Source organism: Prionailurus viverrinus, chromosome B4 (genome assembly GCF_022837055.1).
Source record: "Prionailurus viverrinus isolate Anna chromosome B4, UM_Priviv_1.0, whole genome shotgun sequence".
Lineage (NCBI taxonomy): Eukaryota > Metazoa > Chordata > Mammalia > Carnivora > Felidae > Prionailurus > Prionailurus viverrinus.
This window is the reverse complement of record NC_062567.1, coordinates 135,931,275-136,209,497: the sequence shown is the minus strand read 5'-3', so window position 1 is coordinate 136,209,497 and position 278,223 is coordinate 135,931,275. Positions and strand designations below refer to the sequence as shown.

At 58.3% G+C, this 278,223-nt stretch overlaps 6 protein-coding genes across 14 annotated transcripts in view; 2 read left to right on the top strand and 4 right to left on the bottom strand.

The window, feature by feature from the left end:
* Nucleotides 1–5,003, bottom strand: part of GRAMD4 (GRAM domain containing 4) — a 59,312-nt gene extending 54,309 nt beyond the window's left edge. Inside the window, 1 exon segment of the mRNA XM_047867173.1 lies at nucleotides 4,929–5,003. Coding sequence (XP_047723129.1) covers nucleotides 4,929–4,933 — 5 coding nt within the window. The 5' untranslated portion in view covers nucleotides 4,934–5,003.
* Nucleotides 5,004–54,369: 49,366 nt separating this feature from the next.
* CELSR1 (cadherin EGF LAG seven-pass G-type receptor 1) lies at nucleotides 54,370–192,897 on the top strand. Of its 2 annotated transcripts, none has more exons than XM_047865869.1 (35): nucleotides 54,370–57,988; nucleotides 107,464–108,102; nucleotides 126,599–126,821; nucleotides 131,193–131,308; nucleotides 131,691–131,779; nucleotides 149,646–149,803; nucleotides 150,843–151,006; nucleotides 151,453–151,578; nucleotides 153,048–153,214; nucleotides 158,529–158,714; nucleotides 159,748–159,861; nucleotides 160,741–160,915; nucleotides 161,957–162,098; nucleotides 163,731–163,851; nucleotides 165,755–165,938; nucleotides 166,276–166,377; nucleotides 166,998–167,092; nucleotides 167,584–167,793; nucleotides 169,010–169,193; nucleotides 170,737–170,880; nucleotides 175,048–175,252; nucleotides 176,256–176,423; nucleotides 178,053–178,179; nucleotides 180,449–180,649; nucleotides 184,739–184,913; nucleotides 185,413–185,525; nucleotides 185,850–185,929; nucleotides 186,547–186,673; nucleotides 187,292–187,417; nucleotides 187,845–187,939; nucleotides 188,222–188,325; nucleotides 188,584–188,733; nucleotides 189,205–189,438; nucleotides 189,963–190,224; nucleotides 192,326–192,897. In XM_047865869.1, the coding sequence occupies exons 1-35, from the start codon at nucleotides 54,370–54,372 to the stop codon at nucleotides 192,384–192,386; spliced, it is 9,186 nt and encodes a 3,061-aa protein (XP_047721825.1). In that variant the 3' UTR covers nucleotides 192,387–192,897. The 2 variants fall into 2 exon arrangements, with proteins under 2 accessions (XP_047721825.1, XP_047721826.1); XM_047865870.1 differs by having other exon boundaries at nucleotides 190,982–192,897.
* On the bottom strand, nucleotides 192,874–213,373 carry TRMU (tRNA mitochondrial 2-thiouridylase). Of its 4 annotated transcripts, none has more exons than XM_047865872.1 (11): nucleotides 213,252–213,373; nucleotides 210,182–210,347; nucleotides 207,955–208,061; nucleotides 206,035–206,157; nucleotides 202,118–202,290; nucleotides 200,540–200,593; nucleotides 200,389–200,455; nucleotides 198,999–199,099; nucleotides 197,623–197,767; nucleotides 197,187–197,269; nucleotides 192,874–196,675 (listed from the first exon to the last, which is right to left on the bottom strand). In XM_047865872.1, the coding sequence occupies exons 1-11, from the start codon at nucleotides 213,331–213,333 to the stop codon at nucleotides 196,511–196,513; spliced, it is 1,266 nt and encodes a 421-aa protein (XP_047721828.1). In that variant the 5' UTR covers nucleotides 213,334–213,373; the 3' UTR covers nucleotides 192,874–196,510. The 4 variants fall into 4 exon arrangements, with proteins under 4 accessions (XP_047721828.1, XP_047721831.1, XP_047721830.1 ...); XM_047865875.1 differs by lacking the exon at nucleotides 213,252–213,373 and adding an exon at nucleotides 208,165–208,285 and having other exon boundaries at nucleotides 202,118–202,231; nucleotides 210,182–210,271; XM_047865874.1 differs by lacking the exon at nucleotides 213,252–213,373 and having other exon boundaries at nucleotides 202,118–202,231; nucleotides 210,182–210,317.
* A 3,558-nt stretch (nucleotides 213,374–216,931) lies between these two features.
* Nucleotides 216,932–236,612, bottom strand: GTSE1 (G2 and S-phase expressed 1). 4 transcript variants are annotated; one of them, XM_047865250.1, is made up of 12 exons: nucleotides 235,939–236,612; nucleotides 235,593–235,698; nucleotides 229,476–229,533; nucleotides 228,769–229,372; nucleotides 226,639–226,809; nucleotides 225,729–225,855; nucleotides 223,535–223,915; nucleotides 220,564–220,636; nucleotides 219,548–219,787; nucleotides 218,431–218,635; nucleotides 217,791–218,003; nucleotides 216,932–217,346 (listed from the first exon to the last, which is right to left on the bottom strand). In XM_047865250.1, the coding sequence occupies exons 2-12, from the start codon at nucleotides 235,612–235,614 to the stop codon at nucleotides 217,263–217,265; spliced, it is 2,178 nt and encodes a 725-aa protein (XP_047721206.1). In that variant the 5' UTR covers nucleotides 235,615–235,698; nucleotides 235,939–236,612; the 3' UTR covers nucleotides 216,932–217,262. The 4 variants fall into 4 exon arrangements, with proteins under 4 accessions (XP_047721206.1, XP_047721207.1, XP_047721209.1 ...); XM_047865251.1 differs by having other exon boundaries at nucleotides 235,969–236,612; XM_047865253.1 differs by lacking the exon at nucleotides 223,535–223,915.
* Nucleotides 236,613–238,641: 2,029 nt separating this feature from the next.
* TTC38 (tetratricopeptide repeat domain 38) lies at nucleotides 238,642–262,489 on the bottom strand. 2 transcript variants are annotated; one of them, XM_047865255.1, is made up of 14 exons: nucleotides 261,982–262,489; nucleotides 260,879–260,956; nucleotides 258,924–259,005; nucleotides 257,042–257,213; nucleotides 255,786–255,959; nucleotides 253,078–253,153; nucleotides 250,201–250,320; nucleotides 248,314–248,373; nucleotides 246,915–246,953; nucleotides 245,799–245,880; nucleotides 243,840–244,005; nucleotides 242,196–242,355; nucleotides 241,928–242,001; nucleotides 238,642–239,844 (listed from the first exon to the last, which is right to left on the bottom strand). In XM_047865255.1, the coding sequence occupies exons 1-14, from the start codon at nucleotides 262,012–262,014 to the stop codon at nucleotides 239,751–239,753; spliced, it is 1,410 nt and encodes a 469-aa protein (XP_047721211.1). In that variant the 5' UTR covers nucleotides 262,015–262,489; the 3' UTR covers nucleotides 238,642–239,750. The 2 variants fall into 2 exon arrangements, with proteins under 2 accessions (XP_047721211.1, XP_047721212.1); XM_047865256.1 differs by lacking the exon at nucleotides 261,982–262,489 and adding an exon at nucleotides 258,185–258,323 and having other exon boundaries at nucleotides 260,879–260,908.
* A 2,037-nt stretch (nucleotides 262,490–264,526) lies between these two features.
* PKDREJ (polycystin family receptor for egg jelly) lies at nucleotides 264,527–271,434 on the top strand. The gene has a single exon (XM_047868109.1). It carries the CDS (start codon nucleotides 264,610–264,612, stop codon nucleotides 271,432–271,434), a length of 6,825 nt encoding a protein of 2,274 aa, XP_047724065.1. The 5' UTR covers nucleotides 264,527–264,609.
* The last annotated feature ends 6,789 nt before the right edge of the window (nucleotides 271,435–278,223 follow it).

Below are 278,223 nucleotides of genomic sequence, written 5' to 3'. Positions count from 1 at the left end.
CTTCATCGTGGTTATACATAAATACACAAGGAGAGACAGCATGAGCAAAGCTCTCCAAAATAACCTATAAATCTAACGTGATTCCCCCCAAAATATTACAAAAAGACTTCAGAGGAAGCAAAATGAGCTAAGGCCAAGGTTCATGAGGAAAAACAGACAAACCCAGAATAACCCAGAAAATTCTGGAAAGCAGGAGTAATGAGGGTGACCAGCTCCACCACATGATGGAACATGCTAGAGCTACAGCCGTTCTACAATGTCCCAGCCTCCAGTGGGATCCAAGTGGCATCTGACATCAGGGGGAAGGGACGCGCTACCCAACAAAGGACCCACGCGGGGACATCCGGGCGGCTGTGTGGAAGGAGATAATGTTGAAGCCGCACCTCATCCCTTCCCCAAATACACTCAAACGGACCAAAGATGTGCACGGAAAACAAGGGCGGCATCCGTGTAGAGGCGGGGGGTGGGCGAGGGTCGGGGGGCAGGAGGGTCCAGGACCTCAGGACTGGACGGGGCCTTTCCAAGCAAGACGTGAAGGACCGGAAGAACACAGATTATGTCGAAAAACAACCTTCAAGGCAAAAACCGAAGTAGTCAAACAAATGATACTCTAGGAGAAAATATTTGCAACACATACTACAGAGGATTAATTTGTCTAAGACTGATAAACAGCCCAGCAGAAAAATGGGCCAAAGACGCAGAGAGCTCACGGAAAAGGCAAACAGTCCTCTGACCTATGGGAAGATGATTAATCTCCACTTATAAAGAGAGAAACACAAGTTAAAGTTCCATGAGCAACCCTGAGAAACCCTTTTCCCTGACAGACCAGCAAACATGCGGCGGGTGGGCGTGGGAACAAGGAAGCAGGGGCCCCTACTCAGTGGGGGGCGCCCAGGGCAATTTTGCAACATCCACTATCCTTACGGGAAAGTCTCCTACTCTACTTGCAAAATGATGTAGAGGCAAGGTCATTTCGTTGCCACACCGTTTTTGTGAGAGTGAAACGAGGCTGGATGCACCCTCAGGTCCACCCACGGGGGACAGCCACACAAGGGAGCCCCCACGGCCTGAGCAAGGAGGAGGACCCTTCAAATCCTGCGGGAGACCTCCCAGCCTGGGCTGACTGCTATCAGCCCAGTGCGTGCAAGCCATCCGCCATCCAGCACTGGAGTAAAGGGGGGAGGGGGGAAGGGAGAAGGGGGAAGGGGGAGGGGTGGAGAGGGTGGGGATGGTAGGAGGGAGGAGGGGAAAAAGGGACAGGGAAGAAGGGGAAAGGGGATAAGGAGGAGGGAAAAGGAGGAAGGGGGAAGGGGGAGGGGGGAGGGGAGGAGGGGAAAGGAAGCGGAAGGGAGGGGGGAGTGGGGGGAGGGGAGGAGGCACGAGGCACTGGAGACTCATCCTCAGCTTCAACCCCTTTTGGATCCGGAAGGTGTTGGCTATTCCACAGCAAAGGACATTTTAAAATTGTTTTAAATAAAGGAAGGACTTTAAATAAAACAGAAAAAAACGGGAACAAGAACCTTCATTCACCACTTCAGGGAAATCGCTCCCAAAGCCAAACAAGCAGTTCTCGGAACACGGCTCAGGAACCTCTTTTGGGGGGACCCGTGAGGTCAAAAGTAAGGCCACACTTGCTTTTCCACACTCGCCCTCAGGCGGCCCACGGAGAGACAACATGGCAAAAGGGACACGTGACACGTAACTTAAGCTGCCAGTGCCCCCACAGCTTTCCTTTTTGTGGAGTGGGGGGAGGGGGGGGAACACGGTGATTTTTTTTTTAATAAGAATAAGCTAGTTACGTAAACACGGAATGGGTTTATGGTTGGCAGTTCCTGATAAATTAATACCTTTAGATTTCTTAGTTTTACTTTTTTTTTTCTTTTGAGAGAGACAGAAGGCGTAGAGGCCGAGGGGAGAGAGAATCCCAAGCAGGCTCCACACTCAGCACAGAGCCTGACTTGCGGCTCGATCCCACGACCCTGGGATCATGACCTGAACCGAAATCAAGAGTCGGACGCCCAGCTGACTGAGCCCCCCCGGCGCCCCACTCGTATTTTCTCAGAAAGTCAAGAGCAACAGAGACAACCCATGTATATCGGGGCCTTCTGGCGACCTCGTAACCGAAGACTACAAAGGGTTCGGAGACCAGGGTCTGAGAGCCACCAGCCTACCCAGTGACCCTGGAGAAGGGGCGCAGGGGCGGGCTGGTCGGTCCACGGCTCCCCCTGACCCCAGTCCAGGCCTCGAGGGGTGGCAGCCGGGTCCCAGTAGGGAGCTGTGTCCGCAGGCACGACCAGAGTGGGCCCCAGGCGTGCAGCAGGCTGGACCGCAGGCCTGGCGGCGGGGAGCAGGCCTGGCGGCAGGGAAGCGGCAGGCTCTGTGGCTGAAGGGCGTGTGACAGACGGGGGGCGGGGGAGGGGGGACGGGGCCTGAGCGCCGGCTGCTCTGTGTCACGGCGCGTGCAAGAGTGGCACCCTCACCCTACAGGGAAGACTTGGCCCAGAGCCATACGGCAAGGGAGGGGCAGCGCCCCCGTTCCCGGCCGGGCCAGCAGCTACACCTCGCCCCTTCTCTCCACCTCTGGCCTCCCCCTTGGGGTTCAGGCCAGAGGAGCCCCCACGCACACATCCTCTTACCCACCCCATCTGCTCACCAACACCCTCCCTGCCTCTGGGTGCTGTGCGACTTTCAGGGGCCCACAGACGCCTCCTGCTCCAGGAAGCCCTCCCCGAAGTCCTCATCCACAGGTGTCTCTCGGTCCGGGCACACGGGCCCTGGGACACCTGGGCTCACACACCCGAGCGAACGTGCACACGTACACCGCCTTGCACCCCTGCCTTGTGCACACCCACTCTGCCTCTGAAGCCCAGCACGCACGGCCTCTGTGGTTCTCGGCGCCCAGCAGCCCGTCTCCCGACCCCCCGCCACCCACAGACTGCAACTCAGCAGGCAAATCAGAGCCTTTTTGGTCCCAGGAGCACACAGGTGCTGCCTTCCTGGGGGAAGGAATCGAACGCAGGGAAAGCAGAAGGGACGGGTGGCCGGGAGGGAAACGAACAGAAGGGGAACCAGACATACCGGCCTGAGCGCACCAGGCCACCAGCTCCACGCTCCACACCCGAGGACCCGAGTGGCAAAGGTGCCCCCGTGCAGAAACGAGGCTGCGGCGGACCCCGCCCTGCTGGGCGGACAAGGCAAGCCTGGGATGCTGCACGTGGGGGACACCTTCTGTCCGCCTTGACGGTGACCTGAGGTCCCGCCACTGAGAGACCAGGAGGAGGTGGCAGCATCTGGGGGACACCTGCGGGCACCGTTCACAAGCTGGCGGGCGCTCTCCAGAGACCGCGGCATCACCCACCCTGAGAAACCAGACGTGGAACAGTCCATTTCAGGGCCACTCGAGAAGAAATGATGCCAGCACCGCAGGGCCCGCCCGTCCGCAGGGCCCTTGCACAAACTGCTTCTGCAAACAGCGAACGTTCCCCGGTGCCTTTCAGGTTAAGATGGGCTTTGCGCTCGATCTACAGGGAGAAGGCAGCAGTGGGAGCAAGAGGGGCCCGGGGTCCTCCTGCATCGCTCCCGAAGGGGGGCCCCTCCTGGGAAAAGCCTTCCAAGGTCACTTTTCTGCAAAGGGCATTAAAACCTCAACCGTTCATTCGCTTCAGCTCCAACAAACGGGACAGGACCCGTCGGGCGCGTGGCCGTGACACCAGATGGAGCTGATCTGAGGCAATACTCTCGTCTCCTTCCACAGAGAACAGGGGAGGTGGCGGGAGGGGGGGGGGGGGGGATCAATATCCGAAAGCACAATGATGAGGAAAACGGCTCAAGTCTGAAAAGCCATCGCACCCCCAGGCTCCAGAATCAGTAACGCGACCACTAACACCCAGGCCCGGCCACTGGGCCCAGGGCGCTCCCGAGCACGAATGTCCAGCCCCCATCTGTGGACACGGCTTCCAAACGCCTACATGTCCTGTGCGGGGGCTTCTCCCCAAATCTCGTGCCGTCCCAACCCCGGACCCCACAGCTCAGTCGGCTCTGTCCCCACACTCCCTCTGTGACAGCCCCCTCCCGGAGACCCCCCTCCTGCCTGATGGCCCTGCCTCCTCGGGGCTCTGGGGGCAGCATAGCAGGTGCCGGAACCCTGGCCCACCCACCAGGCCCACCCTGTGGCGCTCACCTTCCCCCACTCACCCCTGTGCCCCCTCCCCCCCCACCCTGCTTCTCTTCAGTTCCGGCACAGCTGATAAGGGCCTGTGCCCTGCAGCTCCTCTGTCCCACATCAGCTTCACCTGCCCTCAGAGGAAGTCACAGATGCACCACTCCCTCACGTCCCCATCGGACCACAGGGGCTCCTACCCCAGGGGGGCCCCACCGCTCGGCCGACCAGACCCCAGCGACCCGGGCCTCCTCGGGCAGCCAGAATCCAGCACCTGCAAATCAGACCAGTAACCAGCATTTCATTTCTTGAGGTCGGGGGGGGAGCCACTTAAAGGGTCCCGTCAGGATGCGGGCCAGAGGATGTCCGGCACCTTCCATGACTGGAATCCCCGGGCAGCAACAGCTGAGGAGCGAGAGGACCCCTCCGGCCCCTCCATGGCCACAGCCCTGGCCTCGGCTTACTGGAGCAGAAGACACCCCAACTTCTGGCTAGAATTCTCGCCGAAGTTCGACCCAGAAAAAGGGTCTACTGCCAAACCCTGAACCAAAAAAACGCAGCTGATCGGAACAGGCCGCCTTCGCACCTGAGAGGCAGCCCGTGCGAGCAGAGAACAGGCAGAAACCCACATTCCACGCGAACTTGCCCTCAAACAGGAACCCGCACCGCACTGGTTTCCGTCCTCGTTACGACGCTGCGGGCAGGTCGCAGCAAACGCGAGAGACGCCACTCAGCAGAGCCCCTCAGGTCCAGGGGAGGCCCCGCTCACCGCATCACCTCGTCCCCACCCGCCGTGGGGCTCCCGCCACAGCCTGGCTCCGCGAAGGCCCTTCCGCCAGGACCCGCGCCGCCCGTGCCCACGTGGCACAGCCACAGGGCCGCCCCGGTCCAGCTTCCGGCACTCTCTCCCGACAGAGAGCCCCCGTCCCGACCAGGGTCCAAAGGTCTGGCGGTGGATTCCCAGGGGAGGGCAGGCCTCACCGAGAGCGAGAGCGGCAGGCTCCTCGGAGACCTGGCCGATCCGGACTGACGGGTTGGCACAGCCCAGGAGGGTGGTTTCCCATCCTGCCCGGGGACAGCAGCTGACACGATCCCGCAGCCTCGAGACCTCGGGGACAGTGGGAAAGGCTCAAGGGAGCCACGGAAGGCCAGGCCGCCTGCTCGGGCCTGACCCCCAGGTCGCAAAAGGAAACAAGATCCGGTCAACTGGTTCACCGGGAAGAGAAGGGCCGTCGGCAGCCCCCACCTCACTCACCGCTCAGCCCGGCTCCACCCACACAGAAGGCGGTCAGAGTCCCTCTGCTGTGACACAGCTGACCCTGCCAGAAAGGCTGGCCAGGGTCACTCATCCCCAGCACACTCACACCGACAGAAACTGAGAGCCCCGGGCTCGACCAGGCCATTTAACCGGTCAGACTCCCAGCCTGGGTCCCCGCTCCACGTCCCCCCAGATGGTTCAGGAAGAAGCAGCGGGGGGGGGGTGGGGGGGGGTAACCTGCAGGTACGTGACCCCTGACCTCCCCCCCAGAGGGCTGCACCTGCACACAAGCATTCCACAGCCTCCACCAACTGCCTTTGGATAAAGTCCATCCACCTGCTGCACTGGGTCCGCATTCCAAGCAAGGAGAACACGGGGGTGGCCGGGCCCTCTCTCTGCAGGACCGCAGGCTCATGCCGACCCACTGCGAGGCCCGGACCAGGCTCGGTCCTTTCCAACTCCTTGGGAGAGCCCACCATGGGGACAGAGGGAGAAGGAGCACCAGATGTAAGGGCAGGAGAGCTGGAGGGGCCGGCTCGCCCGCTGACTGTGGACACTAGCCAGTCCCCACCTCCGTGCGGCTCGAGGGTTCTCCATGCTCTCCAATCTCAGCCCCTCGAAAGGTGCAGGGGACCCTCGATGATTCCTGATGGCTTGAGGGGGGCAGCCGCCGGGGTGGTCTGGGCAGGGGTGTGGGTACGGGGGAGGTGGGGGTCAACGCAGGACAGGGCGGCCAACCCTGGCCAGGGGCTGAGTTGCCTGACGGGAGCCTGTTTTCCTCTCCAGGTCCTCCACACGGGGACCCCACCACCTTCACGACCCTGGTGTCAGGGGCACAGCCAGCACCTACCCCGGGGCTATAAGACAAGGGTCCCAAGGGTAGGGAAACCCCTTGATAAAGGCAGGTTCACAGCCCAGGACACCGAGCTCGGAAGAGGCACCACTCTCCAAGGCAACCACGAGAAAACCCTGTCCTGAAGGCCAGTTCCCCCCACGTCACCTCCAGGGTTGTTTTGGAAACCCGAGGCATTGAGCCCAAAGGCAGGGTCTCCCCACTTGGTGCCCCTCTGCCCCCTCACTTCCCAGGAGCCTGCCAACAGCTTGGTCACGCCTCTCGGCTGCAGGGCAGGTTCTTCTGGGCCTGGTCTGCCGGCCACACGCAGGGAGGGGCTCACAACCCCCATCCCTCAATGCTTCGCCTCATCGGGGCCCCTTCCCGGCCCCAGGACACCCCCAGGGTCGCTGGAGGTCCGATCTTCCCCTTCACCGCAGGGTGGCCCCAGCCTCAGGGGCCCCCCTCCCATCCCAGGCCGTTCCCACACCTGAAACTTCTGGAAACACCTGCCGTCAGCGGGGCTCACCCCACCACCACCAGAGGCTCCTCACTCCCCCACCTCCCTCACCCCAGCTCTCCTCTGGCCACCTCTGGCCTCTCCCCTGTGCCCCACCCGTCCTGAGCATACCCTGTCCCTCACACCTGTGTGCTTTCATACCTGCCCTGGCCTCGAATGCTCCTCAGGCGTCGCCTCCCCAGCCCCCGCTCCGCCCAGACCACCTCTACCTTCAAGGTTCAGCCACAAGAAGAGGGTCAGGGAGGAGGGACGCTCCCAGGCAGATGTCCGGCCCTACCGACACAAGACAGTGTGGTGCGGCCCAAGAAAGGCCTCCCCCAGGAAACGGGCAACCCGGGAGCTGATCTCCCGCTGGGAGAACCTTGTTACTCGGGGGTTATCATCAAGGTCCGTCCCCGCTCCTGCTTTGCTGGCGAGCTCGAGGGCACCTCTCACGTTGGAAATGACTGAGTGAACAGACAAGAGGGTCCTGCGTGACTGCTGCGGGCGGCTCCAAGGGCCAGGATTCCTCCAGGTCTGTGAGCCTGGGGCCCCGAAAAGAGAAAAAGATCCGGCCTACAAGTCTCCCTTCCTAAAGGTCTCCCCCAGCCCCATACACGCTACCCCAGAAACTCGGCCCCACACCTGCCTCCCCAGCAAAGGGTGCTCCACGCGGCCCCCAAGCTGCCTTCTGCAAGCGGCAGGGGAGCCCCCCACGAGAGGCGCTCAAGGAACATTCCCTAAATGGACAAGAGCGGCAAATTCCCCTCCACATCCAACCTCACCCACCCAGCACCTCACAGCCAGAAGGGCCTGTTCAGCTTCTGGCTTCAGCTGAGGTTTGAGGGGGGTGGGGGGGAAGCCGGGCAGGAGGGAAGCCGGCCATGGCTCACCAGCCAGGATTCACGAGGATTCTGTAAACACTTCCGGAAGGTTACCTTTCGCTGTTGGCAAGTGAAAGGCTCTGCAAACCACATAACCGTCAGCAAGGCTTGCAGGTTCCTTAAGGAGACACGCTATTTCCAAGCCTTTGAGACAACAGTGTAGATAAAATCAACTCCTATTATGTTTCTTGTTAAAATGGCTTCTTTTGAGAAAACCTACATGGAGAGATTTCTCATCTAGGTTATTCTGGTGCTCGAAAATAATCACGGAGTAGGGTTTCTCTCTCCTAATTACACAGAATTTAGGACAAAATATTCATGTAGGTGATTCTGAAATACTTTATAAATGGGTCATAACAGGCTCTTTTTATCCCCAGCATGTTTGGGACGCAGCAGGGCCAGCCTCTACGCGCAGGGGAACGGGCCACAGGCTGGTCCCCACAGACGGAAGGCACACGAGTCAGTGACGCTCAAGATGGAAATCCCGCTCCGAATTCGGGGCTCCTGCAGGTGTAACCGACGTGGTTCCCAATCGGAATGGTAAAAAGATCCCGGAGAGAACGTGAACCCGGTTGTGAATGAACGTGTTCGCTCTAAGCGAGGCCACGGCTGACCTTTCTTGCTACGACTCAGGGCCGGCAACTCACCCAGCAATCACACAATTAGGCAGCCAACTATTAAGAAAATACACTCTTGCCTAACTTAAAAGGAAGCTCATCTGTCAATTAAGTCTGCTGGCAGGAGGACGGGGAGGTGGCCTCACACCCCAGGTCAAGGGTCTGGTGGGGGGGGGGGACTCAGGTGGGCAGGCATCACCTCCTCAAGCACGCCGAAATGCCCTCAGCCAAGTGGTGGGGACTCTTGGATGAGGGATATGGTCCCTGCCCCCCGGTGGGGCCCGCACTTATGGGCAAGGTCCCAATGTGCCAATGACACCTGACAGTTCCTGTCCCTCAGTGGCCACGGCTAAATGTAGAGTGCCGGGGGTGGGGGGGCGGGGAGTAGGGACAGGACACAGACCTTTCTGGGGTGTGTAAGCTGGGACACCAGCAACAACTCTGGCAGCATAGGCCGCACTCAGATTTGGTGAGAGTTGGTAAACTCACAGTCCACTTTCTGGCACAGCAGTAAGGTTAACGTGTTTTAGGTCTGGGATCAGAGCACGTAGGACAAAGAGGGATTCCACAGTCACACGCTGGGAAGAGGACACAGTGACCTGCCTCGGGGCCTGTCCGTTCTGGGGCCCCTGCCTTCTCCAGCTGCTTCTCTAAACGAGACCCCGGATCCTCGGCTGTGCTGGGACAGACACCGTGGGCTCTCCCTGCCAACCTCTCAGGCCCATCCCTGCCCGGCCACGGCCTCTCTCCTGTGCGCCTGGCCCGCACTTGGTTCTAAGCCCTGGGTTTCTTCCCTCCTCTCCCCCTGCCAAGCCGCACCCCACCCCCACCCCAGGCCCCTCAGGAGGAGCAGCCCGCAGACACCCACCGACCAGGCATACGGGCGGCAACCCCCCGCCTAGGCCACACAACACACAGAACTACGGCGCCCCGGCCCCAGGAGCGCCACCTTCTCGGACGGGGGCCCCCACACACCTCCAGCACCTCCTCGGCTCTCTGCCAGAAGGCAAGGGGTCCTGCAGCTCCAGGGGGACGCAGAGCAGACACAAAGGGCTGGACCCGGGGCTGCATGGGTCACGCTCCAGACTCTGCCCTTCCTGCCTCTGGGAGGAACCCAGAGGCCTGTTCAGGCCACCAAGGCTGAGGCAGACGTGCCAAGGCCCTGGGTGACAGTGGCCTCTGTAATCACCCAGCCTCGCATCTCTCTGGCTGTGTGATCTTTCCTGAGCCACCTCACCTCTCTGTGCCGGCCCCTCCAGCTCTCAAATGGGGCCATTAGCGAAGGAGACCACGGGTGTGAGACCTGGGCCCCCGCGGCAAGCTCCAGAGTCCCCGTTACCACCATCGGGCGGCATTTCTGTGCGAGCCTTCCTGCTCCAAGTGCCCGTCCTCCCGTTCTTTAGGGTTCCTGCCCCACCCCCAGCAAAGCTCCCGCCCCTCTCAGAAGCGGTGACACAGGCTCCAGGGGCAGGGACGGCCCAGATTAGCGAGGCCTCCCTGGCCCCTCCCCGCTCCGCCCCCCAGGCCTCCGCTCCAGGCACCGCCCCCTGGGCTGGCTCAGCCTCCAGAGGGCAGAGCGAGACCGAGCCAGACCCCAGACAGCACCCTCCAGCAGATCCCGCCCCGCTGGCTCCGAGTGAGACAGCAAGGGCAGGGCAGGGAACATCATGGTCGGCCCCTGGCCTCCCAGCGCTCGCTGGCCAGGTGCGGCAGGCACCTGCAAAGATGGCCCGAGCCCGAGCCCCCCCTCAAGGAGCTCACGGTCCAGTGGGGGAGACCCACGTCCTCTGATGGAGGGTCAGGTGACAGGGAAGAATCTGACACCCCGGCTTTCCCGACAGGGTTGGGGAGGTCCGTGCAGAGCCGGGGGGCCCTCGGCGCACACACACATGAAGAGGGCAGGTCACCCCGAAAGCAGAGTTTAGGGTCCCCCTGAGGCCCGCAGTGGGTAACAAATAGGACAACTTCAACCCTGTAAAACACCTAAATGGGCCCAAAAGGTGTGGCAGTTGGGACACAGCCAAGGGCACGGGTCCTGGGGGCAGCCACTTACCACGACCTTTCCAACCCCACTTACTCATCTGCAGAGTGGGGACCACGAGGCCACAGCCAGGTTTGTTGTGGGGGGTGTCACCCACCCACTCACCCTCTCCTGGGGTGCCCTGCCCCCCCACCAGACCAGCAGGACAGCATGCTGTCCACGCATGGGCCACGTGAGGTGGGGATCCCGGCATCCAAGACTCCCTCCCCCAGGAGGCTCCGGGGCCTCCCCAAAGATGGCAGCAACTCTGCCAGAGGGTCAAGGACCCCGGGACCAGGGCTGCAGCTCCGGAAGGATTCCTCTGGAGCACCAGCGAGGCTGGAAAAACCTCCCCACTCATGGAGCACCTGCTGTGTGCCCAGCCCCGGCCCAGCATGTGGCCCACCTGCGGTCCCTGCCCTGGGTCAGCAGGAGCTCTGCTCTGGAGGAGAGGCTCAGTCACCAGCCCCACGCCTCCTAGCGAAGCCGTGACCCGGGCAGAGGAAAGGCTTTAGCACCAGCCGGGCCTGGGCCACAGCTAGGCTCTGCCCAGTCTGTCCCCTCCTCTCAGGACGAGCAAAGCCCAGCCTGTGTGACAGTGGTGTGGGGCTCGGGAGCCTGACGAAGGACCCTGGGGAGAGGAAGGGGCCGTTTCAAGAACTGCAGCCACCCACCTCCCCGCCACGGGAGCATCTGAAGAGTGCCCACTCCCGGAACACGGCAGGTGGCCACGAGCTGTGGAAGATCAGGCGTGGGGCTTTTCAAAGCAGAGAGACTGGCTGGCGAGAGGCCACGTCTCCCCTTTTCTGGCCCAGCCCGCAGACAGAAGCATGAATCCCCCGCTTCCCAAGAACCAGGCGGGCCCGCCTCTCAAACGCTAGCCGACCTCCACATCCAGGAGCCCCACCACGTCCCTTCTCGACACTGTGCCTTCCCAGCACCACCGGGGAGATGCCCTGCGGCACCTCGTGCTCCCCCCGCCATCAGACTCCCCCGCCATCATGCCAGGCAGTCATGAGGCTTCCTGGGCCTCCCTCCCGGTCTGGCAGCGGCCGGGGGTTGCTGGGGCTGATCTCCCCGGGCACACCCCTGCGGTGGTGCCCATCTGCCGCCGACACCTGCCGGGCCCCTCCTGACCACCACGGACCCCTTGCCTCTAGGCTCCCCCAGCAGGGACACGGACGGCCCCTCCTGCCTTGCCTTCCACTCTAGTCCTCACTACAATCCCGCCTGCGGCCAGCAGCTCCACCCAGCCTGGATGCCCAGGGCTTTCTGCTGGTTGAGTCACATCTCACTTCCTCTCCACCCAGCTCAGCAGCAGCGAAGTCACGTTATCCACAGCCTCCAGTGTTTGGCGGGCCGGGCCCTGCTCTAAGGACCAGGAAATCTCTCTCCTTCGCTTCTGCCTTCCGGTCCAGCACCTCTGGGTCCTTACCGCTACCCTCCTCCTCCACACCAGCTCGCACACCACCTCCGTCTCGCACGCGCCTGCACGCACACACTCAGATGCTTACGCTCGCTTAAACTTCCTCGTGGAATGCTGGCGACATGATTCACACTCCTCCCTGCATTCTCAAGCATGGGCTGTTGAACAGAGGCTCTCTCTTTGTTCTGACCCAGGATGCGCCCAGCGTGCCTGCTCTATGCTCCGCCAATATGACACCCTGGTCGCCCATCGGGCACACCGCCGGGGAAAGACACGCGTTGCCCTCCTGTCCAGCAGGGACTCCGACCTTCCTCTCTGGATGGAACGAGAAAGGGGCCGCAGCTCCTGGACACCCGACCTGGGTGCTGACGCCAGCAGAGGGCCCCCACGACACGCCCACAGGGGCCTGGAAGGGGCGCACGGCTCAGCCTCAACCCGCCGGCACCAGGCGGCGATGCCCCTCGGGACAGCGGGGCACCCCTCCACCCCGCCCCCACATGTGACCCCCCACACTTCTGCTTCCTGGACGCAGGGTTTGTGGGATCATCCACGCACCTCGCTGCCACAGGGCACCCCCGTCGGGGTGTGGGTTTTGTGGGAACCCTGCAGGTGGCTGGTGAGCCTGGTGCTTCTAAGAGTGAGGCTCTGAGTCTTGTGATAATAAAGGTTTGGACCAGAGGCCGGGTCGGCATCACCCCCAGAGCAGAGCTGACTGTGCCTGTCACACGGGACCCAGCAGACCCACAAACGTCGACCCAGAAAGAAGCAGGGATGCAGGTGTGGCACAGCAAGGATCTGGGAGGGGGACCCCAGCGGGGGAGCCAGGCCAGCAGGAAGACACAGGCAGCGGGACCACGGCACGCCGGCCCCACATCAGGCTCCAGGAGCCTCACTCCCAGGAAGAGCCGCTCGGGCATTAGAGCACCCCCCCCCCCCAGCCCCACAGAGCCCCCACTCAGTGAGCCCCTGGCCAGTTCCACCAGCCTCCTTAGATGCCCCCCAGGGGACCAGGGGAGACTGGAGCCCCCACACCACAGCAGGGAGACAGGAGCTTTGAGAAGGCCCAGATGGGAGGCCCAGGCAGCTGGCCACACATCCCACAGCACCCCCGACATGGCCCGGCCCCAGCAGATGGGGGCACGTGCCGGCTGGATCTCCAGGAGCCTTGCACGGAGCTGACCTTTGGTAAGCTGCCCCCACAGGCCCCCACCAGAGCGGGCCCAGGGGAGGGCAGAATGCTGGCTGGAGGCCTAGCCCGGCCTACAGCCCCTCCTCACTCCTCCTCGGCCTAAATCCCCTGTGTCCCTCCAAATGGGCTCCCGTGGCCCCTTCTCACCCCGCCAGGGGTCCTCCTGACCCCCAGGCGGGGTGGGCTGCTGTCCCGTGGCCCCCACCTCGCTCGTCCCTCCTGCCACGTGCTCCTGGAGGCAGCGGCCTCGCTCCCTGGCACAGAGCAGGTCCTTCTCAGGCAGGTGAGAAGGCACGGACGGGGCACGCAGCACAGGCACCACGCTGTGGGCTGGGCAGGTGGCCGGAGCCCCCCCAGGTCCCCGGCGGGAGTTCTCCCGAGAGCGAGAAAACAAGACTGGCTCCTCTGAGGCCCCCAACAGCCTGCGTGGGAAAGGGCACAGGGACGCTGCAGATGGTGTGGGGGCACGGCGCTCCCGCCCACCTGTGCGCCGCCCCAAGCGACAGTCACCCTCGCTGCCCTACTCACCGTGTCCTTCCCGCTGTCCTGCCCCGTTTTCTCTTGAGGACAGCCACCGTGCCAGCCTTCGTCCGAGCCTGCCCCCCCCGGCCGCTGCCCTCTTCAGAAACTCCCCCACCCGGGGCCGCGCTCGGGCCCACTGAGCGCTGGGAGCCGGGCGCCCGGCCCCACTGAGGGCGTGCATGCACCCCGCTCCAGGGCACCACCCCCTGCCCAGCCCTCCTCCTCCTCCTCCCGGGAGCCTTCCTCCCCGCCAAAGAGACCCGCACGCACGTGTGCAGACAGACCCTCCGTGGAAACGGAAGCCAACGCGGAGCCTCACGTCTCTCGTTTCCAGAAAGGAAACTGCCCTCGGGGCCCTGCTGCTCAGGGGTGCTCTTGCGAGGGCCGCCCCTGCTCAGGTGTGAGTTCAGACGCGGGGAAGAGCCAGGCCCCCCCGGGATCTCAGCCCAAGAGCTGCACGGGGTCCCCCGCAGCCTTCCTCCTCATGCTGCTGGAGCCAGACCTCTGGGCCGTGTGCACTGAGTCCCGCTTCCAGATTGCAAAGGGATGCCGAGTCTGTGTGCCCTGCACCCGCGGGGCGGGCTGACCAGGCGCAGCCGGAGGCCCCAGCTCCCCTCTCCCCACCTCCCTGCAGGCCACGGGCCTTCTTAGAGATGCGCCGCGCCGTGAGCCCCCTGCAGCCTGAGTTCTGACGGCACGCCAGCGGCCCCGCGGAGAAGCAGCCGGACGCGCAGGCCGCATCCAGGCCCACAGAGCTGCCTCCCACGGCCCGGGATAGCCATCCTGGTCCCGCTCTGCACGCCGACTGGAATGGGCCAATTAAGGAAATGGATGGCAAAATGGGGGAGCCCGGTTCCCACCGCGGGATGGAAACGTCTTGATCAGCGAGGGGAGGAGGCCAGAAGGGCCCACGTGGTTACGAGGGGACTGTATCAGCAGGAGGAGCTCACGTTTCACTTAACAGGGACACAGATGGTTACTCGCCGAAGTTGTTGGAGTCGTGGGCACATCCAGAGTTAGAGGACCTGAGTCTCCTGCTCTGTCATCTCCAGCGTGCGGACCAACGAATCCCACGGCAACAAGTGCACCAGCACCCGCCCCCGCGCCCTACCCCCCTCTCCTGTGCATGGAACCCCGCTCCTTGGAGAACCCGCGGACCGCAGGGCTGGGGCGGGGCGGGTGTGCCCGAGAGGGAGGACGAGCTCGCACCCCACCGGGTGGGGCCGAAGCTGGAGCAGGCTCCCCAACAGAGTATGAAACCCGAAACCTAAAATCAGGTCTGAGTCCCTGATGAACGAGGGACACCTGGGGGGGCTCCGTCGGAGGCGCATCCGACTCTTGATTTCAGCTCAGGTCATCATAATGATCTCACAGTTCGTGAGTTCGAGCCCCGCATGGGGCAACAGTCTGGAGCCTGCTTGGGATTCTGTCTCTCCTCTGTCTCTCTCTCTCTCTCCAAATAAATAAAATTTTTTAAAAATGTTTTTTAATTAAAAAAAAAAAAAGACCGAATAAATTAGTGAATGGGGTTTGGAGACAAGTCTCCCCCAGCAGAGGATTCCAAACACGGTACGCAGATACCGGGAGCAGCTGGGGCTGAACCCCTCCCTCCAAGAGGGCCACACACACAGGCTCCCCCCAGAGGGCAGCGTGGACAGGGGTGGGGGTGGGGGAGCCTCAGCCAGGTGACCGAGGCGGACACCTCGGGGATCAGTCAGGCCGACGGCAGGCGCCCTGATGGGGCGGGACGAGGAGAGCCCTTCACCTGGGGGCTTCCTCCCAAACTGGGACCCCAGTCCCAAACACCCAAATTCCAACTGTCTAAACACATTCCAATGTAGAGAGATCCTAATACTTCTCAAGGCTTCAGGATCATCAAAAACAAGGAAAATTGAGAAACCTTCCCAGCCGGGACGAGCCTCAAGAGACAGGAAAACGAATTTACACAATATCCTGGATGGGATCCTGGGACAGAAAAAAGATTTGGGGTGAAAACTAAGGCTGAGTAAACTGCGGACTTTAGTTAATAATGTGTCAACATTGGTTCATCAATTCGAACAACGTTTTCACACCAACTAATATTAACAACAAGAGAAACCGTAGACAGGACTATGTGGAAATCTCTGCGTTTTCTCCGCAATTCTTCTGTGTACCTGAAACTACCTTTCAAAACACAGTCCATTAAAACCACCACCACCAACATGCCGCCCAGGGCGGGATGGGTCACTCGGTGTCACTCGGCAGGGCACCCCGACACCCGCAGCCAGACCGGGCCCTGCCCTTGAGACGCTCCAGAGGACACGAGCAGTGAAGTTTCAAAGCCAAGTGACCCTACCATAATCATCAAGGAGCAGAAACGGTGGGGATGTCAGGGAGAGAGCCTCATGGACCCACGGCCACACAACCCCCCACCTGTAAGCATTCACTCCCAGACGCCGTCCCCAGAGAATGATGGAAGGCAGGGCCCCTGTCCTCCCGGCAGCTCAGGAGGCAGGTGGGTAAACAGGCAAGCACACGCAGGGTGACTAGCACGGGGGCCCATGAGGTCCTAACCCCGCGGGAAGGGGAAAGCCAGGAAGGCTTCCTGGAGAAGGCAGGGATGCTACTGGCTCAAGGTCCCGGTGCACAGTGGGTAAGCTCGAAGCGTTCTCAGACAGCCATAGCAACCAGGGGGGGCGGCTGCGAGCTCAGACCCCTGGTGCCTGGTGAGGCGAGCTGAGCCCCCTGAGGTTCTGAGAAGGGGGGTCGGGGGCCACTCGGGGCCACGCTTCAGAAGAGTGATCCACGGCAGACGGAAGCGCAGCGTACTAAGACGAGCAGACCCCCGGTGGGGGCCGGGGGTGAGCAGTGACTAGCTGCTATGGGACCCGGGAGGATCCCCAGGTGACAGAAACGCTCGGAAATTTGACTTGTGGTGGTGGTCATGCAACGTTGTGAACATGCAAAACCTCGGTGAATCGCGCACCTGTAAGATATGCAACTTGCACCTCAGTAAAGACATTTCAAAAACAGACGCCTCTCTGCCTGCCCAGCCCCGCCTCCCCCCAGCCAGGCTCCCAGGACTGAAGCTCCTTGTGCGTGGAGTCCCCTCAGCCCCCCAGGGCCGAGCGAGGCGCCCAAGCCCGGGGCTCACCGTGGGGAGCGTATCCATCCACCCACTCGTTTCTCCAAGCTCACAGACCCAACAGGAGGAGGGAAGAACAGAGTCGGGAGGGATGCAGTGAGGCCTGCTAAGTGATCAGAGACCTCTCTGGCCAGGGGAAGGGAGCAGGGATGTGTCAGACGCAGGGCTCAGCCACCCTGGAGCAGCCCTGCAGGCAGCATGGGCAGAAGGGGGCCGAGAGGGCGGGTGGGTCAGAATGGGGGCTGCATGCCTCTCGGTCCCAGGGCGGGCGCAGAAGCGCCCCCCACCTGCACGCCATACTGGCAGGACCAGGGAGGGACTCCTGCCTCCTCAAGCCACGTGCTCACCCCAGACAGCCCCAAGCCCCTGCCCACAGGGGGACGGGCTAGAAGCAGGGCCCCTTCCACGGATCAGGGGGAACCCGACCCCGAGAGAGGGTGAGCTGTTCCCCCCACAACCGCCGGGACCCTGGACGGTGCCCAACACATCTGGTTTCTCTCACCCACAGCTCAACCGGGGTTTGGGGGCATACAGGAGTTCTGGGTACGCCTGCCCTTCCCTGCCCCTCATCCCGAAGGAGCAGGAACCGAGCACAGTGCTTTACAGTTTCTGAGCACGCCCCACTTGAGAGAGAGGCGATATGGCTCCCATCCCGTGTCACGTACCTTTCCCCCCAGATCCGGTCTGAGTGCCGCACAACACGGCCACTCAACACCAGCCAGTGCCAGAGATGGGGAGCACCTGCCCACCCCCACCGCTCCCCCCTCCTCCGTGGAGAAGCTGGCCGGGACTTCCTGTGTGCTCTCAAACCCCCCACCCCCGGCTTCTATATTCTACACCAACACCCTCGTTTACAGGTGACCTAGCTGAGGCCCAGGGAGGTTAGGCACCTTGCTCGAGAACACACAACGGCAGGATCACAACTTTTCTCCACCGAACCCCCCTGCTGTAGGTTAGGAACAGAGACCACCGGTTCAAACGTGGCTCTGCCACTCACCAGCCCGTGGCCTGCACCTCAGAGAGGCTGTGACAAAGGGCAATCATATAAAGCGCCCAGAAGGCTGTCAGGCCTGGGGTTGGGGACGCTCTTGCTGTTGGCACGTGTCTGAGAGCAGGGATTTCCTACCCTGATCCTAAACGTGCCGCTCACATGTCTCTCACGAACCCCCAAAAGAGCACGGCCTTAGGGGCCAAACAACTCAACCTCCCATCCGCCCTCCGCTACCTAGCTAAATGGGGTCTCAGGCCAGCCCCACCGCCTCTCCGTGCCTTAGTCTCCCTCAAGGCACAACGTGGCGAGAACACCTGGGCCAACGTCTGGCACAACGGAGTGATTTCTAGGACTGTTACTAATGGTTTTTGGTTTTTGTTTTTTTCATAGGCCAGTGCCTCCTGTCTTCTGGCTTTACCACAGGGGACTTTGATCACAGGGCTTAAACATAATCACAACCCAGTTACAACTCAAACGCCCAGCAATCTCAACAATAGCCCTCAGATGGCGACTGTCATTAGAGGAGAATTACGGGCCCCAAGTCTCCACCCACCCCTCCCCGCAGGCCACACGCAGACACTAAAGGCCAAAAGAACATGGTTTTCTCTAATTAGGGAAACGCTCATTTTCTTCCCCCACCTCTGTTTGTAACAGAAGTCAGAGCAACCTGCCTTTGAGTTCTCAAGTTAACCGATTACATTTCTTCCTCGGCAGCCGGCTCCGAACCCGGGGCTGGGCTAGGCTGGGCCTTAAACAAACCAGCCACTAAACGACCACCACCTGGGGCGCCTGGGTGGCTCAGTCGGTTAATCGTCCACTTTGGCTCAGGTCATGATCTTGGGCTTTGTGAGTTCGAGCTCCGCGCCGGTCTCCGTGCTGACAGCTCGGAGCCTGGAGCTGCTTCGGATTCCGTGTCTCCCTCTCTCTGCCCACCCCCCTCAAAAAATAAATAAACAGTAAGGAAAAAAAAACTAAACGACCATCACCTTCAGGGACCCAGGCCTCCTCCCACGTCCACCAGCCACACCTAACTGTTGAGGACTTGGACTCTTACCCTCTCTACGTGGGGTATCTGCTGGATTCTGCCCCGGATGGAGACCCAGTGAGAGTCCCCACTGCTATGCCACCGAAAAGCCAAGGAGAAAAGATCTGAACCCGCTGCAGTCCCAAAGACCCTGCAAACAGGCTTTCAGCTCCCCACCCCAAAGGCCTTCCCCCAAGCGCCATGTGAGTGGACAAATCCTCATCGAGCGGCTTCCCACCGACACCCCTGTCTGTGCTGAGCAAACAGAAGCTGCTTCCCCAGCAAGTACATCTGCATTCCTCCCACTACTCACTTCCACGGCCCACGTCTCATCTCCCCCGATTCATTTTCAAATTCTTCAGGCACGGGGACGCTCCACCACATCCCCCGATGCCGTCAGAGCTCCCCCAGGGCAGCAAGCGCACACAAAAATGGTCTCCTGTCCTCCTGACAACATGTAGCAGCCGCCCGCAAGGGGAGGAGGCAGAAACTCAGAGAAGGAGTAACCGGGCCACTCTGCCCTAACAGGTGCTCCCGGAACACTCAGGTCCCCAGCACGGCCACTAGGCAGGAGCCCCCGCCTCCTGACGCGAAGAGGGCCAAATACCAGAGGTGAGGGGCCAGGCGCCCACGTGAGGGGAAGCCTACCAGCACCCCAGAAAGGAGCAGCTGGCTGGAGGCATACGGCTCCAGGATGGAAACCCCATGCCCGCACACAGCTGGTGCAGCTCGAGCTTCCAGAGGGAAACACCCAGACCAGAATCTGTAGAGAGCTGGAAGAGGTCCACCGGGGCCCACGAGGTGACGGGGTCCCCGTGGCACAACACTCACAGGGGTCACACCGTGGACACATCAAGGGAGCCCTCTGTTCTCCGATTACACGGAGCCCGTCAAGACCGGCCTGGGTTTGGTGCTGGCGTCTGTCACATCTGTAACGTCGCCGTTACCGAGAAGATGGGCTGCAGGCTCGAGCCTCCCCTGGCAACGGGGCTCGCTGGGATCTGATAGCACTTTGTCTCATTGTGCCTGAGCTAGTATTCTATTCTGTTCTGTTGGACAGCAAAAATGGTGATTCAGGAAAAACGGGCCTGATTCTCTTCCTCGGTTCTAGTTGGTGAAGGTGAGGCCTAGGGAGGGCAGGGAAAGCAGAGGTCACACGGAGCTGGCAACCGCCGGTCTCCTGACACCCACTCCTGGCTGGACTTGACCGATAAGAGGCGGGCGAGGAGGGGGGCCTTGCAGCCCGCCAGTCTCGAGAGAGACCACCTGGTTCTTCCTCCCTGAGGGGTTCCCCGCCCGCCTCTGTAGAAGACACAGAGCAACTGGGCTGCCCAGGGCCACAGCAAACTGACCACGACTTTGAAACTTTCCCCAATCAGTTTCCGGGAAATGCCTTTCCCGAGTGCAAGCAGACAGACGTTCCCAAGGACAGACCCTGCTCGTCCCCAGGCCGCACCACTGGGACAGCCACACCCTACCAGCCAGGGCAGCTGAGAGGGAAGAAGGGCCGAGGAGGTGGGGGCCCCCATCCTAAGGCCCTGAAGACCCCTACCTCTCCCATCCCTGGGAACAGGCTGGCATCCCCTGCCCCCGCCAGGAGTCCAGCACCGTCCAGGCTGTGGAGGTTCAAGGCCCCTGCCCAATGGCCACAAAGTACACAGAAGGATCAACACCACGGCCACGGCAGGGAGAAGGCCAGCCAGGCCAGGCCCCCTCCCTAGACCTGGCAGGTGGCTTTCCAGGTGTGCAGCAGGAAGGAGGACCAGGTTTACCTAGCTCCCGGATCTGAGGTGTCCCAGGTGACAGCCGTGGGATGTGCTTCCACCCAGCACGAGGCAGGGCCAACAGCTCGAACACACTCACCCAGCCGGACAGTGCGTCCTCGAACGGGTCCGGGAGACAAGCGGGACAGTCAGAGAAGCTGTGGCTGCTTGGGGGCAGAGGGCACTGCCAGCCTCACCCGGGTGTCCTGATCTCTGCCCTGGGTGTGCCTGGCCAGGGAGAGGCCTGCATCACCTCATCTAATCCTCTTACCAGCCCCCCTCTCCCTTTACCGGGGGGGGGGGGGGGGGGGAACTGAGGCACAGGGAGGCTCAAAGCCTTCTTGCCCAAGGTCATGGAGCAGGTGCACCATGGAAAGACTCCCAAGTCCTCTGTTAACTACCATGTAGCCCTGTCCCTTTCCATCCCGCCAGGCCCAGACTTAAAACAACCTCCAGAGCTGGGCCACTATGGGGGATGAGACTCAGCAAGCCTCAAATTTTGCGAGTGGCAGAGGCTCAGAACTCTGTATTTCCTCCCCAACCTGCACAAGGAAGGCAAGAAGAGAACCCCATCCCGCAAAAGGTCTCCCCAGAGCTGAATTTTCCCTGCCTCTGGAAATTGGGGGCTGGCAGCAGGCCCGAGATGAACATGGCTTGGAGGGGGGGGGGGGGTTCCCCTGAGGTCTCCAAGCCTGTGGGGCCTGCTGCTCCTCCCACCACAGATCCACTGTCAGGGGCAGGTGCGCCGGCCTGCCCGTCTCTGGCTCTCCTTCCTCCCCAGTTGTAGGCCTGGACAGGGGTGCTGGCCCAGTTCTGAGCGGTGGGGACCCCAGGCTGGGGGCCGCCACACTACACTCCACCTCCTGGCCTGCAGGCGGCCCTGGGTCCCAGCAGAGCCCCACTAGCTAGAAGTCACAAACAAAGGGAGAGTAAACAGGGCAGAAAGAGGGGCGTAGGGAGGGGGCGAGTGGCCACAACTTTTTGGTGGGGTCGTTTCTGGGGTCGCACGGACCGCCGGGGTCGAGGGCTCCCACCTCCTCCCCTGTGCGCCCAGGGAGTGGGTCGGAGGACGACCTCCCTGTCCCCACTTGGCCTCAGCGACCCCCGACCCGGCGACCAGCAGCACCCCAGCCCGGGCCCCGCGCCCCCTAGACGTCCTCCTCTCCCAGGCAGGCCGGGAGCCGCGGGGCGCGCGCAGGGGGCGGGGGGGGGGGGTGGCCGTGACGCGCGCTCCGGAGCCGCGCGGGACCTGGGGGCGTGTGTGCGGGGCGCGCCCGCGCTGGGCCCTTCCCGCAGGGGCGCTGGCCCCGGGCGCGGGGATGAGCGTGGCCGAGCGGGCCGGGTCGTGTCTCGGCCGGCCCGTGCCCGGAGCGTGTCTGTGTGTCCGCGAGGTCCGTGTGGGCGTCCGCGCGCGCGCCGCTTACCCTGCGCGGAGATCGGGGCCAACTCTCATTCACCCGCTGCGCGGCGCCCCCCTCGCCAGCCGCCCGGCCGCGCTGCACCTGCCGCCCGCCCGGGAGCCCAGCGGCGCCGGGGAGCCCGGAGGAGGCGGCCCCGCGGGTCCCGGCCACGAGCGCGGAGGCGGCGGCGGCGGCAGCGGCGGCGGCGGCGGCGGCGTCGGCGGCGGCGCCAGGTCGCGCGCTCGCGTCCCGCTGCGCGGAGTCTGCGCGCCCCCGGCCTGGCCTGCGCAGCCGCCGCCCCGCCCCGCGCCCCGCCCCGTACGCCGCCCCGCCCCGCGCCCGGCCCCGCCCAGCGCGCTTCCCCGCCCCACCCGGCGCGGCCCGCTCGGGGGCCCACGGGGATGCGCCTGTCCCGGGGGGTCCGCGCGCGCGCGCGCGCGAGCTCGAACACGCGGCGCCACCTTTGTTTGGGTGGCCCACGTGCGCGCCCGCCACCTGCGCCCGCGCGCACGCGCAGCGGCTCTTCCGTACCGAGGCCCGCCAATCTCGGCCGCGGCCACGCGCTCCCGCGCTTCCGTCACGGCGGAAGCCTCGGGTACAGCCACGCACGGGCACGCACGCTGCTGTCACCTGCCCGAGGCCCGCGCGCGGGACAACCAGGGGACTCGCGGGGCCCGCCGGTGGTTCTGAGATGGTGACTGCTGCCAGTCGCGACCCGCCTCCCATCGGGAAACCCCACAGTGTGGGGGTGCACACGCACTCCCTCTAGACTGCCAACACCTCGCAGGGGCTCCCCCTATGCCCAGGGGTGCTATCCAGCCTCAGAATCTGGGCCTCTGGGCTGGCCCCCAGCTTCTCCGAATCTCGGCTTTGTCATTGAAGGGAGCCCCGCCGCCACCTGCACTCTCACACCACACAACGGGGCAGGGCAGCAGAAGAGGGGTCCCACTCAAAGCGCTCCTGCCCCTGGGTCTGGGACACGCCCCTCCCCCGGGAGAAACCTGCCCCGACCTGCGCCCCAGGACCCAAAGCTGTCAAGCTCACAGTACAGTGCTCCATGGACAGGTAGAGAATAACCCTCAGAACCCCAAGCCCTTACTCCAGGTTGGGGGTACCCCTATCAGCTCCCCACCCGGGTCTGACCAGGACATGGCTATAGGAGATTGGGCTGGGAGCCTCCCCTCTGTCTGGGAAACTCCTATCCATTCCTCCAGGGACCCTGGGTCCCTGGAGCACTCCCTGGGACAAGATTCAGGGTCCCTCTTTCGTCCACCCCAGCATTCTCGGCCTGCGGAGGCAGCCCCTGTGGGCCAGGGTCAGAGGCAAGCGTTCAGGTGAGCTCCTAGCAGGAGCCTGTCCCTCTCTGTGACTCAGTTTCCTACCTGCAGAACAGGAAACGACATGACTCCGGAGTAAGGGAGCTAACAACATAACCTTCCTTCCTCCCACTCCACCAGGCCTGCACGGCCCAGCTCCAAAGCCCCCAGCTCCACGAAGCACCCCTTGACCAGCCTGGCCAGAAACAACCCCCGCCTCCCACCTGCCGGAGGGCCCAGCAGTCCCCTATCCGGTACCTACCACCTCCTGCCTCCATCACTGTGACTGACTGTTTGCATTGTTGTTGGTTATGTTCTTGTCTCCCCCCTCCCCCGCCCACTCTCCCCACAGCCCACCTGGGGAAGGACCCACACTGTGAGTCCCTCCTCCCACCCCCACCTCAGGCCCTTGGTCAGGCTGTGTGTAGTTGCCAGGGCCTTATTGTTCACAGATGACAGAAAGGCACTTCAAAGTAGCCCGAAAGGCATCTATTTGCTCATGAAATGGTGGAGCTGGTGGTGACAGCTCTCCCCCCGCCCCCCAGCACGGCACAGAGCAGGTGCCCAAGGAACGTGTTTGAATGAACGGCCAGGATTAGGGGGAGCAGGCAGGAGCTGGGGGGGGGGGACCTGGGGAAGAAGGGAAGGGGTCGGAGCAGACAGCTGGGGCCGCCCCAGGATCCCTCACTTCAGCCTACCCGACAGCCATCTGCTGGGTGCCCGCTCTGTGTGATGCTGCTGGCAGGGAAGTCACAACGCGTGGTCCCCGCCTGGGGGACGCGCACCGACCGGATCCCCCTCAGAGTGGTGCTGGGTGTTACGGGGGGACTTCTACACTGCCCTGCCCGCTGGCTCCTCGAGATGTCCTATCACCTCATCTACAATCAGGACCGTCACAGGCTGACCTGTGTCCCCCAAGTTAATAGGCTGAAAGCCCTAACCGCCCCCCTCCCCAGTATCTCAGAATATGACGGTGTTTGGAGATAATTAAGATAAAACGAGGTCCTCAGGGTGGGCCCTCACCTAGTCTGGCTGGGGTCCTCACAAGAAGAGGAGATCAGGACACAGACACGCTCAGAGCAGCCACCGGGCCCTCGGGGCCACACCGCAGGTCGTCGGCCAGGCCGCCGGTAGCTTCCCAGCCCTCTGCTCACAACTGCACCAGGTGAGCATTGCCAAATCCTGGGCTGGGTTGGCCGCTCTTCTCGGAGGAGGAGGCCCGGGGGTTCCTCTCAACGCTGGGGCCACCTGGGCCCAAGGAATCAGTGTCCTGGCCTCAGAGCCCCCACGAGCATCCAGGGGGCAAGATGACCGGGCTCAGGTGAAACCCTGCGTGACAAGCAAAGGCAGGGGACGTTGGTGGCCAAACGAGGGCCAGAAAGAAGTGAGGGGGAGTCCTGGGCAACTTGCCTCAGACCCCGCTGTGCCCGTCCCCACCCTTCTGCTTCCCGCCCGTTGCACTGGGCCTGCAGGTGGGGCAGGTGGGATCAGTACAGTCCCCACCGCACCCACCTGCCCCGTGGCCACCCCGGCTTCTCCTTCTCTGACCGAAAGTCCTACAGCCCACCTCCTTGCGTGGGCTGTGGTCTCTGCCCAGAGTGCCCTCCCTTCCCCTCACTGGCCCCAGGCACCTTCTTCTGATCGGCCAGCCAGGCACCTCACCTCCCTCCAGCCCAGCACCAGGACCAATGTGTGGCCTTTGCCTCTAAGACTGTCTCTCTTGTCAGCCTGTGCTCTGCCTGAGGACAGGGACCACAGCTGACCCCCTCCAGCCTCCCAGCCTCGGGCCTGGCCCACGGCAGGGCTGGGGTACTGTCCCAGCCTGGAATTTTCTCTGGCCATCTTAACTCTCATGCTCCCATAGAGGTGGTGTTCTCAAAGTGCCTTCTCTTTTAGGAAGACTTTCTCCGACTGTTCCTCTTCTTGAAGCTCCTATAGGGCCCCTCTGTCCATCCTGGACTCTTCTAGAAGAGCCCACTGCCAGGCGGGGGGGACCTTCCTCGGTTACCCTGGCCCTGGCAAGAGCCTCTCTTTGTGCCCTTTCCTCCTGGCACCCTCCTCCCAGGCACCCTACCCTCTGTACCTGGACACCAGCGTCCGAGCTGATGCCCCATCTTGGACTCTCAGCTCTGGCTCCGGCCCTCAAACATCTCTTTTGGGGACCCGCTGCCTCCCTGCCAGCTCCCGGTTCTGACCTGTGGCCCCAGCCCCGTTAAAACCTTAAGGCCCTGCCCAGCGTAGGTTGGGATCACCCAACCTCCTCCAGAGGCCAAGAGCAAGACTGGGCCAGCTCTTGGTGACTCTGCGTCCTCGGACACACCACCTAACCCTCTGAGCCTCAGTTTCCTCATCTGTAAAGTGAAGAAGATGCCCACCGTCAGGCTCTGGTGGTTAGCACTGAAGAGGCGAGAGGCAGCCTCCAGGGTAGGCCAAGGGTGGGCAAGGCCTCGAGGAAGGGTCTGGAACCAGGGTATACGGGGCCTGCCTGCCGGCCCAGGGGGCTGAAGGTCTGATGCTTCTGTGTATCCTGTGAACGCGGACACACGTTTATACCTCAGCACGTCCCAGCGCCTTGCACGTAAGGCACTCAGCACAGGTGGTCAAATGACACATGTATTTCCATCACGTTAAAGTGCGGTTGGGTAAGAGGCACCTTCAACTGAATAACAGCTCTTCGGGAAGAAATGGGCCACCCGCCGCTGTACCAGACACACTGCCCTGTTACAAGCTGTGTGGGCATCTCGGAAAGGTGACCTTGGAACAAAGGAGTGTCTCTGAGCGCAATTTGAGAAGAGAGATCATCAAGGGCTTTTCTGGCTTGTGGCGCTGGGGAGATTGCGGGGGCCCTGATGGAATTCGTGGCTCCTTAGCCGGGCTTAGCCGGAGGGGGGGGGGGTGGGGGTGGGGTGGCCGGCAGCCCCAGCCCGCGCGGCCCGGGATGGGTGCTTGTCACCGAAACTTAGGGTTCTGCCTTCTGAGACTAACGGAGCGTGCCACCTCGTGGCCGCGGGCGGCAGTGCAGGGGCCGGGCGCCACGCCCCCTTGGGTGGGTCCTGGAGGGTCGCCCAGCCCCCCGCCCTGCCCAATCCCCGCCCAAAGTCTGTGGGGGGGGGGGCGCGTGGGCAGGTCTTCCTCCTTAGCAACCCCACCTTCTGCCCTTCATCGGGGAGGAGGCTGAGTCGGCTAACCCGGGTCTAGACTCTGTCTTACCTGTCGTGTGACCCTGGAAAGGCCCTTCCCTCTGCGTGCCTCAGTTTCCCTACGTTGCAGGATGGTGGTCGGGCCTCCTTTCTTCTCACCCCTCACCGCCTCCGCAGCCAGGCAGGGGCGGGCATTTGGCGCACCTGGCCCTGGTGGACCTGTATCTGATGCCAGACCACTTGGTCAGTGGGGCTGGGAGACCAGAGGGAGGACTTGCCACAGCCTGGGGGCTGGGGGCTTCTCGGAGGAGGTGTTTCCAAACCAAGGAAAACACCTGAGGAAGGGCAGGCCTGGCAGAGGCCAGAGGGAGGAGGTTGTAGAGGGGTGACAGCCTTCTCTGTCCTTGGGCCCATGGGCTGAACAAGCATGGTAGGTGAGTGGGAGCTGGGGGCTTGTGAGCAGGGGTGACCTGTGCAGGGGGGAGCCCCGAGGGTTTGTAACAGCAGCAGCATAGGCTGGACCTTTCCCAAGGTGATTGTAAGAACAAGAGAGTAAGGTGGAGAGTTGGGATCCCATGGACCAGCTCTGTCCGGTAGAACTTTCTAGAATGATGGGAATACCCTATATCAGCACAGTGCGGTGGAGTAGCCACGTACGGTTATGGAACACTTGAAATGTAGTTGGTGGCCCGGGGACAGCAGTGCCCGGACTATGAAAGTGCATCGGAAAGATATGCTCGCAAAGCCGATGAAAACGTGAGCCTCGTGCTTCCCACCGAGGCCAGGCAATTAGGAAAATGATAAGACCACGGAAGAACGATGTCATTCAGAATTAGGAGACTCAGAAAATGGACGATGAGAGGAAAGGAACAGTTGAGCGTTGAAGAGGCTGGAGAACGATGAGAAACACAAGAGAGAGCGATTCTGGAAATGAAGACAAAACGGGAAGCGACCCCCAAAGGGAAAATCACAACCAGCAGCGGCTTGAGGTAGCCGGGGGGTAGAAAGTAGGAAACTTTTTAAATCACAGAGAAATGAGACAGAGAGATAAGGGATTAGTGGAGAGAGAGCCACGGAAGGCAGGCCAGAAAGATCCCGCGCAAGACTGGTGGCTGCGTTCCCTGGCCAGAACGCCGGATCAGTGGACCAGAGCGAATACCGACACTGTAATTCAGGAAGACAGTCCTGAAATTTAAAGCAAGCAAACAGGGCCGCCTGGGTGGCTCAGTTGGTTAAGCGTCCGCCTTTGGCTCAGGTCTGTGAGTCCGAGCCCCATGTCGGGCTCTGTGCTGACAGCTGGGAGCCTGGACCTGCTTCCGATTCTGTGTCTGCCCCTCTCCTGTCCATGCTCTGTCTCTCTCAAAGATAAATAAACATTAAAAAAAAATGTAAACAACCATGAAATTACATATGGGAAGAGCATACTGCCCGCTAGGAAAATGGGCCCCGAATGACAAACGCTGAGCAGGTGAGCAAAGCCACTGAATGTTATTTATTTATGTATTTTAAAAAGTTTCTTTAATTTGAGAGAGACCGCAAGAGCAAGCAGGGGAGGGGGAGAGGGAGAAAGAGATCATCTCCAGCAGGTTCCACACCCAGCTCGGACCCTGATGCGGGGCTCATTACCATGAACCATGAGATCATGATCTGAGCTGAAATCAAGAGTTGGATGCTCAACCAACTGAGCCACCCAGGCGCCCCAGCCACTGAATTTTATTTATTTTTTATTAGAAAAATATTTTATTGTTTATTTATTTTTGAGAGACAGAGAGAGAGAGAGAGAGAAAGAGAGAGAGCACGAGCGGGAATGGGGCAGAGAGAGAGGGAGACACAGAATCCGAAGCAGGCTCCAGGCTCCGAGCTGTCAGCACAGAGCCCGACGCGGGGCTCGAACCCAGGAACAGTGAGATCATGACCTGAGCCGAAGTCGGACGCTTAACTGACTGAGCCACCCACGCGCCCCCCAGCCACTGAATCTTAAAGGAAAAGAAAACAAAACCCTCTGGACACCCAGGTAAAAAAACGTTTGTGTCACTTGCGGGGAAAAAATAGCAGATTGCCATGGAGTGTTGACAGCCGTGCTTTAGGCCAGACGTATTTTGCACGTCCGAGGAAAGAAAACGTGAGCCCAGAATATTACGTCCTGTCCAAAGGGCCTTTGGTGTGAAGGTTGCAGGGAGACTGCTCGTGTTGAGGATTATTGCTTTCACGAGCCTTGACTGAAGTAATCTACTGAGAACAGGCTTCCGAAAATGGACACGAATGCAGAGACAGCCAGCTAAGCGTTGATGATGAGCACTAAGTACGTTTTATCTTCGGCATTAAACATAAGTGAGACGGTGTGGGAACCCTGTGGGGGACGAGGGAGAGGGTACAGAAAGTCGGATCAGCTGGCCGCTTACCTTACGGGGGTGAACTGGACATAGAAATATGGTTTTAAATCAGATTATAGGGAAGAGGAAGAAAAGAGAAGGAATCAAAGGCCATCAGCTAATTTCATTATTGCTCCTGCTTGGGGACCAACAGACAATTGAAGAAGAAGGAAGAGAGGGAGGGAGAGAAGGAAGGGGGGAGGGAAAAAGAAAAGAAGGAAGCAAGGTAGGCAGACAGCGAACCAAGGATATCACATAAAGGTATTGACATAAAGTAATCGTTACACCATATGTAAGGTATAATAAAAAGAGAGGGGAAGACAATCATTTATCTAAAACCGAGAGTGGTATAAATATTTTTCATATTCTTTTTTTTTTTAATGTTTATTTATTTTCGAGAGACAGAGAGGGAGAGCGGGGCAGGGGCAGAGAGAGAGGGAGAGAGAAAATCCCAGGCAAGCTCCCAGCTGTCAGCACAGAGCCCGACGCGGGGCTTGAACTCATGAACTGTGAGATCATGATCTGAGCCAAAGTCAGAGGCTCAACCAACTGAGCCACCCAGGTGTCCCTATTTTTCATATTCTTAAAAAATTAAAAGATAGTTCAAATTTTTTTTAAATTTTTATTTAGGGGGCTCCTGGATGGCTCAGTTGCTTGAGCATCCAACTCTTGATTTAGGCTCAGGTCATGATCTCACGGTTCGTGAGTTCGAGGCCCGAATCGGGCTCTGCACTGACCACTCGGAGCCTGGAGCCTGCTTCAGATTCTGTGTCTCCCTCTGTCTCTGCCCTCCCCTGCTCAAACTCCTCTCTCTCTCTCTCTCTCTTTCTCAAAGATAATAAACATAAAAAATTTCTTCTTAAAATAAACTTAAAAATTGTTTAATGTTTATTTATATTTCTTAGTATCTCTACACCCAGTGTGGGGCTTGAACTCATGACCCAGAGATCAAGAGTCACGGGCTCCTTAGATTGAGCCAGCCAGGCACCCCCCACTCAAATTTTTAAACAGTTACCTCAAAGAAGAGAGAAATAATAGGGTTCTTCTTCGAAAATACTTTGGTAGGGGCGCCTGGGTGGCTCAGTCGGTTGAGCGTCCGACTCTTGATTTCGTTAGGCTCAGGTCACGATCCTGGGGTCGTGGGATCGAGCTCCTCATGGGGCTCCGTGCTGACAGTGCAGCCTGGTTGGGATTCTCTCTCTCCTTTTGCCTCTCCCCCACTTGTGCTTACACACACACACTCTCTGTCTCTAAAATAAAAAAAAAAATTAAAAAAAAAATAGATTGGTGAAACACTGTTACATTTTAAAAAATCCTAAAAAATAAAAAATGAAATAAATGCACCTAAATAACATATTGGATGGCCACACCCGGGAAATTTGTTTCCAAGGGACCTTAAAATACACAAATTTGTCTACACACCTCTGGTGGTACATAGCTTCAGGACAAAAAGAAGTACAAATATTTAATTCCTTTCAGGGATCATGTCGGTGCTCTTGTGGGCATTGGGTATTGTTTTTCTGAGATTGTTGGGTATGCAGGGTGGAGAAAAGCACCCAATTTTCTCAATGTGCCATTTTTAGCTCAGGTGAGAGGAGACAGAGGTCAACGGGTTTAAGTAAAAAGGCTGGAGTTCCGGATCTGAGTACAAAGTCAGTGTAGACTTAGTGTGTATTTCTTTAGAACCAAATGTTTGCCTGCTCTGTCCAGTGAAAATGCCTTAGAAACAAGGAACAAGCCGGAGACAGTGAGCACCCTCTGGAGGAGATTGTGATCTCTAATTCCCCCTAAAAGGAACCAGCTTCTTGGAAGCAGGCTGATTCAGGGTCAGGGAATGTACAGGATGAGCCTGGAACATCTTATCACACCGAAAAAGCAAGAAGCTATCCAAGACCACTGGGGTCACATCAGAATGACCCAGATGGCACGGAACAGTCTCCCACTGACCAGGGATAGGACAGTTAGCTCACCAATAAGGATTGGAACTGCAGTGGATTGAAGCACATTATACATGCTTAAATCCATCCATTCATAATGACGCCAAAAAGACGTTCACATTTCCAGGACACTAGGGAATCGACCCGTTATTTTGAAACTTATAAATACATCAGCCATGTATCCTACTTTTCCTATGTGATCTGTAACTAAGGTGACCACAGAGTTGCTAGGGGGAGGTTTCTCTTTACAGAATTTCAACCAGTGAACGAAGCAGCAGTGGTAGAATTTGACCATCGCCATTTCGCACCTCTTCGGGGATTAAGAGGTCCAGGGCGATGACAGGAAGCGACCATCGGTGGATCCTAAACCACAAAAAGAGAGAAATCTGACATTATGGCAACTCCTAACACGAAACTCACCACCACCCCCGCCCCACCCAATGAAGTCATCTTGCCAAAAAATACTGAAGCTGAATCTGATTAAGCTTCTAAATCTGCCCCGCACGGTGGCCACTACCCCCTCACAGAGCTATTTACATTGAAATTAAAATTAACTAAAATGAAAAGAAGTGAAGAGTCCAGTTCTGCAGTTAAACTAGCCACACCCCAAAGGTGGTGGGATGTAGGGGGTCAGGTCGGTGCACCCTCAAAGTGCCCCCGGCTCCTCCCAGGGGTGGCTGACCCCATCCTGCTCACCCACGTTCTCGCACAGGACGAGGACCAGCATCCTGACTCCTCCCGCTTCCTGGCACTGGGCCGGGCTGTCCTGGAGCGGGGCTTTCGGGGTGCGGGAAATGCTGGCTGCTGGGGACCCACACAGGGCCAGCCCCACTCAGGTGGGGCAGCCCCCGATTTCTGTGAATCTGGCAAGGAATGAGCCAGTGCTGAGGCCCACAGTGAAGACATGACCTGCTCCTGGTGCACAGGAAGGTCTGTCATTTCGTAGATGTCCCTTGACTGGGATTTGTCTGATGTTTTTCGAGGGTTTAGACTGGAGTCACGGGTTTGGGGGAGAGGGACCACAGGGGTGAAGTGTCCTTCTCATCCCACCTGTTCAGGGCATCCGTGGTCAACCTGACTGAGCCCCCTGACCTTGACCTTGATCACCTGTGAGTGTGTTTCTCAAGCTTCTCCACTGTAATTTTCCTTTGGGAGGACATTGGGACAGGAACGTTTGTCTATCCAAATTTACCTTTATATAAATTTTAAAATTTATATAAATTCTTTATAGAAATTAAAAAAAAATTTTTTTTAATGTTTCTTTTCGAGAGAGAGAGAGAGAGCGTGAGCGGGAGAGGGGCAGAGAGAGGGGGAGACACAGAATCTGAAGCAGGCTCCAGGCTCCAAGCTGTCAGCAGAGAGCCCGACGCGGGGCTCGAACTCACGAACCGTAAGATCGTGACCTGAGCCGAAGTCGGACGCTCAACCGACTGAGCCACCCAGGTGCCCCAGAACACCATTTTAATTGTATTGCTTTGTGGAGCTAATATTTGTTTAGACCTACCCACCAATTTTCATCATCTTTATTGTGATGATATACGCATGACAAAATTTACCACCTTAGCCAATGTTTAGGTGTATGATTCAACAATACCCAGTGCATTCACACTCGTGTGCGACCGTCACACCGTCCATCTCCAGAATTCTTTTCATCTTGCAGAACTGAAACGCTGTCCCCATTGGACACTCACTCCCATTCCCCTCCCCAAGCCTCTAATGACTACCGTCCGCTTTCTATCTTTGTGGTTTAGACAACTCTAAGTAGCTCACGTAAGTGGAATCCCACAGCATCTGTCCTTTTACGTCTGGCTTGTTTCATTGAGCATGATGTCCTCAGGATTCATCCATGCTGTCGCAGGTGTCACAATTTCCTTCCTTTTTAAGGCTGAATCCACGTCATGGTACGGATGGACCACATTTCGCTCAGCCGTTGATGGACACTTGGATCGTTTCCACCTTTCAGCTATGGCGAATAATGCTGCTGTCAATATGGTGCACAAATCTCTTCGAGTCCCTGCTTTCATTTCTTTTGGGCGGGTACCTAGACGTGGGTTTGCTGGGTCAGGTGGGGATTCTATATTTAACCCTTGGAGGAACGGCCAGACTGGTTTCCACAGCAGGGGCGCCATTTTATGTTCCCACCATCAACACACGGGGTTCCTGTGAAAATCCTGTGAAAAATCTGTTGTTTAGGCCCCCGCCCTCCCCACCCCCCACCTCAGCCTGTGGTATTTCTTATGGCGGCCAAGCTGACTGAGACACTAGGTAATGTAGTCACATGGTTCAACATTCAAAAGGCACAAAAGGCATCCAGGAAGCCACCTCACTCCCGTCCCCAGCAAGTCACACCCCTGCCGGGGAGGGAACATTCGCGCCAAGACCCCATAGTGAGACAGGTGGTGAGAAAAGTGCTCTAGGGAGAAGGGAGAGCCGGGCAAAGGCCCTGAGGTGGAAAAGACATTGAAGATGCTGAAAGGCGGCCCAGAGGCTGAAGAGGGGTAGCCAAGGTGAGCCCAAACAGCTTGATGGGCACCGGGCCCTGCAGGGGCTTTGGAGGCAGACTGGGGTCTGATTCCTGCTCCGTCAGCTCCCGGGGCACAATACCCTTCTCTCTCTCTCTGCCTCAGTTTCCTTGTCTGTAAAGTAAGTATTGCGCCTACCTCACAGGGTAGTGAGTGCGTTGGCTTCTGTAAAGCCCTTATGCCTGGATGCAGGGGCAACGAGAGGCCTGTCTCGCCGTCTCCCTTGCCTGCTGAGGAAACCTTCTCTAGCAGCCCCCAGGGGACCTCCCCCGCTGGCCAGAGCCGCATCGCACACCCGCCTGGACCAGTCACCCCCCAGAGGATGCGTGAGGCAGGCGAGCGGCCTGGCGGCCAGTGTGGGCGGCTCTGACCCGCCCCAGGATGATGCCGAGCGCCCAGCCCCAACCCCGCTGCCTGGCTCAGCTGACGCATTTTCCAGCAGACTTTCCCGACGCAGGAAGCAGGGGGTCGTCTACACGTACTCGGGCACGGGCTCCCGCGGACCCTGTGGCCAGGGGCTCCGGGCAGCTCTAGGTGTGGAGGCTGAAGTACCCCCACCAGGACAGGAAGGAGGAGGGCGGGTGGCTGTGCGCAGGCAGCCGAGATATCCCTAAAGATGCCGCAAGTCGGGGGCAGGTTGAGAGGGCAGGATCGCCTTTGAAGGAGATGACTCCGGCTGCCGGTGAGGAACGGATTGGAGGGGCCAGGGCGGGAGACAGGGGACCTGCGGGAAAGCTCTGGCATTGTCCGAGGGGGAGGTGGTGTGGCCTGGCCTCAGGGGGTCCAGACGTAACGGCAGAGGCAAGGGCGCGGAAAGGAACAGGTGTCGCCTTTGTTCATTTCCACCTCCGGGGACTCTGCGGGCCTGTGATCTTCCCATCACACGCGGGAGCCAGGGCTCCCAGAAGTGAAGCCACGTGCCCGGGCCACAGCCGCCAGTATGACTTGGACTCTGGAGGGTCTGTTCCATTCCCCAAGGGCTACCGAAAGCCCCCGGGCCCCTCCAGGCCCCCTAAAACCCCTACATCCCCCTAAATTCACTGAGACTTCCTGATGTCCCAGAAGTCCCAAGACTCTTAAGGTCTCCCAAGGCCCCCAAAGACCCTCAAGTACCCCCATGATGCCCCAAGACCCCAAAGGCCCTAAAGATCCATCAAGGCCCTCCGTGGACTCTCGATGCCCCAGGCCATTCAGACTCCCCAATCCCTTTCCCAACCCGAGGACCCAAAGTCTTCTCAAGCTCTTCCAGGCCCCCCAGACCCCCCCAAATCCCCCAGTCCCCAGAACGGCCCCAGGATCCCCGAGGCCTCCCCAGGTCCCCTAGACCCTCCCAGGTCCCCCAAGACCTGCAGGTTCTCCATGACCCCCCGTCTCCCCAGGCCTCGGGCCTCCCTTGCATTGCCTTCTTTCCTGCGAGGTCCAGCGGGGTTCCCCAGGGGGGGAATCCAACTGGTCAGCTGCTCACTCCACTGTCAGCGGTTGGTCTTGGGCTGACCTACGCGGGGGGAGGGTGCCCCCTCAGGGTCATGTGACCGGGCAGGCACAGCCTTGTGGCGTCAGACATGGCCGCCTATGGCTCTGCTGTCTGCGAGGCTGGGAGGTCTCCCACGGGAGCTTGAGGGCGCCAGGGGCCTCCCCCAGGGAGGGAAACGCGCTGAGTGCCGTGCAGAGGGCTGAGGGCAGGGTCTGAATCCCTGGGCGGGACCCTAGGCCCCCCTGGAGCCCCGCCCCACAGCCTGCCCTGCCCATCAGTGGGGGAGCCACACACCCCTCCTCAGGTCGGCCGGGGTCTCTCTCAGGTCTAGCACTGCCAGGGCCACACCCCTGTGTCCTCGCCACCCCTCCCTGGTCCTGGGGTCTCTCTCAGGTCTAGCACTGCCAGGGCCACACCCCTGTGTCCTCGCCACCCCTCCCTGGTCCTCGTCCCCCTCCCTGGAGGCCCAGGGCCCTGCCCAGCCAGCCTCTCTCCAGCTCCTGTCCCTGCACGGGCTGAACCCATCCACCAGCTCTCACCGAAACACTCCCACAAGCTGCAAACTCAGTCCCTACCTCCTTGCCCACAGGATTCCCCCTGGGGCAAAACGGTCACCACGAGAAGGGAGGAGGGGCCCAGACAGGCTCTGCCTCTGGGGGGAAAGCGCTGGCCCGCAGCCTCCAAAGCCGTGACCAGATGAGTGACCTTTGAGATCCGAGCTCCGGGGCTCCTGTTTTATGGGGGGAAGAACCCGATAAGGAGGCAGGAGGGTCTGGCCACTGGCTACAATGCCTCCACTGGCTACAATGTCTCTTTCTTGGTCCTCAGTGGCCTCACTGCACCCCTGGGACGTGAGGACTTGTCGTGGCCGCGGGCTAAGAGCACAGACTCAGAGACGGGCCACCTGGGCTTGAGTCCTGGCTCTGTGGCATACAAGCTGTGTGATCCTGGGCAGGCTGCTAGCCTGCTCGTGCCGGAGTTTCCCGGCCTGTTAAGCAGGGATCCACCGTGGCAAACACTCACTAAGCATCGTTACCAGGAGTCAGTGAGTTAGTATTTCTAAGGATTTAAAACAGTGCCTGGCACATGGTAAGTGCACTGGGAATGGAAACTGGAGATTTCGTCCAACTGTTCATTGTTCATTTAGCAAATATTTCCCCAGCAGGTAGGTGTTCGTACTAGGTCCTGGCTGGGCCCTGGGTTGGCAGAGATGAACCAAAGGAAAATACGACGAAGTTATAAATAACCACATCCCGCAATAGCCTGGAACTGGCAATCTGCGACGGGTCCCGGGTTCAGAGGGACATGAGAGTCAAGATGGGGCACTTCTGGGGGTGATCAGGGAGGGCTTCTTGGAAGAGGGGGCATTCAGGTGGATATGGTGGCCTGGGCTGGCAGGGACAGACACAGTGCGGCCATTGATTGCTGACCGATCTGCAGGAGTCTGTGCTGGGCTGGCTGCTGAGTCGGCTGGGACCAAGGACCTGAAATGATTGCACAGCCGAGTGCCTCCTTAAACCCACTTGGTCGGGTGACCTGTACATCATGCCTGCCTGGCACTTCCCCCAGGGGGCACCCATGCCACTGGCCAGCGGTCTGGGGAGGGACAGGTGTGGGCTAACATCTTCCCCACTCTGCTCCTCTCACAGATCTCAGCTGAATCCCGAGGCTGGGTTCTGCACACCGCCACGACCCACGAGGCAAGACCCCTGGGAGCTGGCCTGCCCCCCCCCCCTTTCCCCCATGCAAAGCTTCTGAGCCTTCTTCGTCCCGATAGGCTTCCAGCGCTTACCAAGGCCCAAGGCCATCATAAGGCACTGCTGGGAGCCAACCTGGGAGCCCGGGGCCTGCCTGGGCAGACATTTGGCCCAGGAGCCAGTGAGCTGCCCTGACTCCCGGGAAGACAGCCAACGCCCACGCCAGCCTGCCTGGGCATACCCCTCACCTCCCGGCTAACTATGACGCAGCCACCAAGGCCTGACCCAGCCATCACCTGCTCTGGGCTGGGCTGGGGTCTCCATGGGGTCTCCAGCCTTGGGGCTTCCCGATGAAACAAGGAGTCGCACGTGACAGAAAAACTGACTCCCACCAGCTTAAGCAGAAAAGGAAATGTACTGGGGCGCCTCGGTGGCTCAGTCGGTTAAGCGGCCGACTTCAGCTCAGGTCATGATCTCACAGTTTGTGAGTTCGAGCCCCGCATCGGGCTCTGTGCTGCCAGCTCGGAGCCGGGAGCCTGCTTTGGATCCTGTGGCTCCCCCTCTCTCTGCCCCTCCCCTGCTCATGCTCTGTCTCTCTCTGTCTCAAAAATAAATAAAAAAACATTTAAAAAAAACTTTAAAAAAATAAAAAAAGAAACGGAAAGGTATTAATGCATGTAACCGCATGTCCTTTAGGCACGGCTGGATCCAGGGCTCAAAGAGCTTCTTTTTGTGTTATCTCTATCTCATGGCTGTCCTGGGCCAACATTCTCCCCTGACAGCAGCCTGAGGTTCCCTCTGCCCAACTGTTCTGACAAAAGTTTTAGAACTGGGCCTCACTGGCCATGGGTGACCTGGCTGGGGTCATAGGTATGCCCCCCGAGCACGAAGGACTGGGTTAGGGCTACCCGGACCGTGTGGCCTGAGGGTGGGGGAGGAGACGGGGTGCAGTTAGCAGTCAAAGGGGAGGTGGAACTGCCCAGGTGTCAACACAGCTGTCCACGTCGCTGCAGCTGGCCTCCCACCAGGCCGCCTGCTGCTTGGGCAGGAAGAGCGTCAGAGGCCTGCGCCCCAGCATTGCCCTGCACAAGGCCAGCAACAGAGCAAGGGCTGTAGCACACTGGCTTGGGGTGAGGCTCTCAGTGCCTCGGCACATGCTGTTCCCTCTGCCTGGAACAGCCCGCTACCCCTCTCCCTCCTCCAGCGAGTTCCTCCGCATCCCGGAGGTCTGGAATTCTGACCGAACACGTGTTAGACTCTCGAGCTCTCTTCCTGGCCTCCTGACCTGACCTCTCTTCCATAGTTTCTGTCTCCTTATCTCCCTGTGCCGCCTCCTGGGAGATTTCTTCAGACCCGTGCTCTGATGAGCTGATTCTCTCTTCAGCTATTTATCGCATGGGGTTTAAAGTTGCAACGTTTAGGGGCGTCTGGGTGGCTCCGTCCTTGGTTAAGCGTCTGACTCTTGGTTTCAGCTCAGGTCATGATCTCACAGTTTGTGAGTTCAAGCCCCACGTCTGTGCTGTCAGCTCAGAGCCCTGCTTGGGATTCCCTCTCCCTGCCCCTTCCCTGCTCACTCTCTATCTCTCTCAAAAAAATAAATAAACTTTAGAAAAAGTCTCAAAGTTTATATTTTCTTTTTTTTTCAATTTTTTAAACATTTATTTATTTTTGAGAGACAGAGACAGAGCATGAGCAGGGGAGGCGCAGAGAGAAAGGGAGACACAGAATCTGAAGCAGGCTCAGGCTCTGAGCCATCAGCACAGAGCCCGACGCGGGGCTCGAACCCACAAAACATGAGATCATGACCTGAGCCGAAGCCAAACGCTTAACAGACTGAGCCATCTAGGCGCCCCTGTTTTGTCATCTTTTTATTGCGAATTTATACTTGATGGTGCTTCATTTGAAGGAATCCTGAAGGCCTATTGGGATGCCTCCCTCCAGAAAACTTTTGTTTGTCTGTTTGCTTCTGTCCATCACAAGGGGGGTACTCCTAATCGGGACAGTTCTAATTTAATTTCTTACTTGGGATTTCCTTGTCCGTGACATAGACTAAACGTCACCCCAGCAACTCCATGAGAACACACCTGTGGTTGCAAATGCTTTTTTTATTTGTATTTTTTTTAACTGAAATTCAAGTATAGTTGACACATGATGTGATATTAATTCCAGGGGTGCAACATAGGGATTCGACAATTCTATACGTTAAGCTATACTCTCGACCGTAAGAGTGGTCACCACCTGTCACCATAAAACCTTATTACAATAGTACCGACTGTATTCCCCGGGCTGTGCTTCTCACCCCCGTGACCTGCTTATTTTATAGCTGGAAGTTTGTATCTCTTCATCCCCTTCCCCTATTTCCCCATCCTTCCAACCCCCTCCCCTCTGGCAGCCACCAGTTTGTTCTCTGTATTTATGATTGTTTCTGCTTTTTTATTATTTTATTTTATTTTTTTACAATTTATTTATTTAAAGCACAATCAGGGAAAGTGGGGGTGGGGGGAGAGAGAGAGAGAGAGAGAGAGAGAGAGAGAGAGAGAATCCCAAGCAGTCTCCACACTGTCAGCGTGGAGCCTGCCTCGGGGCTCACTCCCACAAACTGTGAGATCATGACCTGAGCCGAAATCCAGAATCAGATGTTTGGGGCACCTGGGTGGCTCAGTCGGTTAAATGGCTGTCTCTGGATTTCGGCTCAGGTCATGATCTCACAGTTTGTGGGAGTGAGCCCCGAGGCAGGCTCCACGCTGACAGTGTGGAGACTGCTTGGGATTCTCTCTCTCTCTCTCTCTCTCTCTCTCTCTCTCTCTCCATGCCCCTCCCCTGCTTGCACTCTCTCTCTCTCTCTGTCTCTCAAAATAAATAAATAAACTTAAAAAAAAGAGTCAGACGTTCAACGTCCTGAGCCACCCGGGCGCCCCCGTTTCTGCTTTTTAAAATGTGTTTGCTCCTTTGCTTTTAAGACTCCACATCAAGGTCGAATCGTATGGTGTTCGTCTTTCTCTGTCTGACTTCACTCACTTACCATAAAATACTCGACGTCCGTCCAAGTTGCTGCAAAGGCGGGATCTCATGGTTTTTACGGCTGAGGACTATCCCACTGCACATACACACGTCTCGTTTGTCTGTCCTTCATGTGTTGATGCACATCTGGGCTGCTCGCATATCTTGGCCATTGTCAATCATGCTGCAATAAACATAGGGGTGCAGATATCTTTCTGGATAAATGTTTCCGTTTTCTTTGGGCAAATATCCAGTAGTGGCATTGTTGGATCTTTTGATATCTCTTTTCTTTTCTTTTTTTTTAGGACCCTCCACCCTGTTCTCCACAGGGGCTGCACCCGTTTGCATTCCCACCGACGGTGCCCAACTGATGCCCTCTTCCCACATCTTCGCCAACACCTGTTACTGCTCGCTTTTTTGGCGGGAGCCACCCTGACTGGGGTGAGGCGCTGTCTCCTTGCGGTCTGATGTACATTCCCCCGATGACGAGTGATGTTGAGCATCTGTCTGTGTGTCCGTTGGCCATCTGGGTGTCTTCTTTAAATATTTACTCAGGGCCTCTGCTACGGTTGCAAACTCTCAAGGGAGATTATTATCATCGTTAAATATCTCCTATCTGGAGCCCTGAAGCAGACACCCAGATTTCCCAGCAGGGTCCCTCTGCGGGCGGGCAGATTCCGTTGGCACTCTCTCCTGGAGAAGGTCGCCTTCTTTGAGGATTGCAGCTTGATGGGCGGAGCCTTGGGGTCACCTCCCGACCGCCCACCACTTGGCAACAGCTCAGTCTCCATCTCTTATGAGCACCCGGGGAAAGTGATCATTGCTCATCTATCTAGTTCCAGCTCTTTCTCCTCCTCCTCCTCCTCCTCTTTTTTTTTTTTTTGGAAGGTGGGGCTTTCTTACAAGCTCAGCGAGGCAATCAAGTTACGTCTGTAGACATTTATCCAGAATCTGGCAACAGCCTGGCATCTAGGGCGTCTGATCACTAGGCTGCCAAGAAGGCAGGTCAACTCACCACTCATCCTGGGTGTCGTACCCTTGGCCGCTCGTGTGAGTCTCAGCTTACTTCCCAGTGGGTTATGTTGGACCAACCCATGGAATGGGGCCTGGCTTACGCCTGCTTCCTCTCGTGCTGCGGAAAGCCTGTTCGCGGACATCGGAGGCTGGCGATGGCACTGCCTTCCTGGTGACGGCCCGCAGGGGTGGGCTGGGGGCCAGAGGGGTGTGCCCGGGGGCACGTGCTGAAGGAGTCCTGAGGAGACGCTGGGATGCTGCTGGTGAGGCTCCCAGAGTAGGTCCAGCTGGCCATGTTGATTGGACACCATCTAGAAAACTACCGGATTTCCCCCCTGTTTCAGGCAGCGTGGATACAGCCCGGCCGAGCTCCTTTGAAGATGGCCATAATGAAAGAGCCTTTACGACAGTGACAGGGTGCCCGTCCCTCCCATCCCCGAGGACAGGCCTGGGCTCCGTCGTCCCAAGGGCTTTCCGGCCCCACTCACGCCCACCTCCTCTCATCCAGGCGTGCCTCGTCCCACACTGTCCACGTCCACTTGTCTCCAGCCCAGCCCTGCTTGGACCCATGTCCCCGGGGCTCTGTCCCTGGAGATAGGCCTGGCTTCATGCATCCCATGGGGATTGATTGATCCTCTCCCCTGTCCCGAGCCCCCCCCCCCCCCCCCGCTCGGTGCCACCTGATGGGAAGAGCTGGCCTTGGCCTTCAGAGGTCACCTTTGGGGCAGACGGCAACACGGGGCGCTGACGGCCGTAATGGACAGATGCAGGGGGCAGCAGAACACAGGAGAAGGAGCACCCTGGCCGCCTCAGAGGCTGGGGAAGGTGTTGGAGGACCCCCAGGGGAGGCAGCACTCAAAGTGTAACTAGAACATGAGCCATCCCTTCCCAGAGGCACAGACGGGAGGGGACGGCGGGGGCCCTCGAACGGGGGAAGTGGCCTCAGAGTGCATTCTGGGAAGACGTGTTACAGGGCTAAGACTAGACCCATGTTTCTGGAACCCCGATGGCTGGAGCGGGGACAGAAGCGTCCTTCTGAAGCCGCTCTTCCTGGGTGCTCGGGGGAAGGAGGCCGCCCTCGTGGGCTGAGGGCCACGGTTTGTGAAGGGCGGTAGAGTTCAGGCAAAACAGCACTTTGTTACTACTTCTCGTGGCTCCGTGGGTTGGCTGGGCTCAGCTGGGCGGTCAGTTCTGCTCGTGGGTCTGTCACGCAAGTGCAGCCACATGGTGGCCGGAGTGGATTGTCCAAACAGCTCTTCTCTCCCTTAGCTGGAGCCTGGCGGCCTCTGGGTGGCCTCTCTCTCCACAGTGCCTCAGCCACGACGGCCTCCCCACGTGGCCTCTCTTCACGGGGATGGTCAGCGGCCTTCCCACAATGGAAGGTCCCAAGCTGCCTCATCTTCCGAAGGCTTAGGTCTGGCCCTGGCCCAGCGCCACTTTGGCTGCGAGATCGGTGGCCGGTCCGGATCTGGCGTGGGAGGGGACCGAACGAGGGTGGGGGCACCAGGAGATGTGGCTCATTGGGGGCCATCTTTGGAGCCCGGCCACGGCGTCGTAGATCTTGTGTTCAGGCTCAGGTCTATGTATGGGACACCCCAGCCATGTTCTTGACCACGAGGACGCTTCTCTTGAGGGGCCACGGCCACATTTGGGGGCCCTGCTGGAGTCACAGTGAGGCCCCACACCTCTGAGAGCTGCTCCCGCAGCCGTAGATCTACGTGACTCACAGGCGTGCGTACGGTGCCCGTATCAGCTATCCATTGCTGCGTAACAACCCCCCCCCCCCCCCCCCCAGAACTTAGGAGGGAGTCTGCAGGCTGGTTGGGCAGTTTTGCTGGCCTGGGCTGGCTGGTGCACCTGCAGTCACTGCGGGTCAGTCCGAGGCTTTGCTCTCGTGGCCGGGCTCCCAGGCTCCAGCTGGGCCAGCTTCTCCCTGCTCCCTATGCTCTGTCATCCGCCGGCAGGACGGTCGGGCTTGTACCCAAGGTGCGCAGGGCTCAGCAGGAGAGCAGAGGGGCCCGGGGCACTTAGGGGCCAGGCTCGGACGGGCACAGCAGCACTTCCACTGGATTCTACGGGCCAAAACTAGTCACAAGGTCATCCGCCAGATTCACCGCGGGGAGACAGCTTCCCCCTTCCAACGAGCTGAGAAGTCACATCTCAGAATGCACGATGCCCGATGTGACGAGGGGCCGAGAGGATGAATGAACCTCCAGTGATCCGTCTGCCACTGCCCCTGTGTGACGGCCCCTTCCCGGTGCCAGCAGGCCCGCGGGGGATCCCCCTTCGGCCGGACACCTCTGTGCAAACCCTCGCCACTCCACCTCACCCTGATGACAGGACCACGCGGGATGCCCCGCCCGAACGGGGCCAGCTCAGGAGCCGGGGCTGATCGCAGCACGCGGGGAAGCAGAGAAAACAGGCCAGAGAGACATCGTGAAGACAGGGGCACAGAGAGGCTGAGCGGCAGGAGAGAGCGACGGAAGGAGGCTCGCACGACACGTATTTGTGTTTTTTCTTTGTGCGTATATTCGTGTGTGTTTGCGCACAGGTGCTTAAGATGGGAAGGCTCAGGTGACCCCCACGCCTCCCTGTGTGCACGCCCCAGCCCTTTGGGTGCCCCGCCATAGAGCGGGTTCCTCCTGCTGCGGCTCTGCACCCCCTTCTCCCTGGCAGTAGGCTGCGGGCGGCTCATGAGAGCCCCTGGTCGCCAGGGAGGTGCAGGTGGGGGGACGGAAGGCAGCCTGAGGGACCTGGGTGTGCACCTCGGCCCCTCCGGTCACTGCCGCTGATCCTCTGCGGTGCCGACCAGACAAGGACAGGCCGTCTCACCCTCACCGGGTTGGGGGGGAAGCGGGGGCTCCCAGCTGCTGCGTCTGCCATACGGCAGCCTCCCCACCTTCCCGGTGGGAAACCAGAGCTGAAACCGACCAGAGACACGAGAGCCTGGTTCACGCAGGACCTGCAGCAGGTGAGCAGCGGGTGACAGTCTCGCCATGCTGGCCATCTGCAAAGGGGCCATCTCCGAGGGGTCCTGGGCTCGCAGTGGTCCGAGGTGGCCGGGAGCGAGGGCCTTTGGGCCGGTTCCTACCACGTGTCCCTGGGCAGGCTGCCCGGCCCCTGTGAGGCCCTTTGCACGTGGGTGATGCTCCCACGGGGGAGATCAGGCAGTATCGTTACGACGGTGGAGCTGGAGAATCGTGAGTCCTCCGCGGGAGTTGGTAAAAGCCAAACCAGGCACTCTTACAGCGGAAGAAACAGAGATGGAATCCCTCCCTGGGCGCGCAGCCGGAGAGCAGCGGAACTGGAACCCAGACCCAGGCTGCCTCTGCCAGGCCCACTTCCCCACCTGTCACCGCCGAGCCGGCCTCCCGGAGGAGCTATGCTGCACAGTGGGCTCATGAGCAGGACGCTGGTCAAAGGAGTGACTTTCAAATGCCATAATTTCTGTCTATAAGAAAGACAGGAGAGGAGAACTCTTGTGGGACTGGATGCCTGGCGCAGGTCACCTGCTCCCTGCTCCTAGGAAACTCCTGGCCGGGGCTTCGGGGTGACCCGCCTCTCACCTGTCCCAGCCTGGGGCCTCCTGTGTCAGAGGGAGCAGAAATCCTATCTGTACCCGTGCTCTCTGGGCACCACCTCACCATGGTGGGGACTGACTAGTTTTGTAAGTCGATCTCCTCCCCACCCTCACTGCTCTCCCAACGATCCTTGACCACGTCCCTCTCCAGCTAAAAACCCCCATCGCCTATAGCGTAAAGGCTAGACATCTTAACCCAGCCCCTGCCTACCTCTGACCTCACCCCAACCCCTGCCCCCTACATCTCACCCTCAGTGATACCAAACTGCTTATGCTCTCCCCCCATCCCGACACACAGACACACACACACACACACACACACACACACACACACACACGAGTATTCTGTTCTTTTATGCTTTGGCACAAATTTTTGCCTCCAGCTAGAATTCCATATTCCCATCTACCTGGCGAACTCCTACTCACACGTCAAAACCCAGCTACCCTGGAAAGCTTTCTCAGACACCTTTCCCCCTCACTTTCTCTTTGGAGTGACCCTGTCCCCTGGTTTTATCCCACAGTATTCTGACCAGGATGTGTTCAGTAGACTGAACTCTGCGAGGGCAGGCCAGCACATCAGATTCCATGGGCCCCACATCCAGTACAGAGCTGGGCACAGGGAGGTCCTCCGCAGTGGTGTGTGGCCCGGATGAAATCCAGCGCCCTCACCCCGCACCCCTGCCCCCAGTCTTGGCCCTAGGAAACATTTCGGTGTGAGGTTTAGGGGTCACGGTGGAACCCCTCAGAGGGCCAGCCTCGGGAATGCTCCTGGCCTCCGCTCTGGGACAAAGGCCTCCTTTTCTTCCCAGAAACACCGTGGTCAGGAGTGACTGCTGACGAATGGATACTTCAGGCTTCTGTGGACAGCACTGCCCGGTCCTTTGTCGTTGGCAGGCCGGGGGCGGGGCTTCCCCGCGGAAGCCCCGAGCTTAACCCCCACGTGGCAGCCAAAAAGAGTGCCCCCGTTCTGGATGCCCACGTGCTAACCTCCCAAACCTGCGAATATGTTGTTGGCGGCAAAGGAGTTAAGGCTGCAGGTGGAGTTCGGGCTGCTGGTCAGCAGTTCCCTCCAGAAGGAGAGCCTCCTTGAGATGCGGCGACTGCCCTCCGTCGTCTGGGGGGGTCCAATGTAATCAGATCCTTGACCGTGGAAGGGCGGAGGCCAGAGAGCCGGTTTCAGAGCCCAGGAACCTAGGAGAGGCTGTGGCAACTGGCCGCCGCTGGCTCTGAACTTGGAGGGGCCGCGAGCCACGCGAGGTGGGCGGTCTCAAGAAGCTGGGAAAGGCAAGAAAATGGGTTCTCCCCGGGCCCCCCAGGAAGGCTGCAGAGCTGCTGACATTTCCACTTAACCCGCAGGAGACTACACGCGTGGCTTAAGCCGCGGAGTTTGTGGGATGCTGTTACGCCAGCCACGGGAAATGGATACAGCCCATTTCACAGAGGAGGGGACTGAGGCCCAGAGAAGAGAAGGGCCTTGCCCGAGCCCACAGCCGGCGACACTGCCAGGCCTCTGACTCCCTCCCTGCCCGGGGCTCCTGTCCCTGCCCAGCGTCTCCCCCCCACCCCCCCGACAGGGACAGAGCCCCCAGCAAACACTCGCTGTGGATTCTGCACAGGGGTGAGGTCGGAAGAGGCGGCCACACCCACTTCCCGGGGCGAGCGGGCAAGTGAGCGGATTTGGTGGACAGACAGGCACATGTGCCTCAAATCCTGCAAAGCAACCAATTAACCAACGTTGACAGAAGTTGGAACCTGCAGGAAACGAGGCCTGGGGCAACAGCCCCTCCTTGTCCTCGGGTCCCCCCCAAGCAGGCGGCGGCCAGTCGCGGACGTCACCTGGATCTGCCGTCCTTAGCTCCGTGGGCGCCCGGGGCCCACACTTGCCGAGCACGCCTCCTGCGTCCGGACCCAAGCCCGGTGGCTCTGGCCTGTTAATGGTGTCCTCCCCACCTTTTTTCCCTTTTGATCAGGGCAGGGTCTGCTCTCCTCCAAGAGCTGCAGGACTCAGCACGCGCACCAAGTCCCAGCAGGGTGTGACTCATCACGCCTGCCCCTGGGAGGGCCCTCCCCTGCCGGCACAGCTGGTGGGGCCCCGGGGCTCCCCTGCTGCCTGGGGGGGACCCAGGGCCCGGTCCCCCCCGCCCCCGCCCCTCCACGACTCCAAGAGCCTCCAGGACCTCAGCTGGCTTTTTCCCTGGAGGTCTCGGCTAACCCCTCCCTTGGCGTGGAAGGATGAGGGGATGCCTTTTCTCCCTGGCAGGTCTGGGGACCGGGAGCCCAGTGGTGTTGGTGGCTCCTCAGGGCTGCTACGTCTCACCTGGAAGCCACATGGGTCTTAGGCTTGTCCCCCGCACCCCCAGTTGCCAGATGGCCAGAGTTCCCACGCTTCCTGGAATTTGGGATTCCCGTGGAGGCCAGGTGGCACCGTCCCCAGGCCCTGGGGGAAGCCCAGAGGTGGCCAGGTTCCTTCAGACTCCGGGCCAGGCTTCTCTGCCCCCTGTCCTGCCCCAGCATCCCAGCATGGCCCCCTCCCCTGTCCTCTGAGCGGCTGCTCTTCCCTGGTTCTCTGGGTGACCACAGTCGGGAGGCCTGCGCTGTGTTTCCAACACATCCACACAGCAGGCAGCTGGCCTCTGGTGTTGAGTGTTGGGGGGCTGGGGGGAGGGGAGGAGCGGACATTCCATCATGACAATGGCAAAAATAGCGCCCATCTTTCAGCCACTGCTCCCGGGGGCTGGTCCTTCTCGGCTGCCATGTCCCTCCCCGCAGCATGCTTTTGTCCTTCAGATAAGGACACCGGCGTCCCTCCTGGGAAGGGGACTCATGCAGAGGAGGCAGACGGACAGGATTGGCTCCCAAGCTTTGCGACCCTGGTGCAGAGAGCTTCCTCCCCCCCGCCCCCCGTTTTTTGTTGTTGTTTTTAAGAAGATGTAATTAGGATTTGGGAACTTTCTTTATTTGTCCGGGTCTCCCTCGGAATCACTAATGGAATCATTCTTGCCCAAGGCTATCTTCCCTGCACCCCAAAAATACTTTCCAAACGGAGTGAGAGAAACAAACAAGGAGGGAGGCCTCCCAGGTCACCCTCTTCCTTCCAGGAGGGACGTGCGGAGGTGGAGGCTTCCTGAGGGAGACCCGGGGGACTTTTCCATTCCGCCTCCCCACAGCCCAGGGTTCTCAGGACAAGTCTGACCCGCCGACGGGGGCCCTTCTTTTTTTTCTTTTTTTTTTGACGGGCCCTTCTGTAGACAAAGAGGCTTCAAGGAGGAGGACCCCGGTGAGTGCTCCCCAGACTGAGTCAGAGGGAGACTGTGTGCAGTGGGGAGGACAGGGAGGGGCTCCCATGCCGGGCCCAGCTGCTGGGGGGGACCCTGATGACTCCTAATTCCCCCATCCCCCCCACCTTCACTCCAGGGGCAAGTCCTACGGACTCCCCTCTGCACCCCAGCCCTCCCACCTCCACGGCCCAGTGGTCCCCTCAGGAAGCCCAGACCGTGGCCTTCCAAATCTGCCTCCCATCGGCCAGAGTGACGATTTGAAAGCACAGACCCTTCTCTCCTGCACTCCACTGCCTGAGGTCTTTCTGTCAGACTCACGAGAAAAACCAAAGTCCTGGCTGTGGTCCACGTGACCCCCTGCCACTCCCTGTCCTCTACCCACAGTGGCCTCAGACACCCCCAGCGCACACACTCCTGCCCCAGGCCCTTTGCACTGGCCGATCTTCCCTGCCCTGAGTGTGCCTCTCCCAGATGTCTTGCAGGCTCCTTTGTCACCTGGCTGAAAGGCCTTTCCAGATCCCTTCCCCCCCCAATAGCCCACCTGCCTGCCCCTCCCCCCTGCCACTCTGTCGCCATTGTTCTATTTTCTCCCCCCCCCCCCCCCCCCGAAGTGGAATATTTCCTTATGTTAATTGTCTGTATTCTCCCACAGGCTGACCTCTCCAGGTGAGGGCAGGGTGCTGCCTGTTTTGTTAGCCATGGCATTGAATGGACATAGAAGGAATAAATGTGTGCATGCACGCAAGAGGGAAGGAGGCTACCGGGGGCAGTGAACGGAGAGCTGGCGTATCCCCGGCCTCGCGGCTGCCAGGGTGGGAGGCCCTCCTCCACAGGCCCCGGGTGCTGGGACGGGGGGCAGAAAACCAGAGGCCACTGGCTTCCCACCTCACTCTGCCCCCCTCCTGCCTGGGGCATTATTAGCGCCCCTCCCTGGACCTAGAAGGGACCGAGGAAAGTCCCCCAGGAAAGTCCCCTGAGAGCCATTGACGACGGTGTGGCTGTGGTCACAATGTCAAAATATACAAACAAAAAATAATTTCAAAAAAGACTGCGTGCGATTTTTTAGGGAGAAAGGTCTTGCCTTCTCCCCCCTCCATTTAAAAGGAAGGGAGGTTATGGGGTGCCTGGGTGGCTCAGTCGGTTAAGTGTACGATTCTTTTTTTTTTTTAATGTTTAATGTTTTAATGTTTATTTATTTTGGGGGGGGGGAGGAAAGAGAGGGAGACACAGAATCCGAAGCAGGATCCAGGGTCCGAGCTGTCAGCGCAGAGCTTGACTCAGGGCTTGAACCCATGAATCATGAGATCATGACCTGAGCTGAAGTCAGATGCTTAACCAACTGAGCCACCCAGGCACCCCGAGTGTCGACTCTTGACTTCGGCTAAGGTCATGATGTCATGGTTTGTGAGACTGAGCCCCGTGTTGGGCTTTGCACTGAGGGTGGAACTTTAAAAAAAAAAAGGAAGAGAGGTTGTTCATAGTCAAGAAGTGGAAACAACCCGAATACCCATCAGGCGATGAACAGGTGACGCATGTGGTCTATCCATACAATGGAATATTACGCAGCTCTAAAAAGGACCGAAGCCCTGATTCGTGGTACAACATGGATGATCCTTGAAAGCATGATGCTCAGGGCAAGGAGCCAGCCATGGAAGGCTGCACATCGTAGGGTCCCATTTATAGGAAGTGCCACAGAGGCAGACAGCAGAGGAGGGAGCTACAGGGGTGGGGTGGGGGGGTGGAGGTGACTGCTAATGGCACCAGCTTCTTTTCAGGGTGATGGGAACGTTCTGGAATCCCACGGCGTGATGGTTACACAGCTTTGCGAAGGCACTCAACTCCACCGAGTCATACACCTTTAAAAGGGTGAATTTTACGGTGTGTGAAATAGATCTTTTGAAAAAGAAGGGAGATATGTGGGGGGGCGGGGGGAGGTGGTGGTGGAAATAATCAAGTTAAGACGACGGGCTTCCCCCCACTGGCTTTGTGATGCTGGGAACAACAGTGACAGATACAAGTACGTCTGCCACCGTGGACGTCAGCCAAGTGCCCAGTCTTCAGGGCATCCGCCTCCCCCACTCCCACCACGGACGGGGTCTCCGCTCGGCTCTGGTCCTCCCTTTTGTGGCCTTTCTGGGTCCCCGGGAGCCCCTCCACCTGCTCCCTTCCCCTGCAGGGGCTCGGATACTGGATCTGACCCTTCCTGGTCGGCCAGCCTCGGGTCATTCCCTGTGGGTTGGGGACCTAAGGTGTTTGAGTGCCAGCTCCGCCCCCTGCCATGTGCTGTGAGCCTCGGTTTAAGAAGCATCCAGCAGAGGGGGAGGGGCCCCCTTACCTTAACCTGCTGAGTCCCAGGAGCCCTGGCGCGGCGGTGTAGTCGGGAGGCCGCGTGGCCCAGCCGGCTCGGGGCCAGCAGGGGTGGCGGTCTCTCAGGGCTCCACTGCCTACGTTATGTGTGCACAGGTGCCCACGAGGGCCTGTTGCCGGCTGGCGCTCTGCTCCCCGAGGGCACCTGGGGGGCCCTTGTGCAGGGAGGGAGGCGGGCACCTCCAAGACGCTGGTGGGGCAGTGACTGTGCTCGGCCACTAGAGGCCAGTGCAGCCTGAGGGGGCCCAGGTGGGGCTGCCCAGGACCCGCTCCGTGGGCTTGAGGACCAGGGCGGGACAGGGGCCCCTTGCTGCCTTCAACCCTGGGACCCCCAGAGATGCCGTGGTAGCTCAGGACACGAGACCTGTGGCCACAAGCCCCAGTCCAAGGGCCTGGGGGCCTGAGAGAAACCACAGCATTTCTATTTAGAAGATTCTGGTAACTTCCAACCAGGAAAACAATTTTATCTTTTGTCACGAACGATACGGGGTCATTCAGGAAAGCCCTAGTACATGAAACATTCTAGACTAGGTTCTAAACTCCTTTTGCCCCCTCACTTCTATTAACCTTCTAATTCAGTTGAGGTCCCGTCTTTGTTCCGAGTTTGGACTTTCTCGGGATTTCCCACCAGTCAAACCCCACCCAAGGCGAGGGGCCCCGGGGAGCGAAGAGGGGCTTGATGAACTCTGTTTGCAAGAGCTTGTTCCCTCTGAACTCCCCGCACCCCAAATAACAAGCCCCAGCCCAGACTTGCTTTCTGGCTTTCACCACTGGGGTGTTTCTTTTTGCCTCCTCCCCATTTAAAGCTCGGCTCAGGGATTTACTGTGTGAGGAACAGAGTCCAGAATTCATGTGGGTTCTGATTCGAGCCCTCAGCAAAAAATGTTTTAAGATGCTTTCCAGAACATGTACAATGCTAGGGATCCACAGCTCTGCCTTAAAATTTTTTTTTCTTTTTTTATTAAAAAAAAATTTTTTTTAATGTTTTATTTACTTTTGAGACAGGGAGAGACAGAGCATGAACAGGGGAGGGTCAGAGAGAGGGAGACAGAATCTGAAACAGGTTCCAGGCTCTGAGCCGTCAGCACAGACAGAGCCCGACGCGGGGCTCAAACTCACGGACCGCGAGATCATGACCTGAGCGATGTCGGACACTTAACCGACTGAGCCACCCAGGCGCCCCTGTTTTTCTTTTTAAAGCACTCGCTTCACGTGAAACACGTCAGGGGCGTGTGCAAAATATAAACATCAATTAGGAGTCACTGAGCCCCTGACCCCAGGAGTGGCAGCCGCTCCAGGCACATAAACCAATAGACAAGTGGCCTCTCCAGCCCGGGCACCACTGCTAACCTCCAAGCTCCTCCCACTCTGATGTGACCCCACCCCCAGGAGGGGCCTCAGAGTCAGTGAGTGGATGCTCATCCTCAGACACGGTGGGGACCCGCGGGGAGGGACTCCCGCTTGGAGCCACCCCCAGGGGGAAGGGCAGGTGGGCGGGGCTCAGCCCCTCAGGTACAGCCACCAGAGGACAGGCCAGCCCCCAGGCATATGCCTTTGCCCCCTGACCTCAGTTCCCTTTCGGTGAACACACTGAGAGTGGACTGGATCAGGGGCGAGCACAGACCCCCTGGGAAATTGCATGAAAGTTACAGCCCCTGCCTCTGCATGAGCACGGGCATGGGCATGCGCCCCTTAGTGCACAATTTCAGCCAGGACCACTGAGGAAGTGATAAAACAACCATGGCCTGGTGCTCAGTGCCGATGACAGGGTAGCAGGAAAAGTTAGCCCTAGTAGACCTGCCCCAGAGCCAGGCCTGTGCCAGCCTCTTTATGCAGTCTTTTTTTTAAAGTTTATGTATTTTTGAGAAAGAGAGAGAGAGACAGAGTGCAAGCGGGGAGGGCCAGAGAGGGAGACACAGAACTTGTGAAGCAGGCTCCAGGCTCTGAGCTGTCAGCACAGAGCCCGACGCGGGGCTCGAACTCACGGACCGCGAGATCATGACCCGAACCGAAGTCCCATGCTCCACTGACTGAGCCAGCCAGGTGCCCCTACCAGGTCTTAATAATCCTCTAATGAGGCGAGGAGTCCAGACTACTCTTATTTCCAGTCTCTCCTCCAGAGTTAGGCCCTGGCGAAGGTCACACAACCGCTTAGAGTCAGAACTGGACTGCGACCCCTCTGAGGCGCCAGCCCTTTCGGATTTGTGTTGTTCTGCTGACGCACCTAGAACCCCTGAGGTCACTTCGCGAGCTGCAGCCTGCTTTCCCGCAACCCCCCACCCCAGCTGCAGCCTGTTCCCCCCACCCCCCACCCCAGCTGCAGCCTGTTTCCCGCAGCCCCCCACCCCCATTCGTTAACACTGCAGACACAGTGCCTGTGCGTACAGAAAGGTGCATAAAGCCTGAGCGCAGAGTTCGATGTAGGATCATAAAGCCACTAGCCCTGTCCAGAACTGGACGTCCCCCGCTGCCCAGCCCTCCTCCTGACCACACTCACATCACCTACTTGCAGTTTCTGAATCTTTCCTCTGTGCGCATTCCTAAACACGCAGTCTGGGCCTGCTTGGGAACCCGCACGTGAACGGAACATTGGGGTCTCTCTCTCTCTCTCTCTCACTCACTCTCTCGGGACATCATGTTAGCCAGGTCTGTCCATGCGTTCCTTCCTCCCCCCACCCTGGGACCAGGAAGTGGCTCAGAGTGGCCCTGGCGGTTACCTCACAGCCTGCAGGTGTCTTGTTCAGGGAAAGCATGCCCACACCCAAACTCATTCACTGCATTTGAATTTTCAAAAACCGGCAGGCACAGTGCAGCAGAGCCCTTTGTTTATATAAACCCCAACCCAACCTATTTAAAGTTCCTTTTGAGAAATACTCCCGGGTTCTCTCCGGCCAGTCTCTCTGCCTTCCCCTCACCCTGGCCTGGAGCTTTCCACTGCAAAGCTCTGGGCTCGGGATCTTCCTTGTCCTCCCCACTGGAAAACTCCTGCCAGCTGATCCTCCCCAACCAAGAGGAAGGAGGTCCTGGACGGTCACACTTGAGAGATGATGGACTGTTCTCTTTCCTTCCCCTCCCTCCATGCACACATTTCCCGAAAGGGCTTGCCAGTGGAAACTCCCAGATTAAAAGATTCTAAAGCAAATCTACATTTAAGGCTAATAACAACCTCTTTAAGTCGTTGCTAATGGGAAGAAAATGCTCATTTTTGGCTTCAGCCTAAAGATATTGTATCCAGTAGCTTTGAGGGCTATTGGTTGAGTTGGTCATTTTCTGCTGACGCCTACCCCACCTGCGCTCAGTCTGGAAATGTGGGGGCCAGCACCTCTCTTGTCAAAAGTACCTGCTCGCAACACCCCTCACCCAGATCTTTCTACCCGACCGACCCAGGGAGACTTTCTGGGAAGGAGAGACGCCACTGACAGGCCTAGGAGCTGGACTGGGGTTCTGGCACCCAGAGTTCTCCGGAGGGCGAGTGCGTGCCAGCCAGGGGTGGCACAATACTAAAGCCTTGCCGCAGGTGGGGGTGTGGTAGAGTCCTAACCCCCGCCCCACAAGCTGTGCTCCGCAGGAGGCGGCGGGGGTTGGGGGGAAATGTCCACCCGTTTCCCGCACAAGGCGGCGGTGCGTTGGTCAGGTCTAAAGTTCTCTTGTGTCGTCTTTTCCCCGCAGGAGGCCCCGGGCGTGGAGGCGGTGAAAGGGCTGCTGTCACACTTACAAAGCGCCCGCAGGTGTCTCCCCGATCCCCGGCCGCCGCGCTGCGGGAGGAGCCAGAAGGCCCCCCCGACCGGACCGCGCGACGGCGAACGCTCGGACCGGGCGCCTCCGCCGTCCCCACGCCAAATCCCAAATGTCAACCCGGGTCATTTTCCTTTTCGTTTAAAAGTTGCGCTTTAAACCCAGTGGGACCCGAATTCGCTTAGTTGCCTATCGCGTTTCCAAGCCCAGGGAAGTTCTGTGGCAGTAAAAGCACCTTAGCCTCCGGCATGTTGCTCTAAACGTGTAACCGCACTCCAGCGCTACCCGCGGTCCGCAACCCGGGGCGGGCAATCCGGCCCCCTCCCGGGCACCTCCGCACCCCTCTGTCCCCTCCCGGGTCCCACCTGCGCGGCGGAATCCGCCGACCAATTCTGCCGGCGTAGGCTGGGGGGGGGGGGTGGGGGGTGGGGGGTGGGGTGGGGGGGAGGCTCCGGGCCGCGCCCAGCCAGGGACCAGCAGAGCCACCGCCCCACTGGTAGCGGCCGCCCGGGGGCCCCCTGCCCCGCCTTTCCCGGCCGGGCTCCCTCGGCCCCGCCCCCCCCACCCCTCCCGGGGAGGCCGGGTGGGAGGCCGCAGGGGGAGTGGGCCCTTCCTCCAGCCCCCGCCCCGGCTGCGCCCCCGCGTCTCCATAGCGATCCTCCCGGCGCGCACCTCCGGGCCGGCTCCCCCCCGGGGCCGAACAATACGCGGCGGGGCCGGGGGCGGGGCCCGGCGGGGCCGGGGGCGGGGAGAGCGCGGGCAGAGGGGGCGCGGGCCGAGCGCACCGCCCAGGCAGCAGCCGGCCGCCGGGGTCTGAGCGGCGCGGAGCGGCCTAGCCCGCTCCCGGAGCGCTGCCCCCGCCCCGCCCGGGCCCGCCCCGCTTCCCACGCCGCCCGGCGGAGCCCGCGCGGGAGCCACCTGGAGCCGCCCGGAGCCGCCGCCACCGCAGGTTGATGCGCGGCGCCCTCCCGGGACGCGCAGAGGAGCCATCTTGAAACCAACTTCGCAAACTTTCGCAAAGTGCTCTGGAGGTGGAAGCTGCGGGGGAGACCGGGAGCGCGGCCCCCGGTGTCCCCGCCGGGGCCCCCGGGGAGGCAGGGCGCGGGCCGCCCCGAGGGCCCGGCGCCGGGCGCGCAGGAGCCCTCCCCCGGCCGCGCCGGGTGCATGCGGAGCCGCGCCGGGTGCATGGATTGTGCTCGGGCGCCCGGCTCGGGCTCGGGCTCCGGGCCATGGCGCCGCCGCCGCAGCCGGCCGTGCTGCCCGCGCTGCTGCTCCTGGCTGCGGCCGCCGCCCTGCCCGCGCTGGGGCTGCGAGCTGCCGCCTGGGAGCTGCGCGTGCCCGGCGGCGCCCGCGCCTTCGCCCTCGGGCCCGGCTGGACCTACGCGCTGGACGCTGCGCGCACGCCCCGGGCGCTGCGGGAGCTGCTGGACGTGAGCCGAGACGGGCGACTGGCGGGGAGGCGGCGTGGGCCGGGCGCGGGGCCCCGGGGCTGCGTGCGCCTGGGGGGGCGCCCGCTGCCGCTGCTCGTCCGCCTGACCGCCCGCGGCGCCCCGACGGCACTGAGCCTCCGCCTGAGGGTGCGCGCGCACGGCCCGGGTTGCGCCGCCCGGCCCCGCAGCCGACGGGCCCCCAGCGCTGAGCTGCGGGCGCGGGCTGTGCTCACCGTGCCGGGGCCCGGCGCGGCGCTCTGCTTCCCGGCCTCGGGCGGCGGCGGCGGCGGTGGCGGGGCCACGCTGCACTCGGCACTCGCGGCCCTGACCACGTTCCCCGCCTGCAGCTGCCCGCCGCGCCCCGGCCCCCGCTGCCCACGCCACCCCGTCTGCCTGCCGCCCGGGGGCTCGGCCCGCCTGCGCCTGCTGTGCGCCCTGCGGCGCGCGGCCGGCGCCATCCAGGTGGAGCTGGCGCTGGAGGCGGCCGCGGGGACGCCCTCCCCGTCGCTGTCGCCGTCGCCGTCGCCGCCGGGCCGGCCCCAGGCTGGGGCCGGGGGGCCGCGGCGGGCTCGGCGGGGCGCTGGCGGCAGCACGACCCCGCAGTTCCCGCTGCCTAGCTACCAGGTATCGGTGCCCGAGAACGAGCCAGCGGGCACCGGGGTCATCGAGCTGCGCGCGCACGACCCGGACGAGGGCGAGGCGGGGCGCCTGAGCTACCAGATGGAGGCGCTGTTCGATGAGCGCTCCAACGGCTACTTTCTCATCGACCCCGCCACGGGCGCGGTGAGCACGGCCCGCGCACTGGACCGCGAGACCAAGGACACGCACGTGCTCAAGGTGAGCGCGGTGGACCACGGCTCACCGCGGCGCTCGGCCGCCACCTATCTCACCGTCACGGTCAGCGACACCAACGACCACAGCCCCGTCTTCGAGCAGTCCGAGTACCGTGAGCGCGTGCGTGAGAATCTGGAGGTGGGCTACGAGGTGCTGACCATCCGCGCCACCGACGGCGACGCGCCCTCCAACGCCAACATGCGCTACCGCCTGCTGGAGGGTGCGGGAGGCGTGTTTGAGATCGACCCGCGCTCGGGCGTGGTGCGCACACGCGCGGCGGTGGACCGGGAGGAGGCGGCCGCCTACCAGCTGCTGGTGGAGGCCAACGACCAGGGCCGCAACCCGGGCCCGCTCAGCGCCACAGCCACCGTGCACATCGTGGTGGAGGATGAGAATGACAACTACCCCCAGTTCAGCGAGAAGCGCTACGTGGTCCAAGTGCCCGAGGACGTGGCCGTCAACACGCCCGTGCTGCGCGTGCAGGCCAGCGATCGGGACCAGGGGCAGAACGCGGCCATCCACTACAGCATCGTCAGCGGCAACCTGAAGGGGCAGTTCTACCTGCATTCGCTGAGCGGCAGCCTGGATGTGATCAACCCACTGGACTTTGAGGCCATCAGGGAGTACACGCTTCGCATCAAGGCCCAGGATGGGGGCCGGCCTCCGCTCATCAACTCCTCGGGGCTGGTCTTGGTGCAGGTGCTGGACGTGAACGACAACGCCCCCATCTTTGTGAGCAGCCCCTTCCAGGCAGCCGTGCTGGAGAACGTGCCTCTGGGCCACTCGGTGCTGCACATCCAGGCCGTGGACGCGGACGCGGGGGAGAACGCGCGTCTGCGCTACCGCCTGGTGGACACGGCTTCGGCCTCCGCGGGCGGCGGTGCTGGGCCCGGGCCCCAAGACCCCGCGGCGCCCACGGACTTCCCTTTCCAGATCCACAACAGCTCTGGCTGGATCACGGTGTGCGCGGAGCTGGACCGCGAGGAGGTGGAACACTACCGCTTCGGGGTGGAGGCGGTGGACCACGGCTCCCCGCCCATGAGCTCCTCCGCCAGCGTGTCCATCACGGTGCTAGACGTCAACGACAACGACCCGATGTTCACGCAGCCGGTGTACGAGCTGCGTCTGAACGAGGACGCGGCCGTGGGGAGCAGCGTGCTGACCCTGCGGGCCCGCGACCGGGACGCCAACAGCGTGATCACCTACCAGCTCACGGGCGGCAACACCCGGAACCGCTTCGCGCTCAGCAGCCAGAGCGGCGGCGGCCTCATCACCCTGGCGCTGCCGCTGGACTACAAACAGGAGCGGCAGTACGTGCTGGCGGTGGCCGCGTCCGACGGCACGCGCTCGCACACCGCGCAGGTCTTCATCAACGTCACCGACGCCAACACCCACCGGCCGGTCTTCCAGAGCTCACACTACACGGTGAGCGTCAGCGAGGACCGGCCGGTGGGCACCTCTGTTGCCGTCATCGGTGCCACCGATGAGGACACGGGCGAGAATGCGCGCATCACCTATGTGCTGGAGGACCCGGTTCCGCAGTTCCGCATCGACCCGGACACGGGCACCGTCTACACCATGACCGAGCTGGACTACGAGGACCAGGCCGCCTACACGCTGGCCATCACCGCTCGGGACAACGGCATCCCCCAAAAGTCCGACACCACCTCCCTGGAGATCCTCATCCTCGATGCCAACGACAACGCACCCCGCTTCCTGCGGGATTTCTACCAGGGTTCCGTCTTTGAGGACGTGCCGCCGTCCACCAGCGTCCTCCAGGTGTCTGCCACGGATCGGGACTCGGGCCCCAACGGCCGCCTGCTGTACACCTTCCAGGGTGGGGACGATGGTGACGGCGACTTCTACATCGAGCCCACGTCCGGCGTGATCCGAACCCAGCGCCGGCTGGACCGGGAGAACGTGGCCGTGTACAACCTTCGGGCCCTGGCCGTGGACCGGGGGAGCCCAGCCCCGCTTAGCGCCTCGGTGGAAGTCCAGGTGAGCGTCTTGGACATTAACGACAACCCCCCGGTGTTCGAGAGGGACGAGCTGGAGCTGTTCGTGGAGGAGAACAGCCCGGTGGGCTCTGTGGTGGCAAGGATCCGTGCCAACGACCCCGACGAAGGCCCCAACGCCCAGATCATGTATCAGATCGTGGAGGGCAACGTGCCCGAGGTCTTCCAGCTGGACCTGCTGAGCGGGGACCTGCGTGCTCTGGTCGAGCTGGACTTCGAGGTCCGGCGGGAGTACGTGCTGGTGGTGCAGGCCACGTCCGCCCCGCTCGTGAGCCGGGCCACCGTGCACATCCGCCTCCTGGACCAGAACGACAACCCGCCGGTGCTGCCCGACTTCCACATCCTCTTCAACAACTACGTCACCAATAAGTCCAACAGCTTCCCCACCGGCGTGATCGGCCGCATCCCGGCCCACGACCCCGACCTCTCCGACAGCCTCAACTACACCTTCCTGCAGGGCAATGAGCTTCGGCTGCTGCTGTTGGACCCTGCCACCGGCGAGTTGCAGCTGAGCCGGGACCTGGACAACAACCGGCCGCTGGAGGCGCTCATGGAGGTGTCTGTTTCTGGTGAGTGGCCGGCAGGGCTCCCGCCAGGCCGCCGGGAGGGCCACGAGCCGCGGGGACCTGCCAGGGGCCTGCCGCCCGGCATGCCGGGGCGCATTTGGGCAGGGCCCGGGCAGCTCTCTGGGGATTTGTGGCCTCCGGTTGGAAGGTTGGTGCCTCGGGCTGGGGGCGTGCTCCCCACTTAGGCCAAGGGAGTGGGAGGGGTACCCACGCCGCTTCCCACAGCATTTTTGCTGGGAGCAGGCCTGGGCTTCTTCAAGTTCAAGACCAGGGCTTTTTGGCTCTTTGCTCAGTGGGCTGTGGCTCCTGATTGTGCTATTAAAACCTGGTCTCCAGGGTTAACTGAGTGGTTGTCTGGTGTGCTTGGAGATGCTCGGCAGTCAGCCATCCCTCCCCCTGTCTGGGAAGATCAAAGGTCACTGCCCGCCCCGTGCGCTGGATGGAAATTGCTGGATGGTTCCCTGAGTCACCCTGTAATATGGCTGGAGTTCGCTCCCTTGGTGTCTCTTTTCTGTCTCCTCCAGATAATAACAATCCGGCTCATGTGTGCTTGTCTGTCTGGGAGCTCTTTGAAAAGCGTAGCCTCGTTTGATCTTGGCTTCTGCTCCTGGACGCGGACTTGTAATTTGGGTGTTACTTAGAGGCCTGCCCGCTTCGGCGGCGGAGCCGGTGTGGGAACCCAGCTGGCCCTTTCTGGGGCTGGAGGCGCACCGAAGACTTAGACGGTCTCGGCTCAGCCGGGCACGTGCTTGGTTGGCGGCAGAGATGTAGTCCTCTGTGCTGCTGACCCCCGTGCGCCAGGCAGGACCTGCAGGGCCAGGGAGAGGGGGACAGATAGAGGGTGTGGGAACCGGGGGACACGGCGGCTTCTCAAAGGGACCTACGCCTAGAGACGTGGTCGGCTGGCGCGGCCAGGTGACCTTAAGGATGAGACCAAACTGTCACCAGGAAAGGCTTGGATCCGTGGGTCGTTTGAAGTCAACGTTTCGGTTGACTTATTTCAACAATAAATCATTACGATCCAGGATCACTGTGGGAGCCCTGCCAGCATTAAAAAGTTAGTTTTCCGATTTGTTTTGTCTTCACAGTTGGCCATCGGGGTTGGGTGGCAAACGGTTGTTTCCAGTTTCTGTGGTTTGCTTATAAGGTCTGGAGCCTACAGATCCAGTTGGGAAAGGCGGTGCAGCCCATCAACATGAATTTTGGCCGTATAGCCCATCCGCAAGTGGCTATTTCACGTTCTGTGAAGTTGTGAATTACAGGCAGAGAATACGAATCTGGGCAGAGAGCGAGGAATAAATAGGCCCTCGGGGAAAACTGTTAACCAGGGTGATGGATATTCCAAGTAATGGCCAATTAAAAAAAAAAAGGGCTCTTTTCCTGAATGCCCCTTCGCTCGGTTTTGTTTTTTCTTATACAACTTTACCTGCGGGATGAAGCAGAGCCTGTATGAAAGCGAGTTGGCAACATCCTAGGGTTTCGATTTCACAGGGGACACACGGGGCTTTGGTGGGAGCGGTGTGTGTGGAAGGGTGGATGTTTTGTGTGTCTGAAGCATCAGGAATGTGCCCCCTCCCCCCCAGCGCGTCAGCCGGATAACAGGGCTTGGGATGGATTTCATTCACAAGAGGGTAGTTACTGAGCGCTGGCTTGCCCGCCTGGAGGGCCTGTAGTGGGGACCACAGTCGAAGGTGGGTTGGGGATCTGTGCTCCGCAATGACCGTCTCAGGGACCCAGTGCTGGGCTCTGATCCTGTGGCGACATAACGCTGTGCCACTCGGGCCCTGGGCCTCAAGTCTTGATTCCCCCTCCTGGAAACCAGTGTTTACCTTTAACTGGGTTCTGATCGGACATTGAACAGTTTTATGAACTCTCGCACTTAGACTGACACTCCTCTGGTGTCTGGGAGGTGAGCCGTGTTCTGCCTCTTGCCTCAGAGGAAATTCTCGAAGAATTATTTGCGAAACCGAATTTTCCCGCGCCTGATCCCCGGCTCCGGTTCGGGATGGTTTCAGTATAGATCACCTCGGGATGATCTACCACCTCAGGCCGTTTGACGGCTCTTTTAAAGCTCCCCGGGGAAGCCAATGACTGGAAACTGGAAAATCTGTAATTCCAAAACAGCACAGCTTTGTGTAGAAACAGCACGGCACCGAAAGATCAGTCCTTCCGACTGAGCCACGGTGGATTCTTAGGTTTTGTGAAGGAACAATGGGGAAAGCTGTTGTTTCGGACTGACGCGCCGTTTTCACTGAAGTGTTACTGGCTTTCCTGGATTTACAGCCATGCCCTAAAGCCTCTGATGCATTATGACTGCCCTGGAGGGGCTGGACGGAACAGGCAGGCAGTAGGGTTTTGTGGGAGCCAGGCCAGGAAGGGCTGGGGGCCTCCAGCAGAGGGGCCTGCCGGGGAAGGTGCACCTGGGGGCGGTGCCCGAGCTGGGCGAGACAGAGAGAGACAGAGCATGAACAGGGGAGGGTCAGAGAGAGAGGGAGACACAGAATCCGAAGCAGGCTCCAGGCTCCGAGCTGTCAGCACAGAGCCCGACGCAGGGCTCGAACTCACGGACCGCAAGATCGTGACCTGAGCCGAAGTCAGCCGCTCAACCGACTGAGCCGCCCAGGCGCCCCCGGAAAATGTTTTTGACTTCTGAAACGGTCACGTACAAGTACCTGCCGTTCTTGGATGATATCCAGCGGTACAAAATGTTCGTTGTCTATGCGACGGTTTTTGAACGAGGTTTAAAATTCTGTGATTGGGACCTTACTCTGGACGTTTTAGAAAGGTGGCGTTTGCATTGTTTGAAGCTTTATGACTGATAACCCGATGGGATCCTTCAAGCAGAAAATGCTTGCTTCCCCCCCCCCCCCATGTTTGTTTATTTTTGATGGGGGGGGGCAGGGTCAGAGAGAGAGGGGGACAGAGGATCCAAAGCGGGGTTTGTGCTGACAGCAGGGAGCCCAACGCGGGGCTCAAACTCACAAACCGTGAGATTGTGACCCGAGCCGAAGTCAGGCGCTTAACCGGCTGAGCCCCCCGGGGGGCTACCAAATACTTTTCTTTAATCGTTCCAGATGTCCGTCTCGGAGGAACGTGCACATTTTTAATCCGCCTTGGACACGCGTGTGCCTGCGGGGTTAGGGCCTTAAGCCGTGCCTTATGGAACACGGCACTTGGTGGGAAGTGACCCTGCATTTGTGGGCATTGCGGACCTGTGGGTGTGGGAATGACTGGTGGACAGATCACTCAGGGGTGCCAGAAAAGAGTGAAACTCGGTGAAATGAGATTGAGCAACCTTTCTGTTGTTTACCTTGGTGGGGAGTATATGGCATGAAGTCGTCTAGGCCTGATAAAGTTTTAAAAGGTATTTTGCCTAGTTAAATACAGGATATCGCAGGGACTTTTAAACAGGCGATTGCAAACAAGGAAATAGCGAGATGGCCCCGTACCAGGCAGCGTCTGGGTGTTTGGTCTTCTGTTTTTCTCCCAGACTTCACAGTGAGGAAAGGATGGGCCAGCCCAAGCCGTTTGAGCTGTTGCACTGGATTCTCCAGTGACAGAGACTGTTCCAGAAAAGTTAGGTGCTGCTCAAAGCTGGTTAGTATCCAAGGGCTTCGGTAACTCTGGGGATAGTCACTTGCTAACATGCTTTTAGAAACACTGGCTCACCGGGGTGCCTGGGTGGCTCAGCCGGTTAGGCAAACCGACTGAGGCTCAGGTCGTGATCTCACGGTTCGTGGGTTCGAGCCCCCGCGTCGGGCTCTGTGCTGACGGCTCGGAGCCTGGAGCCTGCTGCGGATTCTGTGTCTCCCCCTCTCTGCCCCTCCCCTGCTCACGCTCTGTCTCTCTGTCTCTCAATAATAAATAAACATTAAAAAAAAAAAAAAAGAAAAAGAAACACTGGCTCAGAAACAAAGGAGTGTTTATTCTTTTCTTTTTTTTTAGGTTTATTTATTTTGAGACGGAGACCTAGTGGGGGAGGGGCAGAGGAGAGGTAGAATCCCAAGCAGGCTTACCCACTGTCAGCGCACAGCCGGACACAGGGCTCGATCTCACCAACTGTGAGATCATGACCTGAGCCGAAATCCAGGGACACTTAACCAACTGAGCCACCCAGGCGGCCCTGGGAGAGTTGTTTCTTTTATCGAGGACTTAATGTGTGCCAGGCCCTGGAGAGCCAGTGTGGCTCCTGTGGTCTAGGGATGATCAGATTAACACAGACAAACACGGAACAGAGTTCAAGAGGAGGGAGGTGCAGGAGAGGGTGGGTGTGGGGACTCCCGCTCCCATCATGAGCTGAAGGCGCCTTCCTGGCAGGGGAGTGGGTGTGGCAGAGCCCCTGACCTGTGGGGGGTTTTGGTGGCTGTTAGGGGAGATTTGGGAGAGAGCCGGCTGGGGGCCGAGGGACGGCGAGACTCCGAGAGTGGGTCACCCGTGGTTGTTGGGGAGTCTGAGGGCAGAGTGCGCGTGAGCGGGGGAGGGAGGGGGTGTGCAGAGGGAGAGGGAGACAGAGGATCCCAAGCAGATTGCACTGCCAGCTGCGGAGCCTGATGCTGGGCTCGAGCCCATGAACCATGAGATCGTGACCTGAGCCGAAATCAAGAGCTGGGCGATTAACAGACTGAGCCACCCAGGAGCCCGAGGGAAACTATTTTTTTTTAACGTGGGAAAGATCACAGGCAGGTGAGCCCTTTGGAAGTGGCGGGGGGTGGGGGGGGGGGTGGCACAGAGATCACGTGTGGACATAGACCGGCTCTGGTGGTTTGTTGGTGACGCCCGAGCTCCATCCAGGACGTGGTACCCGTCGGAAAGTCCACTTGGGGCCCGGCTGACGCGCCCGTTGTGACACCCGAGAGCAGAAACCTGTTAAGGAGGCGGGTAGTGGGCGCTGGGTGCCTGGGCCGAGCGGCAGGTCGCACCTGGGCTGTGTCGTGTGGCTCAGGGCCACGGGCCTCCACCCTGCCGGCACTCGGATGCCAACACCAGTAGATTTTATCGTGTGGGGCAGAGCGTGTGGAAAATATTCCTGAGTTGGGCATGGTTCTCCTCAGCTCACCGCCTCGGGGGCACTCGTTTTCTGGTGTTTTCAGGTCCTGTGACCTGAACACGTAGGGTCACACGAAAGCCGTGGGATTAGATCCCTGGCTGCTGAAGGGGTAAGGGACCACCTGCCTTCTGGATGTTTGCTTCGGGAGGGTGACTGGGGTGGCCTGGGGAAGCGTGGAAGGGTTGGGGGTCCCGGGTTGGAACGGTCAGAGTCTGAGGGGGATGACGGGGACCCCCTCTGCTTTCCCCCCCGTGAGCCTGGGGCCCCGTACACAGCAGGTGCTCTGCAGTATCCGTGGGTCATTCGTGGAACGACCCAGAGGGGCGTGGGGGGAGGGTCTGCCTGCAGAGACCGCACAGCGGCTCCTCTGCCCTCCCGTGGGGGATGGGGGAGGGGGGCTGGCGCAGAGGCAGGATGTCCCCCACCCCCCACTTTGGGTCCCTCCCGTGCCTTGCTGGGGGCTTGGCCCGAGGTGGAGGGTGTACTCCAGAGCCGCATTCTCACGCTTTTGCTTCAGGTAAGAACTTGTGGATACCTGGTAATCGGTTCCCCTTTTTGGGTGTGAACATTCCAAAGCTGGGAAAAGCCTATCACCAGCCCTTTATTGTTTTGTCACTCCCGTGAACGTCTCCTGACGTCCTGGAGAGGGGCCATGATTCTTTCGTAAACACACACGCAGGCACGTACACATATACACACTGTGCGCACACACAGACATACATAAATGCACATGTGTGTGCACGTGCATATATGAATGCATGTGTACATATATGTGAATGCGCAGACGCCCGTGCAAACCCGTACACACAATGTATGTATACGTACGTGTACATGCACGCACGTGTGAACACTGACACCCATGCACACATGCATGCACACACAGACGCACACACATGCAATGTACATATACACGCACGTGTACATGCACGTGGACACAGACACCCATGCACACGTGCATGCATACAGACGCACATACATGCAGTGTATGTATACATGTACATGCATGTGGACACAGACACCCATGCACACATACACGCACATGTACACATGTACACACATACACAGAAACACACACATGCACACATATGCATGCATGCACATGCACGCACATGTGGACACTGACACCCACGCACACATGCATGCACACAGACGCACATACACACAGTGTGCGTATACACGCACGTGTACATGCATGTGGACACAGACACCCATGCACACATACACACGCACATGTACACATGTGCACACATACACAGAAACATATACATGCACACATATGCACGCATGCACATGCACACACGTGTGGACACACGCCCATGCACACAGACATATACACGCAACGTGTGCGTTTATGTGTGTGTACATGCACGTGGACACAGACACCCATGCACACCCATGCATATGCAGACGCATCCTTGCACACACTCATGCACGTACACGGACACACATGTGGACACGCAGACATCCGTGCATACATTCATGCACATGCAAACACACGGACGCACATACAGACATGTGCACACACGCATAGACACAGGTGCTCACAGACACATATGTGTGCAGATACACAAATACACTCATAGAGACACACACACAACTTAACCAACTACTCTGAAGGCAGATGGTGAAGCATAAGCTTTCCTTGCGGCCACCCCGACCCACCATTTCAACCTCTGCAGGGGCGGTAGGGTCACGTTGGCTGGCTTGGCCGTCCCTCAGGGCCGGGGACCCTGCCGGCTTGAGAGTGTGCCACGGACCACGGACCTCCCGTGAAAGGGGCCACGCTGGCCTTGGGCTCAGAGGGGCAGCCACCAGACGCGAAGCTGTCCAGTGTGCAGACAGCGGCTGTGGGGGTGGACCCCGGGGCTACTTCTGCACGAGCCTTTCGGCCGTGTGCCGTCTGAGCCCGAGTGCTTTCTCCGTTCATCTCATGGGGTGGGCTTCAGGCCGGAAATGGGTCAGCGGGGACGCACCACCCGCTTCGTCATCGTGTGCGAGTGTTAGCGAGGAGACCAGCTGCATCTTCCAGGCTGAGCCCCTGCCCCCCCCACCACCCGCGTCAGATCTTCAGGCCTGGTTCATAGCAGCCGTGGAGGTGACAGGGCCGGTTTGCTCTCTTGGGGTGTTTGGAGTGGTCCCGGCCCCCCAAGGTGGCCCCGGGGAGAGGGGCCTCCTGGCCTTGAGGGGCCCCGTGGCTTTCCCAGATCCCACCCACCCTTCCCCCTCCCCCGTAGACACTCCCAGCCTGAACGTGGAGCCCGTGGTGACTGGCTCCGTGTCTCAGTCCCCCCCCTCCCCCCCCCCCCCCCGGCACAGGCCAGCAGACAGCACCTGCAGGGTGTGGGGAGGGCGCACTGGGGATGCCTGTGCTATCCGGACGTGGCAGGAGCGGCTGGCCTTCTCCGCCCGTTCCCTTTCCGTGGTCAAGCAGCTGCGAGGGCCGCCTTCTGCGCTGGCTGGTGGATCGTGTCTGGTTCCATGGGAGCAGTCTGGGGGGGATGGGGCCACACTGCAGGATGAGGAAGAAGGGGTCCTTGGAGCTGTCCCTGCAGAGCCGTGTCATTGGAACTGGAGTGCAGGACCGATGTGTATCGGGCGGGGGGGGGGGGGGGGGGGGGCGGGGACCCGAACCAGTGCAGGGGTCAGAGTCAGAGGCAGTGTGCAGGGGAGCACCAGCGGGAGCTCGCCCCAAACTGGCTGACATGCCCTTGGGGGCTTTTTAGCTTCGAGAGCTCAGATCCTGCTGGCCAGGGGCTGGCCTGCCTTCCTCCTTTCCCTTCCCTCCCTCCCTCCCTCTATCCAGCAATCAAGATTTTTCCTTCTTTTTCAATATCTTTTTTTTAAGTTTTTTTTTTTTTAATTTTTTTTTTCCAACGTTTATTTATTTTTGGGACAGAGAGAGACAGAGCATGAACGGGGGAGGGGCAGAGAGAGAGGGAGACACAGAATCGGAAACAGGCTCCAGGCTCCGAGCCATCAGCCCAGAGCCCGACGCGGGGCTCGAACTCCCGGACCGCGAGATCATGACCTGGCTGAAGTCAGACACTCAACCGACTGCGCCACCCAGGCGCCCCTTAAGTTTGTTTTTGAGACAATGAGAGCAAGCGGGGGGGGGGGGGGGCAGAGAGAAAGAGAGAGAGAAAAATCCACACTGTCAGCAATGGAGCCTGATGCGGGGCTCGAACCCATGAACGGTGAGATCATGAGCGGAGTCGAAATCAAGAGTTGGACGCCCAACCAACTTCTTTCAATATTTTGTGTTTAATTCCACCTCTGTATTTTTTTTTCAGGATTTAAGAAAGATGTAATCTAAATGATAGTTGGGTAAGGTAAACTTACAGCAGCTAGTTCAAACAAAGTCATATGCTGTGTTAGCATTCGGAGATAAGAACCCTCTCGCAAGGCAATAAAGTTTTATCAGCGAGCTGAGCGGTGAAAGACCGTTTTCGTAGAGGGAAGGCGTGTTCAGCAGCCCCGCTTTGGAGACTGCCGCACACGGCCGTGGTGTGGCCACAGCTGTCCTTTGCTGCGATGGGACGCGTCTCTGGCGTTGGAAAGAGCGTGAGGTTTCCCCGGCGGTGCAGCCGGGTGGTACCTGAAGTGCTAATTGCTGATGCCGGTCGAGTCAGCGCCCCCCTGGGCCTCAGTGTCCCCACTGAAATAAGGAGGTGGGATGGTCACCCCCAGACCCCCCGTCCTGACTCCAGCCTTGTATCATTCTGTAAGTGAATGGTCAGAAAAACAGAAACGCAGCCTAGAGATCTGGCTCTGTCCTGGGAAACCTTTTTCTTGCCAGGAACGCTGTAGGTGCTGAGGAACTATTTAAATTTCTCATTTAAAATAGCTCATTTAAAAGCCATTATGAAATACTCACAAATCACCTACCTGGTAAGGGATTACTGTCTAGAATATATAAAGAGCTTCCACAACTCAACAACAGAGAAACAACCTGAGGAAAAAACGGACAGGGGACTTGAGTAGACATCTTGCCAGAGAAGATGTACGAAGGGCCAACAAGCACATGAAAAGATGCTCCACGCCTCTCGTCATCAGGGAAGTGCCGGTCAGAGCCACGATGAGATACCGCCTCACCTTTAGGATGGCTGTTACAGAAACAAAACAGGGCAGAAAATACGGGATGGCTACGATGTGGAGAATCTGGAACCCTCGTTCGCTGCTGGAATGGAAAATGGTGCAGCTACCGTGGAAACAGTTACGGCGGTTCCTCGAAAAGGAGAATTTTGCCATAGGATCCAGGAACCCGCTTTGGGGTATGAAGTAAAAGCAGGGCCTTGAACAGAACTTGAACCCCCACACTCATAGCGGCCAGTTCACGATACTCGAAAGATGGAGGTCCCGAGTGTCCACCGGCAGGTGATGAGCAAAAGTGGCATATCCATACATTAGGAGTAAAAAAACTTTTTTTAATGTTTATTCGTTCTAGAGAGAGAGAGACAAAGTGTGAGCGGGGGAGGGTCAGAGAGAGAGGGAGACACAGAATCCAAAGCAGGCTCCAGGCTCTGAGCCATCAGCACAGAGCCCGATGCAGGGCTTGAACCCACGAGCTGCGAGATCATGACCTGAGCCGAAGTCAGACGCTCAACTGACTGAGCTGCCCAGGCGCCCCTGGGATTTTTATTTTAAGTTTGTTTATTTATTTTGAGAGCGGCAGAGTGAGAGTGGGGAAGGGAGAGAGAGAGAGGGAGACACAGAATCCAAAGCAGGCTATTCACTCACGGTCAGTGTTGTGGAGCCCGATGCAGGGCCTGAACAGTGAGCTCATGACCTGAGCCGAAATCAAGAGCCAGACGTTCAAGCGACTGAACCTCCCAGGTGCCCCCTATTTATGTCGGCGCCTTTCGAGCTAGCGGCCTGGGACACCCCACCAGAGCCCCCAAGGCCACCAGATTGTCAGAGGACAAGTGACCTCTGTCTAGGAGCTTTCAGCAGAAGTACTGAGCCACCTCAGAAAACCAGAATATTCCATGGGCAAGGTTGTGGGGGGCAGTGGTTTGGGAACACCGGACGCAGTTCTAGCTCAGAGGATGACGCCCCAAGAGGTGAGGAGGGACACTTATAAGGGTCACAAGTGCACACTCTCTCTGTCTTTATAGCTCTTGGGAGAGGAGGTGGCCCGAGTGAGTAAGAAGTTCTGGGGTCTTCTGTGACCCTGCCCTGTTTTTTTTTTTTTTTTTTTTTCAACGTTTATTTATTTTTGGGACAGAGAGAGACAGAGCATGAACGGGGCAGGGGCAGAGAGAGAGGGAGACACAGAATCGGAAACAGGCTCCAGGCTCTGAGCCATCAGCCCAGAGCCTGACGCGGGGCTCGAACTCACGAACCGCGAGATCGTGACCTGGCTGAAGTCGGACGCTTAACCGACTGCGCCACCCAGGCGCCCCATACCCTGCCCTGTTTTTAAGAGTCCCCAGTGCCACCTCCCGGAGAAAGGGCTCGGGGCGTGGGGTCACGAGGAGAGGCACCTGGCTCGGGACAGGTGGTAGCCATAGTCCCTAGGCCCAGGTCTTACCGGATACGGTGCAACAGTGAAGGTTGCAGGTGGGGTGGACCCCGCAGAGAGCCTTCTCAGGGAGGTCGGGAGCCAGCAGGGTCTTGAGTGGGTCAAAGTGAAGGGTGGGGGCCAGGGTCTGAGTGTTGGTGAGTGGCCCCATTTGGGAGCTTGGAAACTGCAGCTTCTGGGGGACGGGGTGGGGCCTTCTTAGGAACCAAGTGAGCTCGTGGGAGCTGAGCAGGATTCTCCCCGGGCCTCAGGCGCCAGGGTCGGCAAGGCGGTCCGGTCAGGGGCCAGCGAGGTCTGGGGCAGGGATTAGGGCAGCATCCTGGGATTGCTCTTGGCCGCGCTGTGTGAGGTCCTGCTGGGCCCATCCCCTGCCTCCTGGTTCCCGCCGCAGCGTGTGCACAGAGAGGATTTGAGTTCCGCGTTTGTCGTCAGAGTGCGTAACACCAGCTCCCTCTCTGTGCTCCTCCTGGAAGGTTCTGCTTCACCTACAGATCTTTTTGTAGGCTGCCTCCTGGACTTAATGCGGGCTTCCTAGGTTCAGGGAGGGACCACGGCCGAGTCAGTTTGCTCCCGTTCCCCAAGGTGATGGGCTGTGTGTCACCTGTAACACAAGACCTCAAACCGGTAGCTGAAAACAACAGAAATATATTCTCCGCTGTTCTGGAGGCCAGAAACCTGAAATCAAGGTGTTGGCAGGGACACTGCGTTCCCTCGGAAGGCTCCTTGCTGCCTCTTCCGGTTCTGGTGGCCCCAGGACCTTGGCTTGCACCGGATCACCCCAGCTGTGCTGCTGTTGTCATGTGGGCTTCTCCTATGTGTGGCCGGTGTGGCTTCTCTCTCGAAAGGGCACCAGTCATACTGAACCATGGGCCCACCCTTCTCCTCTCGACCCCATCTTAATTTACATCTTCACTACATCTGCAAAGATTCTATTTCCACATCGGCTCATGTTCACAGGTACAGGGGTGGGGAGGTTAGGACTTCAGTGTGTGCTTTTGGGGGACACAGTTCCACCCACTACAGCACGGTGCCCTGAGTTCATTGTGTTCAGTCAGATGGCGGAGGTCTGCTTTGGCCGCTTGGGCACCTGGGCACAGCGTCCGTCTCCCTCACTGTGATGCCACGTGGCCCATCGGGATCCTGCCCTGTTGTCCTCTTTTCCCCTGGGGGCTCCCCCTGCAGGGCTGAGTACTGCACAGGAGAAGGCTCCCAACTCCCCACACCCCTCCGGGGATGACAGTGGCCCTGGGCCCAGCTTAGGAGGGAGGGGGCGTGGGGGGCAGGTGGGCGTGGTTGGAGTCGACGGCACACCTTTGCCTTTTGTGCCTCAACGCCAGTGACACAGCTGAGGGAGGCACCTTTTCGGTCCAGCTCTGTCTCCCAAGCATGGAAAATTCTCTCACGTGTAAGTGAAAGCGCCCCAAATCTTCAAAGAGAGGATGGAAAATATGAAAGTTTATTGTTCTGAGCGATTTCCTGTGCATCTGGCACGTGGCTGCCGGAGGTCAGGGGCGTGTGTGTGTGTGTGTGTGTGTGTGTGTGTACGCGTGCGCACAGGACAGGAAGTCCAGCCGTGAATTACAGCGTGTGTGCGAGGGCCCCGCACGGTCTGGCAGATACGCCCGAGAAAGCAGGCGGCGGGCGGGGCGGGGCACGTCGGTGACTGGGTTCTGTGCCCGGACAGCGTCGCTCACGGCCCGCTAGATGAGTGTGTTTGTGGGGAAACCAGGCGGGGGTGACCCCGGAGGCAGGAAGCTGAGGGCTTCAGGGTTGGGACAGCTGTCCGAGTCCCCGGTTGGCCTGGGAAATCCATTGTGTGTGGGGCGGGGATTCTGTTCTCCCTCCTCACGTTTGTGCTACCCACCGGCCTGGAGACTTTTTAAGTTTACTTATTTATTTTGAGAGACAGAGAGCGAGCAAGGGACGGGCAGAGAGAAGGAGAGAGAGAATCCCAAGCAGGCTCTGCACTGTCGGCATGGAGTCCAGTGTGGGGCTTGAACCCACGGACAGTGAGATCGTGACCTGAGCTGAAATCAAGAGTCGGACGCTTAACCCACTGGGCCATCCAGGCGCCCCCTGGCCTGGTGTTTTTTTCTGAACCCAAAGTGAATTTGGAGCCGTGTGAAAACGGACCCCCTTCCTTTCCCTGCAGCCAGGGGAACTGAGGCAGGGGAGCCCGAGGAGGGGTTTTCCACCCTCTCTGCAATGACCCATCAGGCGACGGCTGCCTTCGGCCGGGACACCCCGGATTCTCCTCCCACAGAAACAGCGTCTCTGCATCTGAGCTCTTGGAAGCTGACAACCCCAGCCTCCGAGTCTTTCTCTAATAACCCCTGCTGAGAAAACCCAGAAAGAAAAAGAAAAAAAGAGAAAAAAGGGGCGCCTGGGTGGCTCGGTCGGTTAAGCGTCCAACTTCGGCTCAGGGCGTGATCTCACGGTTCGTGGGTTCGAGCCCCGTGTCGGGCTCTGTGCCGACAGCTCAGAGCCTGGAGCCTCCTTCCGATTCTGTGTCTCCCTCTCTCCCTCTCTGCCCCTCCCCCGCTCACACACTGTCTCTTCTCTGTCTCGAAAATAAATAAAAATGTTAAAAAAATTAAAAAAAGAAGAAAAAGAGAAAGAAAACCCAGAAAGAGCGTCTTGTGGCATGCCCAGCCACGACGCGGGCTCAGGTGGGATCCCGTGGGTCGGCCACAGGTGGATCTGGGAAGCAGGGAGGGATGTGAGGTGGTGAGCGCCTCAGCTCCCTGTTCCAGCCCTCCGGGCGCTGCCTGGGTTCCGAGAGAGTTGTTTTTACACGCCGTGCAAACCGGTGAGAGCCCGAGAGAACGCACTCTGCGACCCTGAAGGGGCACAGGGGAGTGAGGTGACTCGGACATGACCCCAAGGGGGTGTCAGAGTGGCGAGAAGGGGCTTTGGAAGTGTGCCCTTCTCGGTTTCGTTTGACCAGATCCCCTCGTGTTGAGGCCTCACCCTGCCCCAGCAGCCTGGTCTAAGCCAGGTGTCCTTCCCATGCACTTCTGGCACCCATCAGCACCCTAGAGCTTGGCATCCATGCCCGCTGGCCTGCCCGCTAACCCCTGTGCTCTCAGCACCGGCCGGGGAGGCCAGTCGGGGCGAGCGTGTGTGCGGGGTGGGGGTGGGGGCGTTTAGTACTTAGGCAAACCCGACTCTCCAAGGCATTTTGTATACTCCCCTGCTTTTCAGAAACTGGCTTTTGTGGGGCGCCTGGGTGGCTCAGTCAGTTAGGCGTCTGACTGCTACTTTCAGCTCCGGTCATGACCTCACAGTTGGTGAGTTCGAGCCCTGAGTTGGGCTCTTTGCTGGCGGTGCAGAGCCTGCTTGGGATTCTCTCCCTCTCTGCCCCTCGGCTGCACTCGCTTTTTCTCTCTCTGAAACTAAACAAGTTTTTTAAAACATTAAAAAAAATAAAAGAACCTGGTTTATTAACCAGGTGAACCAGGCAGGAAACAGCCACTGTCGGGATCTCAAGCAGAGAGGAATCTGAGGGCAAAGGAATCAGAAGGGATTCGGGGCTGAAGGAGGAAAAAGGGGTGCCTGCCGCCCCCTCTGTGGCCTCCGTCTCGGCCTCTGTGCCCCGGGCACAGGTGCTGTCACCCCCTCCGGGCTGTCCGTGCCACCCCGGGGTTGGACGAGGTCAGCAGAACTTTCTTGATGGGAAATCAGACTTCGAAACGAATCCTCTCCAACGCGGTGCCCTGGGGGTGGCAGGGGAAGGGGGTCCTGTGGGGCCTCACGGGAGACGCAGAGCCGAGACCTGAGCTTGGAGGGGCCCGCGTGGGTCCCCCTGCCTCGTGGGGTTGGGCAGGTGACAGCGACCCTGAGTTCTGAAGGTGACGCGGGCTCCGGGTGTGGGCTTTGGAGTGGGTGCCAGGAGGCCAGCGTGGACTGGGGTGCTCACCTGCCAGGCTCGGGGCTGGAGGGCTACGGGCGCGCGCGGGCGTCCCGGGGGGGCGGGGTCTCCGGGCTTTTCCTGCCGACACTTGCACTTGTGGAGCCTCGGGATGACTCAGACGGGCGGGGCCGGGCCGGCTTCCTGGCTGCAGCTCTGAGCCCCACGGCAGAGGGGCTTCTAACACCGGGAGGGGGGCCAGAGAGCCGGCCCCCATCTGGGGACGTGAGAGGGAGCGGCAGGGTGGGTGACGACAGATGGCCTTGTGGTGTCCTCGCGCCGTGTCTCCCCCCCGCCCGGGACTGGTTCCGACCTACTGGCCTCCGGGATCAGGACGTGAGATGGGCCTCAGCTTTTGGGCCTCACAGATGGGCCTCCGGGGGCCTGTTTCGGCGTGGGGGCCTCTGTGTCACGGAGGTTAGCGGCTCACGTGTGGCTTCAGTAGTACAGGTTAGGAGCCGTGATGGCATTATCCGCAGCCTCGCCGGCTGGCCCTCAGCGCTGTCATCTTGTGGTCTCGGCAGGTCCCTCCCTGCTCGTGCCCCCCCCTCCCCGCCCCGGGTGGGGTGTCCAGCGGGGTGGGGGCAGATGTGCGGTCAAGGCTAGAGGCAGGTGCATTCTGGAGAGCCTGTTCTGGCCAGCGAGGCCGGGAGGTGGGAGAGAGGTGGATATACCACGGCTCCAGGCCGTGGCCGCCCCTCGCGGGTGCAGGGACTGAGGGTGAATCACAGCAGCCCACAGGCGGTGTCTCATCACGGTGGATCTGAAGCGCCCCCACCCCCCACGTTGATCTTTGCTCCTGACGTCTTATGGTAGAGGAACTGCAGGGCGTGGGTGTAGACGTAACTGCTTCAGACTTGCCGGTGTGGACAAGGATGCGGGCTGGCCCAGGCTTCCCGAGAAACCTTCCCCGGGGAATGTTCTCGAACGTGCGTTTTATCTCCTCGCGGATTTGCAGACTGACTGCATTGCCTTCGGTGATCACGGACGTGTTGCCTGTTTTTGTCTGATTTACAGAGGATTAAAATGAGCAGTTGGGCGCCGCCGTTCCCTGGTGCCTCCCTCCCGGACGCACGGGGCCTCGGGCTCGGGGCTCGGAGCTCGGATGTGCAGCTCAGGGACCTCAGGACGGAAGTGACTTGTATTTCCCTGCAGGCAACAGCGTGCCGAGCGTGTTGTGGCAGAATTGGAATAGTTGACGTCGGGAGGAAAATGAGAGGGATCCGTCACCCCACAGTTATGTGGCCCGGGCAAGGGACACGTTCGTTCAGTGCCTGGGCCGAGTTTCGAGAAGGGAGGTGGGCGATTGTGTCTAATTCCCCGGAGACGCTCACAGAGCTGGCAGCGACCAAACACGGAGGGTGCCCTGGCCGCCTGACCCTCCGTCTGCCCGCCCCCCGCCTTCCTGCTCTGTCTGCCGTCAGTTCTCAGTGTCACCCCGGGCTGCCCCATTACGGTCCCTGCAGACTGTCAGTCCCACTGCCCCGAGCGTCCCGGGTCCTGGGTCACGGCTGTCCGTGCTGGGGATGCCCAGCCCAAGCCCGAGGTGAAGACGTGGTCCGTGTTTGTTGAGTGAATGAAGGAAAGCAAGCCAGAGAGACAGCACAGTTAATATTGTGTCATAAAATAGAACCAAAGGAAAGGTTTACTCTGTGTCCTGTTTGTTTCAGGGAACTGACACTGAGACAAACGGTGTCCCAGTTGGGATTCAAGAGTGGGGTGTGTGTGTGTGTGGCCTCGCAGAGCTGAGGAGGGCCTGGAGGAGGCCCCTTGGCCGCGTGTCTTCAGGGAGCTCCCCTTTGTGCTAGTTCCCATGTTTTTCTCTGTATCTGTCGCAATTCTGTCCCATCCACGGTGTCCCAGTAAACGTGGAACCAGAAAACCTGCTGAGCAGACATGCCATGAAGAAGGCCAACACTGTACATTTTTGATTTCTTAAGGCTTTATTCTGGGGTGTTAATAGAAGTTGCTTTCCAGAATCCTAAACATTTTTTAGTTTGTTCACAACAATAAGCTGGAAAAATCTGGCGACACAGGAAAGCATGAAGGAGAAAGCAGGACATCGCCCCAAACCCCAAGCCCGGAGCAACTCCTCGTTGGCCTTCTGGTCTAGGTCACAGTTTCTCCTCTGCTCTTCCGGGCTTTCCACGTGGCCGTGTGCCTGCCGAGGGGAAGGTGGCTTTTCCAGACGGTCACATGCCTTCCCCTCCGGGGCTGGCGGGCAGGGTTGTTGTGGTGACGGCCCTCCTTTCACAGAAGGACTGTCCCTTCGTCCCGGGACAGTGGGGCTTTGGAGGTCCCGGTGCGTGTCTGGCTCACTGTAATTACCTTGGAGGGGACGCCCCAGGCGGAGGAGGTGACAGTCCCCTCAGGATGGCCCAGCAGCCGAGGGGTTCACTTCTTCAAATGCTGAGCTTGGAGTTCTCGCTTTGAGACAGTTACTTGTTTCACACCAAAGACCTTAGCTTTTTGACTTCACCTTAATGGGCCAGAGACGGGCTCTGAGGACGGCCGCTGAGACACCCGTCCCTCTATACTGGGCGCAGAGGGTCCCGAGCCAGCCCGGCTCACTGGTCCCACGGCCAGTTCCTGCATATCTCTGTGTCCTGTCACCAGTTGCCCTGGAAAGAACACGTCCCTCTCCCCCTGCAGCCCCACGGCCAGGGGCTCCCTCTCCTCCCTGGCCCGGTGCTGTACATGAAGGGTGGCCTTCCTGGAGGAGGCATGAAGCTCCAGCTCGTGCCCCCTGAGAGGGACATTGGGGCTGAATGGAGGCGGGGAGGGCAGCGGGGTCCTTCACGCCTCATTGGATGGGCCACATACTCAACAAACAGCGTGCTGTGTGTGCGGGTCACAGGGCAAGCCCTTGTCTGGGGCTGCCTCTGGGCCTTCCCCTTGTCCGCCCCCCGAGGTCCCTCCGTCAGAGGGATTTCCCTGGCCCGGCTCCCTGAGGCCAGCCCCTCCCCGGGAGCCACGGAGACCCCCCTCCTTTGTCTCCCTGGCACACCCACCTCTGTCCGCCCCCAGAGCAGGCCTTCCCTTCTGTGCACTGTTGACATTTGAGGCTGGGGTGACCTCTGCTGCAGGCCCGTCCTGAGCGTGGTAGGATGTGGGGACAGCATCCCTGGCCTCCACCCACCGTGTGCCAGTGACACCAGAGTCGTGACAGCCAGAGTTGTCTCCAGACACGGCCACATGTCCCCTGCCCAATCCCCCCCCTCCCCCACATCGAGAGGACTGCCCTGGAGCCGGGCGGCCACTCCAGAGGGCCAGCTCCACGGCTGTCGGCTTGACCTGTGTCTCCTCTGTGCCTGGCATAGCCTCGGCACTGGGGGCCCCCAGGGAACCTTTGGGGCTCACGGTATGTGTGGTCTGGGGGGTTTGGCCTGGGACCGGTTGCATTAACACAGCACAGAGTGGTAAAGGTGACCGGAGAGCGGTGCGGCCCCGGGTCCCGGGTGGGACGTGGGCTCAGCCCAGCCCTGCCTGGCTGGTTGCTTTGGGGTGCCCATCACCCTCTCTGAGCCCCGGTCTCCTCATCGGTAAAGGGGTGTGACAAGTGCCATCGTGCAGCTGTCGTGGGGATGTGGGAACTGCGGGACTGCTCCTCCCGTGCCCCTGATTCATCCCCGCACTCAGCCTGGTGGTGCTCGGGCTCCCGGGACCCGGCCAGAAGGCTACGCTGCCCATCGGGGCGTCCACATCCTCCTGGCCCCCAGCCCCTCCTCACCCACCGCTGGCCCTGGGGACCCTGCCGACTGACCAGGGTTGGAGGGGGGTGCCCGCCTGGGAGCCGTTTCCCATTGGGGCGCCACCTTTAGAACGGAGCAGAGGGGACGGCTGGGTGCTGTCCTGCCTGGACACAGGCTGCGGTGGCAGGAGCAACAGAAAGGGAAACCAAGGGGCACCTGGGTGGCTCGGTCGGTTAAGCGTCTGACTTCAGCCAGGTCACGATCTCGCGGTCCGTGAGTTCGAGCCCCACATCGGACTCTGTGCTGATAGCTCAGAGCCTGGAGCCTGTTTCAGATTCTGTGTCTCCCTCTCTCTCTGCCCCTCCTCTGTTCATTCTCTGTCTCTCTCTGTCTCAAAAATAAATAAACGTTAAAAATAAAAAATTAAAAAAAAAAAAAAAAAAGAAAGGGAAACCAAGAAAGGCCCCCGCGTCCCGGACCCTTCCCAGGACACGCGCTCTCCGTGGCCCTTGCGGTCGGGGGAGGCAGCGGGAGCCGCACAGATGGCTGGCGCCCAGCAGGCCTGCCCTGCGGTCCCCTCCGCGTCCCAGGTGCCCAGACTCACACCCTGCAGCGTCTGCTCGGCATTACCCTTGGATACTTGGTCCTGGAATCTGACTTTTCTGGGGGAAACCGAGGCTCACGGAGCTAGGGCCAGGGGGTGAGACCGAAGCGGGCGGCCGCGGTGAGGAAGGGGGTCGTGGCGAGGGGTGTCGGGGACACTCGGAATTTGGCAAGTAAGCGACATCCTTTGGGGATGAGAGGGGCCCGTGCATGTGAGAAATGTCACACGTGGAAGGCTCTTCCAGAAGGGCCGCGGGGCCAGCAGGTGCCAGGCTGATGGACAAAGAGCTCCACTGTGACCGGTGCCCTGCCGCCCCGCTCCCCATGCACAGGTACGCACCTGGCCTTCCTGCCAGAAGCTTCCATCCAGGAGGCCAGTCAGCTCCCAAGGTCAGCTCGTGCTGTGGCCAGAGCCGTGGAGGTGACATTGGGGCGAGAGCAGGGCGGAAGGGGCTCTGGTCGGGGGCCGAGAAGGCTTCCCGTGTTGGGGCTTTTAGCGCTGCAAATGCCTACGGAGCGCTGTGGGTTCTGGCCCTGCCCCCGAGCTTCCGTTCCCTTCCTGGGGGTCATGAGGGTAGGCCACATGCAACAGGGACTCCTGTCCAAGGAAACGGCCGTGCAGCGAGTGGACCAGGCGGGCAGGACCTCGGGCCCCGGGAATTGGGAGGTGCTGCTCTCCGGACGACGCTCCCCAGGCAGCCTGCATCCTGATGCTGGGACACCGTCACCTGCCTACCTGCCTGGGCATACATGCCACTGTGTCCCCAGCACCTCAACGTGCCTTGCAGGGTCCGTCGTGGTGGCCAAGGAGGGCTGCCGGCCGTCGGGGGCACTGGCCGTGGGCAGGCAGAACGGGACGCAACGTAAGTGAGGTGCAGAGGGCCCTGGGGCGCCCGGCCTTGAGGTGCTGAGTGTCAGAGGGGCCCGGGCTGGCGGGCGGTCGTGGAGGGCTAGGGGCCAGCGCTCTGTCTGGGCACTCGCTGTGCCTGAGCGCCACGGGGGTCGAGCCTCCCCTAGCACGGTCGTTCCGAGGAGCTCACAGCCAGGGGAGGGGTAGACAGATGACCGTGGCTCAGGACGCTGTGTTGAGGGGGCGGGGGCGACTGGGAGGGGGAGGTGTTTGTTTCTCCGCTGGGTCGGCCAGCACGCCTTCGTGGAGCACCTACCGTGTGTCCGGCTGTGTTCCCTTCTGGGGACTTGGCGGGGAGCGACGCGGGTAGCATTTACCCTCTAGTGCAGACCCCGCCCCACGGAGCAGGGGCTCCTGGCGCCTCAGAGTGGGTGGGCGCCAGGCGGTACAACCGGCCTGTTGCGGGCAGTGAAGGCCCGGAATGCAGCCTCTGAGGCCGGGGCGGTGGGCGAGGACTGGGGACACGGGTCGGGGGTAGGTCGGTTGGACCGAGGGGCAGTGAGTGGCCTGGTGAGGGGGGTGTGGGGAGGGTCGACTGCTGGGGTCTTTACTCCCACTGCGGGCTGTGTGGGGGGCCTCAGGGGTGCAGCCTGTGGGTGTGAGGGCCCCGCTGGAGGCTGGTGGCAGCCAAGCCAGCCCTGCACTCAGCGTCGGGGGGGCTGTCGGCCCGGCCCCCCCCCCACTATCTCAGGGTGCAAATTTGCCCCCTTGAGGGGAGCCGGGCGGCTCCTGGTCTCTCCTCAAACTGTTGCAGGCACTGGGGAGCTGGAGGGAGGGCCCCCCAACCGTGAGGCGTTTCCGGGGCCCCCCGGCTGCTGCCCTGAGGGTCTCCGCTGACGTCGGACCATGTGGGTGCACCCTGTGTGCGCCCGGTGCGTCCCGGTGTCACGACAGAGAGCGGGAAAGGCCCCCCTCCAGCCTCTGTTCCCTGCTGCTGGTCACCTTGCAGACACATCTCGGCACCTGTCCGCATGTGGATGGTGGCGCAGGGATCTGGGAGTCAGAACACAGCTCCTGATCTTGGCCGCTCTGTGCATCAGCTTGTCTCGGCTGCCGCGCTCCACCGGGAGCCGTGCGCCTCAAAGGCTGTTCCAGAACTTAAAATTCGGATGTTCTAGAAACTTCTTCTCCCCCCGCCCCCAAGGAGTGGTCTTTGGAGACGGTGAGAGTTCCAGGAGGTAGGACTCGTCTCTGGACTTGTTGGGACTTGGGTGGGGCCGGGGGACAGAAGGGCTTAGCTGGCCCCTGCTTAGCTGGACCCTTAGTGGTCTCAGGCCTCTGAAGGGCAGAGTAGGGCTGGGGTCTGCCAAACTGAGAGGAGCAGAGACGTTCTGAGGAAGAAGGAGGGGCTTCCTTCTTGGAGCTGCTGCTTTTCCAGGTACCAGGTGGGCAGGGCATGATCAGAGTGCTGTGGTCAGAGGCACTGCCCTGGCAGAAGCTTTACTGGTCCTTCCAGAACCAGCAGTCAGCGACGTCTTTTGGTGGGGAGGGGAAGGATGGGTGAAAGAGATTTATTTTAGCTTTAAAAAATTCTTTGTTTTTAAATTTGTTTTAAACATTTTTTTTTTGTTTTTACGTTTATTTTTGAGAGACAGAGGGAGACAGAGCCGAGCAGGGGAGGGGCAGAGAGAGAGAGGGAGACAGAGAATCCGCAGCAGGTTCCAGGCTCCGAGCCGTCGGCAAAGAGCCCGACACGGGGCTCAAACCCACGAACCGTGAGATCATGACCTGAGCCGAAGTCGGACGCTTAACCGACTGAACCACCCACCAGATGCCCCTAGTTTTAAAAAATTCTTAAGAAGCTTACTAACCATGGGGCGTCTGGGTGGCTCAGTCGGTTGAGCGTCCGACTTTGGCTCAGGTCGTGATCGCGCGGTCTGTGAGTTCGAGCCCTGCGTCCGGCTCTGTGCTGACGGGTCAGAGCCTGGAACCTGCTTCGGATTCTGTCTCCCTCTCTCTCTGCCCCTCCCCCGCTCGTGCTCTGTCTCTCTCTCTCTCTCTCTCTCTGTCCAAAATAAATGAACATTAAAAAAAAATTTATAAAGAAGCCTACTGATCAAAAAGGGAAGATAACCTTGTAAAAAAAAATTCAGGCGGTCAGAAGCGCAGGCTAGAAAACAAGCACTCTGTACATCTCTGTGTGTTGTTCTTTTCCGTGGGTATAAGCGTGTCGTATTCCTGCGTTTCCCCATGCTCCCCCAAGTGCAGCCTGCTTTGTGAGTGGGTCACGGGGATTTGCCATCCCCTGCCCGTTTTAATCCTCGGGGAGTCTGCCATTGTGCCAGGAGAATGTGATGTATTCAGCCAATTCCCTCTTATTGTGTGTTTGTTTCCAGAGTCCCTTTTTCTCTGAGAGCATCAACGTTAGTGGGGTCTGTGTGTTATTTGAGGTTATTCTGAATAATGAATTTCTAGAGATGGAATCCTTGGTGCCACAGTTTTGCCCACTTTGTTCTGATCACCTTGGTCAAATTGCCTTTGGAAAGTTTGTACTGATCTGTACTGGAACGAACTGTGGTTGAAAACCCTCTGTATTTGTATCATCGTCGGAAAGATAAGTCTTTTTCATCTTTTCTAATCCAACAGGTAAAAAATAAATAAAATGTTTGAGGGGCGCTGGGTGGCTCAGTCGGTTGAGCATCCAACTTCAGCTCAGGTCATGATCTCATAGTTCATGCGTTCAAGCCCCGTGTCGGGCTCTGTGCTGACAGCTCAGAGCCTGGAGCCTGCTTCGGATTCTGTGTCTCCTTCTCTCTCTGCCCCTCCCACGCTCATGCTCCGTTTCCCTATTTTTCAAAAACAAACATAAAAAATTTTTTTAAAAATGTTTTGTATTCTTGATTTGTACCCTTCTTTAGGGAAAGGGAACAGTATTTCATGTTTGTCCATCATGCCTAATTGTTCTGAAAATTGCCAGTTTGCTTTTGCAGTTAGATTGCTTATCCTTTATGTATTTAATTAATTAATTTTATTTGTATTTAAAATTTTTTTTTAACATTTATTTATTCTTGAGAGAGAAAGAGACAGAGCATGAGCAGGGGTAGGGACAGAGAGAGAGAGGGAGACACAGAATCCGAAGCAGGCTCCAGGCTCTGAGCGGTCAGCACAGAGCCCCAGTGAGAGGCTCAAACCCACAAACCGTGAGATCATGACCTGAGCCGAAGTTGGACGCTTAACCCACTGAGCCACCCAGGCGCCCCTTAATTTATTTTTTTAATGTTTATTTATTTTTGAGAGAGAAACAACGTGTGAGCAGGGGAGGGGCAGAGAGAGACACACACACAGAATCCGAAGCAGGCTCCAGGCTCCGAGCTGTCAGCACAGAGCCCGATGCGGGGCTCGAACTCACGAACCGTGAGATCATGACCTGAGCCCCCCAGGCACCCCATCCACGGGAGGTGTTTTAAAGTCTCTTCTTCCTGTTCCACCTTCCTGACTTGGCCCAGGCTGTTCAGTATTTAAGGTTAAGGGAGCAAACGTCAGAGAGAAGCAGGAGAATGTGGGGAGCGATCGTGGGGTTCAGATGTCACTCACCTGGTGACCTCGGGTCTGTCACTTAATCTCTCAGAACCTCTATTTCCTTGTGTGACAAATGGGGACCGTGGTTCTTATTTCACAGGTGTTTGCAAAGCACCTGGCAGAGTATTGGCCCTGCCATCAGGGCTCCGGGAGAGGGGCCTTTGTCGCTAGTGATTTCGATAGCTTATTGTCCAGTAAAATCTCCTCTCTTCTTGTGGACCGCTTTTCTGCGTAGTTGATCGAAAACGGAACGATCTTGCCCTGCTCCTTCGGAGGAGACTTCCCTGGTACGTCCCTGAATGATGACGATCGTGCGATTCGTCTTTATTTCCAGTTCAGGTCGAGGAAGCTTGCGATTACGCCAGAGCGAGCGTAAGAAATATTCAGTAATTCTTTCCGGGGAGTTCGTGGAAAGACGCGTTCGAGTTCTTTCCCGCTGGAGCCGTTCAGATACCGAAGGGTGATGTTGGTTTTAAAATAACCCTGCAAAGCTCTGCCTTCGTGGAGAGTCTTCAGCTGTGGCCTGAGGTGTGTGGCCGGTAACGCCTGGTGACAAGTAGCCAGTGATGGTTACTGGCGCTCCGGGCACCCCCCCACCCCACCCCGCTTCCAGGCCGCTTTCCAGTCTCCAGTCTCCAGGCGAGGGGCGTGTTGGGGCGTTTCGTTGTGCATTTGAATGCCTTCAGGTCCCTGGAAGGTAGACCAGAGGATGTTTCTAAAGGACACTTCCGGCCAAGTGCCCTGTGGCCGCGCGCCCGCAGAGTCATTGTTGTAAATTCCCCCAAAGATCAACAAGCGTTGGTGTGACAGGTGTGGGCCGCGAGGGCCTCTGTTCTTTTGTGACAAGTTATGGCGTCATTTACGCCCCTTTGGAAGCGGGAGCCCGCGTCACTTTGCCAGTGGCCTTTGTGCAGGGCTCCCATTCAGCCCGCCCAGTCATCTGAATAGGCCCCAGCCGCCGCTGTCATTGTCCCCGGGGTTACTCATCAACCGGGGGCTGCCCGTTTCCGTGGTTACCGCGGGGCTGTGAATGTGACCCCAGCCTTGGGGGAGGGGCTGCGGCAGCTCCGTATAAAAGGAGTTGAAACCCTGCACCGGGGTTTGCTGCCATGATCCGAGAACTTTCCTTGTGTCCCCTGCGTCCCTGGGGGCTGTGAGTCCCGGATTTCCTATTAGAGCATTCCTATGAGAGCAGCGCTGCGGGCCTGGGGCTAGGGCTCCCGTGGGGGACAGGGGCCCACGGGGCCTGGGGTGCTCCCGGGGAGAGGGGGCAGGGCTTTGCTTTAGGAGGGGCTGGACATCTGGTGGCCTGGGGGTCTGAGAAGAGGTGGCTGGGCCATGGGCCTGGGGCAAGGGGGGTGCTGACCCCCCCCCCCCAGTTTAAGAGTCCCAGTGGAGGGATACCCTGTGCTTGTGCTGGGGGTGGGGGGGGGGTCAGGGGCAGCCCGGGCTGTGTCCCTGTTCCTTTTTCTTTTTTTTAATTTATTTGAGAGAGAGAGAGAGCTAGCACGAGCGAGTGCAAGTGGGGGAGAAGAGGGAGGGGCAGAACGGAGCCCAGGCAGGCTTGGCACCCTCAGCCCCGAGCCCGTAGCGGGGCTTGAACCCACCAACTGAGAGACCGCGATTCCAGGCAAGACCCAGGCACTCAACCGACGGCCCCCAAAGCAAAAGCAGCTTTTTAAATGTTTGTTTACTTATTTTTGAGGGGAGGGAAGGGCAGAGAGAGGGAGAGAGAATCCCAGGCAGGCGCTGCACTGACTGGGGACTCGATCTCAGGAACCATGAGGTCATGACCCGAGCCCACATCAAGAGTTGGGCGCTTAACCCACCGAGCCACACAGGTGCCCCCGTGTCCCCGTTCTTGCTGCTGTAACAAAGTCGTGACTATCCTTGGGACGGCAGTCTTTGTGTCTACGCCAGTCTACACCACGGCTCCCTGAATAAATAGACACGTAACAAGTGAATTTGCAGCATCAGAGCATATACGGGAGTGTTTACGTTTCGATCAGATCACCAAATTGTCTTCCAAAAATACATCACTGGTGGGACGCCTGGGTGGCTCAGTCGGTTGAGCGTCCGACTTCGGCTCAGGTCATGATCTCACGGTTCGTGGGTTCGAGCCCCGCGTCGGGCTCTGTACGGACAGCTCGGAGCCTGGAGCCTGCTTCAGATTCTGTGCCTCCCTCTCTCTCTGCCCTTCCCCCGCATGTGCTCTGTCTCCCTCTCTCTCTCTCCGTCAAAAATGAATAAACGTTAAAAAATTTAAAAAAATAGCCCATCATTCAGTCTTTACCTGTCTCTGATTCCTTTGAGGGGGAGCTTCTTTTCAAACAGTGTCTTGACCATTAGCATTTCTTCCGTGGCCAGTTCCTGCTCTTTCTCTAGGTGGTTTCTGGTTGGGGTTGAGCATCCCAGCCCAGGGTCATCAAAGTGCCCCAGGTTTTATTTCCATGTTTTCCAGTCTTATCTCCCCGCCATGCCTGGCTCTGTTTTGGGCGATGGTGGGAGGCAAAGGCTGGTTTCCCCAGCTGTATCAACACCTTTATTTGCGGACTTCACGCCCCTCCCCTTTATCTGGAAAGGCGCTCCCATGGCAGTTTCCATGTGGCCCTTCCTACCCGACACCATCATGCTGTTTTAATGACAAGTACGTTATAGCATGTTCCGAAAGCCAGCTGGTTTTTTTCCATTTATTGGGAAAAAAATTGGCCATTTTCTTGGCCATTCTTAGGGATTTTCTCTTCTATGCAACCTTAATGCTCACCTTGTAAAAAGGGCTGTTGAATTAAACACAAATCTCCTGGGGGCAGTTCAGTCCAGACTCTTGATTTTGGCTCAGGTCGTGATCTCGTGGTTGGTGAGTTCGAGCCCCGTGTTGGGCTCTGTGCCGACAATGTGGAGCCTGCTTGGGATTCTCTCTCATTTATCTCTCTGCCCTCCCTCCCTCTCTCTGTCTCTCTTTCTCTCTCTCTCTCAAAAATAACTAAATAAACATATCTATATATTTAAATTCCACTGGGAACTTTGGTGAGAATTACATTGTGTTTATGGGTTACTTCGTGCAGTGGGTTGAATAGTGGCTCTCCAAAAAGGGACAGGTACCCGAAACCTGTGGATGTGACCTTACTTGAAAAAGGGCCTCTGCAGGTGTAGTGACGCTACGGATTTCAAGGTGAGATTTTCTTGACTTAGGGTGGACGCCCTAAATCCAATGACAAGTCCCGAGAAGAGGAGGAGAGGGGGTGTGGAGAGAAGAAGGGTCCGTGAGGGCAGGGGCAGAGATTGGGTGGTGGGTGGTGTAGGACCAAGCCAAGAGCTCAAGGATTGCTGGTCACCGCCAGAGCTGGAAGAGGCAGGGAACAGGTTCTCCGTGGGAGCCTCCAGAAGGAGCCAGTCCTGCCCAGCTCGCCCCTGGATTTCAGACCTAGGCCCCCCCAGCTGCGAAAGGATATTGGGTTATGCCACCCACTTTGTGGTACTTTGTTACGGCGGCTCCAGGAAACGAATACACTTTGGAACAAAGTGGTTTCTCTACAGTGTTTTTGTTTTGTTAATTTTTTTTAATGTTTATTTTTGAGAGAGGGAGAGACTCACAGAGTACAAGCAGGGGAGGGGCAGAGACACACACACACACACACACACACACACACACACACACACACAGAATCCGAAGCAGGCTCCAGGCTCTAAGCCGTCAGCATGGAGCCCGACACGGGGCTCGAACTCACGAACTGTGAGAGCATGGCCTGAGCTGAAGTCAGACGCTCAACCGACGGAGCCACCCAGGCGTCCCTACAGTGTTTTCCTATTTAGAAACATGGAACGTTTCTTCATTCCTTAATGTCACCTCTGCGTGTTGTAGTAAAACCAACCTTGTTTTCCACATACGTGTTTCATTTTAGGCTCATCTCTAGGGATTTTGTGGGGTTTGGTGTTCTTGTGATAAGGTCTGTGTGTTTTCCGTTGCATTTTCTGACTGGCTGTTGCTGGGTGTTAAAAAGTAATGAATTTTTGTCTTGTGGTTTTGCACCCGACCATTTTATCAAGCGGCCTTATTAATTAAAATAATTTCTCGGGGCGCCTAGGGTGGCTCAGTTGGTTAAGTGCCCAACTCTTGGTTTCGGCTCAGGTCACGATCTCACAGTTTGTGATAATCGAGCTCCGAGTCCGGTTCTGCGCTGACAGTGCGGAGCCTGCTTGGGAGTCTCTCTCTCCCTCTCTTCTGCCCTTCCCCTGCTCATGCACACTCGTGTGTGTGCGCACACTTTCTCTCTCCACAATAAATAAAAAATAATAATTTCTCAGTCCATTTCTCTAGGAGAGGTGTTGTATTGACTCCAAACAACGTAGGTCGTGTTTCTTTCTTTGAGCAATTTTCTCTCTCCCCCCTTTTTTTTCTGTCTTTATTTCACGGTCAGGTGGTCTTTACCATCTCAGACCCTGCGCAGACCCGTGTGTTTGTTCAGAAGCAGGATTAGGACCTCCTGGCATGAAGTCCAGTAGTGAACTCTTGAGCAGAGATGTGTGCTGATGCTGGTTGTTGGTGATCTGTTAGCTCAGTTTCGGCGGCTTGTGAAAATACAAGTTATCCATTTTCTCAATCAGTATTCATTTGGTTTCTACTGTTGGCCAAACTTTGTTTTAGATGCCAGGCATGCTACGTCGTAGTAGAAGTCTTAGCCAAGGCAATAAGACAAGAAAAAAAAAAAAAACCACCTACATGTAAACATAACACTCTATTACGGATGATAACACTGCTATTATTCACAGATGATATCGTTACCTACAAAGAAAACCCAAGAGAATATGCAAATAAATGATTTAAATAACGAGTTCAGCAGGATTGCTGCTACTTGGATAATACGCAAAATTACGTGTGTTTCTGTGTACCAACAATAAATGGAAAATGAAGTGACATTTATTTGTTTTTGAGAGCAGAAAAGATCAAATAACCAAAAATAAATCTAATAAAAGTAAAATGTTGTGAGAAATTTAGGAAGACTTAAGCACATGGGTGGGGGTGGGGGAGTGGCTAACCATGTTCATGGAGTAGAAGTCTTAGTATTGTAAAGATGTCATTTCTCCCCAGACTGTTGTACTGATTTAGTGCAGTAGTAACCAAAACCCATATAAATTTTATATGTAAGTAAAATTGTATGTAAATATACATGTAAATAAGATGGGCTGAGAAGAACCAAAGCAGACCTGGTCTGCTGGATGCCAAGGCTTATTAGAAAGTCATTGTAATTAAGAGGGTCTTCCAGGGGCCAAGGATAGCCAGATAAGCCAGCAGAATTGACTAGAGAGCCCAGAAAACAGACTCCATATGTCTAAAAGCACAGCCAATTGGGATGCCTGGTGGGCTCAGGCAGGAGAGGATGTGACTCTTGATCTCAGGGTCCTGAATTCAAGCCCCATGGTGGGCATGGAGCCTACAAAAAAAAAAAATGTACAGCCAATCAAGTAACAAGGAATAAATGAAGAAATCAGAGCTGAATTACCCTCCATGAGGATAGTCTGCCTGCCTTTTTCTTTCTGAATTTGCTTCATTCTGAATATTCTCTTTTGACCTTTCCTCCAGTTCACTGACTTTCTCAACAACAGGGTGTAATCTTTTCTTTTCTTTTTTTTTTAAAGATTTTATTTAAAAAAATATTTTTTTTTACATTTATTTATTTTTGAGAGACAGAGAGAGACAGAGCACAAGTAGGGGAGGGGCAGAGAGAGAAGGAGACACAGAATCCCAAGCAGGCTCCAAGCTCTGAGCTGTCAGCACAGAGCCCAATGCGGGGCTCAAACTCATGAACTTTGAGATCATGACCTGAGCCGAAGTAGGACACTTAACTGACTGAGCTACACAGGAGTCCCTAATATTTTATTTTTTAAGTCATCTCTACACCCAACATGGGGCTCAAGCCTACAATCCTGAGATCAAGAGTCACACGTTTTACCAACAGAGCCAGCCAGGTGCCCCATAGTGTGATCTATTCTTTTTTTCTTTTAAATGTTTATTTATCTTGAGAGAGAGAGAGAGAGAGAGAGAGAGAGCATACACACGAGTGCACCTGTGAGCAGGGGAGGGGCAGAGAGAGGGAGAGAGAATCCCAAGTTGACTCTGTGCTTTCAGCACAGAGCCCGACGCAGGGCTCGAACTCACAAGCCGTGAGATCATGACCTGAGCCGAAGATGGACACTCAACCGCCCGAGCCACCCAGGTGCCACCCGTGTGTGATCTATTCTTTTTTTTTTTTTTTTTTTTTTAATTTTTTTTTCAACGTTTATTTATTTTTGGGACAGAGAGAGACAGAGCATGAACGGGGGAGGGGCAGAGAGAGAGGGAGACACAGAATCGGAAACAGGCTCCAGGCTCCGAGCCATCAGCCCAGAGCCCGACGCGGGGCTCGAACTCACGGACCGCAAGATCATGACCTGGCTGAAGTCGGATGCTTAACCGACTGTGCCACCCAGGCGCCCCATGTGTGTGATCTATTCTTAAACCCATTTGCTGCATCCCTAATTTTGGTTATTGTATTATTGAGTTCTAGAACTTTTTTTGGTTATTTTTTTCTGCCATGGACTTTTTCTACAGTCAGCGTGTTCCTGATGAAACTTTGTCTTGTCTTGTGTAACGTGGGGAGCACAGAATTCTAAAGTCTGCATTTTACAACTCTTATGGGGCTGTTTCTCATTGTCTCCGTGGCTGTTGATTTTCATTCAGCTTGTTTTGTCTCCTTGTATGCCTGGTTATTTTTATGTGCTGGACGTTGTGTTTTCATAATCCTTCATAGAAATCATATGAAGTTTAGGATGCTATTGTCTTCATCTAGAGAGATTTACTTTGGGTTTGGGCAGGTGCCAAGTGCACTAATGACCTGGGGCCACCATCTCATCATTTAGTAGGGATCGGCTGCTGTTACCAGTTGTAGTTAACAGTCTCCAGATCCAGCATAGGGGTTGGTCAGGGACGCTCCTCAGTGCCTCACCCTTGACATGTGCCTCTTCCGCGGGTGAGCCGGGGACACTTAGGTTCTCTGCACACTGTGGCCCCTCACCCCTTCTTTCAAAACGTGCTGTAGCTTAGCTGGTAAATGTAGTCATCCGTGATTATGCTGTTTCCATGGGAGATGTGTTCCGGGTTGCAGGATGTTACAACCCGCTAGCGAATGGGGGCTTCCTGCGGTAAATACTGTTCCTGAGAAGCAAATGGCGGTCCACATCCTATGCTGCGAATGTGGATAGCCTGTTAAGCCAGTGAAGTTAGTAGTGGGGCCTGCATACTTTTTCTAGCGAGTAAGGTCTTCTCCTGATAGAGTTAAAAAGAGATGTGCTAACCAGTGTTGGAGCCCCTGCAGTTGTGTAGATCCAGAAAACACAGACAGAGTCACCAAGAAGTGACCTGTGATGTCTTGTTTGTAACAGCCAAGGATCAAGGGTGTCGAGAGATCTAGGATCAAAAAGTCACGGCAGTTGTCCTCTGGTGTCTCAGAGAGACCCGTCATGGCCCACAGAAGCCGGACACTTCTCTTCCGTTGACCGTTGCCTTCGGCACATCACGGGATGCTGGAAGTTTTCTCTGCCATTGGGGTTACCATGGCAACAAGCACCTCGCATCACCTGTGGCCTCTGTGTGTGTGATCTTCCTGACTTGGCTGCTGGTCTGCAACACCTTCCTGCCCCCGTCACGTGTCACTAATCACCTCATTCGCCCCGCCAGGAGACGAAGCCGTGTGTCCCTGTGGAAGTAGATCCTGTCTTTGGTGGCAGAGTTCCCGGGGCACCTCCTTGTGGGATTATAAAACCCATGTCCTCCGGCGTGGAGCATCTTAGGAGGGGTCTTGGTTCTCGGCACCCCCCTCACTCCCATCCCGCACGCGTGCTGTCCTGCAAAGGCAGCACTCGAAGTGGGCGCTCTCCTGCACCCGCGTCCTCTATCTCGTAACCAGGTCCGCTCAGAACCTCGCCCCGAGGAAGGCTGGGAGGTATGGGTGTCCACATGCAGGCGTTGGCTTAGTGCAGCTCTGCTAGAGGACCCCCAGCGTGGGAGACAAGGCGCACGGCCCTGCCCTGGGCTGGCCTGGGTGGAGCCGCACAGACCCGCAGGGCCGGTCCGCGCTCGGACCCGCAGGTCCCACGGCCACAGACCAGAGGCCCACGTGGTGGTCACATGAAGTTCTCCCAGGCGCCTGGGCACCTGCGTGTCAGGAGAGCCCCCCCCCCCCCCGCCCCCGCGTAGTTTACCCCTCTGTCCCTCAGCAGGCGCTGGGACCTAACGAACTTTCTAGAGGAGCCACTCCCTTGTGGTCCCCGCGGGCCCAAGAGACACACAGACAGAGGGGAGGGCTTCCTGGTGACAGTGGTGCCCAGGAGGCCTGACTGGCTGGACAGAAGGATTGGTTCAGTCTGGTTCCTTATATACCTACCTTTCTGTCCCCAGAGAAAGTTTAAATACTTTCCATGTTCGTTTTGTCTACCTTCCAATCCTTCCTCCTGTTACCAAGAGCGTATTTCTGGCGCACAGGAAAACGCATCCACGTAAGAGCAACCCAAGTACTGGGGTCACTTGAATGGAAAAGAGAATTAAAGGGGTGATTTTCGTCCGTGGTTGGAGTTCGGTTGGGAAGGACTTCAGGGCAGTGAGACGGGACTGTGTTTTTGAGCGAAAATTGCAAAAGCTCTCTGTCGCTCGTTTATATAAATGGCACACAGACACATTCGCTAAGACCACGCGGCCGACGACACGTTTGAATTTTGTAACGGGAAGTGGGGATTTGGGATGAGCCTGGCCTGTGAGCATGGAGGTCGCCGGCAGCACCAGGCATGAGGGTCAGCCTCGTTTCTGGAACGAACAGGGGTGCCCGCACCCCAGGATCCGCCCGGAGCCAGGGAGGCGTCCTGGAGTGGACATCCAGCTTTGGCCGTCACGGGTTACAGCGGCTCTCCGTCCCCTTCTCTTCCCTTCTCCCTCCCAGGTTGTCCAGTATACAGGGGGCAGAGAGAGAGGGAGACACAGAATCCCAAGCAGGTTCCAGGCTCCGAGCCGTCAGCACAGGGCCTGACGCGGGGCTCGAACCCATGAACCGTGAGATCATGACCTGAGCCGAAGTCGGAGCTTAACCAGCTGAGCCACCCAGGCGCCCCCTTCTGTCGCTTAAAAGGGAATCCCAGCCCCCCACATCTGCAGGCTGCCGCTGGTGCTACATGAAGTGGCTCTTTCACTTCCAGGTCACGTCTCCAAGGTGTTGACATGATCGTGACCTGAGAGTGCCCAGGCGAGTGTTCTTGCTCCATCTCTCAACGTGACTCAAACCTTTAGACCGAGAACAAGAGCGTGTGGACGTTGGCTACGGGTGGGGGGTTTCTGGAGCCCAGCTTGGCTCGGCGCTCCTGGGGACCCTGGAGACTCTGTTCTCAGGTCTTGTCTCATCAGATGTGAATTCGTGTGCGGACCCCGTGAGTCTGAGGGGCACGTGGGAGCCCAGCGGTTCTGGAGAGCCTCCCTTGTGGCCAGCTCAGCCCTGCAGGATGTGAGGCCGAGCCGTGAGGGGAAGGAAGGGCCTGCTCTCACGCTGACCAGGCCGGGCCAGAGACCTTGCTGTCCTTGGAACCTGGAGGCCACGGAGGGTAGGAAACTCGAGCATTTTCCTGGACGGACCGAAAGCTGTTCTGAGGGCTTAAGAGAGAAACCCAGGCCTGCTCCGAGCGCTGGCCTCTGTTGGCCTGCAGAGGACTGGGCTGGCGATCATCTCTGAGTTTTGGGGAGGCTGGGGCAGCAGAGGTCCCTCAGAAGCCGAGCGGTGGCTGCCCCCTGGGTTAGAAAGGGTGCGACGGCCACCCTGCACCTGCAAAGGCAGGGGGGCCCGGAGCTCAGGCCCCTGTCCTCCCGCCGTCCGCACACCCTTCACAGCGGTGGCGATAGATGGCGTTTTGCTCTGTCCCCAGAGCAGAAGCAGTGGGAAAGCCGGGCCTCGGGTTAATCGTTAAAGGACCACGTCAGAATGCACGCCACCCACACCCAGAAGTAACCCCGAGACAGTTACCGGCTGGCACTTTTGGCGTGGCAGCCTGAGGAACTGGGAACAACAGCCACTTGCTGGTGAGAAATTCCGAGCAAAGAGAACACAATTAGGCCTTCCCTGAGACTGGTTACAATTATTTGCTTCGGAAGAGCTCGGTTCCTGGCCGTTCCTCCAGGACCGTGTACGACCCCCAGGAAAGTGGCCTGGCCCTGGCTGCGTGGGGTGTGGCCCCTTCTGGGGGCCTGAGCCGATTTATCCCTTCCTGCCACGGTGACCCCAGATGTCACATGCTGAAAAGTGCCACCGCAGGGCGAAGGAGCGGTCTCCTCTCTTCAGCGGCAAACGCTGTTTCTGGAAAGTTCCTGCTGCGGCGGGACTGGGGAGGCGTGTGGGCGGTGCAGGAGACCCACCTCCCTGTGCCCACTCGCCCGTCGGAGTTGGGGACTCTGGCAAGTAAAGCCACGTCTCCCTAACAGTCCCACTGGGTCCACACGCATGTACATGTGCACACGCTCAGGCAGGTGCACGTGCACGCACACGTGAGCACATGTGGTTCACTGGTGCCCCTGTGGATGCTGCACACGTGTCCTCCTGGCTGCACGTGGGTCCTTGTAGGCGACCGTCACGGGCCGAGGCTCTGGAACAGGGAAGGCTGGCTCCTTCATAGGACACGGCGGCCACGTCCCCCAGGCCCACCTGCTGCTTCGGCCTCCCAGGCCATCCCTGTGTCCCCACCGGCCACGTGCCCCTCGAGGCCCAGCGGGGAGGGTGCGGGCCTGCGGCGTAGCTCTCCTGTGAGTGCCTCTGGGAGAGAGGGCACGCCGGGCTCCCTTTGTCACCAGGGGCGTGACATTACAGGGACAGATACCAGCTCTGAGCGAGCTGACCACCAGCCTTCATTGCTGAGGCTCACGGTGGCTCCTGCCCCTCCAGCCACCAGCTCTGACGCCCTCCCCCGAGCACCCCCAGCTCTCCGGCACCCCTCTCCCCAGCCCCCCCCAGCACCCCACACCCCTCTTCCTCCCACCCGCACTAGCACCCTGGCACCCCTCTTCCATCCCTCCACCCCACCAGCACCCTGGCATCCCTTTCCCTCCCCCACCAGGGCCCTGGCACCCCTCCCCCCACCAGCACCCTGAAATCTCTCCCCCCACCCCCACCCCCACCCCCACCAGTACCCTGGCACCCTTCTTCCTCCCACACCTTCATTCTTTTCTTTTTTTTTTTTTTAATGTTTATTTTTGAGAGAGAGGGACAGAGCATGAGCAGGGGAGGGACAGAGAGAGAGCTGGAGACAGAATCCGAAGCAGGCTCCAGGCTCCGAGCCGTCAGCACAGAGCCCGACGCGGAGCTCGAACCCACGAACTTTGAGATCATGACCTGAGCCGAAGTCGGACGCCTAACTGACTGAGCCACCCAGGCGCCCCCCACCCCCCACACCTTCATTCTTACCCTGGACGCCCCCCCCATGGCACTTCCCATCCGAATTGTCTGTGGCCCCGGCTGTCACCTCCTTCCCTGAGGCTGAGGAGGGCAAGACTGCCTCGAGGGCAAGACTCGGTCTTTCCCCTTGGCGCCCCTGGATCGGGGCCTGGCTCACAGAAGGCCGCAATGTTTGTTGAATTAATGAGTGGCAACAGTTTTAATTAGTTCATTTGAGTTTGGGTTGCAGATTAGGATCGTTAAAAAGATTTATCATGCCCAATAATTTTTCATCGTAAACAAGTTTGTAAGCGTCGTCGGCTGCGGTGACCCCTGCGCGAACTTCTGCATCGGGACCTTGGGGCGCCGCACGAGGGAAGTCCAATTTGTTACTTGTAAGTCGTCTCTTAATCGCTTAATAATAGGATATCTGCTATTAGCCTGATCTCTGCATCCGTTCAGACCCACGCGGAAGGCGCCAGAGCCGACTTGGAGCTGGCGTTCTGCAACAGTGTGAGTGCGCCTGTGAGCGTGCAGCGTGCATGTGTGCCCGTGAGTGTGTTAGCGTGTGTGCGTGTGAGAGTGAGGGAGGCATCGTGCGGAGGAGGGCGGGGGCCGGAGGCGGGAGCGCGCACACGGCAGGTGCTTGGTGGACAGCCAGGAGGCCCACAGGTGGGGAGCAGAGGTGAGACCCTACGACGTTTAGGGAACAGGGCCGGCAGGTGGGCGTGGGGGAAAACTCCGCCCAGGATGCATCTCGGGACATTCCTACCGGACCGTGTCCTGACACGTGGCCGTGTGAGATCGTGTTGAGAGCAGAGAAGGCCATCGTTGTCATAAAGGCCGACTGTGGTTCGCAGAGGCAGAATACGGTTCCGTTTTCTCCCTCTGCCCGAGGGCGGCCGCTGGTCGCTCCGGCTCCAGCCCGTTCCCTGGACTGTGGGGCCCGGCGTTCCCCGGGGGGACTGCACGGGGCCCTGGCGAGCACAGACGGTGTGGTCGTGGATGGAAGTGGACGACGAGCCGGGTCAGCCGCCCGTCTCGGAGATGCGCTGCTCTCCGATTTGGAGACGCTCCGACCCGGGGCGGGTTACAGGGGACGGGGTGTCAGCCGGCCACACGTTATTTTGAGCTTCACTTGAGATGTTCCCTCCCCTCGAGCCTCCCCGATAACGAGCCAGACGGAAGCTGCTTAACGCGCTTTGAGTCTTTCTTGAATGCGCTCGCTCGCCGACTCCAGAATAGGCCCGCAGCTCATTAATTTCAGGGGATGGGAGTGGGGGGGGCTGCTAACAAAGGCCACAGAGGGGGGCCACCGAGCAAATATGAGGAAGGAGGCTTGTCTCCCGCCAGGAGCAAATGCGAGGTGGAAAGTATCTTTGTCCTGCTCTGTGAATACTGGAGGCTCATTTCACCATCTGGATGGAGGCGAAGGAAGCCCAAGAAAAGTAATTAAAAGACCGCTGAAGAAGCACACGTAGGACGGAGGGGAGACGGGAGGGAAAGGGTGCTTAAGATGCTCGGCTTTCTTGATTTGCTGCAAGATTTATGTTCCCCTCGAGGGTGCTGTGACTTCTCTCCTGCTTCCTCCACAAGGCTTCCTGGTTAATGATCGAAACCACAGCGTGCTACCTTGCTAATGTGATGCGAAAGCAGACTCTTGAAATTTAGGATCAGAATTTTCTTAGCAAATATTTAACCAGGAAAAAAAAAATCCTTGCTTTTCTGTTCTCGGCAGTTGTGAGTTGCAAATTAATAGACGTCTGGGCCAATATTTGATCTTTTCTCCAAAAGAAAATGATTTGTCAGCTCTTCACTCAGCTGGAGGGTGTGGGGGGGTCCCTGGAAATGATCTGTTGATGGTGGTGGGTGATTGGGCTCTTCGGTCCCCTGGGCAGCATGTGGGTGAGCTCACGGTGCTCCCGCCAGCATCTCCCACGGGCCTGGGGACGCCGTGAGCAGAACCCCCGTGCCTGGCCAGAGCAGGTGGAGCAGGGAGTGACCGATGGGATTCTTGGTGTGTGAGCAAAGCTGCCCTTTGTCCCGTGGGGAGTCCTGGGCTGCCCCCGGCCCTTTGACTTGAGGAGCCAACCCATCAAGGGGTCAGGGGTTTATTATAGCCTCTCAGTGCTATTTGCATTTCAAAAGAGGTCTCTGTAAAATTATTCTGGAAGGGACTTCAGGGCCCCTGAGTGGGGAGACATTTAGGGGCCAAGAGGGTGGCCCTGTGGTCTGGATGCTCTGTGTCTCTTGAGCAAGGCTAAGCCCATGGCAGGCAGCTGCTACCAGGGGCGGGGTAGGGGGAAGGTCTTGGGCCCAGCAGGGGACTGAGCAGCCAGGGTGGGAGGGCCGTGTGCACGCCGGTCCCCTGACCAGCTCCCCACCACCTCAGCTGGGTCGCCCGCACCTCCCTTTCTCTCCGCCCACACCCCTGGGTTTCTGGACTGAAGGCTCTCGGTGGTTTTCCCCACAGGTGCGCCCCAGCTGGGCCAGGGTCTGGGAGCCCTGAGGACATTTTGATTTCTGTCTTGCCTCCAGCGCCCTGGGCTGAGTTGTGCTTCCCCAGAAGCAAAGGAAGCATATGTGATGCTGTGGGTCCCAGTTGCCTATGTTGTTGCACATTTGCTCTTAAATAGGTACGAATTATTGGTATTAGACATCCTTACAGCTCCCTCTCCTCATTAAGCCTCTACAGTTAATAATTATTTTCTCTCTGTAAAGCGTTCGGGAGACTAGACACGTGCGGGCTGCCAGGGCTCCTCCCTGTGCCGTAGCGGGAAGGTTGCAGCCTGTATCCCCATCTTCCGCAGGCTGTGTGCCCTGGGCACAGCCCCTGAGCCTCTCTGGGCCCCACGTTCCTTGCCACCGGGCAGTGGAATCTCGCAGTGTGGCTCTTGAAGTCGTCACACATCTCTGGGGGTGCAGGAGATCCCATCACCCTGCTTTTACTGATGAGGACACCGAGGCACAGGAGGTTCAGGAACTTGCCCAAGGTCACAAAGGTGAGCGGCAGGGCAGGACCGTCTCACAGCGCGTGTCTGCGAGAGCCAGGCAGAAGCGTAGGGCCTTTAATGACCAACTGTTTGTGGCCCAGGTGTCACGGGGCAGCGCTCTGCCCTCCTCTGTTGGTCAAAGCTGTCTTAAGCCCACCTGCATTCAACAGGAAAGGGACACAGGCGTCGCCTCTTGGTGGGGGGTTGTCAAAGTATCCATGGCCGTTTTTTTGGGCCACCACGTTCTTCAAGCCCCCGAGTCCCAGACAGAGGGAAAACCTCAAGTCCCTTCTGAGCATCCTATCTCTGGGAACAGTGTCCCCCCGCACCCCCCCACCCCGTCATTCAAGCCAGAAACCCCTCTGACTCTTTCCTTTGGTTAATAGTCCCCCGTTCCACTCCTAAAGAATTTCTATTGTTTTGGAAGAGTTCAAATATACCAAATACGGTCAAACCACATGCGCGTGTGATATAAAAACACGTATTTTGGATTTGATCGTCGGTCGGCTCTGCGGTTATGTAAGTCGGGATACGACCTCGTCACAGATTCAAAATTCCAGAACTGTCTTATCTCAGGGTTTCAGAAAATAAAGGACCCTGGACCTGTCTCGTTGCGCTGTGGCTGTTTCTGGCATTTGTATAAAGGGGCCGTCCTGAATGTCATCTACAGCCCTACCTTTTCCCTTAGCGCCATGTTGGTGTTCCCAGTTATGGTCGAGTCATTGTCACCATTGCACGGTCTTCCGTTCTGTGAACCTGCCCTCCTCAGTCGGTCTCTTCTGCTGCTCGGGCATTCTTGTGGACGTCTCCTGGCCTGTGAGGGCGCGGCCTCCCCTGCAGTGTGTTCCCTGCGTGGAATCGCGGGCCGTGGGGCAAGGGAATGTTGCTCACTCTTAGGTAGCAACAGGTGTTTTGCAGGGCAACTGGACCAGTTCACCTTCCCACCGGCAATGAACCAGCCTTCCTCTCCTTGCTTGTCCTCTCTGCCACCTGTTAGGGCCTGGTTTCTTAATTTTTGCCAAATCGCATCTCGCTGTGGTTTCCATGTGCATTTTTCAGATTACTAATGACGTTGGCCCATCTTTTTATTTGTTTGAGGCTCAAAGACGTTTCGGTTTGTGGCTTGTCTCGTCATTGATTTTTATTTTTATTTAAAAAAATTTTTTTTTTAACGTTTATTTATTTTTGAGACAGAGAGAGACAGAGCATGAACAGGGGAGGGGCAGAGAGAGAGGGAGACACAGAATCTGAAACAGGCTTCAGGCTCTGAGCTGTCAGCACAGAGCCCGACGCGGGGTTCGAACTCACGGACCGTGAGATCATGACCTGAGCCGAAGTCGGACGCTTAACCGACCGAGCCACCCAGGCGCCCCTCGTCATTGATTTTTAAAATGAGGTTTTTTTGGGGGACATCTGAGTGGCTCAGTCGGTTAACTGTCAACTTCAGCCCAGGTCATGATCTCACTGTTGGTGAGTTTGAGCCCCCTGTTGGGCTCTGTGCTGACAGTTCAGAGCCTGGAGCCTGCTTCGGATTCTGTGTCTCCCTCCCTCTCTCTCTCCGACCCTCCCATGCTCACACTCTGTCTCTCTTTCTCTCTCTCAAAAATAAATAAACATAAAAAAATAAAATAAAAAAAAAGAGTTGGGTGCTCAACTGACTGAGCCACCCAGGAGCCCCTATTAGGTTTATTATTTTTTTTAATAAATTTTTAAAGATGTTTTTCATTTTTGAGAGGCAAAGGGAGACAGAATGCGAGTTGGGGTGGGAGCAGAGAGAGAGAGGGAGACACAGAATCCGAAGCAGGCTCCAGGCTCTGAGCTGTCAGCACAGAGCCCGACGCGGGGCTTGAACCCACGAACCGCGAGATCATGACCTGGGCCGAAGTTGGACGTTCAACCGACTGAGCCACGCAGGCGCCCCTATTAGGTTTATGCTTAAGCGCAATGTAGCTTTGCTGCTGTTATACAAGATTCGTTAACAATTACATTTTACGAGACTGGCCTGAGGACACGCCATGCCCTTCTCTCTTGCCGCCTTGCTCAGTGCTCGTGTGCATTCTCACAGGTTGTCTGTGGAGCCTTTGGTGTTGTCTGTGCTGGGACTCATACCTGTGATGAGTTCATCTTCCTTTCCATTCATTCATTCGGCGTATCGGTCATTCATTCATTCTCTTGCACCGACCTTGGCCTCCGACACAGTATGGAGGGAAATGGTGGCGGTGGGGACCGCTGGTGAGTACTGTGTTTGCTGTTGGGGCTTTATAGACGCCCCTCAGTGGTTTAAAGGAAGCACCAGTCTCTTCTGTGTTTGTCAAGAGTCTCTAAAGTTTGTTTTTTTCTGAGAGAGAGAAGGACAGAGAGAGGGAGAGAGAATCGCCAGCAGGCTCCATGCTGACAGCAGTGAGCCTGACGACTCAGGGCTTAAACTCACAAACCGTGAGATCACGGCCTGAGCCAAAATCTAGGGTCGGTCGCTTAACCGACTGAGCCCCCAGGCACCCCAAAAGTCTTTATTATGAAGGATTACAGAATCTTATTGAATCTTTTTCTCTATTGAGATGCACATATGCTTTCTAAACAACACGTGGTGGCCTTCCTGTTCCACAGGGACTGGAGGGACTGAAGGACTTGGGGCTTGGGGCGGCCCTAACCTTCATCACCAGTGCTTCCTGGGGACAGTCAGAATTTCAGAGGCCCTGCTGGTGAGCGTGGGGATCGAGGGCCAAATGCGAGTGCAGCCCAATGTTGGTTGGGGAAATAGAAGCCTCCAGTGTTACGTGAAGCTGTGGGAGCAGGTGTGTGTGCACAGAAGTCCAGCTCAGAAGAGGAGCCAGGGAGGGAGGGGGATGCGTGTGCATTCACACACACGTTACCCACCGGCAGGGAGGCCGAGGGTCGCCGGCCACTGTGACCATCCCGTGGCTGGAGCAGGAGTGTGAGGAGGCGTCTGCCCGGCGGGGCCGTGGATGGCCCAGAGCCTGGAATGTTCCAGGCTGGCTCCTGTCCCTCCCCAGTCTGTGGGCTAGGGGTGGACCGCTTGCAGGCGGCCGGGTAGGTGCTCAGGCCCCTGGGCGCCATGGCCAGCGGGTGGGCCGGGTTGGGCTGGTGTCCTTACTGTGTCCAGGGCTGGAGATTGTGGCGGTGTCACTGGGCGGGGGTCAGGGGCCACATGGTCTTGTTGGAGGGTGTCGTTTGAGAACAAGACAAGGCACTCCAGCTCTCTCAGACACAGTTGGTGTTTAATCTTTGCCTCAGGGAACTCTTTGCCGGTTTTCCTAGGATTTCCTTGGAAGGGGGCAGAAGGGTGGCCTTTCGGGCTCCAGCGGGGAAGGAGGGCGGGTCTGGGCAGGCTTTCCGCTGGCCCCGCTGGCCCCGCTGGCCGAGGGGAGCCCTGGATGGATGCCTGTTGGCATGGGGGCCTCGGGCCGGCCCGGCAGCCACAGGGCACTGAGCCCCGAGCCCAGACGCTGCCGGGCTCCTAGTTCATCGCTGGAAGAAGAGTCCGGAAACATTGGCGTGGCTTCCTTGAGCGGGCTTGTTGACCACGTGTGAGCTGTCCCCAGCGGCCGTCCACAGTGTCCCGGGCACTTTTGGTTGGGACAGCCGTGAAGCCTGCCTGGGAGCTGGCGCCCCTGCCCCGCTGCTTCCCTCCTGGCCCCAAAACAGCCTGTTTCGGGACCGGGTCACCAGCGTGCGTCTCCGTGCGGTCAGACTTCTGGACTCCTGTCCCCGCATTGTGCAGTCGGTCCTTGGAACAAACGAAAAGCAGGGCGACAAATGTTCCCGGGAGAAATTCTGGGCGATCCCGGAGAAGCCGGAGGCGCCCGTGTTTTCCCTGCGGCTCTGCACCCCCTTGGGTGAGGCCCCACCCCGGCAGTTACAAGGCGTCTCCACGGGAGACGGCTCCTTCCGGCCTGCAGGCCACGGCGGCTTCCGGGCGCCCTCCACTCCTCTCCCCTGACTTGGTTCATGGCTCGGCTTTAAGGAAATCGTTCTTGAAGTGCCTTTTAAAATATGCCACCCCCCAACCCCCTTTGGCATTAACCTCACTTAGCCAGAGCAAATATCTTCCTTGGTATTTTCCCCGCCTTTGGATAGCATCGTGCAAAATAAAGCAGATTTTTATTGCGTCCTTCACTCTCGTTTTTACTTTTGTTTTTAACCGAGGTGAAATTCAGAGCACATGAAAGTGTCCAGGAGGCGCCTGGGGGGCTCAGTCGGTTGAGCGTCCGACTTCGGCTCGGGTCACGATCTCGAGGTTCGTGAGTTCGAGCCCCGCGTCGGGCTCTGTGCCGACAGCTCCGAGCCTGGAGCCTGCTTTGGATCCTGTGTCTCCCTCTCTCTCTGCCCCTCCCTGGCTAGCTCTGTCTCTCTCTGGCTCAAAAAGAAATAAACATTTAAAAAATGATAAAAAGAAAGAAAGAAAAGAAAGAAAGTGTCCGTGTCAGGGTGGACAGCTCAGTGGGGCTCAGTACGTTCTCAGTGTCATGCGTCCACCCCGCCTCCCAGCTCCGCACACGTCTGTCCCCCCACAGAAGGCCTGTGCCCATCCGGCACTCACTGCCCGTTGCCTCGGCACCCCCCAGTTCGGTTTCTGTCTCTATGGTTCCACCTGATCCAGACATTTCCTAGAAATAAAATCATACAATATGTGGCCCTTTCCTTCTGACTTTTTTTTTTTTTTTTATTGTTATTTATTTTGAGAAGAGAGAGAGAAGAAAGGGGAGAGAATCTTAGGCAGGCTCTGCTCTGTCAGCACAGAGCCTGATGCGGGGCTCGAACTCACAAACTGCAAGATCATGACCTGAGCAGAAATCAAGAGTCGGCCACTTAACCAACTGAGCCATCCAGGCGCCCCCCCGCCCTCCACCCGACTTCTTCGCTGAGCACAGTGTTTGAGAGTTACCCGTGTTGTGGCATGAATTCCTTTTTAGGGCCGAACAATACCGCATGCGTTGTGGGCGTACGCATTGTGTCTATCTGCTCGTCTGTTGCTGGACACTCGGGTTTCCCCCTTTGTGGCCATTGTGACTGATGTTGTTATTCGTGCGCAAGTTTTGGTGTAGATACACATTTTCAAGTCTTTCGAATTCCGCCAGCGAGTGGGACCCTGGGTCATCTGTTAATTCTCTGGTTAACTGTTCGAGGAACCAACTCTCAGCTCTTAGCTGGAGGCTCCTTATCTTGACCAGAGCGCCCTTTCGCCACGTCTCAGGCCACGGCTTCTGGAGCCACTCGGAGCCGAACAAAAACCTTCCCCTTTGGGCTGTGGGGCCCGTTGACGATTTCACCTTCAAGAGGGTTCCCGCAGCTTGGACGTGGTGAGCGAGGTCAGGGTCGGGGAGGGGTTGTGAGCTGCAGAGCCCGGCTGCCCCCTCTGAGCGGGTGGGCTCGGCCCAAGTGGGGGACCAAGGGAAGGGGTGAGGGTGGGGGGGCTTGAAGGGAGAGAGGGCCGAGCACCTGCCAAGGTTAACGGGGAGGGTGCCTGCCGTGACCGGGGGCTGGGGGCTCTGTGGGGGTGTGACCGTTCCCCAGGTAGGTGTCAGGATGTGGGGAGGGTGTGGGGCCTACAGGGCAGGGGCAGAGGGAAGGCAACAGAGGTGGAAGTTCTAGGGGCGAGGAGGACTCAGTTTCCAGAGGAGGAGACACCCGGAGTGTGGGCTGCCTTAGGGGGTTGTAGGACCCTCCCTCTCGGTTGTCAGACGGAGGTCACATGGCACGTGGGGAGGAGGGGGGGCTGCTGGCTCCGCTCTCTTTACCCCCCACCCCCTGACGCCAGGCCCAGCAGCATCGGCTGCCTTCAAGTTCACTGCCAGATGACCCCCTGGGCATGTTGAGAGCACGTGTGAGGGGCGTCTGATGTTGGTAAGACACCTGAGGGCCCCTCCTCTGTGGACGGGGCGGGGGAACAGCCTCTTGGTGGCCGGTGTGCACGCCGGGTCTGACGCTGGCCTTTGCCCCGCTGTCCCCCACACACGTGTCACCCTGTTCTCGTGAGGAGAGCCCGCATCCCGAGACGAAGGTTCTAGGTGTGGCTCTTGCCGCCCAGAGAGGAGAAGCCGGACACCCTCCGGGTAGCACCCCTCTTGTCTGCCCTCAGTCTGGCCTCAGAGACACGGCCAACGCCGCTAGGGAGGCTCCTGAAAACCACTTCAAAGTCCCCCCGCTTCGGGTGGGAACCCCGAGCAGCCCTACCTGTTGTGAGGCCTCAGGAGAAGGGGGGCAGGATGAGGGACAGCACACAGCCTTTGTCTCAAACCTGCTGGACTGGCAACCAGGGCCCTGGGGCTCCGGCTGTACCCTTCAGGCCTGGCAGGGCGTTGCCATGGGAACCGGGGGTGTCTCCCTGAGCCCGAGGCGTGCATTGGGGTGGGGTGGCCTCGACCCCTCTTGGCACCGGCTTTGTCTTCAGCTGCCTGTCCCCAAGGCCCCGTGTGTTCAGAAAGTGCCTTCTCCTCCTCTGTGTGCTTGGGAGGTCCTCCCAGGCCAGGTGAACAGTCCTCCGGGCCCCCATCCACCATCGGGAGGGGTTGAGTCCAGTCAATCTCGGCCCCCCCGTCCGCCATCCGTAGGGGTTAAGTACAGTCAATTTCAGCCCCCCCGTCCGCCATCGGTAGGGGTTGAGGCCAGTCAGTCCGGGCCTGCCACTTGCTGCCCAGGGGACCTCGGCTGGGCTTGCTGGTCAGCCTCTTTGCTCCTCCGTGTCCTCATCTGTGGAGGGCCAGCAGGGGTGTCCCTTGCAGGCTGTGACAAAGACTGAAGGGGTAGTACTGGGCAAGACGTTAGAAGGCATCGGTGGGGCCCCACGTGTGCACGGACCACTCACTCCGTGAGGGTGTTTCTCCTGCGTCCACCCCAGAGGCCAGCGGCACTGAGGACCTCCATCCGCCTCTGGAGCCCTGTCTCCCCCCCACCCTACGTGTCCGTCTGTCCCGGGCGGACCAGCGTGCCCTCAAGGTCAAGCTCACCGGGAACCTCCGGATGCGGTGTTTTTTGGAGACAGGGTCTGTGCAGATGTGATCAGGTAAGCTTTGAGAGGAGGTCACCCACCGTGGCTCAGAGTGGGCCCTCGCCCAACGACCGGCGAGGGGACTCTGGACACAGACCCACATGGGGAGGAGGCCCCAGGCCGACCAGGCAGAGATCGGTGAGGTGCACCTGCCGGCCAAGGAGTGGCTCGGCCCCCCGGCCTCTGGGAGAGACTCTCCCGCAGAGCCTCCCTGTGCAACCAGCCCGTGACACCTCGACCTCAGACTTCTGGCCTCCAGACCGAGGATAAGTGCGGTGTAAGCCGCGTAGCCTGCGGCACCCAGGACACTGACGCACCCTTCTGCCAATGACATGCCAGGCCTTGCCTCTTGTTCGCTTCGTGTGCCAAGAAGTTGTTTCGTCTCCAACTGTGCGACGACTGCCATCCCTCCGTGGACACCCACCTCCCCGCCGCCTCCCGGGGGCACCCTGGCACCAAGTCTCGCAAACGCGGCTCCGTCCCGTGCCCCTGGCAGGCCCCCGGCTCCTTGAAGGCCGCGGCGTGACCTCTCCCCGCAGCGTCTGGGCCCGCCACAAGGGACGTGATCGTAGAGGACGGTGAACCTCTCCAGCAAAGCCAGAGGGGTGGACAGGCCCGGACCCCCGTGGAGACCCGTGAGGCTCTCGCCTTGCCGATGGCTTTGCGGGAAACACGGCCGGTGAGCGTCCCGCAGCCGTGGCACGTTCTGGCCATCTGTTCTGTCTCTCTCCTGCTGTGTCTCGGGGACAGCGAGGCGACTCGCATTTGCCAAGGAAAGCAGCGGAAATGGCACTGGCCGGATCTGGGGGCGCCGCGACCCTGGCTTGAAGCTGTCGTTCACAGCTGCGGAAGAAATGCCTGCGGCACAGGCTGGGGAGAGCCCCCGGCAAGCTCCGTGCCTCCCGGAATAAAAAGGGGCTTTTGAACGATAAACCCGATGGATGTGCGTGCAGGGAAATAAAAAGATACAGGGAAGTATAGAGAGGAAAGTAAAAGTCACCAGTTCTCAGCAACCTGACATTCCTAGGACCTCTCAGCCCTGAAAAGGGTCAGGGTCGTTGGGGCGCCTGGGGGGCTCAGTCGGCTGAGTGTCCAACTTGGGCTCAGGTCATGATCTCGCGGTTCATGGGTTCAAGCCCTGCGTCGGGCTCTGTGCTGACAGCTCGGAGCCTGGAGCCTGCTTCGGATTCTGTGTCTCCCCCTCTCTCTGTCCCTCCCCTGTTCACGCTCTCTCTCTCAATAATAAATAAACTTTAAAAAAAATTAAAAAAAAAAAAGTGTCAGGGTCGTCCAAAGCAAGGGGAGTCAGAGAAGCTGTCCCAGCCCAGAGGCGCTAAGGAGACGTGACAGCTAACTGTCGTGTGGGGTCCTGGACGGGGGCCTGGACAGGGTCCTAGACCAGGAAAAGGGCAGGAGGTGAAACTAAGGAACTCATGTAATAGAGTCAGTAATAGGGGAAACCGAGTGCCGAGTGTACGGGAACTCTGTACTGTCTTCTCAGTTTTGCTGTAAATCTAAAACCGTTTTAAAATAAAAATCCAGGGGTGCCCGGGAGCGTCTGCCTCGATTTCAGCTCAGGTCATGATCTCGCGGTTTGTGGGTTCAAGCCCCACGTCGGGCTCTGTGCTGACAGCTCAGAGCCTGGTACCTGCTTCTGATTCCGTGTCTCCCTCTCTCTCTGTCCCTCCCCCCGCTCATGCTCTGTCTCTCTCAAAAATAAACATCGAAAAAAAATTAAAAATACAACAAAATAAAAATTGGTTTAAAACAAATTCAGCGGCTCAGGCAGAACCACTGTCAACATCACAGATACTTTGCTCTCCTTCCCGATAGATCTCTGGGCTCATGTACAATAGCTTCTTTTGGTCTGTGTGAGAAAGTAACTAATTTTTCCCCCAGCATCCTGCTGTCAGATCTGCCCCGCTGTCACCGCTGTGGTTTAGCAGGCAGCGCCCTGTGGTTGGGACAGCCCATTTGGTCTCCACGGGCCCCATGTACGGGCAGTCAGGTGCCTGTGGCGGCCTAGGAATCCAGCCCAGACGACATAAGTTCAAGGCAAGGCCGTTGTCTCCCAGAACCTGGGGTGTCCAGGAGGATCCCTGGTCTGAAGGAAGCTGACTGTGAGATCCACATAAGGCGCACGTCTTGTTTACCAGCACATGCGACGTTAGTTAATAGTTAATGCTATTTTCTGGCCGCGTTCCCACTCTGTCCCTGAGTGGAGGTGTCTGTTCTTGGAACGTGGCTCCCTGTTCGTGGGCATTCCTCAGTGCGGTGCCCTCCTGGCTGCCCGCGGGTGGGTGGTTTAAGATGAAAAGGATGTTTTCGTAACACGTGCCACCAGAAAGTAAGCAAACGATACTCAGTATCTTGTATTATTATTGTGGGCATATGGAAAGGGAGGGAAGGAAGGAAGGAAGGGAAGAGGAGGGAGGGAGGGAGGAAAGAAAGAAGGAGAGAGGAAAGCTAGAAAGGGAAACAGAAGAAGACCTCACCAAAAAAATAGCTTCGATGGGAGAATGGAGTTTCGGATGCTGTTTGTGCACATGTGTCTTGGGGTTGAGAGGTGAGACTGGAAATCATCCTTCTTCCCTGCCCCTCCTTCCCTGTGTTCCCCGCCCCCCCCCCACGAATGTTTATCTGGCAGCTTCTGAGTGCCAGCAGCTGGTGCAGCAGGGTCAAGACCTGCAGGTTCTCAGTCCTCAGGGGCTCACGGAGGGAGAGATGTAAACCACAAAAAATCAGGTTATGCCACTTCTGGGTGGGGAAAGTAAGGCGGTGGCAGAGCATACATGGGGGACTTGGAGGTCCCCTGTGATGAGAGACATTCAGCTGAGGCCTGGGTGGCCGAGGAAGCACCCCCGCCCCCAGCCAACAAGGAGGGCGGTGCTCTAGGCAGAAGACAAGGTGTGCAAAGGCCCTGGGGCAGGAAGAGGGAGCGGGGTGGCAGGTGGAGGGTGATGGGGACACGGAGGACCACCAGATGGGTAAGAGGTGTGTGTTTTATTCTGGAAGCCCCTGGGGGCCCTGAGGGAGTGGCATGATGAGGGGGGCATTGTAGTGGGAGGGGGACCCCAGACTGCTACAGATCCAGTCCACATTCCAGGGAGGGGAATAGATGCTCCTCTTGGCGGGGACCGACCTGCATGTGGGGTTGGGAGGAAAGGACAGCGCGCTGCCCACAACGTGCTTTGCCACTTTCTTTTGCCTTACTTTACTCCTCCTGACTGTTCTGGCCCCCGGCCCTTTGCACGGGAGCGGCGGGCATGTCTGGCCACTGACTCCGGTCCATTTGTGCTCCGTTGAAGCTGTAGCCAGAATGAGCCCCCGCCTCGTGGGCTCCCCACCCCGAGGTGATGCCAGTATCATTTCCACTGTCGACTTCGGCCCTGCTGGGTTTTCACGGGGACTGGACGGAGCAGTGACAGCACTCCGTGCCCAACTTGCTGAGCAGCGGTGCCTTCGCTGGGGTGAACTGGGCTCCCCTCCAGGGGCGATGCCCATTTTCTCAGGATCTCAGGTTTGCTGTGGTCGTCAGAGGGAGCACCCGGGAGCACTGTGACCTCGGGAGCAGTTACGTTTTCTTGTGTGGACAGGTTTTGTGACTCGGGGTCCCTCCCAGAGTGGCTTGTGGCTCCCAAGGGCCCGAGGAAAACAGGCCCAGTGTGCAGAAGCCTCGATGCCTCTGTCCCCCGTGGTTTTAGGCTTTGTGCCTCCGTGGGGACTGTGCTGGGGCCACGGCGACAAGGTGGCCTCCAGATTGTGTCATTTGACCTGCCCTCTCAGTGGTCCTGGCTTCCTGGAAACAAGCGGGGCAGGGCTCCCCGCCATGGCTCCTGCCCCTTGGTGGGGGAGGCCCGTCAGGCGTGGGCTGCGAGAGGGTGGGAGAGGGTCCTTGCCTGGCAGGGGCTCACTGGCCTGCACAGATGGCCCTGTGCCCCATGGGGGTGTGCTCATTGGGGGCACAGGTACAGGGACCCAGAATCTGAGCTGAGCCAGAGGGATATGAACTTTGCTGGGTTTTTCTCAGGGTCCCATAGCACATTTGAGGCAGGGCCTGGGAGGCAGGTGAAAACCCCCTGGGTGGGGGTGCTTGCACCTGTCAGGGTGCCGGGAAGGCCGATGGTCCCACCCCACAACCACCCTGGGGAGAGCCCCTGGGGCCAGCCCTTGGGTGACTCCCCTGATCCTGGGCTTAGAACGTCCTAACCAAAACATCCCATTCCCTTTCCCGTCTCGCAAAATCCTAAGTAGCTGGTTTCATGGTTGGCTGACCCTTGTCGGGTGAGGTGCAGCCCCGTCTTGTACGTGTCTTTGTAAAGCAGCATCTGCCGAGCGTCCGCCGTGTGCTGGGCACGTAGGGATGAATAGGGTGCAGCTCAGCACAGAAAACCCTTCAACGTGGCGTGGACCAAGGCCGTACCTGGACGGCAGCATCCTGGACGCCGTGGGGTCTGGGCTGGGCTGCGGGCGGGTGGGATCGGAGTGGGGGCCCCCGGGGTCTGAGACGGGTACAGAGGTGGTAGAAGGGGGCTCAGTGGCCCCACGTGTCTGGGGCAGAGCGTGCGAGGCGGGGGACCCAGGTGGCGGTGGCCCTGGGATGTCCTGCTGAGTGGTTGGGGGTCCGCGGGGTTCTTTCGAGCAAGACAGACTCAACAGGAGCTGTGCTTTGGGAAGCCGGGTGTGGAGGGAGAGGAATGGGGGGCCCGGAAGGCAGGGGTCAAGGCGGCGGTCGCGGTGGGGGCGGGGCGGGGGGCTGGCTTCGGCCGGCCGTGCCCGGGTGGGGCTGGCGGGGACCCGGACCCCGAGTGACCCCGACCCTCCTTGTGTCCACAGATGGCATCCACAGTGTCGTCGCGCTCTGCACCCTGCGGGTCACCATCATCACGGACGACATGCTGACCAACAGCATCACCGTCCGCCTGGAGAACATGTCGCAGGAGAAGTTCCTCTCCCCGCTGCTGTCCCTCTTCGTGGAGGGCGTGGCCACGGTGCTGTCTACCACCAAGGACGACGTCTTCGTCTTCAACATCCAGAACGACACGGACGTCAGCTCCAACATCCTGAACGTGACCTTCTCGGCCTTGCTCCCCGGCGGCGTCCGGGACAAGTTCTTCCCGTCGGAGGACCTGCAGGAGCAGATCTACCTGAACCGCACGCTGCTGACGGCCGTGTCCGCCCAGCGCGTGCTGCCCTTCGATGACAACATCTGCCTGCGGGAGCCCTGCGAGAACTACATGAAATGCGTGTCCGTGCTCAAGTTCGACAGCTCGGCGCCCTTCATCAGCTCCACCACCGTGCTCTTCCGGCCCATCCACCCCATCAACGGGCTGCGCTGCCGCTGCCCGCCCGGCTTCACGGGCGACTCCTGCGAGACGGAGATCGACCTGTGCTACTCCAGCCCCTGCGGCACCCACGGCCGCTGTCGCAGCCGTGAGGGTGGTTACACCTGCGAGTGTCTGCAGGATTTCACGGGTACGTGTCGCTCCCCGGGCCCCGGGCGGGGTCGCACGCGGGGGGGGGCCCTCGCCGGCTCCCTCGGTCCACTCCCCTGCCCGGCGCCAGTCCGTGGCCTTGGCGGTGACGCCGGGAGCCGCACGTCCTTAGCCGGCGGGCGGGCGGGAGGCAGGCTTCCTGACGAGCCCTCCCAGGTCCCTGTTGACCGCGTGTGACTAGAGTCGCCCTCTTTCCGAGAGCGATTACGGCGTGAGGGCCACCTGAAAACCCACGTGCGTGAGATGACACGCGCTTCCTTAGGCGGCTTCAGGTCGGAGGCACTTCATTCCGGGCTTCGGGTTTAACTGGCTACTGTAAACAGTGTGACTGGGATGGAGATCATGAGCCGCTGATCACGTGGGTCTGGAGAGCCGGTGTTGGTGTTTCACGCCCGGTGGTCCGCTGTAGAGGTTACGTCTCCTCCGCCTTGCACGTACACTTGCCCTGAGACGTCCTGACTCGTCGCGAAGACGAATGGCTCCCCAGGCGGCCGGTGGTGGGTGTTTAGAAATAGGTAGTCAGAGCAGCACGGATGCGCACGTCCTGGCCTTGGCCTTCGGTCGCGTGTTGCCTAAGATCATGGCCCATTTGAAAAGCAAGTTTCCGGTGGCCTGAGAGCGGTCTGGCATTTTGGGGAAGCCGTCGAGGATTAGGTGGGACCTCATTCATACCGGACGTAGCTTCGCGATTCCAGTATGGACTTTGGCCCCGGTTATCCTGTTTAGTATAAACAGCTGAAAAATCATTATCTGCTTGTGTGGGATGTGGCACAGTTTATGGAGCTTAGCACAGGGGTTTACGGCATTAGCCGGTGTGTGTTAAGTGGGAAGAGTAAACCCAGGGTGGGGGGCACAGTGGGAGGAAGACGGCCGTGCCTGGCGCTCTGAGAAGAGGAGGAAAGGCGCCAGAGAGAGGCCATTTGGCAGCCTGAGGAGGTGGGGGTTTACCGTGTCTGAGCCCCAGCCTGGTTATGATCCGGAGTACGGCGTGGCAAGAAAGGCACCTGACCGCCTGCCCTGTGTCCTCCCTCCTCCCCGTGCCTCTTTGTGGCTGGCTGGCTGTCCGTCTGTTTTGTGGGGCTCCAGAAGGGTCTGCCCCGCTGGCTCGGAGTGTTAACCCTGGATTCCTGGCTACACTGGGGCATGGTGGTGGGCCCGGACGGGAGGCTCAGGAGACCCCTGCCCCCGCAGTTCCTGCCTACGTTGTCGGGGCTCTGGCTGTGCCCACAGGCCTGGACCAGGCTCCTCTCTCCCCCACTCCTCCCTGCCCTGGGTTGTAGTGGGCGCTCACCACACGGTCCCGGCGTGCCCCGACCTCCCCTTCCCTGATCACCGTGACGAGCTGGGCTCTCGGCTTCTCCTGAAGCGGCTGACCAGGTGTGCCAGCGCTGGTGACGGGGAGGCCTCCCCTGTGAGCTGCTGTCCCCTCCCCCCTCCCTTGCCTGTGGCCTAGACGGGGAGTGCTTCCTCCCATGACTTCAAGTGGTGATGCTGTGGCTCTTGACCCTGGGAAAGGGCTGGTGTGCTCTAGGGACTCAGCTGGCGTTCAATTACTCCCTTGCCCCCCGAGTATTAATGGAGTGCCTACTGTATGCCTGGCCACTGCACACATCAGACCTCCCCAGTCGGGTGGGGCACCTTTGGTTGTCTGCGTGACTGGCCCTTTCACTGATCAAGATACGTGGCAGTGGGGACCTGGCAGGGGACAGTCCCTCAGGCACCCTCTGCGCTCTGATGGAGGCCTAGGATGGGGTCTAAGGTGAGCGGGGAGACCAGCTTCTCCTCGGGGGCCACAGCAGCAGGCCTGGGTTCCAGAAGTCCCGGACGTAAGCCCAGGGCCATGTCTGGGCTGGGTAAACCGTGGCTGCTAGGGACCCGTGGATTCTCTCCGAAGAGGGATCGACCTGCTGCATGGAAGGGACTTCCAAAGTTCTTAGATTTCGTTTTCATCACGGGAGTCATTGCTAGAGAAATAATGACCGGAAACGGCCCCGCATGTCGGAAGATCCGCTGAGAGGCCGTGATTGGCGTGGGACTCATCTGAGTGTCTCTGGCCCTGAAGTCATCATCTGTGTTTCCCTCGGAGATAAGACAGGCCCAGACTGATTGTTTGGACTCAGTCCCCCTTCCTCCGTCTCTCCCTTTCTCCCTTTGAAGCCCCCCTCCTCTTGCGGGAGGTAATTGCGTTCATTTGCTGGTGCTGAAGGCTGCCTTGTCGTCGAGGGGGTTTTGTTACTTGCTCCTGGGTAAGCCGAGCCCAGGCCTCCGTGGGGAAGTTGGAAGCGGCCCAAGGCCCCCGGAGGACCCCGGCTTCCTGTGCTGCCGATGGACAGGAGACGGGCTGGGTGAAGGAAGGTGTCAGTTAATCTGAGGCGAAGCTCCCTGAATTTGGTGCTGGAGGAAACACCCCCAGCAGCAATCCTGCGTTTTCTTAAATCCATGCTGGCCTGAGAGAAAGGACCGAGGCCCCAGCGATGGAGGGCTGTGCCCTGGGGCGGTAGTCGGGGTCCGCAAGTGACCCCACTCTGAGAGCAGCAGGACATTATGGCTGAAGGCGTCATGGTCGCCGTCCTGATTTCCTCTAGAATTCGGCAGACGTCTGTTCTCGGCCCCTCGGTGTCTTGGGTCGTAAACAGCGGCGTTTGGTTTTGGCTAAACCCCCCAAAGGTCGCCGCCCCCTTCTTCCAAATCCTCGCTTCTACACCTGTTGCCTGCTGCCATCACCTCCCTCAGAATCCGCCTCAGCGCCGTCCCCTGCTCTGGAAGGTTCTGGAAGGTTTCCCGACTTCCTCGGTGCTGTGTTTATGTGTTGGTTGCTCTGCTCTCACCTTGGGTGTGATCCCCCATTTCCCTGCCTCTCAGGACAACGGTAACTTAGGGCTAATATTCACTAGCCTTCGGTGCGCTGTGCTGTTCTAGATGATTCCACATGTGTTACCCCAGTCCCCACATCAGCAACATGGCCCCGTCTGTAAGCGGAGAGACGAGGTGCAGAGCAGCACAGTATCTGGCCCGGCCGTTCCAACCGGGGTGATTCTGCCCCCGGGGACAACAGGGGGTGGGATGGGGGGGTGGAGGCCACACGTGCTGCCCGCATGCGCCGAGGACGGCCCCACACAGACAGCGGTCCCGCCAGCGTGTCTGCGGGAGCGCAGAGCCACCGACTGCGTGATGAGTGCAGGTTCCCCCAGGTCTTCCTGGATGTCACCTCCCTGCCTCCACACGTGTCCCCTCCTCTCGTCCCCATTCCCTGCGTCCGCCCCCTGCTCGGCACTGGATGGCCACAGCACCAGGCACACAGAAGGTGCTCAGTAAGTGCTCATGCACCCACGATGGGGTCAGGGGTTCACTAGCCTGGCCTGTTCCTCCCTGTAGCCAGAGGAGGCGTCCTGGAGGCTCCTTCTGTACGGTGCTCGGTGCTCAAAGCAGTGCCTTTGCTGCTATTGTCACTGCGCTGGAGGGGACTCGGGGGGACGGGGTGGCGCTAAGGTATTTATGACTCTGTCCCGCTGGTGTGAGAGCTGGCCCAGCTCCAGTTCTCACAGCGCAGCTATGTGCTAACGCGGGCTGGCAGGCCTCCCCCTCCTCCCATACGTGCATCTTCTCGTCACGGAGAACAAGGTGATTTATCATCACAGATGAACGTCTGCCCACGGGGTGCATTCCTGAGAAGGCAGCGACTTTGATAGCCCGGGGGGCAGGGGGAGGCTTTCCTCCGCACTCTGCCTGTCAGAGGGGAGGCCTGACTGTGGCCCGGGACCTAGACCATCAGGGTGCGCCCCCACCTTGGCCGCCCTGGCTGTCTTCTCTGTAGGTCCTGTTTGTTCTTGAGCGTACGATTTGTTTTAAGTGTATTTATTTCGAGAGGCAGAGAGAGCGTGAGTGGGGAAGGGGCAGAGACAGAGAACCCCAAGCAGGCTCCATGCTGTCAGCGCAGAGCCCGACGTGGGGCTCGAACTCACGAAACTGTGAGACCACGACCTGAGCCGAAATCAAGAGTCAGATGCTTAAACCTACTGAGCCGCCCAGGCGCCCCTCTGGGCCTATGATTTTAGGTCCCTGGGCCGCTTGGCTGGATTCAGAGGGTGTTTCAGCGAATACTGGAGAACAGCCCTGTCTCTGAGCGTGAAGCACCTGGTCGTCCCTGGGTCTTGGGGCCCCTGCTGCTGGACACTGCATCGGAGTGGTTCTCCTCAGCATCGAAATAGGTGCTCCATAGCAGACATGTAGTCTGGGAACCACTGGGTCAGTAGCCACTTAGGAGTCTCGGTGATGCTGGGTTTAAGCTTTGTGCTAACTACCCCTGGGTGGAATGTCCCGTTTGTGCTGTGTGAGAGCCTTCCAGGGAACCTGACTGCCCCCCGTGGTGGCCTCCCTTGGACTGGGGGCCCTGACTGTCCCCCAAGGTAGTCTCCCCTGGGCTGGGGTCCTGACTGCCCCCCATGGTGGCCTCCTCAGGGATGGGGCCCCTGACTGTCCCCCGTGGTGGCCTTCCCTGTGCCCCCCCTGCTGGGGGTCCCGACTGTCTCCCGTGGTAGCCTCCCCTGGACTGGGGACCCTGCCCCCTATGGGGAACTCTCCAGGATGAGGACATCTGCCTAAGCTCAAGGCCAGAGAAACTTCTGGTATACAAACCGAATCATCTTTTCTGTTCATGGAAAATATTTAAAATCACTTCTGGCACTTCTTGGAATCTGTTAAAAAAATGCACATTACCCCCAACTGCACGTTTTATCTTGAATTCTCCTGTCAGAGTCATGGTATTTCCGTCCTCACGGGATGCACGAACGTGCTGCACGGTCCCAAGCAGAAACCCCGCGCCTCCGCGTGAAACTCTGTGTTCTCAGCTCCACGGCCATATGTGAGGGGAGGGGTGTCCACACCGTGCGGGAGAGGAGGTTCACCAGCTCCTGCCGCGGTTCACGGGATTGGAGGTCCCCTTGGAAGAATCGTCAGCAAGGCGAGTTTCGTCCTTAAACCAGGAAGTTCATCATCATCATTCAAAGTGAAAGTCATTGGGGTGCCTGGGTGGCTCAGTCTGTTAGGCAACGGGCTTCGGCTCAGGTCACGATCTCCTGGTCAGTGAGTTCGAGCCCCGCGTCGGGCTCTGAGCTGACGGCTCGGAGCCTGGAGCCTGCGTCGGATTCTGTGTCTCCCTCTGTCTCTGCCCCTCCCCACTCACGTTCTGTCTCTGTCTCTCTCAAAAAGAAATACACATTGAGAAAAAAAAGAATACATGTTCTTTGTGGACATTGACGGGTCCCAAGGAACTGGCCCAAGTCTCCAGCGCCACGCAGGAAGTGGAATTTGAACCATCTGGGGGCCAAGCTGCTATTTGTATGGACGACAGAGGTTTCTGTTAGCATTCTGGCTGAGTTTGGACACGCTGCTGTTTGAGAACTGGCTCGGTTTTCCTCTGAGCTGATTCGGTGGTGAGGACACCGCTTCCCAGCCTCGGGGTATGCAGCTGCCGGGTTCACCTTCCGCCAGCAGGTTCTTCCCCAAGGTCACAGGACTGTGCCCAGACCCTCAGCCCTCCCCCCTCCTTCCCTCCCTCCCTCCCTCTGTGGTGGCACGGCCAGCCCACTCACCACTCTGCCTGGGCCGGGGGGCCCTATGCCTCTGTCTCCAAGGGGTACAGGGCCCCCACCTGTCCCCACCTGCACGTCTTCTCTCTAGGAGACCTCCCCACACCCACCCTCACCCCTACCCTCAGATATCCTGGGTCATTAGAACCAGATCCTAGTCCTGTGTCTGAGACATCATCTTGGGACTCATTCTTGAGACATTGTAGACAGAGGCAGCTGCAGGCCCAGAAGGGCACACGGGGGGGCCCTGGATGGCCCCACCGTGGGGACTGTGACTTCTCAGCGTGTGCTCAGGCACCAGGGCAGTGTGAAGTCTGTGTCCCATCAGGACTGGCTGGGGGCCGGACTGTGCGGGTCAGGACCCTCTGCCAGGCTCTGCCTCATTCTGGAGCCTGGACACCTCCTGAGCCGCCACCGGTGTTCTAAGCCCACATCCCTGGCCTGTCCCCTGGCTCGGAGGGACCGTGACTTTGCTCCAGGGGGTTGGAAGTGCCCTGTTGAAGGGGCCAAGGTGGTGTCCCGGGCACTCAGGCCCCGGTGGTCGGCTCAGCTGACCCTGCCTGGTCACCACGTGTGGGCAGTGTCCGGGGCCCCCTGGTTGGCCTCCCACCAGCTCTGGCAGCCGAGACCTGTGATGTTTACTCGCGCTGTGTTCATTTAGTGCCTGCTGGGTCCTCAGCCGCTGGCAGCCAGGGGCACCACAGCGGGCTCGTGCTGGGGGGCGCAGCTCCTGGGCCACTGAGGCTCAGGGAGATGCGGAAAGATTTAAGGGCTGCGGCTTTCTGTGGGCGACTGTCCCCAGGAAGAGATGGCTCTCCGGAATCTGGCCGGTCTCCTTTGGCGTGATGAGGGTTGGGTCAGTGTCCTGGGGCTTACCCGGGGGTCTAAAATAACCCTGGCAAGGCCCTTCCGTGTCTCCTGCAGCTCCTGGTGGCCTCAGGTGGCCCTGGGCTTGTGGCCACACCGCTCCCATCTCTGCTTCCGTCCTCGCACAGCCGGCCCCTGTCGCGTGAGGACAGATGTGATGGCAGGGGGCTCACCCGGGTGATACGGGTCGGGTCTCACATCCCAGGACCCTTAATTCCATGGCATCGTTGCCCTATGAACCGATGCCCACAGCTTCTGGAAGTCGGAACCTGCACGTGTCTTTTCGGGGCCACCGGTTAGCTGACTTGGGGGTTGGTTATTTTCTGTGCCCTTCACCCTCTGATGGGCGTGAGGAGTGGGGAGGTGGGGAGAGCACCCCTTTCCTAAAAGGAGGGGTCCTCGGGTGTGGCTCGGGGCTGGCACTGGCTGGGCCGCCTTTCCATCCCGGGGAGTTTAGAATGCACACTGATTATTCCGGTTAGCCGGGTTTCAACCCTCAAACATGTCGGTGACTCCGGTAAGAAGAACCAAAGAGGTGGGTAAGCCAGAATCGTTTTCCTTTCCTGCTGGAATGCGTTTTTTATTTATATTCAAAAAAAAAAAAAGAATGGGTGTGTCTGGAGTTCTGGGAAATTGCTTCAAAGACAATAATGAAGTCATTCGAGAAGGCTCAGAGAAGGCCCAACCTGGACAAGGTCTGGGCTTCCGGCTTCCCCTCCCTCCAGGCAGGGGGGGTCAGAGAGGGTGGGCGGCAGGTGTCTGGGCTCTCAGCAGAGGCCTTTCCTGGCAGCCTTGCCCCATGGAGGGGGAGGCTCCAGGGCAGAGCCAGTCACGGGGAGGTGAGAAAGTCAAACAAGGAGTGTGGGGGAGGGGGGGCTCCTAGTCCCAAGAAGCGAGTTAATAACCGGGAAATCACAGTACCAGCCTGCCAGGTGCTCAGCTCAGAGCTTTGCAGAATTAGCACATTTCACCTTGATGCTAGCCTCCTGGGTGCTAGGGGTTGCTCCAGGGCAAGACACAGAAATCCTGCCTTCAGAGAGGGATTTGCAGCGGGGGAAACTGAGGCACCAGCGGGGGGCTTGCTCAGGAAGCCTCTGTCCCGGGGCAGCGGTGTTGCTCCTGAGGGGGGCGGTGTTTGGTAGAAGGGGCCGCCGAGGCCCTGGGTGGGTGGAAGGATGAATGGGCATGTTTTCCCAGTGCTTAACCATTTCTGATGGAGACCCTCAAGTGTCCCCTGTCCCTTGTCTCTGTGCTTCCCCCGAGGAACCACGCTGCTGGATCGCATCTTGTTTGTTAAGATTTGCCTTTGCAAAGTAACCTGACACCCACGGTGGGGACTGAGGTTCGGTGTCCTTGTGTCTGAGGACCTGACTCTGAAGCCGTCCCGTGTTGGTGACTGTGGGGCCTACACTCTCTCCGGACGCTCTGTCCTCCGTGCGCCTTATCGATCTTTAATTCTGCCTAAACTTCAAGTTCCAAAGTGTCTTTTGTGCTTCAGACCCAACTTCTTCCCTCGCTGACTTTGAAAATACTGGTTTTTCTAGTTCAAAGCCCTTGACTGTTTCTGAGGACGAGGAGGGAGCGAACTGTCCCTTTATTTACTGAGCAGCTTAAGTCATCAAATTTGTACGTGCCCTTCCCCTCCTGTCCAGGAGGGTCTAAGGGTCTCTGTCTGGCCGTGCCCCCCTCTCCCGGCTGGCTGGGGCTCCGTCACCTCTCTGGTCTCCACCCGGAGCAGCCACGGGGCAAGTTCTGAAGCTTGGTCTTGGAGGTGCCGATTCCCATCAGCCTCGCCCTGGTTCCAGCCCCGAACCTCCTCGCCCCTCCTGCCACGACCGTCACACAGCCTCCACCCCCCCACACACACCAGACACACATCACACCCCAGAGACACACCTACACAACACACACATCTCACACATGCGCACACACACCCCACCTCGACGCCACCTGCTTGCCTGCCTGCTCTCTGTGCAGTGACACCGAGGTGCCCGGCTACCCCTTCCTCTTGCACAGACATCCTGCCCGACCGTGACGTCCCGGTGGCCAGGACCAGGGCTCTCCCGTCCCTCTGCTTGGGCCCCTTCTGGAGCCTAGTGGTCGCACTGCCCCTCTGGCCACGATCCCCAGTCTTTCCGGCAAAGCCCAGTTCACAGGCTCCCGGACCCAGGCGTCCTCTCTTTCCTCCATTCTCCTTATCTTTAAGGAACTTGCTTGTTACATACAAAAAATGATATGTTTTATACACGGTGCTGGGCCTCCGTTTCTTCATCTGCAAGATGGTGACTAGAACGGTCCCCATGTGGGATGCCTGGGTGGCTCAGTCGGTTGAGAGTCTGACTTTCGGCTCGGGTCACGATCTCAAAGTTCGTGGGTTCGAGCCCCGTGTCGGGCTCTGTGCTGACAGCTCAGCCTGGAGCCTGCTTCCGATTCTGTGTCTCCCTCCCTCTCTGTCTGCCTCTCCCTGCTTGTGCTCTGTCTCTCTCTCTCTCTTAAAAATAAACCTTAAAAAAATGAAGGAAAAAAAAAGCAGAGTCCCCATGTCTGGGGATTAGAGTAGCAGCGATGGCCGGGCCTCACTGCCCTCCATAACCCCATGTTCCCCGCAGTCACCTTGCAGGTGAGCCCTTGCAGGTGAGGGGGCTGGAGGGGCCTCGCCTCCGGGGAGCTTCTGTTTCGTTGTTAAGGGGAGTCCTTCCCCAAATTTCTGCTTGGGGTTCTGCACCGGGGCCAAGACCAGGAGGCCGAGCCCTGTGTTCCTCACCTGCGGGGGGCTTGTGGTTCACTGCATGCATTATTGAGTGCGGCTATCGGTTTGCCCAGGTGAACCCGATCCTTGGCGTGGGGGTGGGGCTGGCACTCGTCACAGTGGCGGGGGGTGGTGGGGGTGCATGGCTGGAGGAGGGGAGATTCTCCTCAGGGTCGGAATGACCCAGAGCGGGCATCTGACCCTGAGCAGGATGTCAGGATGTGAGAAGCCCGAACTTGACTTGAATGAGGACTCCTAGGAAAGGAACGATAAAGTTAATTCTGGACAGGAAGTGTGTCTGAGAACATGCGGGTTTCATTTTAATAGTGTTTCTAATGAGAACTGTATCAGATGGTAAAGATATGGGGCTCACTAAGGCTGATCCGAGTTAGTTACCTAAAGTAAGATGATTTTTATTTATCATTTCATTTCATTTCATTTCATCTTAGAGCATGCAGGTGGAGGAGAGGGACAGAGGGGGAGAGGGTTAGAGAGAGAGAGAGAGAGAGAGAGAGAGAAAGAGAGAGAATCCTAAGCAGGCTCCAACCTCAGTGCAGAGCTCATGACCCTTGAACTCGTGACCCTGCGATCATGACCGCAGCCAAAATTAGGAATCAGAGGCTCAGGCGCCTGGTGGCTCAGTTGGCTGAACGTCCAACTCTTGATTTCAGCTCGGAAAATGATTGCACAGTTCGCGAGCTGGAGCCCCACGTCAGGCTCTCGCTGACAGCGCAGAGCCTGCTTGGGATTCTCTCTCCCTCTCTCTCTGCCCCTCCCCTGCTCATGCTCGCTCTCTCTCCCTCTCTCTCTCTCTCTCAAAATAAGTAAATAAAACTCAGAAAATAGATTCAAACAAACAAAACTTATCACGTCTCTTCCAAGTTCGTGCTCAGTGATGTCAAGGTGGTAGCTTGAAATTGACCCAGGGGGTGTGCACACCGTGGAAATGGGAAATGGGCAGGTCGGGGCTCCCCTCACCCGGGCCGGCTCTCAGGATTCGCCAGCACCCCACTGCATAGGACCTACATTTAAGAGAAAGTGTTGGTGGATTCTTACAGTGTAGACAGATGAGCTGCGGTGGCCGCTGTGGGAAGTGCCCTTAGGAGACCCGGGCTCGGCCTGAATGAAGGTGCCAGAACCCAGACAGAAGGAGCTTCCCAGGCTCACCTCGCCCGTCTGAACACCCAACACTCCCGAGTCCTCACTGGCCTCTTCTCCAAAACGCGTGTTTAACTATAAAAGTAATTCTTCGTTCATTACATCAGCGTTTTCCCAACACCGTTTGAATCGAATACACGAATTAGCAGCTTTTATAATTCCGTGCAGGCGTTAATCATTGGCTTGGACCCGGGAAATCCTGGCATTTTACGATTTCATTTTCCGAGCATTTGTCTCATCCCTGCCGCGCGCTGGGCGTGCATCGGGCGCCCCCTCTGCGCCTGGCACCCTCTGCGTGCCGGACGTGCTCAGACTTGGTTGGCTCCAGAGACCCTGTCCCGCCCTGGAGCCTGGGGACACAGATGCTAACGAGCAGCCCCACGGCCGCCCCCAGCCTGGAGCCAGAAGCTTCTGGGCCTTTTAGCGTCTGTCATGGGTGCCCTGGACCTGGTCAGGCAAATGGGTGCAGCTTGCTGGGACAGGACTGCAACCGGGTGCAGGGAAGCCGCCCCCGGAGGCCAGGCCCCCAGGAAGGGGGCCACCGCTGGGTTATCATTGGTGACCACCTGCATCACCCGTCGTGTCCCCGACAGCCCTGGGAGGAGGGGGCCCACGTGGCCGGAGTGTGGGGCGTGCCGCGGGCGAGCGGGGCGTTCGTGGGGGCAGAGGTGTGGCTGAGGGCCGGGCCTCGGGGCAGAGTGGCGTCTTTGTGGAGCCGTGCGTTGCCGCTAAGCCAGCGCCTGGCAAGGGGAGCGTTCTGAAAAGCTCTCTCTGGAGTTACGGGGAGCACAGGCGGGTTCGCAAGTCAGTGGGCGGCTGGCCTGGCTTCAGGGCGTCTGCGGCGAGGTGGCTGTGGTTGTGTGGATGGAGGCTGCACCGCTGGGGTGCAGGTGGCATTGGAGGTGAGGGATGGGACTCCCTGAAGTGACGGGGGTGGGGGAGGGCGGGGGCGGGCACTGATGGAGATGAGGGGGAGGGACACTGATGGAGATGAGGGGGAGGGGCACTGATGGAGATGAGGGGGAGGGGCACTGATGGAGGTGAGGGGGGGCACTGATGGAGGTGAGGGGGGCACTGATGGAGGTGAGGGGGGAACTGATGGAGATGAGGGGGAGGGGCACTGATGGAGATGAGGGGGAGGGGCACTGATGGAGGTGAGGGGGAGGGACACTGATGGAGGTGAGGGGGAGGGACACTGATGGAGATGAGGGGGAGGGGCACTGATGGGGGCACTGATGGAAGTGAGGGGGAGGGGCACTGATGGAGGTGAGGGGGAGGGACACTGATGGAGATGAGGGGGAGGGGCACTGATGGAGATGAGGGGGAGGGACACTGATGGAGATGAGGGGAAGGGGCACTGATGGAGATGAGGGGGAGGGGCACTGATGGAGATGAGGGGGAGGGACACTGATGGAGATGAGGGGGAGGGGCACTGATGGAGGTGAGGGGGAGGGACACTGATGGAGATGAGGGGGAGGGGCACTGATGGAGATGAGGGGGAGGGGCACTGATGGAGATGAGGGGGAGGGGCACTGATGGAGATGAGGGGGAGGGGCACTGATGGAGGTGAGGGGGAGGGACACTGATGGAGATGAGGGGGAGGGGCACTGATGGGGGCACTGATGGAAGTGAGGGGGAGGGGCACTGATGGAGATGAGGGGGAGGGACACTGATAGAGGTGAGGGGGAGGGGCACTGATGGAGGTGAGGGGGAGGGGCACTGATGGAGGTGAGGAGGAGGGGCACTGATGGAGGTGAGGGGGGCACTGATGGAGATGAGGGGGGCACTGATGGAGGTGAGGGGGAGGGGCACTGATGGATATGAGGGGGGCACTGATGGAGGTGAAGGGGAGGGGCACTGATGGAGGTGAGGGGGGGCACTGATGGAGATGGGGGGGCAGGCACTGATGGAGGTGAGGGGGAGGGGCACTGATGGAGATGAGGGGGGGCACTGATGGAGGTGAGGTGGAGGGGCACTGATGGAGATGAGGGGGAGGGGCACTGATGGAGATGAGGGGGAGGGGCACTGATGGAGGTGAGGGGGAGGGACACTGATGGAGATGAGGGGGAGGGGCACTGATGGGGGCACTGATGGAGGTGAGGGGGAGGGGCACTGATGGAGATGAGGGGGAGGGGCACTGATGGAGGTGAGGGGGGGCACTGATGGAGGTGAGGGGAGGGGCACTGATGGAGTGAGGGGGGCACTGATGGAGATAAGGGGGAGGGGCACTGATGGAGATGAGTGGGCGGGCACTGATGGAGGTGAGGGGGAGGGGCACTGATGGAGATGAGGGGGAGGAGCACTGATGGAGGTGAGGGGGGGCACTGATGGAGGTGAGGGGGAGGGGCACTGATGGAGGTGAGGGGGAGGGGCACTGATGGAGGTGAGGGGGAGGGGCACTGATGGAGATGAGGGGGAGGGGCACTGATGGAGGTGAGGGGGAGGGGCACTGATAGAGGTGAGGGGGAGGGGCACTGATGGAGGTGAGGGGGAGGGGCACTGATGGAAGTGATGGCACTGATGGAGATGAGGGGGAGGGGCACTGATGGAGGTGAGGGGGAGGGGCACTGATGGAGGGGTGGGGGAGGGGCACTGATGGAGGTGAGGGGGAGGGGCACTGATGGAGGTGACGGGGGGGGGGGGGGGGGGCCCACTGATGGAGGTGAGGGGGAGGGGCGGGGTGTCTCTGGGCCCTGGGCTTGCCTCCCGTTCAGATGGTGGGGGCCCCTCCACCAGGGAAGAGGAAGACGGGGCTTGAGGTGTGGGCTCTGTGGGGCGGTGGTTGGGTTGGTTGGTGGGGCCCAGAGGAGCGGCCGAGGCAGGCTGTGGAGGTGGGGAGCCCCCCCCCTTCACTGGCCTTCGGACGAGGCTGGGAGGCTGGGGAGACCTCAGGGGAGCGCAGAGGAACCAGAGCCGAATGTCACTCAGAAGCCGGCGAGGCGGCCTCATAGGTCAGATGCTGCGTCACCTCCGGGCGCTGGTTGCCGAGGCCAAAATTGACCACGACCCTAATTTTAGGACAAACGCAGAAGGCTGCTGTGGTGGGTTAAGTAGTCCCCCCAAATTCATGTCCAGAGCCTCAGAAACGCATCCTCATTTCAAAATCGGGTCTTTCCGGATGTATTAGTTAAGGCTCTCAGGATGAAACCATCCCAGATTTGGGGCCCCCTGACATCCGGTGACTGGTGTCCTTGTAAGAGAAAGGAGGGCATTTGGGACACGGGACACATGTGCATGTGAAGGCAGAGACTGGAGGGGACGTGGCCACAAGCCCGGGAGTGCCGGAGTGGGGAAGGCAGAAAGCCCTGGAAGGATTGGGACCCTCCGAGGAAACCCCTCCTGCCCACACCTCAGTTCTGGCTTCCAGAACGACGGGAGAATAAGTGTCTGTTGTTTTAAGCCACGCAATTTGTTGTCATTTCTTCTACCAGCCTTAAGAAACCAGTATTTATTGGAAATGAAAAAAAAACTTTACGTTTAAATCAAAACAAACAGCTCCATGGAAACAGCTTCATTTGCAACTTATATTAAAAAAAAAAATAGCACGATCTTGAAGAAAAACAGGGATGACCCCCCATGGGACCACCAGGTGGTCTGAGCGCTCAAGTCCCCGCGTGGCCGTGGGCGGAACAGGCCCCCTCACGCCAGCCGTCCTTCTGTTCCTCCTGGGGAAGGAAGTTTCCCTGCAGCCCCGGAAAACTGGTCTGTAAGCAGGAAAACCAGGAGCCAGAGTCAAAGTCACATCTTCGGGGACCGCAGAGCTCTCGGGCTGGGCGCGTGGCCTCCTGTCTCTGGGCCGCGGAGGCAGGCCCGGGGAGGACGTCTGCAGGCCGGCGTGCAGGCAAGGGCTGGGCTGGGGGCCTCGGAAGGCTGGCGGGGGCGGGGGGGTGCAGGAACACCTGGACCCGAGCCCGGGACGCTGGTTCTGGAACGCCTTGGGGCGGAGCGCTGTGGGAAGGGCCTAGCGGGGCCTCCCTTTGTTTGCTGTCACGGTTTGGGGAGCACTCCCCGCCCTGTCCCCTCGTTGTGGCTCCGTTCCAGAATACTCTGTACTTGGCCACCGACATGCCAAGCTGGAACTCGGGGAGCAAACACTCCCACATGTCATCCACGTTTTTCAAGCAGAGATTAGAGAGTTTGAAGTGTGCGGAGGACAAACACACGTTAAGCTAAGCATTGAAAAGGAAGGCAGGGAATTTAAGAAGCCCGCGGGCTGTTCACCTGGAGGAGGCCAGGAGCACTGGGTCGCGAGTGTGAGGGGGTGAGTGTGGGTGGGGGAGGGTGTGAGTGCACAGGCGTATGTGTGAGGGCACGTGTGTGCACAGCTGTATAAATCAGCACACCTGTGAGTGTGTGTGTATGTGTGTGTGCGCGCGCACGCTAGCATAAGCCGCACGGTGGCCGAGCCCAGCGCTGTGGCGGGCGGGGCACCCTGGGAGCCCCCCAGCCAGCTGGGGCCAGCAGTTTCCATGGAGGGTGGAGCTCGAGGGGGTCCAGGCGGGTCCGTGGGCTCCTGTCTTCTTCCTTTTACTTCTGAGCGGGTGCGAACCAAGCCTCTCTGCCAACGCGACCCTGGGGTCAGCCCCTGCCCGGGAGAACAGGTGGGTGGGCTGGCCGGGGCTTCTGGCCTGGCCCTGGGGGTCACTGGCCTGCTGGCCCCTTCACGGTCCTGGACTTTAGTTAGGAAGTCTGCGATTTCAAGCCGCCCCGCCCCCCCCCCCTCCCCGTTTTCGACGGGGCTCAGCCTGGAGCAAATCGTACTTTGTAGGCGTTGCCACTGAGGCTACGTGGGGGAGGGGGAGGGAAAGCCCAGAGTGTTTGGGAGCACCACTGGTTTGCGATGCTGACCGCAGGTCAGTTTGGCCTGTGCCTCAAAAGTGAGCTTCTTGGAAGCACCCCCTTGGGTGGCTGAAAGGGTTTTCTTACGCTGGTCAGCGATCGCACTCTAGAATCCTCACTGTCAGAGCTCGGCCTCCAGGAACACTCTGAGTCCCCACGATCTGCGTTCTCAGGAGCTGCGCCTGGGGGTCGGGGGCGCAGGACGGGCCGGAGAGGAGCAACAGAGTCCTCTGCTGACCGTGTCCCCACCTCCGGAGACGGCCAGCTCTGGGCCAGGGCGCCAGACCCTCCAGCTACTCACTGACCAGCCACGGGGTGTGGGCTGCCCCAGCAAGGGCGGCTTCCTGGCTTGGGGGGGGGTCCGGGTGCAGAGTCTGGTGTGAGCCATTAACACCCACTCTCAACAGCACCTCATTTTCCTTGTTCAAGATTGATGAGACCCTAACATCACCCTGCAGTCCGTCCACATTCTCAGCGATCTCGCACGTGCCTGCTGTGGGCTGACTCGTGTCCCCCCCCCCCCCCCCCCAGACTCGCGGGTGGAAGCCCTGACCCCCAGCCACACGGGATTAGCGTCCTCGCGAGAAGAGACACCAGAGAGCTTGCTCTGCACGCACGTGAGCACAGTGGGCTCCCGGGGACGGGCTCTCACCAGGCACTGGGGTGGCCGGCACCTTGACCGTGGACTTACAGCCTCTAGAACCCTGAGCAATGAATGTCTGTTGTTTGAAGCCACACGGTCTGCAGGTATTTTGTCAGTCAGCCTGGTTGGCTAAGGCGACGCCTGGGGATCCCAGTGACTCCTGGGCTCCAGGAAGCTGCTGTCGCTTGAAAGCCACTGTCCCCGCACCACGGCCCCTCCTATTAGACGTCTCTGGAGTTGTGTGATTCACATCCCTTCGTACTGGTCTTGTACTAATCTAAGAGCACGGGCATCGCTAAGGGAAAATGGATGGATATGACTGTTTGCAAATACGACATCTCTGTGTGGCTGCAAGTATGTAAACCTCAAGCCAGGAGGGAGCGGCCGTAGAAATAAAAGAGGAGAGTTGATTTCCTTCGTTTGTGAGGAGCTGATAGGAAAACATGCACAGGAATTACCGGGTGGCTCCAGGGACAGCAAATGCACATTGTCAATAAAATGCACAGAGATCCTGGGGGCGCCTGGGTGGCTCAGTCGGTTGAGCATCCGACTTTGGCTCAGGTCACCATCTCGCGATCTGTGGGTTCGAGTCCCGCGTCGGGCTCTGTGCGAACAGCTCGGAGCCTGGAGCCTGTTTCGGATTCTGTGTCTCCCTCTCTCTCTCTGTCCCTCCCCTACTCTCACTCTGTCTCTCAAAAATAAATAAACATTACAAAACCCCAGCACAGATGTATATTGAAAGTGATTTGCAATAGAAGAAGCTATAAGCTACATACACGCCATCAATAATAGAGTAAGGAACGTTAGTGACTGAAGCTTTGATGGGTCCTCTAGTGGAATTCTGTGCAGCCAGTAACGAGGGGCGGAAGCAGGTACACTGACAGGAAAGGACTCCAAAGAAAGTGATTCGTTCCTGAGGACGTGCAGGAGACCACTGAGGGCTTTTACTGCTCTGACGTGTTTTTCTACAGTGATATGGGGGAGGGGGGCAGGGGTGCAGATGTGAACGTCATACGTTCGTTTTGAAAGGTGTTCATTTAGCGGTGTGCGGGTAACTCAGTCAGTTAAACATCTGACTCTCGATACTGGTCCAGGTCATGAGCCGAGGTCTGTGAGATCGATCCCCGCATCAGGCTCTGCGCTCACAGCACAGAGCCTGCTTGGGTTCTCTCGCCCCTTCTCTGTCTCTGCCTCTCCCCTGCTTGCACGCACGTGCTCTCTTTGAAAAATAAAGAAATAAACATTTCTTTGAAAAGGCATTCATTTATTTATTTATTTATTTATTTTTAAATTTTTTTTTTTTTTCAACGTTTATTTATTTTTGGGACAGAGAGAGACAGAGCATGAACGGGGGAGGAGCAGAGAGAGGGAGACACAGAATCTGAAACAGGCTCCAGGCTCTGAGCCATCAGCCCAGAGCCTGACGCGGGGCTCGAACTCCCGGACCGCGAGATCGTGACCTGGCTGAAGTCGGACGCTTAACCGACTGCGCCACCCAGGCGCCCTGAAAAGGCATTCATTTAAAGTCAGTAACTGGTGGGGGCGTCTGGGTGGCTCAGTCGGTTACGCGTCCCACTCTTGATCTCAGCTCAGGTCTTGATCTCAGGGTTGTGAGCTCAAGCCCTGTGGTGGGCTCCGTGGTGGGCATGGGGCCTACTTAAAAAATAAATGAAATGAAATGAAAATCAGTAACTGGCCAAGAACGTTGGCGGGAGCTGGGGAGTGAGTGTCTGCTCTTTAGAAGCTCCTGTCCGTCCACAGGTCTTGGCGGGGTGCTGGCGGCTCCCCTGTGTGTGGCAGAGGCAGGCTGGGCCATGGGGTTGAGCTGCCCTCCCCGTCCCTGGAGCAAGCATCAATCGTCCCGGCAGACCGCTGCCGGCTGCCAGCTCGGGGTCCACCCCAGCCTCCCAGAGCGTGTCCCCCCTGTTGGCGAGCGCGGGGACCCTCCCCGCCGGCGGGGTCTGACAGACCTCTGGAGCAGAGGCAGTCTCTCTGGGGAAGCCTCCGGGACCCTGCTGTCACCACGGCGGGGTGTGGGGACACAGTGGCGCCTGCCCTTGGCGAGCTCCAGGCTGGCGAGGGGGCCAGGCGGGATTACAGACACACCGGGGGTCCGGCGTCGGCCACGCTCTCGGGGCAGTGCGAGGGGGCGCGTGGGGCGGGAGGCCTCCCGAGGTGGTGGCCCTGGGCCCAGCGTGCTCCCTGCGTGCAGCCCGGTCGCCCCCTCTGTTCTGACTGTGCAGCCGTTGCAACGGGCACAGTTGTGGGAGGGGGCCTGGCCCCCCCCCCTTATTCTCATCATGTCTGGATGATTCTCGCAGAAGGGAAGGCCCTGCTGGGCTAGCGGGGTGTAGCGTTCACCCCTGCACGTTCCTCTGTCCCCCGAGCGCGGGGACCCCGGCAGGGCTGGGGCAGGGATGGGACCTCTGTGGAGGAGCCCCCTGGGGTGTTTCCGGGGAACTGTCCCGGGATCGCCCCCCCGGGAGCGGGGTGCCACCACGCGGGACGACTGCGACGCGGTCCTCGGAAGGCCCCGGGCCCTGCGGTGTCTGCACGCTGCACGGAGACGGCCGCCCGCGGGTCGGGTTCCGGGGCCGCAGGGTGACCTCTCCCCGCCCGTCTCGTCCCGCAGGAGAGCACTGCGAGGTGAACTCGCGCTCCGGCCGCTGCGCCAACGGCGTGTGCAAGAACGGGGGCACGTGCGTGAACCTGCTCATCGGCGGCTTCCACTGCGTGTGCCCCCCCGGCGAGTTCGAGCGGCCCTACTGCGAGGTGACCACCAGGAGCTTCCCGCCCCAGTCCTTCGTCACCTTCCGAGGCCTGAGACAGCGTTTCCACTTCACCGTCTCCCTCGCGTGAGTGCGTCCCGTGTGCCCCGCGGGAGAGCGCCTGGTGCCGCAGCAGCCGTCTCCAGGGGACGGCGGGGCAGCGTCCGGGGGCCTTTTGGTCACAAGGGCAGAATTGGGGGCCCTTAGGGTGGCCTCCTGGTGGGGACGTGGCACCTGTGCCCTTGGAGCAGACATCTGCTTCCTGCCGGCTGCCCTTTGAAGATGGGCTCCTCTCTGGGGGTCCTGCCCCCCGCCCACCACCAGGCGAGGGGTGCAGTGCGGCCGACAGGCCCTGGGGGGCGCTGGTGGGAGCTGCAGCCCAGAAGAGTCGGCTGTGAGGCCTGGTCTTTGTGGTGAGTGGCCAGGCATGTGCCACCGTGGCTCCAGCCCCGTGGAGCCCGGCGCAGCCGGGAGTGTGGGCTGGCTGCTTCGGGGGAAAGACCGTGAGCACAGTGGGCACAGGGCAGGCCAGGCCTGTGGGCAGGAGCTGGGAGCCGGCCTGTGCCGTCTCGAGGGCCGCACGGTGCGTTTCCAGCGGTGAGCGTGGTTGGGGCCGGTGCCCTCAGTTTGCTTCAGCTCATGCTTGTTGATGCTCTGGGTAACGGGTGAATCAGAAAGACTTTAGACACATCCTTAGGGATCTTCAAGTCCAGTGGGAGGGACTCTAGAAATGCATGCTGGGAAAGGCTCCCCGATCATGTGGAGATCCTGGGCAAAGCCAGCTCTGGAGGGCTGGGACGCCGGACATGTGGTTCAGGCTCCCCGACCTCTCCCCCGGGAGCCCCTCTCTTCGGAGCTGCCTTCGGCTCAGGGCCCACCTTGGCCTCTGCCCCCGCCTCTCACCCTGTCGCATCCTACGAGCCCCTTGAGCCCTCGTCCTCCTGTCCCCTGTTTGGCCACTTCGCTTCTCCCTTCCCCGGCCCCAGTGCCTTGGCCTCATCCTCTCTCCCTGGTGAGCTGGTGTGACGGCACTGGACTCGTCAGCTTGGCCGGAGTCAGCCTGAGTCCCGTTGGGCCTGCCCCCTGTCACACGGGGCTTGAGTTATCAGTGGGTTTTCTGCACTGTGGCTGGGACCTTCTCCCCCTAAACTGGTTCTCCACCCAAGCTCATTGGTCGGGGGTGGGAACTCAGGCCCGACTTCCTGATCCTGATTTTTGTCCTGATTTCAGCTTGTTTATCATGCTGAAGTCTCCAGGGTGGGTACCCTCCCTCTTTGAAACCTTTAAATCACTGGGCAGGGTCCCTGGCTGCCACTCCCTGCTCTCAAGCTCCCGGAGAGCCACGCCTGTCACCACCATGCTCTGGGGAGGCAGGACATGGGGCTCCGCTTGGCCCTCCAGGCCTGGATGGCTGTTTTCCTTTGACTGTAAAGGCCGTTTCGAGGCTTGGGTCACTTGGAGTCCCATAGTTCTGAGGCTGTTGCCTGTTTTATTTGGGCCATGGTTCCACCACATTCTGTAGAAAGGCCGATGAGGGTCCCTCCCTGGGGCGTGGCCTGAGGGCTTGGGGGCGCAGAGGAAGTGTCTGGGGCAGCTGGCCCTCAATGCCGACTGCCGAGCTGGGCCCTGGATGCCGGGCCCTGGATCCTGGCTCTGTGCCCGCTCGGGATGCCGGGTCTCTGTCCTCAGCCCGTAAGACCTGCACCCAGAAGGCCTACCATGGGGGCACAGCCTTCCAAACTGGGGCTCTGCCGTGGGGTCCCCAGCCACTCTGTGCCCCGTGTGGCTTGATGTTTAAAACATCACATCCTGTGGGCGTCCGCCCTCCCGATCAAAGGCATTTTGAGTCACCTAGCACGTGTTATCCCTGGCCTGTGACGCGCGGTGGTTGGGGGCTTGTGACTTTGACGTCCGCACAGCCATGGCCCTCAGTCACGTGCTGTGCCGCGACCACCGGCAGCGAGTGAGCTGCGGGGAGAGGGTCCCTGTCGGAGGCTGAGCTGAAAGGGGACCAGAAATGCCGGTGCCGGAGGCGGGCAGGCCCGGAAACCGACAGAGGAAGTCTGTTGGCTCCAGACTCAGGGAGAATCTGAGAAATGAAGCATTTGATCAATGTCCGGGTAACGTAATGTGATTGATGTCCTCTTGCTTGTCAGATTTGGTGTCTTTAGCTGATTCCGTTTGCCAGCAACTTATGGGCAGTTTGCCGTACGCGTGGCCACGGCCAGGGCGTCAGGGCGCCGCTGAATCAGTGAGGAGTTTTTTAGGGAATGGCTTCGGAAGCAAAAATCCCGAGAAGTCCTCCCAGAACTTGAGCAGAAAAGCAGCTACGCTCTGGGGGCCGTGCTTCGGGGTGGACACCCCGTGGGAAAGGTGGAGTGGGGCGTCTTCCTCCTCGTCCTCCACCCCCTGCCCCCATCCTGTGTTCTTGGCCTCTTCCCCGGCCCCTCGCCGCGTCTCCGTCTCTGTTTCTGGTCTTTCCTCCTTGTCTTGCCGTGTCCAGACCTTCCCCTTGGCCCTGGGTCTCTTGTTAGGGCTCTGTGTCCAGCGGGAGACCTCTGGGTGCCAGCTCGGAGCGGCGGGGGGCATGCAGGGCCGTTGGACACGAACACCTCGTACCGACGCCCACCTTGGTCCAAGGAGAAACCCACGGCAGAGCCGCCTGCCCGGCAAGGATCAGGCGTGACCCAGGGGTCTGTCTCCGTCTTGTCCGTAATCCGTGCCCTTCTTCTGTCTGTTTCCCCCCAGACCCAAAGCATCCCCTTCGCTGTGCGGGGGTTTTCTCTACCGTGTCATTGGATCTTGCTGATGTTGTAAACAGAGGGGGAGGTCAAGATGTGGACGGGACCTGATCGTTTTAAGGAGCTCAAAGGAAAGGCTGAGGTCAGATGCCCGAGGCAGGGTCCCACACTCTTGCTGCTTGAAAACAGATAATCCAACCTTGGATCAAAGGAAATAATTTCCCCCACTTAATCTCCGGTGAGACAGACATGGAGCTCGCTCAGGAAACAGTTCCCAGGTTCCTATAGGAGACGTTCTAGGTTCTCTGTAACCAGGGTGTTGGGAGGTGCCCCAGGTCTGGTCGAGCTGGCCTTCTTGGGACCCCGGGGTTGGCTGAAAGATCTCTGAGAATGTTTACATCTTGTTGACATGTGGGTTTTTTTTTAATGTTTATTTATTTTGAGAGACAGAGACAGTGCAAGTGGGGGAGGGGCAGGGAGAGAGGGAGAGAATCCCAAGCGGGGCTCGAACCCACGAAGCCATGAGATCATGACCTGAGCCGAAACCAACGGTTGGATGCCTAGCCAACTGAGCCACCCAGGTGGCCCCAAATAAGTGGTTTCTAACTCTTCAGATGCCTGAAGTCGGGCAGGTCTGTTCAGTTTCACCCCTCTGGTTTCCAATCATGCTTTCATCCGTTCGTTTGTTTATTAGCACGTCGTTATTAAGCACTTATATGGACCAGACCCTGTTTGGGGCTCCAGGATGCAGTAGTGAGTGAGAGTCAGTTCCTTCCCTTAAAGATCATAGCTCTTACACACAAATAAATAAACAGCATAACTTCAGAAATAGACTAAGTGATGTGATAGATTTGAGCGGGTCGGGGCACCATGTAGATGGAATGAAGTTTACAGAAAGTGCAGTCAGTGTCTCCTGAGAGATCTGCGGAGCCAGGGAAGGTTGTTGGGGGGCGGACAGCAGGTGCAAAGGCCCTGGGGCAGGGAGGGGGTAGTGTTTGGGAGTGCAGGGAAATGGCGGTGGAGACTAGGGACAAAGGCCCTGAGGCAGTCATCACCACCAGCCTCCCTGCTGGGTGGTATTGCCTTGAGGAACGTGCACAGGGACGTTTCCAGTAACAGAACATGCACCACACGTGTTTCTTTTTTTTTTCTTCTTCTTTTTTTAAAGTTTATTTATTTTTGAGAGAGAGAGAGAATGGAAGCAGGGGAGGTGCAGAGAGAGAGGGAGGCACAGAATCAGAAGCAGGCTCCAGGCTCCGAGCTGTCAGCACAGAGCCCGACGCGGGGCTCGAACTCACCACCCGTGAGATCATGACCTGAGCCAAAGTCGGACGCCCACCCGACTGAGCCCCCAGGCGCCCCTGCACCACACGTGTTTCTGTTCACACGCCTCTAACTGGTGCAGTGGCTGCGTCGTCCTCCTAGGACACGGTTCAGATGTCCTCTTTTCCTGTTCTCCCGGCCGTGGAAACCAGATTCCTCTGTGGTATCTGCTTTGCTATTCCCGGAAAAGAACATCGCCAAGCAGGTTTTATGGGTCGCCGACTCCTGATGAGAAAAATGAGTTTCCCGGGGACGAGAGTCTTTCCTGAGTTGGTCCCCACGCTCTCGCCCTCTGCCGGCTGGGCGTGCCGCGTCGTTCCCCTGCCCCAGGCCGTCTGCGGCCCCTCGGTGCGGGGCCATTCGTCCTGTGACGTGCTTCTGCTTGGCCCCACAGGTTTGCCACCCAAGAGAGGAACGCCCTGCTGCTCTATAATGGCCGCTTCAACGAGAAGCATGACTTCATCGCCCTGGAGATTGTGGGCGAACAGGTGCAGCTCACCTTCTCAGCAGGTGGGGCCTCCTCCCCAGGAAGGAGCCGCTCTCTGAGCCCTTCACGGGCACTCTGTCGCTTGAAACTACCCTTGTCCTTTGCAGCACCTTTAAGTGTGCTCCCTGCCCATGCCCTGGTCCTGTTGGGGATCTGTCCTGTGGGGGGAAATGTGGAACGCACGAAGGTGTTCATGGCGGTGTTATTTATGATGCTGAAAAGACGGAAGGCCCGGCTCGGGGTTCCAGACATTGGGGAACCGCTGGGCATCTGATCTGTAGATTGGAACTATTTAAAGAGCCGTGAAGCACGTCGTCACCCACGTTGTTGGCAGAGAACGTCGATCCAGGCTGTCTCGTCTGTGGCCCGCTAACCTGTGCTCTCTCTGGACTCCCCCACCCGCAGGTGAGGCTACCACAACGGTGACCCCGCAGGTCCCGGGGGGCGTGAGTGACGGGCGCTGGCACTCGGTGCAGGTGCAATATTACAACAAGGTAGGACGGGGTGCCCCCCCTCCCCCCCACACACATCGCTTCCCACCAGCCTGGGCGACCAGTGGCTGGGCCCCAGCAGCTCTTCTGTCTGAAGTCATTCATTCATTCATTCATTCATTCATTTATTGTTTAATTTTTTTTTTAACGTTTATTTATTTTTTTGGGACAGAGAGAAACAGAGCATGAACGGGGGAGGGTCAGAGAGAGAGGGAGACACAGAATCAGAAGCAGGCTCCAGGCTCTGAGCGGTCAGCACAGAGCCCGATGCGGGGCTCGAACTCACGGACTGCGAGATCGTGACCTGAGCTGAAGTCGGACGCTTAACCGACTGAGCCACCCAGGCGCCCCTGTCTGAAGTCATTTATACTCCGAAATTTAAAAAGTATATACTGGCTGAAAAAGTTCTTTAGGAGGTGTTTGTTGAGGGTCTGTGTAAGTGTCCCCAAGCCCTGTGCTGGGGTCGGGGAGACTCGGGGACCCCCAGAGGTCCCCCTGCAGTGGAGGGAGGCGTGGAAAGAGTTTCTTCGTTGCTGCTGCTTTGGCTCGGGTCATTGCCGGTGGCTCCGGTGGCCTAAATTGCAGGCCATTCAAACACGGCTCCAAAGCCAAGATTGTCCGTTCGTACCCGGATGTAACCCGAGAGTCAGGAAGGTGGAGGAGATGCTGTGGGGGTGTGGGCAGTTTGGTTTCGTTTTGTTTTGCCGTTTCCTGGCTTGTAAGGAAAGAGGGTGTTGAGCGCTTTCATCAGAACTACCCCACTTTCCATGGCTGTAGCGTTTGCAAGCCGCTTTTCTCTTTCCTGGGAAACTCCAGGGCGCCTCCCACCGAGGGTGGGCGAGAGACAGCAGCCTTCTCTTGGGCACAGATAATGAGACTTGTGCCCCTGTGTCCCGGGGGGTCAGGAGCCCCCGAGGACGGGGCTGTGCCCCGTGGGGCACGACCCCTCCGAGCCCAGGGACCCTTCTGCCTGCTTGAATCTGCTCCAGCCAGCAGGACAGACAGGTGGACAGAGACACGCCCCCTGGCTTCTCCATTCATGTACTCTGGCTAGCTTTCCTGCGTCCAACAGCGATCATGGGGGCTGAGCGCCAGCTAAGGGTGCAAGCCGGTCAGAGTGGGCCGAGGGGACCCCCCCCCCCAGAGCCCGTGCTTCTGTCAGGGGAGCAAAGACCACGTACCTGGTGCATTTTCTTTCCTGCCTGTGTGGGAACACACCTCCCCCACCAGACCCGGCTGAAGGCTTTTGGCTGCGGGGCTTTGCCGGGCATGGCATCCCCATCAGAGTGCCTGCACTTAGCGAGTTCTGGACTCTGCCGATGGCCCAAACAACAGTGTGTCACAGTTGGGCGGGGTCGGGACCGCTGACTTGGCTGCCCCTGCCCGTGCCCTACTGCACCATCCCTGGCCGCCACCCGCACATAGGGAGCACCCACCGGGGGCCTGCCTGCCGGCAGCCAGCTGGTAAACACCACAGCCAGGCAGCCCCCGGCACGTCCCGGAGGAAGGAGCCTCCCTCCAGGAGGCACGCAGAGGTGGGTCCCCGGCAACCCGCCCCTTCCGTTCCCAAGGCCGGCCTTTCAGCAGCAATGTGCCGCTGAGCCAGACCCTCAGCGCCAGGATTAGGCCTTTCCTTTCCTGGAGCTCAGCTGTTTCCTCTCCTGCCCGAGGTTATTCGATGGAGGGAACCCAGCAGTTTTCACTTCTATCTTAAGGCCTCCTTTGTGGGGTTTGCGGGCCACACAGTCGGGGAAGTGTTCACAGAGATGATGCACCTCTGTCTAGTGTGGGGGGGGGGCGGGTATTTTTTGTCTCGCTGCCCGAGGCTCTTCTCCAGATGCAGCAACGATCTGAGTGGCCCACGGCCAGGGGTAGACACATTTGTTTGCAGGGGCGAGAGGGCTGGACGCCCCCGGGGATAAGGGGTGAAGGCAACCCAGAAAATGGACCCTAGGGGCTGGTTGTTCTGCCCTCTGGCCCCTTGTTTTGTGGTCCTTGCCGACTGTGGTCCTCGGTGAGGCCTCACCTGCAGGCCACAGGTCTCCCGAGAGAGCGGCTCAGCCACGGGCCCCTCACCCGCACCCCATTTACAAGACAATGTATCTGAATAATTCAGGGCAGTCAGGGAGGGTAGGATGGCGGAGAGTCCCGCCCCTCGCTCTGGTTCACACGCCCTCCCTCCTGTTTCTCCCAGGCGGGTCTGCTCTGCGTTGCCTGCGTGGGAACCCCCTGGCCCCCACGGACCCTCCGCAAGTCTGCAGGGGGCGTGGGGGCCTGGGAATCCGCCTGGGCCTTTTTATCAGGCAGGAAGCAGGGAACCCTCAAACAGGATGGTCCCAGCAGGGCTAGTGTGGGACCCTGGACTGGTGGCCGCAGCGGGGCTGTGGCCGTGGCTCCCCTCAGGCCTGGAGGAACAAGGGGACGGCAGAGCCCAGAAGGACAAGAGTCCTGGAGAGAAGCCGCTTACATGGAGCAGTGACCTTCCGCAGAGGCTCTCCTGACAGCTCGCCCTGCCCTCCCCCTGATCTGTTGGGCTCCCATTGGCCAAAGCCAGCCAGAAGCCGGACACAGCAGGCCCTTGATAAGGTCGTAGGGTCGGCCTCCCATGCAGAGAGCAGGCAGTCAGTTTACTTTTTCTCCGCTTGATGACGTTGTAGACGAGAAGGTCTGCAATTCACCTTCCGTGAAAGGAAGGTACACTGGACTCTTTTCTGGAAAGGTGTTTCCAAAGCAGCCTCTTTGCACAGGCATGTTGAACTTTGTCAAGCTCGGCGGAGCCCCTCCCGCACCCCCCCCTGCGGAGGTTCAGGGCTGGTCTGGACTATTTGTGATCCTCACTCCTGACTCTGTCGCGGACGTGCATTGTTTCCGAGGCCCTCTTGGAGGATAAACGTTTGCACCGCCAACTCGCAGAAGAACAAACGCACCTGATGGGAGAGGTTTGCAGAGTATTTGGAAATGACGCCTTGTTCCAAACTCGGGTTTGGCCGCGGGGTGGCCGCGGGGTGGGGAGACTCAGGCTCCCTGTGGACACGGCTCTCACGTGGGCGTCTCATCTCTTTGCTGTTCCTGCGGAGGATTCTGTGCAAGGGGGCACTGGATCCCTGAGCACGGGCCTGCTGTCGTGCTGGGTGTCTGCAGGGGTCACATCGAGGCCCCTCGCCGTGCCCCAGGATCCCTCCGCCGGGGCTGCGGGCATAGACCCTTGTTAATGAGAGGTTTAGGATGGTCCTGGGGAAACCAGGATGGCTCATGTCCGCCTTGACGGTGGCATCAGGGGGTGTCCGCCCAAGCCAGCTGTGCGCCCCGGGAGTCTGCACAGACGTGTAGACTGGGCAGACACGGACGTGCCAGGGAGGCGCGCTCCTGGGACACATCAGGCAGGGTGGCCTGTTTGGGGCATGGGGCTCGAGGAGAGAGTGGGTGGTGAGTGGTGGTCAGACAGGGCCAGATCCGCTGGGGGCTTTGATGTAGGATAAAGAAGGGGTTGAGGAGGACGTGAGGCATGTTACGTAGGTGTCCGCACCTCGGGACTATTGACGCCTGTCATTAGCGCCTCATTCTTTGTTTCCGAAGGGTGTTGAGCAGTGCCCCTGACTTCTATCCCTTAGGTGCCAGCAGCACCCCCTCGTTGTGACAACCAGAATTGTTTCCGTCTATTGTCAGGTGTCCCCACAGGTGCCTCAGCAGGGGAACTGATGCGTTGGCCGGCCGTACCCACCTGGATGGGACGGTGGAGTCCCTTGAGGCTGGGCTGGCCACACGGTCCTGGGTAGGCTTGGCCCGTGCTGGCTCGGGGCCATTCTGAGATGACGTGGGCTGCCTTTAGTAAGCCCGGAAAGTATTTTCATCAAGAAAGGAGGGCTCGAGTTAAATGGAAACCCCCTCCAGCATCAGTATTCTCTCCTTCTGATTGGGCAGAGCATCCAAGTGCTTGAGATTTCCATGACCTTGGGGAAAGGGGCTGCTGGGTGTCGTCAGGACCCTGCCCTGTGTTTCTGGAAGTCACTCATAAGCTCTTGGGCCTGAGCCGCACATTAACCTCCAGGAATCTCGAAGGGAGTGGGTGATGTGCGGGGCAGTGCAGAGGAGTGACCCCACATGCTGCTCCCTGGGCTCGGGGTGGGGGTCTCCCTCTGCTTCACGGAGTGCTCCAGAAAACCCAAGGGTTTCTGCCCAGAGCCTTGTGTCAGGCTGGTTTTGATGGGAGCCCTCCTGGGGGTCATTCCTACAGACCCCCTGTGGTTCACCTGTGTGGCCTTGGGGTTGTGGCTGCCTGGTCTCCCTGATGTACAGAGCACAGAAGGGGTAAAGCCATCACCTGGGAGCTCCTGTTCCAGAGACCGGGGAGGGAGAGGGAAGAGGGAGGAGGAGGGAGGGGAGGAGAGGGAAGAGGAGGAGGGACAGAGAAGGAGCAGTGAGCACCTTCCTTGAGCTGACAAGTAGGCCTCCATGACCTCGCCCCTCCCCACCCCTCCAGCAAGCACTGGGCCAGGCAGGGGAGGTGTGGGGCTTGTGTTGTTTGGGCTAGAGCCCCCCAAGAGCCTGTCCTTGGGAGAGGTGTCCAGAAGGGTGGAAAGCGGCTGTTAATAGAGAGTGATCGGCATGTGCTGCTTTCTGAAACGGTGCAGATGTCAGCAGCTGGTAACTGTTGTTTTTTATGAGAAGGGACACGTAGTTCTGTTGCCGAGTCCGACTTAGGGAAGCGGAGAAGTTATTTGGCAGAATAGAGGGTGGTGCAGCCGTGAGGAGGAACGAAGTCGATTTCTGCGTGCTGACGTGGAAACGATCTCTAAGAATGTTGTTCATGGGTTTAGCAACCACACTGAAGGCCGGGTTGTAGACCGCACACTTTTTAATCTCAAATTGGGAACTTTCGGGAGAATCGCAAAGTTAAAGTTAGAACTCATATTCCCTTTGACCAGATTCCCCAGTTGTTGACATTGTTCCACGTTTGCTTTATTATTTTCTACCCCCGCACACATAGCCTCATATTTCACCTGCTGGTCTGAGCACCCTCGATGCTCACACCTGTGTCAGGTGTCACTGTGCTGAATGTCGGCTGTGTTCTAATTCCGTCAAGCTCTCCAAATGTATACGTTTTCTTTTTGCTAGAACAAGGAATTCTCTCTTCTTTCTATTCATTTATATTTGGTATGGTTTCACAAATTCCTGTCTTACTCAATGGACCATAATCTATCCTTTTCATTAATTCGATGTTCAGATTAGTTCTTGTTTGGCCCGTGCCTCAGATTTGGCCAAAGGGACACAGGTGTAAGGGCCAGCTGTATCTAGCTCCGGCCTTTTGACTCCCCTCGCCATTTTTATTAGTGCGCCTTTGCTGGTTGGCACAAAAGGACATTCCAGGCTTATCTGGTCCTCAACCCCAGCCCTGGAATCAGCCATTTATCCATAGAACTCTGGATTCTTTTTGCGACAAACGGCATTTAGAAACCAAGATTCGGGTGCCAGCTGTGCTTGGTGCTGCCGGGGTGTCGTCTCACTCTCTATTTCTTTCACAGGCAGAGCTGGGACATGTGTCAGTGTGTAGTTGTGTGTGCACAGACTTGTATGCACACACGGAAGTTCACGTTTGTTTCATCTCTACTTGCTGAAACCCTCAAATTCCATCCAACGTAGGCTCATTCTAGTGTTTTCCTCTTTCATGTTTGTAACCCTCTTCTCTCAGTGAGAAACCTGTTCCCATTAGCCTCAATCTTGCCATTTATTTTCTCACTCCACCATTATTTAAACAATGTGCTGGCCCACTAGGCCACCACCTTGCAAGCCGCTCCCTCCCTGGGCCTGACTGTACCACTGACTCCAACAGGTGCCAGGAACAAGGGGCCTTGATGGAGATTTGGCTAATGTATCAAATTATTCAGAAAGTAGAGGAAGGAAAGAAGGAAGGAAGTTTGTTATAAAACTTGTTGTGAATTTGTAGGCAATGAAAATACAAAATGCCAAAATATGCGGGATGCAGCTAAAGCAGTACCATGAGGAAAATTCATAGCACTGAAAAAAATACTATCAGAAAGAAAGTCTCAAATCAATAATCTAAGCTTCCACCTCAAGAATCTCCAGTAACAAACACACTGAAGACCTGGTTGTAGACCGCACACTTTTTAATCTCAAATTGCAAACTTTTGGAAGAATCGCAAAGTTTAAATAAGAACTCATTCCCTTTGACCAGATTCCCCAGTTATTGACATTTTTCCATGTTTGCTTTATTATTTTCTACCCCACCCCCCATATATCCTCATATTTCACCTGCTGGTCTGAGCACCCTTCATGCTCACACCTGTGTCAGGTGTCACTGTGCTGAATGTCGGCTGTGTCCTAATTCCGTCAAGCTCTCCACACGTGTGAGTTGGCAAAAGAAACTCAAAGCAGGCAAGCAGATGGAAGCAAATAATAAAGAGCAGAAATCAGAGGAGTTGAAAATAAAAAAACACAGAAAATCGATGAAACAAAGAGCTTTGGAAACATCAATAACACTGATCACCTTCTAGCCAGATCGACGAGAGAAGAGAGACAACACAGTTCCCAGTGTGAGGAATAAAACAGGATATCAGCACAGACCCTGCAGACACTGGTGGTTAGTGGAAGAATTCCACACGCAATCCTCTGTATGTGCATTTAGGACCCAGACAAAAGGGTCCAATTTCTCAAAAACGCAAGCCACCACAACCCACCCGGTATGAAATAAAGAATTGGACCACCTTGCTGTTCAAGAAATGGAATTTGTCATTTATTAAAGGAAATTTTTTTGACGTTTTATTCATTTTTGAGAGAGAGAGAGAGCGAGAGAGCGCGAGAGCAAGAGTGGGGGAAGGGCACAGAGAGAAAGGGAGACACAGGATCTGAAGCAGGTTCCAGGCTCTGAGCTGTCAGCACAGAGCCCGACGCGGGGCTTGAACTCATGAACCGCGAGATCATGACCTGAGCCGAAGTCAGATGCTCAACTGACAAAGCCACCCAGGCGCCCTTGGAATTTGTCATTTAAACACTCCCCAAAATGAACCCTCCAGGCCCAGATGGTTTCACTGGTTAGTTCTACCAAATGTTTAAAGAATGACACCAATTCTATACATCCCTTCCAGAAAAATAGAAGAGGAGGGGACGCTTCCCAGGTCACTGGGGCATTAGTAGTACCCTGATATGAAAACCAGATGAAGACAGCACAGGGCACCAGAGGCTGGTGTATCTCATGACCCCGTGCAGCTCATGTCCCCACGGAAGCCTGTACATGACGTGTTCACAGCAGTCCCGGACTGGACTCCGTGGGTGAACGGTTAAACGGACTGTGGTGCGTCCCTTGCGTGGAACGTGGGCTGTGACTCACGGTTCTTGCAGCAAAGACACATGCTGAGTGACAAAAGCCAGCCTCACAAGCTTAGGTACTGCATGATCCCATTTACAGAATGTTCTGGAAAGAACGAAAAGGACTGAATTGGAGAAGAGAGTAGTAGTTTTCCGGGGCCGAGGTGGGGGCAGGAGGGACGCAGGTGTGTCTGTGGAAGGACCACAGGTGGGGTCCTAGTGGTGATGGGACATTCTCCATCCTTCTGTGATAGTCTTCTACTGTTTTGCAAGATGTTTGCCGTTGGTGGAAACCGGGTAAAGGGCACATCAGATCTCTCTCATTATTTTTCTCAGTTATGTGCATGTCTATGACTATCTCAAAAGGCTCGACTAAAAGAACCTTGAAAGACATGGGGCACCTGGCTGGCCCAGTTGGTGGAGCCTGCGTCTCTTAATCTTGGGGTTGTGAGTTCAAGTCCCACGTCGGGTATAGAGATTACTTTTAAAAACCTTTAGGGGCACCTGAGTGGCTCAGTCAGTTAAGCGTCCAACTTTGGCTCCGGGCAGGATCTCACGGTTCATGGGTTCAAGCCCCGTGTTGGGCTCAGTGCTGACAGCTCGGAGCCTGGAGCCTGCTTCGGATTCTGTGTCTCCCTCTCTTTCTGCCCCTCCCCAGCTCGCACTCTGTCTCTGTCTCTGTCTCTCTCAAAAATGAATAAGCATTTAAACACATTTTTAAAAAATAGTAAACTTTAAAAGTACTTTGAAAAAAATATGTGCTGGCATATGCATATTTTTTTTCTGAAGGGTATCCCCCTAAAAAAAACACACAAAAAAACCCAAACCCATCAACAGCATGTATCAGAAAACTTCTGCTAGGTCACAAATCATCGTAAAGCATGGTGTCTTAAAACATCAGATGTTTATTATTCCTTGTGATTCTGTGACAGACGCATTGGCTGTGGCTCTTTTGTAAACAGCCTACCACATGCTGGACAACTTTGGGGAGAAACATGATAAAAACGGTATGTTTCGTGTTCATTTTGTACCTTTCTGTGGTTTTTTTTGTGTGTTTTACACGTTCTAAATTTTTTTTTACGTTTATTTATTGTTGAGAGACAGAGACAGAGCAGAAGCAGGGGAGGGGCAGAGAGAGAGGGAGATACAGAATCCGAAGCAGCTCCAGGCTCCAAGCCGTCAGCGCAGAGCCCGACGTGGGGCTCGAACCCACAAACCATGAAATCACGCCCTGAGCCGAAGTCCGACGCTTAACTGAGCCACCCAGGCGCCCCCGTGTTTTACGTGTTCTTAAGAGTATAGCAGGAATGATGGGTGATGGGACTACGAACCAATTTTGTTTTCTTCCTTTTAACTTTCTGTTTAAAAAAATCGTTTGATTTAGAGAATGTACGAGACAAAGAAGCCAAAGTTTTACAAGTTTAGGAAAACTGTTGCCGAGGACATCAAGGTGGGAGACGAGAGAGGCCAGGTGGGGGTCTGTCGTCGCCGACCCCGCACGGGGGGGTGGGGTGGGGGTGGCATCACACTGGCTTTGCTTCTCCCACGGACAGAGCTGCACAGTGACGTGTGGTTAAGGTTTACTCTGGGCAGGGTCACCCCGTTCATCCCGAGCCTCCAGTCCGGAGTTTGACTGCTTTTGTTTCCTCTCCGGCTGCGTTTCCACGGATACAGCCAGTTTCTCGGGGACCGGAATGGCCTCCGCTGTGTCGGCCCCTGTGGGTAGTCGATAAATCTCGAACAGCCATGCTCGCATAACAGGTGCATTCCATTTGCCCATCAAATCGGAGGGCAGTGTCTGTAACCACGTTGTCCTTCATCTGGGCCTGGAGGGGTCGTGCCTCCCAGGGACGCCAGCGGGCGGAGAGAACAGTGCCCTGAGTGGCCTCTGGGAGGGTCCGGGTGGGGTGAGGGGCCCCGCCTGCGGGCGGCCCAGCGGCTGGAAGTCGCCTGCTTCTTCTCCAAAACACGGCCTTGGCAGATGGTAGGCAGCCACCTGCTGTGGAAACATACCGATTCCCCGGGACACGCACAGTCCCACCCTGGGGCTTTTGTGTCCACGGGCTGTGTGGAGAGCCCGCCTCTGCCCAGGTTGCTGGTCGCGTGGCGGTCACTGTCCTGCACCTGCTGCCTGCCTCAGCCCTCCATCCGTCCCAGCTTTCCCGGGCGCCCCTCCCCCTCCCAGGCTTCCTCCCTTTTTTTTACCTCTGCCCCCACCCCCCGGATGAGGACATTTACCAACTGGGGTCCACACGTCCACCCATGAAGGAGGAGGAAACTGAGGCTCAGAGTGCGGCCAGGAGGGTCAGGGCTGGGGTCCAGGGGCTCTCACCCACTCGTGGGCTCTGCCTTCTGCAATTTGGATCCAAGGGCTAGCACAGATTCCCTGACCCTGGGGGCCTTGGGAGAAGCCAGGGGCCTGTGGGGTCTCTGTGCTGCTGTCTGGACTCTGGGAACTGAGAGGGGCCTGTCAGGGTCCCAGCAGGAGCAGACAGGGCTTTGCAGGTGTGTGTGTGTGTGTGTGTGTGTGCATGCACACGCGTGTTAGTGAATGTGAGTGCGTGCGAGTGTGCACGTTTCCCATAAGCCCTTCTTCTCTCTTTGTCTGAGGTGGCTTTTTGGAAAGGTGACCTGTGGCCTGTAAATCCGTGCATTCTAAGTGACCTGGTCATTGCCAAGAGCTGTCGTCCTTTCTCTCCTGGGAGGAGTGGGTTGAGCGCAGAGCCTGCGCATGGGCCCGGGTCCCCTTCTGCGTGTGCCCCAGCAGGCCCGGGTGTGTGGATCCCACATGCGGAGTGACGTGAGCTTCTTATCTAGTGCCTGAAGGTTCCCCCCAGTTCGTGTCGAGCAAAGCCCCCAAGAGAAGGAACGTTACCGCAGCTTTTTAAGAAAGTGCTGTTTAAACTCCGGGGACCCCAATTTTAAGCCCTCTTATTTGTCATCGGAGAAAAGACCAGCCTCCGAGCAGATCTGCACAAACTCCCTGGCTCCCAGAAAACCTGGGGGGCCTGCTGGCCGAGCAGCGGGGGGACCTGCCCCCTGCCGGCAGGGACTGCAGCAGAGGCTCCCGGCCCCCTCACGGACCCCAAGAGCTTTTGTCCGGTGAAGGGTCGGGCTGGTGAGCGGCTGGCACCGTGCCCCGTGGATCTTTTCCAGAACAAAAGTCATCCCCACGGAGATCAGGGGCCCTCAGGAGATGGCGATTTGTATAGAGTGCCGAGCACGCAGGCCGCCTTCCAGCCCTCGGCTCCCACGTTCCCCCGAGTGTTGTGCGTCCGTCAGAAACGCACAGGGTTCCTCTTCTACCTGTGACCACAATCGTGCGTCGACTGGAGTTAACCACCTGCCCGAGAAACAGAAGACGCTGGTGTGATGTTTTTTTTTAATGAAACTCCAGAGCGAGCAGCGGATTCTGACGTTTGTTGGAAATCTTTTCTTCTTAACGCTCCCCAAACAAGAGGAATCTGCTGGCCCAGTCCAGCACGTTCTCGGAGAGCGAACAAAGGAAGAACCCCGGAGCTCTGGCCGCTCCGCGTTCAAGCCCTGGAGAAGAATCCGAGGCTTTCCCTGGAGATGCGTTCACGTGCAAGCTGTTGACCGCTCCTTTCTTCTTCAAAGGCGTGAAAAGAAGTTTGTGGGTTTTTTAAAACCACCGGAAAACCTACAGAAGCAAAAATACAGGGAGAACGGCCCTTTGCGCGGTTTTCTGGCTCTTCTTCCCATCCTCGCCCAGCAGCGCGGCAGCCGCGAACTCTGCGGAGCGCCCCCTTTGCGCCCGGGGTGGTGCCACGGCCTTCGCGTTCATCGTGCGTTTCGTCCCACGAGGGAGGCGCTGTTTTCACCCCTGCTTCACAGAGGGGCCTGGTGGGCAAGGCAGCCAGGGGACTTTCCCCAGTGGGGTCAGGATGCGAACTCGTCGGGAGCTGCGGACGCTGCTGTCCCGTGTCCTCCCGCCGGCCTCAGGCCCTCCCAGCTGGGCCTCACGTTGGGGCAGCCAGGCCAGCCCCAGATACATGCTGCAGAGGGGTTCGGATCCACTTCTCCGTTTTGCTCCCCGGTGACCCTAGAGCGGGTAGCTGAGAACTTGGCGGCTCTCCGGGAGGAGCTGCCCGGCTGGGACTGGTACGTAATCCACACCAGGTCACTAGCAGGTGAGGGAGTCAGGAGCGCCTGCCCCCTCCTCAGCCTCACTGTGGGCAGGAACTTGGCGGCCAGGAAGTGACCTGCCTGATGTCCCATCAGGCGTGCAGGCAGCCATTTGCTGCCCGTACCCTGGGCGGGGGATGCTGTGTCCCCAGGAATAGGTTTCCGGCATCTTTACGGAAAAAAAAAGCCCAAAATGTCTGGGCTTTTTTGGTCCTTAATATATAGATATATATATTTTTTTAATTTTTTAATGTTTATGTTTGAGAGAGAGCATGAGTGGGGGAGGGGCAGAGAGAGGGAGACACAGAATCGGAAGCAGGCTTCAGGCTCCGAGATGTCAGCACAGAGCCCGACGCGGGGCTCGAACCCACAAACCGTGAGATCGTGACCTGAGCCAAAGTCGGATGCTCAACCGACTGAGCCACCCAGGCCCCCCTGTCTTTTTGTCCTTAATATTCAACTCAAGAAGTATACATTTTGCAACTTAATTTTGGGAGAACTCGGAGTTTCGGCTGGCAATTTAGTCGACTTCTTAAAGCTGCTGAACAGGCCCCAGCCCCCCACCCCAATTGCCAGGGCAGATGAGGTAGAACAGGGGAGTGAGCCATGGCTTCGGGGCCGCCTCCAGGCCCTGGGCCGCTCACACCGGCCCCACGAGGGGAGGCAGCCCGGTTCTCGGCAAACAAGCCATTTTGTCCTCATGGAGACGCCGAAACGTGTGCTGAGGTCCGAAGACGCCTGGCCAGTTCTGTCACCTTGGGGAAGCTGGTCTAGTCAGTGTCGCTCTTGGGTTCCTCGCACATTTCCGTGGCAGATCCGGGGCGCAGGTGAGTCCGCTCACTGTGCCTGACGTGGCCGCGCCCTGTCGTGGGATTCAGTACGACTGGGCACGCGAGGCGACCGCAAGCGGTGGGAACGTCGGGGTGAAGCCGCCGGGTCCCTTAGCCTGTCCTTCCCATGTTCCCCCACTGCCCCTTTCCTGTGCACCGTTGCACGTGGATCCCTGTAGGCTGGCCAGCAGCACTGCCCTGGGGTCCACAGCTCCCGTGTGCAGGCCTGACCAGAGAGCAGGTGTCCCGGGAGGCGGTCCCGGCCCGCCCGGGGGGCAAGACCCAGTTCACACCCGCGTGTTACCGGCGAAGCTGAGGCTCGCGGTCTGGTGGTTGAGCGGAGTTCACGCAAAGCCCCGCGGGGAGGCTCCTGAGGAATTTGGCGTGGATCCTGGAAGCCTGGGTCGGTGGGGCTGTGTTCGGCAAGCCCTCCCGTCCGGTCTGAACCTCGCCGTGTTTGAGAAGCGACGGCGGGGTACGCGTCCGAGGCTGCGTTTTGACTTCTCGCGACGTTCCCGCAGCCCAGCTGCATGTGAATTCTCTGGTGCAAACTTCGGTTGGTCGTTCCTGACACAGAGCGGGAATCCACTCCGTTCCCAAGCCTGGCCGCTCCAGGTATCTGGTTTCGAGGAGCCCCCGCGCCGCCTTCCCCTGCAGCCCACATTTGAAACTGAACCCCACTCGCCTCCCCGATGAGGAATTGTTTGCAGCGGGTTAAAAGGCTGTAGAAACGTGAGCGCTTTGTAAGGACCAGACGCTTTTGTACACGCAGGCAAATCTCCACCGGCTGCTCTAGAGCATCTGGAAGGAAGCGTGGGGGAGGGTCTGCACCCAGCGCAGAAAATAAATTGAAGGGAAAGGAAGAGGGACAGGACCTTAAGTGGTGACTTCGGTTTGGGGGACGCCAGCCTTCGCCCAGCCTGTGTCCAGCCCCTTTGGTTGTGAGAATCATTGCCACGAGGCGTCTCTATCTCCCGGGTGTTTTTCTTCTGTGCAAACGGGTGGCACACTTTTAACAATTCTTAGGAGCATCCGGGCTGTTCGTTTTGTCTTCTCTCGGCCCTGTGCTCCCTTCCGTGCGCACAGAGTCTCAGCGCGCTCTCCTCTGCCTGTGCCCGATCCCCGCGTCAGCGCCCCGAACGAGCGGCTCAGACTGCTTTGTCTTTTTCAAACGCGACGGGTGGACGCACAGAAGTAAGCCTGGTGCTTCCACGGCCCTCCGATTTCCTTCCCGCTGGGGATTCCGCCGACGTGCCGGCCGCGCGGGAGGGGACGCGCGTTGTCTTCCCCGGGCGAGAACAGATGACCTGAGCCCAGATCAGATGCACCTGCTGCTGTCTTTGTTCCGCTTCTCCGTCCTGCCCCGTCACGGCTGCCTGTGCGGTGACGTGCGCGCGGCCCACCCCGACCGAGCACCTTCCCTCTGTCACGCGTTTCCCTGCCGGTGACCGTCTCCGCAGGAAGGCCACGCACTGTCATCCCCGCTTTAGAGACAGAAATGGGGATGGCGCTTCCCAGAGGTGGCCACAGGGGTCGAGGAGGGTGGAGGCCCGTCCAGAAAACTGGCTTTTTTTCTTGTTGAGATGAAACTCACATCACATGAAATGAACCGTTTTATTTTTTTGAAGTTTATTTTTGAGAGAGAGAGAGGGAGGCACAGCATCCGAAGCGGGCTCCAGGCTCCGAGCTGTCAGCACAGAGCCCGACGCGGGGCTCGAACTCACGAACCGTGAGATCGTGACCTGAGCCGAAGCCCGACGCTCAACCGAATGGGCCACCCAGGCGCCCCCCAAAATGAACCGTTTTAAAGTGAACAACTCGGGGGGCGCCTGGGTGACTCAGTCGGTTGAGCGTCCGACTTCGGCTCCGGTCACCATCTCACGGCTTGTGGGTTCGAGCCCCACGTTGGGCTCTCTGCTCTCAGCACGGAGCCTGCTTCAGACCCTCTGTCCCCGTCTCTCTCTGCCCCTCTCCCCACTCATTTTCTGTCTCTCTCTCTCTCTCTCTCTCTCTCTCTCTCTCTCAAAATGAAATACACTTTAAAAAGTAAAATAAAGAAAAGTAATAATAAAGTGAACAACTCTGTGGCACTTGGTGCATTTGCAACGTCGTGCAGCCCGCTGTCTCCGTCAAGATGGGAAGTATCTTTGGCCCCCTGAAAGGAAACTCTGTACCCACCAGCGGTCTCTCCCACTTCCCCCCAGCCCCCGACCCCCCATGCCTGCTTCCTGTCTATGGACTTGCCCCTTCTGGGCATCTCTTGGAAATGGAATCCTACAAGAGGGGGCTTTGGTGGCTGCTTTCCCTCGGCATCATGTCCTGGAGGTTCATCCGGTCGGTGGCTGGTGTCAATTCTTTGTTCGTTTAAGGCTGAATCGAACTTCGGTGGAATGGAGAGGCCACGTTGTGATTATCCGTTCTTCTGTTGCCGGACGTTTGGGTTGTTTGTGCCTTTGTGCTCTCGTGAGCAGCACTACCGTGAACACCAGTGAGCGGGTTTTTGTGGGGGTCTCTGTTGTAAGTGTCTCGGGTCTGTCCCCAGCAGCGGGCGTTGCCAGGTCCTTTAACCTCTGTGTGTAAGTCGTGCGTCTCAAGTCCCCTGCCGTACGGATTTCCTGTACGATGGCCGCCCCCCATGCTCTCTTGGTGTTCTCCCGCCGGGGCTGACCGTGCGGTGGCTGTCATCACGTGCGTTAAGCAGGCTGGTGGGCGTGTTAGGTCGCTGTCCCTCGTGCTGCGTGTTCTGGGGCAGCCTCGGGAGGGGCGGGATGGTGGGGTTCTCCCAGGCACTTCACTGTGTCTCCCCTGCTGGCCCTTTCAGTTCTTAATCTGAGAATGTGTGGTTCTGTGGCCGAAAGGGCCTTCGCTTCCGACCTGACGGCCCCTGGTCCGGGAGCAGGAATCGAGAAGCAGGTGTTGGACGATGTTTATCGGAAACTGTCTGTTCTCCTAAAAGTCGCACTTGCTGCTTTGATGAAGTAACACCAGGTTTTGAAATCTCTCTTTGTTTTTAAGTTGATTTATTTTGAGAGAGAGAGAGAGAGAACAAGAAGGGAGGGGCAGAGAGAGAGGGAGACACACGATCCCAAGCAGACTCCACGCTCAGCACAGACCCCAACGTGGGGCTTGATCCCATAAACCGTGAGATCATGATCCCAGCTGAGGTCACGAGTCGGACGCTCAACCGCCTGAGCCCCCCCAGGCGCCCCTGAAGCCCGTCGTAAGGGTGGGCTGCTCTAAATACCAAGGTTGATTTTTGCAGGAGGTGGAGGGGGGAGTCTTTGCCTCGTTTTCCCCCCCATCCCGCGTGGATCCTGAAGCTCTGAGCCGGTTTGCGGTTTTGCAAACAGGAGCTCTGCCTCATTAGAGCTTTGCAAGTGTAAATGCCATTTTCGTCTCCAGAGACGTCTCCCGCCCATCCCCCCAAAATGCAGATTATACGTTAAAGATAACTCAGGGCCACACAGCCTGGGGACGGTTCTTCCCCAGGGATGGCAGCTAACACTTAAGCGTCCTATAATAGGCACTTGTGCCTGTTTTCCAAAGCGGGCTGCTGTAACAGCGCGAGCAAGCCGATTATTTTTTATACTCATCTGACTTGAATAACCAAAAGCGAAATCTTTAAGGATGGAGCTTATCAGGTCTCATGATCATCAACTGGTGTAAAAGAAACTGAAGAAGCTTATCCAGGAACCAGGATACCGGGTGGCATTAGATTTACCGAAGAAGGCTTTCCAGGAGACTCGTGTATCTCATTTAATGTCATTCTTGACGTCGCTGTAACATAGTGAGGACAGGTATTCTAATATTTGTATTTCTTAAAGACAGGGAAACTGAGGTTCAGTGACAGGCCTTGTGCAGTCAGATGGTTGGCCAAGAGGGAGTGGTAGGCTTCCCCGGCATCACCATGTACAGTGGTGCAGGCTGTGCACTGCCCAACTTGGGACAGGGTTGGGGGGGGCACCACCAGGGTGAACAGGGCACCCCCTGGCATCACACGGTGTGGCCACCTGGCTGAGCTCCTGTTACCAGCAGCTTCTTTGTCCTGCCTTCTGGTCCAGTGTGCCCCATCGAATGGATGCTTCTTTATTCCTCTGAAAACCTGAAGATTTCTTTTGGCATCCACTGTGTCGTTGTTATTTTCCTATTAAGAGGTACGGAGGTGATTTAGTTAATCCTCTATTATGTTTACAGCTCCTCGTTTCCAATACTGTTGTAAAGAAATACAAGTTTGTATCGTCTTATAAACACAAGCGGATCCCAGAACTCTCAAGTGGGGACACTGGGCCTGTTGGTTTTGGGGGTGATGGGAAGGATTGCTGAGGGCTGGAGAAGGCGTGTGTCTGTGGGGAGGAGGGAGCCGTGTGCCGACTGGGAGGCCTGGTGGCACTACGCGGACCACCAGCCACCCATCTGTCTGAGGGTTGGACAGACGGGGAAGGTTGCCTGGCCCAGCCCGTACCAGCCCTCTGGCCACCTGCTATATTTCTGGAACTTTGAGACCCGCACACTCACGTTGTCAGGCTCCCGGCCTCGCGCTGGAAGGATGTCCGAGGGCTGTCTGGGTGGACGTGCTCAGTGTCCTTGAGGGACAGTCCAGGAGACCGGTGGGGGACGCCCGGGGACAGGGGCGGGGCCGGCTGGGTGTTACTGTCATTGGACACTAACCACAGCTTCCTTGAGAAGGGAACCTGCTTCTTCCAGAAGTGAGCCGGTTACCCCCCAAGTCACCGATTCCAGAGGAATTCTTGTAACCAGCCCTAGGTGGGGAGACTGTGTGTGAGGCCCGCAGGGACGGCCGAGGGGGGAGGCTTAGGAGGCAAGTGGGGCTTGGCCTTGGGGCATGAAGGGTGGTTGACTTTGGGGCCAGTAAAGGGCATGGGAGGGTCACTCCGGGACGAGGAGTGGCCCCTGGGCCCAGGAGTGACCGGGAGCACCTGGGGGTCCACGCTCCAGGAACATGGAGGGGTGAGCAGGAGCCCGCTCGGGAGGCGTGTGTCCGAGGCGTCCCAGGGCTTTGGCGTTGGCTCCTGTAGCAAAATACCACAAACTAGGTGGCTTAGGACAACACGGTAATGGAGGCCAGAAGGCCGCGGTCACCGTGTCCGCAGGGCCCAGCTCTGTCAGCGGGTACCAGGGGACGGTCCCAGATCCCGGTGGTGCCGGGGAGCCCCTGTGCTCCTTGGCCTGCCGACGCAGCACTCTGTCTCTGCCTCCGTTGCCACGTGGCGTCTCCCCGTGTGTCTGTCTCTGGGCCTGCCTTGCAAGGTCACCGGTCACATCGGATCAGGGTCCCCCCCCTGCTGTGGTGTGACCCTGCTTAGCTAATTACACCTGCAGACCGTTCATTTCCAAATAAGGGCACATTCGGAAGCTCTGGGAAGGATGTGAATTTCAGGGCTCCCCAGTACAGCCGCTTTGGGGGAACTAATTTAAAACAAGGCCGTCCACACGTGGCCTGGCCACGTCCTCATCCCCTGCGGACGGGAGGCATGTGCTGGCGCTGGTGAGCCCACCGCGGGCGCTCGAAGGGGACGCACTCATGCCTTCTGTGCTTTCTGTTCTCACAGCCCAACATCGGCCGCCTGGGCCTGCCCCACGGGCCATCTGGAGAGAAGGTGGCCGTGGTGACCGTGGACGACTGTGACACGGCCGTGGCTGTGCGCTTTGGCGGCCTCGTCGGGAACTACAGCTGCGCTGCCCAGGGCACACAGAGCGGCTCCAAGAAGTGAGCATCCCCGGGGCTTGGCGGGGGAGGCCCAGGCAGTCACCCCCTGTGACGGCTGCTCCCAGCAGGGTCGTCCAGGGCGGGACCCTGAGGCAGGGCACCTGGGGCCCCACGGCCTGGCAGGCCCCGTCCAGGCTGGAGTCAGATTCCCTCCCCTTGTTTGGGGCACCTTCCCTCTGACACGTTAGAACCTTCTAGAATAAGTCCTCTCATCAGTTCTGCCGAAAGTAATGGCCAGACCAACCCCGAACGGCCTGGCTTGTGACGGCTGGCTTGATGACCCCAGAGACCGTGGGATCGCTGGCCTCAATCCACCAGGCACGGGTCCCTGCGGTCCGGTGTTGGGTCAGTAAACCTCCCTCTGGTACGTCCCGGAGGTTTTCTGTGGATCATCCTAACTCGGAAGCCCAGACAGCCCTAAGGCCAGTTTTGTGATGCCGGCCCCACCAGCCAGAGCTTTGCTCCTTCCTGATTGCGTCGTGCTGGAGTATTCAAGAAGCTTTCGACATCCACAGTTGGGAGGACCCGATCCCATGCCGGGCATGGGAATGAAATATGCCTGCTTCCCCCCACCCCACCCAGCTGTGCCCATTGTACCGAGAAGAAAGCTGTCGCCTGGAGACATTAGACCCCTTGCCCAAGGCCACCCCGCTGCTCGCGTGGAACCAGGGCTCTCGTGTGCTGTGACCTCTTTAAGGTCATCAGAGCCTGGGTGGGGGGGAGGGGTAGTGCCAAGATTTGGCATTGACTCGTGCCTGCTGGGCTGCGTGTTTGGCTTCGACTGGCCCAGGCAGTGGGTGGGACTCCCGTTTGCCCGGCTCTGATGCAGGTTTGAGGAGTCTGAGGCACAGAGAGACATGAAGCCCGTGGTGGCCCCAGAACCGGGACCTGCCGTGTGTGGTCTGACCTGTGGGCTGCCCGCCTCCCCTCCTCCCCGTTCAGTTACGGACGTTCAAGTGGATGGGTGTGCCTGGCGGCCACCGGGACGTTACGGCAGCTTCAGGGCCCCCGACGCTGTCTCTCACCTTTGCCCCCGCAGGTCCCTGGATCTGACCGGCCCTCTGCTCCTGGGAGGCGTCCCCAACCTGCCCGAAGACTTCCCCGTGCACAACCGGCAGTTTGTGGGCTGCATGCGGAACCTGTCTGTGGACGGGAAGAACGTGGACATGGCCAGCTTCATTGCCAACAACGGCACCAGGGCAGGTGCGAACGACCGGCCGGGGCGTTGGTGGCCTCTTCCACGTCCTGGGCAGTGACTTCTTCCTAGAGCTGACCACACCTGTGTGCAGCTAGCGGTGGGCTGTTAGGAGGGGGGCCCGGGCTCACGGATGTGCTGCTCTTGGGGCCTGGGCGTTTGGGGTGCCTGTGACACCGCCGGGCTGGGCAGGGCACTCGGTCCCCCGGTCTTGAGCATGTCACCAGGTGACCCGACGTCCCTGGACACGGGCAGGGCTTCCTGTACCATTCCGGGTCTGACCATCGGACTGCCACCAGAGGGTCCCGGCCTGTCCGCCTCCCCTCGGGGCTGCTGCTCACCGGGCTGCTTTCGCACCGCGGGGTTGGCGTCGGGGGCAGTGACCGGTCCCCCCGAGGCACGATCCCTTCATGTCTCCCGCTCTGAGACCGTACCGCGTGCCCTGTGTCCTCAGGTTGTGACGCTCAGAGGAACTTCTGTGATCGGACATGGTGTCAGAACGGGGGCACGTGCGTGAGCAGGTGGAACACGTATGTGTGCGAGTGCCCGCTGCGGTTCGGCGGAAAGAACTGTGAGCAAGGTAAGGGCCTGGCATCCGTGCCCGCCCGACCTCGGGGCCTCGGACGCATCGCTGTCGGGTGACGGGGCTCACGCGGGCTGGCGCGGCCAGGGCCGCAGCCTCCGATGGCGTGTGCGTCCCCAGGCCTGGGCCCGGCGGGGAGAGAGGGTGGGGATGGGGAGGGGGTGCAGGAAGCTTTGGCTGCAGGGGGGGCCCGGCCGCCGGTGGGACACACGCCCACACCCAGAGTTCCTGTTATGGAGGCCGTGGGGCCCGGCCGGCCGTGGCTGTGCCAGAGTGAACAGATGCCAGCGTTGGATTTGTAAGAGCAGGAAACAGACGGGCCGGGGCCCGTGAGGCTGTGGTCCCCCAGAGGCAGCCGCCAGCTGGCGTGCCCTGTGCTGTTGGCGGGTGCGCCCCGCCTGGGGGATGTTCCTCTGTGTGACAGCCGGGGTCTGGAGGACTGGGGGCGGCTGGCCGGCACCCCATTTGTGCAAGGGTAACGCACAGATGGGGTGTTGATCCAGCTCCGTGGTCCCCCCCAAACATCTGGAGCCCTCGGCTGGCCAGCGGCCTTCCCACCTCTGTGCCCACGACCAGGAAGAGAGAAACAGTGGCCCGCATACCTGGGCATCGGAGCCCCCCCGGCAGACACAGATAAGGGCTGGTTAGGCCACAGGGTCGACGTGTCCCACCGGGAGACCACCCTCCCCACAGCCCTGCCCCCGCCCCACCCCATCGGCTCCCCACACAGCCCCGCCCCCGCCCCGTGGCCTCCCCCCACAGCCCCGCCCCCGCCCCGTGGGCTCCCCGCACAGCCCCCCCCCCCCCCCCCCCGCCCCGTGGGCTCCCCGCACAGCCCCGCCCCCGCCCCGCGGGCTCCCCGCAAGCCCCGCCCCTGCCCCGTCGGCGCCCCACCCAGTAGGTGTCACGTGGGGCAGGGAGGTTGGGCTCACCACGCCCCCCAGCACCCCATCTGCTGAGCCCAAGGATTCTGAGCCACGACATCCAGCCCGAGAGCCCCCCCCATCATGCCCTGGCCAGGGCTGGGAACCCCCAAGCCCCAGCCTCACTCCCCGGGAAAGTGGCGCGTGCCCTACCGGGTGGGCTTCTGTAAGCCGCTGGCTCCTGTGCTCGGAGACCTAGAGATGGACGCCCGAGACTGGCCTTAGTTTTCGTTTGGTTGGTTCGTTTATTTTTGAGATAGAGTGTGAGCAGGGGAGGGGCAGGGAGAGAGGAGAGCGCTGACAGCTGAGAGCCCGACGTGGGGCTCGAACCCACGAACCGTGAGAGCACCACCTGAGCCGAAGGTGGGCGTTCAGCTGACCCAGCCACCCAGGTGCCCCTGAGACTGGCCTTTGTATTGCAGTGGAAAAGGCCCAGAAATTTTTCCCTCTCCTCTCCCGGGAGCCCGTCCTGCCCCCCTGCAGCCGGCAACGGTTCTCAGAGGCTCGTCTGATACCTGGGGCCCCGCGTTTCTGTGTCCGCAGTCATGCCTCACCCCCAGCGCTTCAGCGGGGAGAGCGTCGTGTCCTGGAGCGACCTGGACATCACCATCTCCGTGCCCTGGTACCTGGGGCTCATGTTCCGGACCAGGAAGGAGGACGGCGTGCTGATGGCGGCCACCGCAGGCATGGCCTCCAGGCTGCGTCTCCAGGTGAGGGGGGACCACGTCCCACCCCGGGCGAGCTGAGTGGGGCAGCCAGAGCCGCCCAGGCAGCACCCCCCACCCCCAGGAAGCACGGGCTCCCCGCGCACACAGGCAGGGAACCTCACCCCTGCGCCGCCTCCCTCCAGGGAACCTCACCCCTGCGCCGCCTCCCTCCGCCCGCACCGGCCCGGCGGGGTCCCCAGAGTGAGGAAGAAAGGAAACACGAGCCTGCTTTCCCAGCCAGCCGCACAATCCCGCCATTCATGCCAGGGAAGAGCGCAGGGAATCCGGTGTGCAGCCACGATTCCCCCTGGGGGGATTGATTCCAGCACTTTCTTTTCTTCCATTATTCCTGAGACGGGGGGCGGGGCGCACGGGCCGGCTGGACCCAGCAGCCCAGCTCCTCAGCTGCGAAACTCAGCCAAGGCGTGTTGTAGACAGCGGCTGTGGCTTGCGGGCATTTCGGAACTAGAGGGGACGCAAGCTGCACCTTCAGGTAGAGATGGGGGGCCCGGGGCTGGGGTGCCGCGTGCAGGTCTGCTCCCCGCGCTCTGCCGGGGCTTTCCTCGACGTCCCGAACGCTGAGTCTCCTCCCGCGTGTGCTTTCTTTACCTTTTTGCAATTTGCTGTGTTGTCTATTTTAAATGTCAGATAAGCAGAGTTCCTAAAAACCTTTTCTTTTCTTTTTTTTTAATGTTTATTCATTTCTGAAAGAGGGAGAGAACACAAGCGGGTAAGGACCAGACAGAGAGAGGGGGAGACACAGAATCCGAAGCAGGTTCCAGGCTCTGAGCTGTCAGCACAGAGCCCGACGCGGGGCTCGAACCCACGAACCGCGAGATCATGACCTGAGCCGAGGTCGGACACTTAGCCGACTGAACCACCCAGGTGCCCCTCCTAAAAACCTTTAAGAGATGGTTTAAACACACCGTATTCGTTAATCTCTGTGCCACAAAGAGCTCCCCCTGCATTTTCCCAGCTCCACAGAGATTTCACTTGGAAAAACAAGGAAAGTTATTGCCGTTTGTGGAAGTCACCCAGCAGCCCTGTCAGGCTGCCTTCGTGCCTCTGGCCCAGTGTCCTGGTGGCCAGAGGGAGGGGCTCTCACCCTCGACGCCAGCCTGCGGTTTTGCGATATTTGAGGGCCCAGGAGACCCTGCCACCCGGGGAGCCTGGGTACGGGCCTGCTCTCTCTCGGCTCCTGGTGCCTTCTGTCTACAGTGACGGGGGGAACAGGAGGTTCTTGAGTAAACCCTCCACCTCCGAGCCCCTCGGCCATGGGGCCACACCCAGGGATGGTCCCTCTTAGAAAGCCCACTTTCTGACCCTTCTCAGAGCTGATCCGCCTCCTGATGCAACAGCGGCACGTGGGACCTGTTCCTCGCCACTGCCCTGGGCCCAGGGACTGGTCCTTCTGCCCAGTGAGGAGTGGCCTTAGTTCCCAGAGTAGGCTGTGCTGTGGTCAGAAGGTCAGACGTGAGATGGACCCCACGGAGCGTCCACTCCAATCTCTTTTTGCTCAGCAGAGGCCTAGAGACTCTGGGCTCTGGGCCCTGTGGTTCCCTTGTGCCCTGGGCTCTGTAGTGCCCACAGGACCCCCTCCCATCGCCCCTGTGGGCTGTCCACCTGGAAGCACTTGGAAATGGCAGGGGCAGCGGGTGGGGACACAGGCACTGTCCAGCGCCCCCTGTGGGCTCTGTGTCGGAGGTCAGTGGGGGCAGGACCTCGAGGGCTCCCAGTGGACGGGCAGGCCCCAGACTCGCCCACGGATCAGTGAGGACAGGGTGCCAGGGGGCCACGACTAACCCTGTCCGGGCAGGGGGGCTGGGGGCTCAGAGCCCTGACGGAAGCCTCTCTGTCTTCCACCTGCCCGGCTCACCTGCGTCACCGCTCAGCGGCATTTCCAGCGCGGACCCATTCGGGGGTGCTGAAGGGGGTACCTCTGTGCCTCCGATAATTTCAGTTGTCGCTGTTTCTCCTTAGTAGCTCGTGACTTCAGAGGTTTCCAGGCAGTCCCAGAAGCTAGGTCCGGGCCAGAACTTGGCAAGCACACTTTTGCCTCAGGATGGCATTTTTCTCTGTGGTTATCTCACGGTGGGAACAAATTAAATTGGCTCTTTCGATTCAGGTGATGAATTGGAACTTGTAGGTTCTCCTTTGGCAGCGGGGTCTCCGTAGGAAAAAAGTATGCTTTCAGGAGGAACAACACTGAAAGCCGCAGACTCCCGTATTGTTTGAGTAATTACGTCACGGGTAGCTAATCCAAAAATTTAGGTTTTTTTTTTTTTTTTTTTTTTTTGGCCAGGGACTGTGGCCAGCCCCTCCCTGTGGAAGGCTGGGTGGCAAGAGTGGTGGCCTTGGGGGGAATCCTCCAGACCTCGGTGGCCACCCAGAAGGGCGCTCCAGGGCCCGAAGGCCGGTCAGCTGGGCGTTACTGGAATGTTCTGGGTTATTGCCATGTGGTGTGTTTGAACACAGGCCTCCTGCAGACCCTGTAAGCTCTGTGGGGCAGCCGCGTAGGTGTCCCTGGCCTCCGCGGCAGGCCAGACAAGCTACGTAGTCCTCCTGCAGCCCAAACAATTTGGGTAATTGCACTCAGGCGCCCTCGCTTCACCTGCATTGTCAAGGGAGATAACCTGGCCATTGTTGAATGCTGCCCCTCTTAAATCCGGCGACAGACCTGAGGTGGTGAGCAGTTACTGTGCATGGGCCTGGAATTCATTCTGTTGCCTTTGTCTGTAGACATATGTCATTTTTATTGTTGATCCACTGGCCTCAGGGTTTTGTTGCAAGGAAAGAGCATAGCCAGGGAGATTAAGGACGTTGACTTAAACTTCTGTGGACAAATGGAGACAAAGCCGAAAAAAGGTAAAAAAGTTCTCTTTATTTCACTCTCGATTAAGACCCAAAACCAAAAGGGGCGCCTGGGTGGCCCAGTCGGTTGCGCGTCCAACTTCGGCTCAGGTCACGACCTCACGGTTCGTGAGTTCGAGCCCCGCATCGGGCTCTGTGCTGACAGCTCAGAGCCTGGAGCCTACTTCGGATTCTGTGTCTCCCTCTCTCTTTGCCCCTCCCTTGCTTGCACTCTCTTTCTTTCTCTCAAAAATAAATAAGCATTTTTAAAAAATGAAAGGAAAATAAACATTAAACATTTTTTTAAAAAGACTAAAAACCAATATACGTTATTGGTTGCATAATCTTGGTAATCACTTAAAAACATTTTCTGTTTCCCATTATGATTTCTTCTTCGATCCTTGGGTATTTAGAAGTATGTTTCTGGATTAGCAAACAGGTGGCGTTTTCTAGTAAATAATTTTGTTGTTGATTTTTGCATAGTTGCAGGTCAGGGAAGGCATGCTGTGTGATTTCAGACCTTTGAAATGTGTCGAGACCTGCTTCGCAGCCCAGCATTTCATCGTTTCTTTGTGTATGTGGCACCTATGCCTTGAAAGAATGTGTGTTCTATAGCTGTGTTCTGTAGTGTCCTATATACATCAAGTGAGTGAAGTTTGTTAATTGTGGCATTCAGCCTTTCTATGTCATTGTTGATTTTTGTGTCTGCTCAGTTGCTGAGAGAAGTGAGTTTTAAAAGTTTGCAACCCTTCTTGTTCCTTTTAGTTCTGTCGAGTTTTGCTTTATATGTTTTGAGGCTATGTTATTAGGTGCATACAAATTTAGAATCGCTTTATTTTCCTGGACAAGTGACTCTGTCATACTATGAAAATTGCCTTATGTCTAGAATTTTTTGTTTGCCTTCATACCTACTTTGTCTCCCTTTGTCTCACTCTACTTTGTCTCACATTAATAGAGCTACACCAGCTTTCTTTTGGTTGGTGTTTATGTGATGTGTCTTTTTCTAACCTTTACTTTCAACATTTCTGAATCCTTATATTTTATGTTTGTCTCTTTTAAGCAGTGCTTTCGTTGTTGTTTTTTTTAACCTATTCTCTTACTTGAAGCCGTCTTTAAACATGAGTATCTTGGGGCGCCTGGGTGGCTCGGTCGGTTAAGCGTCCGACTTCGGCTCAGGTCATGATCTCACGGTCTGTGAGTTCGAGCCCCGCGTCGGGCTCTGTGCTGACGGCTCAGAGCCTGGAGCCTGTTTCAGATTCTGTGTCTCCCTCTCTCTCTGCCCCTCCCCCGTTCATGCTCTGTCTCTCTCTGTCTCAAAAATAAATAAACGTTAAAAAAATTTTAAAAAAATAAAAATAAACGTGAGTATCTTAGGTTAGTTGCAGTGCTGTTTTCCCGTCTCCTTACATGTCTTTCAACATGGTAGCTTCAATCTTGTCTCCCGAAGTGTAACATTTACCTACAAAAGTAAGTCTAATGGTCACCTGAATCTGTCTCCTTGAAAGCTCTGTGATTCCTCAAGTCTGTCCTCAAGTCTATGTCTGATGATTCTATTTTATGGATCCACCCGGGGCGGCGGGGGCGGGGGCAGGGGTGGTCTGTTTCCATCCATTCTTTCTTGTGTCTCTTGGTTTTCACACACACTGTCTTATCTCCTTGGGTATGTGGTTATTTTTGATCGAGTGCCGAACATCGTATTGAAAACACAGATCATTTGATGCCAGAATGGTGGTGTGGCTGTCCCTCGTGTTTGCTTCCGACGGGCACCCCCACATACCTTGGGTGGGTTCCGAATCCCAGGTTCTGTCATCCTAGCCCCAGGAGCCTGGAAAGCTTTGCTCCTCTGTTAGGCTCAGCTGACAACCATCAGCGGAAGGAGACCCTGAGCTCCTTTCTGCAGATTTCCATTTTCTACCTGGTCGTGGCTCTGTAACCCAGCCTTGAGTCACTCAGTACTGCATCTTGTGTTTCTAGGTGTTCTCAGGAAGAGGGTTGGTCCATGAGGGGAAACAAGATCTTGGCGTTAAAGATGTTTCCTTAAAACAGGAATGTCTTAGGCCAGTTACTTTGCTTATGGCTTTTTGTGTGTGTGTGTGTGTGTGTGTGTTTTTTTTGGTACGTATATATAAATGTGGTGGCTTGAATCCCATCTCAAAAAGTGGAACATCTGCCTCCACAAATAAGAGCCCGATAATCATCTGAGTCTGTGACTGTTCCCAGTAATTAAGCCCCCCGTGAGTTATCTTGCCTGCCCTCTGTCCACATTTGACACTTCTTGCCACGGAAAAAGGCATAGGATCTTGAAGAGTGTTACGGGCAACAAGAAATTACACTTGGCCTACTTTTTAAGGTTTATCTGTGGCCCAGTGCCCTGTTTGCACGGCTCTGTTATGTAAGTGACCGCAGAGTGTTTTCTGTTCTGCTGTCGTCACATCAGTTGGTAGGTCTGGCTCTCCCTGTCCTACAGATCCTGAACAACCACGTCCAGTTCGAGGTGTCCCACGGCCCCTCGGATGTGGCATCCATGAGGTTGTCCAGGTCACGCGTGACTGACGGGGAGTGGCACCACCTGTTGATAGAACTGAAGAGCGCCAAGGAAGGCAAAGACATCAAGTACCTGGCGGTCATGACCCTGGATTACGGGATGGACCAGGTGAGTTGGCACCTGTGCCCTCTTTGGAACAGGCACCTTCGCCGGGCCTACGGAGAACCGAGTGACCCCTCCACGTGCCGGGACGTGCCGGAGCCCTGGAGGGTTTTGGGACACGCGTTCGGGCCCCCCTGAGTTTGGGTCTCACATCCTGCCTTACTACGGTCCCCAGTGTCTGTGCCTCCTCCCCCTGCCGGATGGCCGGCTCCTGGACTCAGGAACTGGACCCCATCCGTCTGTTATCCCATCGTGGTGCCCTCGGCACCTGCAGCAGTGGTCTCTTTTGGCAGAGCTGACCAGAGTGACGACTGTGGCTTGGTGCTGTGCCTCTGGGGCACACAGATAAATAACACACGGGTCCTCGCCCTCAGGGTGGGTGGCGCGTGAAGGTGGGTGAGCAGATGAGCCCGGGTGAGCAGAGGGGGCAAGCGACGGGGCGAGTGGCATTCAGAGCATGCTCGGTGAACCGCACTGGGTTTCTACTGGTGGCGGCTGGTAACGAGAGGCCCTTTTTCTGGGACGCCCGCCCACTTCGGGGGCTGCTTGTGAGTTTTCTGCCCTCGAGGTCTAGGCGCATCTCCCGCCTGGCTCTGAGGATAAACAGCTGTTCTGTTCCACGTGCGGCCTTGCAGGGCCTGAGGGTCCAGCAGCGACGTTCGTAGATGCCTGCCGTCCTGTTCATTCTTTCCATTTGCTGCTGTCTTCTAGTTCACCAGCACTTTCCTGCAGTGGCTCATCAGCGGTGCCCCTTGTGGAGGTGGGAGGGTTGCCCCCGTCCCCCGGCTGGCCATCTTGGCTGGGCCGGGCGGGGAGGACGTGCATCCTGGGACCCGGTCCCCACTCCTGCCTGTCACACACAGACGGCTGCGTTCTCTCCCGAGAAGGCCGAGCCCGGCTCGCCCCTCTGTTTGGAGGCCCACGTGTCCTCGGGCTTGGGGAGCTTGCCCAAGTGACCGCGTCGTCAGCCTCTGGGCGTGTTCTTCCCAGAAGATGTTTCCGGAATGTGGATGTAGCCCCCCCCACCCTCCCGCCACAGGACACGGTGCAGATCGGGAACCAGCTTCCGGGGTTAAAGATGAGAAGCATCGTCGTGGGCGGCGTGTCCGAGGATAAGGTCTCCGTGCACCGCGGTTTCCGGGGCTGCATACAGGTAGGGCAGAGCCGTGGCACCCGCCCCCCACCGTGGGCAGCTCAGGGCCCTTGGTCCGCCTGCTGCCTTTCAGTGAATGAGTCATTTGTCTGATAGCCGACCCAAGCTTAACAGTCCCGCTTCCAGCTTAGACCCGTCCTCCCCGTGGTCCCCTCCGGCCCTCCCCCCGCATCCCCATCACCGCGTCACCGTCCACCACGGCAGCTTTGTCTTCACGTCCTGTGTGCCTTCACGTGCCCCCCGCTGCCTCCCCCGGCCACCCCCGCCCAGGCCCACCTGAACCTGCTCATCCCCCGGAGCAGGTGTCCTAGCAGCAGCCGGAGTGACCTGTCAATCGAGTAGCTCCGCTCATGTGCCCCTGGCCTCCCGCTGCAGGAAATGAACTCCCGACCTGCCTCCCCTTCACGGCCCCCACCCTCCTCGGTGACCGGGCAGTGCCATCTCTGAGCGCCAACCCCCTCCCCCCCCCAAAGCGCTGTCCCGCAGCGTGGAACTCGCCATGTGCGTCCCCACCGCGGTGATGTGCGGGCCGCCCCGCTACCCGGATGCCCCCGGCTCCCACGAGACGCCACCTTCGTCGGCGGCCGCGCTCTCCCGCCACCCGCATTTGCTTTTCCTTCAGGACACCAGCCACGGAACTGTCGGAACGCGGACTTGCTCTGACTCCGTTTCCGGGCGGCTGGTCTACCCACCTGGCGCTCATGCCTGCCGTGGTTCCACCTCCCTGCCCCCCACGCAGGTCCCAGCTCTGTGCATACGTGAAGGGCTGCTTTTTGACGACCAAGAGAACTTGGGGCCCTCTTACCCCCTGGTTACTTTGGGGGGTTGCCCCCCACCCCAAGACACGGGGCTGAATCCGGCTGCCCCTCTTTAACTCAGGGGGTGAGAATGGGCGAGACGTCCACCAACATCGCCACGCTCAACATGAACGACGCCCTCAAGGTCAGGGTGAAGGACGGCTGTGACGTGGAGGACCCCTGCTCCTCCAGCCCCTGTCCCCCGCACAGCCGCTGCCGCGACGCCTGGGACGCCTACTCCTGCATCTGTGATAAAGGTGGGAGCCCCGCCCACACCCCCCGGCACCCTGCAGCCCCTGAGCAGAGGGCCGTGCTTTGGGCTCGAAAACACACGGAGGAGAGCGGCCTTGGAGCAGCCCCCGACCCGTGCGGGTCTGCGGAGGGCGGAGCCTTGTCACTAAGGAGTGCTCCCTCGCTCTCCTCTTTGTTTATATTTACTTACTTTTGTATTTGCTTTAAACGTTTATCTCTGAGAGAGAGAGAGGGAGACTGCGAGTAGGGGCAGAGAGAGAGGGAGACACAGAATCCGAAGCAGGCTCGGGGCTCTGAGCCGTCAGCACAGAGCCCGACGTGGGACTCGAACCCACAAATCGTGAGATCGTGACCTGAGCCCAAGTCGGATGGTCAATCGACTGAGCCTCCAGGCACCCCTCTTTTAATTTTTTTTTTTTTTGAGAGAGAGAGAGAGAGAGTAGGAGAAGGGGCAAAGAGAGAGAGAGGGAGAGAATCTCAAGCAGGGTCTACACTGTCAGCACAGAGCCTGATGCGGGGCTTGAACTCACGAACCATGAGATAGTGACCTGAGCTGAAGTCAGACACTTAACTGACTGGGCCTTCCAAGCGCCCCTGGGCCTTCTCTTCTTAAACTTCGTTCCCATGTCTGGTCCTCACCTGAGGCACAGGGGACACTCCGGGCTTTATCCTCAGGGCGCAGGATGAGGGGAGGGAAAGAATTCGGGAACAGCCCACACTGTAGAAGATTATACTCTCAGCCTGAACGTTGAGGTGCTGCCATCCTGCTCCGCTCGTCCGCGTCCCCCGTGTGTCCCGGGGAGGCCGGGGCCTCCTGCCCTCCGGGGGGCCCCTTTCTCTGCCTTTCCAAGTCTGACCCACCGAACGTTTGTGCTTCCCATGACTCCCCCATTTCCCTCGGGGGCATAGCCCGGAGAATTGGGGGGGCCACGATGGATCGCTTGAGACGTCTTCCCCTGCAGGCTGGGGCTCCGGAGGGCGGGCCCGTGATGCCTCGGGCAGATTCTGGCGGGGGTGGGCGGGGTAATGCTGGCCTGTCCCCGCAGGGTACTTTGGAAGGAAGTGCGTGGACGCGTGCCACCTGAATCCCTGCGAGCACGTGTCGGCCTGCGTGCACAGCCCCAGCTCCCCGCGGGGCTACGTGTGCGAGTGTGGATCCAGCCACTACGGGCAGTACTGCGAGAACAAGTAAGACGGCCCGCCTGTCGCGTCCAGCGGCTCCTTCTCGTGACGCCTCTCCTCTCTGTCACTTAGCACAAAGATCCGTAGGATTCCAGATAACACGGACATGGCCGTTTGTTTGTTTTTCAAATTGGGCCAGAACCGAGTAAGAGTTGAACTGGCACCTGGGACGAACCGCGTTTGAGCGTGCTCCCACTGCGGGGACAGACAGCGTGACTCACGTGTGTAGAGCCCAGCCGTGCACAAAGCAGGCGGGCACCGGGGTGCGGGGGGCCAGCCCTGCAAGCCGGGAACAGAGCGTGGCTTTTTGGAGGCCACGGAAACCTGGCAGAAGCGTGGCAGGATCGAGCGTGGGTCTCAGAGGGCCCCGGCCGCCGCGCGGAGCGCGATGGGAGCAGGTGAACGCCGGAGGCAGGGAGGCCGGGAGGCTGATCGTGTCCCCGAGGGCTGGCATTGCAGGGGCAGAGGGCGGCAGAGGCGGGAGGGGGAAGGTGCCCCGCAGCTCTGGGGTCCCCAGACTGTGAAAGCAGATCCGTGAGCACCTGACTGGAGCCCCCGGCTCGGCAGTTCTGGCGTGGTTATTTTTACGCCCCTGCTGTGTACACAGTCAGTACTTAATAATTGCTTGCCAGGCAAGTGAGGGAGTATGAGACGTTCATTGCCGGCTGGGCGGGTGGGTGGACGGAATGCCATTAGCCGGGACGGTGAACACGGGGCGGAACCCGAAGGACGTTTGCTTGGGGAGGTGCGTCCCACAGGTAGGGGGTCTGCAGATGATGCTCCGGTGTGTGGTCAGGGTGGGAGCGGAGGTAGGGTGACAGTGACAGGCAGCGGCCAGAGCCCGGGAGGGGTGAGCGTGGCCTCGTGACCTTCGACGCCACACGTCTCCGGGCCTGCTGGGCTCCCAGGGCACGACTGGGCCTGGGTCGTGATTCTGAACCCACCACTGGCTCCAGCCCATGGCTGCACGGAGCCGACCACAGTCCAGGTCACATCCGTGAAAAGGCAGCTCTGAGCGTCTCCGGGGACGTGGCCAGTGTTTGACTCAGGGCACCCGGGAAGGCGTGGATGCCCCAGAATCCCTTACTCAGGATCTGCCCGCCGAGGACTTTTTGCCGATAGGCGCCCCCCCCCCCCCGCCCCCGGGTCCTGCGGAAAGGTTGCCCAGGGCAGTCAGGCTCGGTCTGCTCTGTTGGGGCTGGGGTTGAGAAAGTCTGGCCCGGCAGTGGGGTCACTTGTCACTGAGCGCCCCCGTGAGCCAGGCGTCCTGGGGTGGACACCGATGGGTGCCATCCCCACGGCTTGGAACGTGGCGAGGTCACGCTGATGGGACGTAAGCCCAGTTTGGGGTGCTCGCCTGTTCTTCCGGGTAGAAGAAAAAATAGCGAGCAAACAAATCATTTTAGAAATAAGTTTTGCAGGTAGAAGCCCTCCGGACATGGGGCCCCTGGAGGCTGGGATCCTGAGGGGTCACGGGAGAGTGAGGTTGGGGACGAGCAGGGGGGATACGGAGGCCACTGCAGGGGGAGGGAGGGGCCCAGAAGCAGGGTAGCTCAGCCTCCCGGCCTGCGGCAGTCTTCCTCTGGCTCCAGGAAGGGCTATGCACACCTTCCCTCTGCTGGCCTGTTTTCCCAACAGGATCGACCTTCCGTGCCCCAAAGGCTGGTGGGGGAACCCCGTGTGTGGACCTTGCCACTGTGCCGTCGGCAAGGGCTTCGATCCCGACTGCAACAAGACCAACGGACAGTGTCAGTGCAAGGTGAGGCCCGGCCCGCGGGCGGATGGAAGCCACGTCCCCACCGCCACCTTGGGGAGCCAGCCCCGCGGGATGGGCGAGTGCAGAGACGCGTCTGTTTGGACACAGATGCACACACCCATGCGTGCACACACACACACACACACGCACCTCGACATGGACATATATGCACGTGCACACACACATACGTACCTGTGCATGTGCACACACATCCACCTAGACATACACACACGTGTGCTCAAGCCCTAAGCCCCGGGAAATCGCGACTCACCGATGTCCCCGGTACACCTGGGCTGGTCTTTATCCCTGTGCTGGTTTGGCCCGTGGGAACCCGAGTCCTTGGCCCCGCGCCCCGCTGGTAACCGGAAACAGTCTCTGAGAGCCTGGCTCACCCTCGCACCACTGCCATTCTCCTACTTTCCTGGTCTTTTGTCAAATTTCCTCTCCGTGATGGCTGTAAGTTTTAATCCATGAAAAGCTTTGGGGCGCCTGGGTGGCGCAGTCGGTTGGGCGTCCGACTTCAGCCAGGTCACGATCTCGCGGTCCGTGAGTTCACGATCTCGCGAGATCTCGCGTGATCTTGCGTGAGTTCGAGCCCCGTGTCGGGCTCTGGGCTGACGGCTCGGAGCCTGGAGCCTGCTTCCGATTCTGTGTCTCCCTCTCTCTCTGCCCCTCCCCCGTTCATGCTCTGTCTCTCTCTGTCTCAAAAATAAATAAATGTCTAAAAATATTTTTTGAACTATGAAAAGCTTTGCCTGCACCCCACCTGGGGTGTCTGTCATTGTCCTGCACGGTGCAGTCACCTCGTGGTGCCAGTCTGCCACAGTGCTCTCGGGACAGCCCGTGGGAGACCGCCCGCCCCCCCCCGCCCCCGGGTGTCCTGGAAAATGCCACGCACCTTCAGAATCGTGTCTACACTGCTGTGTCGAGCCGCTGGTCACTTGAAATCCAGAGGAGAGATCTGCCCCCCTTGATGAAGGTCGCAACTGCCAGGGCGTAGGGTTGTGCCCACCCAGGGAGGGAAATGGCCGTCACGGGTACTCTTGGCCGTTTAACATCAGTAACGTCCCCCGTGCACCATGGTGCTTCCAAAAACCGAACGCTGTCTCCTGAAACGCTTACATCTGCTCCAGCCGGAGCAGGTCAGGACCGGGCCAACCTCATGGAGCCAGACTGGGTGGGTCATCTGTGGGAGGAAGGTGGGGAGGGTATTTGGGAAAAATGTACCTGGGATTTGTTCTGATCAGAAATTACAGAAAATGCACAACAGTATCTAAAAGGTGACGGTGACACCCATCTCCCCTCCGGGGGCGACTGCTAACATTCTAGGGCCTTCTCCAAGACACTCAAACACACACAGTGGGGACAGTCCCACACTCCTTCCTGACACAGGAGCCCGGACACTGGCCGTGGCTCTGCCCAAGTCACGGCCCCATCCCAGTCTTCAGCGGGGACGCTCGAGTCACCTGGCAAGGGCAGCGTGGCCGGTCAAAGCCTGGATGGGCACAAACCCGGGACCTTGCAGTCTGAAGCCCGTGCTCTTGGCCGTCACCCTGACCTGCCCCGTGGTGGACACTCAGGTGGCCTCTGGTTTCTCTCGGTTAAAAAAGATGTGGCAAGGGCCATCCTTGTCCTTCAATCTCCATTTGAATCCAGTATTTTCTAGGACAGATAGGCAGGCTTCCCACAAGTCTTTGCTAAGAAGTTAGAAGGGTGCTTTCCTGGAGACTGCACCTGCCCGTCCGCCATGGCGGGCGCCCGGGAAGCCCCCGGCGGGGGGCTGTGGGTGGAGGGCAGCAGAGAGAGGCCCAGGAGTCGCGCTGTAACGTTGACGCGCTCCGGAAGAATCGAGGTGTAGAGCCCCGCCCGTGTGTGGAGTCCCACGCACGGCTTCTGGCTTTCGCAGGAGAATTACTACAGGCCCCCGGACCAGGATGCCTGCCTGCCGTGCGACTGCTTCCCGCACGGCTCCCACAGCCGCGCCTGCGACATGGACACTGGGCAGTGCGTCTGCAAGTCGGGCGTCATCGGCCGTCAGTGCAACCGCTGTGACAACCCTTTCGCCGAGGTCACCATGCTCGGCTGTGAAGGTCCGAGCTGCCCCTTGAACCCCGCAGGCCACGTCGCAGGGACAGGCTGCTGGGCGTGTGCGTGCGTGCGTCCACGTGTGCACAGAAGACTCCCGGGGCTTGGGGAGGGTCGGCAGCCTCCCGGCCTGCCTGTGTCCACAGGAGCTTCAGGTGACCTGGCCCTCGCGGAGGGCATGGGTCAGAGCCAGGGCCCCGCCCTCCCGCGTTCTCACGCCGGTGAGGGAAAGTGTAGGGGTCCGGTTCTCGACACGGGTGCAGCATGTGGGGCGCTGTGCACCCTCGCGGCCACGGCCATGGCCACGCCCGGCTGAGTAGCTTTCTTTCCCCCGTCCCCCAGTGATCTACAATGGATGTCCCAGAGCATTCGAGGCCGGCATCTGGTGGCCGCAGACCAAGTTCGGGCAGCCGGCCGCGGTGCAGTGCCCCAAGGGATCCACGGGTAAGTGCCTTGGCCTGTGGCATCCATTCCAGGCAGGAAATTGGTTGAGGCACGTGGCTTACGGGAGACTTGGCCGAAGCATGGGAACTCACGGGACGTTCTGCGTTGACGAAATGTTGTTCCCTTAACTGTCAGTGGCGAAAGCTGGAAGGGCTGTAACGCAGACACGAAGGGCATAGTGGCCGGGATCGGGCAGGCTGCGTCGCTGTTCCCAGCGCTGGGTTCTCTGTCATATGGGGGTGGGAGCCGCGTCCGCACCCCGAGGGGGGTCGGGAGGTCCAGTGAGACCACGCATCGGAGTCGGATTCGCAGCAGGCGTGGAGACAGACAGACAGATGCTCGTCATTTGGCAAACGACGGAGCCGATTTCTCTTTTCGTGGACTTGCTCACATGTTTGCTCCTAATCGCTGGGCGGCCCACGTGGCCCCTGGCATGAGGGGAGAGAGGTTGGGGGGGCCTCTGGCCGTGGCACCTGCCTGGCCCCGGCCCCACCCAGGGCTGTGCTTCACTCCTGGAGTTCACGTCCCCGCTGAACAGACGGGATTTGCGTGCATTCACGTAGACGAGCATAATTAACAATTGGAATTTCAGGGTTTCCGCTCTGTTTCCCGCTCCCCAGGGAATGCAGTCCGGCACTGCAGTGGGGAGAAGGGCTGGCTGCCCCCGGACCTCTTCAACTGCACCACTGTCTCCTTCGTGGAGCTCAAAGCCATGGTAGGCCGGGCCTCAGGTGGGGGGTGGTGGGGGGCGCGCACGCAGCGGGGTCAGGAGAGGGGGCAGGTGCGAGGCCTCCGCATCGCCCCAGCCAGGGGCTGGGCATGGCTTGGGCGCATCAGCGCCCACGTCTGTTCTGGGCACCCACAGCCGGGCGTGGCTGCTCCTCCCGTCGGGGCCAGCCCCGCGCCTAGATCTGGAGACGCGGAGTCCCCACGTTCCGGTCCCCTGCCCCCGATCTCGCCCGTTTGTCCCCGCGTCTCGCTCTTTGTTCTTCCCTTGGCGGTCTCTTTCCAGCGCCTTTTGGCCTGACAGTCCCTCCTTTCTGATTCCATAGTTAATGACCAAAGTTCGTTTTGGGGTTTTGGACTTTTAAAGTCCTCGTCTGACGAGGAAGCTTTTACCGGAAGGGAACAGATTTCTGAGTGACAGGAAGGAGCAAAGCAGCCATGGCAGCTGTGCGGACGTCTCGGGTGCTCCCCCCTTTCCAGAATGAGAAGCTGAGTCGTAACGAGACGCAGATGGACGGCGAGCGGTCCCTGTGGCTGGCCAGGGCGCTCCGGAACGCCACGCAGCACGCGGGCGCGCTCTTCGGCAACGACGTGCGGACGGCCTACCAGCTGCTGGGCCGCGTGCTGCTGCACGAGAGCAGCCAGCAGGGCTTCGAGCTGGCGGCCACGCGGGACGCCCACTTCCACGAGGTGAGGCCGTGGAGCAGGGAGCCCTCGGGGAGGCCCCGCAGGCCGAGGACGCGTCTGGGCCCAGGCGTCCTGCGGGGTTGGCGGGCGGCCCGGGTCTGCCCTCAGCCGTTCAGGGTCGCCGCACCCAGCATCCCCAGGGCAAAACTTCACTTCCCGCGCCGGAGCCGGCACGGGGGCCCGTGAGACCGATGGCGGGTGTCAGGGGCATTTTGGCGAGGGCACAGGCGGGTCACGGTCTTGGTCTTGGTGGTGGGGACAGTCACGGCCACCGACCACTGACCACTCAGTACCCGCGTTCCGTGTGGTTTAATGACTCGGCCCCTCGTGCCCACATCCCGTGACGTAGCACGGTTACTGCCGCATTTTACAAGTAAGGAAACTGAGGCAGAGAGCGCCAAGGGCACATAGCCTGTAAGGGGTCTCCAGAGTCTGTGCTCCCACCTCGAGGGTCTGCTTTCCAAGGACACGATGTCTCCTACGAAGCACGTCCTGTTTTCTGTTTGAGTAACTGGCCCCTAAGTAACGTTTGCTTAGAGTGGTGGGTGAAGAGACGTTCATTCGTCCGACGTTTGTGAAGTGCCGGGCGGTGAGCAGTGTCACCCGTGCTTCCTCCGGACTCCTCTCCGGACCTCCCCATCCTGCAGAGCCCCCGGGGATCCTCTCATCCTCACGGAGCCCCCAGGGAACCTCTCCATCCGTAGCAAGGCAGGGCCCCCTTGATTGCATTTCAATCCGAGCCCCAGTTTGGGCCAATGGAATTTGTTCTTATTTCTGATTCTTTGCAAAAAGAAGTTCCCCTCCTGGTTTTCATCCCGGAGCCCCTATGGACAGCCCGGGTCACCTAAACCCTGAGACGTCGGGGTGGGGGGTCAGGAGTGTCACCACAGGGTAACCCGCTCTGTGTCCTTGGGCCGCATCGCTACATGGTCAGCAGAGGGGGCGGCGGGGGGCTGGAGTTCTGGTGCAACCGAGGGCCATCCGCGTGCCTTGTCCCCTTGGCGTCGTGGGAGGGACGTGGGGACGCCCTCAGCAGGCTTCTCCGTGACACGTGGCTCCTGCCTCTGACACGGAAAACAGGGAGGGTGTCTCCCCATCCCTGAGCCTGGGCCGGCCTGGTCTGGGCGAGCTAGAGGCCTTCCCGAGCCGGCGTGCTCCCGGCCGTGCCAGTTCGGCCCCGCTCACCGCCTGAGCGCCCACTGTGTGTCTGTCTGAGCAGGACGTGGTCCGCACGGGCAGTGCCCTCCTGGCCCCGGACACCCAGGCCGCGTGGGAGCAGATCCAGCGGGGCGAGGCGGGCGCCGTGCAGCTGCTGAAGCGCTTCGAGGCCTACTTCGGGAACGTGGCGCGAAACGTGCGCAGGACCTACCTGAGGCCCTTCGTCGTCGTCACCGCCAACATGAGTAAGGGCGCCGGCCGCCCGGGTGCGCGCTGTGCTCCAGGCGTGGCCCCTGCTGGGCCGCCTTTAGGGAAGGGTCACCAGCCGTGTTTCCTCGTCCGCAGAGAGACAGGACCCCCTCGTCCCGGTGTGTGAACCGGGGAGACGCACACGTCACTCTCGCGCCCAGAGAACCGGGGGCAGCTGAGGTGAAACGCTGCAGGCTGGACCGTGGGGGTCCTTCCAGAACTTGGCTCTGAGGCTGTCTAGGGAAGCGGGTGTGGGGTCTGCCTGCAGGCCCAGCCCTCCGGGCTCACGCCGGGGGGCGCGGACCCAGGGAAGGACAAGAGGCAGGCTGGCCAGGCACCTGGCGATGGGGGAGCATCTGTCTGCCCTTCCCGAGTCGGGGGCTGAAGGTCAACAGAGCAAATACCTCACGAACTGAGTCACCCTAGCGCCCAGGACGGGCCATTCTGAGGTCCGAGGGTTTAAATGCTTCCTTCATGGGGAGCAAGGCCCCCTCCACACCCACCCAGACAGAGCTGGCAAGCCCCTGGGCGGGGGCCACCTCCCTACAGGTGGGGGGCCCTCGTCTGCTCTTGCAAATGTTTATTAGCACCCAGGTGGGGGGTACCGGGGCAGCCCTGGGGATTGCTTTATGTATATCCGTCACCGGAAGGGCCTGACTGAGCCTTAACCCAGAAGTGGCGTCCCTGCCGTGAACCCTGGGGCTGACTGGGGAGGGGCCCTCGCACCCTCACCAGATGTTCGTGGGGTCTGACCCTTCCCGAGCCCCCGACTCGGCCCGCCCTGTGCTGGGGTGGCCGTGGACTCGGGACCCCGGCACCACTGGGGGCACGGAAGAAGGGTGAATGTGCTGGGCGTTCTTGTGTCTGCCCTGGAGGAGGGGCAGGAGTGGACTCGGGGCGGGAGCCCAGCCCTTGCTTGTGTGGGTGGCTGGTGATCCCCCCTTCATACCGGGGGGTGTTGAACCAGACAGACGGCTCAGTGGGCTGACTTTGGGGGTCGCCCCGGGGCACCCGGGGTAGCTGTGGCCTGTTGGTCACCAGGCCCCTCACTGCAGAGGAGACCAGCACCAACAGAGAGGCGCCCCAACAGCCTCAGTCTTGACAGTGTCCGAGAGCAAACAGGAGTCCGTAGCCCTGGGGTCCTGTCTCTGCCAGACGGGGAGACAGTTCCGGTTTCTCTTGCCTCTGCGGCAATCTGTCCGCGTAACCTGCAAGGCACAGTAGCTGCAGGGGTGACACGTCATGGCGGGGGGGGGGGGGCAGGAGGTGACTCTGCTCGGGTCCCCCCACTTCTGCACCACGCTGCACCCGAGACCCCAGCCAGACGGTCCCCAGCACCCCGTGATTTCTGACTTCACGTGCAGCCCTCGTGCTGTGTAACTCTTGGCGGGTTTAAAGAACGCGGAAAACTACCAGTAGATTCTGTCTGAAAGATCAGCGGTCGGGGCCGCGGCTCCGCGGTTTGGAAAGGGTGACGGTCGAGGGAGCTGTCGGTGGCGGGAGTGGGGGATGGATGACAAGGGTGGCCTGTCCCCACAGTTCTTGCCGTGGACATCTTCGACACGTTCAACTTCACGGGAGCCAGGGTGCCGCGGTTCGAGGACATTCGTGACGAGTTCCCGAAGGAGTTAGAGTCCTCTGTGTTCTTCTCGGCCGACTTCTTCAGACCCCCTGACAGGAAAGGTAGAGCCCCGCAGACACCGTGGCTGCCCTTGGGGGGTCCCCCTTGCGGGAGTGGGGGGGCTCCTCCCAAGGTCCTGTGACAGCGAGCAAGACGGTTCTCGGTAGCAAAGCGTGTTGTGTGGGTTTGCGGCACAGGCCTACCCTGAGTCGGGGAGCCGGGCGCGGGGCGGTGGCTGGGGTCAGACCCCAGTGGCCGCGGTGGGTCATTTCTTTTTTTTTTTAATTCTTTTTAATGTTTATTTAGTTTTGAGAGAGAGCACAAGCAGGGGAGGGGCAGAGAGCGAGGGAGACACAGAATCCGAAGCAGCTCCAGGCTCCGAGCTGTCGGCACAGAGCCCAACGCGGGGCTCGAACTCACGAACAGTGAGATCATGACCTGAGCCGAGGTCGGATGCTCAACCGACTGAGCCACCAGGCGCCCCCGTGGTGGGTCATTTCTTACAGATACTTGGCTCATTCGTGACGGGATACACGAGAGAGTGCTTAGGTTGTGTGTGAGCTGTTCTACCCCAACGTACAGGGAAAAGCTGTCGGTAAAATCTTAGAATCCACCCGCCCCCCAAAAAGCAAGCCAATTCTTCAGTCCTGGCTTAGGGTTATTTACCAAAAGGCTTAAACGTTTGGAATTTTCTTAAAGTATTTTTCACCGATGCACTCCAGATACGTCTCAAAATATGGGGGACTTGTAACATTCTATAACGGAGAATTTAAAATCTGGAATGTCTTTGGTAAATTAGTTTTGTCAGTTCTGTGGTATTATTATTCAAATGCCAAATTTTTTTTATTATTGAATTTTTTTAAACGTGTATTTTTGAGAGACAGAGACAGAGCATGAGCGAGGGAGGGGCAGAGAGCGAGGGAGACACAGAATCGGAAGCGGGCTGCAGGCTCTGAGCCATCAGCCCAGAGCCTGACGCGGGGCTCGAACTCCCGGACCACGAGATCGTGACCTGGCTGAAGTCGGACGCTTAACCGACTGTGCCACCCAGGCGCCCCTAAACATGTATTTTTGAGAGACAGAAACAGAGCATGAGCGAGGGAGGGGCAGAGAGCGAGGGAGACAACAGAATCCGAAATGGGCTCCAGGCTCCGAGCTGTCAGCACAGAGCCCGACGCGGGGCTCAAACCCATAAACCGTGAGATCATGCCCTGAGCCGAAGTCAGATGCTTAACCGCCTGAGCCACACAGGTCCTCTGATGTAGGGTCCACCTTGACACTGACCCCACCTTTCAGATAATTTGGGACCCATTTGGGTTTCCAGCTCTCAGCAGTTTGTCCACAGCTGCCCTCGGAAGGGACGTGTATGTGTACCTACGAATATGGCATCTTACCTTGCCCTAAAAAAGCAGGCTCTTTCCCTGACATTGTCGGTGTTTCTGCTTCTGGACTGACCCCTGGGTCATCCTCTCTCTGGGAGCCTGTGGCATCAGGAGTGGACACGCGGAGCCTAATTGGCTTTAGAAGGTCCCGTGAGAGAAGCTTCTGGCTCCTGCTGCCCTCCTGGCCTTGGGACAGCCGCCGGCTGATGCGCAGGTCCCCTCGGCCCCGCACATGGTGTCTTATTCAACTCGTCGGTTAGCTATACCACCAGCCCGTAGTAAACTCTGCCAATTCTTCTGCTGATGACAAGACTCAGCCCCTGGCTCCTGTGACCTCCCTTGCCCTCCAGTTTCTGCAAACACCGGGCTCACCACGTGGCAGAGAAAAGTATCCTAATCTCCCGTAGCCAAAAATGAGGGCGGGTCTCCCGGGGGGAGAGCTTACAGGAGGTGGAGGGGGTGCAGCCCAGCCCCCCAGCCCCTTGGTGTCCCACTGTCTGCTTCCGTCCCTCCTGGAAGACCGTCTTCCTCGCCTATAGGACGATGACTTAGATGGAGCCCTAGGGTTTGGCTCCGAGGCCTGGCCTCTGCCTGCCTTTCACCCGCCGCCTCGGCCTTGCCAGCCTGACTCAGACACTGACCTTCCCACCTTGGCCCCAATCTTCCTTTGCCTTGACTGCCCCCTAGGCGGGCTTTTGTCCCAGCTCTGGACTCCGGGCCCCTCTTGTCCCCGTGCCATGACCCACCCTTGGCCCAGATGCCTTGCCCAAGGGGAGCCTCTGGGACCCACCTGCTAGCCGGCTGGTTAGTTAGAGATGCAGAGAGCCAGTCAAGTCATAGGAGAATCTGAGGCTTTGGAGCCAGCCAGTCACGGAGGCCCAGAGCAGACACTGGGAAGGGGCGGGACGCTCCCAGGAGGCCACCGTGACCCGGGATGCTGTCCAGTGCACCCGGCAGTCTCTAGTGTGATGCAGTGCTCCCCAGAGGCAGCAGCCCTGCTGGAGGAGGAGGACAGAGCCCTGGCGAGCCTCTGCTGGCAGCCGGACCGTCTCCTGCTTCCAGAAGCAACTAGAAGAGAGGCGGCAGGCAGGACCAGGGGGAACTGAGTCAGCGTGTTTATTTGGTGCCCACTCCATGGGGTCGTCCAGGAGTGAAGTCCTCGTGAATGTTCTTGCTGTGTGAAGATGGTCACATCCGTCCAGGTCAAGTCTGAGCCCTGGGGGGGCATCCTGCTCTCGGGTGGAGGCCCCGGGCAGGGTCACCCAGCCTGGGGGAGCGCCTGGCCCTCTCGCTCAGAGAACCCCGCAGCCGGCACTGCCCTCCCCCCCACCCAGAGGAGGAGCTGGGGGTGGCTCAGGTGGGTGGCCAGTGTGCCACAGCAGGCAGAGTGGGTGGTAAGGCCCTGCAGCTGGCCCGGTGAGGAGGCCCGGCCTCGGCCTCCTGCATTGACCTTCCGGAAAGCCACTCAGTGCACACCTCGGAAAACAGTGACCTTCGAGACACTGGGAGCCTCCTGCCCTGCCCGACCCCAAAGCCAGTGTCACTGAACAGCTGAATGGGACTAAACAGTGCTGCGAAGCAGTCAGTGACCCTGGGCGGGGTCAGGAGGTTGAAGGTGCCCTCTCAGAGGGCCAGACATCGGTCGGTCAGATGGCAGTCTGCCGGGATGAGTTACCTGTTCTGGGCTGGGGCCTTTCCGTGTGCAGCGTCCCCCTCCAGGGGTGGCAGGGATGAGACCCGCCCCCGCCGCACCTCACGGCCCCTCCACAGGCTTGTCTCCCGGGGCTCTGCCCCTCCCAGAACCCCTGCCCTCAGGGCTCGGCCCTCCTGTCTCCCTGGAGCCCGTGCTTAAGATGTGCTCAGCGCTGGGCGGTCTGAATGTCTGCAGGGGTGACGTCTGCACCAGATGCTGCCAGGGGCATTTTGTCAGTCGTTGAGAACGTGGGCGAGTGTGGCCAGGTTCACAGAGCATCGGAGGGGAGCGTCCCTCTGCCGGTGGGACAGGCAGGGCCGATAGCCCCTCCTGTGACCCCGTGTGGACACTGGGACTGGGGAAGGTTTGGACCAGGGTCTCTGGCACGCGTGGTTCCATGCCGCAGGCGGTGGCAAGAAATTGTAAGCGTCTACGCCCCCATAATACGTGTGTTGACTTATTGACGTGGTCTGTACCTGACGTCTTGCATTCCTGGAGCACGTATGACCTAAAACATGCCCGTGAGTCACGTGGGATAAAAGTGTGGGACGCAGACCCACATGAACGGCACCCTGCCCCTCCCGCGGGCTTGTGGGGCAGCCCTGGCAGAGACCCCTGCCCCCCGGGGGAAGGGATCAGCCGTCAGCATGTGATACTTTGAAATATACGTAAAACGTACCGTCCTAAGCACCCTTGGGTGCAGAGTTCAAGCTGCGTTCTGTCCGTCCGCACTCGGGCAGCTGCCATCACCCTGAGGCCCCCCGGAGCCCCCCTTGTCCTGGCTGTGCATTTCCCGGTGCCCACGGAAGGGGAATCGCACAGTACTTGGCTTCTCCCTCTGAGCATCGTGTGGTCCGGGCTCGTCCATGTGGTGGCGGCTGGTGGTACATTATTCCCCCGTGAGGCCGAAGCCTGCCCCGCCGTGGCTACAGAGCACGTCTGGGACCGAGAGTGTTCCCTGCCTTGGCGCTTCAGGGCACGTGCCCGGAAGTGGGGTGGCGGGGTCACGTGGGGCTCCGTGATAAACCTTTTGAGGAGCCACCTGCTGTCTTCCCCTGAAATCTCTGATATCAGGCGGCGCTTGCTCGCGTAGGATGCGGTTTGGGGGGGACACAGGCGTCCGGCCCCCATCCTCACGATCTGCTTCGTTGCAGAGGGCCCCACGGTGAGGCCGGCCGGCCGGAAGGCCGCCCCGCAGACGGCACCCCCAGGGCCCGGAACCGAGAGGGAGGCCCCGTTTAGGAGGCGCAAGAGGCACCCCGATGAGCCGGGCCGGTTCGCCGTCGCCCTGGTCATCATCTACCGGACCCTGGGGCAGCTCCTGCCCGAGCACTATGACCCTGACCGCCGCAGCCTCCGGTAAGGCTTTCCTAAATTGCCACCCGGACGTCTGAGGACGTCACCCCGTGACCCTGGTGCAGGGCTGCAGACCGCTACCTGCGGTCTCCCGGGGACAAGGTTCTGGGTCTCCGGGCGGGGCCTTCCCTGGTGTTTCTGCCGGGAGCGCCCCCTCGCCAGCACACACCCCGCTCGTGCCTCGATGGACACTGTTGCTGCCCTGCACTCTGCAGCCCGGGGGACTGTCCCCCCCGCACCCGTGTGCCCCGGGCCGCCGGTGGTCCCCCTTCTGCCTGGAGAAACAAACGCCGCTCACGGGGACTTCATGGCCCCCCTCAGAGCTGGGCCGCCACCGAGGCTTTGCTTTCCAACCGTCGTGTCATTCTCCACACGTGTCCCTGGCTCCCCGGTGTTCATATTCCTCCTCCTTCGTGGCTGGAAGAGATTCTGCCGTGAGGTGTAATTATTCCGAGCTCCGGTCGTTTCCAGGGCTTCCGTGAGGCCAGCGACACCCTCGCACACACCCCTTCTTTCTCTTCATTTTAATTTATTTTAAAAAATTATTTTTAATGTTTATTTATTTTTGAGACAGAGAGAGAGACAGAGTGTGAGCAGGGGAGGGGCAGAGAGAGGGGGAGACACAGAATCGGAAGCAGGCTCCAGGCTCCGAGCCGTCAGCACAGAGCCCGACACGCGGCCCGAACCCATGAACCGTGAGATCGTGACCTGAGCCGAAGTCGGTCGCTCAACTGAGGCACCCAGGCGCCCCATCTTTCTCTTCGTTTTTAAATGTCCGAAGTCCACCTCTGACCCAGACGTGCCGCCCACGTCCCCCACGCCTGCCCTGGCCGTCGCTGCTGCCTGGCCCGGGCCCTTCTCCGGAGCAGCGGCTGAGGCTCCAGCTCTGCCCTCCTGGGAAGACGTCCGCCCCGTGTGTCCCTGGGGCGTGTCCTGGGGGACAGGGCTTAGACGAGTGTCTTCTGAGTGTCTAACCCTGTGTTCCCGCTTCGCCCCCCGCCCCCAGGTTGCCTAACCGGCCAGTCATTAACACACCGGTGGTGAGCGCCGTGGTTTACAGCGAGGGGGCCCCGCTCCCCAGCCCCCTGGAGAGGCCCGTCCTGGTGGAGCACACCCTGCTGGAGACCGAGGAGCGCACCAAACCCGTCTGCGTGTTCTGGAACCACTCCATCACGTAAGGGTGACGCGAGGAGTCGGCAGCCACCCCCACCCCCAGAGTTCTGCGTTTGGCGGGGGGGTCATTGCTACAGCCCCCAACACTGTTGGCAGAGTGTCTTACGGGGCAGGATGCGCATCCTGGGGGTGTCAGAGTCCCCAACACAGTCCCACATACGCACGTGCACATCTGTGTGTGCACGGATGTACGCGGCTAGGAACACAGACAGGCACCCGTGTGCACCCGTGCGCACAGATGCTCACAGACTTCCCCCGGGAAGGTCCACACAGAGACAGCGCCGTGCACCTGTTGGACTCTGGGATCCGGCAGCCAACGAGTGCCTGATCGCCTCCAGACGAGGCAGGGGCTCGTTCTAGACGCGCATACGAGGCAGGAGGCAGAGACCGGGCCCACGGCCCCTTCCACCGACAGCAGAAAGTCCCAGATGTGTGTGTGTGGGTTGGGGGGGGGGGGGCATCCTTTTAACAGCCAGCGGTCCCCGACCTCGCCTGCCCGCCCGTGAGATCAACCCAGCTGCCGCTGGGGCTGCTTTTACCCCTCGGAGGCCATACCCCCCCCCTCCCCCGCCTCCATGCTTGAAACGAGGATGGAATTTTGTGCATCTGGGGGTTTGTTTCTGCGCCTCGCGGACATTCCCTAACGTCGTGGTTCACGTGGATGGAGAAGGTGTCCGCCAGGCAGGGCTCCAGCCGCGCCGTGCTGGGAGCTGGTCCCCAGGGAGAGCCCTGCAAGGGGCTCCCCCTGGGCCACGGGCTCGGCTGCACAGAGACCTCGTGTCTCCTTGATTTCCCAAATTCTGGTTAATGAGCAGCCAGCATCGTGTCTGGAGTATAATAGACGCTTGGCTCACAAAAAGAGAAAGAAGGACCCGCTTTCACCGCGAGGGAAGCGTGAAGGTCTGTTTGGCGTGTGTTAGGCACGGCAGTCTCTCATGGTCGCCCGATTGAGTCCCAGCAATTAGCTGTAGCTCTAATTACACTCTGGCTGCTTTCTGTGGCACCTATCACCCCCAGATCTTAGCGCTCTTGACAAACTGGTATTAGCCTTCACATCCCATTTCACAGGGGACTAAACTAAGGATCAGAGAACTTACTTGATTTTCCCAGAGTCAGGGAGGGCAGGGCGCTCTCTGAGCCTGAGACACGCCTGTAGCAGCCCGTAGTCATCTGGGGTTTCCCGTCAGTAAAACAGGGCTAATAATCGGCCCCTGCTTCCGGGCGCTGCCGCAAGACGTTGTGCAATCTGCAGATGAGAGCGTAAAACGAACGTGAGACACTATTTCGTAAACCACCTAGACTCAAAAGAAGACTGAAGTACAAAGCGGCCATTGTAATAACCACTATTATTTCTGACAAAAGGGGCGTCCGGTGGCCTCAGACATCCCCATTTAAGTTTTACTGCGAGATGATGCATAAACCACGAACTTCAGAGGGTAGAGGCACTCCCCCGCCACGAGAGGGAAGGGAGAGTGTCCACGTGGTCGCAAGCGCTGCTGTCCTCCTAGAGGGTGACCGTGGCTTCTGTCTCCGGCGACGTGAGGATGCCGCGCGGGCTCCCACGGGGGCAGCTGGGCCTCGGAGACCCCCTGGAGGAAGCAGCCGTCTCACGCCTGCCTTTCCTCTGCAGCATCGGCGGGACCGGAGGGTGGTCGGCCAAGGGCTGCGAGCTTCTGTCCCGGAACCGGACCCACGTCGTCTGCCAGTGCAGCCACACCACCAGCTTTGCCGTGCTCATGGATGTCTCCAGACGAGAGGTGGGCGCGGCCCCCACGGGCAGCCCTGCCCACCTGGCGAGTGTGTCCAGGGATGAATCCCTTTGCACAGCTAGCCTCCCCCCAGACCTGCCCCCTCAACGAGTCCTACCTTCCCTCCCGGGCATCTCCAACAAACCCAGTCCACGGTTAAAACCTGTGTTTGGGGGGGGCTGGCCAGAGTCTGCCAGGATTTCCAGAACAAAACTCCTTGGAAAGAGTTTTCAAAGAGCCCGGCTGTAAATTAAAACCCACGGTGGGAGACCCTGAGCCTCAGACTGAAGAAGGCCCTAGAATATCCCCTTACTTCAAAGCAGGATTCTCCATGTTTTTCTACCCCACTTTATTTTATTTTACTTTATTTATTTATTTTTAATGTTTATTTTTGAGAGAGAAAAGGTGGGGAGGGAGAGAGCGCACATGTGAGCAGGGGAGAGGGGCAGAGAGAGGGGGCACAGAATCCGAAGCAGGCTCCAGGCTCCGAGCCGTCAGCACAGAGCCCGACGAGGGGCTCGAACCCGCGAACCGCGAGATCGTGACCTGAGCCGAAGTCAGACACTTAACCGACTGAGCCACCAGGCGCCCCTATAAAGTTTTTTTTAATGGATATTTATTTTTGAGAGACAGAGACAGAGCACAAGCAGGGGAGGGGCAGAGAGAGAGGGAGACACAGAATCGGAAGCAGGCTCCAGGCTCCGAGCCATCAGCACAGAGCCTGACGAGGGGCTCGAACCCACAAACCGTGAGATCGTGGCCTGAACTGAAGTCAGACGCTTAACCGCCTGAGCCACCCAGGCGCCCCTGTTTCTACCCCGCTTTAAATTTTAAGGGAGGAAAGAGCCGGCTGGCCGGAACAAAGCGAGTGTCTCCCGTTAGCACGAGACACGCGTGCTGGCCCCGGAGACTCAAAGGAGGGGGCTCGGTCAGGAGCCACGAAGGCCGGCTAATGTTTAACCTCCTCGCATTTTCCACGGCCTGGGAATGCAAGCCGGCCTCTGCCAGCCTGAGGGTGGATGGGGTGAATAGAGCAGCAGGCCCCCCAGCAGGCATGGCAGCGAGGTCAGCCTGGGCCCGGACGTGTGTGGACGTTGGTGTCTCGGAGCCACAAGGGAGGCCTCACCTGTCACCTTTGTTTCAGACCTGGGATGTGTCCTGGGAGGCCAGGCCGTTGTCCCTCCCGAGGGCCCTCTGGTGTGCAGGGGACCAAATTTGTGTCCCACTGTTGGGAGGGTAACAGCCGTGAGTTGCTGCTGATGGCGGCCAGGGTGACAAGAGGGGAGGGTGTGTCCCCAAGGCTTCCCCTGACCGTGGAGCTGCTCTGAGCAGGTGGCACTTAGGAGCAGGGAGCCCTGGGTTCTGACCTGGAGGGGGTGTGTTATTAGTGGCCCTTGTCCACCTAGGGGCGGGATGGGGGGGACCTCCCCGAGCCAGGAAGCTGGGCACTGCCAGGAGCAGACTAACAGGTGGGGAAAGCCCAAGTTCGGTGACATGAAGTCAAACGGGAATAGGACTCCCTGCTCCCTGCCCCGGTGCCTCAGGGCCAGAGCCCTCTCGACAGCCGGACGCGGCCTCCGGGCCTCCCCAGTGCTGCACCTGCACGGGCCGCAGAAGGAGAGAGCCCTGAGCCCTCAGCGCCCCGGTCCCAACCCTGTCCCGGCTCCCAGCCTTACCTTGGGTGGCCCGGTTCGCAATTCTGCTCGAGTTGTGAGTTCAGAGCGCTTTCCGGAAGTTACTGGAGAGCCGAAGCTGGTCGTTTCCCAAGTGCCGAGACTCCGCCCGGGCACCGGGCCCTGGACAAACGGCCCGTTTTGCAGAAGCACAGGAGACAGTTGCAGTCCGTGCCGCTGGGGCACATCTGCCTGCTGCGTGAAGTGAGGGTCTGTCTGGAAGAAGTCCCTCTCGGCTCAGAATTTGGGGCAGGCGGGCTCCGCACCTCCTGGAGAGTCGGATTTACGTGCGAGGCTTTCTGTTTCATCTGCGCTCGTGTTTCTTGTGATGGCAAAACACACACAACACAGGTGCACTGCCTTAGCCACGTTTAAGTGGACCGTCCGTTCACCGAGCTGTGCCCCCACCACCCGGTCCCCTTTTGCCCCCCACCCCCCAGCGATTCATTTGGCTTTTGTCCTCAGTTCTTCGCCAGCCTGGGAACCACGTCACGGCCGCGTTGGTTCCTGTCCGTGATAGTTGCTACGTTAATGAGCCTTTACTGTCCAAAACCTCCATCGGAGCGAGGCCTTACGTTCTCCTGCCTCGCCCCACCTGCCCGCAGCACGGGGAGGTCCTGCCCCTGAAGATCGTCACCTACGCTGCCGTGTCCTTGTCCCTGACCGCCCTGCTGGTGGCCTTCGTCCTCCTCACGCTGGTGCGGACTCTGCGCTCCAACCTGCACGGCATTCACAGGAACCTCATCGGGGCCTTGTTCTTCTCCCAGCTGGTCTTCGTGATCGGGATCACCCAGACCGGAAACCCGGTGAGGCCCCTCTGCCCCCTCTCCTTGCGGGTCCCACCCTTCTCCGAGGCCGGGGCTCGTAACTCGCGAAGGAGCGAGGGGAAGTGGCCGCAGCGCAGACGCTGAGTGGGTTGGCCTGGAGGGAGGAGGGAGAGTGGGAGGTGAGCTGAGGCTAGCGGGGGCCCAGGGCTGGTGGGCCTTCTGTAGGACGCGAGAGAGCTTAGCCCCCGACACGTCGGGGTGGAGGGAGGGACGGCCTGCCGGCCTCGGCAAGGTCCCCGGGGGCTGGGGTGGGGATCAGCCGACGTGACAGGTCGTAGGGAGAAGCACAGGGAATCTTGGCGGTTTGTGGCTTAGGCAGCGCCTGGCTGGGGGCAAAGCAGTTTCCCGTTTCTACAAAGGGGACTTGTAGAACACCAGGGTCACAGCACAGCATGCCCACGGGGGGCACGGGTGGAGGTGTAGGCTGTGTGCCCAGGCTCTACACACACGCCTGGGCTTACTGGATCCCCCCGGGGCCCCGGGAGTTGGGGGCATCCCTTCTCACAGGTGAGGAGCCAGGACCCGAGAGCTTGAGGGGCTGTCCGAGGCACACGGCACGCCCTGTGCGTGTTCCCTTGTGTGTCCGTCACAAAGTGGGGACCCTGATAGCCCTGGGGAGACGCGAGGCCAGCTGAGCACCACACGTGCAGATGCAGCGAGGGCAGGAAGCGCACAGGTTATTCTCGCCTGACCCCGATCTCTGCCAGGGCGAGCCGTGAGCCCTCACTCTCTCTCACTGGGCCCTTCCGAGGGCACCGCCACCAATTGTTGGTGACATGGGGGCCGCTTCTTCATTCCCCTTGCAGCAGGGACCTAGCGATTGTCACTCTGTCACACCCACCAGAGACCCGGATCCCACAGGCCCTCCCGTCCCTGCCCGTGGAGCCCACCTTCCCGACGCGGACGCAAATCGCGGCTCATGAGTTTCACGTGCCCAAATGGTGCCATGGTGGCAGGTGGGGGGCTGGGCCCCGTTAGGGAAGGGCTGACCATGCGGTGGGAGGGGTCCAGGATGAGTGGGGACGGGTTGGGTGTCGACCGGAGCCCTAGGGGCCACGCCAGGCATTGTGCTGTGGAGAGCCATGACCGGGGCTGCGTGGCGGGAAGGTGACCGGAGGGCAGAGTCACAGCCAGGGTGGGGTTGTTTGTCCTGCGTCCACGGGATGGAGGCCTAGCACCAGGACAGCAGGCACGGGGTGGACGGCGGGCGTCGGGGCCAAGTGCACAGAGAGACCGGAGGGAAGGTGCCTTAGGTCTCCAGAAGGGGGACAAGGAGGGGAGGATGCCACCAAATGAGAGGGACACTCGGTGGCTGGCCACGCCGCTGGGGGCTGGGGAGAGTGTGGAGAGGTGCGTGGGGAGGCGTCCCCGCCCGTGACAAAGAAATGTATGCGAATGGGCCAGCCCTAGCGGAGGAAGAAGGCGGCGTGTATAAAAAGACATAGAATGTTCTAGCCCACTGGTCAGAATGTTCTAGCCCACTTGCATGCCTGGGCTCCTCCTCCTCCTTGTTGAGACCCCCTCAGGCGGCCCGACCTCCTCAGGAGGAAGGGCGGAGGTCGAGGCAGGGTGTCACAGGCAGACAGCCTTGAAGGCCTCAGGGACTTCGCGGCGGTGACTCATGTAGCAGCGGGCCCGGCAGAGGACAGACCGCAAGCATTTGCCAGCCTGCCCTCCAGGGTGCCCCTTGGACTGGCGGGAGGAGGTCCCTCCCCCAGGGTGGTGCCGGGCAGGGGTTTCTGGGCATCCGGCCGGGCAGGTGCGCCTCTGCCCGAGCGCAGGTCCTTATCGGCGCATCAGACAGGTGAAGGCTCTGGGTGGGAAGCCACATGACTCATTCCAAGCCCTTCAAGCGTGCCCTTGAGTGGTCTCAGCAGCGGGGAATGTGGAGTCGGCGGGGCCGCACCTTGCAGCTAAGTAGCACGTGTGAAACGCAGGGAGGCCGCCCGCTCATTTCGAGCACTGACTCATCCCCCTGCCAGGAATGAGCTTTCGGCCAGCGGCGCACTGGGGCGCCGGGAGGGCAGGAGTGCCAGCCGCACGTAACTAGGGGCCTGGCTCGGCGCCTGGGTTTTATGGGGTTTCTGCAAACTCGCAGGCCCATCTCTGGGCGAGGTGTTTCATCTCCCGGATCACTGGCAGGTTAAAATGATTTATTGTGCATTAGCATTTTGTCCGTGTTCTGTTTCTGCAGAAGTCTGTGCGTGTAGAACCCCGTTAAATTGTGAAATGTATTTCTAACAATTTTTTTTTCAAAAGGTGGTTTTTGTGGGTTTACTTTTCACATTATTTAAGGCAACACGCCAGCCCACCTCATTGTCCTTCCTTTTCTGAGCCAACTGTGCTCTGCATGTGGGGCACGCTGGGGCTGTTTGGTGTGGGGTTCCCCTGCCCCGGGCTCACCCTTGGCATCCCGACAGCCCTGCCCATCGCTAAGGGCAGACTCTCCGGTCTCCTGACTCTTGAGTCAGGCAAAGCGCAGGATGTCCACTCATAACCTAAGATGCTGTGTTTCCTTCTTTGTCCTGTGTTTGACGAATGTAAATGCTAAAATCGTTTCCTCCCACGTCTCCGGGGTTCAGAAGAACCTGGTCTGTGGACGTTGACGTGGCAACGGGCGTCACTTATGTGCCCAGCCGGTCCGTGCTCTGGTGAGCTCCCCACGGGGCACACCGAGCTGGCACCTGAGCTGAGCAGCCTTCAGTGTGGGTCAGGGTGGTGGCCCTGTGTCTCCTATGCCTGTGTCTGTTGGGTGGGGTGGGGGTGGGGTCTCCCTGGGACCCCTGGGAACCTGGGAGCTTGTGCTGATGGGGCAGCAGCCAGGATTGGACAGAATGGGGCGGACTGTGGCCTGGGGGAGGGGTAGTCGTAGCCCTGTAGCCTGGAGTCGGGCCAGGAGGGGCACTGCTGGGTGTGGGTGGGGCCAAGAGGGGTGGGATCCTGGGTGTGGGTGGGGCCGAGAGGGGCAAGGGCTGGGTGGGTGGGGCCAAGAGGGGCAAGGGCCGGGTGGGTGGGGCCAAGAGGGCGGAGCCTGGGGCTTTCTCTTCTCGCCGCTTTCACAGTTACCCTGTCCGTAGCGCCTGACCAGCTTCTTAGGACCTGGCCGGGCACCTGCCCACATCTCGCAGCCAGCCGGCCTCGGGACCCCTGGCCAGTTCAGCCCCTCCCTGTGAGGCTGCTCTGGACCAAGGCACAGGGCTGTTCAAGGTCCCTCCTAGAGCACCTCGCACTGCACTTTCACTGGTGGCCTCAGAGACTTGACTCCCTGTGACCAGTGTCCCCAGCCCCTCCCTGATGCTGCTTTCTTCCCATTTGAAGGGACACGGGGCTGGCTCACCAAGGCCTGGAGAGGCCGGGATGCTGACCCTCGGCTGCCCTGTGGAAGTTGGTTTTCTCCTCCCACTGGTGGGGGGGGGGGGGTAGCCCTGCCCAGCTGAGGACTGAAACAGAGCAAATACTCTCGTCTCTGTTCTTTTTGGGAGGCAGGAAGTATACGGCTCCGTGAACTCAGTGCAGGCAGGATGAACTTTTTATCTGCCAGGTCACGAAGCGTGGGGCCTCCCCCTCCCTCTGACCACACCTGCTGGACCCTGGAGACCCACACAAGGGTCCAGGGCGGTGGGTGACGGCCAGCATCACAGCCTGAACCGCTGCCTCTGTGCTTCTTGAACTTTAAAGCCAGTGTCACGAACATGCAAGTCTCCAGCTTCAAATGGAAACCCTAGAGGCTCTGCCTACCGTTCGCCCCCTGGCTGGATGGCTCCAGGCACCGATCTGGGTTGAGGAGTGGGTCCCCCGAGGCCCCCAGCAGCCTCACTTCCTGTCCTCTGTTCCACGGTGGGAGCCTGGGGCGCTGTGACTGTTCGTGCCCAGCCATTCCGGGTGAACCAAATAGAAAAACCAACTCACTCGGCTTCCCTTCTCAGACCTCCGTACCCTCACGTTTGCAAAGTGGTGTGATTTGGTCACTAGCCCCCCCCGCCCTGTGCCCCTTTGGCCCTCGGCCCCAGGCGCGGCAGGCGCGGGCTCCCGCGGGGCTGGCACTGAGCCGCACTCCCTTCCGCACAGTTCCTGTGCACGGTGATCGCCATCGTCCTGCACTACGTCTACATGAGTACCTTCGCCTGGACCTTTGTGGAGAGCCTGCACGTGTACCACATGCTGACCGAGGTGCGCAACATCGACGCCGGGCCCATGAGGTTCTACTACGTCGTGGGCTGGGGCATCCCGGCCATCATCACAGGTGAGGACTCGAGCAGCGGCCCGGCTGGGGTGGCCTGGACAGGGCACCCGCCACCGTTTGGGGAATCCGCGTGGCGCTGCCGACACAGGTGCCCGTGTCAGGTGAGCCCGCGCCCCCGGGCCCAGGCGGACGAGCCCTCTGGCCCACTCTGCCTTTGGTACCCAGCTCGACTGGCCCCCAGCGGAGGAGCCTCTGCCCTTGGGTCTGCACACACACGAGTGTGAGCCTTCGGCGCCTGCTGCGGGGGTGGGCTCCCTGGGAGCTGAGGCGGGTCCGTTCGGGCTTCCGTCTGTGGCCGCTGACACACAGAAACTCCACGTCCGCCCGCTGTGTGCACAGCTGGGTGTGGATGTGTGGTCTCTATGTAGCATGTACGTATGTGTGTGCGGTCTGTACGTGGAGTGTGTGTGCAGGGCTGGGAATGCCTGTCCCGTGATCACGCGCCCCCCGGGAGGGGCCTCTCCCGCGCGTGGCCCTCACCCCCTCCCCTGCTGTCCAGGACTCGCCGTGGGCCTGGACCCCCAGGGCTATGGAAACCCCGACTTCTGCTGGCTGTCCCTTCGAGACACCCTCATCTGGAGCTTTGCCGGGCCCATCGGAACGGTTATAATTGTGAGTCCGGGAGTTCCGCAGAGCCCACGATTCTCGGGACGTGGGAAGTGGGGTGCACGGGCTGGAGGCGGTTTTGGGGGCCAGCGGCTCCTCAGAGTGGCCTGTTGGGCGGGAAGGCCTGATCTCACGGCGACGAGGCCTTGCCCTTAGGCCTGTGGATTCCGGGTTTCCTTCCACGTCCAGGTCCACGGTGAGGCCGCCCATTCCAGCCTCTCCTCGAGATGCAGGCACAGACCCTCCAAAGCGTTTGGTCTTTGGAGATCTGTTGAAGTGATACCCACGAGCTGGCCTCCTGACTTTGGTGTTTTTGGAACTTTTTTTTAGGTCAACACAGTCATTTTTGTCCTGTCTGCAAAGGTGGCCTGCCAGAGAAAGCACCATTATTACGAAAGGAAAGGAGTCGTGTAAGTGGGCGCCCACACTGACCCCTGGGGCAGGTCTGCACGCCCAGCAGAGCCCCCGGAAAGCGCCCGTCACCCAGCGGCCAGGCCCTCGGCCACTCCCCAGCTTGGCCACTGGGGTGGCCTGGTGGGTGGGCAGGGCAAAGTGGGGAGAGGCCAGGGGCGCTGGGGCGCATTGTGGAGGAGAGGGAGGGGGGCCCGGGGAGAGGGGCGCGGGGATCCCGGAGATGTTGGGGCAGAGGACCCCGCGGCCTTTGGTGGTCCAGACGCTGAGGGCTGAGGGAGGAGGGGCAAGCGATGAGGCTTGGGCTCTGTCCCCCTCACCCGGGTCATGTTAACAGATGGGGATGGAAAGGGGAGGGACGATGACAGCGGGTGGGGGGAGGTGCCGAGGTGCAGGGCAGGACGCAGCAGAGTGGGGTCAGGCAGGGCGCGGTGGGGGGTGCTCTGGAACTTTCTGGGTCGGTGACGACGGTGATGTTGCGCCCCGCAGGAGTGGAGAGGTGGCGGGTGCTTTAAAATGGTTTTGGGAAGGAAGGGAGGGAGGGTTGGACCAACGGGCGCACCCCTGTGGAGGGGAGGGCGGGACCGAGAGTCACTCCCGCCCCTCCCCCCGGCAGCTCCCTGCTGCGCACCGCCTTCCTCCTGCTGCTGCTCACCAGCGCCACCTGGCTGCTGGGGCTGCTGGCCGTGAACAGCGACGCGCTGACCTTCCACTACCTGTTCGCCGTCTTCAGCTGCTTGCAGGTGGGCGGCCGTCAGGGTGAGCGGGCCAGCCTTGGTGAGGCCACGGGTCACTTGTGCTCCCTCCCGTCTGAAATGCCCAGAGGGCGTCCCCGGGGACATCCTTGACCCAGCGTCCAGGCCGTGTCCTTGCTCTCAGGACACACGGGGCCACAGCAGGGCGGTGTGCCAGGGGTTACGGTGAGGCCTCCCCGCACACGGTCCCGCCCCCCAAGGAACCTGTTGTCGCCAGCCCAGCTCTGCCCATGGGTTCCTCAGGGACCCCCCCCCAGGGCACCGTCCTTAGCCCAGCCAGTGCGGGGGCTCATTCTCCCTCCGCAGGTTAGAATAGCTCCCACTTGTGTCCTCAGGGAGGGAGTTGGCCATTTAAGTTCACACCGAGGGCTTCCCAGTAAGCTGACTGAGGATGTCACATTGGGGACACGGGTGGCCTGGCATGGGGGGGGGGGCCTTCCTGGCCCTTGGCTGCCCTGCCCTGCTCCCCGGAGCAGGCAGAAGCCCTGGGGAGGGGCGGCGCCTTGTGCGTTCCCAGGCAGGTGGGTGGGCAGTATGGCGGCCACAGGACACTGGCTGCTTGCCCGAGGGCCAGTCCCTGCCCTGACCGGCCGCCCCTCCCTCCAGGGTCTCTTCGTCCTCCTGTTCCACTGCGTGCTCAACAGGGAGGTCCGGAAGCACCTGAAGGGAGTCCTCGCCGGGAAGAAGCTGCACCCGGATGACTCGGCCACCACGAGGGCCACCCTACTGACGGTAGGTGGTCCCCAGGGACCCTGCGTGGGGCCGGGGGTCCTTGTGGGTGTCCAGACCAAGCGTTAGACACAGCTGCATGGTCTCGGAGTCCCTCTCAGAGGGGGCATCACAGAACCCCCTTGGAGAGTGGCACCGAGCCTGACGCCATCCCTGATGTCCTGGGGAGAGAGCACAGGGTCTCTAGATGGGGTCTGTCACAGTCACAGCCCCACTTTTCAAGGTCTCAGAGGACAGGGTGGGACCCCAACGAGAAGCTGTTGCTGTGGGAAGGAAGCCATTCCCTGACCACCGTGGGGGACTGGGGATGTGCTCTGTGCCCAGCAGGGGCACAGTCAGGGTGCTGGCACTGGGGCTTGCCATGGGGACAGGGCCATCCTCTGTACCCCGGTGGCCTCTGCTCTGCCAGTGACCGTGTCCCCTCCCCCAGCGCTCCCTCAACTGCAACCACACCTACAGCGAGGAGCCCAACATGTTCCGCACGGCCCTGGGCGAATCCACAGCCTCGCTGGACAGCACCATCAGGTCAGGCTGGAGCCAGGCGTCCTCGCTCGTCTTGGGCGGGGGTGGGGGGGCAACTCTCGGGGCAAATGCAGGCTGCCAGGCCAGCTGGAAAGGCCCCGGCCAGGGTGCTCTGCTGTTGTAGTTGATGAGTTTCTCCGTGTGTTCTCGGGGTCTCTCATGGCAGAGAACCTTCCAGAGCCCCACGGGGCCATCTTGGCATATGCCGAAGGTGCTCAGTGATGTTGGGTGGCCATGTCGTGCCCCTGAGTGATGGTGCTGAGCCCACCCTCTTATGCTCTCTAGGGACGAAGGGGGCCAGAAGCTCAGCGTGTCCTCTGGGCCAGCGCGGGGTGGCCATGGGGAGCCAGATTCGTCCTTTGTCCCCAGGAGCACCAAGAAGCCCCACGGTAGGTGTCCCCTGGAAGCCGGTCCCCCATCAACCTGGGCATCTCCCTCCCGGGTGGCCATGGGTGACAGCTTCTTGCTGGCTCTTGTCTGGCCCACGGGCCTCACGGTCACTGGACGTGCAGCTTCGAAGAGAGTCTGCTGCGGCCGCATCGCATTCAGAGGGTTAGTGGGGAGACGATTTCTCCCCAGTGCCCGGGGCCCAGCTGGCCCCATTCTGCCCCTGGCCTGAGCCTCTGTTCCTCTGGTCCACCCTGCAGGCCACGATTCAGACTCGGATAGCGAGCTGTCCCTAGATGAGCAAAGCAGCTCTTACGCCTCCTCACGCTCATCGGACAGCGAGGACGACGGGGTGGAGGCTGAGGACAAGTGGGATTCGGCTCGGGGCCCTGTCCACAGCACCCCCAAAGGTGAGCCAGCGGGGCTTAGCGAGCTGGGGGCTGGGGCGTCCCAGGATGCAGCAGCCTGGGAGGGCAGCGGGGGCAGGGGGGCGGGGTGCTGGCCGGGGGAGGGCCCTGTCCTCAACATCTGCAGAGCAGAGGCAGGGAAGTCTGGGGGGGGTGGGGTTCTCTCTGGGGACCCCCGCTCCAAGGACCGCACAAGCTGGCCCCCCCCCACCGTGCTGCGGGTGCCGGTGTGAGGCTCCAGAGTGTTGGGGTGCCACGGGGGGATTGCAGCCTGGGCCCCTTTGCTGTCAGGGCCTTTGCTCCCTGAGCGCCTGGAGGGCGCGCCCCTGTCAGGCCTGCAGCTCCGGGAGGACCGGGCCACTTAGGATGCAGGCTCCCCACGGAGGGACACCGGGGAACCTTCTAGGGGGTGTATGTAGCTCCAAGCCAAGCAGGGACCCTCCCCGCTTGGTGACGGTCCCTCCTGTGCCTCAGCGGACACTGCAGCCAACCACGTCCCCGCCGGCTGGCCCAACGAGAGCCTGGCTGGGAGCGACAGTGAGGAGCCTGGTGACAAGCCGCGCCTGAAGGTGGAGACCAAGGTCAGCGTGGAACTGCACCTGGATGAGCAGGGCAATCACTGCAGCGAGTGCCCCCCAGACCAGGAGAGCGGGGGCCCGCCGAGGCCTGCGGGAGTGCCCCCCAACCCGCCCCCTGAGCAGAGAAAAGGTACCTCAGAAGTGGAGAGGGCCCCGTTGTCCCCAGGAAGCCTCTCCTAGCAAAGGGGCGGGGCGGGGGGGGGGAGGGGGATAGGGACGAGGACCGGACAGAAGGGGGACCATCTGGGAGGGGGTGGGATGCAGGCGAGGACCGGGACAAGGGGGCTGGGGGGGGGGGGCGGTGTAGGTGGGGGGAGGCGGTGCAGGGAGGGCGGGGGCGGGGTCCGGGAGGGGCTGGGTGCAAGTGGGGAGAGGCAGAGGGCAGGTGGGGGCAGGGCGGGGTGCAGGCGGGGCAGAGGCGGGGCAGGGGCGGGGCAGGCTGCAGCTGGAGCTCCGGCAGGGTCCTGGGTCCTGGCCGGCGTGGGGGCTGCGCAGAGGCGGCCACTGGGCCCCGCCGCCTGGCGCTGAGACCCGAGGAGAGAAGGGCAGGGGCTGAGGGGTGCGCGGGTGGGTCCGCAGGGACCAGTCCTCCCGGAATCCCCGCATCCGGCAGCGTCAGCCTGAGCGTGACCCTCTCAGTCTCCGCACCAACAGGCATCTTGAAAAACAAAGTCACTTACCCGCCGCCGCTGACCGAGAAGAGCCTGAAGTCCCGGCTCCGGGAGAAACTGGCCGAGTGCGAGCAGAGCCCCGCGCCATCGCGTTCGTCCTCCCTGGGCTCGAGTGACGGGGCCCGCGCCCCCGACGGCGCCATCACCGTCAAGAGCCCGCGCCGGGAGCCGGGGCGCGAGCACCTCAACGGGGTGGCCATGAACGTGCGCGCCGGGAGCGCCCAGGCCGCCGGCTCCGACTCCGAGTGAGTAGCCTGGGCCTCGGCTGCGGGGCTGCAGGAGCAGCCCCCAGCCAGCCTTCCCTCTGTCCCTTGTCGCGGGACAGGTGTCCAGTCCAGAGAGGGGCGGTGCTCAGGGGCCCAGGGGCTGCGCCTGGTACCGGGGAGGGGAGGGGCCTCTGCAGGGGTCAGGACAAGTCGGCCCCAGAGGAAGCGGACTTCTGACCTGGTGGAGGGCGCGGGGGCTGGCTGCCGACATTGAGGCCCTGTGGGGGCCACAGTGGCCAAAGCCCCCAGGGCCTGCTCAGCCCTGAACTTCCAGGACTTCAGACTGTGCCGGACCAAGCACTTTCTAAGGATCTTGTCCAGCTCGTTACTGCCCTGTTTTGTGGTCGAGGACGCCAAGGCTCTGGGGCGCCCCTCTGCAGAGGCAAGGAGCTGGGATCTTGGCCTCTCCCCGTAGCTGCTCCCTCCCACAGACTCCCAAGGGAGGAGCAAAGACCGGGAGTCAGGTCCTCTAGAACGGCTCTCTTCAAACAGAAAGAGTTCGGTTGCTAACCTTGACGCCCCACGCTCCGCGGCGAGGCTGGCTGTGTGGACGCTCAGACGGGCCTGGCCCTCCGGGCGGCTCAACCAGCCCCCTCTCCTGCCTAGTGCAGCTATGTCCACACAGGAGCTTGCCCTCCTCGGAGCCCCCGGGCATCCCCTGTCCCCTGACTGGGGATTTCTGCTCCCTGCCCCCTGTGGGACCTCGGCCCACCTGCTGGCTTCTTCCCACGCACAGAGGCAGCAACGAAACCTCAATCTGAACCGTCAGGAAAGCGGGACACGAGCCCAGCGCCTCCGTCCAGGCCCCTGTGCTGCGTCAAGACACCCTTGGACCTTGGAGCCCAAGGGACCACGGGCTTTCCAGTGAAGCAGGCCCTGGCGGGTCCCTGTGGCGGCAGCCCCCTGGCTGGTGTGACGGACGGTCTGGACACAAAGCTCTGGGCTGCCCCCAGGGGCTCAGGGCCCAGCTGACCCCTGACAAGTGCCAAAGGCCACAGCCACAAGGAGGCGTGGACTCCCGGAGGCTGGCACAGCTTGGTCCAGACCCAGAGCCGAAGCCGTGCGCCCGTGGGCCAGGAGAGGGCCCAGGCAAGAGCTGGCAGGGCCCGAGCTGGCCTCGAGGGAGAGGAGCTGCCTGGCCTGGCTGGCTCTTTGCAAAGACACCCCTCGTCTTAAAGCAAAGGACTTTGCTTCGTTGAAAAGGTGTAGATGCTTCTGTATATTTGTATGGAACTCTGAGAAGGCGAAAGCCTGTGTGTATTTTGCATTTGTACGGATTGATACTGAGAGATCTGCAGAACGACCGCTATTTTTTTACACAAGGGAGATCGTACGGTTGTACTTGAATCCGGCACGCATCGATGCAGCTGGTGTCCCAGCCGATCGGAGGCGGGAAGTGCGTCGGGAGGGAGGTCGCCTTTAAACAGAGGCTCCTGCTGCTGCTTTCGGCCAGTACGCAAGGACTGTGGGCATTACACGCAGCTGCCTGAATTCACACACGTCTGTTTTCGAGACGTTTGCCATCAGCTCCCAGCTGCCTCGACGGTGGTGGATCCGAGACAGAGGCAGGGTGGGACTCCTGCAGGTGCCCCACGGCTGCCCCCCACCCCCGGTGCCCACACCGGGGCCCGCTCTGGGCCCTGCAGGCCTCCCTGGCCCCCTTCCCAGGCCACGTGGTCCTGCAGGTGGGGACTTCTGTTCCGCTGCTCCTGTCCCCAGTGGGACCTCGGCGTTCACACGTTCCCGATTCAGACGGAGGTGTGAGGTCTTCCAGGAGGCCACGTTCCTTCCTGCCAATTCTCCAGCTCTTTTAGACTCTGAGGATCTGCGGGAGGGCTGGGGCCCCACCCCCGAGTCCGACCAATTGCTTCATTTTGCTTCAAATGGCCAATTGTGCACAGGGACAAAGCCGCAGCCACACTTGTCAATGGTTACCAGGCTGTTTTTTGGAAGCTCATACCGAGGATCGGCTGGGGCCGTCCCACTGTGGGCAGTTGGCACAGTGCGGCCCAAGGGCTGTGGAACCGGGCCCGGAATCACTCAGACACGTTTCATTCCTTTTCTTTGTTCTTTGAATCAGGCGCCCAAATAAATTACTAGCACAGCTGCTTCCAGATACGAGAAACCATAAGACATGCTAACATCAGGTGACTTCCACGGCCCAGTATTCTGACGGAAAGGAGGGCGCTGCTCACGACACCAGGGACCGCATACGTGAGACCAGTCTAAGGCCACGCACTTCACACCCGAGGGAAACAGCCCCCACGGTCCACAGGCTGGAATGAGTGATGCGCCTTAACAGGTGAGTGGCCTTTTGAAGACGGAAAATGATAGCATCAGTAAGTGTTTACCACCGACGAGACGCCTCCTACGTAAAGGACGTTTTGACATTCGCGAGTCTGAACACCCACCTTCACACCATCACGGCCTCTTCTGCGACTCGGGCCCTTTCAGGTGGTTTTTGATTTGATCAGAATTGTTACCAAAAACCAATGGTCAAGTTTTATTAAGACAGGAAAAACTGTAAACCTATTTTTGTGACTTAAGACTTTATAAGAGATGAGACACTGGAGATTTTTTTAACAAATGTCTATTTATTGTTCAGAACACTGGAATCGCAACAAGAGTCTGCAATAAATTAAGATTTTTGAACATGTGCTTCTGCCGTGCTCATCTCCCCCGTCCCCACTGCCCTGCCCCCCTTCCTGACGCGGCTGTGGAAGGGACCTTGGACAGGAAGCCGAGGACAAGCCGGGGGAATGGGGGAATGGGGTGGGGGGGGGGGGGGAGGCTGTACTAGAACTTTCTGTCCATTCTCCTGACAGAACTCTGGACGAGCTGGCCCTACTTGGGGTTTCCTGACATCTTTAAATCTAGCTCTCACCGTGTGCAAAGGCACCAGCCCGGGGCCTTTCCCTCAGGATCCGTGCACGTGGTGGGGGTGACAGGGCCTGGCAGTGAAGTGCCCACTTGGCAAAGAGGCACAGGGGGGAACACGTGTCCTACTTCTCAGCCCCCACCCCTCTGGTCTGCCAGGGTCTTCTGAAGGTCACCTGGGGGGTACAGCCCTAGAGCCTGCTGGCCCCCAGGTGCGCGGACAGGGCAGTAGGAGGGGCCAGAGTCCCAGCTCAGGAGCTTGGCCCGATGGCGCCCCCTGGCCGACAGCTGCCGCTGAATCTCTGAGGCGACACCAAGTGGCCTTCCACAGAGGGCCGGTGGCCTCAAGGGCACAGGGAGGGCGGGCAGGGCCCAGCAGGGGGAGGAAAGCACTGCCAGCTGGAAGGCTGCCATGCGCCTCAGGTGAGGCCTGGGTGGCCCGAGCGGCAGCGGCGGGTTTGCGCCCGTCCCCCACTTTCTTCCACCGGCGGCCGGCAGGCTGCAGATCTGGCCCCGGGCTGATGAGACAGGCAGCGCCTCCCTGCGGCCTGTGCCCAGGGCGCTTCCTCCCTCCTGCCATTTCCGAGGGTCGCCTTGCACAGAGCAGGGTGGGCCGGTGGGGCCTTCTCAGAGCGGCCACAGCTTACAGCTGGGTTCATGGGCAAGAGGCCCAGCCAGCAGGGCAGTGAATCAGGGGACCCGGGGGCCCAGGCAGGCTCCGTGCTGTCCCCTGAGCAGGCAGAACAAGGGTGGGGTTCCGGTTCCGGCCTCCCCGCCACCGCACACCCAGCGGTGGTCCGCCTTCTGGCCGAGGCCGAAGCCCCACCTCTCGGGACGCACTCCTTTACCTGGATCACGGGATGGGTCCCAGACACCCCGGGGCAGGCCCACTCCCCTCTTTCAGCCTCGGGAGCCTCCTGCTGTGGGGGGAACCTGGGGGATGGGCCCGGAGCTAAGGGTGGGGAGAGGGCAGACTCAGGCGGGGGCAGGTCTGAGGAGGCGGGACAGTGGGGTTTCAGCTCTTTGGACGGCACCGCTTCCCTCATCAGGTGGTGTGGAGGGAAAACTCCGGGCACAGCCCCAGCACCCCGACCATCACCGAGGGGGGACCACTCTGGTCCTGCCTCTGGGAAAAGGGGCTGGCACCTCGCTCCCAGCCCCGCTCAGCGGCCTGGTCTTAAAGCCCCCCAACACTGCGTCACGCTAAGCCAGCCACAGGGCCCAGTGCACTCCGTGCCCTTTGCCCAGGCTGGCAGGGACATGGGGTCAGGCCAGAGGCTGGCCTCCCTGCAGGCTGCAGCCCCCACACCAAGGCTGAGGCAGGCGCCGAGCGGGGTGCCTGGCCCAGGCCTCCCTTCCCGGCTACACGGGACGGCGGCCCCTCTGCTCTGAAGCACAGCCGTCCTGACGCACACGGAGAACCGAGGGCAGCGGGACCCCGTCCAGACGCAGGTCTCAGTCGTCCACCCCCCCTCCTGACCTGCTACGCCTGACTTCCTAAATCCAACGGCCTGCCTCCTTCTCCAGGCCCACAGCCCACCTGGTCTATTCGCTCCCACCCATACCTCAGAGACCAGAGGGATTTTCTGCTCAAAACCACCCAGGCCTCCCTCCCGTTCAGAAGGAAGCCCACTTCTCACGGTAGTCCTCTGGGGCCCGTGATCTGCCTCAGGGGGAGGGGGTTCACACCCCTGGGACCCAGACCCAGGACTGGTCCTGTCCCCACTACAGGCCCTGAAGGGCGGGGCCACGTGACAACCTTCCCGGGTGCTTCTGCAGCACCATGCCTGGAGGGCTATGCTACCTCTAGTCTAGAACCTTCTGTCCATAGAAGACAGGGAACCACACTTCTGGCCCCCACAGAAGCTCAAAGCACCAAGAATGTGCTGGGTCTGAGGCCAGTGAGAGAAGGGAGCCCAGGCTCTCTGTCCTTAGCAGAGCAGGGGGCTGAGCCCTTGGGGCAAAGCACCAGGAAGCCTGGAGGGGGTGCTGCCCTGCCCAGGCCCTACCTTCAGGGCAGGCAAGCTGGAGGCAGTGGGGCCCAGACACGGCCGGGCGTCCCTAGGAAAGGCCGATCTCCTGCCTGACCCACCTGACAACTCCCCCACACCCCGAGGCAGAGCGTCTCCATACTTCCCACTCCCAAGGCCTGGGGCTGTTGCCCAAAGGAGCCCTTACTGCACAGGCAGCAGGCGAGGGGCTCTCCAGGACTCTGCGGTGATGAAAATGCCCCGGGGCCAACGCGTGTCTGTCGCCCACTCAGCACAGCTGGCTCTGAAGTTTTTATCGTCACTTGCCAAGCAGTTCTCGGCCCGGCCTGTGCCACAAAATACACGCACGCACGCACGCACACCTATGCTACGGGCTGAGTTGAGTGTGCCCCCGCCAAAACCGGAATGTCGAAACCCTGAATCCCCAACGCAACAGTATTAAGAGATGAGGCCTTCGGAAGGCACTTAGGTCACGAGGGTGGATTCCTGGCGAACGGGGTTAGTGTTCCTGTAAGAAGCCCCAGAAAGACCCCTCACCCTTTGGCCGCGTGAGGACACAGCGAGCGGTCGGCTGTGAACCTTCAGGGGAGGCTCGGCCGACCCCGCTGGCACCCTGACCTCGGACTTCCGGTCTCTGCAACCGCGAGGAGCAAACGTGTCGTTTGTGAGCGGCCCCGCCCGAGATGGCCGGTGCCAGCAGCCCAGACGGACGGAGACACACAGGCACGCGCTGGCTGCGGCCAAGCCCTCCTCCCTGGGACGCAGGCCCCTCAGGCCTTCCCTGGGAGGCAGCCAGGGCACCGAGCATTCTGCAGGGGGAGGGGGGCCTCTGGGCCTCAGGCCCTCACACACCCGAGGGCGCCCGTGCAGGTGGGGCTTGGCTCAAGTCCACCCCCACCCCCCCGCCACAGGGGAGGGAGGGCACGGTGGGAGCGGGGAGGTGGGAGCGGGGAGCGAGGCCTCCAACCCTCCTCCTGCCTCTGAACTGTCCGCCTGCCTCTCTGCACCTGCGGCTTCCACCCCCCAGGAGACCCCCGTCAGAATCCGTGTCCCAGACAGATGTTTTATTGACTGCTGCTGTCCCCGCAGCCTCCTCGGCCAGGTCCCCTGCGTGCCTGCAGGTGGGAAACTTTCCAGGGAGCATGAAAGAGCCACTCTAGAAATGGGGCACTTGGGACACACCCACTAGCCAGCAAGTCTTTCTGGCTAGAGCGCCGACTTGGAGAAGCCAGGGCTGGCCTCTCCGGGGCTCTCCTTGGCTCTGGCGGCTTTCTGGAAGCTCGGCCAGCCTGGAGGGAACTGGGGCCGCACATCCCACCAAGCTCCCCCTCGCTGCCCCACCCCAGGCTCTGTTCCTCCGTGTCCGCGCCCGGCGCTTGCCAGCAGCCGCGCCTCCTTCAGAGCGTGGGACCCAACCCTGGGCCGCTGCCCGGGCCATCGCTGGGGCCCTCGGTGGACACCCTGGACTTGCTCTTGCCCTTCTGGAGTATGTAGGCAGACGGCCCCAAGCGCAGGATTTTCCCGCTGCCCAGACACTCATCCCCTTTGTAGAAGACGGCAAACTGAAGAGGAAAGAGGCCCGTGTCACCAGCAGTGGGACCTGGCGCCAGATGCCCACAAGCAGCCACCAGTGCGGGGGCGGGGGAGAGGGGGAGGGGCAACGCTCTGCCTGCCCCTCCTCTGTCTCCGCCCCCACGGACCAAGACAGGGCAGCTGGGCCTCCCAGTGGCCAAGCAGGAGCAGCCCTCACTGCTGTCGTGCCTGGGGGAGGCGTGCCGGGCGCGGGGCTGGCCGCGGCTTCCACCCTCGCTGCCCAGGTGACCTGAGCACCCACACCCGCTCCGCACGTCAGCCCCCACCCCGTGAACTGGGTGCCCTGGTGGGGAGGAAGCGCAGCGCGTCCTTCCGGAGCACGAAGCCCACTGGCCGAGCCCTCTCAGCTGAGCCAGTCCTAACGCCCAGGGGCTCCAGGCCCCGCACCCCCAGGGGTCGTGTGAGGCCCCGTCCTGCCTTCAGCCGGGCTCCCCCCCCTCCCTCTGCAGCACAGCACAGGGCTGGGCGTGCCCGACTCACCTGTCCCGGGGCGAGGGCCCGCACGGCCTTCACGGCCGTCACCCACACGGTGCCGTCTTGATTGAGGGTCAGCACGCACGGCACTGTGTACGAGAGAGGGGTCCTTAGAGGGGGCACCGGCCTCTCCACGCGTGGTCTGCCCCAGGCCTCGCACCCCCAGGGAGGAAGGAGCCCCGCCCGCCGGGGCCCACAGGCGCACGCACCACCTACGGCCCGGCCGCCACAGCCGCAGCCCCTGACCGCGGCACCGACGACGGAGGCTAAGCCGGCCTCGAGCCTCCCGGTGCCGCTCCCAGGGCTGGCCCTCGCACAGGGGTTTGGAAGGGGTCATCCAACCTAACGGTGGGGGGGACCATCGGGCAGCGGGTCTCACGGTCTCACGGCCGCTGCCCTCAATTGGGCTCCCCTGTCTGAAGGGACCCTCCCGCTCAGTCACCTAGCGCCATCTGGTGGCGGAACCGGAAGTGGCACTCCATCATCTTGTCGCGGACCAGGGCGGCGGGCGGCTCCTCTGCGATCCAGTGCACGCGGCTGGTCCGCAGCAGGTCCCGGTACAGAGCCGGGTGGTCTGTCCGGGGGGCCTGCGGAGCGGAGCGTGCAGGTCAGGGCACCGAAGCCCCCGGCGGGGGCGCCCACCCAACCGCATGCCTACTGGTAACTGGGGCGTCGGCCACGGAGACTCGGGACCAGCCCACGGCCTTCCGGTCTCCGTTCCACACGGGAGGAGACCAAGGCCCAGGAGGGAAAGTGTCTCGTCACGGTCACACACGGCGAGCGGCTGACCACAGCACGCTGCCTCCAAGTTCACGCCTCGCTGCCCCCACCTGCCTGGCGCACGGGCCCGCCAGGCCGCTGGCTTGTCTTTCAAAAAGGTCACCTCAGGAAGCCCGCCACACACCAAGCGGCTGAGGAGAGAAGGGACAGGGCAGGCTCCCCGGGGCTGTGCTGGGGCCATCTGCCCCTGGGGCCCTGTCCCCACCCCCCCACCCCCCCCCCCCAGGCAAGGATATCCTCATGGGGACAAACGTCAGCTGATGACCCTACGGGTTTTTCTAAAAGCAAAACAGACCACTGAAATTTTACTCTAAAACCACTTTAATTCATACACGACCACAACCCCTGCCCCGGCTTCTATGCCTAACAGCTCTTCCTGGAAGGAGACACCCAGAATCAGGGGGCGAAGCCAACTGGCCTCTCGGCCGGTGTCTAAGACAAGGTCCCCCGGTTATGTGAGATGGCACCCCGCTCTCTCCGAGCAGGGCCACTGTCGGGGGGAGGGGCTACCCTGTAGGATGTTAGCAGCGCCCCGGCCTCCATCCAGCAGGGGACACTGCCGAACGTCCCGGGGTGCAGGGCAAACGCACCCCCTTTGTGAAGCCCTGCTCTGGAGCCCAGGGACGGGGGGTGGGGGGGCACGGAGGTCCGGGGCCCCGCTGTGGCACACAAACCGGTCTGGTCCTGGCTCCGCTTGGACCAATGACTTGCTGGAGCCTGGGCGAGCCCCGTCCCAAGCACTGAAGCTACCTGCTCTCTGTGGACCTTCGGGCTCTCTCCTAACAAACAGTATCTACACGTAGCAGCTAACGACACGACTGCCAGAGTGACCGGTGTATGGTAAGAGCCTGAGGAGTACCTTAAACAAACTCCTGGTACCTTGGGCCGGTCCCAGGAGGACGCAGAGGAAAGGCAAGGGTGGTCCGTCAATCACTGCCGCTCCGTAGGGTTTCAGCAGCCCTGCCTGGTCTCACACACACTGTGGGCTGTGCCACACACAGACCTCTGTCGCCTGCCTAAAAGGCCAGCCCGACTCACCACAAACACGTCACCCTTGGTGCCGTCCTTGTCCACCACATACCAGGGCTCGCGTAAGCCGCCTATCCTGGCTCTCTGGCCCAAAGTATACAGGAACCAACCTACGGAAATACAGTTTCTCAGGGGACTGGCACCAGCCCCCTCCCAAACAGCACACCCCTCCTAACCGGAAGGGGTGGAGGAAGGGGGACAGTCAGGAGGCTCCACGGACCACCGCCGAGGGGTAGTCCTGACCACACAGCTGAGCCCGTCCAGGCCCTGCCCCGCGCCTGGGTTAGGCTGTACCTCGCAGCCCGGGAAGGAGCCAATTCCAGCTGCTGGACCACCTGACCCGCGAGCAGCAGGAAAGCTCCTTTAGAAGGTGGACTGGGCGTCCTCCGGGCCCACGACCCCTTCCTGCCGAGCGTCCACCAGCCCCTCTGATGTACGAACCGCACGGGGGCTGTGGCATCCGGGCCGCCCCCGACTGCTCTGTGCACTCCCCCATCCCCACGGAAAAACATCACAAGACCAGATGGCCAAGCCGCCACCCCCTCCCTCCCTCCTGAGGGGATCACAGTGCCCCGGGCCACCGTGCTGGAGACGGGCAGGCAGCACCCTGCAGTTCTGTCCCCAGCAAGGCTGTCACCTCCACCTGTCTCCGCTTGGGGACGTAAAAGCCCACCCCCGACAGGAAAGTGAAGCCATCTACCCAAACTGGGGCGGTGGATTCCAAAGAACCACCTGTGAGACTGGCCACGTCTGAGCACCAGCCCTTGCCCCCCACCAGGTCAGGCACGCTCTGGGTCAAGACCTACCTGGCCATCCAGGGCCCGAGGGCTTTTCTGGCTCCAGGGCACAGACCCACCACTCACCAACCCAACATCTGTTCCCCCCTCCCCCTGGGCTGTGAATGCTGGCGCCTGATTAGTCGGTCGCAGCCTCCCCACACCCACTCTGTGCAAGCTCACGGTGCCCCCCTGAAAACGCCTGCGCATGAGCAAGCAGCACCCCAAGTGCAACACCGCTGCCTTATGCGGACACCCTCTGATCCCACCTCTTCCTTGTTCTAGATCTGGAAGCTCCTACTCTGGAATCAGTCGATCACACTTCTTTCACGAGGGTGGAATGTTTTCCTTTCATACAGATAATTCCACGTGCAGGGACAGAACACCTAACCGGAGAGCGAAGTCTTTCTGACTCGGATGGCACCCCTCTCTGAGCCGCAACGTCTCCCGGCCACAGCCGCCACCACACTCCCTCGCTCACCCGCGACCCCCACCCACAGGCTTCTCAGACTCACGGGCAGATGTGGAAGGAATTACAGGCTTCTCGCCTCAATTTCCCACAGCGGAAGCCCGCCCCACGACTCGGGGAGTTTACAACAGGGCAGCCCGAGGCTGTGTCTCACCTTTATGTGTTCCCAGAACTCTATTGTCTTCTATGGAAATAAATTTACCAGGCCGAGGCTGCAGATACTGCAAAACAAGCACTTCCTTACTAACGGATCCAAGTCCAGAGCAGAAACGCGGGTCCACACTCACGCGTCAAAGAACACTCACCTGAAGGATGAAATTTTCAAAATTTCTTTTACCGACGAAGCAGATGCCCATGCTCTGAAACGAAAGGAGGGCCGTGCGTGAGGCGAACGAACAGGCAGCCGGCGTCCGCACGAGGACACGAGGACCAGCCAGGCCGGGAGAACGAGAGACGGGCACCTGGGCCTCGCCGGGCCCCACCGCCTGCCCTGAGCCTCGGCACACCTCCGGGCTCCGGGCCTGGCTTTCCTCGGCCAGCACCCACGGACACCAGTCACACCCACAAACAGACCTGAGGGGCCCGCAGAACCTCTTAGCCTCTCCTCTTAGCCGGGTCTTAAATAATGGACCCCCGACCCTGGATCTTATGAGCTCAGCGAGGCCGCCATCACGCCCACCCCTGGCAGGATTGGCCCCTGCGCGGCAGACGTCAGCCCAGCTGCCCCAGGAGAGAAAATGACAGGACAGTCGTGCGGGCCGTCAGACCACCGTCCGGGAGCCATGGGGGACACGGGGGCCAGAGCAGGACCCGGAAGTAGAGGGGGTGGGCCAGAAGCTGAAGCATCACAGCAGAGTCCGTGGAAGAGAGGACTCCCTCAGAGAGGCCTACTCCAGCACAGAAGACACGCTGGAACGCGCTCCACGCGGCTCCTGTCCCGTCACGGCTTTCTGGCCTGTTCTCTACGGTGCGTCTCTGCAGTGTGGCGCCCCCTCCCCCAGCTCCCACCACAGAGCCACACCCAGAAACTGAACAGGTAAACAGAGGAACAGAGATGATGGGTGGCGGGACGTGTCAAAGGATGTGGTCCCGGGAAGGGACAGTCATGCTCGTGCCCAACCCTGCACGTCACCCAGTCAGACCGAGCGCACCGAGCCTGCGGGACCATCCCCTAGCACTGAACCTCCACCACGCTGCCCTCACCTTCACTCCAATGCATGGGCTCTTTCTTGCCTCAGGGCCTTTGCACATGCTCTTTGCACTACTGGGACTGTCTCCCCCCACCACCCTCTCTGTGACACTAAATCCTATTCATCACGAGGTCTTAGGTAAACGTTAACTCCTAGGAGCCCGTCCTCGGGTTGGGGTCAAGCCCGATCTAGTTAGAGCCCCCTGGTGTGAGGAATTCTCTTCACAGGATCCTCTAATGTCCTACACAGATGTTGTCTAATTTTACGGTGGCTTGTTTCGTGAAGACACCGTGTGCTCCTCACCCACCCTCATAGGCCTGGAGCACAGCACCCTCGACTGAGGGGCTGGACGAGTGCGGGCAGCGCCGGAGCTCTGGCCCGGGGCGTCTCGGGGCCTGGTCCTCACTGTGCCGCCCTCGCCCGGCAGGCTGGGCCAAGAGCACCCACTGAGCCACCACGGCTGCTGTGAAAAGCTGCCCACCCCGGAGTGGGGCCGCAGAGGGATCGGGGGCGGGGGGGGGGGAGAAGTCCCGTCTCAGTGGCCTTCTGAATGTGCACAGGGCCTCCCAGAGTGTGCGACCCCGCTCTCTCCTGACGTTAGAGCCTGGGGAGGACACGGGGCGGTGACCACAGGGCCCTGCTTCTCCCCAGACCGCGGAGAGGGTGACGCGAGCACAGCGCCCTCGACCCTACCTCTTTCTTCTGAAGCACATGATGAAGTCTATTCTCTGCAGCTATTTTCTTGACAAAATCTTTCGTTAATCCCCCCAGAGGGAAGAGGGTTCTCCTCAGGGCATCTTGGGAAACCTGGCTGAGAAAGAAGGTCTGGTCTTTAAAGCTGTCAGCTGCTTGCAGAAGCTTTACCGCTGCCGAGAGTAAAGAACAAAACAAGTTGCAGAAATAAAAATGATGGCACTTTGCTCTGAGTAACGTCTTTCCCTCTACTTGGACTCCCCCTGGCCTGTCAGAAGCAAAAATCAATACTCACAAGCAGACTACTAGAAAGAAAAAAAACACAGCAGACGATCACCATGGGTAAGGGGAGAAAAACTCTCCCTAATTCATCTACCATTAAAAACGATACAGGGGAGGGGCGCCCGGGTGGCTCAGTCGGTTAGGCGTCCGACTTCGGCTCGGGTCATGATCTCATGGCTCCTGAGTTCGAGCCCACGTCAGGTTTTGTGCTGAGCCCGGAGCTGCTTCGGATTCTGTGTCTCCCTCTCTCTCTGCCCCTCCCCTGCTCGTGCTCGCGCGCTCAGTCTCTCTCAAAAATAAACATTAAAAAAAAAAAAAAAAAGATACAGGGAAGGCGGATTTTATGCGATAAGGAAATTTATTCCAGTTCACACATTAGATGACAGTATTTTAAACGCCACGTGAAACCATTCTGAAGTGCTAAGGTGAACTGTCTAAAACACGCAGCCACGTGGGAGGTGAGTGGGTGACAGGACCCCCGGGCACCCCCCAACGTGGGGTCAGCTGTGCGGTTCCCCACACCGCCACAGTGCCGCGCCCCGGCTGCCCCCAGGCCCCAGGCCCCAGGCCCCAGACCGGCAAGAGTGCCTCGAACTCCTCCCCTTCCCTCAGCTCAACGCTTCCTGCTGAGAGTCACGCAGGCGTCTGTGCGGCGCTCCGGTGCCCCCACTAGAGAGAAAACCGTCTCTGGCTCTCAGGCAACGGTGCACAGGTGTGACTGACCGTGGCCCTGGGACCCCGCATCGGAGGCGGCCCAGCTCCAGCACTGGGCCCCATCGACCCGGCCCGGCACGTGGCGGCACTTCCACGACTGGGACCGTCAAGCTCCCGCTCCGAGGTTCAGGGACCGACGGGAAAAGCCACGCAGGCTACCGGTACACGGTGCCGAGAGGCCGCCGCCCGTCACCCCGAGGGCACGCTACCGTGTGCGACGGGCCCAAACACACGTGTGCCGGTCAGCCTGGCACAGCCACGTGTGGAACACGGGCTCTGTGCAGCTCATGTTCACCCGTGACCTCAACCCTGATTCTCACTTTTGCCGTGGAAAGTTGGACTCTCCCCATTCTACAGACGAGGAAACCGAGGCTGGGATCACCGGAGGGGTTCAACGCAACGGTGCAGGTGCAGGTGGGTGCTATTCCCTAGTTTTCTAGGCACAAAGCAACAGAATCAGTTGAAAATGAAAAACAGAGTTCGGCCACCCAGCCATCGGTAGGCACGCTCGTTTGCCTAACACTCCTTGTTGTTTCAAAACAAAACCCAGCCAAACAGCGTCCACATAAAAACCCCAGGACCTTGGAAGCAAATGGCATTTCCTCACAGTTTGGAGTTTTTTAAAACGAACTCAAAACCTAATGATTTAAAAAAAATTTTTTTTAATGTTTTATTTATTTTTGAAAGAGAGAGACGGAGCATGAGTGGGGGAGGGGCAGAGAGAGAGGGAGACACGGAATCCAAAGCAGGCTCCAGGCTCCGAGCTATCAGCACAGAGCCTGATGCGGGGCTCGAACTCACAAACTGTGAGATCATGACCTGACCTGAAGTCGGATGCTCAACCGACTGAGCCACCCAGGCACCCCTCAAAACCTATGATTTAAAAAAAACAAGTTGACAACCGTTAAAGCACGGACAGGAACATCTGGGAGATATGCTCGTGCCAGGAACCTGCGCACAACCCTGAACCTCACGCCCGTGGCCGGCCAACGGCGCCCCCACTTTGCACAGGTGAGGTAACCAGACACAAGGCCAGGGCCCAGGAGCGTGGCTCTGGGGGCCACCCGACCCCGCGCGCGCTCTCCCCAGGGCCCGGGCCCAGGCCAGGAGGCTCTATTCCAGGTCTCTGGGGCAACTAAGTAAGAATTCAATAAAAAGCTCTAGTGTGCCTAAAAAACACATGAAAACAAAGACACGGTCACGTTATTAAGACTACCACACGTTAAAATTACTCAACAAAACAGAGGTCAACGCAATCACAAGTTTCAGAGTGCCTGTGGCCTAGCAGAAAGGTCCAGACGGCTCTGGAAGGCAAACCGTGTTCTAGGAGACAAGTGAGCATGCCTGTTCCACGTGGAAATAAACCCTTCATCTACTCAGGACCCTTCAGTCCGTATTTACTCAGTGGTTCCTGCTGTGGCAAACCCGAGTGGTGGGGTCTGCGCTCTTCCCAGGGTGGAGCGGCTTCCGGAAGAGTGGCGGGGAGCGGCTGGGAGGGAGGCAGAAGACGCCTGTCCTCTCCCCCACGTCTGTACCTGAGGCCAAAGGCCCAGCACCCGGCAGACAGCAGTATGTGCTGGGCCTGCGCAGGCCAGGAAGGCGATCTGAGCGCCCTGTGCCGTGGAGGAAGAAGGGCTGCCGGGCAACAGCCAGCACCCTGGGGGCCCCTGCAGCACGATGGCCGTGGCCTTCCGACCAGGCCCAGAGACACGGAGGACAGAGCCCAACTGGGGCCTGGCACAGCAGGACGAGCGTAAGCTGTGGAGCCGGGCCGAACCGGGCTGGGATCCAGGTGTAATGCGGCGGGATTCTCACACAGAGTCGCGACCCCGAGGCTCTTCTTTCCAGGAAGCAGCTTTATTCCTGCCAGCGCCGCTCAGTTGGGTTCGTACCCAAAAAACGGAGCCCCGAACTCCACGTGGCGTAGTTTTTTGTGTGTTTTTGACTTCTTTGTCTCCCGTATAGGGTAACACACAAACATGCAGTCTGATTAAGTGATCTCACGTTACAAGGTCCTGAGGGACGATGCGGTCACGTACGTGTGTGGCCAGCTTGCCTTGGGGTTTTTTTTTTTCTTTCCTTAGGGAGGGGACCCTATCACATTACCACCAGAGGCACCCTGGCCAAATGACTTCATCCAAGCCTCAGTTTCCTCATCTGTGAGACGGGACAAGACTATCCACCTCCACTCTAAGAGGAGCCAATGGAACGTGTGCCTGTAACAGCCTGGGCTTGGGGGACAGGGGAAGGTGCAGGTCAGCAGGGCGCACGTGCACAGTGCCAACCCTTCAGCGCTCCCACAGCAGTGGAAACTTCTCACTCACATATGGCTCTGGGCCCATTTTGTCTCTCACTTCATGGTGACGTGAATTCCTCTTTTCTACAAAGAGATGTATGCCAGGACAAGCCAGCAGTTGGGCATTTTTCTAGAAAGGTGAAACTGTGCTCCCTCTAACGCAGATAAACTCATCTGCATACGTAATCTCTGTAAACGGATTTTCCACCGGCCTGAGCATCAGGCCCCAGCACCTGGGTCACACTGGATCCACACTCCTAAGTCTCGAGCCCTCGAGAACTTGATGGTAAGTAACGAGGCCTGTGAGCACTTCAGCTATCAAGCATCTGCTCAAATATCACGGGAACCCTCAAATCACTAGCACCCAGCGTACAGAACTGGGCTGCAAACCAGATTCAGGTTCCAGCCAGTCGGTGCCCAGGCGCCCGACCGGGACTCCCGCTGCCTAATCCCGGGCTCTGAGGGCAGACAGCCCTCTTGGTAACTGTACTTTTTCAAAACAAGCAAGCTAGTCTGGAACACAGAGACCTGGAGGGCCTGCTCAGAGAGCGACCCGTTGCTACTCTCCGAAACATTTTCCTCTGTGCACAAATACTTAAGGTCTGACCTGGGCGCTTTAACTTACCATTTCTAACTTCAAATCGATTTCTGAAAAGCCCTTCTGGCCTCTTAATGTGCTTCTGCTGAAAGACTTCTTCATCTTCCAGTGAGGTTCTGGCATAGTGACCTGTGGCGACCGCGTCTGCTCCTGTGAGGTTTTTAAAAACACAAGATCAAACTTCAGACGCGCAATGGCCGGCCGTGGCCTCCTGGGGCCTGGGGAGCTCAACGAAGCACGCGGACGCCGAGCCTCGTACTGGATGGTCTGCAGAGGGCCGCCTCCACACGGGGTCGGTCCAGGGGAGGGAGGCTCACCTTTAACTCTTCATTTAAACCGATACAATCTTGCTACAAGGTTCCAGTGCAGCTTTAGGAACCTGTGAAGAACCTTTAAGACCCCACAGTGATCGCACGGCCCACCAGATGCCCGGTCTCCTCACACGCTCAAAACCAAAGTCAACACACAATCCAGGGACCGGTCACACCCCCCCCGGAACATACTGGGGCTAAATGTCAGCCCCCCAGACGCGGCCCACCGGGGCAGGGCACGGCAGACGCCAGACCGTAGGCTCGTGGGCCGCTCCAGGCGCCTGGGACCCCAGACCTGCGCCCGATCGCGTCCGAGAACAGGCCGTCGAGCCTGCATTTCTCTCTCCTCACATTCAGTTCTGACGTTAGCCGTTCAAAGTCATCCGGACTTTTGGAGTCCGTTTCGCAGGCGTCATCGTGGTCTGTGAACCCACGTTCTGCCACCCCCTCGGCTGCGGTCGCTCGTACGCTCGATCCGCGAGCCTGCTCTGGGCCCACCTACGTCGCCACGGCAGTGCTGATGGGACAGAGAGGCCAGCAGTCTGGTGACACTACTGGACAGCCGGCACAGGACAGTCACGATAACACGTCCTGGCGCGTGGCCACGCACGGCAGGGTGAGCCGCCCGGGACAGAACGAACCGAGGGGCCAGAAGTGGGAGCTCCGGCAACAGCAGGACACAGGAACAGGACGGTGGGCGTCACAGCAGCAGACACGCAGACGGTCCGAGCAAGCAAGTGGGCATCAGGGCAGTTCACACGAAGGAAGAGGGGCGCCCCAACGGGCACACGGACACGAGCAAGGAGAACTACCAGAGTAGACAAGATCTGCAGGCCAGCCGTCTACAGCTGGCAGGGCCACGATGGGTTGTTTTCGAGAGGGTGCGTGTGTGTGCATGCAGGGCAGGGGCAGAGGGGGACAGAGAGAGAGACAGTGTCCCAAAACGGCTCAGACTCAGCACGGAGCCGGATGTGGGGCTTGATCCCGTGACTCCAGGATCATGACCTGAGCAGAAATTAAGAGTCAGACGCTTAACTGACTGAGCCACCCAGGCGCCCCTCGATGGGCTTTTACAACAGACCACCAAAACCTGGCTTCAAATCCAGAGAAACAGAGACCCAGAATCCAGAATCAGGTACAGACCCAGACCTGTTCTCAAGGCAGAGCAGAAAGCCATGAAGAAAGCCTGCTGAGAACGTCTCAGCAGGACTAGCAAAGAGGAGGACTAGCAAGAAACCAAACGCCGACTTTGCTGAGCTCTAACTCAGGCTCAGGAAACTTCTGCTAACTATAAGCACGCCTGGAACCGGTGCTGTTCTGAGCAGAACTGGACCTCAGCTCTCAGCCAGTGACCCTGTGTTTCCGCAGGATGTTCTCAAGTTCGTGGCTCCTGAACCAACAGCACAGTCCTCGCACCCACGCGGTCCACGGTGAAGACGCGCGCTCTCTACCGTGCGACCCTGTCATTTGCATATTGCCAGAAAGTTCTTTCTTACTCGGTGAGATAGAATATTACTGTTTTCACCGCTTCCTTTCCTTCTGGAAGTCGAAACTGTTCACGAGGATTTGGCTGCTGACTATCTCTGAAAACCTTGTGACTTTAAAAAGATTAAATGGAAATAATGAAATTACTTACCGAGATTATCCACAGCATAATGGAAAAAACAGCTGAATTTGATATGCTTGTTGCAAACTATGTCAGGATTGGGAGTCCTTCCTTTCTCGTATTCACTTAAAAAATCACTGGAATAGAAAAAAAGACTTTTGTTTCTGAGTGCGAAACATTCCTCAAAAAAAAAATACATCTGTTAAGTCACTTGCTGAACTTGGTTTCTCCTTCTCTTACCAAAACCATAATTTTCCGTAAAACAGGAGAGCTTCGGTATACGGCCGTTTCCAGTATTTTCATCAAATATTCCTTTAAAGCCGGGGGCACTTCCCGTCTGAATCTATGACAGTGAATAAACCTGGACAGAAAGTCAGGTATCACCGGCCACTACGGCTCAGCGGCCGTTCTGTCTCCCCAGAGGCTCACGGGGCGCGGGGGAGGGGAGGGGGACTGACCCAACTCCAGCCTCCCGACTTCGCCCACAAAAGGCAGCTCGAGTGAAGAACGTGCCGCAGACAGCGTGGGAACGACCTCATCCAGAGCGACAACCGGGGCTCTACTAGCTATTCCACTAGCGGCCTGGCGACCCAGGGCCCTGGGCAAACGTGCCAGCAAGGACCTCTCCCACGTGGCTGACACGCTCCCGAGGGGCCCTGGGGGCCGCCAGGGCAGCGGCAGCCCAGCTGGACTCCTGTTCTAACCGTCCGGCTGCCCGGACACAAAGACGGTTCGGCAAGAGCTTCGTGTCTTAGAGCAGTCACTTCGGGAGGACCACGTCCGTGTGTACTCACGCGACAGGTTGTACGGTGGGCAGGTGGGACCGTGTCGCTCCTCACTGACCCACGACGGTTACAGACAACAACGCTGACCGCGAGGGTCACGTTATGAAGACAAACTAAGAACCTGCACAAGGTCCCAGTCACACGCGCATCTCCAACCTCGGCAGGCGAGGCCGAGCCGTGTTCCTCCCGCCTGTTACTCCGCTCGGAACGGCTAAAACTTGTGTTGCTCCGTACTTCTATTGTTTTAATTGCTAGAAAGTCGAGGGTTTTCCTTTTTAATGTTGGTTTATTTTGAGAGAGAGAGAGAGAGAGAGAGAGAGAGACAGCATGCACGAGCAGAGGAGACGCAGAGAGAGGAGGAGAGAATCCCAAGCAGACGCTGCGCTGTCGGCACAGAGCCCAACGTGGGGCTCGAACCCACAAACCATGAGATCATGACCTGAGCTGAGATCAAGAGTCAGACGCTTAACCGACGGAGCCACCTGGGTGCCCCCGAAGTGGTCAAGCGTTTTATTAAACCGTAAACTAGTTAAGGTGGAATCCATGCTTTACTCTCTTACATCCACAGCCCCCAGAACATTCTCTACGTAACAAGTATCGAGTGAATGTTAAAGGGGTTACGCGTTTACGCTGGTTTATGAAAGCCATGGGAACCATTCCCCAAGCGGTGTAACGGAAGACAGGTCAGCGGCATCAGCAAGAACCAGAGTGGAGCCTGTACAGGGGGAGGGGAGAAGCCCTGCCTGCACCCCGCGAGGGAGACGGCAGGAGACCCCTGAAGGCCAAGTGGGCCTCGGACAGAATTCAGAAGCCTCTGAGCCAGAGAGTGCTATCTTTATGTCCCCAGAGGCGGCACTGAGCCCAGGACAGAGCAAGCACCTAAAAATCATTGTTGGGATTGTTATTAGATCTTTTTTTTTTAAGTTTTATTTATTTAAGTAAGCTCTACACCCAACGTGGGGCTCAAACTCACGACCCCGAGATGAAAAGTCGCACGCTCTTCTGACCGAGCCAGCCAAGCACCCCTGTGTTAGATTTTTAAAGTCTGTGTGTGTGTGTGTGTGTGTGTGTGTGTGTTTCGTGTTTTCAAGAGGCAGAGTGGATCACCTAATTCTTTTTCCCAGAAGCCCCCGATCCCTGACGCGCACGGGAACCACCGTGTGGCACCTGTCAGGCAAGACCCCGGCCTTAGCTACCTTCCCCTACGTCAGCAGCAGAAATGACTCAAGGTTCACGAAGGCGTTAAAGAGACTTCTGGCAGGTGGCGTGATAAGAGCCAGACTGCTCCGGGACCCAGGCATGGCCTCTGACGAGAGCTCCCAGGGCGGCTGAGGCCTCCCACGCGTGGCCTCTGCCACCAATGCAAACGGCACTGCCCGCGTGTCTCCAGTCTGGCCACCTATGGCGCGGCTTCCCTGGGAAGGGCGGCACGGCACGCGAGGAAGCCTCCCGCGCCTCTGAACCGCACTCACCTGAACACGTCATTCCAATACTCCTTCACGTAGGACACTTGATGGAACGGGATGTCTAGGATCTGGCAAACTCTGTAAGCATCTTCACAGTCTCTGTCGGCAGTGCAAACCCCGTGTTCATCTAGCGAGTCCCAGTTCTTCATGAACACCCCCGTCACCTGGTAACCTGGGGAAGGGAGGAGGCACAGATCGGAGTCCATAATCAACCCTGGGTGAAAAGGCAGCGGCTTCTGAGCTCCGAGCAGCTCCCCGGCGGGCCCCCGTCCCACACCACACCACCATCTGCTGGTTCGCCCAGAGATGTCTGCTTTGCTACAAGGCCCTCAAAGTGACTCATGTCTTAGCCCAAGACACCTGACTTGCCGGCTGGCTGAGATGCTCCCACAGCACTCTGTAAAGGCCTCTGACATCACAGTGCATGGCTGGACTGCAACTGTTGCCCAGCGTTTACCCCCAGGCAAGCAAGATGGTATATTTGCATCTTTGTGTCCCCCCCTCTCCCCCGCATCAGCGCGATGCACGCCCAGCATGCGGGAGAGGCTCGTCAAATGAGTCATGAATCAGAGAGCAGGAACTCAACTTTTTTTTTTTAATGTTTGTTTATTTTTGAGAGACAGAGACAGAATGCGAGTGGGCTGGGGCAGAGAGGGAGGGACAGAATCCGAAGCAGGCTCCAGGCTCTGAGCTGTCAGCACAGCCGGACGCAGGGCAGGGCTCGAACCCACAAACCACGAGATCAGGACCCAAGCCAAAGTTGGACGCTTAACCCACTGAGCCACCCAGGCGCCCCTAGGCTATTCGATAATAATGCTATACTAACTTTATCTTTTATGACCCAGTTTTTCCTTTTCTGTTGTAACAAAGTACCCAACCAAATGCTGGAAAGACCAGCTTAGGTGAACTACCCAGGTGCCTGCCTTGCAGGAGAAATGTTTCTTTCTACACGGGTAGGCTCAATGTAACAAAAGCCAGAACACATGACTACAAAGAACAGAGACTGGATGACAAAGCTTTGCCAAAACTAACCTACAAATTTGCAAGACCACCCCCACCCAGCTGGTTAATCCGGTTAATCTGGCCCTCCCCACTCTGCTTCCCAGAGCACCTGACTCCCTTCTCTCTCTCTCTCTCTCTTTTTTTTAATATTTACTTTTGAGAGAGAGGGAGAGCACAAGTAGGTGAGGGGCAAAGACAGAGAGAAAGAAAGAAAGAGAGAGAGAGAGAGAGAGAGACACACACACACACACACACACACACACACACACAGAATCCAAAGCAGGCTCCAGGCTCTGAGTTGTGAGCTGTCAGCACAGAGCCTGATGCGGGAGCTGAATATGCGAACCGTGAGATCATGACCTGAGCTGAAATTGGACACGCAACTGACTGAGCCACCCAGGCGCCCGACTCCCTTCTCTTATAGCTCATACCACACTGGGCTCTGTTGGGTGTGCTCCAGTCAGCCCCCTTCTGCAAATCACTGAAGCATGGAGCTCTTCAAAGGGCAGGGACTACATTTCGTCCAGCCTGTCCCAGTGCCCAGCAGTGCCCATTACAGAACCAGAGCCAAAAAAGGGCTTGTGGAATGGAGAGAGCTCCACGCATCCCATTCACACCTGCATTCCAAGTGCCCAAAAAGGAAAGGCTCACAGCAGAGGGTGCACGAATGTCACTCTAGAACTCCACTCATCTCTAACCTCATCTGCCTGCTCATTCTTCCCTTGGAGACGGAACCCGCTTACAGGGGCACCAGGTTCAGGCACTCTAGGACGGGACCTTAGCGCTTCACCCATCCTGAACTTTCCAGAGGGCACATGACAGCAAGTGCACCTCCAACAAGACCAGGAGAGCCCTTGATGCCAAGGAGAGGACTGAGCTCTTCCTTTGCTGAGTCCATCAGCTTCCGGCACTGAGAAGGAAACCCCAGGAAAGGCTGCCATATGAAGTGGAACAGTCTGGATCCTGGCGGGGGGGGTCGGGGTGGGGGGTGGGGAATGACCTTCCTGAAGAGTAAAACTGTGTATCTGGCCTGCCCACGTCACTCAAAACATGTCACACACGTCATCAGGGACCTTCCAGGGCTCTGCAAGTCTGCCCAACCTAAAGTGCCTAAAATAACATCTTAACCAGGGCGCTACCTGCTTCTCTACCCTCCTCTCCCTCCACCTCCCTCTGGCCAACACTGCCACACCTCTGACCTTTTGCCCCAGCTGTGGACTCTGCCAGAAGCACTTACCTCCACACTGCAGGCCCCCAATTCTCTGCTTAGTGAAACCCTAGTCTTCCTTCTTCAAGCCTTGCCTCAAACACCATCACCCTCTATGATGCTTTGATTTTCCCATTCTCAAGTTAGAGATGTTTCTATTTAACACCTTCAACTATGACTTTCACAAAACCTACAGTTATTAGTGTGTGCTAATAACCACTGCTGTTTTCTCAATGTCTGACATGTGCTGGGCACTGGGGTAAAGCTTCTGTATTTGTTAAATGCTTCCACTAAGCCAGTGAGGTAGGGTTAGCTCCATTTCATAGAAAAGGGGAGCTTAACTAACGTGCCTGAAGTCAGGAACCCCTCATTCATCCCTGCATTCCAAGTGCCCAGAATGAAAGGGCTCACAGCAGAGAGTGCACGAATGTCGCCAAGTGGATGAGGTCTCACAACAAGAAGGACCACACAGATGGGGAATTCAGCTCATCTCGACTCCCGACCCCGGGCACTCTCTAGACGCCAGCAAGCAACGCCAGCACCCTGGCGGAAATCTGTCGCGCGATGCACGGCGAGCACCGACGATCCGCTGACATCTCGGCACACGCGCTGAGGACCGCGTTGGCACCTCGAGGGCAAGGGCCTGTCCGGCGCGGCCCCTGGGCCGCGGGGGTCAGCTCGCTCAGGGCCGCCCGCGGCCTCCCAGGGTCAGCGCCGTCCCCGCCGCCGTCACTCCAGGCAGAGGGCTCCGGAGCCGGGGAGAAGCGCGGCCCCCAGGGTCAGGATCCCTACCACTGGGTCGGTAACCGGGCACCCCGTGGAGGGTGAGGGGCCGGGAGCCGGCGTCTCCGAGGAGGGGTCGCTCACCTCTCCGCCTCAGCAGCAGGGCGGCCACGGCGCTGTCCACCCCGCCGGACAGGGCGCACACGACGTGCCGCGCCACCTGCATCCGCACGCCGCCAACCTCCCCAACAGCAGTCGCCGCTTCCGCGCCGCGCCGGAAGCCCCGCCCCCGCCGCGGCGTCGCAGACGCGGCCCGGGCGGAAACGTGTGTCCGCGCGCGACGTTCCGCCCTTTGCCCGGGCTTCCGCTCCTGAGGCCCCGCCCACGCCCCCTGCGCGCGCACCCTAGCTCGGGCTCGCTGCCGCGGCTGCGTGAGCTGCTCCGGGGCGGGGCTAGCGTCTACTTCCGGGTGCACCAGCGGACGGGCTGGAGGCGGGCGAGGAGACGGGGGGAGGGGAGGAGCTGGTTTCTAGGAGAGGGCAAGTGATCTCATCTAAATTCAGGAAGATTCTCCTGGGTGCCCTGCGCAGAGGACGAGCTGGGAGCCTGGTTAGGAGGCGTGACAGCCACCTGGGGAAGAGATGTACTTGCAGGTAGAATCTAGCCCTTGCTGCGCGAATGGCTGTGGGGGGATGAGAAAGACCGTGGAGGACTTGATGTTTCTCTTCCCGGAGGAGGGGGTGACCTGCCTGGTCCGAGTCAGGTGCCTGGGGAGAATCGGCTGTTCTGAACGAGTGCGCACGGGAGCGCACGCGTGGGGCAGCCGGGCAGAGGACCGGTGGCGGGCACATTTCTGGAGGACAGAAACAGGAGAACCCGGAGACATTCGCTGGGCCTAAAGGAAGACAGTGGGAAGGCAGAGGGGTGAGGGTGTGGTGAAGGCAAAGGAAGAGGACCGGATTGGAAACCTGAACGGAGCAGGGCGGGCGGAGAGCCTGTGAGAGCGAAGAGGTGAGGTCACACCAACCGACACATAGAACCACAAAGAATGCTTCTCTAACCGGTTTTTACTTTTGCAATACGCCACGTACATATAATAGATGTTCCGTTTGGTTCTTTTTCATTTTGAAATACTGCAGTCCACCAACATAGTGGTGAAGTCTAAAGTAGTCCACTCCACTAAATTAGTTTCATGTAGAATTTGAACCATGGTTTGAAAATGCCAGGGAGGAAATGCCCAGCAAATGCAAATAAATGGAAATCGGGCCAATAACCCCCCCCCCCCCCCCCAAGCTTCAGGTTAGAACTGGGCTAGTTTTTAATAGTTTCTTGACAGGTTGACAGTGGGCACAAGTGTTTAAACTGGGATGATTATTAAGGCAAGGCATTTTCCTGAGGACAGAACTACCTCGAGGGTCTAGAGAGAAACGAGGAAGGCCCCCAGTCTCCATTTCCGAGAAGAGAAGCAGGAACTGCCAGCTGGAGAGTCGTGGCCGTCGGTGCCACAAGCAGGCACAGGGCGAGCTCCCCGGGCAGGAAGGTCACAGGGCCCCTCAGGGAAACAAGAATGACTGCTTTTTCTGAAGAGTGTGTCATCCAATAACACATCCAATGAGAGTATCTGTTTCATCTTGGACTTCCCAGAAGAGATGAGTAAGCACAGTATTTGGCCTCCTGGCCTTCGGGCAAATTTTGGGGTGCACCTTTAGTGGGGTCTGTGGCAGTGGCTGAACCACGGGGTGGGTATTTTGGCTCAGTCTAGAGGACCACGCCCTTCCTGGATGTGGCAGTTTGGTACAAGGGCAGAAGCCCAGTTTTCCTGCCCAAGCAGAAGGATTTTTTTCAGGTCTGCTACCCCCCCCCCCCCCCCCCCCCCCCCGCAAAGTGGCTGAAACATGATACATTTGCTACATTTTCTGCTGCTTTTCAGTTAAAGACAAGGTATTTCAGCTACTTTGGATGGCGCAGCGATAGGAAAGACAATGAATTCTCAAGTGCCATGTGCTAAGAGCCATGTAAGATTAGATTTCAGAGGCTTGCACCAGAAAATTAACGAAATATGATAAAAACCGGGTGAAGTTGGGCCTCTTAAACCCAGGAGGTGGCCCTCTAGTGGCAGCCAAGGTCCTGTCTCCAGGGCCAGTGTGTCCTTTCCCACACTGAGCCCTTCGGTGGTGCACTTGGGAGGAAAAAGAGAGCCTGGGGGACGTTCTGCCAGGAGGTGCTGCGTATCCTACACGTGCCTTTCGGGGACCGTCTCCCACCCATTTGAGAATTAGAGTCCTATTACTTCTGTCTTGCCTGAGGACACCTGCAGATTGGATGGCACCCCTGGGCCCCAGTAAGAGCCTGGCCGCTCCTGAGGCAGCCTGGGGGGAGGGGCCCTGGATGAGGGGAGCCAGGGAGCGGGCCCAGGACGGAGGGCCCAGCCCACGCCCTGGGTTTGGATGGGATGGCCAGAGCCCCACTAGGTAACCGTGTATTAGCTAAGAGTTCAATGCGCCTCCCTCCCACCACTAGGCAGGGAAGCCTGAGCTTTGCCCCCCACCGCATCCCCGGGGCCACGTGGCCTGCCTCATCTCCATGAACACGTGGGGCGCTGGGCCGGCTCAGTCCGTGGAGTGTGCGACTCTTGACCTTGGGTTCGTGTAGAGATTACTTAAAAATAAATAAATAAAACTTTTAAGAAAACAACATGGGAATGAATCGATTCAGTTCTAGGTTTGGGGTTTTCCCCTGTGAATCGCGGGGCCACGGAGGAGTGGCCACTGGGCTTCCTGCAGGTTCCCTGCTCCCGCCAGCCGGGGGTGGGTTGGGGGGGGATTCAGACAACAAGGTGAGTTGCTCTGAGTCTAACCGTGGTCTATTCAGACGACTGCACGAGGCACTCACACATCCGAGCAGCCCCGCCTTTGTACGGAAAGCTTCTACCCACAGGTGCAGCCATCCTCTTCGGGACGTCTGCTTCCCCTCTGCAGACACCACAGGAGTCACCTTCCCGTTCCTGGCGTTAACCGGAGAAAGCTCAAAGTGCAGCCCCCCGCTCCCCGGCTCTCCCCACTCAGCCCCGGTCTCGTGCAGGAAACACCAGGTAGGAGCCCAAAAAGCAGGTGCACGTAGTGTTGTGTGCTGTGAGGCCACCGAACTGAGACTGAGAAATTTCCTCAAGAAGTGAGGTCTCTATACACACCAGTGGCTCGCAGGCTAGCTGGCTGTCAGAAAATACTAGAACGGCTTTAGGCAGGGACTACGCTGCCCAGTGGCCCTTAGCTCCGTCTCCTCCTGCCCTCCGGCCAAGGGCTCAAGCTTTAGCACAGCCGAGGGGTCCACTCCTCAGACAGGTGGCTCCTTACCTCTCTCACCTCCCCCCTCTGTCCTGGCCGCCACCTCCCTAGAACGGCCCGCGCCCAGGGCGTCTGCATGCAGGTGCAGACTGCTGATCCTGCCCCCGACCGGGGCTGCGGGGCCTGGGGTCTGCATCTAAACCAGTATTTCTTCATACTCAATTCTGAAAATCACCTGGGGAAGGGTGTCCAGGTGGCTCGGTCGGTTGAGTGTCTGACTCTTGGTTTCGGCTCAGCCCGTGACCTCACAGTTTGTGGGTTCGAGCCCCACATCAGGCCCCGCAGCTGGCAGCTCGGAACCTGCGTGGGATTCTATCTCTGCCCCTCCTGTGCTCGTGCTTACTGTTTCTCAAAATAAATAAGTGAGCTTCTAAATAAAATCACTCGTGGAAACAGTGTGACTAACATCAATCTGGCATACTGATTAATGATTAAAATAGTTACACCTGCTTAAAAATCAAGATAACCTTAAAATCGAACTCTGCTTTAATACATTTTCATTTATTTTCCAATTTAATTTAAACCTAGAATATTTACCTTTTCATGCAAACTTAATTTTAAAAATAGTCACTTGCCATTTTTACACACAAAAGACACAAAACAGAATTCTTCACCTCCAGCCCGGTGTGTGGGGCAGCGGTAAGCTCGGGGCCGATTGCACAACATCCCCTCTAGGCCCGGGACCTCTACTTGGGGTTGTTGTAAACAACAACCACGAAACAATTGCTCCTAAGATTTATTTCTAAGGGTTGAAAACCACCTTAGGACAGTTCTTTTAACGAAACGTAAAATGCGAAGGGTTTTATTCTCCTCAGAACTTGAGAAGTGGCGAATCGACATTTTCCTTGTCAGCCTCGGGACTCAGCTGGATCAGAGGAGAAGTCAAGTCTATCAGCTGCAAGACAGAGGCGACGGGGTGAATGACGCGGCCGCGTGGCCCCTCCCGGCCCGCGAGCCCCCTCCGCCGCGGCTCAGACACACTGAAAGTGCAGCTAGCACGTCTAAGAAGCCGGAAGGAGAAGATGCCACACGGAAGAACTCTGAGTTCTTGACACACATGTGCTCCCTCCTCACAAATCGGGCCCTGGGGGACCCTGGAGCCACAGTGATGGGACCCCTGCCCTCGGAGAGCTCCTGGGCCCCCAGGCAGGATCCCGCAGCAGGACTTGGTGAATTCTAAGCTCATGCCACCGCTGGAGGGTACCCCGACACGTGTCACTTTAGAGACCTCAGGGGCTGCTCTCGAGGGTCACCGCGATGTGCCCTGGGAGGAGGAACAAACCCAGAACTGAGACCACCCGAGGCCAAAGCCCACATGGAACCACCTGCTACTTCTCACCTGTGCCACCTCGTGGAGAGGCTTGGACGCGGTGGTTCTGTTCATGTCCGGAGTGTTGATCAGCAGGTCAATCAGAGGTCTGCCTTCAGAGCCCGGAGCCACGCTTGCTTCTGGAGTACCGCCCAGGTCCACAAGAGGGGGACTGACGAGGGCTGGGCCCTCGGCTTTCGGAGTGATGGCAAGTTGCTCCAGTCTAAGATCCACAAGAATCGCCTAGACGAGAACACGAGATCTAAAGGCAATTCTGGCACCTTTTTGTCAACCATGTTGAGAAAACAGGAAACCCAAGGAAGGATGGCCTTTAGCGGGGACAGCTGGCTGTGGTGTGCACGTACTGATGGGTGGAGCTCTCTCCTCCTCGGCCACCCCCACACGGCCTCCCAACTCCGTCTGCCGCCCTCTGGCCGATGGCCCACACTAGGGCTCCCACCGGCCTCTCCCACTGTCACTCTGCTTCCTACTGCCCGTCCTCTGGGCAAACACAGGAGGAGGGGAGAGGCTGGAGGTCCTGACTCCCACTCTCTGGCCCTGGGGGCCCAGGGACAACAGATGAAGTCCCAGAGAGGCAACTCGGCGGACCACCGTGCTGAGTGACCACGCGGCTTGGGGGCAGAGTCCAGGGTCCCAGAGAACACGGTACCTCACGAGGGCGTGTGTCTTCGGGTGGCCGGGCCGCAGCTGGCACTCCTTCTGCAGTGATGCTTTTTGGAACAGCCAAGTCGCTCTTTTCAGGAGAAAAGTTAAGTGCCTGTGGCACAGCCGACGGGGGGGAACAGGACCCGTCAGACGACGAGTCCTCGCGCCTGGAGGCAGCCTCGCTCCTGCTCGTCCTGGTTGGCGCGGCTCTGCGGGGAGAGAAAGGGCAGACCCCGTGAGGGACCGTAAGTGCTGGCTCGTCGGGCTAGGATTCTGTTCTGGGAGGAGATGTGTCACACAGGGCAGGGTGTGCTGGCTTTGGTTCCGGCTCCATCCACGACAGCTCGAGTCCCTTTCTGACCTTCAGCTTCCTCGTGAAGAAAAATAAAAGGCCCGAATGGTCTCGGGGGTCCTTTGGCTCTAAAAGCTTACCAGCCTGCTACCCACACGGGCCTGTTTTACGCCCTTCCCTTCAGTCCGCGAAGTGGACAGAGACACGCTTGCTCCACGTTCAGGTAGAGAGGAGAGAGATGCTCCGATGAAAATGAAGCAGGAAAACGGAATAGAGTGACCGGGTAGGGAGGCGGGACTTTCCAGAAAGGTCCCCGAAGTTGGCCCCTGAACGTGGACTTGAACCGTGGAGGGGCAGCGCATCCCAGACGGAGAGGACGGCCAGGACGGGACCGTCTGCCACGCGCTGAGGGAGGGGGCGGCGGGGCTGGAGCGAAGTGACGGGGACGGGGGCAGGGGAGGCGGGAGAAGCAGGTGGAACGGACGCGGTAGCCAATGCGGAGTCTGTTTCTCAGGAAGCCTGAGTGCGGTCACCCCTGGCCAAGACTACGGGACTGTCCTGGGGGCCCGGTTGCAAAGACCACACCAGACCCCAGACCCCGGGTGTGGGTGCACCTTGCTGAGTCTTCTGCCCAAAGGGCTCCCCCCAGTGAGAGGCCATGGCCCACGGCGACGGGGTGATTGGCAGGTGCCGTCCCTGCTTGCCCAGCCCTTCGGCCCAGTCGGGACAGTACGCTGGGTGGGAACGAGGATGGCCGAGCAAGCAGGTGCCCTCCCGCGCTTCAGGGAGCCACCGACAGGCTTCTGTGGCCGTCGCCTCTGCCTCTTACCTCGCTGCACATTTTTTCCGGAGTTCAGAGGAAAGCCGCGGAGCAGACACACACAGGGGAGAAGCCAGAGCTCTGGGCACAGTTTTGGGGGTCACCCGTGGAAGGCTGGAGAGCCGACGGCTGGCGGGCGTGGGCAAGGCTGACCCACGCCTCGTACTCACGGGGGTCGTCATACGGCTTAAATGTCCCGGTGAGGCCAGCCCGGATGAGTGTCCAGCGGGAGTGCTGTGGACAACTACCCTGGAAAGACAAAATGAGAGTCTTCAGCAGGCATGAACAAAAAGAAGATTCTATTCATCCGATATGCTAATGCAGTAAAAAGTCCTGTGACTTCAACAGACGAGACTCAGGCCTGCGAAGCCCGCTGGAGGTCTGCTCTGGGGAGGCAGGGCCGCCGCCAGCACCCTGGGAAACCCCGCTGTCTCCGGGCGGAGCATGTGAACGCACCTCGTGGGAGGTCCGCAAAACGTCACTTCTGACAGCGTAGGTATTTCCACGAGGAAATCCAGAGCCACAGCGGGGACTGCCCGGGCTCACACGCACACAGGGAGCCGTCACTGCGTGTTCGTTCATTCCAGCGCTCGGGTCACCTGAACCCCACGTGAGCGCACAGGACTGAATGCGGGCACCCGCGGCTCATTTCTCACACGTCCCGCTTTCCAATCTGGCGATACATGTGGCTGTAACTGCCGGTGAATCCTCCTGCTGATTTGTTCTGCGGTTACTGATAAAGACGGTCTGTGTGGAGTCAACCACTATTTTAAATAGGTCGAGGGTCGCCTGGGGGGCTCCGTCGGTTGAGCGTCCGACTTCGGCTCAGATCATGGCCTCACGGTTCGCGGGTTCGAGCCCCGGGTTGGGCTCTGTGCTGACAGCTCAGAGCCCGGAGCCTGCTTCGGATTCTGTGTCTCCCTCTCTCTCTGCCCCTCCCCTGCTTGCACTCTGTCTCTCTCTCTCCCTCTCTCAAAAATAAACATTAAGAAAAATAAAATCAAAGGAAGTGGACGACTCCTCACCTTCCCACTGATGTGCAGGAATATGGCCTCTGTGCCCGACAGGACTTTGGCATTGCACTGTCTGCAGGCTCACCTGAGCAAGAGAGGAAGTGTGTCCCGTCAGTCAAACGTGGATCAAGTGACAAACCCACCACAGGGCCCTGTCCCTACTGTCCCCGTGTCTGCTCTACCAGGACAGCTGGTGTCGCGACCACAAGGGTGCTCGCGGCCACGGAGGGAGCCCGCTGCCACGGTCGCAGGGCCGCGTGTTCTAACGGCGTGGGGCTCCCCGTGGCCTCTCCGGCACTGAGTTTATGAGAACAGTTTGGCCCAGGGTGAATGATGAACGGTGTTCATGGACAGCCCTGTCCCTGACACCGTGAAGAAAAGAGAAACCGATTTCAGAGGCGCGTGAGGCGTCATCAGGGGCACGGGCAGCAGAGGGTAGCAGCCGACGGGCACTGGGACCGGTCCAAGTCGGCGAGACCGGCAGATGACCGTGTGGTTGGAGGAAAGGCAGCCAGAGGCACGCCGTGGCCTCGGGCACCTGGGAAGAAAGGCAGCCGACGCCGCCAAGCACACTCGGTGCGCCCCGTGCCGTGGACGCTCCGAAGAACCGCTTTCAGCCAACACGCTGAGCTCCCTGTCATGGAAACCTCAATCTTATCTCCAGGGGTGACCGCTCCCACGGGGCCCGAACCCACACCTTCAACCACCTGCTCGGCACGGCCCTCAGCACAGCCCCGAACTGTGGCGCCTCGCGCTCAACAGGTGCAAACCGGGCCAGTGGGCTCTACCCGGGGCTGCCGTTCCTCCAGCCCTCCCCTGGGCCCCTGGGTGTGGGAGGCAGCACCCGGGCGCCCCGCGGAGGCCTCCGGGTCACTCCCGAGTCCCCTCCCACGCCGCCGCGAGCTCCCCTCCCGCCATGGTCTCCTGTCCACCTCACGGCCGGGCTGCCACGGAGCCCTCCCAGCTTCCATTCTTGCCCACGAAGGCCTGTTCATCATTCAGAGGAGGGATCTGCTGGAGGCCAGGACTCCCCGCCTAAAACCCTCTTCCTTAGCACCTGCACTGGCCCCCGGCTGCCTCAGTCCCCACCTCTCATGACCCTTCCCCTCGTTCACTAACTTGGCTGAGGTTGCTAGTGTTTGATCAGTATCCACCCTCTTCTTCTCAGGAAGGAACCTGAGCGGGGCGAGAAGACAGCACGTCTTAGCACCCCTGGCAGGGAAGCACGGTCACATGACTGAGGCCTGAGCGAGGGGACAGAGAGGGGCACACACAACTTCCGTAAGCGCTCTCGCAAGGTAGGGGTGTGGTCCCCTTCGCCCGTCCCACCCTCGCAGCTGACGGGGCGGAAGGTGGGGCTGCAGCAGCCGCATTAGAGGATGAGGAAGAGACACCGGTCACGGCAAAACGAGACAGAGGCGGCCTGGGTCCTCAAAAGGCTTCGGGGCATTAAAGGCCACCTGTACCGGCCGGCAGTGCTGGAGACTTCGAGAGACAAGCACCTCTACTTGAGCGAAGCTACAGGGACCCTCTCCCTTAAGGCAGCTCTGCACGACCTCCCACGTTAACGCAGATTTCTTAGATTCATCTGCCTCGACCGAGCACCTGCCACCTGCCAGATACCACGCCGGTGCCACTCACAGCCGGACAGGGAGGCAGCCCGGGTCCTTGGCCACGGAGGAAACACACGCGTGCGGAGGGAGACTCCGAAAGGCCAAGGTGAGGACAGCCACTGGGAACAACGGCCACCGTTCGCACAGGGCTGGAAACTGCCCACGTCCCACCCGCCACAGCAGGGACCTTGGGAACACGCAGCACGTCCGGCAGGGACCGGGCAAGCACAAGTCAGCAGCAAGGCCACCTGTTCCCGAGGGTATAGGCCCCTCGAGACCTGCCCCATCGAAGCTTTAAAACAATCCTCAAAAGGCTCAAGTCGACCTGCGATTAAAATGCCTGCCAAAGCAAGGTTCTACTCCTTAAAGCAAGGCAACAAAATGCAGATCTTCCAAGATCTTAAACCTGTACTGTAAACAACGATTACACATGAAGAGGCAGGAAAATGTGGTCATAATCAGCAAAAAAGTCAATCACTAGAAACAGACCCCCAAATGACCGGGAAGGTGGCATTAGAAGAAACAGTGTAAATCAACTGTCATAAATATGTTCAAGAATTTAAATAAACACCATAAGGACAAAGATGGGGAAACTACAATGTCAGAAAAGAAAAATGAACTGAATGGGCGTAACCACGGATTAGACGCGCCGCAGAGAAAGACAGGTAAGCGTGAAGACAGGACGTTACAGATGTCAAAACTGAAACACAAGGAAAGGGGGAAACCCCGGGCCTCCATGACCTACAAGCCACATTGAGAGGTCTAGACTCGTGTAATTAGGGTCCCTGTAACTAGGGGCAGCAAGCAAACAGAATCTGAAGAAATAAGAGCCAAGTTTTTTTCCCAGAATGAATTAGAAACATCAAGCCACAGATCAAAGCAGCTCAGGAACCCCCAAGAAGGATAAACTCCAAAAAAGCCACTTCAAAATTCATAATAATCAAAATGCTGAAATTAACAATAGACAGAAGCTCCTAAGAGCAGCCTGGGAGCAGTGATGTGACAGAGGGAAGAATGCGGGATGGGGACTCCACTGAGTGCTCGTCCAAAATGATGCAAGCTAGAAGATGTTAGGACAACATATTCAAGGTGCTTTAATAGGGGCGCCTGGGTGGCTCAGTCGGTTAAGCATCTGACTTCGGTGCAGGTCATGATCTCACAGTTCATGGGTTCGAGCCCCGCGTCGGGCTCTGTGCTGACAGCTCAAGGCCAGGAACCTGCTTCGGACCCCGTGTCTCCCTCTCTCTCTGCCCCTCCCCTGCTTGTGCACATTCTCTCTCTCAAAAAAATGGATAAATGTTAAAAAAAAAAAAAAAAAAAAAAAAAAAAAACAACTAAGAAAAACATGCAGAAATTGCTCCATTCCTCACCAGTAGAAAACTTGGGGACCTTAAAGTGACTTGTTGGGGTGGGCATCGCCTTTGTCCTGCAGGGTAGCCGGGAATCACGCCCTCTCGCACTCCCGGCCGTATTCAACGGAGACGGCGGCGACCAGCCGGAACGACAGCTCAGCCCTGGGCCTCCCTGTTCCAGAGTCGGGGCTTGGGCAACAGCCGCGGGGGTGAGCGCCTTGGCTGGCTCCCTTGTCACCTCCGCAGCCGAGGTCCATTTACTCCTTCTGCAGGACGCACCCCCAGGGCCTCCCTGCAGGGACTGCCGGGACACAGCAGGTCCCACTCCGCCTGACTGGCTGGCGCATGACACAGGCGGGGAACTGTTCGCAGGAAAACGTGCAGGTTCACTTGATTTAGCTGGAAGAGGAGACACGACGTCTGGTTATGGCTGAGGCTTGGGTCACTTTTAAATTATGAAGTTACTTGACAAACACATACAAGGTACGCTGTCTTCACCTGTATCTACCTGAAAATGTTTTCAAGTGAAGGAAATGTATTTCTATCGTCACGATCTCCATGTAAGAGAAACACAGGACCTGTGAGCAATATTCCGTACACCCGTCAGGGAACATCCTCAAACAGGACAAGCTGGGTCGCTCGTGGCTCAGCCGAGTGCGTTGTAAGGTACTAACTCTAGACGCAATTACCAGGATGCACCTAAGCGTACGTAAATTCGAACTCTCCCCCTCCACCGACTGTGTCAACAGCAGACATCTACGCTGGCTGAGCCCACACGAGCGGGCAGTCCGGCCGCGCCTCTGGGCAGGGAGGAAGGGAGGGAAGGGCGGGAGGAGGCGCATTCATCACTGGTGGGCTCCCGCGAGTCCCAAGGAGGCTGGGTCATGGCCATCACGAGCGCCATTTAAAACAGAAGGACGGCGAACGAGGTCCTCAGGTGCCAATATGCCCCGTGCAGAAGGCAGGCTGGCGAGATCCCAAAGAAGGCCTCGAAGAGAACGGCTGACGCCATAGCTCTTTTGTTCAGTGCGTAAGGCTTTATGGTGCTCCCGCCCCCTCCCCCACCCCCCCACCGTCCTGTCTGACCCAGCCTCCCCAGTGTGTACCACGCAGAAAGACCCACACTCAGGCCCGGTCCATGTCCGTCTCAACCTTTAGCGGGTAGGAACGCAGGGCCCCCGAGTGAAAACAGTGCTGACGCCCCGCACCGCCGCGGCCACTCAGGCCTCACAACCTCCGACGAGACAGAACTTCCTTTCCCCGAACGCGGGCCACGCGCTCCTTCTGATGCCCGGAAGAGCGCGTCCGGGGAGGCTCTGTCCTGCGGTGTGTCCGGTTCCGGGAACAACTGGAGTTCTCTTGGCCGCCACCTGGCAGCGGGGGCTCCAAATCACGTCGGCCTAACTCCAGAGCTCACGCTTTGCGGTTTGACAAAAGGCGCACAGGTCTGCACCGCAAATACGCGCGGAAGAGGGCGGAGTCCTGAAGGGAATCCAAGGCTTCCCCCGACAGGTCACGAGGGCTCCTCCCCTTTACCACCAGATGGCGCCCTTGGCTTGCGAAGGTTACCACCGTGCAGAGGCGGGTTTGGGTCGGGGTTTAAAGAAGCACAGGCACTTACAAGGGCCACGTGCCCTACGTTATCTGGAACAGTCCTATTTTTTTTTTTAATTTTTTTTTTCAACGTTTATTTATTTTTGGGACAGAGAGAGACAGAGCATGAACGGGGGAGGGGCAGGGAGAGAGGGAGACACAGAATCGGAAACAGGCTCCAGGCTCTGAGCCATCAGCCCAGAGCCCGACGCGGGGCTCGAACTCACGGACCGCGAGATCGTGACCTGGCTGAAGTCGGACGCTTAACCGACTGCGCCACCCAGGCGCCCCTGGAACAGTCCTATTTTTAAAACCTGTGTGTGATTACACCAGCGTCCTCGTGTGTCGCGGGCACGTGGGGGGCCCACCAGCTTTGGGATGGCTGGAACCACCCTGCCCTAAAACCCCTGGCCTGAGCGTGCCCCTTCTCAGAGGAGAAACCCTGGAGGGCAGGGGGCCCGACACAAATGTCTCCTGCCCCAGACCGCAGCAAACCCTCCAGAACCTTCTGCTGAGTCTACGTGGTTCTGTGAAAACAGTCTCAGTGGGTCGGATAGCATTCAAGGCCTTGCCTCTTGAGACACGGGCGGGTCTGGGCAGGAGACACTGGCTGGCTTACCTCTGCAGGTGGCCGGAGAAGCACACACACTGGAAATCCCACCAGAAACAGACCCTGAGGAAGACGACTTCCTTGAAAGACCGCCAGCACACCCACTTGGTTTTAACAGGGTCCTCTTCGGCCCCAACTGAAACAAAACATTAAAAAACAGAGTCATCGAAGATTTTGTTATCTACCCATTACTTTTTTATGCAAAAATTGGGTTTAAAAAAATTTTTTTAAATGTTTATTTTTGAGAGAGAGAGAGAGAGAGAGAAAGTGAGCAGGGGAGGAGCAGAGTGAGAGGGAGACAGAAGATCTGAAGTGGGCTCCTCGCTGACAGCAGGGCTCCGACTCATGAACCATGAGATCATGACCTGAGCCACCCAGGCGCCCCCCTAAAATAATTTTTAATAATTGAGTAATCATCATCTTAAGTGTAAAGAAAAGGCCAAGCAGTACTTCTCAAGCACGGTCTTCAAAGCCCTGCATGAGTGAGAAACGTGGGAGACTCCTGAAATGCAGATGTTGGGGCTCTGACCCTGCCCCCGGAGTCTGTAGCTGGGGCCCAGCTTCTGGCGAGTACATCAGCGGTTCTCACACGCAGCACCGTTTAACCACAAAGCTGCGGGCGCTCGTCTCCAGGCCTGTGAGCTGCGGTTTCCAAGCACGGACATCCCATCTCGTCTGAGGGCAGCCGGAGCGGCGCAGACACACACAGGCTCGGAGAGGCGGACTTTTCCCAGTCCACGGAGCCCCCCGCGCACGCCAGGCCGTGTTCTCTGCATTGCAGCAAGCTGCCTCTCACGGGTCCCAGTTTCAACCTTCCTAAACTTGACTTCAGTCAAAGACACACCACATGATACCCAAAGCCGCCCCTTTATTCTCCTTGCTCACAGGCCACACCCACCCACAGCCCCGGCAGACCCACCTTGCTCAGGACAGGGAGCGATCGCTTGCCTTGGACCAAGTGGCTGCCCCCGGCCGGCAAGCTGGCGCCCTCCCGGGCAGCACTGGATTTGTCAGGGGGCACGGCCCCGCGGGATTCCTTCTCATTTAGGTTTCTCACGCCGGAAGGGCTAGCTGGTGTCCTTTTCATAGGCTGCAAAATTGCAATTTGAATTGAGAGCACTGTCTGGCCTTGAACGACGCGCAGATGCACCAAGGCGTCAATTTCGAGCACCAGCAGCACCATCTATCTTCCCAGCGCTGTACGTGCTCAGTTCACCCGCTGGATGGAAGGGATGGAGGCGGACACGGCAACTGGCTTCCTCTGCCAAATTACCACGGACAGAAATGACGATGGCGTTTGCTTCCTCATTAAAAACAGCAAAATAATACTAAGATCCTTGCAGGAGAGAGATCCCCTAAAGCTATTCCTCAATCAGGATTCTTATTTAAAGATGATAATGAGGAAAGTGACTCTAGTGACAAAAACTCTTAAATGCTGTATGGAAAGGAATCACTCATTAAAAGGTCATTTCCTCTCCCCGAGAGGCAGCTCAGTGGCAACGAATCTTCTCCGAAGAGTACTGAGAGCCATTTTTCTTTGGAGAGCAGAGTCAAACAAAGAATACATTTCTGACATATTTAGACGCAAGGGCATTCCTGGCACTGACCCCTGCGGATAAAAATAACCCCTTGTAACAAGGAGCGCTAATGAGAAGCGGCAGCAGCTCATAAGGTCAGAGCAACGAAACAATCACTTTCTTTTTCCTTCACAGCATTTTAAAACTTGAGATCTACCTCATGGACGTAAGTTCGCCATCTGAAAGTGTGCGTTCCCAGTGGTTTCTGCACGTTCACAGTGCTGTAAAGCCAGCGTCAGTATAATCTTAGACCATACTTGTTGTCCCTGAAGGAAACTGCTAGCCATTAGCAGGTGCCCCCGCCCCCCTACTCCCTCAACCTCCCCGCCTGCACACTGGCTAACCTACCCCCCTCAATACAATTCGCCCATCGTGGTCCCTCATGCCAACAGGGTCGTACACCAGGTGACCTTTGGCGTCCGGCTGCTTTCACTAGGCAGGTCTTCAAGGGTCATCCATGTTCTACTATGTACTAATATGGCATTTCTTTATTGCCTGAGTCCAGCCCACGTGTTACGCTCAGAAATCCATGCGCGGGTCCACGTATTACATAGAAGACCCGTGTCCCTCTTGTTCTGGAGACCTCACTTTGGAAATTGACATCCAAACGGGCTCCGGCAGGAGGAGTTTGTGTGATTAAAGGAACGACGGCCCAGCTCCTTAGGGGAAGCGATGGCCAGCACGCCTCCTCCGTCCAGGCTCCAGTGCGGCACAAGCGCCTTTAGCTCGGATCAGTTCTGGGTCCTGAGCGCACGGAGTCGCGCGGTTCGGGAGATGTGCTTGGAGAGGGAAGGCGCTCCCCGGCCCTCGCTAGCTGTTTTGCACGGACCCAGACTTGCTCATGACAGCATCTCCGTAACCAGCTCAGATCGCTGAGGCCTGGGGCCCCAGTTAGGAGCAGAGCTGAGAAGCGGTGCTGGGCGGGCTCCAACCTGCTGCCTCTCCTCGAAGCATAACTTCCTCCCCTGAGTGAGGTCGGGTCAGCGAGGCCTGGAAGCAGCCGTGGCGTGACCCTCCCTTTCTCCTGCCCTAGCGCTCCGCCCTACAAACTGCAGGGGCTAACCGCACCCCAAAGACCTGCCCGGCCACTGCCACTGCCCAGGACGGCTCATCCATTTAATTCCTGGGAGGAGAGCAGTCTCAACAAAATCCGGTTCAGGGAGGGGAACTGTTGGAAGCTGCTTGTTAATGCAGATGAAACCCCTAATGAGCAGGAAATCCGAAGTTGTAGCATCTAGGAAGGGATGTTTTTAAGTCATCCCAGGAGGAAGGCAGCCGCGCCTGCGTCCACATGCACCCCAAACCCAGCTCCCCGTGGACTTGCGGTTCCTATGCTTCCCAGCCCTCAGCCCGGCTACGTTTCCAAGCTTCTCCCCACAACGGTTTCCGTTAGGGCCACAAACCGCGAGGGCTAAAACGCAAGGGAGCACCTAGTCCCGCACACGCATGTCCTAGCACGTGAACGTGTCTACCTGCTCTGCCGCCGCATGAATGGTTTTCCCTCTCACAGACGAAGCTCGGGGCCGTACCAACTGGCTGATGACCTTTTTCTGAGGCCCTGCCTGGTTTGGAGGGGGAGCAGCACCGGGTTCCACCGGCAAGGAAGAGCGAGGCGAGTGCAGCGGTCCCTGCGTCTGGGCTTGGCCGGCCTGGGCAGAAGCTGCCCCCAAGGGGGTCTGGCTCAGCGGTGCCCTCAAGGGGCTGTCCGACAGGTAATATGTCTCCCTCTTCAGTGACCTGGGGCTCTTCCTCATTTCCATTTCTTTCTCAAACAGGTTTATTTTTAATTTCGATTCCTGGATAAATCTCTCCACGCTCTGGCTCCAAAGGTCTTCGGGCCTGGCCGCTTGGGCTGCCTTGTTTTTGCTTTTGCTTTCGATCTGGAAGGCCAGCAAGTGAGCCTCCGTGTACACTTCCACAAACTTCTCCCCAGTGAGAGGGCTCCAGGTGAAGTGACCTTCCGAGCCTGGCAGAAGCGGTTCTTCGGGAACGTGGTGATTTAACTCTAAGCTGGCAGCGACACATCTTTCTTTATGCCCCACGGGTCCAAAGAAGACTTCATCATCTTCATTTGCACTGTTTTAAAATAAAAGGATCATTAAGGACACTGGCAGTTAAATGAAAGACCTTACCGAATGCGGTTAAGCCCAAGGCAAGGGAAGAAAACTCATCCGTTTACCTTGAAGAAGACAGTGAAAGATCGAAGTCAAACTTTTCATCGGCCAGGAGAAGAATGTCTGTGGGGGGAAAGTCCCGTGTTATTTGAGGGCTGGGGTTGATAGAGAGAAAACATTACCAGTCTCTACAGCTATAAAAACAATGACAACATTTCACTCCCCAAAGTGTACCTTATCATGATTTTAACAGTCACCTCATCACAGAGGGCTCAAGGTTATCTTGGTTTTTTTGTTTTCTTTTTAAAATAGCATCAGCCGTTGGGTGTTTGCTGAGCTGCCCCAAAAGTCTAAGTCCTTATCTTTAAGGTATAATCTAAAATGCATTCACCAAGTCATTGAACTAGTTTTTTCTGGACTAGGTAAGTCATTTTCAGGTTAGAGCATTTTCAAAAGACCACCTGCTTCAGGTTCCCTAGAATTAAATTCCTGGCTTACAAGCCATAGAATGCCCACTGCTCTTTCAAAATCAAATTCACTATCATTCGCATGTGCAGTCGCCACTCCATTCGTATTTGCTGACTCCCTTCGCTTCTAGAGCCCAACTCGCCCCAGAAGAAACTGCACTCTGTATCCCCCATAGTACCTCCATAGGCCCGGTCTAATAAGCCTGCTCCCTCCACCCAACCTCCAGCTCCCAAGCAACTTCTCCCCCCCCTCAGCTCCCCCCACCCCTGCATCACCTTGACCTGACCTCTGTCACCACACTAGCCCTGCTGCAGATGTCCCTTCGCTCTTCCGGGGCCCCAACTAGACTGTAAGCTCCCCCAAGACAGCAAATGTCCACCACTCTCCCAAACTCCCTCATGTCCAGCAAGGGGCCTGGACACTTGGCAAATAATTATCGAAATGTGCTGAACGGGTATTTCCACCACGTAAAGTTGACACAGCGCTTTCACAAATCACATCTTATTTGACCCTCGTAAATGATGCAGCACACTTATTAAAACCATAAAGATTTAACATATACTAATACCCTAATTAGACCCTCGTTAGTCACACCAATTTTTCTTAATTACCCAATCAAGGGAAGGGTAGAAAACACAAATGCACAAAAGAAGTAAAAGGAAATAAGCACAGAGAGAGGAACTGAAAAGATTCATAAGCTAGTCTGCTCAATTCCAGGCACATAAACCTAAGAGCCTGGCTGAAATGGATAATTTTCTAGAAAACGGAGTTTATTTTTTGTATTTAAATTACTTAAATTGATTTATTTCTAAAACGGACTCCAGAAGAAAAGGAAAAGATCTTAACGGTTCAATGACCACGAAATAACTGCACAGACTTATTCGAGGGCTCTTCTCCTCAAAAGAGCCCAAGTCCACGACAGTTTCACAGGAAATTCTGTCATGTCGTTCAAGAATGGATCATTCCAGAACTATTTATATTGCTCCACAGGATAGAAAAAAGGAACTTTCAACTCACTTCTATGAAGCAAGCATGACCATACCAAAAACCTCTAAAGTTAGCTCAGAAGGAAAGCTACAGACCAGGTTCCTAATGTAAAAATCCTAAATAGGAATATTAGGTAACAGAATCCACCAACACATTAAAAGAAGAAGAATAGGCGTGCCTGGGTGGCTCCGTTGCTTAAGCGGCCGACTTCGGCTCAGGTCGTGATCTCACGGTCCGTGAGTTCGAGCCCCACGTCGGGCTCTGTGCTGACAGCTCGGAGCCTGGAGCCTGCTTTGGATTCTGTGTCTCCCTCTCTCTCTCTGCCCCTCCCCTGCTCGTGCTCAGTCTCATTCTCTCTCTCTCTCTCAAAAATAAATAAAAACATTAAAAAAAAATTTTTTTTTAAATAAAAGAAGAAGAATAGATCGTGACTAAGTGAAGTTCGTTTCAGGACTTCAGGATGGCTTAACTTTACACAACCCAGTAACATAACTGTTCTCTTACTGGATCTGAAAGGAAAGCCGTAGGTCACAGCCATCTATGCTGACAAGACATTTGAAAAACCGCAACGAACTTTGTTGACTTTAAAAGCCCTTCCTAAAAAGTAATGGGTACCCGACAGATACATGTTACCATATGAGGAAGCATCCACCTAGAGCCCAAAGCCAAACTGGGGTTTAATGGGATCCCGTCAGAAGCGCCCCTTCTGAAGTCAGGAGCGTACACGTGTGATCAGTCAGGACAGGTTAACCCGCGCCGATATGACAGCCCCCGAGTCTCTCACTCAGCCTCTAATTCTGCTGAGGGTGGGCTTGGGCCCTGCTCTCCGCCCTCCTCTCTGCACAACCCAGGAGCCTGGGGAGCCTGCTGTTGGTGCGGAAGAAAAGGGAAACAGCAAATCCTGTACCAGTTCTCGACGGCCCGGAAGTAACACATACACAAACCACACTCCCATTTCACTGGCCGCCTTTCCCGTCCCCCGAGCTGAATCCCGCCTCAAGCAGGTGGGCAGGTACAATTCTATCATGTACCCAGGAGGAAGGAAAAAAAAAAAATAGAAAGGGGGAAAGAAGAAAAAAGTGGAAATACTAATAAACAGCACCAGAAACCACCATCTCTATGTAAATTAACCCGCAAGTCAGCATGAGGGATAACGGAAGTCCAAAGAGGCAACTCCGTGAAAGCTGGGCACTTGGAGACGATGTCTGCTGTCACAATTCCTGACACAGATCTGGATACACTAACCAACACAGACGAGGGAAAGAACCTGGAGGCAAAAATACCATGGTGCACAGGTGCTAAGATTATAGACACCAGGAATCGCATGGATACTGTCATGAGTGGTGAAAGGATGCAACCAGGTGGCCGAGGGCAAGATCATCACACAGCCATCTACGGTGTTCACGCCTACCAAGAACGGTTAGAAGACACGATGGAAGACAAGTCCTCATCACAAAGGCCTACGTTAGCGGCAAACCCCACAAAATGCAGATACACAAACCTAGCGGGAGACACGTAAGATTCACATAAAGAAAACTCAGTGTATGATAAAAGTAGCCTGCGAAATAAAACGGGAAGACAGAGTATTCGATAAACGGTATTTTCCCTTAGAGGAAAATACATATAAAAGGAATAAGAAGAACCCACGGGGAAATTATGTTATAACCCGGAGTGAGGAGGTCTAACTATGACACCAAAGTGGAAGGCATAAAATAAAAGACTGATAGTACAATGTATAAATAACAATTTTAAAACTCTGCATGGCAGAGATCACCATGAGCAAAGGCAAAGAAACAATCAGCAGGGAAAAAGTATTTGCAGCTCACATCACAAAGGGCTCATCTAGGAGCAGTGCCTACAGACTGCTAAGAAAACAAACAGTAACAGAAGAACTGACGAAGGATAAGAGCAGAGAAAATAACTGATGAAATGAAATAAAATAAAAATAACCCTGAGATTCCACTTCTCACCTATCAGATTGTCAAAGATCAAAAAGTCTGGTGCCATGCGGGCAAGGCTGCGGGGGAGAGACCAATTCCCAGACTGCTGGGGAAGGTGTCACTTGGCACGGCCCTCCTGAGTCACCCGGCAGCACCTACAAAGCGCAGGTGTCCCTCGGCCCAGCAAGCGGACTTGTGGGAGTACATGTCACGGGCAGTCACGGCGCAATTCGCCGCAGCAGCCTTTGAAAAAGCAAGACACCGGACACAAACTGATTAACGTCACCCACAGCAGCTGGGAGAAATTATAGCACCCAACCTACCCCCCACGAAGATGGCCACCACAGAGACACAAAAGAGAACGGGAACCTTGTGTTGACTTACAAAAAGCATCAGGATAAATGAGGTGCCCAAACAAGGACGCAGCACAGGGCCCCATCTGCTAGAAAAAGAGGACACTCGGGGGAGCCTGGGTGGCTCAGTCGGTGGAGTGTCAGACTTCGGCTCGGGTCATGATCTCACGGCTCATGGGTTCGAGCCCTGTGTCGGGCTCTGGGCTGACAGCTCAGAGCCTGCAGCCTGCTTCAAATTCTGTGTCTCCCTCTCTCTCTGCCCCTCCTCCATTCGTGTTCTGTTTCTCTCTCTCTCTCTCTCAAAAGTAAATAAATATTAAAAAAAATTTTTTTAAGGAAAGGAGGGCAGTCAGCCGACAACATATACACATACTGGTTTCCTCTTGCACAGATTAGCTCCGGAAGACCAAGCAGACCAAAGACATCGATGGCCTTTGGAGGGGCAGCTGGGTGGCTGAGGGGGAGGCTGCAGGAGGTGGCAACGGGCAGGGTCAGATCCTGGAGGGTTTGCAAGCCCAGGCAAGGAAGGAGCTCCTGTTTTATCCAAAGTGCGACAGGAAGCTACTGGAGGTTTTAAGCGGAAGAGTTATGATCTACCTTGTGTTTTCAAAAGGTTACCCTGGCTGCTGTGTAGAGTGGATGAGAAAAGCAGGCCGTATCTCCTGAAATCACGCATTGGCCAAAGTGCAAAATGTCCGAGGGGGTGGAAGTGAGTTAATGTGGCTGAGAGGCACACGGTGGCGGCCTCCGGGTGGGGCTGGAAAGAGGGAGATGGATCCAAAATCTATTCGGAAGGTGGAAATCGCAGTAAATGATGATTGAATGAACACGGCCCCTTCACAACTTAGCTAAGTATATGGAGGAGCCGTTCCCTTCCATGAGAGGACAGATTGCAGCCCAAGAGCGGGGAGATGGGGGCACACTGAGTATGAAGTGCAGGACAGGGGAAGATGCCAAACAGGTGGGTGGATATACAGCCCAGAGCTCGGAGGAGAGGCTGCGCTCAAGACAAAATGCGGCACCACTAGAAAGGAGATGGCTTTTCTAAGTTTACTTATTATTTATTTTGAGAGAGACAGAGACAGCCCAAGCAGGGGAGGGGCAGACAGAGCCCAACACGGGGCTTCAACCCACGAGACGGTGAGATCAGGACCCGAACCGATATCAAGAGTTGGACACTTAACAGACTGAGCCAGCCACACGCCCTGCAGATGGGGTTTAAAGCCATGGGAATGTCCGAGAGCCCTGGGGTATGGATACAAAGAGACCCCAGAGACCTCGTCCTGGGTAAGATTAGCTTCAAAAGACAGTGGAGGAAGAGGAGGCTGCAAAGTGATGGATAAACCAACCAGAGAGGTGGAAGGAAAACCAAGGCTGCCTTGGAAGCCAGGTGAGAGGGAAGTTTCCAGAAGGAGAGGTCAGATGTCATTGAGAGGTTGATTAACAAGAACAGAAAAGTGATCACAGGTTTGGCAACATGTATGTTGTAACTGATGAAAGCAGCTTGAACAGAGTGGTGAGGACCGAGGGGTTGGTCGAGGAACGCGGGAAAATAGCAGAACAAATAGAGAAAGCTCTGCAAGGCGGGCTCCCAGAGTGGAGGATATGGAGACAGAACAGAACGTATTTGTGTGTCAATGACAAGCAGGAGCGAATGAATGGACAGGCACAAGGTGAGGCCAGGGAGGGAGGGTGACACGAGGGGTGTCCTCAGAAGCGGCAGTGAGGATTCTCCATGCACAAGGAAGGGACTGGTATCTGAAAGGGAGGAGAAGGGGGTGCAGCGGCAAATCCCTTTCTAGACAATGAAGAAGTGACGAGATGGGCCAAGTCTCTAGCACGGTTTCAGCAAAGCGGAAGTTATCCGGGTACCCCGTCTGCCTGCCGCACAGGGGTGCGTGAGGAACAAAGGATAGGGGATGTCGACAGGCTTTAAGAGAAAAGGCGGGTGCGGCCCTTCCCTCATTCCGCGAGGCTGGATTCTCGCCGGGATGCTCAAACCAGACAGGGACAGAGCGAGAGGAAAAGCCGCCAAGATTCTGAACACACCTGGGCAAACAGAAACCGGCGACAGACGCGGAAAGAACGCATCGAACTCCCTCCCACAAGTGTGTGAGTTCCTGCGAAGTGCCAGGCAGTGTTCCCCGCACTGGGTGTACACAGCGAGTAAAACTGGAAAGGATCCTGCTACCACGATGGGAATCTAAAGCCGCGTTGGGGAGGGGGGGCGGGGTGCGGTGCGGGATGCAGAAAACGGAATGAAGGAAGCCGGAAGGATGCAAACCCCCTGAAGACAGGGATCGTGAGCCGCACGGGCACAGAGCACAGGGTGAGCACTGGATAAACCAAGGACTACGTCCTCACAGAAGCACGAACGCCACCTGCATCCTCACTGAGCTCCCTGCACGGCGGCGCTGCGGCCACAAGGACATACCATCCTTCTTGGGAACCTCCATCCCGGCCTCTCGAGACTGGCTGGCTGAAGGCGCGTCGGTCGCCAAGCGTGTCCTCCTTTCACGGCGAGGGCTGTCAGGAAGTCACTGCGGGAAGGGCGGGGCCGGCAGGTGAGCCGGTGTCAAGGGCCAGGACGCCCCCACCCCCACCCCCGATCCCTCCGCCCCCTTCCAGCGGCCGAGCGTCCCCAGGCCGGGAGCTCCGGGGGCCCGATCGGGCCGGCACACCGCGGCCGGGGGCCGGACCGGTGGGGGAGGGGGGAGACCCCGGCAGCCCCGACCGAACGCGCGAAGGGACCCCGCAGCCCGAGCCACCCCGCCCCTCACCCGAGCGGCGGCGACGCCTGGCGACCGCACCTCCGCCCGGAATTTAAACGCGGCGCGGCGAGCGCAGCGCGGGCTGCCGATTGGCCGGTTTGAACGGGCTGCGCAGCGTCGCCGCGCCCGGTGCATCCTGGGGGCCGCGGCCGGGGCTGGGGAGGGCGGCGCGCGTGCGCACTGCCTCCGCGCGCGGGTGGGCGGTGCCCGCCGGCGTTCCGCCGTGAGCCCGAGGTGGGCGCGCAGAGCGGGGCGGGGCTTCCTTGCTGCGGCTACCGCGTGCCCGCCCGTTTGGCCCGGGGTGGCTACGCGTGACAAGGGACGTGGTTCCGATCCCAGCTCTTCATCTGTAAATGGAGAGACTTCATTTTCTACAGCAGGATGTTGACTGTGAAGACCGAACGAAATAGGTGCACCTGTCTGCTTCGTAAAGCAGTTCGCACCGGTTACTAATACCGTAGCAAGACCCGGCCCCTGCCCCTGCCCCTGCCCCTGCCCCGAGGAGCGCATCGGGTGACGCTGGTTTGTGCCCCCCCGGGCCAGGAGAAGCTGAGTGGTGGCGGAGAACTGTGATGGTCTGAGCCTGGCCAGAGGTGCGGCCCAAGCTTCCCCTGGGCTTCACAGCCGCTGGGGGGGGGGGGGGGGGGGTGTCCTGCGGGGGCAGATTGGAGGAGCGCGCAGGGTCCCGTGATCGAGTCTGCATGGGGGAATGCACAAGTTGGGGCAAGATCCCTGATCTGAGCGACGCGAAGCACCGACGGTGAACAGGGCAGTCCGCGGCAGCTTGAGACTGACCTCACTTGAGCCTTGGACTGGCGTTCAGGTATATGTAATACCCACCTCGTGGGCGGGACAGTGGCATGAGGGGGTCCCCTCAGGACACAGTGTCATGAAGCCGTTACCCTAGGTATCTGGCACTGGTGGATGTAGCGGGATGTGGGAAGGGGGCGCCAGGGATGACGCCTAGGGTCTGCCCTGCGAAGGAGGGAACTCCAAAAGGGAGAGCACCATTGTCAGGCATGATAATGAGCTATTTATGTGGGGCAGGTTGGGTGGAGAACTGTCCAGAAGGCAGCCATCCTGGGCCCGGGACCTACACCAAGAAGCCTTCCAGGCCGTCTGGCATCTGGACCATCCACACCAATCACCCCCATTTCACTGTGGTCCCTTCTCACTTCTGATCCTGAGTGCAGCTCCCCAGGAGACTGTGAGCCTAAAAGGCAGGGTGGGGTCACAGTCATGTGACGTCCCCAGCTTCACCCAGCCCAGCACCGGACCCCAGGCAAGAGCTGAGAGCACGGAAGCTAGGTATTCAAGGGAGGTGGGGAGTCTAGCAGCTTGGAAAGAGCCCAGCCTGCCCTCCGCATCCCCTTTGGCTGGTCCTGGCATCCCCAAACACCTCTTTTCTATTGAAGGGCTCCCTCTATCACCTTCAACTTCTGTCCTCACTCCCCACTGCACTCTGATGTGCTGGGTCCCTGGACCCTGCCTTTCCCACCTGAGTCTCTGTCCAATGGGTCCTTTCTGAATTCCATTGTCTTTTGCTCAGATTCCTGCTTAACTACGTAAGAAAGAAGGTGCCAGGCTGACCCAGGTACAAATCCCAGCTGCAGGTATCCGTCAGGAGCCTTTGGGTCGCAAGAAACAGGAAACCAGCTTCAAGCTGGCTTTAGAGGAGAATTTACTGGCTCAAGGAACAGAGAGGTCCAGGAATGGCCCTGGCTTCAGGTCTGGATAGAAAGAGGGGCTCGAAGGAGGGCACAGGGTCACGTCCTCTCCCGGCTGCCTCTACGGGGTCCTGCACACCCTCAGACAGGCTGGTTTTGCTGGGCCCACAACCCCGGGAGCCCCAGGCTTCCCTCCACCTACCAAGGCCTCTGGTAAGACACAGCTGGTCTCGTACCGCCAGTGCTCAACCAAGGGCCCTAAGGCCTAGGCCTGCCTGACTCAACCCCCTGCACAATTGTAGCAAGGGCTCAGGGGGTGCCTGGCCCAGATGTCAGGTCCCCACAGCCCTGGGGTTGTCTGCAGGGGGTGAGCGCCCCCAACACCCACTCCCGATGCTCCTCTCCCTGTATCGTGTCAGCACCTAGGAGGTGCTCAGTATCAGCACCAAGTATCAATAGCTTGTTGCCGCTGAGTCTAAACGGTGTCGTCCTCCATCTGTCCTATCGTGGGCCTGCCCATCAGACACATTTCTTCCCTCCCCCAATAAGATTCTGCTTCATTTTTTTATGTATCCATTCATGGGCTCATTCACCAATGTTCCTCGACGGGTCCTCAGTGCAGGCCAAGTGCTGGGTGGTGCTGGGACAGATCCCATCCCTGACCTGAGGAGGTCACAGCAGGGGAGGAAAGGGCATCCTCGCCAGCCTGCCCCACACGAGTGGAGGGCTTCTCCGAGGAGAGACCCGGGTTCCGCCTTCCACGGCCACTCTGCGTCTTGTTTGGAACCAGGAGAGGGGAGGGCAGATGGAGTGTGAGCCTGCTGTGTCATGGCATCCGGCAGGAGGGGACAGCTCAGGATTGGAGGGCAGGCTCGCCTTTGGAATGTGTCTCTATCTCCCGAGTAGAGACAGCACCCCTCTCGAAATCCTATTGTAATTACCCATTGACTCACTGCCCCACCCACACCCCAAGTTCAAGGAGAAGCCTGCCTCCCCATGACCCAGGCCTGACACATGGGACATGCGGAAAGGTGTCACCAGCAAGTCAAAGGAACTGATTACCTAATTTATTTTAATCCCAGAAAATTTGTCTAATTGATTTGGAGGCCTCCACTGCCTCCACTGCAGGAGACCTGCCCCCTGCCTGAGTCCCTCCCTAATGTCAGCTTACACTGAAGGAACCTGAGACACACTTAGGGGCCAGGATCGCCCCTCACGGGTGCATTCCAGTGAAATCAGCAGCTCCCTGGTTTAAGGGCCAGGTTAGGAAAAGGGGGAAACTGAGACTGAGGCAGCATTTGTAAAACCGGCTCGGATCGTGGTAAGGCCACGGGCCACAGGGCTGTGTGTTTGTTGCCACAACAGGGCAACCCTGGGCTCAATCCGCACGCCCCAGAAAGTGTGTCAACTCGGCGCCTGTGCACTCGGATGATTAAAGTCATAGCTGGCAAAGGAAACCACATACCCGAGGCCCCTTGATCGGCACCACTGCAGCCCCCTGGGAAGCTCACAGACCTCTCCAGAGACGGCAGAGGGCCCCCCACATGCTTGTGCTTCTTTGAGGTGGGGGGTGGGGGGCAGCTGGGGGACCCACAGACGGTGAGGTGAGGCCTTGCGGAGGCCCAAGGCGAATCTTAGGGCCTCCACTAGCTGTGACCCCGGCAAGTCACTTCCCCCATCATGGGTGCCCTCAACCAAAAGATGGGACAACAGATCTAGAATATGAGGAAGACAAGGTGAGGGTTAGGGTTAGATCCCAGGGGCAGCCTGGGGAGAGGGGGTCCCCAGGGGCTGTGTGGAAGACTGTCCTCCCTGAGCTGCGCTGGCCTCCGGCCAACCCCGCCTTCCAACCCTTGAACACCAGGAGATGCGGGAGTGCCCTGCGAAGATACAGTTTGCAAGGCAAGTGGTAACAAAACTAGTTTGGTTCTAACTGCTTGAGGCTGCCCCTCAGCCCTGAACAAGGACGAAAAGATCCTGACTCGTGTTTAAAGTCGATTGGTGTCCCCGCTCCCTGTAACGCTGCTGGTTACAGGGCTTTTTGCTTAAAGCTGCAAAGTTACTCAACAGAACCACCTAACGGGCTCTAGCCGCTTCTAGCCCTAGAAGCCAGGGGGCAGCCGATCTGACCCTGGGGAGGGGGCCAGGCCTAGCTCACTGCAGGAGGTGGACGGCCGCAGCCTTTCGGATGAGCCGTTGGGTCAGGGGTGAGTTCGGCTTCAAGGCATCACGCTCCATCAGGAGGCTCCTGTGGAAACAGGGACAGGGTCTGTGGTGGAATCTTCTAGAAGGATGTGGGGCCTGATGGTTCCCGGGCCCCAAGGCAGGACAGGCAGCTCGGCCTGGGGCTGAGATGAGCAGAAAGCAAGTTGCTCCCCTTCCCGGGCTACCGGAGAGAGGGGACAGGAGGGACAGAGCCCAGCAGCAGGAGGCCTGACCTTGGCAGGGGGACCAGGTGGTGAACCAGGCGTGGGAGGTTCAAGGATGAGAAGGTAGGGACTCCGGTGCGTAACCAGAACATCCAGTGTTTGGAGAACATTTTGACGCTGTCCCCGAGACACACATAGCTGGGTGAGCACATAACTGTGGCCTCATCTGCCTCAGGAAGCCAGGGCCCATCCTTCCACCAGACAAGAGGATAGAACTGGACTGTGGGGGTCAAGGGGAAGCCAGGCATGAGGCCCGCTGGGAAGGCCAGTGGCTATGGGAAGGCAAGTCTGAACAAAGCAAGTATCGTTTAAGGGAAAGACCCCCAAACAATTGACAAGAGTGATTCCGTGGGGTGAGGGGGGGGTTAAGGGGCTAGGCCTGGCCCTAGGGGCGGGGATGCCATTCCAGGGGGTCCAGGATCTCCACCTTGGAGGGGAGGGGCATGAGCTTTCTGTCAATGACAGGAGGGCACTTGGAGGCGAGCCTGTCACCCTGGCTGCAGCAGGTGGCCCTCGGTGGTCCCCACGGGCTCCAGGCTGCCTGTGGGGCCCGTTCCCCCTCAGCTCGCCCATGGACAGACCCCCTGCTGCATAGTACCCTCTGCCCAGCCCAGAGGGCATCCTCTACCCACCATGGCAGGCCCCCACCCTGCACCTGCCCCAGCTCCCCTGCTCCAGCCCTCAGCCCTCCTATCCAAAGGGCCTCACCTTCCCTGCCAACCCGCACCACACCGGGACCTGGAACTCTCTAAGGGATCTGCCCCCTAAAGAAAGGGGTGTGGCTTTTATGAACCACACGTGTCCAAAGATCCTTCAGAGTCTTAACCGATTCCAGAGCGTGTACACCTGTTTCATCAGCACTGAGAACACCTGCACTGCTCCGTTTGGAAATGTTGGGGCAGCTGGGGCTCACCCAGCATGCACCGCCTGAGCCTACGCTCAGACCCTTGGGCTTTCCACCTGACTTCCACGGCTCCGCCAGAGGCCACCCGGGACTCACTGCAGGGCTTTCACTGGGTCTCCTGACACCTACCCACAGCTCCTCCCTTCTTCCCTTTCCCTTTGGTGTTCTGGGGTGGGGGGCACATCTCACCCCAGAGGTAGAAGATCTGGTGCAGGAACCAGCATGAACTCGGCTGCCCCATGTAGGGCAAAGTGAGTCAGGTGTGGGAGCTCCAAGGCTGTTAGTGAGGGCCGGGCTTTGCAGAGCTTTCTTCTGGGGGCACCCCCACCCCCACATCCCTAACCCTCCAGCCCCTCCTCCTAACCAGACATGGGTCTGGTCAAACCCGCTGGTTTCGGGCCTCCCCTCAACTGTCTCTTCTCCAGGACATCCTCTCTCCCTAACTCCCCACCAGCTCCAGCTACCCCACAGCCTTGAGGGCAATGTGCCCTGCCCCAGCCCCATTGTGCATGCGTGCGTGCGTGTGTGTGTGTGTAAGAGATAGTTGCTAGCATTACTTCCCACATGAGAAATAAGAACCACCCACTAGGCCTTGGGTCTGCCTGCCACAACCCCCTCCCCCCCCCCCCCCCCCCCCCCGCCACCTCCTGGAGCCCAGCACAGTCAGCCCCGTGAGAAACAGCGTCCCCAGCAGAGGATGCGGCATGTGCAAAGGCCCAGGACCCTGAAACAGCAGGTCGTGTTGGACAACTTACAGCAAGGCTCGAATGAGGAGTGGGCTGGGGAGGGCAGGAGAACCAGCCTGGGGGTGGGGTGGACCCCCTCTGGCCAAGCCGAGCATGCTAACAGGGAAAAACAAGCCCCCCCCCCATAGCCTCGGGTGGTGGGAGGTGGGAGACTCAGGGCAAGCTGGAAGCCCATGGGGAGACCCCCATGAGAGAGGGAGCGATGCTCAGAAACGTCCCCAAGCCCGGTGTGGGTGTGAGCGAGGAACTCACCGTGCCACGTTCTTGTGGATGCCAGAAGTGCAGTTCAAGGCCGCGTGGATCAGTAACTGGTTGAAGACGTCTCTCTGAAAGGTCACCGGGCAGGTTGGGCTCCTATAACGTGGGATGAGGGACGGGAGCCCCCACCCCACTGCGGGCAGGGCTGTTCTCAGGGGCAAACTTCCCGGGGGATGCGAATGGTAAGGACACCCCCGCACCACGGGCACCCACGCCGAGAGACCCTGCCGGACCCAGGCTGCTGGTGTGGCCGGAGGCTCACCTGGGCGTTGCTGCCTCCGATCTGGACGATACGGTAGCGGATGGGCAGGAGCAGTTCCACGACACGGTCCGGGTTCCCGTTCTCGGCCTCCACCAGGGCCTGGCACAGGGGCAGCCCCACGTCATGGGCCAGGAGGTGCTGGCAATTCTCCCCGGGGGACCTGCCAGCCGGAGAAGGTGCCCTCGGTCACCTGCAGGGCGCTCTGCACTGCCCGTCACAGCACAGATGCCTCCCTGCCTGACTCAGGCGTCCTGAGGGGAGGGTGTCCCCGGCTCTGGGCCTGACACAGCAGGTGCTTTGGTCGGGCGAGCCGACGGAGGAGAAGCGGCCAGGAAGGGGAGACGAGGGGGTTCTCTCAACCCTGGGTTGAACTCTGCTGTTCACTAGCGACCTGACTTCAGGCAGGCCCCTCAACTTCTGGCCTCACCTTGCTCATCTGTAAAGTGTGGGGAACAGTGCCAACCGCTCGGGGCTGTCAGGAGGCTTGCAGACGATGCAGGTAAAGGCCTGGTATTGGAGTTGGCCCCGGGGCCGAGGCGGACGGCTATCACGGCCCCTGTCTCCCTGCTGGCCCTCAGGTGGCTGCTGGTCTGGGTCACAGGGCCTGCAGCCATGGAGGCAGCGGCCGGCTCTAAGCCTGTCTTAAAAGCCAGAATCAAATACTCAGGGTGCCTGGGTGGCTCAGTCGGTTGAGCGTCCGACTTCGGCTCAGGTCATGATCTCTCGGTCCGTGAGTTCAAGCCCCACATCGGGCTCTGTGCTGACAGCTCGGAGCCTGGAGCCTGCTGCGGATTCTGAGTCTCCCTCTCTCTCTGCCCCTCCCCTGCTCATGCTCTGTCTCCTTCTCCTTCAAAAATAAGTACACATTAAAAAGATTTAAAAAAAAATACTCAAGTGCTTGGTGGGCTCCCCAGGCCTTCCCTGTGGTGAAAAGACAGCCAACAGCGGACACCTCTCCTGAAGCTGCCTCCCCGGCCACAGGCCACGGTTCCTGCATCACAGCTCTGGGAGGAGGGCTAGGGCAGCGGCCATGGCGGTGGCCAGCCCGCGCCTGGCCCCCAGGACAGACCACCAGGGGTCATGCCTCCCACAGCTCCAGCCCTACAGGCGGGGCTCAGCTACATCCCCGGTGGCCCACGCTGCGGAGGACCCTGGGCTCCCCGGGGCCTCCCACCCATGCCAGGAGCTGTGCCGGGGAGCTGTATGACCGTGCCACTGCACCTCCCTCTCCTGCCACTGTCCCCAGCTTGCAGATGAGGAAACCGAGGCTCAGAGCAGAGATCTGAGGCTCAGTCTGGGATCTCAGATGCTGTAAGCAGCAGGTCTCTCTGGTTCTGGGGCCTCACCATGTCCCCTGTGGGAGGCTGTGCCCATGACACAGATGCTGTCACCCCCAGCCGGGAGATGTGCCCCATCTCTCGGGGGAGCAAGTGTACCCCGTGGGATACATCCACCTGGGAGCACACGCCTGTGGGGCACACGTGTGGCAGCAGCCCCCCCCACCACGGCATCCCCACAGCCGTACTCCCCGAGGGGGCCCCCACCCCCAGCACCCCCGGCGGGCAGGGGCAGGGACGGAGCCGGCCTCGGCACGCCCCCAGTACCCTGTTGCTCTCTCAGCAGGGCCCAGTCTGCGGTGCATACTCGCTGGCATCCTGCAGGGTGGTCAGAAGCTCCTGCGTGGTCTGGGGGTCCCGAGCACCCAGAGACGCCATCAGGAAGTGCACGTCGTTGAACAGCAGGATGTGGTCACGGCTGTGCTTCTGGGTCACCGACAGGACGTCCTGCCACCGCTCCCCCACGGACACCCCTGAGGACACGGGGAAGAAACCACAGGCCTGGCATTCTGTATGAGCACGTCCTGCGCGGGGGCCTCCTGTACCCCCACGCCCCCCAGAGGCTGGGCAGGGGAGCAGGGCCGGCAAGCGGCATCGGGCCTCATCCTGAGGCCTTTGGGCCCGTTTTATGTTAACTTCTTGTAATTATAAAAGCAACAGATTCGTAAGGTAAACAAATTAACCTATTGAAGGGTAGTAAGTGAAGTTTCTGGCCCCTTTGACAACCCCCAAAACCATTTTTAAAACTCTCCCTGTGGGGGCGCCTGGGTGGCTCAGTCGGTTAAGCGTCCGACTTCGGCTCAGGCCATGATTTCACGGTTTGTGGGTTCGAGCCCCGCGTCGGGCTCTGTGCCGTCAGCACAGAACCTGCTTCAGATCCTCCCTTTCCCTCTCTGTCCCTCCCCTGCTTGTGCTCTCTCTCAGTCTCTCTCAAAAATAAACTTTTAAAAAATACATAAAATAAAATTCTTCCTACGGTTACCATCGGTATGACGCCTGAGAGATACAAGGTGTTTTATAAAAATCTGCTCAATAAATAATTCTCCCGCCTTCGTGTCTAGATTTCTCAACTCTATAGACAGCCCCTACCCTTCTCCGCTCCCCAGCAGCACCTCCCGATTCCCGGAAGTTACTAGCTTCTTCCTGCTTCTTGGGGGCACCTCCCGAAGTGGTTTGGGAGATGCTGCCCTTGACCTCTGTCTCGGCCCGTCAGGTCGGACAGGTCTCTTGAGTCTCCGCTCTGTGGTGGGGGAGTGAGTGTCCTTTGTCTTGCCTCCACATGCCCCTGGCCCCACGACTGTGCCTCCCAGCCTCTGTCCCTCTGAGCCGCCCCCCACACGTGCACCAAGATGAGAGGCTGCAGGGTCCCCAGAGAGTTCCAGGCGGCTTCAAGCCCTGCCTCTGCAGGCAAAGGGCTCACAGGGTCTCTGGGTCAACAGGATTCCACCTTTCTTCCAGGCCCCTCGACAGACCAGCTTTCAATTTTGCCGCTTTACCATCTGAACATCGTGAGCTGGCCTGGAAAACGCAGTAGCAGCCTCTGCTCTGGCCTCGGCCTACCCGAGCTCAGCCCCAGCTGCCTCTCAGCCTGGACCACACTGACCCTGCTCTTCGGTCACTCGTCCCGTAGCAGGTTGCCGGTTTCTGTGTCCTGGGGGCAGTGGACAGGCTGCTCCCTGCACCTAATATCCTTTCCCAATCCCTGCCTGGCAAAACCCTGCACACCCTTCCATGGTTCACATTTCACCTCCACGAGGAGGCCTTCCTGGAACCCTCCGGAAACAGCCTGCCCTGCCCAGGTCTCATCCCCACATCGTCCCGTTGACCCAGGGCCTGGAGCGGATACAGGCTGGGCCTGAGGGGAAAGGGAGAAGCATCTGGCAACCGGCTACCTGCAGAGTGTGGGATCACAATGTTGAGAAACCTCGCTCTCTGAAATCCCAGGGAGTTGAGAAACGGTCACCTCTCTTGTTCTGAGAGAGGAGGCAGCACCCAAAGACAGGTGGCCAGGTGCTACCCGTGCCCTGCGGGTCCGGTGGGCAGGCCGTGGGAAAGGCACGGGGCCCAGAGGCCTCAGCCGGGCTGGAAGGCAACTGCAGAGGCGGCACCCAGGCCCACAGATGGGCAAGCCACTTGGGCCTGCAGCGGGGCCCTGAGTGGCTCGATCATCAGCTCCTGCCCAGCTCTGGGCCCAGGTCCCCTTCCTCTCGTCCTGTGGGAGGAGAGAGGGCAGAGGAGCGCAAGGGGAGTACGCAGACCGGGCTACCTTCCATGTGCAGCCGGTACAGCATGGAGCAGCTGTCCACCACATCCAGCATCGCTCCACTGGCCTTCAAGCTGGGGAGGATCTGGAAGACAGGGGCGGGGCGGGGGGGGGGGGGAGGCACATGAGGGGCTGCAGGGATGGGCCACGTGTGGGGCCTGCACGGAGCCAGTCCTCAGCAAACAGGAGCCCCCACCACCGCCCCTCTGCCTCAACTACCAGGATCATCCCCTTGCCGAGGCCTGTGGCAGGTCCAGGCTGGAAACCCGAAGAAGAGAGAACAGTAGCCTCCGGCAGAGGCCAGGTCAGCATCCGTCACCTCCGGTCCCCAGCCTCAGGCCACGCCGGTGGGAGGCTGTGTCACCAGTTCCCAGGTCAGCATTCGGCTGGCCTGTGCCTCACGGCACTTGAGGAGTCACCCTTCACTTCTCACTACGCAATCCTGACAAAACTCGACAGGAAGACTCGACTGAAACTTTACTGAATGTTTTCCTTGGGTTTAGAGCGCTGGGCCCCAGGCACTTCTGTGACCCCGGTCTCCTGTTTCAAAGTCTGCACAGGGGTTCCCAGGAGCCGTGAATTAGGCTGGTTTTCTCTTAAAGGCACACGTAGGGGCTGGAGGAGGGTGGGTGGCAGCTAGTGTTCAGCGGGCACGGAGTTACAGTCGGAGAAACCAAAGAGTTCTGGAGACAGGCCGTGGTGACAGTCAATGGACCCAGGGCCGCCAAACCATACGCACAAAAATGATCCCGATGCGAATCTCGTACATATCTTGCTACAGTGAAAAAAGTTCCCGTGGGCAGATCACTGATTCTACCAGAGAAAAGCGATCTAAAATGACTACAGAAAAGCCCGGAGGCCAGAAAGGACCAACTTAGATGCGTCATTCGACCAGCGCCCACGGCGCACAGAGTCCCCGAGGGTCTTTGCCCCATCTGGGTCACGGGTTACGCCGCTACGTGAGGCAAGAATTCACCCCAGCAGGCCTTGCACAAGAGGGGAGCTCTTGCTTCAGCTGTTGTTTCTGGCTGAGACAATACTGACGGGCTCAAACACCCGCTAGAGACGAAAAAGGCAAATTTTTGCCCTCAACCAAACTAGGGGCGGAAGTAGACTTACGTGCGTATCGTAAATGGTCAGCGCGGCCTCGTATTCGCCCTGGAAAAATCAAGAATCAAGGTCCCGTGATCAACATGCAGCAAAGGGGAGCGCGCCCGGGGGGCTCAGCCGGTTAAGCGTCTGACTCTTGATCTCGGCTCGGGTCATGATCTCACAGTTTGTGAGTTTGAGCCCCGCATCAGGCTCTGCACTGACCGCCAGGAGCCTGCTTGGGATTCTTTCCCTCCCTTCCTCCCTCCCTCTCTCTCTCTCTCTGCCCCTCCCCCATTCGTTCCCTCTCTCTCTCTCTCTCAAAATAAACTTAAAAAAAAACAAAAACATGTAGCAAAGGTGAAATGTAGCAAAGGTGAAACGTAATATGAGAAATGAGCCGAAAAGCCAATCCCCGGGGGCGCCTGGGTGGTGCAGTCGGTTAAGCGTCCGACTTCAGCCAGGTCACGATCTCGCGGTCCGGGAGTTCGAGCCCCGCGTCGGGCTCTGGGCTGATGGCTCAGAGCCTGGAGCCTGTTTCCGATTCTGTGTCTCCCTCTCTCTCTGCCCCTCCCCCGTTCATGCTCTGTCTCTCTCTGTCCCCAAAATAAATAAACGTTGAAAAAAAAAAAAAGAAAAAAAAAAAAGAAAAGCCAATCCCCACCCCCCACCCCAGCACATCCCATGGGGGGGCGGGGGCGGGGGCAGTGTCCCAGAGGGTCTTAGGGTGGAAGAGGAGAACCACTTCTGCTCTGGGCTCTTGGCGCCTCTGCTGCTAAGGGGACAGTTTCTATCGAAGCATTATTGTCCCCATTGAGCCTGTCACACTCTTATGAGCTTTCTCACGTTATTTTTCTAGTCTTTCTCTTTCCCCTGTATTTTCCCTGTCTTACGTTCAATGGGGGCCACTGCCTTCTTCCACACACTGTGTCACTGCATCTCTGTGTCACCGCGGACCCTCAACTTCTGGGCATTTTCCTTTGGGCTTTTAGGGAGCTTCTAGATTTCTTCCACGATAAGCACCATTGTAAGAAGCTCCCGTACAGAGGGGACCGAGGGGCAGAATCCCTGGGGGCGAGGCTGTTCCCCACACCCTCACTCTCACTGGAACAAAGCATTTGGAGGGTCTCACAGCTCATTCAGGCGCAGCCTGAGGGGTGGGGGCTTCGTTCACTCCAGCGGCTGAGGACACTTGACCTAAATTGTGTCCACAAATTACATGCGGCTTACACGGCTTCCGCGTCCACACGGCGAAAAACACCTAACGTAGTTTAAGCCTGAAGAGCTATTTGAAAACCTTAATGCTCTGTTACACCAGACACCATTTAAACGTGCAAACCCAAACTGTTGTCCCGGGGAACCAGCAAAAGGTAGACAAATATTTATTTCTCTGGACATCTTTGTAGGATAAGACAGCTAACCAGCTTACCTTCTCAATCAGATACAGAGCCCAGTGCCAATAATTATGACAAGCAAGCATATCAGAGTCCTGGGGGGGGGGGGGGAGGGAAATGAGAGAATTAGAGAAAAACCTGACAGCCTGTGGGAAAAAAAATACCAGCCGTGGTTTTGTGACAGTGCAGGACCGTCCCCCGACCTTGAGTGCGGGAAACGTTCCCCGGCACCCATGCTGAGGCCGGCCTGTGCCGGGCACCTCTGTGCCCCGACGTCCCCGTCAGCTCTGAGGACGGTTGACACGGAGGTCACCCTGCTCCTCAAGCCTCAAGAAAACGAGCGATGGATCCACCAACAGGTGCCGAGGCCCCCGGGGTGTCCAAATCCCAATAAGGCCGCGAGGATCAATGAGTCCCGGGCTGGACTCCCCTCAGGAACTGGCGAGGCCGGCAAGGAAGGGGGGTGTGGTTGACGACTGGCAGTCTGCAGGCCCCATCGTGAGCACTAACCCTTCCTTCTGTGAGGCTACCGCGAACACTTCCTCCCCCTACCTGGACACCACCTTCTACCTCCTGGAAAGAGGAACTGACAACACCTTCTCCAAGGCCCACGTCTACCTTACACCCGTGCTTGACGGCACCCAGGCTGCCTGCGTCCCCTCTTCCTCACAGGCCCCTGCAGGCCTCGGTGTCTTTGCTCAATCTGGCTGGAATACCCTCCACCTCCCCATCTATCACCTAGCAAACTCCTAGCCACCCTTCAATACCCAGCTCAGGGGCTGCCTCCTCCAGGAAGCCTTCCGTGACCACCTCACCCTCAAGTCCAGGGGGGTTGGATGCCTCCTCTGGGTTTCCACATCCCTAAGAGTGTCCCTATCATGGTGTGGTTCATGGGCTGCTGGGAAGCTGCTCACTCCACTTGATCGGGCCTTTTGAGGACAGAGAAGTCTGGGCTGGACTCTCCGTGGGGTCCCCAGGGTAGGATCTTGACTGAGCACCAGTCTGGGGCAGGAGGAGGAGGAAAGGGAGTCCCAGGCCACGCTATCTAAAGCAAGACTGTCCTGCCAGGCCAGAGGCTGCCAGGAGCCACAGCAGGGGACAGATGCAAGCCACGGCAGGGGACAGACGCAAGCATTACCCGGCCAGACTGGGCTGCCTCATTTTATACATGTCTACAACCAACACCAAGGAGACCTCATTTGGGGGCTTCCCAGTTGTTACAACAGCAGGTATATAGATGAGGAAACCGAGGCTCAGAGGGTCACTTTCTTGCCCTAGGGTTCAGCCAGGCCTCCAACACCCAACACCCAGTAAAATCGCAGCGTCTGGGGGAGGGATGGGAATGGAATGTGCTGGAAGGCCCTGGCCCAAGCCTTCCCTGGCCTCCCTCGGTTCTGCCTGGGCAAGCCCCTGGCCCTCAGCCCAGAGGATATGGCCACACAGCCGCTCCTCCTCCCCCAGACTCAACACTCTCGCAAACACTATCAGTATCTGCCTAGGGGAGCCGACTGCATGTCATGGCCCCATCGGCCCCTGGCTGCGCCGCGTGCTCCCCGAGCCCACCCGTGGGTTCCATGCTGAGCCAGCCGGCTGGTGGTAAGACACAGCTCAGGGTTCTTACGGTTCTCCCCCGTGCCAGGCTCTGGTGTCCTCGGTCATTTTCTGACCCGTTCCTTTACACCAAATGCCCCAACCCAAAACTTCTAGAATCTTCTAGATTCCAGATTCTAGAATCTTCTAGAATCACCTGCAAAACACCGGCAGGTTTCGGGGAGCCCTGTGGGTCCCTGGGGACACTGCGGCTCGACACAACCCAGCTCCCCCAGAACTAAGCTGCAGCCTGTAACTTCTGTCCTTAAAGCCTTAACCCAAGGGGATGGGCGGAATTTTCCAGGCAGATGACCCATCGACAGGAATCGTACCTTCCAGTGGGTTTCTGAGTGCTGCATAAATTCCAATCCATCCTTGATTTCTGCTTTCATCTCGTGAATATGGGCGATGGTGTGCACCGACCATGCGTCTGTCGGGTTAATGGACAAAGCCTACGTGGGGAGGGGGTGGAAGATGGTCGGAGGTCACGAGGATTAGTCAGGCCGCCTGGTGACCAGGTCACGTGGGGAGCAGGGGCCCGAGCTGCTGGAGCGCGTGCGCACCGGGCCCTGCCTCAAAACAGCAGTGACCCCGAAGTCCAGCCCCGCTGACCATCTACAGGATGCCACCAGCGAGGATCTCACCGCCCATTTCAAAGGTGAGGAACTGAGCTCAGGGAGGCTGAAAGACCACAGCTGGGTCTTTCCAAAGCCAGGACTCATCCTCCTGGCCCCAGAGCCTCCTGCACGCGGCCGAGTCACCTGCAACTTGCCGGTCAGCCTCTCTGGGCCTTTGTCCCCCCTGGTGAGGAGCAATGCCGCCATCCCCTCGGGGCTGGCCTTGGAGATCAAGTGGACGCGGTGGGCGTGCGTGAATGCTGTGCAGACTGCCGAGTGCTCACGGCTGCCCCTCGTGGATGACCACGCGTGTGGCAGCCCGGGCTCATTCTGACGGGATTGCTATGAATAACAACAGCCACTCACGTGACCGGGGAGCCTGCCGGGTGACCAGCAACGGGCAGGACACGGGGCGTGATTCCTACCCCCCTGTAGCTTTCTTTGAGTCCTGTGTTCAGCTCATGCTCACTGCGCACCTCCTAAGTGCCCGGCACAGAGCGGCAGGCTGAGGCTCAAAGCGGCCCAGGGAACAATCCACACGAGCCCAGGTCCTGCACACCAGGCCGGTCTTTCCTCCAGCCCCACTGACTGCTTCGGTGCCCCGAGCCTTTCACAGAGGCAGAGGCCTTGGCCTGGCACCTGCTGTGAGGTCTAGGCAGACAGGTCTTCCCCGGTAAGCCTGCCTCTCTGCTCCCACCCGCTGCTTGCACGGGCCTGCCCGGTCCACGTGGGGGCGCTGTAAGAAAGAAGGTGTCCTCGGGGACAATGGGCACCTTGGCAGAGCCCTGCAGGACCAGGACACTTCGGGGACTGCAGGGGCACGGCCGCGCAGACCTGGGGAGGGGGCGTCCTGAGAAGGGATCCCCTAAGTGTGCTGCTCTCCTGCGGGGCACAGCTCAGGGCAGGGAGTGGCCCGGACCTATGGCCAACATTAGGCCCCACCTTCCACCAGGGGCGCCAGACCAGCTTCCTCCCCAGTCTCCCTGGGACAGAGCCACGAGGCACTGCACGACCCGCCCTGCCGGTGCCCCCAACCTTTGCCCTAGGGCCCGCCCCGCCCCCATCCGCCCTGAGCCTCAGCCTATCACGTGGCTCCAAGCTTCCTGAGCTCAGCAGGCTGTGCTTCCCCTGCCTGAAGCCCTTTGCTCTCTCGGGGGCCCCTGGGGTTTGGCACGCAGAAGCTCGCAGGCCCAAGCATCACCACCACCACCACCGTGAGGCCTCTCCAGACTCCAGCGGAGCCTGGTGCAGCCCACCCTCGCTCTCCTGGAGGCCTGGCAGTCACTGTCACAGCATGGCCTTGCCCAGGAATCACCTCGGGTGTACTGGTGTTGGGCTCAGAGCGTGGCACCCGCACGACTGGGTACAGCAGGAGAAAGGGCACCCCATTCCACCACGTCCTGCTCCCGGTGGGGCATCAGCCTACACTTTTGTCTGCCCTCTGGCTTCTCGAGCCAGTCTGACAGCCCTCGAGCGCTCAGGGCACCTTCCCGTGGCTGACCCGCTGGACAGCGCGCCCTGCTCCCTCAGGCCACGGAGCCCAGACCGCCATGGAGCATGGAACCGTCCCCCTGCGCTCAAGTCAGGGCTCCATCTGTGTAACCGGAACAGGTTTCAGAAACCTCATGGCCGCTTGGACCCCCCAAGGGTGCAGGCTGCCTCCGGGGGAGGGGTGCGTGGGCAACCAGGGCAACGTCTATGGGGAGGAACACTGGCTGGGTCGCGGGGGAGCCGGGTTAGGCTGGTCCAGGCAGCCTAACGGACGGTGGTCGGGTCAGGCGGCCCCGGTGAGCACACATTCTGCCCTCCCTGAGCTGCCTGGACGTGAGCAGGCTCCAGCCGTGGCCTCTCTGCGCCGTGACCCCCTCGTCTGGACGGCGAGGAGCGTGCTGCCTCGTGGCGGAGGGGATGAGCAGACTAGAGTGGGTGTCTGTCACGGAGCCAGGCACAGGGCGTCCCCGGGCGCGCGACAGCCCCTCCCGGGGTCTGTTTCCACTCCTGTGAGGAGAGGGGCTGGAGGACATGGCCTCCGAGGACTGCAGAGGACACCATGAGCCCCAAGTCCACCGCCGCGGCCTACTGCTCGGTCCCAGTCTGCTGGTGAGGGGCGTCCAGCATGCACCTGGGTACCAGCCGGCCCTTGGCGGGAAGGGCCCGGCCCGACAGGAGGCGCTTGGCAAAACCACACTCCTCTGCACCCTTCACCATGGTTCCCTCCCTCTGGGGGGAGGCAGAGGTCGAGGGAAGAGCTGGCTGACAAGACCCCGGCCCCCCGGGTCAGGGGCCACCCGGAGGCAACCTTTGTCTGCGACCGTGGAGCTCTGGACAGAGACAGACAAGAGCTCGGGGAGCCTGGGGCGGCCTTGCACGGGGCCCCGAGGGAGAGGTGGACACAGCTTCCCCGGGCCTCATTCACCTTCCTGGCCCGTGGAGGCAGTTTGCGGACTGTGGGAGGGCCAGCTGCCCTTGCTGGTAATGTGAGTCCTCCCCAGGGTCTCTCGGGAAACCGGACCAGAGTGGGGGGGCGGGGAGGGGGGGCCGTGTGGGCTCTGCCCCGCCTGACGCCACCCCTGAGGGGAAGGGCCCACTTACCTCTTTGGCAAGCTTTTCTGCCTTGTCATAGAAGTTGGTTTCCATCAAGCCAAAGGAATAGATGCCTTTCACGTAGCTAAAAAAACAGAGAGGAAACAAACAAAAAGTCTTCAACAACAGTGGACTGTGCAACCCTCAGTATGGGCCAAACCGTGTCCCCCAAAACGATGCTTGAGCGCGGACCCTAATTTGGAATGCAGGCGTTTGCAGACGCCATCGAGCTGAAGTCCTGCGGGACGAGGGTGGGCCCTAGACCCAACGACAGATGTCCTCACGAGAGGAAGGAGAGGAGGACTCGGACAGGGACGTACAAACAACACACGAAGGATGGAGCCACGTGAACACAGAAGAGACGCCGCAGCCACGCAGCTGCAGGCCAAGGAACACCCCGGATCACCAGCTCCCGCCGGAAGCCACGGAGAGGCGAGGAAGGAGCCTCCCCTAGAGCCTCTGGAGGGAGCACAGCCCTGGTGATGCCTGGATTCCCGACTTGTGGCCTCTGGAACTGTGAGAGAATGGACTGTCGCTTTAGGCGGCCCGGTCTATGGCACTTTGTCCCAGCAGCCCCAGGAGATGGACACACGCCCCCTCCAGGTACCACCCCAAGGACCAGGCTTCCCAGCAACTGGATGCTGCTGATCAGTGGGGAGCGCTGTGACCCCCCAGCGTCGGCACAATCGTCTACCCCAAACCCCGTCTCTGCAGCGGGCCCCTCTGCGACTCACAGCCCACCCCCTAAGCATCAGCGCGCTGTCTCCACTGAGGACGACAAGGGCCCTCTCCTGCCTGTCCGGCTGGTGACACTCACCTGGAGGCACAGCCCGGGACACCTCCCTTGGGAAGTACTGGTGAGCACAGGCTGGCAGTGGCTTCTCTGCTGGCCAGCGGCGTGCATACCCCCAGCCCAGCCCCGCCTGTACTTGCTGGACAGCTCCTCCCCAGACCCCAGCTCCTAGCGGCCAGGACCCGTCTGTCCCACTCGCTCCTGGCCCAGGCCCGGCCCGGGACGGGACACTTCACTGAATCAGCACACACTGCCATTTCTCCATCGCTCGTCTGTGATCATCAGCACTGAGCGCCGGGCCAGTCACACGTGACAGAGGCAGTCTTTTGCTGTAGTTTTGTGGGATCCCACGAAAACAAGGAAGAACAACAGAGTTTCTACTGGTGACTCAGGTGTTATCTTTACTACCGCGCATAGTGACAAAGTCTAGCTCTCACGATTCATAGCTGCAGTGTTCTAGCACACGGGCTTCCAGACTTTTCTTTTAAATACTGCTTTCCTTCTTTTTTTAAGTTTTATTTATTTTGAGAGAGAGAGAGAGAGAGAGAGAGAGAGAGAGAGAGAGAGAATCCTAGGCAGACTCTGCACTTTCATTGCAGAACCAGATGTGAGGCTCGAACTCACACACCATGAGATCGTGACCTGAGCCGAAGTTGGACGCTTAACTTACTGAGCCGCCCAGGCACCCCTTAAATATTTATTTCTTTTAAATATTTAAATATTGTAAATATTGCTTTTAAATATTTAAATATTTTAAATATTGCTTCTAAATAGTTATTGGGGTCATTTAACCTTCCACACTGAAACATGCATTGAATGCTTATGGTGTGCCCGGTATTGTTAGGCTCTTGGGATGGTTACTCTCATGTGTCCCCTTGGCTGGGCTATGGTACCCAGTTGTTCGGTCAGATACTATCTGGATGTTTCTATGAAGGTATCTCTCAGATGTGATTAACATTTAAATCTACAGACTTTGAGTGAAGCAGATTACCCTCCATAATATGGGTGGGTCTCGTCCAAACAGTTGAAGACTTAAGAGAGAGGACCGAGGTCCTCAGAAGAAGGAATTTTGCCTCCAGATTACAACATGGACTCCCCAGACTGCTGGCCCGTCCTGTGGATTTCAGACTTATTTGCCAGTCCCTGCACCTGCATGAGCCAATTCCTTAAAATCAATCAATCTCTGCCCCGTATAAACATGTAAATAACATAGCTACAGAAGTTCATACCCTACTGGTTGTGTTTCTATAGAGAACCCTGCCTAACCCAGCTCTCCAATCCACGGGGCTGTCTGATTTTCACAACCATCCTGTGACTAAGACACAATGAAGGCAATTCTGTGCAGCCATCACACGGGAGGGAGTACCGCTCAGGGACTCCAGGCCTCCCTCTCCTCCCGAGCACACAGCAGAGCTCCACTGCCTGGTGTCCTGGGGGGGGAGGGGGGTGACCAGCTCTGGCCAATGACTTGGGAGTGGCAGGGTGGCCCTTCCTCCGTAAGCCTTGCCACCGTGAGTCCCTCGGGGGTGCCCTCTTCTCTCCCTCTCAGTGACCAGTGTGTCCAGAAAGCATCTTCACCATCTGGGACCCTGATGTAGGAGGGAGACAATGACAAGGGGTGCAGAGCCCTGGGCCCTCCCACGACAGGGGTGTAGCATGTGCGAGAAACAAGCCTCTGGAGAACCAGAGGATGCTTGTTACCGCAGCAAAAACTACCCTGGGCTGACCGATACACATGCTGCTTGCTGCCTTGTTCACAGGATGGGAGGAAGAGCAAACAGATCTTTCCACTTTCGAGAACTCGGAGAAGAGCCACAGCAGACTCACGATTTCCAGGGCGAGGCCAGGAGCCTTGCCATGCTTTTAGGACAGAGGAGAGAGAGAGAGTAAGAAAGAAACGACGTGATTTCCAGCTGGCACATACCTGCTAAGGGGGATGTCGGGCGTCCAGAAGGGGTATATCCGAGCCACAGAATCCCGCATCTGTTCCTGGTAGCCCAGATAAAAGTAGGCATCGTGGGAAAATTTTAGGGCTAACATGTCTGTTGGGTGGTCCCAGAGAATCTGTTCCCATAGTTCACAGGCTCTGGAAAAGTTCCTGAAAGCCAAGGAGAGATTTCTCAGCAGCGCTGAACACGTACTTCATACACATGTGGTGGGCAAAAGGCATCGTTTCTTGCCAGAGTCTGAAATATGTATATATGTATTTAAGTATATAATATATAATTACATATACTGTACGTAATATGTAATTATATATTATAATATATATTTATATAAATATTCCTATATTAAATATTTATATAAATATATTTACATATAATATATTGTATATATTTATAATATATATACATATATATGAGAGACAGAGAGATGGGGTGTGGGGAGAGAGACAGAGGAGAGAGAGAGAGAGGGAACATATTCTACATACACCCACACAAAAAAGTTTCCATGTTAGGTTGTGGCTCAGAACATTGAAAAACCAGTGGGAAGTTTTACTCTGGAATTCAAACAAACAAAAAAACTGGTTTAACAGGCTGCCAAAGGCAATCTCCTCCCTGGGACCGGGAACCAGCTGTGTGAGGGGGAGCCAGCTGAGGGGGAAGCCCACCCCCGTGCCGACGACACCTGCCACTGACTCAGCCCCTTTTGTTCCTGCTTCGGAACCCATGAGACATCAGCTCAGGTCGCCTAGCTGTGCGGGGCATCTCCCCTGGCTGTGCAGACGCAAGGGGGCTGTCCCAGAGATGGGCTGCGGGACCATGAAACACAGGGGGACAGCCGTGGCCACAAGGGAGACAGGGGGGACAACCCGGAAGGCTGTGAACAGATGTTCGCGAGGGTATGTTGGGGCGAGGATAGGGCGAGTGCTTTCTGCTCTGGTCTTTCATACGTTTCTGTAACGTGGTCCTATCATTTTTGTCACAAACATAACACCCAATTCATTTAAAGAAGGAAAGTTGTCTGGATGCTAAATTGGAAATCCTAGCCAACTGTTTTCTCGTTCTGCAGTCACGTGAAGGCACAGCAGACGGGCAGGATGTGATTTTCACTGAGAGATGGCCACGGGAGGCAGGGCGAGCCCACCCCTGGTCCCGCTTCCCAAGGGCGGTGGAGGAGCCCCCGGGGCATCGCCCAGCACGGTCTCAGGGTGCCAGCCACGGCCGGGGAGGCCCTCACCCCTTGGCAAAGGTCTCCACTGCAGACACGTGCAGCCGCTCCCGCTGCGTCAGCGGCTGTGTTTTGGAGACCTCCACCATTGTCTTCACGGCCAGGTCCAACTCCCTGTCCAGCCTCACGGAGCTTCCGGTGCCGATCAGCACGAGGCCATTAGAGATGGCATGGCCCATCGCTGGCGAAAGGTTGGAAAGCAGCAGCTGGTGATTCAGGGCGTCCAGCTCGGCCCAGCCCAGCCTGGCCCCGCCCTGCCCAACCCTGCCCTGCCCTGCCCAACCCTGCCCTGCCCTGCCCAGCCTCAAGTGAGGAATAAATACCCACATCCCTGGAGGGGCAGGCCAGGCGGCTGGTCGGCTGTGCACCGGGCCCCCCCGCAGCAGTGGGGAACCCAGCCTGGGCCCTCGCCACTCACGAGGAGCGGAAGCAGCCCTAGAGACACGCTGTACCTCTGCAAATATTTTTCCAACAAGGGCATTCTGCCAACGTCTGGAGCATCTTCCTTCACTGGGTGAACTGGTCAGGGCTGCCTGCCGGCTCCCACGACCCCCCAGCCCTAATTTCCCTCATCGGCTGATATTGTCACTACCACCAACGCCGGGCCTCCAGGGGGCTGCTGAGGAGATGCTCCATGCAGGGGGGGCTGGTCCCTGGAGTACAGTCTGTCTCAGCCACTTATGCGCAGAGAGCTTTTTGGGGGGCGGGGGGGGACAGGGGAGGGTATGCCTTGTGCCCTTGTAGCAACCTTGCTGGCAGGTCTGCAGACCCCCGGGTCCCCCTTGAGCTTCCTAGCCCCCAGCCTGACAGAGGCACGGGGTCCGCCGGCATTTGGAACTCAGTCACTGGCGAGGCCGGAGACCCAGGACCCAACCAGAGTGTTGGGACGACCCATGTGGCCCCCATTTCTACCCTGGGGCCCGAGGTCTGCTCAGAGAGCCCGAGCCCATTCCTGGCTCCTGGTCCCCCATAGGCTGGGCTCAGCTTCCTTCTTCCCCCATCCCGTGCATCCTGTCCTCAGCGGGAGCTGGCCACAGTGGCATGGAAAGGGACAGTGGTTACTGCCCTGCCCTCCTCAGCCCTTCGTCCAGGCCTGGAACCCCACCCCTCCTGGGGCCACCCTCCTGGGGTTCCGAAATGCACGGGGCTGACCTCCCCATGCCCTCTGCGCACACGGCTTGTCTGTGATGCCAGCCTCCGTCACTAGGCCCTGGCGGCCCAGATGCTTGGGCTAAGCCTCACTGGTGTCCTGAAAGTCCCCAGGAGCCACCTCTGATGTTCTAGGTCAGCTCTGGAAAACAGAAAGACTTATGTGGTCCTAGCCACCCAACTACCAGCTGAGTGGTTTGGGGTACGTTTCTCATTCTCTTTCCTCCCCTGAGAAATAGGACAGGTGTCTTCCCTGTCAACCTGACAAACAATTAGGGAAAAAATTAGAAAGATGCCTTACAGGGGTGCCTGGGTGGCTCAGTCAGTTGAGCGTCTGACTTCGGCTCAGGTCATGATCTCAGTTCATGGGTTCGAGCCCCGCATCGGGCTCTGTGCTGACGGCTCAGAGCCTGGAGCCTGCTTCGGATTCTGTGTCTCCTTCTCTCTCTGCCCCTCCCCCACTCATGCTTTGTCTCAGTCTGTTTCTCAAAAATAAATAAATGTAAAAAAAAATTTTTTTTTTTTCAAAAGAAAGATGCCTTACATGGAACCTGGCATCTCTATGAAGGCAGCGCTATGCCAAGCCTATCGGTGGCTCTTGTCTTATTGCCCTCCCTCCGGGCAAAAGGCCAGCCTGGTCACTGCCGCCAGCCTGCCCTCCCCAGGCCAGTGGAGTCTCTCAGTCAGAGAGCGCTCGGACCCACGAGACGCGGCTCCTCAACCCGGGGACAGCATCACTCACCGAAGGTCGGATCTGCTGCTTTGAGCTTTGACAGGCAGCCCTCAATGCCACCAAGACTTTTGTCATTGGTCCATTTGACATACTGAAATAGAAAAGGCAAAACAACGTTGTCCCCAGGGAGTCCTTAGTTCACGTTAAGGAAGGCACGTGTCTGAATCTGGATTTTCTCTCTAGACAACGAAGTATTTCATGACCTGAACTGCACCCAGGTTGGTCTCATGCGAAGAGCCTGAATACTCGTAACTCAAGGCACACTTTCTAGGGCGGGTGAGGCCCCCATATTCGGGAAAGAAGCATCTAAAGAAAGCTTCTTCCTGACAGGTGACCCGCCCCGAACATCAACTTCTTTAGCTATGAGAGGGGGCCTCAAAGTCGGGCGCCACAATTGGGACCTTCCTACTTTCCATTCATTCTTTTCCAAAAAGACCTTCAGGGGCGCCTGGGTGGCTCAGTCGGTTGAGCGTCCGACTTCAGCTCAGGTCGTGATCTCACGGTTCGTGGGTTCAAGCCCCCCATCAGGCTCACTGCTATCAGCACAGAGCCCACTTTGAATGCTCTGTCCCTTCTCTCTGCCCCTCCTCACCCCTCTCTCTCTCAAAAATAAACAAAACAAAAAATGTGTCCTCTCAAATGTCTGACCTGCATCTACACAGAATTAGCAGAGTGTGTTTTAATAAGACACAGGGGAGTTGGAGCGGAGACGCCCACGCTCGAACACAGGATGGCCCAGAGATGCTGATACATGGGACAGAAGATACACAGGCGGGGTCCGGGGAAGGACTGTGTTACACTGAGGAACGGGCTTTGTAACAAATCCGGGGCTCTACTGGGGCCAAAACGTGCAGGAAGGGCACAGAGTTCAAATGAGCACAGTGGAGTCCTTCGGCAAGCTCACAGCATCTCACTGGTTTTTTCTTGTACTTATGTTTCTAGAAGCTTCCTCGGTCCTTACGTTGTGTGGATGGCGTTCGCAGGCAGGGTTCTCACTGCTCATGATAAACCCGGCTCTAGTTTCCCATCGGTGTATACAGACCCAGGCCTACCCTGCTCATCATCTGCCTCACTGCAGGAGTCAGCGCAGCTCTCTGAGCCTCAGTTTCCCCACCCGTCAAACAAAGTGGTTAGACCCTGCCTCTTGAGACCCTCCTACTTCTAAAACTGCAGGCTCCTTCACTGGTGTTAGAAATTACTGGTAATACGGTGGCGGGTCTTGGAACAGCCATAGGTGAGAGTGGTATATTCAAAAATTGGCCCCAGCCAGGGGCCGAAGCCCAAAGTGGAGGGGCCCCATATCAAACCCTCAGCAGACCATAGAGGGAGGCCTGGGGAGAGTCAGCATCCTGATAAACATTGCTGTCTGCCTGACCCTGGGGGCACCTCTCACCCACACCGTGGGTTGTCTCCAACACGTTCCCATGCACCAGGGTCCGGAGTACATAAATTGCGCTGTGACCCACTGCTAACATCATTACGCAATTGAAAACAGCATCCCCTACTTCCCAAGCTGTTGGCTGCGGGGCCTCTAAGCATTACGAAGCATGTTTGGGTCCCCCATTTGGGCCCTCCTGTACCCAAGTTTGCCAGGAGATTTGGGCCGGAATGGGGCGGAAGAGCTTCACTGTTTATAAAACAAGAGTGCTGATAAAGATGTGAAGCTTAGGAAGCCTTGAGTGCCACCCTTGCTCGTGGTCATCGTCGACCGGCTTTCCTGGGAGAGTACATCACACGACACGGGAGTCTGGCCGTAAATCTAAGCAAAGCCGTGCTGGACGGGGGTGCGGGGCATTGTCTTGCACTTGTGTAAGGACCGTTCATTGCGTTGTGTAAGTAGATGTAGCTGTTCGATGGGCCAGAACATTTAAAAATGAAAAATAAATCAGTTAAAAGCATTTGGTAATTTTGAACACCTCCCCACCGGCCGTTAGAGAGGCCGCCGCACTGCCCGGCAGGCATACCTGGGTCAAGGTGGCATCAAAGAGCTTGCAGGCCTCGTTACTCGTGGTTGACAGTGGGAGGCCCGCATCCTTCCACGCCTGCACACAGCAAGAAGAGACTCTCAGGGCTTTATTCCATGTAGTCCTCCAGCCATAAATGTGAACCCCAACCCCCAAGCACAGAAGATCTCCAAATGCCTCGCATCATGTGAGTGTGGGTTTCCATATGAGCCAGCCTTGCGGGGCTGGCAGGGACTCTCAGATTTCATAGACGGTGCAGAGCAGAGGACGCCGAGTTGTGGGTGCGAGGGGGCAGATCCTGATGCAAATCCCAGGGGTCCCTAAATAGCTGTGTGCCTTCTGGCAACATCCTCTCTCAGACCCTTCGCTGGCCCCGAATGGGGCTCTGGAGGATGCACGGGGTGACTGTGAAGTGTCTTCCAGGGGAGCACTCAGGAAACGGGAGTCCCTGATCTGGCTGAGGGGAGGTCTAGGGGGACAGAAAAGGGGTAGAGCCTTAGAGAGCCTGGCCCGGCAGGGTGGACTTTCCAACTGGCAGGCAAACACGGTATCTGCCAAGCACAGTAACAATACCTCTCCTCTCTCCACTTTATCAAATGATGCAGACCTACAAGTCAGCAGAAAGATCTAGAGATCGTTAGAACTGTTCACTGTTGGGGCTGCCCTTTGGATCCTGCCGGGGTGCACAGACCTGCGACCCCGCCCTGGGAAGGAAAATGTCCTCTACTCCCCGAGCACAGCGGGCAGCTCCTCAGGCTGCACGGCTGGGGGGCAAGTCCCCGGGCTCCTCTGAACTTCACCTTCCTCATCTGCAAAATGGGTTCAGGCTGCCCACCCTGGAGGGTCCGAAAGAGACACTCCTGCGCCACACTGGCTGGGGCTAATGCATTATAGGTCTCGGGGTCTCCGCGGGGTCCGAACCGCGCCGCTGGGGTCCCACAGGAGGGTACTCTGGTCCCTTCCTGCACCCAGGTGCTCGCCTGTCCCTCGGGGGCCGGTTCCCCGGAGGATCCAGGGTCCCGCGCAGGTCGGTCCCGTCCCCGCCGCCGAGCGCCAAGCCATGCCGGGGTCGCGGGGCCCGGCCGGGTTCAACCTCCGCGTACCTGGCAGTCGCGCAGCGGAGCGGTGGCGGCCATGGGGGCAAGTGGGTGGCCGGGCCGGTGATGTGGGTCCGGACGACTCCGCACCTTCCGCGTCGGGGCGGGAGGGTGGGGCGGACATCGCGGGGCGGAGCTGCCGCGCTTCCCCGCGAGCTCACTGGTCCGCGGCACTGGCCCCGCCCCGCCCCGGGGGCGCTCCGAGGGGGTCCGCGCCTGCCCGAGGGGAGGAGCCGCTGCGGGGGCCTCGGTGGGCGCACTCGCCTCCCCCGCAGGGCAGCGGGGCAGCTCCGGATTCGCTCACCGTCCCAACTCCTCCCCCACCCCCGCCAGGGGGCTCCCGCCTGCAGGCGACCCTGTTGGGGCCGCCGCCGCGGAGTCCCTCGGGAGGCAGGGGGGCCCTAAGGCAGCGGTCACTTTCAAGCTCTTTGGAGTCCCCCGCGGAAGCCTGGCGCGCACACGTTTCTAGAGGTCATTTTTTGAACTGAAGCAAACCGTGCTCACAACTACAGTCTGTGGAAGAAAATGTGCTATATGATCCCCTTAGGTGACGTTTACCAACATGCAAAACAGTGCATTGCGGAGGGACTGGTTCCTGTGTAAACAGTCGAGAAACACGAGACAGCAGCAGAAACGAAACTCACATCAATGATGCCCTGGTGGCGCTGAGAATTCTCTCTTGCAGGGCACGCGGAGGCCTGGGACTGCACTGGGACCCTTCTATCTCCTTGGCTGGGATGTGGGCGTACCAGTGCTCTTTATTTTTTATTTATCTTGTAGATCTTAGATATACCCTTCTCTGCTCTGCCATGCCGGCAAAACTTGTCCAGAGTTTTACGTGGTTGTTTGAACCACTGACACTGCACTTGTCTGGGACACTAAAGGCCCTCCTGGCCCAAACCCAGCCGCTGCCTCCGCCTCCGGTTCCTCATCATTTGCTCTGACACAGCCCCTTACTTGAACCACCTCCCCCACCCCAACCCCTTCCTATGGCTTCCAGGACACCACACCTGCCTGGTTTCCCGCCAGCCCCACTGAGGCTGCTTCTCTGGTGCCTTGTTGGCCTGACCTCTAAATACTGGGGGAGTCCAGAGTCTGCCTTCTCCATTTGTGCCTCCTCCCCTAACATGACCTCTGATGGCCCCACTCTGAGTTTTCAGCCCTCATCTTTCCTGTGGTCTTAGTCAGCTCAGGATGCTAAAACAAAATACCCTAGAGTGGGGGCTTGAGCGGTAAATATTTCTGGCAATACTGGAGCCGAAAGTCCAAGGTCTGGGGGCCAGCGTGTCAGGTACTTGGTAAGGGTCGTCTCTCTAGTTTGCAGATGGCTGCCTTCTTATGTCCTTTCCTTGGTGTGTGGTGCACTCAGAGAGAATGCGAGAGAGAGAGAGAGAGAGAGAGAGAGAGAGAGAGAGGATAAGAAAATAAAAGCCCTATTAAATGTTGCCTACAAAAGAACACTTTAATATAAAGACATAAATAAAGTGAAAGTAAGTGAATGAGAAAAAATATGCCATATAGACCGTAGGCATAAGAAGGCTAGTATGGTTATTTTACTTTCCAGTTTCACTGAGATACAATTAACATATAACTTGGCTATTTTAATATCACATAACTAGACTTCAAAACAAAGATTATTGCTAGAGATAAACACAGACATTTCACAATGATAAAAGGGCCAATTCATTAAGACATGACCTCAAAATGTGTATACATCTAATAGAGCCTCAAAATACATGAAGCAAAAATTGACAGAATTAAAAACAGACGATTCTCTAGTCATAATAGGAGAGATTAACATCCTCTCTCAGCAAATGATAGAAAAGCTAGACAAAAACCCAGAGAGGACATGGAAGATCCAAGTGTCAGTACCAACCATCTTGATCTGGTTGACATTTATAGGACAACCCACCCAACAAAGGTGGGATAAGTGCATGTGGACAACACATCAAGGCAGACCACACTAGGTATGAGCTTTCAAACAAGTCTCAATAAATGTAAAGGGATCAAAATCACATAGAATGTGTTCTCTGACCACAACAGGCTTAAGTTAGAAATCAAAGCCCATAAAATTTCACAGAAACTCCAGATATCTGAAAAATAAACCACACATCTTTAATTTGTAGGTCAAAACCCAAACAGGGGAAAGTAGAAAAAAATTTAATTGAATGATAACGTTAATACCACAAACAGGCAGGATGCGTTTACGAAGCGTTTGGTGGGACACTTAACAACCTTAAATGCTTCTATTAGGAAAGAGGAAAGATCTACAATCAGTGACTTCGGGTTTCAATTTAAGAATGAAGAGCAAAAAAGAGAAACCCTGGGCTTTCGGGGAGCTCACAGACCCCGTCTTGAAACTGGATATTCCCAGGGGAGTGGGATTCCCGCTAAGGGGCCTTTCAGGCTATTGGGAACCTTGGCAGAGTTAATTCCATCACCGCTCCCCGATCGAGGCCTACACAGGCTTGGGAGGGGGAGGGGGGGGATCCCGGAAGCCCAGGCCCCACTCGACGCTCCAGGTCGTGACCCCGTCGCCCCTGTGATCCCGCGGCCCGCGCCCCACCCGCAGCCGTTGGCTGGGCCCCCGGCGGCCTGCGGCGGCGGCTCCCAGGTTCCCGGGGAGGCGGCGCCATGCGGCCCGGGCCCGCGCTTCTCCTCCTGGGCCTGGGCCTGGTCTTGGGCCTGGTCCTGGGCCGCGGCCGCCTCCCGCGGCCCCCGGATCCTCGCACGGCCCGGGCCGCGGTCCTCGTTCCCGGGGCGCCCGGCCCCCGCCGCCAGGGCCCCTCCTCGGCCCGCCGGCCTCCGCCCGCCGCGCAGGGAGACGCGGCCGCGCTGCGCACCTTCGGGGGCGTCCCGGGCCTCGGAGAGCCGGGCGGCGGCGTCCGCCTCCGCCTGCGGCCCCGCGCGACCCCGGGCGGCGGCGTGGTCCTGAGCGGCGGCGGCGGCCTCTGCCTGCCCCGCGGCCCCGCGCGCCCTCTCTGCCTGCGGGTGCGCGTCCTGCTGCGCGCCCCTGGGGCCGCCGCGCCCACGCTCGTGGACCTGCAGCTGTGGGCGCGCCGCGGCCGCCTGTCCCTGCTGTGGCGCACCCCGCTGCACGGCGCGCTCGGGCGCCCGGAGTGGACCTTCCGCCTCGTGCCCGTCCCACCCGCCAGCGTGCGGCGCCCCCGCCAGGTCTCCTCTGCTCTGCCCGCCGGCGACCCTCGCCTCTACGCGGGCTTCGTGGCCCAAGCCAAGTGCCCCACGGATGGGCCCACGCCTGTTGTTTTAGAAGCCGTCAACTCGGACGGCCCCCAAGCCATCGAGTCTTCGGTGTCCTGCCAGTTATCCGCACAGTTGCCCTGTGTTGTCAGCCTGGTAAGGATCAATAGGGACCAAGATCCGGTGGTGTTGAACAGGAGAATGCACACTACCTTGAATGCAACCTTTAAGTACGACTGCCTGGAAGCCACCTTATTTAATCCGAGTTGGCAAGTCTTTTCCGTGCCCTCCGTATCCGACGTGCCGGACTGGAATCAGCCTTTGGACGTACCACAACTCAGCCTAGGGAGGACTCCAGCGTATATGGAAATCCCCCCCAATTCTTTATCTTGGGGGGTGTACGTGTTTAACTTCACTCTCACCATCTACACAAGGAAGTCAAATACGCCTCGGGCAACAGGCTCCGATATCGTCTACGTCACCGTTCTTCGAAGCCCCCTACAGGCGGTGGTTATTCCTGCCAGGCCCAACATAACAATGAATTTCACCGATTCGCTGGTTCTGGATGGAAGCAGGTCATCGGACCCAGATTCAGGCAACTCTTCACAGGGACTCCTTTTTTCTTGGTACTGCACCAAAGATAAAAATAACTACCAAGGAGAGACAATTATAGTGGTAAGCAGGAAAGTCTGTCTCACTGCAAAGCAGACCGATCTGCGGTGGAAGGAGGCCTCTGGCCCCATCCTGTCATTTTTGCCAAGAACACTGAGAGGCAAAGATGTGTATTATTTCAGAATGGTGATCCGGAAGGGCAGTAGAACAGCGTATGCCGATAGGAGGGTGCATGTGCTCCCAGGACCAAGACCCGCAGCACACATTTCATGCATTGAAAATTGCAATCGTAATTTGATTATTTCAGATCGATTCTCTTTGTTTCTAAATTGCACCGGGTGTGCAGGAGACCGTGATTACTATAAGTGGTCGATTCTGTCGTCTTCAGGTAAAGAGATCATATTTGATTGGGCGAGACAAACCACAACAGGGAGGGCCAGGGCTTATCTGACCATAAAAGCTTTTGCTTTTAGGGATTTTTCCGAAGCTGAGTTTTTGGTTTCTGTATACTCAATAACTTGGAGCGGAGTGGGCTTGACCTTGAGATACTCCTTTGCTATTAACTACGCTCCTCAGCCCGGGCAGTGCAACATCAATCCAGCTAAGGGACTTTCACTTTTAACCAAGTTTGTCATCCGGTGTACTAATTTCACGGACAAGAACATCCCTCTTGCATACAAAATAGTAGTTTCTGATTTGTACGGTTTTGGGCAAATCAGTTCTGTGAAAGAGAACACCTTGGGGGCCATCCTGTATTGGGGGCATGAGTCCACATCACCCCCTTCCTTTCTCCCCGTTGGTGGATTGGCTAATCATTATGTCATGAAGATCATTGTTCAGGTGTATGACTCTCTAGGAGCCTTTACTCCGGTGACCCTGCACGCCACCGTACGGGCTCCTACGGACAAAATCTCATCAAAGAATGTGCTTGACCGATTATTCAATTTCACCATGGGACCAACTTCATCACTCTCTACTTTGCTTGACCAGCGGGAATTTTTGCCTGCAGGCTACTTAATTTATATAGCAGCTTCTGTGGTGAATAGCATGAAAGCTGACTTAACTTTGCAAGCTGACGAAACCAGACTCCGGGAACACCTCGTCAACCAGACTTTCGTTCTTCCCAACAGCACTTTGGAGGAAATTAGCCAGGTGGTCGTGTGTATGGCTAAAGTAACCCAGACAACCTCTGGATTCACTCGAATGGCTCAGAAACTTGCCACAGTGAGGGTCTGGCAAGCCAACCATGCCCTACGACAATCTCATCAAAAACAGAAATCCTTTAGCTCTGAACAAATAGAAATCGTGAGCACTGGGATATTAACAAGTCTGTCTAATATCCTTAAACTGAGTGTTCCCTATGAAGTAGTGGATGAGCCTTTCTATGGGCTGGAGTTTCTAACAGACACAATATTGGCTGGCATGGTGCCAGGGAACGAAACCACTGCAATGACGGCCTCCAGCTTTAACATGTACCTCAAGAAAACAGAAAAGCGGGATATTAACGAGGCCTTCACCAACAAGAAGCTCGGCCGAAATTATTTTCGTCCAGTGCTCAATGCGAGCAGCGTCCCCCTTCTGCCTGAAAATGCTCCGATCTCCGCCATGTTTTGTGAGTTTGCAGATGATCCCTTTCCTTGGTTAAGTCAGCAGGAAAGCTATTCTGCAGAGGTGGTTGGGTTCAAAATGACAGGCATCCCCGCCAAAGGCAACGTGCTAGAGATCACACCTGATGTGGTCGAAGTGCACATCGTCAGAAGAAACTTGAGCTTTGCAGCTTTTAATCTCACAGTGGGACCCGACAACACGCCCCACAAAGTTAATGAGCCCTTCAAAAGGACGACGGGGGAGTTTAGCTTTGAGGTGGACAGCAGTGCAGTGAATGAGGTGCTGGTCCACATCATGACGGAAGTCACCCTGGTGTTCACGGTATTGGTATATGCTGGCAGTGAGATCACCCCCACTGCTTTGGTGGCCACCTTCTTCGTGCCCTATGACATCCCTCCCATCGCCAACCAGAGCGACCTGTTTGACCAGGCCTGTGTGGTTAAGAAGGCCCGCGTGGTCTGCCTTCCACCGTCCCTGCTGCAAGTCATAGCTCAGCGAGGCAGCTCGTCCGAGTGCACCGTGACCATGGCTCTGCAGGCACCTCGCTTTGTCATGGCACCCAGTAACAAGCTAGTGAGAATTGCCCTTTTCAGCGTTCAGTGCTTAGACATGTACGGGATCCAGAGCGACTGGAGAGAAGACAACTGTGTTCTCGGAGAGGAGACCACCTGGGACAGAATGCACTGTATCTGCAAAAACCCAAGGAGGGCCCGGCGGCAGCTGGCCACGATCAAAAAAGCCGGCCTGCACCTGCAAACCCACTTTTTGACGGCCAATGTGATTGTGGTCCCTAATCCCGTAGATCTACGGCTGGAGGTCATCAGGAATGTCACCCAAAACCCCGTGACTCTCTTCGCTGTACTTTTCATTATGCTCGTGTACGTATTCCTAGCGTTCTGGGTCTTGCACAAAGATGCCATGGACCAGCTTCTTCGGCAATACGTGATAATCCTACCTGACAACGATCCTTACGATAAGGTGTGTTACCTGCTCACCATTTTCACAGGAATGCGCTGTGGGGCTGGGACCAGGGCCAACGTCTTCATCCAACTTAAGGGAACAGAGGGTGACAGCAACGTGCATTGTTTGAGCCACCCCTGTTTTACCACCCTCTCCCGTGGAAGCATCAACACTTTCCTCCTCACGACAGAACGTGACTTGGGGGACATCCATTCCATTCGCGTGTGGCACAACAATGAGGGCAGGGCCCCCAGTTGGTATTTAAGCAGAATCAAAGTGGAAAATCTGTTGAGCAGACACATCTGGCTGTGCCTCTGCCGGAAATGGCTTTCTGTTGACACCTCTTTGGACAGAACATTTCACGTTACCCCCCCTGACCAGCCTCTAGAGAAAAAGGACTATTTCCTGATAGATTCCATTTACAAGCTGGAGAAAAATCACATGTGGTTCTCTGTTTTCTCCGGGGTCAGTGCTAGGCCGTTCAATAGGCTGCAGCGGCTGTCCTGTTGTTTAGCCATGTTACTGTCTTCCCTTTTATGCAACATTATGTTCTTTAATCTCAACAAAAAAGAAGACACGGATCCCAAAGAGACAAAGTACATCAGGTCAATGATGATAGGATTGGAAAGTGTCCTAATCACCATCCCTGTGCAACTACTGATCGCCTTTTTGTTCACCTATTCCCAGAAGGAACCTCGCGTGACTCTAGAGGAGGTGTCTCCCCAGAAGACCCCCTTGATGCGAGTCCCAAGTGAATACTGGGAGGAACATCTGAAAAAGTGGCACGCTCAGGAAACTGACGGTGCCCCTGCCAGAGCGGCTTCGAAGCTTCCCCCCAGGAAAAGCCCTAAAGCTCCCAAAGCGCCAGAGCAGCACCGGGGTAAGAAAGCAGAGGGCAAGGTCTCCCGGCCCCGAGATGTTAACATGAACGCCAGTAACCGAAACGCAGAGGAAGATCAGGAAGCTGCTCCTGCGCAGCCGCCCTCCCAGACGAATCCTCTAGAACTCCAGGAGAAGCACAGGATCGTCCTGCCTGGGTGTTGCGTTTATATAGCATGGTTCTTGGTTTTCGCCACCTGCAGTATATCCGCGTTCTTCATTGTATTTTATGGGCTGACCTACGGCTATGAAAAGTCCATAGAGTGGCTCTTTGCTTCGTTTTGTGCGTTCTGTCTGTCCATTTTCCTGGTGCAGCCGTCCAAAATTATCCTCCTGTCAGGCGTCAGGACGAGCAGGCCCAAGTATTGTAAAAACCTCTCGTGGGCAAGCAAGTACCACTACACTGAGATCAAGCTGTTCCACGCGAAGATGGGCCCGGAAGAAATGAAAAGGCGACACGAGCAGATCACGCAGCTGCGAAGCTCAAGGATGTACCAACCCCTCACCGAAGACGAAATCCGAATATTCCAAAGAAAGAAGAGAACCAAGAGGAGGGCGCTCCTGTTCCTCAGTTACATTCTCACCCACTTCCTGTTTCTGGCGCTCCTGCTGAGGCTCGTGGCCCTCCTGCGCCACACCGACAGCTTCTACTACAACCAGTTCATCCGCGGTCAGTTCTCTGTGGACCTCGGCACGGTGACCAAGCTGGAGGACATCTACCGGTGGCTGGACCACGTGCTGCTGCCTCTGCTCCACAACGACCCGAACCCAACTTTTCTTCCCGACAGCTCCTCCAAGATCCTTGGCCTTCCACTCCTGAGGCAAGTGAGGGCCAAACCCGGCGAAAAACTCTGCCCGCCTGCCCAAGACTTTGGGCAGAACGGCACCGACAGAAACATCCACTGTCATCCGGAGTATGGCACGGACCCAGAAGACACCAGAAGCTACTCTAACGTTTGGGATAAAGTGGGTAAGCGGGCTGTGGACAAGAACACCAATGGGTTCACTTACAAGCCTCAAGAGAAGACGTGGGCGTATTTCTCCCATGGACTCTTACACACCTACAGGTCGGGGGGCTATGTGTTCTATTTTTTTCCGGAACAGCAGCAGTTTAATTCCAGCATGCGGCTCGGGGAGCTCCAGAGCAACAACTGGCTTGATGAGAAGACCTGGGCCGTGATTCTGGAGCTGACCACCTTTAACCCGGACGTCAGTCTATTCTGCAGCATTTCTGTCATTTTTGAGGTTTCACAGCCGGGAGTCGTAAACACGAGCACGTCCGTGCATTCCTTCTCGCTTGCTGACTTCGACAGGAGGACGTCCGCTGAGATCTACCTGTACGCGGCCGTCCTCATTTTCTTCGTAGCCTACGTTGTCGATGAGGGCTATATCATTTTGCAAGAAAGGGCCTCCTACGTGACAAGTGTGTACAATTTGCTCAACTTTGCTCTAAAATGCATATTTACCGTGCTGATTGTGCTCTTTCTCAGGAAACACTTCCTGGCCGCTGGCATAATTCAATTTTACCTGTCGAACCCCGTGGAGTTTGTCCCCTTTCACGCAGTGTCTCAGGTAGATCACATCATGAGGATCATTTTGGGTTTCCTGTTGTTTCTGACCATCTTGAAGACCCTCAGGTACTCCAGATTCTTTTATGACGTGCGCCTGGCCCAGAGGGCCATTCAGACCGCCCTCCCCGGCATCTGCCACATGGCGCTGGTGGTGTCCGTGTATTTCTTCGTATACATGGCCTTTGGCTACCTGGTGTTCGGCCAGCACGAATGGAACTACAACAGCCTGATTCACGCCACGCAGACAATATTCTCCTACTGCGTTTCGGCTTTTCAGAACACCGAGTTCTCCGGCAACCGGGTGCTGGGGGTCCTGTTCCTCTCGTCCTTCATGCTGGTGATGATCTGTATACTGATCAACTTATTTCAGGCGGTGATTTTGTCGGCCTATGAGGAAATGAAGCAGCCAGTGTACGAGGAGCCATCGGACGAAGCGGAAGCAATGACCTATCTGTGTCGCAAGCTAAGGACCGTGTGTCGGTGTGTGTTCTTCCAACGCAAGGCCAGAGACAAACCGGAGTTCTTTGAGGACATGCTGTATGGGCAGCCGGAGAAGAAGAGCCGCCGGTATCTGGGGCTCAAGACCAGAAACATTAATGGGAAGAAAATGGTTTATCTCGTTGTATGATCAGGGACAGTGTCAAGAACCACAGGCAAGAGTCCCACCCCCTCTCCGCCCCAATCTACCTTCCCAGGGCAGAGCCTTCTCCTGCTGAGAATTGGCCCCCCCAGGGCTGGGAGCCGAGAGCCTGTGGCTCCCTCAGTTCCTCTGGGACCTCCCTCTGCAGACCAGGGCCGAGCTTCCCCTCCCTGCCCCTCCCCTTCCCTCCCCACCCCTACCTCCCACACTCCAGCTGGGGCAGGGCTGGAGGGACCTTGTGGGGAGTTCCAGGATTTGTTCCCCTGCATTTGAATTCAGGGATGGGAACTGACGGTCGGAAGTCTGAAGCTCCCCACCTATTCTTTAGGGCGACTGCAAGTTAAAGATGTAAAGTTTAACAACACTTTCCGGGCCTTGAGACATGAATTTCGTTTAACGACCAAAAGGTTGTGTGTGTTGGGGCGAGGGTTCACAGTGAAAGACAGCAAATGTTCTATGTGTGTGACGACAGTAATATATCCATCCAGGACTGGGGCTCTGGGTTGTTGATGGCATGGTGGATTACTTAGGAGTATTAAAGAAAATGTGGCTTATTGTTTAAGAGAAACAGGGGTAGTAGTCTTATAGTTTCACTCAGAAGCATGTTCATTTATGTAGGTGCCACTTTAAGCTTTATCAGAATTAAATGTGAGCTTTCTTCTCTGGAGTTGCAGTGATTTCTGCTTGAAGGGCATATACTCGGATGGCTCCTGCCTTCCAGGTGGAGGGCCGGCAGAGGGGGACGACCAAACCAGGGGGGTGGCGGCTGCGTCCCAGGCGCTTGCGGTTTCCCCAGGGCCCCTGCGGTCCTGAGCGGGGCGGGGATGGCCGTGGCACTCCGTGCTCCATGCGACTCGCACAGCAGTGTCCACAGGGCAGATACGGTTTTTCTAAGTCCCCTCATGGGGAGGTCATGGGAGTGGCCGGGTCCATACCGGCCCGCTGGCCTCCACTGGCGTGCACGTTCGTAGATGGTACCCCTCTTTACCACCCGACTCCCGAACAGGTTGAGAACAAGTAAACACAGGGGCCAAATAATTACTTTTTACCTGCAGAGGCCGGTTGTGTTCCGGTCAGATCCATGTACTTGCCTGTGGAGTGCAGGATGACAGGGTTTAAGCCCCAGCCATGGGAAGCCGGGGGCAGTCCTCCCCTTAGAGCTTGGGAGACCCACACAGGCATGGGGTCAATGCGCCCAGACACTCTTCCCAAATTAGCAATCAGCTGAAGTCTGGGCCCCTCTCCAGGCTCAGGGCACACCGGTTGGCCTCCCTTCCCAGGAAGAATGTTCTGGGGGTGGCTGTACCCCATGACCTGGAGCTGTGCATTGGGAGGGAGGGAGTGCCAGCTGGAGAGGCCTCCTGGTGCAGGAAGGGGACCACCCCCTCCTGGTACCGACATGGAAGCCGTCTGAGCGAGGACCAGGCAGACAGCTGTAGGTCCAACGAAGGAGACGAGGCTCTCAACTTCTGGTTTCAATGAGAAGTCTGGCGGTCACAGGACTTTCCCACGCATATGAGGAAAGAAGAGAGTGCCAGGGGCCTTCTAATCCAATAGAGCAATGATAAGTATTATATGGTTAAGAAATGTAGAAATGCCAATGCAACATTATCAGGAAAACAAAGTAACAAGTGAGACAAAAATACAGGGTTTTTTTGAAGGAGTTGTCATCGTCATCATCATTACCTTATTTTCATACACAAAAACATAAAATGTGAATGGTTCTAGACTTTTCCTCCTGTTGGGTTGTGGCTGCTTCCTCACCGGGAGGGAAAAAGTGCATCCACATGGGTTTCTCTGGGGACCCTGTGCAGTTCAAGCAACGAAACCACAACTTAGCAAGTTTAAAGCCGTTTCTAAAGATTCCTTTGTCCTCCTCATATTTCCAGGAATAGCGTAGCTATGTTCCAGAACAAGTTGGCGACAGTTCTGAATACCCTCCCAAGTCCGCACCGAACAGGAAACCAAGATGAACGTTCTTGGATTTGTTCTCAGTTTAGCCCCTTAAGAACTCTGGAATTCAACAAATCTTCTAGAGAGCTCTCCGTCTGTGGCTCTGGGTGGGAGTGGGGATACATCCGCCTCAGACTCTTGTTCATTCCAAAAACTTGCATTTTTTACAATTTTATTTTATTTTATTTAAAAAAAACATTTTTTTTTTCAATGTTTATTTATTTTTGGGACAGATAGAGACAGAGCATGAACGGGGGAGGGGCAGAGAGAGAGGGAGACACAGAATCAGAAACAGGCTCCAGGCTCCGAGCCATCAGCCCAGAGCCCGACGCGGGGCTCGAACTCACGGACCGCGAGATCGTGACCTGGCTGAAGTCGGACGCTTAACCGACTGCGCCACCCAGGCGCCCCAATTTTATTTTATTTTAGATAGAGTGTGCACGAGTGGCCAGAACAGAGCCCAACATGGGGCTCGAGCCCACGCGGAAATCAAGAGTCGGATGCTCGACTGACTGAGCCACCCTAGGGCTCCGAAAACTTGCATTTTTAAAAAATCTTTTTTTTTCTTTTTTTTTAATTTTTTTTTCAACGTTTATTTTATTTTTGGGACAGAGAGAGACAGAGCATGAACGGGGGAGGGGCAGAGAGAGAGAGGGAGACACAGAATTGGAAACAGGCTCCAGGCTCTGAGCCATCAGCCCAGAGCCTAACGCGGGGCTTGAACTCACGGACCGCGAGATCGTGACCTGGCTGAAGTCAGACGCTTAACAGACTGCGCCACCCAGGTGCCCCAAAAATCTTTTTTTTTTTAAGTTTATTTATTTATTTTGAGAGACAGAGAGAGTGAGCGGGGGAGGGGCAGAGAAAGAGGGAAAGAGAGAATCCCAAACAGGTTCCCGCACCGTCAGCACAGAGCCTGACATGGGGCTGGAACTCATGAACTGTGAGATCACGACCTGAGCCCAAATCAAGAGCTGGATGCTTAACCGACTGAGCCACTGAGACACCCCGGAAACTTGCATTTTTAAGGCCTGCTTCTGTATGTATATTTTACTGTTCAAAATTTACTTAAAAATGATACAACAGTAAAGGCATTTTGTCCATAGGCAACAAAAACAGGTCTCTAGATGCATCCTCCCTCCTCCACACCACAGAGAGCTGAACTTTGCCTTGAGCCTGAAGGAAGCGCCGCCGGTGGTAAGTCTGGTGTGTGGGTGGTATTCAGTGTATCATGTGTGTATTACAAGGGCTTCACTGGGCGCTGGTTACATTGTTGTTCTTTGTGCAGATTCATTTTGCCATACACTTAGGAAGGCTGGACTTTTCTGGATGTATATTCTACTTTTACAAGCTTACTTTAAAAACTCAGGCCTGGGGCACCTGGGTGGTTCAGTCTGTCAAGCATCTGACTTCAGCTCAGGTCATGATCTTGAGGTTCGTGGGTTCGAGCCCCACGTCGGGCTCTGTGCTGGCGGCTCATAGCCTGGAGCCTGCTTCTGATCCTGCGTCTCCCTCTCTCTCTGCCCCTCTCCCACTTGCACTCTGTGTGTGTGTCTCTCTCTCAAAATAATAAACATTAAAAAAAGTTGTTAAGTACCGCCAGAACATATGGGTAATTATCTTCCCTAGCAAGTTACTCCTTGGGGAAGGTGGCACCAGGAGATGTTACAAGCCTCCATATGTCTAAATATTTAAAGGTTATGAAACAAACTTACAAACCATTACATATAATATATTCTATCCACCTACCTTGACAGACACACCTTTGTAATGAGAAAAAACTATGTAAAGCGATGGTTTTTATATAGCTGAAAATTGGCAAAATATCAAAGATAACTGAATTATTATTGTGTACATTTGGGTGTTCTCTTGATGGGCCACTGGCCCTTGGATGAGCAAAGAGACGTACATAATCTATCTGTAAAGTATTCTGTATGCATTCCTATAAAACTGTGTTCTTTTGCAGTCATTACAGAAAAACATCGTGTTGATAAGAACAAAGATTTTCATATAATTATGTCCTGTGGACGATAATGCCAAGTTACACAACTTTTCCTGAGTCCTCGGAGCACATGGATTGTTTCTAATTATTTCAGTTGGGAGAGCATGCACTCTCCTGAGGGGAGTGGCAAGTGGAATTCTCGATAATTTTTTAAGTTTATTTAATCATTTTGAGAGATAGTATGCACAGGGGAGGGAGAGAGACAGAGACAGAGACAGAGGGAGAATCCCAAGCAGGCTCGCGCTGTCAGCTCAGAGCCTGACTCGGGCCTCGAACTCACAAACCATGAGATCATGACCTGAGCTGAAACCAAGAGTTGGACGCTTAACCGACTGAGCCCCCCAGGTGCCCCGGTCAATAAAATTCTTAAAGATAATTTTTTAAATGTTTATTTATTTTTGAGAGAGAGAGAGAGACAGAGCGGGAGAGAGAGAGAGAGAGAGAGAGACAGAGTGGGAGTGGGAGAGGGCAGAGAGAGAGAGAGAGACAGAGGGAGACACAGAATCTGAAGTAGGCTCCAGGCTCTGAACTGTCAGCACAGAACCTGATGAGGGGCTCGAACTCATGAACCATGAGATCATGACCTGAGCTGAAGTCAGATGCTTAATCGATTGAGCCACCCAGGAGCCCCGTCAATAAAATGCTTAAATCTTTAAATTTAGAATTGAACCCACGGATGTCAATGTCATGTTTACACGTCGTAAAGACAGCACATGTGAAAAACTTTCATTTCTTCATCCAAATGTTATCCTCATCTCGTGTCTACCACCATTTCTCACAGTTTACCTCCATCCAGAAGGTATTTGTGTTTTGCTAAGTTCACATTTTCCAGTGCTGGGACATTATTAAGAGAAGTGGAGGGGCACCTGGGTGGCTCAGTCAGGTAAGCGTCCGACTTCAGCTCAGGTCACGATCTCACAGTTCACGAGTTTAAGCCCTGTGTCGGACTCAGCGTTGACTGTGCAGAGCCTGCTTGGGATTCTCTCTCTCCCTCTCTCTCTTCCCCTCCCCCTCGCTCTCTCTCTCTCTCTCTCTCTCAGAAATAAACATTAAAGAGAGAGAGAAGCAGAAACTGCCCCAGTCCACTCACTTTGTTCAAATCCCTTTTCGATAGAGATCCACCTTGATCCAAAGTGGCCTGAAAGTAGTCTCTATAGAGATAAGTTCCAGGATTATTTGGCACGAATCTTCGGATTCAGACTGCATCAAATGTTTCTATTCCCTAGTTCTCATTCCCCTGCATCAAATTTGAATGCTATTTTGGTGTTTTTAAAAAGATACTTTATTTTTTAGATCAGTTTTAGGTTCACCTCAAACAAGCTACAGAGATTTTCCAGTGACCCCCCCCCCCCCAACATGCACAGCCTCCCCAGTTACCAACATCCACCAGGCGGTTCATTTGTTACAACTGGCGAATCTACATTGTCACCCCAAACCCATAGTTGACATTAGGGCTCACTCTTGGTGTCGTATGTTCTAGGAGTTCGGACAAATGTGTAATGGTATGGATCCACTATTATATTACCACACAGAATAATTTCACTGCCCTAAAGATCCTCGGTGTCCCAACTATTCATCCCTCCCTCCCCTGTAACACCTGACAACCACTGATCTTTTTACTTTCTCCATAGTTTTGCCTTTCCCACAATGTCATACAGTGGGAATTATATAATATATAAGCTTTTCAGATTGGCTTCTTTCACTTGGTAACATGCATTTAAGTTTCCTTTATGTCTGTCTGTTTGTTTTGTTTTGTTTTTGTTTTCCTTTATGTCTTTTCATGACCTGATAACACCTCTCTTTTCAGTCTCAAGTAAGATTCCATTGCCCGGATGGGCCACAGTTTACTTATCCATTCACCTGCTGAAGGACATCTTGGTTGCATCCAAGTTTGGGCAATTATGCACAGAACTGCTATACCCTGCACCCACATGCAGGTTTTGTGTGGACGTAAGTTTTAACTCCTTTGGGGAGTCCCAAGGGGTATGATTGCTGGGCTGTATGCTGAGCATATGTTTAGTTTTGTAACAAAATGCCAAACCATCTTCCCAAATGGTTGTACCATTTTGTATCCCCGCCAGCCATGAAGGAGAGTTCCTGGTGCTCCACACCCTTGTTGGCATTGGTGTTGTGAGCGTTTGGATGTTGGCCATTCTAATAAGTATGGAGTGGTAACTCATTGTTTAAATCCACATTTCCCTGATGATCTGGGACATGGAGCATCTTTTCAACGTTTATTTATTTTTGGGACAGAGAGAGACAGAGCATGAACGGGGGAGGGGCAGAGAGAGAGGGAGACACAGAATCGGAAACAGGCTCCAGGCTCTGAGCCATCAGCCCAGAGCCCGACGCGGGGCTCGAACTCACGGACCGCGAGATCGTGACCTGGCTGAAGTCGGACGCTCAACCGACTGCGCCACCCAGGCGCCCCTATGGAGCATCTTTTCATATGCTTACCTCCCGTCTATATTTTCTTTGGTGAGATGTCTGTTCAGGTCTTTGGCCCATTTTTAAATCAGGTTTTCTTTTAGTTGAGTTTTTTAGAGTTGTTTGTATATTTTGGATAACAGTCCTTTATCATATACATCTTTTGGAAGTATCTTTTCCCATTCTGTGGCCAGTTGTTTCATTGTTTTGATATAGTGCTTATTCTACATGTAGTTTCTCTACATGTAGCTGAAATCAGGAGTCGGCTGCTTAACTCACTGAGCCACCCAGGGAAACTATTTTAAAAAATATATATTTGGGGATAATATTAAACCTTGTGGATTTTTTTTGGTAAACTTTTTCTTACACTAAAAGCTGTGGATAGCTCAAATTTA

Excerpts from the sequence above, each read along its gene's own strand:
- GTSE1 (XM_047865250.1), bottom strand. The coding sequence starts at position 235,614 with ATGGAGGTTCCCAAGAAGGATG. Across the intron at positions 218,636-219,547 it reads CGGAAAAAATGTGCAGCGAG|AGCCGCGCCAACCAGGACGA; the intron begins GTAAGAGGCAGA and ends CTCTCCCCGCAG. Across the intron at positions 217,347-217,790 it reads CTCTCCACGAGGTGGCACAG|CTGATAGACTTGACTTCTCC; the intron begins GTGAGAAGTAGC and ends TCTGTCTTGCAG.
- TTC38 (XM_047865255.1), bottom strand. The coding sequence starts at position 262,014 with ATGGCCGCCACCGCTCCGCTGCGCGACTGCCAG. Across the intron at positions 260,957-261,981 it reads CTCCGCTGCGCGACTGCCAG|GCGTGGAAGGATGCGGGCCT; the intron begins GTACGCGGAGGT and ends TGCTGTGTGCAG. Across the intron at positions 250,321-253,077 it reads CAGAAAAGCTTGCCAAAGAG|GCTTTGTCCATTAACCCGAC; the intron begins GTAAGTGGGCCC and ends CTCCCCACGTAG.
- TRMU (XM_047865872.1), bottom strand. The coding sequence starts at position 213,333 with ATGCAGGTGGCGCGGCACGTCGTGTGCGCCCTGTCCGGCGGGGTGGAC. Across the intron at positions 200,456-200,539 it reads TTGAAAATTTCATCCTTCAG|TATCTGCAGCCTCGGCCTGG; the intron begins GTGAGTGTTCTT and ends CTTGTTTTGCAG. Across the intron at positions 197,768-198,998 it reads CCAAGGGTGACGTGTTTGTG|GCCCCCCGGACAGACCACCC; the intron begins GTGAGTCGGGCT and ends TCCGCTCCGCAG.
- CELSR1 (XM_047865869.1), top strand. The coding sequence starts at position 54,370 with ATGGCGCCGCCGCCGCAGCCGGCCGTGCTGCCCGCGCTGCTGCTCCTG. Across the intron at positions 158,715-159,747 it reads TGGATTACGGGATGGACCAG|GACACGGTGCAGATCGGGAA; the intron begins GTGAGTTGGCAC and ends CTCCCGCCACAG. Across the intron at positions 169,194-170,736 it reads CGTCGTCACCGCCAACATGA|TTCTTGCCGTGGACATCTTC; the intron begins GTAAGGGCGCCG and ends CTGTCCCCACAG.
- PKDREJ (XM_047868109.1), top strand. The coding sequence starts at position 264,610 with ATGCGGCCCGGGCCCGCGCTTCTCCTCCTGGGCCTGGGCCTGGTCTTG.